This window comes from Ovis canadensis, chromosome 1 (assembly GCF_042477335.2).
Source record: "Ovis canadensis isolate MfBH-ARS-UI-01 breed Bighorn chromosome 1, ARS-UI_OviCan_v2, whole genome shotgun sequence".
Classification (NCBI taxonomy): domain Eukaryota; kingdom Metazoa; phylum Chordata; class Mammalia; order Artiodactyla; family Bovidae; genus Ovis; species Ovis canadensis.
The window spans coordinates 179,221,704-179,510,061 of record NC_091245.1 but is presented as its reverse complement, the minus strand read 5'-3'; the positions used below and the strand labels follow the sequence as shown (position 1 = coordinate 179,510,061).

The window sequence follows — 288,358 nt, the reverse complement described above, 5'->3', positions numbered from 1 at the left end:
AGTGTATCTGTCTCCCCAACTTACAAAGACACCAGTCATTTTGGGTCAGGGTTTGCTCTACTTACCTCATCTTAAGTTGATTACATCTTCAAAACCCTATTTCTAAATAAAATAACATGCATAGGTACTGGGGGTTAGGACTTCAGTATATCTTTTTAGAAGTTCACAGTTCAATACTTTATACCTGGGAAATAGATAAACTAGGAGACTTTGGGAGAAGGCGATGGCACCCCACTCCAGTACTCTTGCCTGGAAAATCCCATGGATGGAGGAGCCTGGTAGGCTGCAGTCCATGGGGTCGCTAAGAGTCGGACACGACTGAGCGACCTCACTTTCACTTTTCACTTTTATGCATTGGAGGAAGAAATGGCAACCCACTCCAGTGTTCTTGCCTGGAGAATCCCAGGGATGGAGGAGCCTGGTGGGCTGCCGTCTATGGGGTCGCACAGAGTCGGACACGACTGAAGCGACTTAGCAGCAGCAGCAGCAGCAGCAGCAGCAGGAGACTTTGGGCTGTTCCATTCTCAAGACAGTTATAATATAAAACAACAAACATATGAGTTGCTGTGCAGTCTTTGTTTTGTATGTTGTAAAAATTGTTGCATGGTTACTACCTTATAATATTTCTGCTAAGGACTAGAGGAAACCCAATTCCTCCTGCCACAAGTGAGGGGAAAAGAATTATGATTTTATATTATCATTGTTAGTATATAAACATTTGAATATGTAAACTTTTGAATATAAAGGAAGTCCTCCACCCCAGCTGGGTGATACAAGCAAAGTGAAAGTGAAAGTGAAAGGCATTCAGTCATGTCCAACTCTTTGCAACCTCATGGATTATACAGTTCATGGAATTTTACAGTTCAGAATACTGGAGTGGGTAGCCTTTCCCTTTTCCAAGGGATCTTTCCAACCCAGGGATTGAATCCAGGTCTCCCACATTGCAGGCAGATTCTTTACCAGCTGAGCCACAAGGGAAGCCCATGATTCAAGCAGGTGGGTTCCAAAGGCCTGGATCATTAAAGAACTTTTTCTTCTTAATAGGGAATATCATTACTGTTCAGATTACTGGAGCAAAAGATACCTCAGTAGCAAAGGGCTGAGAAACCCATGTATAGGGTCTGAGTTTTTCAACTTAATGGTGCTTTGTATAGAAAAGAAGCTCGTGAAATATCTTTCTTTTGGCTAACTCTTGGAATACTGAATTTACTCACTCCCTTACATATAAATAAAACTAACTACTATTGGGCTTAGGAAAAAGAGAGTCTTTCTTGATCTTTAGCCAAAAATTTCCCTAAACTGAGTAAAAGGGCACAAAACTCAAGGAAATATCACATATTTCTTTTTGAATACAGCTTATTCCCAGGTGGCACTAGCAGGAAAGAATCCACCTGCCAGTGCAGGAGACTTAAGAGACTCAGGTTCAATCCTTGGATTGGGACGATCCCTGGAGGAGGTATGGCAACCCACTCCAGTATTCTTGTTTGGAGAATTCCATGGACAGAGGAGCCTGGTGGGCTACAGTCCATGGGGTTGCCAAGATTCAGACAAGACTGAAGTGATTTAGCACACACACACAGGGTATATAGGGAAGCAGTGGGCAACAGTATTTCCTAAGCTTTTGCAAAATAGGATTGAAGGGAATCAGTTAAATGCAATGCTAACAGAAATACTATAAATTTGACTCTTAAATACTTTCGGGCTAAAAGAACATGACGGTAAACAACTCCACAAGGAGGAGATGTCACAGAGTGCCATCACAGGAAGCAACTCCACTCTTTCTATCTAATCTACATACGGTTCTAAAGGAAGCAGATATCAACTCCTTTATTTCAGGGAACTGACTTATCATGCCATTTGACTCCAGCTTTTACATTTCAGCTTACAAATATATCTTCATTAGATGCACTAATGGTGAAGGATATCCAGATATAACAAGCCTAAGAAGGGGCTTTTAAATCACCCAAATTGTCCTTCAAAGGGCATGACTGTATCAGAGACAAGGATGCATCATGTCCCCTGTTGCTCTGCCTTATAGTATCCTGGAGTTTCATACATTAAAAGCAGGACTACTGGGCTGCAGATTATTGGAATTATTATTAGCAACATGGTATCTATCATGCTGTGAGAGTAAACTTAAAAAAAATCCAGTTGAAGCTAAACTGAGAGAGAGGGGTTTACACAAAATTTAAAAAGGTCCAGGATTTACAATAATTTAAGTCCTCTCTCAGAAATCCCATTTCATTTTCCAATTCATTGCCATAATTAGCCCCATCCCTAAATGGCGAAAATGCTGAGGGGATAGACAGGCTCTAAGAAAATGTGTAAGAGAATTTTCAACCTCTCCTGTCATCCTCACAGATAAACTCTCACCTATTCTGTGTTTAGCCCTTGGCATACTGTGTCCTTGCCTCTTACATATTGCACAGAAAAAACTTTTATATTGACATTCATTCATAGGAGGCTAAAATAGAGACCAAGGTCTGATAGTTTATGGATCTAAGCAGGTTGGCATAACTCCACTAGCTGGAAATGAGGCCAAAAGGAAGTCATGGTACAGATATGTGATCATTTAGAACCATCCTTTTGGATGACTTGTGGATGTAGATTTGAAGTTTCCTGTTTAAGCTCATTTCTGATTCTACTTGTTAACAATGTACAGCAACAGTAGTTTCTTGTAAAACCCACTAAGCCTTGTCTGTGAATCTAACCAGATTGTGGAGACAGACTATCAACAGAGGAATAAGAACTTGCTCTTTTCTTCTCTTCTCTTAGCTCATTCTCTACCAGCCCAGATCAGAGCACCTTACTGCCACATCAAAACAGCTAAATGTTAAAACTCAAAACCCACATTGTGAATAGTAGCTTCTGGATATCATATTTAGAAAATATTCAGATACATTGTATGAATAAACCTCTTCCAGCCAGGTTTTAACAATCCTGCTTGAGGCTGAACTTCTTACTGTAGAGTATTCTGCTCCTATAAGACCCGATGCATCTTCAGGGTAAAGAGAGTAGCCATGCTGGCTTTTTTTCAACAGAGTTACTATGAAAAAGGCGTTTAACTAAGACCTGTACTGCTGCCTCCATTCCTTTTTGAAAGGAAACAGGAAATCAATTACCCTTTTCAACTATTGGATATCTGCTTTGGGACAACAGAAGAAAAAAATAAATGAGAGGGGAAAGTAAATACAACTCCACATCTCTTTTTAATTTATACCAACAGGGTCCTCTTCTGAGTATCATCCAAAAATCTGGGAACATATCCACTATAGGCATCTTAAATTTAATATGCCTAAAGTGAAACTGTTAGTTGCTCAGTCATCTCCAACTTTTTGAGACTCCATGGACTATAGCCTGCCAGGCTTCTCTGTCTAGAGAATTCTCCAGACAAGAATACTGGAGTGGGTTGCCATTCCCTTCTCTGGGGGATCTTCTCAACTCAGGGACTGAACCCAGGTCTCCTGCACTGCAAGCAGATTCTTTACCATCTGATCCACCAGGAAAGCCCAAACATGTCTAAGATGATTATATTTAACTTATGAACAGCTCCTTTCCCCATGTAGTGTCTATCTCACTGAACTGCATAACCACTGAGCCAGTCAGCTAAGCCATCAGTAGGTGCAATTTTTGTCTGTGTCCTTTGATCCTCACATTCAGTTGATCACCAAGTTCTATGAATTCTACCTCACAAATATTTCTCAAATATGTTTCTTTTCTCTCCCTCCACAGTTACTTCCTCCGTATTTTTCGACAGTTAACATTTTTAATTGGAGGATAATTGCTTTACAATGTTGTGTTGGTTTCTGCCGTACAACAACGTGAATCAGCCATAAGTAAGTCAGAAAGAGAAAAATACACGCATCGTTTATTAACACATATATATGGAGTCAGAAAAACAAACAAACAAACAAAAACCAGTACTGATGAACCTATTTGCAAGGCAGGAATAGAGACTCAGATGTAGAAAACAGACTTGTGGACACAGTGGCGGAAGGCGAGAGTGGGAAGAGTTGAGTCAGTAGCAGTGGCATATACACCCTATATGCTTCCTCAGTCTTTCTTTCTTGAGTTATTATGAGCCTTTCTAACATCTCCAGTCTTGCTTTTCTTCTTATGTGTTCTCCACATGACAGCTATGTTCTACCTCAAAGCAAATCTCAAGTTGAGATGCCTTGTGGTTCCTTTCAACATGGAGTAGGTGTTCACTCATTTATTTATTCAACCAATACTTGATGAGGAGTGTGTACTCAAGGCCAAACACTGTCCTAGGAAACAGTGAGTAAAAGGGAATACAGTTTGCTCTCATGCACTAACAATCTCTTGGGAGGGATGGAGGATGGAGATATTAATCATCATGGATTCTGCACAGTTCTTCCACAAACTGGAGTGTTATGATGAAAACAATTCCATGTTCTGAAAGCAGAGAGCAGAAACATCTAATTTAGTCTGGAGAGTGAGAGAGTAAAGCGAGAAAAGGAGAGGAACGTAAGGCAGCTTTAGAGAACTTCAACCTTCCAGGGTTGGGTAGAGGGGTATGGACACACAAGGGAGCTTGTGAAGAACCACTAAGAGGCATCCCGTGGTGTCACAGATGTGACAAGGAAGGGAGCATTTCAAGGAGGATCATCCTCTGTGACAAGCTCTTCTTGGAATTTAAATAGATGAGGTCGAGAAAATATCCCTTAGATGCAGGAACATCGAGGTTATCAGTGACCTTGGCCAAAGCTGATTAGATGAACTAATGGAAACGAGCACAGATGAGAATGAGTTAAAAAGCCTGTACAATTGGAGGAAAAGTGGGTAGTGGGAATGGAAGCTTCCAAGGATCTCTGAGATCTGGCACCTGGCCTCCTCTTTAGTTTGTTCTTGCATCGCCTCCCTATCTATTGTATGCTCTCCTGTCATCAAACACAGTCCCTCCTGCCACAACAGATGACTTGCAATTTGCTCAAGACTCCACTGTCTCTTTTATCTCAGGGCTCTAGAGCATGCTATTCTCTCTACCCAAAAGGCCCTTCAACTTTCTTGTACCTGGACAATACCTACATTTCCTTCAAGGCTCAGCTCATCATCACTGTCTCAGGAAGACTTTTCTAATACCCACCTCAGCCTAAAAGTACTAACATCATCACCAGAAACAAATGCCTAAGATTGCCGTTATGAAAGACTCAGTTTTGAATCTGTCTTTCTGTTTCTTCCCCCCACAACAAGATTGTGATTCATGAGATAATAGGGACCCTTTGTCATTTTTATGTGCTCAGAATATGCTTGAAGAGTGAATGAATGATCACTGTGAACTGCTCACTCAGACATCAGAAGCTTTGTCCACAGAAGGACAGGGTTCTCATAGTACAGGTGTCTCTGCAAACCACAGTAGTTTCCCGATGGAATGTTCCATCTTGGGGACGCATCTTCCCTGTACAGGTTCAGAGAAAGGATTTTGAGATAAGACAGACATGAGTCAATCCCAGCTCTTCTCTGAGCCTCAGTTTCTTCATCTGTAAAAATAGAATAATTTTAACACCTACGATGCATTATTTTATGAGTGCAGAGGCTTCCCTGGTGCCTCAGACAGTAAATAATCCACCTGCAATGCAGGAGACCCGGGTTCCATCCCTGGGTCAGGAAGATCCCCTTGAAAAAGGAATGGCTACTCACTCTAGGATTCCTGCCTGGAGAATTCCATGGACAGAGAAGCCTGGAAGGCTATAGTTCATGGGGTCAACAAGAGTCAGTTACCACTGAGGGACTAACACTTTATGAATGCAGAATTGTGGAACTCCATGTAGAGTATTTAGCCTAGTTCTTAACTTGTAAAGTAAATGAGCAAATGGCCAATACATGTTAGTTATTATTGGTATCCCTTGTGTTGGTTTCCTGTCGTTGCTGTAACAAATTACCATAAATTTGACAGTGGATGAAGCACAAGCTGGAATCAAGATTGCTGGGAGAAATATCAATAACCTCAGATATGCAGATGACATCATACTTATGTGTCTTAAGTGATGAGGAATTGAAGAGCCTCTTGTTGAAAGTGAAAGAGGAGAGTGAAAAACTTGGCTTAAAACTCAACATTCAGAAAACTAAGATCATGGCATTTGGTCCCATCACTTCATGGCAAATAGATGGGGAAACAATGGAAACAGCGTCAGACTTTATCTTTTTGGGCTCCGGAATCACTGCAGATGGTGATTGCACCCTTGAAATTAAAAGACGCTTGCTCCTTGGAAGAAAAGCTATGACCAACCTGGACAGCATATTAAAAAGCAGAGACATTACTTTGTCAACAAAGGTCTATCTAGTCAAGACTATGGTTTTTCCAGTAGTCATGTATGGATGTGAGAGTTGGACTATAAAGAAAGCTGAGCGTCAGAGAATTGATGCTTTTGAACCATGGTGTTGGAGAAGACTCTTGAGAGTCCCTTGGACTGCTAGGAGATCCAACTAGTCCATCCTAAAGAAAATCAGTCTTAAATATTCATTGGAAGGACTGATACTGAAGCTGAAACTTCAATGCTTTGGCCATCTGATGCCAAGAACTGACTCATTTGAAAAGATCCTGATGCTGGGAATGATTGAAGGTGGGAAGAGAAGGGGAAGACAGAGGATGAGATGGTTGAATGGCATTACCAACTCAATGGACATGAGTTTGAGTAAGCTCTGGGAGTTGGTGATGGACAGGGAAGCCTGGGGTACTGCAGTCCATGGGGTCACAAAGAGTCAGACATGACAGTGACTGAACTGAACTGAACTGGCTGCTAAAATCAAAATAGATTTGTTTCTTCTCTTATGGTTTTGGAGGCCAGCAGTTTGCAAAATGGATTCTAATTTGCTGATATCAAGATGTTGGTTGGGCCACACACTCTCTAGATACTCCAGAGAAAAATCTATTTCAGTATCTTTTTCAGCTTCTAGTGGCTAAGCTGTGTTTCTTGGTTCATACCCAAATCCTCTCTTTTTAAAGCTACCAGTGTAACATCCCTTTCTGACTCTGCTTGTTTCCTTCACATGACCTTCTCTTTTGTCAAATCCCTTTTGGCCTGCTTCTTATAAGATCGCCTGTGATTATACTTAGAGTTCACCTGGATAATCTGAGATAATCTTCTATTCTCAAGAGCCTTAATCACATCTACAAAGTCTCTTTTGCCATGTGAAGTAACATCCACAGTTCCAGGGATGAGGACTTGGTTAATTAGGGGAGCCATTATTCACCCTACCACATCACTATTGCTATTATTGTACTTGATATAGTGAGATAAAGAGTAATTCTAGACAAACTAAATACCAAATTAGAGTATAGGTATCTCTGCAAAATGTACAGTACTTACAATCCATTGTAGCAGAGCAAGGAATCCTTGTATCTCAAGCTTCTACTAAAGTAATACACTTGATGAGGAAAGGACTACAGGACTACTAGCTTCCTCCCACTTAACTCATAAGAGAAAGAATGTGTTATGGTTTCCTTGAAACAGGTTGAGGAGTATATATTGCCTAAGGATCAGTGAAAGTGCTCAGGATGGTCAAGAGATGGCAATCCCCCTTACAGAAAGGAGCTGTTATTGCCAGTTCTCTGCATGACACGGTCAGAGAGGGTTGCATTCTCTCTTCCACCTGCAAAGTCAAAGCAAGATCTATCTGTGCCTAAAGTTGCCATCAAGGGGGAAATAGGAAAACATTAGGTTTCTTTCAGACCTAGATGTTTCTCTTTAACTTGTCAACTTGCTCTACAAAAGAAATGGAATAGGGCCTTGCTGTCATATTAGGGATTGTTGCCAAGTCTCTATGTATGGCATTTGTTGCAAATTTAGTGATTTGTTCTCCAGCAAACATGCCTTCTTTAACAGCTGTAGTTGGACTGGGAAAACTTGAAGTTTAATAAAAGTCAATAAAAGAAATCCTAATTGCAAAACAATTGGAAAATGAATTTCTTCTAAGCCTGTCATTAGAGAAGACTTTATATAAAGATACTTATATTTCAATTTTTTCTTATGCCTCAATGTTAAAAAATTGAATAAAGAAAACAAGAGGGAAACTGTACAATTCTCAGTGGTAAAGGAAGGCTGGACAACTTACTTCCTAGTGGTGTGTAATCATTTGTCCAAATTATAGGCTCAAAAATCAGAGATATTGACATAAGAGATAACTGGAATAAGTAATGATGTCAACGGTGTGAGAGAAAGAGAGCCAGAGACATAGAAATGGGGGAAAGGATATGGAGAGGAAAGAATTACGGACTATTAAATTGCAAATGTTCTTAAAAGCTGTTTTCTTTCCAAAGGATTTAGTGAGTCTTATAATTTTGATTAAAGCAGAAAACAAAGGAGGAAATCAGAATTAGCTTCCAAAGTGTTTTTCTTCCAGTCTAGGCAACACAGACATAGCAGACTATTAATACAGCTTAACACTCTACAATGCTTTTTTAAAAATGAGAATCTCTAATACATTCGCAAACAAGCGTGTCTGTCTCCTTATGTGAGAAGCAAAACACTGAGTGAAAAATTTAGCATGTGGTCCATGTGCAGCCGAATTAGGACTGGGCCCCTTTCTTGAGTTTTGAGACAGAGATCTATGTAGATCAGCATCTGGCACTTATTCTGGTCTCTCTTCTCAGAGAGGGGGATGCAGTAAGTTCAGTGCAAAGTCAAAGGGGCATGGGGAGAATTACCCCAACTCAGGTTAACAAGATGAGGCTAGGAAAAAGGATGCTTTGCCTGCATACTGTGAAACCACTGCACTTTACTTCTGAACACTATCCTTTTCTGCTAATTCTGATTTCAAAGAAGAAACTTTGGGGAAGGAGCTTTACAGTTTATCAAAAAATATCCTGGGATGCAATTAACAGAGAACATACATGCCTCTTGTGTAGGCCATTCACATAATACCCAAGGTTCAGGGGTGGTGGCACTCAAGGAAGAAAAGGCTCAGATCCTAAACAGCTGGCACTGAGCCGAGCTACGCAATGCCTCATTCCAGCTCCCCAGGTCAGGCCTCCACAGACATAGTCGTCTGGGAGATGGAATGTTCAAGTCATCCTTAAAAGGTCACCAAATTGGAAAAATGGGTACCAAGCCCCTCCCTTGCCTAGGAACCTGCAGGTTCCACAGAAGTGCCCCTGAATAACAACCAAGTTATCCTCTCCAAGTGTGCTATTAAATTATTAAAATCCTACTACAATTACTACAGCTAATAAAGTGCTGGTGCAGAGCACAATCTTGGTAGTAATTGTGTGGCAGGATGATTAAACAGCAGGCTGCAATAATTATTCCAATCCATCTTCAGAGATGGAGTCAAAGCTCTAACAATCAAATCAATCAATTAATGCAGAAAACTGTTAAGGAAGAAAAAATCAATGAAAACAACTTTTCACAACAAAGCAATAAATCAATCCCAAATAATCATGCTATATCATTATATTTAAAAAATGGGATGATACCAGTTGTTGCAATTAAATACCAAAGCAGTGATTTCATTGTCTATTACTCCTGCTCAAAGTGGAGGGAGATCTGATTTTTATTGGATTTTGTGGCATCTCAGTAAACACCCAAACTCAAATCTCTTTTGTCAGTAAGTCCCAGGCTTCTGTCACTTTCCACTGCCAAGTACCTGAACAACCATGGAGAATGGAAAACTACCCTAGAGAAAAAACCCAGAGCAGGGCCTGAATGGATCTCATTATAGTATTTTACCATTTCTAAAGCACTTTGCCAACATTATCTGAAGTTTTCTTTCTCAATAACTATGGAACGAGGTAGAGTAGATATTTTAAATTAATCTATTTTACAGTGAGGCATATTGAGGTTCAGAGAAGAGACTTCCCCAAGATCACGTGGGGTGAAACAAACAGAGATGGGGCCATGTGTCTTTCTCTTTCCATCACTCCACCCTGCCTGGGGGATGGTGCTACCGAAGTCCAGAAGGAAGGATTTAAGTCTCCCTTAAAGTCTCCTTTCCCCCTAAGGGGGCAATTGGGAGTGGGCCCAGGGAATGCTCAGAGGAGGTCTATGAGATATAGGTTTACCCCTGGGCAGGCTATCATGGTCTTCAAGTGAGACCTCTTGGAGCTTCTCGAGATGTGATGGCTCAAGGTTCAGATGGCTTTTGCTTCTCAGAAGGGATCTTGACAGTACCTCTGAGGTGTTTCTGTTGTATTTTTCATTAGCAACACCTACTTATACCATTGATCCAGCATTTAGAACATCCCTGGCACCATGTAAAGTATATTATGTGTGATCTCAAGTTAATTCCCGAAACTGTGTCCACAAGTGGGTACCAACTGCTTCCTCTCCCCTTATAAAAAACTTAAGATCAGGAAAGCTAATTTGTACAAAGTCACAGAGCAATTAAGTGGTGGAGCAGTCGGTACCCACTTGTCAAAACTTCTCTTGGGCAGTTATGAAGCCAACACATAGTTTTGTGTGTGTGTGTTTTTTTTTTTAAATTAAAGTTATTAAGTGATGACAGAAAGGTGGTACATCATGAGTTGCCAAGACCACTGCCAAGTCCAGTGATGTGCTAGGATTCAGGGGACTGAATTAGGAAAGAGAAAAGGTACATGGGGTAAGGGCCAGAGAAAACCAGGTACAAGCTTCTAAAATTCTATCCTAGTGGAGTGTTGACAATTCCTTCAGCAACAAACTGTGGCCATGCTATCCATTAGGAAAGCTCCTCTACTGAGCAGGTATCAAGATTTCTGAATTTGAGGATGAGGATGACTTAAATCCTTCCTTCTGGATTTCAGTAGCACCATCCCCCAGGCAGGTAGAGTGATGGAAAGAGAAAGACACATACTCATTTTCATACTCAAATTTCTGGCCATATGCTGATCTGCTTCTCACTTGGCTCTACGCTGCCAACATTTCGGCTGCAAATTGTTTAATCAGTTATATATAATGTAAAGAATATTAACATTCCCCACTGGTCTCACCTTGCAAACATCTTAAAAGACTATTCATTTTGATCTCATTCTTCAGACAAAATAATGGGTATAGAAGAGATGAGTCAAAGCTTCTCTTGGGCAGTTATAAAGTCAACACATAGTTGTGTTTTTTTTTTTAATTAAAGTTATTAAGTGATGGCAGAAAGGTGGTACATCATGAGTCACCGAGACCACTGCCAAGTCCAGTGATGTGCTGGGATTCAGGGGACTCAGCATAGAGTTGTGTTTGCTGCTATGACATCTTATAGCAAAAGGATACAAAACAAAATTAAGAAAGAGAAAAGGTATATGGAGTGAGGTCCAGAGAAAACCAGGTGCAAGCTTCTAAAACCCTATCCTAGTAGCGTGCTGACAATTCCTTCAGCAGCAAACTGTGGTGATGCTGTCCATTAGGAAATCTCCTCTGCTGAGCAGGTATCAAGATTTCTGACTCTCAGAAGGCACACAGGCATTCAACATGAGCCACATTTTCACAAAAAGGTCAAGCATAGTGAGGTTTTCTTATTAAGAAATGATGAGAATCTTTCAAAATCTAAGTTCCTGTATTCCAGCCAAGGACTAGTCTTGTAAGCAGGTCTTTCCAAGGGCAGCAGTCTCAGGACTGTTACCACTACTCTCTTCTGCACAGGTTAGGCTTGTCGTGTCTTTTTATTTCCTCTCCATCCTTATTCCCTTCCTTCTTTCCCTCCTTCTCTTCACAGAACTGGAAATCAAGACTCCTGTGACCCATTTTAGCTACTGCCATAGGGGTGGTAAGCAATAAGTTTTCGTCTTGCATCTCCTGGTTAACTCACTGTCAGTCTTACAAAAGTCTGCTCAGCTTCATTCTGAGAATCAAGCTTTCTGGGTTTCAGGCTCATAGCTTCTTTCATCAGGGTAGCTTCTAGGTTTTGAGGAATCCTATTTTGGAGCTTTTAAACCAGGTAGCTCTCTGTGCAGGAAGAAGAACCATTTTGTATCTGCCTTTGATGGCTCCCGGGACTCACTGTCTACTCCACAATGAACTTCGAGGAATTCAATGCTGTTCCTGGAGGGAGTCTAGATGCTCATTCTCTCTTGCAAAACTATTAGCCCCTTCTAAGGCCTCACTGAGAAGCACTAGGTGACCACCCTGGATTAGCCATTTATAACACTTTCAAAGAAGGCAAGACATGGTGCCTACAGGGAGGAGCAGATGATATGAAGGCAATGTACAGACTGGAGGTCAAAGAAGAATGAGATAAAGCAGTTTAATGAAACAGAAGAAAAGAGAGTCAAAGATAGCCTCAGTTTAGAGTGACACCAGGTCAGGGAAGATTTTGAGCTGATTCAATCCAAAAGGCACAAAACTGAGAATTTATGTGGTTTTGGAGAAATACATTTTGTGCAGGTATTGAAAGAAATCCAAATGATCTCACAACTCTGGCTTCATGAAACATTTCATGTATTCGCCAGTCTGATCATTCTGTGTAAGAGGAATAAATGACCACGTAAGGCAGTATCTACATATGAACTGTTAACAACCACACTTCACAAAGATACTAACCAATTATTAGCCAGTTGTTTGAATATGAATACATTTTCATCTTCAGTCCAATAGGCTTTGTATATATCTACTCTATGGATACTGAACAACAAGTCTCAGGGTTTTGTTTTGTATTGTTTTGTTTCATGAGGATTTGCTACTTAACCCAAGCAAAACAATATCCTTACTTTGAATACTGCTTCCTCACACTCTCCTCTCGCCCTCAGGATGTGTTCCTTGCTATCTCTCATATCCTACCCCTTTTTGCTCCTCTTTGCCCTTCCACTGAGTCCAAAGCTTCTATAGGACCTGGTGACTTCTGTCTGGTCCTCCCCTCCAGCCATGTTCTGTGTCCCTAAGTCCTTGAAACAAATGACACGTCTTCATTAGCTTCTGTAGCTTATGCGCTTGTTGGAAATATTCTGTTCCAAACATGGCTAGGAATCCCCATGAAATCAGGCAAATGCTCAGCTATGCTTCCCGTCATACATTTTGGACGATCATTTTTAATGCACCATGTTATTAAAAGAAGAGAATTTTTTAAAATTTAGCGTTGGTGTTGTCATGAGAAAACAACTATGCAAAAACATGTCTCAAGGTTTTTTATGCTGTGTTACATGCATAAAAGGCATTCAGAGACAGGAGGCCAGGAGCCAAGAATGGGCACTGAAGAACTGAAGGCTGCTGCTCTAGCTCAAGGGGACAGAGAGGAATTTTTACAGATGATATGCAAAATAACAACCCTCCCAGAGAGAAATTTAAAAAGAGGGACTCTAACTGGCTGTTTCATGAGGCAGCCAGGCTCTCTCCGGTTCTTTGATAGTGAGTTTACTGGATTACAATGCTTCTTTTTTAGTGCAGTTTTGACCCACAAGGAAGAAACGCAGGCATAAAGAAAGAAAGAGCCAGTATTCCGATATCTGTGCACAGAGGGAAATGGAACTGCCTCATCCTGATAAGCAAGCTGCTAAATGAAGACAGCTTCAGGGTCTTTTGAAACTCAGAGACACATTTAGCCCAGACAGGGCTGAAGCAAAACCGTCTGCTAGAAGAGGCAGTGCCAGTTGAGGCCATGCCTTCTGCTCCTCCCCCTGCTCAGCTGTTCCCAGTTTCTGAGGCTAAGAAAAGAGTCACTTTGCTTCCTAAGATCAGATAGCCAGTGACAAAATGATTAATTCCATTAACTCTATGTGTAAGTATCATGGCCTTTTCATAGATTATCTGTTTTCTGAACTTTGAAGATTTATATGATTCATAAATATTACAAAATAGCAAAATTTAAACTGATGGTATATATTTATCTGGGTTCCCAGTTAGAACTGACAAAATTCTAAACCTCTCTGATCACCAGAATCTCTGGGAAGTTTAATACATGGAGATTCCTGGGCTCACCTCTAGAGATTCTTATCTAGTAGATTTCATACCTGTGTTTTTAAAAAAATCTATTCTATTGACTTTGGTGTCAAATCAGATTTGGAATTCCCAGACCTGACTTTCACTATCAGCAGTCCACACTACCAGAATTTCAGGCATGGTTTATCACTGCTGCTACTGCTAAGTCACTTCAGTCGTATCTGACTCTGTGTGACTCCATAGACGGCAGCCTACCAGGCTCCCTTGTCCTTAGGATTCTCCAGGCAAGAACACTGGAGTGGGTTGCCATTTCCTTCTCCAATGCATGAAAGTGAAAAGTGAAAGGGAAATCGCTCAGTCGTGTCCAACTCTGTGCGACCCCATGGACTGCAGCCCACCAGGCTCTGCCGTCCATGGGATTTTCCAGACAAGAGTACTGGAGTGGGGTGCCATCGCAATATGTGTATCAACCACCCAGGGACCTTGTTAAAATGTAGGTTCTGGTTACTATTATTGGGTAGAGAAAGAGATTCTGCATTTCTAGCAAGCTTCCAGGGGAGGCTAATGCTACTGGTCTGAAACTACACTTTGAGAATAACCATGATAAACTAACCCCCAAAATCTCAGTGGCTGGACATGCTGAATGTTTACTTCTCATTCATGGAAGCCCAATACAGACTGGATAACCCTCCTCTATCTCCTTCTTGTTGCTGTTGTTCAGTCACTAAGTTGTGTCCAACTCTTTGGGACAACATGGACTGCAGCACACAAGGCTTCCAAGTGCTTCACTGTCTCCAGGAATTTGCTCAGATTCATGTGCATTGAATCAGTGATGCTATCTAACCTTCTCATCCTCCACAGCCTCCTTCTCCTCCTGCTCTCAATCTTACCCAGCATCAGGGGCTTTTCCAATGAGTCGGCTCGTCTCCTTTTGGAACTTTTGGCCTCCAAAGTAGGAGCTGAAAGGCATGGAAGTGGCAGCATGGCTTTTAAATGTCTCAATCTAGAAGCAACACATGACATACGTCAGGCATATGGCCCCAATGTAACTGCAAGGGAGGCTGAAGAATGCAGAGAAGCACCTGGAAATTGGGGGAGAAATAGTGGTTTCTGCATAAGAGTGTAATGCTGACCTGAATCAATGAATGAATTTCAGTATCTATTGAGTAAGTGATTCATTTTAACTTTTTTTTTGCTAGTTTTATTTTACTCTAAACCACATTATTAAAACATAATTGAACCACTGCCTTTTTGATTCACTTTGATCCACAGAATGATTGTCTTGTCAGGTTATCTGCAGCACAGGATATGCCATGATAATATGTTTGATTATTGCATCACACACAAAATTATATTTTGTTTAATTATAACATCTGCTTTCTGTAATGTGTTTTTTTATAAAGTGAAAACATCTAAAATCAGAGACTTTCCAATAAGTGTATCATGGGATAATGACAGACTTATCAGGACACCTGCAAATCCAGAGAGCAGGTAAACGGCACTATCAATATGGCACAATTCCTCAACAGCCCTGTCCAGCCTGGATTCCTCCACTTTGCTGTATCCTCACTCACTTCTATCCTCTCAACAGTAATACTCAGACATCCTTTTTTAGCTTTCTTGTAGGTAAGTGTAACTCTAACTTTGTTGAGTCTCAATATCTTGACATGTAACATGGGAATTCAGAAAATTATGCCTCATAGGGTTGTTACAGTGATAAAATAGTCACTCTATTAATATTCTTCTCTTAGAAACAGATTATGAAGAAAATCTAAAAGAATAAGTAGGAGAACGTATGGATTTGAGTATATTTAGGGGATCTGCTCTGAATTCTATTCAGTTTTGGTTTATGAGTCAGTGTTTATGAACACAATAAATATAGGAAATGTTGAGACAGCTGTGAAATCTACCTGGACATTCTTGGAGCTGGGGAGAAAGAACTCTTGGTGAGCAGAAGATCAGTTCTAATGGAACAGGCAATCTCTCAAGCGCCCCTTCTAAAGTATGATTCTATGATAAATACATTATTTTGACCTCATGTGCTCACGTTTTTCCCCCAAAGCTTGAGATTGTTTTTACATGAGCGTAGTACCTCTTTTTGTTTGCTCTCCAAAGTATATAATAGCTCTATAGGCAGTTGATTCGCAACATATATTTATTATGAGCTATATTATTTTGGACTAACATTTTACTGACTTCTCGATAACAGATATTTTTAACTTTGGGGAGATACATAGAATAATTCAAGACCTTTAAAAAACTACAATCCCCTCTTTCCTAAAAAAATTCACATTGTCTATACATATAAATTTTTATATATAATTTTAGGAGGTTCATAAACCTCCAAAGCCATGTATGGATTCCAGTTCCCTAGAAAACAACATTATGCTAACTTTCTAAAATTTACCAATAAATACTATTAATATTAACATGCAGCCATGAAATTAAAAGACACTTGCTCCTTGGAAAAAAAGCTATGACAAACCTAGACAGCATATTAGAAAGCAATGACATCACTTTGCCAACAAAGGTCCATTTGGTCAAAGCTATGGTTTGTCCAGTAGCCAGGTTTGGATGTAAGAGCTGAACCATGAGAAGGCTGAGGGACAAAGAATTCATATTTTCGAACTGTGGTGCTGGAAATGACTCTTGAGAGTCCCTTGGACTGCAAGGAGATCAAACCAGTCAATCCTAAAGGAAATCAACCCTGAATATTCACTGGAAAGACTGATGCCAAAGCTCCAATACTTTGGCCACCTGATATGAAAAGCCGACTCATTGGAAAAGAGCCTGATGCTTGGAAAGACTGAGGGCAGGAGAAGAAGGGGGAGGCAGAGGATAAGATGGTTGGATGGCATCACCGATTCAATGGACATGAGTTTGAGCAAGCTCCAGGAGATAGTGAAGGACAGTCTAGCCTAGAATGCTGCCGTCCATAGGGTCGCAAAGAGGTGGACACGACTGGGTGACTGAACAACAGCGACAATATTAACATTCAGGAAATACAACAGTATTTCCCATTGAATGAAGCAAGTAAGGAGATAATAAGAAAGGCTAGGGAAATCCCATAACAACAGGCTCCCTCATACTTTCCTAGATTTCTGGTCTCTGATACACTTGGCTTGAGAGGGAGAGCTACTGTTTCCATTGCCTCTTTGGTGAAGCCTTCCCTGATGCTACCAAATAAAGTTCATCTTCCCCTCATTATGCATCCCCTCCTCAAGCAGCACTGTGGGGCAAGAGCTTATCCATTTCTACATCCTCAGTGTCCAGTCCAGCAGACAGAACACAAAAAGCATTTAGTAAGTACGTGTTTAACTGTTCTGAACGTTAAGTCACACTGATCTATTCGCTTTTGCATTGAAGGCAGTTCCATAGTGCAGAAGAAGCAGAATACTCCTGACAGACTGCCTCACTAGCCCTCTTCTTCCAGATCCTGCCCGACCTAGCATAGGACAAATACCAGTCAAATTAAATTAAATTTCATTTAATATGCCAGTCATAGTTCTTCTGACAAAGAAGTTACTTATACACTATGCAAAAACAAAAGACAGATTCTTTCAACTTGATTAAAGTTAGAGTGAGCAGAAAGAAGTAAGCAGCATTAGACAGAGTCAAACCCAGTTACACAGTGGGGGCCCTGTGACTGAGGTTTTCTATTTCTCTCAAAAGCTTGGAATAAAGTTTTGCTTGGCATGGGAATGCCACTATTGATCTCAGGAGGATACTCAACCAGGAATCAGGAAGAGAAACACATTGTTGGATTCGGAGTCAAATCATCAGTAAAAAAATAAATAAATAAATAAATAAAATTAAGTTAAATTTGCATTTAGGTACATAACAAATAGCTTTCTAGTATCAGTATGTCCCAAATATTGTCTGAACTATATTTATACAATTTTTTTTGCTATTCACCTGAAATTAAAATTTAACTGGGCATCTTCTATTTTTATTTGCATAATATTGCAACCCTAATCTTGAGGCCAAAAGCTTGCAGCCCTCTCTAAAGTTATGCAGCATCACTGTCTTCAGTCTCTTCCTATGAGAAACAATTCGAACAACTTTGATTTATATTCTTATTTACCACGCTCTGAAGACATTACCTTTACCTCCAAGTTAATTGGGTTTTTCTGATGGCAATCTGTAACTTCCCAAATCTTTTACATTTGTGATAATTACATTCATGGGAAACAAGATTCTCTCAGCAGTTCTTTCCCCCCACCCCCTCAATGGGTGGGTGGTTTACGAGAGATGAGCTTGTGGTGCCATGCATTATCGGCTGGCACTTCTGAGCTTTCCTCCTTGCTGGTATGTGTTGGGAGAGGAGACCAGCTGTCATCCTGTGGTGTCAAGTTGTGGGGCTACCCATTTTGGGAAGAGTAGACAGTCCCCTCTCTCAAGGGGAAAAGGGCCCCAGAGGGCAGCAAAGGCCAGCACCTGTTGGGTTTTGATAGAGTTCCAAAGTGAAGTCAAAAGGCTTGGCCTTGCTATTTATATTGGGAAAGGACAAAAGGGTCTTAAAAGCGTGAGACAGCTGATCAAACCGGAGCACAGTTACATCTTGGCGAAAGAGAACAGATGTGGCTTCTCCTGAACTATGTATAGGATCAACCTGGGAGTTCTCCTCAAAGTGATGGATGCAGAGCACCAGCATGCGTGTCAGCTCTCCATGGGTCACTGCACGGATTGCTCTCTGGTGTTTTCGTTTCCATATGAACCAAACAGTCTGGGTTTATTTTGCCCTCATGTATTGGGCAACGTGACATTTTAGTGGTATTCCATTCTAAATGTGAAAGTTATTGCTAGACTATTAATCACTTTCCCTGACAGTGCTGGTGGTCTTAGTGGTGTTTTGAAAACAAAAACAGGGGTCAAAAAGCATATGAGTGCCTGTGACCAAAATTTTAATAATTTACTAAAATATTTGCCAAACTGTTTAATTTTTGATCAATGCTTGTCTGTCTGTCCAGTTTTGATTAATATCAGCTAAAGACTAACGTATCTCCTGACTGCTTAGGGAAATTTAAGGCTTGGAAACAACTAGGACCTTCTCATTCTTGAGAACTCTCAAAACAAAATATCAGGGTCACATCTGCTTCAAAACAGAATCTGGTTCCAGTAAGATCAAGGGTTCACCCTGCACAGAACTTTATTGCGAGCTGACCTCTACTCAGTGCCCTCAAAACATATGGGAGAGCAATTGGGATCATTCCACTCCAGGAGCATCACATATGGTCCCTTGTGAATGGCTTTTCAATGTCATTTTCCACCATTTCCTGGCATTTATCTGAGACTATTACATGGCTTTTTGCCATATTCTTTATCACTGTCACTGCTCAGAAACCACACTTACCACAATAATAAACACTTTCCCCAATTTCCTTTATTTTGCAAACTTTTCCTTGCACACAACTTAAATATCACTTCTACTGGGTCTCCCTGTAGGAGCTCCAACCACAAGATGGGCTGGTCTTCAGGGACTGGCATTAGTTATGCTATCCTGAGGCAGTATAAGTGGGTGGAGAACAAAAAGGGTTGAGAGGGGCCCAGATTGATCTAAGGTTGGGAGTAGGGAGGTAACTCACAACCGAGTCAAATAGCAAAGGAAGAACAGAGTAGGTTTGTGGATAACTGAAGGCAGATGGGATGAGTTTTGAGGAGTGAGTCCTGCATGTTGGAAATTGTGAATCAGTGCACTGGGATGTCCTTTTGTATGTAGTATAAAGTAGAGCCAACATGAGATGGCAAAAACTTCCCTGACTGATTGTAATTTGTTGTTTCAAATGATGATTATGTCTTCTCTCTGGTGTTGCCATTATCTAGATCCAGGGTTCTAGTCTCACAATATCTACCATAGCACAATGCATGCGGTAGGTGTTCAGGGAGTGTTTGTTGATTAATTCACTGCCAAGGAATCTGAAACCTCTTTAGGAGGGCACTGCAGGTTTCTGACTTACCCATTAGGTGTAGTTTTTACTTTCTACCTTTGCCATCAGTCAATGGTGAGGACTAATTCCCAAAGATTCTATGTCCATGGGAATGTTGGGTGATGCCATTTAATAGATTGCCATTATGTCTTCAACTCAAGGGATATGTTTTGTTATCAAAAATACTTGGATCAAATTTACCTCTTTCCCTGCCTTGTATTAGACTTATATCCATGAGAAGCCAATTCCAAGGAAGTATGGAACACAAACTAAATAGAACTGTGATTCTGATTTCAATATCTGTAATAAGATGAAGCCAAGTTCATTCAAGGATAGAAAAGATTGTTGATAGGGTGGATATGTCAAAGGAGTATGAAATTAAGGGCTAAGACAAATGAATTTGAAAATAAAAAGAACAAATTCGATAGCTTTGTCATAGTGGAAAGAGAAAGGGTTAAAGCTACAAGAAACTCATGATGTTTTACTGCCTCAGTGAGCCATTCTCTTCTCTTTCTGCAGATCTTTTCTAACCTGCCAACCATTTTCCAAAGGCCAAAGACACAAAAATTCCAATTTTAGTGGAATCAAAATGTTCTTGATCTTTGGCAACTTAAAATCTTGCTACTTAAAGTATATTCCTAAGGCCTTAGCATCAGCAACTCCTGGGAGCTTTAAAAGATGCAAAACCTCAGGACCCACTCCAGACCTACTGAATAAAAATCTATATTTTAGCATGTTCCCCAGGAAATTTATATATACTTAATACATTTTGAAAAACTGACCTACGGTAAGCAACCCATAGAGCTCTGAGAGCTATTCAGAAAGTGACTTTTCTCAATGCTCCAAGTCATGGTTTCTTTCATTTTAATGACTTCTTACTAATCACTAGAGGGATCTTATTACACTGCAGTGGGACTCTGGTGTCATGATGGAGTCTGAGATCCTTGATTTCTAAAAAGCTCTCAGGTACGACCATTGGCTCTGATTCACAGACCACACTGTAAGCTTCAATTCAAACCTATAGACCAAGCAGAGCAATAGTTTTCAAGTGTAGTTAGTCCTAGACGAGCCATATCAGCATCACCCAAGACCAAGCCTGGTAGAAATTCTAATTCTTGGTTTCATCTCAGACCTACTGAGTCAGAAGCCCTGGGGTTGGCGCCTCTGCATGTCAGCAAATCTTCCTGGTGATTCTGATCACACCTAAGTTTGAGGATTACTGAAACAGAAGACAGTACGCTTGCAATAACTATTTTTGAGGTCTCATTGTTTGAGCAACTTCACATAAAATACTGCAGATTATCTTCAATAAATCTACTCAATATACAGATAATTATATATTTTCAGAAACTGTCTTAACCACATTGATAGAAATTTACATTTCTGCCAATGTGATACACAACACTATGAAGCAAAAGAAAATCACCAATCAATGTGTTTTGAAAATATTATGGTTCATTTTAATCATATGTAGAACATGCAAGTCTATGCTAGATGCTGCAAGAGATGCAGATGTGTTAGTCAATCTTTGCCTTTTGGAACTTACAGTTTCATGAAGAAAACATTGAACGTGAGCTGAGACTAATTCAAGGCTGCTTTCTAGGCTTTAAACTATAAATTCAGCAAATAAGGAATGATCAGAAGTTTGTAAAAAGGGAACTTAGAGATAAAATGTTACCCGGACTTGAAGTGAGATGGACAAGAAACATGTGATTCTATGATAAAGGAGAGCCAGAGTTTTTCTGTCTGGTTTAGCCCTGCTGTGAAGCTGCTTCAACTGGAGTGCTTTTTGCACCAACCTTTAGAATCACTGCATTGCTCTGATCACTTTTGCTATCCCAGTTTGTATATACCCAGAGGGAGAACACACTGGTATAACCAGTCCACAAGACATTGTGATCTTAGTCACAATGAATAAAGGCATTCTGGGCACACTCTTGTGAGTTTAGGAATTGTGTGGATTTGGTTGATTCTGAAACACTGACAAGATAGAATTTCTGGGTAGTGAAGTTGGAATTATCAACAGGACCCTAGCAAATTCTCTACCATAATGCTACCCATACAGTACCTGTGTGGACAGGCAACCAGACACTCTAGGTGAGAGCCATTTCAAAACAGACCTCCTTTAAACCTCTGAAAGTACACAAGTACTTGTATGACAAAGGCACAGTATTATTATAACAGAGTTTTGCTTAAAAGATAAAGTTTCAAAGGAAGAACTGAACACATCAGATTGGGGTGGATACTGAGGACGATCAATAAAGCCTAAAGAGTGGGTAGAATGTTTTTGTTGAAATATAATTCATGTACCATAAAATCACCCCTTTAAAATATACAGTTCAGTGATTTTTAGTATCTTCAAAAGTCATGAAACCATCACCACTACTTAATTTCAGAACATTTTCATGACCCCATACCCTTTCAAAGTCACACCTCATTCCTCTCCCCTACCTTCTGGAAACCATTAATCCATTTTCTAATTCTCTTTCTATGCCTCTTCTGGGCATTTTGCATATATAGGATCATGCAACATATGGTCTTCGGTGTCTGACTTCCTTCACTTAGCATGTTTTTGAGATTCATCCATGCTGCAGCATATATCAGTATTTTGTTGCTTTTTACGACTGAGTAATATTCTACTGGATGGATATACCATACTTTGTTAATCCAGTTATCAGTTGATGAACATTAAGACTTTTAATTTTACTATTATGAAAAAGACTGCTTTCTAAAGGTAGATCACTGACCAGAGTTTTTGAGTTACAAGAGTTGTTCCAGGGACTTCTTTTAAGAAAAGAAAACAGTCACCACTGGTAGCACACTTTGGCAACACAGAATGGATTACAAAACTTGGTTACCTGTGTGACATATTCAATCTGATCAACAAACTCAATCTGTCACTTCAGAGGAGAATGACAACTGTGTTCAAGTCAGCAGATAAAATGACTGCATTCAAAGGCAAACTGGAATTATGGGGGCAATGAGCAAACATTGGGATTGCTGACATGTTTCAAACATTAGCAGAGATTTTGAAAGAGACTGAGCCAGAGCCCTCTTTCTCCCAGCTGGTGCATGATCACATATTTCAGCTTTCAAAAGAGTTTGAGCATTATTTCCCAACCACAAAAGACCCCCAAAGTGGGAGTTATCAAGAGAACAATCTTGATACAAATCAATTTGTTCATTTGATATGAACAAATGAATTCATAAATATATTGTAAAGTAATTAACCTCCAATTAAAATAAATAAATTAAAAAGAAACTGTGTACATTAATAAATGTTTTGTGGGGATGGGAAAGAAAGAGAAGAAAGAAGATAACTTTATATTGATTTTGAAAAACTAAGGGAGATAAGGGTGGAGATTATTAAATCAGTAATTATCAAGATGGAGAGACAGACCAAGAGAGCAAGAGTAAGAGTGAGTAAGAGATATGAGAGTTAAACTGTGAAGTAGGTGAGACCACCAAGGAGGAATACATGCAATGAGAAGAGAAATAGTTCTGAAAGAGAAACCTAAGTTAGGAAAGTTCAGTCAGGACATGGTCCGAGAAAAGAACAACACAGATCAAGGGTATTAAAAATAAAAGGTGGTCAGTAACATCAAAAATGTATTTTGTAATTATCAAATAATGTCTCTTCCAAAATTCCAAATAGAGTTAGGTCACATTTTGTTCTTCAGAGATCTATTTCACACAAGAAAATAAGTTAATTGAAAGCTACATGTAACAAAAGCCTATTTAAGTTTAGTGGAGGGTGAAGAAGAGATAATTAGAAGAAAAGAAAAAAGGTTCAAATCACCCGTTCAAAATTTAAAACCAAGCCGCAAAAATCAACACATACAACACACAAACAAATAAAAATAAATGTGAATTCCAAAATGTAGGTAGTGAAGAGGGAATCAGAAAAGAGAACTGGAATAAGGAAGAGAGAAGGGAAAAAGAGCAGCATTTAAAAAAAAAAAGTGAGATTAAAACCAAAACAAAATCCAAGGAAACAATCTTTTAGCCTGAAGGTATGCAATGCTTGTGGCACATTAGAACCTGGGGAATTAAAAAACAAAAAACAAAAAAACTCATTCCTGGGCCCCTCCCCAGAGATTCTGAAATAATAGGCCTAGAATGAGACTTGGTATTGTGATTTAAAAACAAAAAACAAGGCTTCTAATCTGTAGTTCAAAGTGAGAACTTGCTGCCTTAGAGGTATAGAGGAGAGATGGAGAGGAAGCCATAACGAGATAAATTACTTTTGTCCAATCTCATGGTCCACTTGGGCTACAGACTTCAAGAAATCTTTAAGATATAAATTAGCTAACTAACCAAGCATAGCTTAGCTGCTTCTTACTCTTTGAAATGAAATGCCTGAAGACCTAGTTTTAACACTAAGTGGAGGGCCCTTTTCAAATCACTTAGCATCACTGAGTCTATTTCCACATATTCAAAATGAGAAAGTTTAGGCCAGATGATTTCAAGGCCACTTACCACAACTATGATTTGAAGTTATTAGAACAGGAGAGGATAGGGAGGCCAGTCAAAATTAGCTCCTCCCAAGGTCTGTATTGAATCCGTTGGGCATACTTAGCCTGTTTGTGCGGCTAAGTAGCTTCAGTTGTGTTCGACTCTGTGACCCCATAGACGGCAGCCCACCAGGCTCCTCCGTCCATGGGATTTTCCAGGCAAGAGTACTGGAGTGGGTTGCCATTTCCTCCTCCAGTGCATGAAAGTGAAAAGTGAAAGTGAAGTCGCTCAGTCGTGTCCAACTCTTAGCAGTCCCATGGACTGCAGCCCACCAGGCTCCTCCATCCATGGGATTTTCCAGGCGAGAGTACTGGAGTGGGGTGCCATTGCCTTCTCCTAGCATGTATGTAAGGGAAGGCAAAAAGGGGTGATGTGGGAGCAAAGTCAGAAAAATATAACATGGCACAACAGGAATTCGTAGCTTCCAGTCCCCCAATACAAATACTGATTTAACAGCCATCCTTGGACAGAAATAACTTATCTGAGGTTTGGAATCCAAGTGACATAACAGCACATGGTGGAGCTCAGAACAAGAAAAGGTAAGAACAGTTTCATTTACCCATATTATTGCATTAATCTGGCATAGTACAGAGCAGAGAGATCCCATTGGCCCACAAGTTCCCCTGTGGGTGGAGGAGAGAGTAGGTCCCTTTGTGGCTCCTAACACCAGGTTCACTTGCCTGTGAATCCCAGTATCAGATCTCCCAGTAGACACCACCACCAGGCCTGCCCAGGGAAAGAGGTGACTGCTTCTTCAAAAATCACAGACACCAACACAAGGCTATAAAGATCACAGAGAATCAAGGAAACATGATATCACCAAAGGACCAAAATAAAGCCTTAGTAACTGACCTAAACAAATGGAGGTTTACAAACTGTCTGACAAAGAATTCAAAATAATTATCCTAAAGAAACATACTGAGCTTCAAAAGAGCACTGAATGACCTGAAGAAGTCTCTACCAGGACATGTTAAAATTAAATTATCAAAACGCAAAGAGAAAATCTTGAAAGAAGCAATATAAACGCAACTCATGACATAAAAAGAACCCAGATGATCACCATCAGATCACTCAGCAGAAACCATGCAGTCCGGAAAAGAGTAGCTTGGCATAGTCAAAGTTCTAAAAGGAAAACTGCCAGCCAAACACACTGTACCTGGCAAAACTGTCCTTTAAAAATGGAGGGTAGACTTTCCAAAATAGCCAAAAACTAAGAAGATCTGTCACTTCCAGAAGTGTCTAACATGCAGTCCTAAGAGGAATTAAGCTGAAATAAAAGGACACCAAACAGCAACACAAAAGCATATGAATCTCACCAGAAATGGTAAATACATAGACAATTATAGAATCATATAATACTGTAATGATTGTATATATAAATTTTAACTCTAGTATAAATGTTAAGAAGACAAAAGTATTAAAAATAACTATAACCACAAAATTCTGTTAATGAATCCATGATATAAAAAGAAGTAAATTCTGATAGCAATAACATTAAAAGTTAGTGATAAAAGAGTAGAGTTTTGTGTGCAATAAAGTTATTATCAGCTTAAAATGGATTATTATAAGCTTTAGGAAAGCCTCAGGATAACAACACATACAAAACAACTATAGTAGACGCAGAAAAGATAAAGAGGACAAAAGAATCAGTGTATTATGACAAAAGAATCATGAAGGGAGATAGGAAGAGAGGAACAAAAGAACTACAACTTAGGAAAACAATGAGCAAAATGCTAATAGTAAATCCTACTTATCTATAATCAGTTTAAATGTACATGGATTAAATTTACCAATCAAAAGATATAGAGTAACTGTATACATAAAAAATAAGATCTAACTGTATACTGTGTACAAGAGATTCATTTTAGATTTAAGGACATACACAGGCTTAACGTAAAAAAAACCGGGGGAGGGGGGGAGCAGGGGTGAAAATTCCATGCAGATGTTAACCACAAGAGAGTAGGAGTTGCTATACTTATATCAGACAAAATGGCCTTTAAGTCAAAAGTTGTCACAAAAAACAAAGTTCATTACATAATGTCAAAAGGTTCAACTGAATCGGAAACATGACAATTTTAAATACATATATGCACTCAATACCAGAGCACCTACATATATAAAGCAAACACTCACAGATATGATACAATGATAGTAGGAGACTTTAATATCCTATTTTCAATAATGAATATGAATAAATCATCCAGACAGAAAAACAAGGAAACAACAGATTTGAATACAATACTGCTAGACCTTAAAAGACATACACAAAACATTTCACCAACAATGGCAGAATGCACGTTCTTCCCAATGTCACCTGGAACATTCTAAATGGTAGATCACATATAGGTCATAAAACAAGTCAACAAATTTAAGAAAACTGAAATCACTTCAAGTATCTTTTCTAACCACAATGTAATAAAAAACTAGAAATCAAAAACAGAACAGGAGAACTCAAAAATACATGTAAGTTTAATGATACATTATTGAGCATCCACTGGATCAAAGACAAATCTAGAGGGAAATTAGACAGTATCTTGAGTCAAAAACACAACATATCAAACTTATGAGATACAGCAAAAGCAATGCTAACAGAGAAGTTCCTAGCAATAAATGCCTACAAAAAGGACAAGTACCATATGATACCACTTACATGAAGAATCTAAGATAGTCAAACTCAGAAACAAAAAATATAATAGTAGTTGCTAGGGGCTGGGGTGAGGTGAAAATGGGGAAGTATTAATCAAAGGATATGAAGTTTCAGTTGTATAAGACATGTCCTAGAGGTTTATTGTATAGCATAGTGCCTACAGATTACAGTACTGGATGCTTAAAATACTGCTAAAAAAGTAAATAGTGGTGTGTTCTATCACACATTATCAAAATCACCACCATTGTAATAATACAAGCATACCTTGGAGATATTACAGGCTTGATTACAGACCACCCCAATAAAAGCAAATATTGAAATATTTTGGTTCCCCAGTGCATTCACAAATTATCTTTATACTATGCTATGGTCCATTAAGTGTCCAATAGCATTACATCTAAAAAGACAACAAGCAAATTTTAATTAAAAATACTTTATTGCTAAAAAATTTTAATCATAATTTGAGACTTCAGTGAGATGTAATCTTTTGCTTAAAGAGTCTTGCCTTGATGTTGATGGCTGTTGACTAATCAGGGTGGTGGTTGTAAAAGGTTGGAGTGGCTATGACAATTTCTTAAAGTAAGACAACAATGAAATTTGCTGTATTGATTGACTCTTTCTTTCATGAATGATTTTTCTATAACATTTAATGTTTGATAGCATTTTACCCACAGTAGATCTTTCAAATTGGAGTCAATCCATTCAAACTGTACTGGCACTTTATCAACTAAGTTTATGTCATAGTCTAATCCTTTTTGTCATTTCAGCAGTCTTCATAGTATCTTCATCAGGAGTAGAGTTCATCTCAAGAAACCACTTTCTTTGTTCACTCCTAAGAACCAATTCCTCATCCATTCAAGTTTTATCATGAGATTGCAACAATTCAGCCACATCTTCAGGCTCCATTTCTAATTTCAGTTCTCTTCTATTTCTATCAATTCTGCAGTTACTTTCTCCATGGAAGTCTTGATCCCCTCAAACTAATACATGGGGGGTTGGAATCAACTTCTAAACTCCTGTTAATATTGATTCTTAATGGCATCTAGGATGGTGAATTCTTTCCAGAAGGTTTTCAATTAATTTTTGTCCAGGTTCATCAGAAGAATCACTATTTACATATGCTACAGCCTTATCAACTGGGTTCCTTAAGTAATGACTTGAAAGTAAAAATGACTCCTTCATCCATGGACTGCAGAATGTATGCTGTGTATCTCACTGTACATCTACATCAGAGCTCTTGGGTTACCTGGTGCATTGTCAGTGAGCAGTAGTATTTTAAAAGGAATCTTTTTTTCTGACCAGGAAGTCTGAACTTAAAATATTCAGTAAACCATGTTGTAAACAGATGTGCTGTCATCTAGGCTTTCTTGTTCCTTTTATAGAGCACAGACAGAACTGATTTAACATAACTCTTAAGGGCCATAGAATTTTCACAATGATAAATAAGCATTGACTGCAATTTAAAGTAGCCAGCTGCATGGCCTATAATTAGTCTCAGCCTGTCCTTTGAAGCTTTGGAGCTAGGCCCTGACTTCCCTTCTCAAGCTATGAAAGTCTTAGATGGCATCTTTTCCCAGTAGTATAAGGCAGTTTTGTCTACATTTAAAAGTTGTTTCTAACATAGCCACCTTCATAAATCATCTTAGCTAAGTCTTCCAGATAACCTGCAGCAGCTTCCACATGAACACTTGCTGATTCACCTTGCACTTTGACGTTATAGAGACAGCGTGTTTCCTTAGACCTCATGAACCAACTTTGCTGGCTTCAAACTTTTCCTCTGTAGCTTCTTCACCTCTCAACCTTTATAGAACTGAGTGAGTTAGAATCTTGCTCTGGATTGAATTTTAGCTTACGTGAATGGTTTGATCATGGCTGGTTTGATCTTCTATCCAAACCACTAAAAGTTTCTCCACATCAATGGTAAGGCTGTTTTGCTTTCTTACCATTTGTCTGTTCACTGGAGTAGCACTTCTAATTTCCTTCAAGTACTTGTTCTTTGCATTCACAACTTGGCTATTTGTCACAAGAGGCCTCACTTTCATCCTGTCTTGGCTTTCTACATGCCTTTCTCATCAAGCTTTATCATTTATAGATTTTGATTTAAAGTGAAAGACGCAGAGCTCCTCCTCGGATGAACACTTAGAGGCCACTGTAGGATTATTAATTGGCCCAGTTTTGATACTCTTGTGTCTCAGAGAACAGGGAGGCCCAAAACAAGAGATATGGAGAAATAGTCGGTCAGAGGAGCAGTCAGAACACACACAACATTGATTGATTAAGGTCACCATCTTACATGGGTCCAATTTGTGGTGACCACTCCAGAATTACAAGAATAACATCAAAGATCACTGACCACAGATCACCATTTCAAAATAACAATAATGAAAATGTTTGAAATATTATGAGAATTAACAAAATGTGACACAGAGATGTGAAATGGGCAAATATTGTTGGATAAATTGTGCTGATAGACTTGCTTGAAGCATGGTTGCTACAAACCTTCAATTTGTAAAAAAACACAGTATCTACAAAGTACAATAAAGTGAATTGCAATAAAATGAAGTATGGCTGTAATAATAAACTGAAAAGCTGGAGGAATCTTTTGAGATGATGGTTGTGTTTATGGTATAGATTGTGGTGATGGTTTCATGCATGGAGACCTACCTCCAAATTTATCAAGTTGTATACATTATGTACAGCTTTTCGTTTGTTAACTATACTTCAATAAAGTGGTTTTTTAAAAAATGAGAAAAGTATGAAAGGAAAAGCTTTTTAAATTTTATTTTACATAGAAGTTTTGTGTTACTCTGAGATATGATTTTGCAAGGATTAAAATGTAAAAAAAATAAGTATTAGAGAAAGTATTTTTTCTTGCTTATGGCCTCTAACTTATTAATATGGCTCTGCTTTTTTCATTATCCACAAATAATCTGAAGAACCTTGAGGCCTGGAAAAATTTAGCAGAATAAGACAGTAGACTTATGTGGAAAATGTATTAGAACTGTTTGCCTATTTTTTAAAAAGTGTTGTGAGAGAGCTTCAACTGCTGAATCATAGTTGCATTTTTAGATACTGATACGTAGATGCAAGAAGGGAAGCGTGAAGGCAGAATAGAAGTAAGGATAGGACACACCTATAAGCCCCCTGCCCTATTACTCCACTATTTATGTCCAGATGAAAGTCTCCAATCGGTCCTGGCCTTGCAGTCTCCAGGCCACCCCCGTTCCAAGAGAAAGAAAGACTAATAGTTGCTTACACCAGAGGTGACTGTTCTGACTCTTTACCAAAGCAGGTCTAGCTTGTCCTCCTTGAGATGCCCAAGGCTCAGAGGACATGGAGAGAATTAAGCCTCATTTAGTTGCCCTCCTTAGACTCACGGACCTTCCCATGTAAGCATAGCTCAGAAGCCACCTGGCACATTTTTAAGGTGGAGAAGATCCATACGTTATGGGAATGTTTACAATAATGGATGTCTTGTCTCCATTTTTTTTTTTTAAATCCAATTCTCAGTGGCACCCTAATTCAAGAAATGAATGTGAATAGAACAAAATCCAGTTTAAATGTCACGTCCTCTTGCTTTACCGGTCAGGATTAGTCGTCCCTTATCTGTGCCTCTGTTATTACAATAGTTACCTTTCATCACATCAGACACAGCAACAGGCCTAAGAATTTTATATGCACTAATGCTCACAAAGCCCTAGGCAATAAAAATTATTATTTCTCCACTTTTCCAGATATAAATTCTCATGCTAAAAGAGGTCAATCCATCTAACCAAGATTGCTCAGCTGGTAGATGGCAGAACCAAAATACAAACACAGAATGCTCAACTATGGAGTTTTATCACTACAAAATACCGCCTGTATACATTTTCTTTAAAATAGCCTAATTTGCTGATCATTTGTAAGTCAAACATGACCACTGTAGGGAATTTACACAAATCAAGAAAATGTTAAAATCTGTGTTTTCTTTTTTTTGTTTTTTCATTTCACCTCCTTGTTTGAACAGCTTTGATGTTTCCCTCTGTTCACAATAATTTTCTATAATCATCACTACCACCCACATTAGACCTCAATTAATATGTTGATGATTTTGTGGTATCTTTAAGACTTTTATAAAAATTGTTTAATTTATTTATTATATCATTTGCCCTTTCCTCATATCACTGAATTCTTTATGAGCTCAATTTTAACTGGCTTAGTAAGAGTTGATCATACTTTACAGAAACAGCCCCTTCCTGCTATGTCTGCTGCTGTAAATAATACTAGAGTGAGCATCTTACAAATTTTGGTTCCCATTTCTGATTATTACCTCAAGACACATATGGAGTTCCCCATACAACTTCTCTCTGGGAGCCACCTGCCCCACCCATAGCTGTCTGCTACATTCACATTTAAGCTGTGGAATCTTGCCCTTCTGACTGTAACTAATTGTTGCAATGCTGTATACTAGACCCAGACCAATATACTTATCTTTGAAATTTGAAATTTTAACCTGAGAGACATAGAAACTTGAGTGTCACTCATAGCTAGGCCATGTCATTGGCCCATTCTAGAAGGAAGGACCATAGTCTCCTGCTGATGAGGTCCCCAAAGATGCTCTGTTTCTTGTTCTTCCCAAAGCCTGGCTTTTCAACAATTTCTTGTGCACCGAGATTCATCAGTATCCTTCCAACTAATACCTCTGTCTGACACACTATTCTGGTTTGTTTCAGCAACTTTCAATTACAAGAAACTCGATTAGTAAAAAATACACAGCAATATTTCTTGAAGAGGTATTACTTGGCTAAACTAAATTTAAGACCATTCATGCATATGGCTCCACAGTTGAGAAGATTCTAGAGTTTGTATTCCTGTCAGTAAACACATGAGAGGGTACTATTATGTTTAATATCTTTGCTAAATGTGAAGGCAGATCATATCATCTTATTATTCACATGTGAATTTATTTAATCACCAATGATGTTTAACATTTCAATATGCTTATTATGTGTATCAACATATGTGCCTATTTCTTGTCCGCTTAGCTACTGTAGGCTAAAAGTTTTATCATTTGTCTATACAAGATCTTCTATGTTCAAAATGTTAACCTTGATTAGAGCACTTTTCATATTTTTCTCAAATGATATAATTACGTATCTCTCTCTCTTTTTGTTTTATTTAGTCACCAAGTTGTGTCCAACTCTTTGCAACCCCATAGGCTATAGCCCACCAGGCTCCATGGTCCATGGGATTTCCCAGGCAAGAATATTGGAGTGGGTTGCCATTCCTTCTCCAGGGATCTTCCCAACCCAGGGATCAAACCCATGTCTCCTGTATTGCAGGCAGAACATTTAAAACACTGTACCACCAGGGGCTCCGTCTCCCTCTCCACTTGCTCACCACCGCTTTTCATCCTAAGCTTCTGCCAGTTGAACTTCACACATTGCCTGTAGACCAATATTTCAGTTGCTCAGCACACACACACAAACAAAAGAATATGTTTGCTCAGATTTGTCAGAAGAGAGATTTTCCTAATTTTAACCACTCAGTGATCCAAGTTAATGCAGTCCCATCCTGACTAATGCCTCCATGAGAACTGTAACAGGTCGGGGAGTGAAGTGATTTGTATGATCTTTCTGCCTGAAAGTAATGTACAACCCCTCTGTTCCTGTCTCACAGACCAAAGCAAGCCACGTGGCCATGACAAACTTCAAATGGGCAAAGTATACAGCCTTACTCTGTGCCTAGCAGGAGGTGAGAACCAGAATATATGTGAAGAGCCCGAAGTGGCGACACCCCTGTCCATTCTTGCCGTTTCTCGCTGTTCCAACTCCTCTGCTTCCTTTATATATGTGCTTGTTTTGCTGTACTTTTATTGTTATTCTTAGCACATTCATGGTCAAGTTCTCCCCACTAAAATGCACTGTCTTAAGGGCAGAGATGTTGTCTTTTAACTACTATCTTGATGACAAGCAAACACTGCCTGGTACAGAGTATGCAGCAAAATAAATATTTTTTCAGATCAATGAATGAATGAATAAAACATACTTCCTAGGATGACTGGGTGGACTGTGCTGTCATTCACTTGTAAAGAAAATGCAAAGGCAGAAGTAATTTCAGAGGAATGGTGAGTTTGTCTTTGAACATGTTGAGCTTGAGATTCCTGTGTGATATTCAGATGCAGATGTCAAACAGGAACTTGCTTCCATAAGCCTGAAGTGCAGATCAGGGAATATAGATGTGAAGATTATTTGCCCATGGGTAATAGCAGAAATCATGGTCTTGGCTGAGACTCCTGAGCAGATATAGTAGCTCAGTCACGCCCTACTCTTTGCGACCTCATGCACTATACAGCCCATGGAATTCTCCAGGCCAGAATACTAGAGTGAGTAGCCTTTCCCTTCTCCAGGGGATCTTCCTAACCCAGGGATCAAATCCAGGTCTCCCTGGTGGATTCTTTACCAGCTGAGCCACAAGGTAAGCCCAAGAATACTGGAGTGGGTAGCCTATCCTTTCTCCAGTGGATATTCCCGACCCAGGAATTGAACCGGGATCTCCTGCATTGCAGGCAGATTCTTTGCCAGTTGAGCTATCAGGGAAGCCCTAAAGAAAATGCAAAGGCAGAAGTAATTTCAGAGGAATGGTGTTTGTCTTTCAACATGTTAAGCCTGAGATTCTTGTATGATATTCGTATGTCAAGTAGGAATTTGCTTCCATAGGTCTGAAGTGCAGATCAGGGAATATAGATGTGGAGATCATTTGCCCATGGGTGATAGCAGAAATCATGGTCATGGCTGGGATTCCTGGGCAGGTGTAGTAGCACAGAACAGAAAAGGACAAACTTTGGCCTCCCAGATCTTCTCTGTGATGTCTGCTCCTCCCAACAGCCTTAATAGGCAGAAGTCCCACAAACCTTCCACTCTTGACAGTATAAATGACCTTGCCTCTTTAATCTCATTGGCCTTCCTATCAACAAAGACAGCTCGGGAGAGCCAGCCCTGCATAGTCTATTTACCCCAGTCTGTTAGACTCATGTTCGTCCCTGATGTTACAGTTGCAGGGGAATCAATACATCACACGGGGCCTACGGAAGCAGAAAGCAGACCCTAGTCGCCTACCTAAATACTTGCTCCGAGTCCTTCTGGCAAAATTCCCAGGAATAAAAGACAGGGATGTGTGAAGAGTGTTTTATCGATGATGCACAGCAGAAGCCAGCTGTCTCTCTAATGATTATTTGTATTCACACGGAGATCTGTTCAACAAAGGAATTCACACTCAGAAGGAACTCCTCCTTGGTAATACACACCACAGTCCCGCAAAGTGTTTTCATAATTTACTATAGCTCTGCCCTGGGGCTGTTCAAAGCACAGCATGTAATTCAAAGCTTTTAAGAATAAATAAAAGTTGAATCCTGTTCTATAGTTAAGGACACCAAGTCACAGCAACCTGTCTGGTGACTCCTGACGATCAGTTCTGGCACCATAAATCACACTCCTGCTTCCTAATTTTCATTCCAGAACTCTTCCTATGTCCTAACAATAGTTTCCTAAAAAACTTAACCTACTTTCTAAAGGTTTTATCAGCCTCAGCTCATGAACCAATATAATGCCACTCAAATATGGCAAATTCATATTGATGAATGGCAAAACCAACACAATATTGTAAAGTAATTATGCTTCAATTAAAATAAATACATTTTCTTAAAATAAATTTAGTAAAAAACAGAAAAGATTATCCAGGAAGCACATAATCAGTGAAGGCTGATTTTATCCAGAAGTAGCCTCAGTCTCTACTATCTGTACCCTTCTCTGCAACTTTTATATCCTCTCCTTGAATGTCAAATGCCAAGGTTAGACATTAGAGTTGTCTACTCAGATGTTGCTTAAATTTTCTCCTACAATTTGCTCATGGAGTGTTTATCCATTTCTGCTTGGACACCCGTGGGATGCAAAAACTGCTATTTCCCTGGTTAGTACATTTAATTTTTATATAGATCGTTAGGCAATTCCATGTATTGAGTTGAAATAGTCCACACTCTATTATTTCCTTGTAATCTTTCATCCTGTACTCTGTAGCCACCCAGAATAAGTCTGAAAATGCTCTTCCACAGACAAATGAGGCAGGTTTGACAAGAGAATCATCCACCCTCGAGCCTTCCCCTTATCCATCATAAATCCCCTCGGTTCCTTCAGCCTGTTTAAGTGTATTCCCATTTTGCCAGTTCTGCTGTTCATCTGGGATCCTAAATAGACTGCTCTTCCTCAAGCGTGCTCTGCCCAGCACAGCACAAAGTAGAGGCTCTCTGCTGTCCAGAACCCTGTCAGCCTTTTTGGCAGGCATATCACACTACCGATTCAGACTGAGCTTACACCCAACTGTAACAGGATGTAAAAGTGTTTAACACCCTGTTGTTAAACGATGCCTCCTTTACCCTGCTCTCAGGCAGCTAATATCCTGATTCCAAGCAGCGTTTTGCATTTGCCTCTGCTAAATTTCATCTCACTGAATTCCTATTTTCAGTTTGCCATTCAATGTCCTCACTCAAGTCATGAATAATAATTACAAAGAGGACAGAGTCAAGAATAAATCCCTGTGGCAAGAGGATAAGATCAGTGATGATCCACTAATTAATCCTTTTGGTCTCATTCAACCAGATACTAAGTCACCCTCTCCCCCATCACCCATACTCTTGCTGACCCACAGCACTACATCTTGCCTCACAGGTAACACAGGAGACCTTGTCAAACACTTGGCTGAAACCCACACCCAGCCCATTCATAGCACCCTCAAACAGTTGGACGAGTAACCTTATTGACTTAGCCTCTATTTAACAGCTTAAACCCCATGGTAAATACATAATCTTTAAATACCAAAATGATCCTCAATAACTTGGTTTTTTGCATGAGATCCAGGCAGCTTTTGAATGTGGTCCCTATAAGTAAACACACACCTAGGTGCCACCTTGAATTTCTATTAGAACCCACTCTGCATCACTCTGCCTCCAGGTTCTGTTGCATCTTACTTTCAAGTCAGTGTCAGAAACTTGAGAGCTATTAGATGTTTTCTCAGTTTTCTTTGAAACATTACTTCCTCCGTGGAAGAAAACATAGCCTGGGGTTTCAACACTTTTCAAGGGATTGGAGGATGAATGATGAAATAGCTCTTGTGCTGGTCTGAGAGCAATCTTGCCACCTCGCATCACAGGGCTCTCCCCTGACTGCCTTCCCTGGGACCTCCCTGGAACACTGGTAAAGAGGCACATTATTCCACAGGTGGTTATAAAAATCCCCATTACCACGGATGTAGACCAATTATTTATATATCTCTTGAATTTCATGGTTAAAGATGTGAAAATACTCACACCTTTGCCTCTACAAAATGCCCAAGATGAGCCTAGAATTCTTGCTCCCAAACTATTATCTTTAACATCCACTACAATATTATTCAGTAATCTCCACAGGACAGCCCATTGTTCCTGATCCAATTAGAACTTCCTGGAGGCTTAGGAGGTCACCACTAGGCTTTACAGCCATAGTAGAGTTCCAAAGAATCTTAGACATTCCAGATTCCTGCCTCTTCTTTTACAGATGAGAAAATTCCCAGAGACATTGGTTGAGTCACCTAAGATCACAAAGCTAGCTGAACACAGAGCCAGAATAAGAAAGCACATCCTTTGACTCAGTCCAGTTCCTTTAAAACAAGGACAGCTAGAACAAGAGAAGAGAAGAGGCAGAGGCATCTTCGACCGCACAAGAAATTTCCCAGACCACTGTAGCCTGTACATCATTTCCATGCCTGAGAAATGAGGGGAAGAGCACATGCCTCTGATTCTCACAGTCCGTGGGGTCAGAGAGCAACCTCCTCCTCTCCCAGAACAGGACGTAATGGCCACTTGCACCCCTGTACCCACACAAACCTTTCCTGGCTCACCAATGAGCAAACAGCAGTGTTTCATCACCTCAGGGTGTGCCTTGGTGTAGCATGGGATAAGAAAGGAGCATGTTGCTGGCAAACAGCCATTTCCCTCTTTCTTGCCCAGCATGCCCCACTAGCAGAAATCCCCAGGTTTGTAGCTCTTCTCCGGCATGTTTGTTGCTAACACTTCTTTACTTTGTACTCTCACATACAGAAAAGAGGACCCCATGCTTCAGAACTCTGTTTTGTTTTTTGAAAACAGGCCAGCACCACAAAGAGCCTTTTATTCTTTTTCAGAAATCTGGAAAGTTGCCTTTAATTATTTAGCTATCAGAAGGCCCATAGGCTGGGGTAATAGATAAGAAGAGAACAAGGGACCATTCAATGATCCAACCAGATGAAAGATGGAGAGAGTCCTCCCATCTGGCTCCAGGAGGAAACACCAGGTGCAAAACCCAAAACTCCCACAGAGTGTGGATCCTCTAAGTCTCATGTTACAAAGTCAACTCATAGGTACTAACTTAAAATTTGTACAGATAAGGACAGCAGGATCTTCTTTGAACAGCGATCCCCAAACCAGACCAAATATCAAAGTCATCCTGGGTGTTTTAAAATCAAGTTCAAACTCTAGAAGGAGATCTCCACGCTTGTATTTTAACAAAACACATGACTTGATTCTTAGTATAATTATCTTACCATCTCTTAGAGATGATTTTACTTTATTTAGAATTTTTTATCTCTTGCTATGTAAGTATCTTTAACAATAAGGAGATAACAATGATTTCTATGTAAAACAAGTCTGACATGAAGAAAACAGGGAGGGATTTGAACCTGCAGAGGGTATTTTTTAGAGGGAATTACTGTCAAAGAGGCAAGTTCCCCTCTTGAAAGTCAAACCAATCAAATCTCTTTTTGCAAATAAGATGTGAACAATTGTTAGATACTGAAACGATGACAGTATACCTTGCATTTAGTGACCCTCCAATATCAAAGGTTTTACTCAGTCTAAAACCTAAGGTAAATTAACTTATCTCAAGGGTACACTAACCTGTGTCCACCAGGAGGTGGGCACTCCCTACCCCAGGCTATACTCACCTCGTGTGTCCTCAGACGCTACAGCTGACAGTGTCTCAGCTCCTTGGGGCAGAGGCAGTGCGGTGGAGACAGACTAGTTCTTTGTCCAACTCATATCCATATAGGTAGATTACGTTTTCTACCTTGCCTTGCAATTAGATGTAGCCTTTGAGGGGTCCTGGCCAATAGCACATGGAGGACATGAGTCCTTTGCCGGCAGTCTGAGATCGGGTATGGAAAACAGAGCAGTGGATTCAAGGTCTAGGAGATGACAGCACCGCAAGTTGGGGAGCCTGGGGTCCTGAGTGCACGTGCTGAGAGGAGTCTTCCTGTACTTGCTGCCCACTAGACTTGACGTAAGGAAGAAATAAACTTCTAACGTGTTAGACACTAATATTTTGGGGTTATTGGTTCTAGCAGTTAGCCTTCTCCATCTTACACAGAAATCAAGACAGAAAAACTGAAATGCTGACTTAGTGAAAGCCTTAAATGGCTGGTATTGTTTCAGCAGTCAGACAGCAGACTGTAAGGGGGTCAATACAGCGAGCTAGAGAGCTGGAGAGTCTTGATGATCTCTGGCCACACATTTCATGTACGTGTCATTGGCAATAACTTAAGAAAAGGATTGCATGCTTCTGAGCCTGAAGCTGTGAGGAAAGTGGCTAGAAAGAGGTATAGTAAAGAGTGTGTTGATTATTCTTAAATGCCTTTAGTACTGGAGCTTAGGCAAGAAAGGAGAGATTTTCAGGCAGAGATTAAAGGGGGAAAAGTCCAAGGATCAAGAGTCCTTTATTTATAAGGACCAAATTTATAAGAACCAACTACTGCTGAACTCCAAATAATAAGAGATAAGGCTGGAAAAGGTCCTGAGCTACCAAGACCCATAAGACTTCTTACTGACACATTGGCTTTGGAGCAAAGATCAGGATAAGGGATTGTTTCAGCGAGCCTCAAGTTAGCCAGGAATTTGAGAGAGGGATACATGGGGATAAAAGAGAAAAGAAAAAAATCAGGCTTGAGAATTATGTCCAGGTACAGGGAGCTATATTTGATACCCTGCGATGAACCATAATGGAAAAGAACACATAAAAAATGTGTGTGTGTATCATTTTGTTGTACAGTAGAAATTAACACAATATTATAAATCAACTATACTTCAATTTTTATTTAAAAATAAAAAAAAAAGTCTAGGAATGAACTTGAGTGCAGTTGCTGATTAGAAGCAAATAGGTCAAATGTCTAGTGGGTCTCTGAAGAAATTATATTGCCAAACTAATCACTAGCTTACTTGCTCTAATGAGGCTTCTAATTGTTTAAGGCTTAAAACAATTCTTGAACCCCTAAATGTGCATGAGTAGGAAGCAGGTTATTAAGCTCCCAGGGAAAATTTTTTCCCACCATGCCCACTTCAGAGGTGACCCTGGAGGAAAACAGCAAAGGAAGAAATGCCCAGTGGGTGGATCAAAGTTCATGGAGAATGAGGGACAGGGGAGTTCCTCTCAGAGAGGACTCTGTGTCTGACCAAGTCACCTCCCCAGTGGTCAGGAAAGGGCCTTTCACAATGCCTAGTCAGGAGGATTTCAGAAGAATGCTGGACCAGGGGCTGCTGTCTCCCACTCTGCCCTTCTCCAAACAAAGGTTTTAAGTTGTTCATTGCTTGACCCTTGTCTACTGAGGGGAAAAGGAGTGAAGAGGAGGAACACATAAGTTATTTTTTCTCTTTGAAGGTCACCAGATGCTCCACATCCAAGCCTGATAAGGACTTAGCAATGCTCAGAGATCCTGGACTCAGCTGGATACAGGAACTGTCTGGGACTTAGGGTTGTCTCCCTTGGATAGGGGAACAATGGTTTCTGCATATGGAAGAAACAGTGAAATCAACATTCAGTGACTAGAAGAGTAGCCTGTGGCACAGACTGTCTAGTCACAAGACCCATTTCCTCCTGTGCTCTCAATCAAACTGCTTTTCTGGCCTCTTTTGCATATGATAATATCTAGCGGTTTAGGAATACAGGGCAAAAGCGATGTGTCCACTTCCAGGTCCGACCCATAAGTAATCAAAATGCACAAAACTCTCTCTTTCCCCTCATAGGCTAGCTTCAGGCAGAGAATCCAGCTGAGGGCCCCACGACTGGCAAGGATCCCTAAATGCAGAAGCTCCACCCCCTCCTCATTCATCAACACTGATTGGCTTTGATGTGTGAACAATAAACTTTTATGAAAAGACATTGAAATCTATGGGCTGTTTCTTCTAGCAACAAACCTTTCCTTACCAATGCAGGTAGGACCAAGCCAACCACTCATACTTAGAGCATCTTTAATTGAAGGAGAACACTGGCAGTTCATTAGCTTTTGGATACACGGACTTCTGAAATGCACATCTATTTTCCTCCTTTCTTTCTATTGAACACGGAGTCACAGGGCAGGAAGTATCCTATTGTGAAGTAACGACCTGATTTTAAATCTAAGATCTGTCACAGATTAGCTACTTGTTCTTAAGTAAGTCTTTTAATCACTGTGAACTAGCTACCTTACGGAGCTGTTATGAGGAGGAAATCAGGAAATGTGAAAGTTTTGAGCATAATCCCTGAAACATAATATGTATTCACAGTATGTGGAAGGTATTCTAAGTAATATCTATCTATCTATAATCTCATTTAATCTCACAACAATCTTATGATGTTGGCACTACTCTTAATCAAATTATACTCACAATGGATAGAAAGGCCCAGGAGATTAGGAATTGCCCAAAGGAGCACCATCAGTAAATGGACTGAAATACAGGGATCTGACTCTGGAGTCTTCCTTTCCACTGCCTGTCCAACAAAGCTGCTGCCTCCAGACATCTGGCCTAGCAACATCCCTTCCAGTTTCTATGAACACACAAAAGTCTCCCATGAGGGAGCTCAGTAACATGTCTACTACACTGAATCCTCTGATCTGCTTGGATCTTGCCTTATTCTTTTTTCTATTCCCTCCCCTAAACATATCACATACCCTGTTCCTCGTTTCTGGAATGACACAGAAAAAGCAAGTTTAGCTGTTTGTCTGGTATTGCCTGATGAGTGCGCTGAAGGAAAAGTTAAACAGAAGTAGGTCACTGAGGTCTCTGATTTTTCCTCTGTGACATTTGCTGAAATGGCCATCTAATTCTACTCATCAGACATACGTGGTAGGGAAGGGGGGATGGTAATGGTCCACTTTTTGGGTGACCTGGGATCAGCAGCTTAAGAGGCAAAGCTTATGTGAATGTAACAGATCCAACTGAACTGATCTTTCAAACATCAGGATATATTACAGAAAACTCCACTCTACACACAGATATGCACACACACACAAAATCTTGGCTGGCAAAACAATTGTCTAAGGAGGCCTTACAAATAGCTGAGAAAAGAAGACAAGTGAAAGGCCAAGGAGGAAAGGAAAGATATACCCATCTGAATGCAGAGTTCCAAAGAAAATCAAGGAGAGATAAGAAAGTCTTCCTAAGTGGACAATGCAAAGAAATAGAGGAAAACCATAGGGTGGGAAAGACTAGAGATCTTTCCAAGAAAATTAGAGATACCAAGGGAACATTTCATGCAAAGATGGGCACAATAAAGGACAGAAACGGTATGGACCTAACAGAAGCAGAGGACATTAAGAAGAGTGGCAAGAATACACAGAAGAACTATACAAAACAGAGCTTAATGACCCAAAAAATCATGATGGTATGATCACTCACCTAGAGTCAGACATTTTGGAGTGTGAAGGTAAGTGGGCATTAGGAAGCATCACTATGAACAAAGCTAGTAGAGGTGATGGATGGAATTCCAGCTGAGCTATTTCAAATCCTAAAAGATGATGCTGTGAATGTGCTGCACTCAATATGCCAGCAAATTTGGGAACTCAGCAGTGGCCATGGGACTGGAAAAGGTCAGTTTTCATTCCAATCCCAAAGAAACAAAGTGAGAGAAAGAAAGTGAAGTCTCTCAGTCATGTCTAACTCTTTGCGACCCCATGGACTGTAGCCTACCAGGCTCCTCCCTCCATGGGATTCTCCAGGCAAGAGTACTGGAGTGGGTTGCCATTTCCTTCTCCAGGGATCTTCCTGACCCAGGGATAGAACCTGGGTCTCCCGCATTCCAGGCAGAATGCTTTAACCTCTGAGCCACCAGGGAAGCTTAATCCCAAAGAAAGGCAATGCCAAAGAATGCTCAAACTACTGCACAACTGCACTCATCTCACACGCTAGTAAAGTAATGTTCAAAATTCTCCAAGCCAGGTTTCAATAGGATGTGAACTGTAAACTTCCAGATGTTCAAAATCCAGATGGATTTAGAAAAGGCAGAGGAACCAGAGATCAAATTGCCAACATCCGCTGGATCATCAAAAAAGCAGAAGAGTTCCAGAAAAACATCTATTTCTGCTTTATTGACTATGCCAAAGCCTTTGACTGTGTGGACCACAACAAACTCTGCAAAATTCTTAAAGAGATGGGAATACCAGACCACCTGACCTGCCTCGTGAGAAATCTGTATGCAAGTCAGGAAGCAACAGTTAGAACTGGACATGGAACAGATTGGTTCCAAATCGGGAAAGGAGTATGTCAAGGCTGTATATTGTCACCCTACTTATTTAACTTATATGCAGAGTACATCATGAGAAATGCTGGGCTGGATAAAGCACATGCTGGAATCAAGATTGCCAGAAGAAACATCAATAACCTCAATAATATGCAGACGACACCACACTTATGGCAGAAAGTGAAGAAGAACTAGAGAGCCTCTCGATGAAAGTGAAAGAGGAGAGTGAAAAACTTGGCTTAAAACTCAACATTCAAAAAACTAAGACCATGGCATCTGGTTCCATCACTTCATGGGAAATAGATGGGGAAACAGTGGAAACAGTGACAGACCTTATTTTGGGGGGCTCCAAAATCACTGCAGAGGGTGACTGCAGCCATGAAATTAAAAGATGTTTGCTCCTTGAAAGAAAAGTCATGACCAACCTAGACAGCATATTAAAAAGCAGAGACATTGCTTTGTCAACAAAGATCCGTCTAGTCAAGGCTATATTTTTTCCAGTAGTCATGTACGGATGTGAGAGTTGGGCTATAAAGAAAGCTTAGCACTGAAAAATTGATGCTTTTGAACTGTGGTGTTGGAAAAGACTCTTAAGAGTTCCTTGGACAGCAGGAGATCCAACCAGTCCATCCTAAAGGAAATCAGTCCTAAATATTCATTGGAAGGACTGATGCTGAAGCTGAAACTTCAATACTTTGGCTACCTGATGTGAAGAACTGACTCATTTGAAAAGACCCTGATGCTGGGAAAGATTGAAGGTGGGTGGAGAAGGGGATGACAGAGGATGAGATGGTTGGATGGCATCACCGACTCAATGGACATGAGTTTGAGAAAACTCTGGGAGTTGGTGATGGACTGGGAGGCCTGGCATGCTGTAGTCCATGGGTTGCAAAGAGTTGGACACAACTGAACAACTGAACTGAACTAAACTGACCTAAGAATCAGCAAAATGATATGTATTTGAAAGCCCACACTAAGTGAGAGAACTTGCTTGATAAAATAAAAGCAACTTTTTTCCCCCAACAATCTCCTTAAAATGTTTTCATAAGATGGAAGGATGGTCTTTTATATGCCCATTGATGAAAAGTCAAATAGTTTCGTGATTTTTTCAGTGACCCCTAGGTAATAATTCTACATGTACTGTAAATATCCAAACCTATTCTTGATGCTATATTAAAAATGCCTAATCTTACAATATCAAAATTCCAAATGTGACTAAAAGTTAAATCCTCTCCCTAGTTGTTAAGCAGGAAGCTGGAGAAATGGGAGCATGGTCCTTCTTTTCTCTTTTCCCGTGCTATGGCTTTCATCCCTCCTCTCATCTTACTAACTATCCCTTCTGATCCCTCCAACATTGAATTTGAGGAAGGAAGGAGAGACATGAATATACTCTTTGGACTGGTACTGTTATAAAATGCTTTCAATATTTCTGACCTTGACTGGAGGAGACATAGTCTCTAACAGAAATTTTCCTGGCTTTTCTCAAGGGCCACCCATCACCAGTACTGGGGGTGCCTAACATGCAATTTCTATAAAGTGGTGATTCTTTACTCCTAAGTGTTTCCCTGGTGGCTCAGGCGTTAAGAATGCCTGCAGTGCTGGAGATGAGGGTTAGATCTCTGGGTTGGGAAGATCCCCTGGAGATAGAAATGGCAACCCATTCCAGTATTCTCACCTGGGAAATTCCATGGACAGAGGAGCTTGGCGGATTACAGTCTATGGGTTCATAAGAGTAGGATACAACTTGGCAACTACACCGCCACCATTACTCCTGATCACATTACTTACTCCTTCTGAAGTCCCTAGGAATCCAGAAAGATGCTGAACTTCCATCTGTCCCTTCAACTCTCTACTGAGCAGGGCCTCAAGGGTCCTATGTTGGCTCTTCTGCTTGTAGCCCACTTTGGACCACAGGAAATGATTATCTGCTCTTTATCCTCACAAGCTAGGAGAGTAGGGCTGATACTAAGAGCAGTCACCTTAACTTAAGTTAATCTGCCAAGATCTAGACTGTCCATTATCTCTTTCAATTTTTCAGATAGGAGTCAGACATGAGGCCATCATCCTTCAACTAGAAGGGTCCCACATCGAATTTGTCCAGTGGTCCTTTTGAAACTCTCTCCTCTTGGCTAGAGAGGAAAGAGAAGTGCACCTTCCCCTCTCCTCCTTGGTGGGAGGGGACCCATGGTACATGTCTTTTCAAAGAAGCCCCTCCAGAAACCCCACACCACTGACTGTCAACATCTGACACTTGAGTCCCTCACCATGGATGAGGTTATTAAACGTTGTAAAACTGCTTCTGAAATGATCTTGATTTTGCAACTTGGTTCAGAATCTCACTTTGGAATAACATACCATTTATATCTTGGTGCTTCATGGGAAATTCTCATTTAACATTTCAATACACATATTATTAAAAATTGGGAACCTGTCAGATCACATGATGAAGAAAACAAAAGTCACTGATAATTTCACTTCTCACACAAATATAATCCCTGCCAACATTTGAGGGGCGAGGATACTTGTTCTGTCTCTGCCTGGAAACACATTTAAAAGTATCTACTTTTAGAAGATGGAATTATGCCCTTCATATTATTTGTAAGTGGGCTTCCCTTGTAGTTCAGTCAGTAAAGAATCTGCCTGCAGTGCAAGAGATCTGGATTCGATCCCTGGGTCTGGAAGATCCCCTGGAGAAGGAAATGGCAATCCACCCTAGTATCCTTGCCTGGAAAATCTCATGGACAGAAGAGAGCCTGGTGGGCTGCAGTCCACGGGGTCACAAAGAGTCGGGCATGATTGGGCGACTAACACTTACTTATATACTTATTATTATAAGTAGTTTTTTTTCCTCCCTAATATATTTTGGCATCTGGTCCCATCATTTCATTGGAAATAGATGGGGAAACAGTGGAGATAGTGTCAGACTTTATTTTTTCTGGGCTCCAGAAGCACTGTAGGTGACTGCAGCCATGAAATTAAAAGATGCTTACTCCTTGGAAGGAAAGTTATGACCAACCTAGATGAGGTTGAAAAGCATATTAAAAAGCAGAGACATTACTTTGTCAACAAAGGTCCGTCTAGTCAAGGCTATGGTTTTTGCAATAGTCATGTATGGATGTGAGAGTTGGACTGTGAAGAAGGCTGAGCACCGAAGAATTGATGCTTTTGAACTGTGGTGTTGGAGAAGACTCTTGAGAGTCCCTTGGACTGCAAGGAGATCCAATCAGTCCATCACCAACTCCCAGAGTTCACTCAGATTCACATCCATCGAGTCAGTGATGCCATCCAGCCATCTCATCCTCTGTCGTCCCCTTCTCCTCCTGCCCCCAATCCCTCAAAGCATCAGAGACATTTGCAATGAGTCAACTCTTCACATGAGGTGGCCAAAGTACTGGAGTTTCAGCTTTAGCATCATTCCTTCCAAAGAAATCCCAGGGCTGATCTCCTTCAGAATGGACTGGTTGGATCTCCTTGCAGTCCAAGGGACTCTCAAGAGTCTTCTCCAATACCACAGTTCAAAAGCATCAATTCTTTGGCGCTCAGCCTTCTTCACAGTCCAACTCTCACATCCATACACGACTGCTGGAAAAATCAGAACCTTTACTAGATGGACCTTTGTTGGCAAAGTAATGTCTCTGCTTTTCAATATACTATCTAGGTTGATCATAACTTTTCTTCCAAGGAGTAAGTGTCTTTTAATTTCATGGCTGCAATCACCATCTGCAGTGATTTTGGAGCCCCCCAAAATAAAGTCTGACTCTGTTTCCACTGTTTCCCCATCTATTTGCCATGAAGTGATGGGACCAGATGCCATGATCTTCGTTTTCTGAATGTTGAGCTTTAAGCCAACTTTTTCACTCTCTTTCACTTTCATCAAGAGGCTTTTTAGTTCCTCTTCACTTTCTGCCATAAGGGTGGTGTCATTTGCATATCTGAGGTTATTGATATTTCTCCCTGCAATCTTGATTCTAGCTTGTGCTTCTTCCAGCCCAGTGTTTCTCATGATATACTCTGCATCTAAGTTAAATAAACAGGGTGACAATATACAGCCTTGAAGTACTCCTTTTCCTATTTGGAATCAGTCTGTTGTTCCATGTCCAGTTCTAACTGTTGCTTCCTGACCTGCATATAGGTTTCTCAAGAGGCAGGTCAGGTGGTCTGGTATTCCTATCTCTTTCAGAATTTTCACAGTTTATTGTGATCCACACAGTCAAAAGCTTTGGCATAGTCAATAAAGCAGAAATAGATGTTTTTCTGGAACTCTCTTGCTTTTTCCATGATCCAGCAGATGTTGGAAATTATACTTTCAGTTCAGTTCAGTTCAGTTGCTCAGTCGTGTCCAACTCTTTGTGACCCCATGAATTGCAGCACGTCAGGCCTCCCTGTCCATCACCAACACCTGGAGTTCACTCAGATTCATGTTCATCAAGTCAGTGATGCCATCCAGCCATCTCATCCTCTGTCGTCCCCTTCTCCTCCTGCCCCCAATCCCTCCCAGCATCAGAGACTTTTCCAATGAGTCAACTCTTTGCATGAGGTGGCCAAAGTACTGGAGTTTCAGCTTTAGCATCATTCCTTCCGAAGAAATCCCAGGGGTGATCTCCTTCAGAATGGACTGGTTGGATCTCCTTGCAGTCCAAGGGACTCTCAAGCATCTTCTCCAACACCACAGTTCAAAAGCATCAATTCTTCGGCGCTCAGCCTTCTTCACAGTCCAACTCTCACATCCATACGTGACTATTGGAAAAACCATAGCCTTGACTAGACAGATCTTAGTCGGCAAAGTAATGTCTCTGCTTTTGAATATGCTATTTAGGTTGGTCATAACTTTTCTTTTAGCTGCAATCAATTTCTCACTGGTCCCGAGATACACTGAGCTTTCTCTAATGGTGATACTTTACCAACTGAGCTATGCAGGAAGCCCCTTTTCACACTAGGTGCTACTATCTCCTCTCTTTTCCTGAAAGGTCTTGGTGATGATTCCCATTGCTCCCTCCTCTGGTTGTTCATGGTATGAAACTAACAGGTTTCTCTGTTTCATGCTTGTCTTTATCACATTCTATTTTTTTTTCCAATTCTCATACTTGATTTTTTATTCTAAATATGGTGCTTTTTATTTTTTTAACCAATTTTTAATTGGAGAATGATTGCTTTACAATGTTATGTTGGTTTCTGCCATACAACAATGTCAATCAGCCATAAGTATACTTACGTCGCCTCCCTTCCAACTCTCTAGGTTAAGTGGTGGTACATATATATAATGGAATATTACTCAGCCACAAAAATGAACAAATTTGAGTCAGTTCTAGTGAGGTGGAGGAAATTATAGCTTGTTATATACAGAGTGAAGTAAGTCAGAAAGAGAAAAACAAATATCATATATTAACGCATATATGGACTCTGTGGTATGGATGAACCATAAATGGTACAGATGAACCTATTTGTTGGACAGGAATAGAGACACATACCTAGAGAAGAGACTTGTGGGCACAGCGAGGGAAGGAGAAGGTGGGATGAATTGAGATAGTAACCCTGGAATGTATACGTTACCAGAGATAAAATAGATGGGTAGCTGGTAGGAAGTTGCTGTATAACACAAGGAGCTCAGCTTGGTGCATCATATTGTTTTTCATTCCTTGGCCTGTCTCAATAGACTGAGAGCTGCTGGAAGATGGGGACTTGAACACTCTTGCCTCTCACACCATTAAACATGTAGAATATGCTCAATAAACCAGGTTGATCATTTAGAAATCTTTTTGATACTAATAAATAACTTAACTGCTCTGCAACATAATGTAGAAACCACTATTCCTTTCCCCCACTTCTTTTATAGCTTAAAAAAAAAAAAATTAAGCCAACAGAGGGAGGAGTCACCACATCATGGTAAAGCAAGGGAGAACCTGACTCAGGATGCTGGGGGTCGGGGTCCTGCTTCCCAGCTCTTGAGATGATAGGAGAGTAGGTCCGCCTTGACCCACTGGGGTACATTACAGAAAACTCATAGATTTACAGGTTAAAACTGAAGCCTAAAGAGTTTAAAATATATTTCTCCTCTCACTGTGTCAATTGTGTACAATGATAACATACATAATATGCCTAAAATACAAGCCCAGATATGCATTTCTGGGCTGCATGGAATAAGCCCTCCAGCTCCAGTAAATACCGTTTTTAAAGCACACACTCAATGATAGATTTAAATTCGAATAAAAAGACAGAGAACATCATGTGAAACACTTCATTACCTTTTGCATTTCTATGAAGCCTTGGGTAGAGGCAAGCATTAAAATAACAAGATTGAAAAGTGGCTGGTGAAAAGGTCTTTAGCGCTTCTCATCTGACATTTTTAAAGGGGCTTATTAATGCAAAAACCCTGAGGCTTTCATCCTGTGCACACAGAAACTGAATCTCTGAGGCGTAGACAGACTGTAGAGGAACTCAGCCCCCACTGGAGATGTTCCATAAGAGAGGCTGAAAGGAGGCTACGGCTTCTCCTCCTTCAGTGTCCCTTCATCCGCCCCACCCATCACCACTTTTCCCACAGCCAAGCTGAAAAATGTCGTTTCAGTCCTTATTCTAAATTCTAACTTCACCAAACTCGACAGGCTACCATGCCCCTGCTGGCCACCTTACAGGCTGCTGGGCAGTGCCATCCACCCCACTGCTAATGAAGTTAACACTGCACAAGTCTATCACTGCTCCAAGGGCCAAAGTGGGCTATCAACCTGGCCCTCTAGTGTTTTGACTGTATAAGAAATCCCTGTACAGAAGCCAAACAGCTCTCCCTTTCAAAGCCAACAGAAATGAGTATCTACTATCTGGGAGAATTCTACCCAGTACTCAGACGTAAAATAGGAGGGACTGCTTTCCAGCGTTATTCCTACTGGTCTCGTATTCCAGAATCCTGTTCCCTGTTTTATTATGCTCTGTCTCAACACACTGTAACACATGTACTGTGGTCTCTATGGTGCACACTGGAAGCCATGTCTCATTCTGCTCCTCACATGCTTGCATCCTCAGACAGCTGGGGACTGGACCAGGGTTGTCAAAAGTACTTTCATTCTTGAAAAATGCCTCTTAACTCTCCCTGAGAACTCCTGTCCTTTTGTTTATTTTGGACAACTGCTAAAACTTCACTCTCTCGTCCCAATCCATCCTAGCCTCACCCTCTCTGAGCATTTGAACCTCTCATCATGCTGGCAAGTAAGAGGGCCCTGGAGAATCCCCTAGAGAGGTCACAAGTCCTTCTTATCCCCACCCACATCAACCCAGACTAAGCCTCTCCTCATTGGGTTGGTGGAAAAAGAAAACTAGGTAGAGAGAGTCTCTGCCCTTAACTCTATTCATAAGGTAGAAGAACTTTTCAAAGATAGTTAAAAATTCCAGTTGATACCTCAAGGAGCCACGTCAAGAATACGACAGTTCACGTGGAAGAGTTTTTATCGCCTTGATACAACACTGGTACTTGTTCTTCAGGCCTGTGCCTTTGAAAGGTCTCCTGAGTCTTTGTACCTCAGTAAAACAAACGCCACTACATCTAAAACCATCCTGAACTCCCCTGATCTGTCCTCCTGACCACATGTGCAGAGCCACAGAGTCATAGAGCTTAATGGTAACCTGGAGACCATCTCATAAAAAGTCCTCTATAGCCATTCCCTCCATTTTACAAAAGGAGAACATGAGGCAAAAAGGAAGAGATTTGTTTAAGTTGGAAAGAGAAGTAACATTTATTAGCATTTCAGGCCCCTGACTACTAAACTGCTGCTTTTTTCACCATTTACCATTTCTCGATATTCAAGCTACTAAAGATGACCCCGAAGCGCTCTCTTATCAAGGCAGAATTTGATATCCAGCACAGGATTTTGTGCTCAGTGGTCATTAATAAATAAGGGAGACTCTAAACAGTACAAGTTTCCTGGATAAGAAAGGCCTGAGGCAGTGGTTTTTGTTTTTGTTTTCTTTTCTTTTCTTGACCAATAATGGATTCTGTCAAGATCTTGGAGGATTTTCTACTTCTAACATCAGAGCAGCGACATCTTTAAGAGTGGTACTGTAACAGCAGTGTCCAAATTGAGAACCTTGAAACTCAAGGGCATACCTGAGGGGCAAAGCAGCTTGAGAGACTTCAAATTCCTAGGACTTTGTCAACAATCAGCTCCTGAGGGTCTTCAGAGATGACAGGATGACTGCAACATAAAACACCCGGTTTTTAACAAACAAGGTGAAACCTGATCAAGTGAATTTGTGTTTTCTTTTTTTCCACCTCAAACAGTCACTCTGTAAGAAAGTATACTTCATCCTGACATACAGCCATTTCACAAAATGTTTTCAAACTTCTTTTTGGAAATTGCCCTGCTCAGTATTCTCTTCAGGGTTTTTGGTGTTAATAGTTGCTTTTTCCTTAAGGTGGATTTGGATAATAGAAATGGCCAAAATCACACCCTTAGTTAATTAAAAGAAACAAGGAAGATAAAATTATATTTTTCTAAAAAGATGTATTCTTTTAAATTGTATATTGATATAGACATCAGTTTCCTAGGATATTTTGAAGGTGTTTCCAAAGATATCATTTCAAAAATAACGGAAGGAATGTTAGTGTCATTGGAAGAAGAATATAATCTCCCTCAGTGATTAAAGCAGAGTCAACATTCACATAAACTTCAAATAAGCTTCAATATTGTCTTTCAAAGACCAGGCACAAGTGTGACACATTCCCCCAATAAAATACATGCTGTTACATAAATGGACATTTGAAAAGATGTTTAATAGCTTAGAAAATGCTTTTGTTACAACATTAAATGAAAAGAGCGGGTATAAAACTATACATCACAGAGTTTCACAACCACATAAAAATGTTCATAGATAAGGATAGGAGGAATAGATACCAAGAAGTCAAAAGTGATGATCTTTGGGTGGTGGACTAACAAGTGATTGTATTTCTACTGTTCAGTATTATCTAAAAATTTTTGATGAATGAGTGTAACCTATACAGTAATAGAAATGCTTTCCTTTCTTAAAAAAAAGCTCAATTATATGTAAACATTTTCTCACAATCAACAAAAGAATTGCTTCTATTTGGTCTCAGATTATAATCACTTCCACGCATGATGCTTCATCTGTAACATGAAGTAACTGGGTAGTTGCCATCACTCTGAAGGCTTTGAAAGAAAGTGAAAGTGAAGTCGCTCAGTTGTGTCTGACTCTTTGCGACCCCATGGACGGTAGCCCACCAGGCTCCTCTATCCATGGAATTTTCTAGGCAAGAGTCCTGGAGTGGGTTGCCATTTGGAGGCTTTCAGTTCAGTTCAGTTCAGTTCAGTTGCTCAGTCGTGTCCAACTCTTTGCGACCCCATGAATTGCAGCATGCCAGGCCTCCCTGTCCATCACCATCTCCTGGAGTTCACTCAAACTCACTTCCATCAAGTCGGTGATGCCATCCAGCCATCTCATCCTCTGTCGTCCCCTTCTCCTCCTGCCCCCAATCCCTCCAAGCATCAGAGTCTTTTCCAATGGTCAACTCTTTGCATGAGGTGGCCAAAGTACTGGAGTTTCAGCTTTAGCATCATTCCTTCCAAAGAACACCCAGGGCTGATCTCCTTCAGAATGGACTGGTTGGATCTCCTTGCAGTCCAAGGGACTCTCAAGAGTCTTCTCCAACACCACAGTTCAAAAGCATCAATTCTTCGGTGCTTAGCCTTCTTCACAGTCCAACTCTCACATCTATACATGACTACTGGAAAAACCATAGCCTTTACTAGATGGACCTTTGTTGGCAAAGTAATGTCTCTGCTTTTCAATATGCTATCTAGGTTGGTCTTAACTTTCCTTCCAAGGAGTAAGCATCTTTTAATCTCATGGCTGCAGTCACCATCTGCAGTGATTTTGGAGCCCAAAAGAATAAAGTCTGACACTGTTTCCACTGTTTCCCCATCTATTTCCCATGAAGTGTTGGGACCAGATGCCATAATCTTTGAAAGCTTTAGAAAATACCAAATGCAGCAACTGTAGATGCTAAGATTAAACACCTAGAAAAGTTGCAGAATAATAAAATAGCATGACTTGGTTCTATGAAAGAAGTATTTTATTAACTTGAACACCTTGTACCATAATAAGACCAAATTTTATAACTACTTCCCTGGTGGCTCAGATGTTAAAGAATATGCTTGCAGTGCTGGAGACCTGGATTTGATCCCTGTGTTGGGAAGATCCCCTGGAGAAGGGAATGGCAACCCGCTCCAGTATTCTTGCCTGGAGAATTCCAGGGACAGAGCAGCCTGCCAGGCTATAGTCCATGGGGTCGCAAAAAGTTGGATAATGCAGCATGCACACATGCCTTCATCAGACCAATGTGAGCATGTTTATTAAGAAACTTAAACATAACCATGCAGCAGCAGAGCTAGACCTTACCTAAAGACATGGTAGTCTTTAACCCAACTGGCATACTACATAGTTCATTCCTTTAGTAGGCATTTTCCAAGTGCCATAAAACACCCAATAACCAGTACCCAAAAGAAATTGTACTTTATATATTTATGGTACAATACTTTCCTTGTTCACAAAACATGATTTGTTACCTCTAATTTTTCACACAACTCTGTACTCATGATACAACTATTATTAGTGCACATCATAAAGTATTAAAAATAGTTTTAGGTCGAACTGCAACACCCTAAGGTCAGGAGCATGTCTTAATTGTCTTAATAGTCAATAAATTTGCCAAATTAAATTCGTATTGTGTAGATTAGGACACTGAGGTTTGGGGATGTCATATGATTTGTCCATGGTTACAAAGCCAAAAAGCGTTTTAGGATACCCAACTTCTTTTCTATTGTATACGCTTTCTATAATAATACTTGAACTTTGATAACTACAGTATCTTTTAAATATAGATAACAGAAAATTTAATTCAACACTCAAGAATCTAAATTCCTAGAAGAGATAAAATTTATAAGGAAGAGAGTGATCCTTTATAAAAAATCTGTAATAACCATATAAACAATTAAGGATGATTAAATACATTTATAACTAGGCAATTACAAAAAAAAAGTGCTATAAAATGTAAATAATAATGAACCAAGCAAGTTGAGTTTATCTTCGCTGGAATAGTAATACTCTGAGCTGTGGCATAATAGAGGTGCTCAAAACTCAAATCCTAAAAATATCAATATAGGTTGAGAGAGATAAATTACCATATGGGTGTAGTGCTAATAAAACTGTCTAGAGGCTATCATCTAAGAATTATATGTAAGGACACACAGGATTTGAGGCAGTATATTTTGTTACAATGAATAATAAACAGGGCTCCCTGGATTCAGTTAGCTCAAATGTTACATAATTCTTCTCTAATATACCCGAAATGAAGCCCTTTATGCAGTGATGCACTAGTAGAAGTTCACAATTGGATCCCAGGGGCTTGCGGGAGGTTGGGTTGTGGATGGATGCGTAAATACGTGTGTGCATGCTAAGTCTTGAGTCGTGTCCGACTCTTTGCGACCCTATGGACTATAATCTGCCAGGCTCTTATGAGATGCTGAGACTCTTCAGGTAAGAATACTTGAGTGGGTTGCCATGTCTTCCTCCAGGGACTCTTCCTGACCCAGATGTTCAACCCATGTCTTTTATGTCTCCTGCATTGGCAAGGAGGTTCTTTACCACTAGCACCACCTGGGAAGCCTGGATGCATGTATATATGCTTATTATAAATTTTACTGATAAAAAGATATACTTCAAATAATTTAGGAATTAAAATAACATACATGATTTTTTATTATAAATTCTACGTAGTCAACTGATTCTCACAGAATGTATTTGCTAGTTTTTACCATAATTTTGTAGCCATAAACAACCTGTGGCTGCAAATGAATGAGTATAGTCCTGACTTGTTGATGTCACTGAACATCTAATTAGCAAAAGATGTACAGTAGTGCACCATTGTATAATATTTCCACCAAACAAATAAAATAAATGTAAATAGCCACAAGAGCATATATTATAGCAAAATCCAGTAAAATTGAGAATGTGGTGAATTCTGAATATGTCTTACTTTTGTTTCTAATATGACATATTTGAGTTTGAACTTAATGTAATTTTAATCTAATAATGGCTCTCTTTAGGGGCCAGTTCCCAAGATGGTGGAGTAGAAAGACCCTGAGTTTAGCCCCTCTCATACACACACTCAAACTTCTCTATTTACAGAACAACTGTCAATGAAAAAGACTTGAACCTAACAGAAAAGATCTCCCACATCTAAAGATATAAAGAAGGAATCATAACAAGATAAGTAGAAGATGCACAACTGTGTTATAGCCAAGACCCATACACCCAGGTGCGTGATCCAAAAATGGAAGAATAATTATAATTGCAGAGGTTCTCCCTAAGGAGTGAGCGGTTTGAGCACCACATCATGCTCCTCAGCTCAGGATCCTAAACCAGGAAGATAAGCCCCAGAACATTTAATTTTGAAGGCCAGCATGACTTATTTGGTGAAGGTTTGTGGAGGGTTGTGGGAAATAAGAGACTTCATTCTTAAAGGGTGCACACAAAATCTTACAAGTTTCAGGACCCAGAGCAGAAACAACAGATTGAAAGGATGCTGAATCAGACCTTTGTGCTGATCTTAGAGAGTCTCTTGGAGAGGGAAGAGGCAAGTGGAGCATACTCTAGGGACATAGTAAAGTAACCAGTTTGGGGAGCTTGTTGTACCATATGGACACTGGTACTGGCAATAACCATTTTGGAATCCTCCTTTAGCTTATCAGCCTCAGGACCCAGCCCTTCTCTGACTTAACAGAACATCAGTAAGGAAATACTGATCTTACATGGCACATTATATCAGATGTACTCAATATATATAGAACATTCCATTCAAAAGCAACAGAATACATATTCTTTTCACATGCAAATGAAAGATTCAGGGTAGATCATATGGTAGGCCATAAAACAAGGCTCTGTAAATTAAAGAAAATTTAAATCACATATTTTATGACTATAATGTTGTGAGACCAGAAATCAACTACAAGAAAAAACTGCAAAAATCACAAGCACAAGGAGGCTAAACCATATGCTACTAAACAATCAGTGGACCACTAACTAAATCAAGGCAATTAAAAACTACCTGGAGAGAAATTCCCTGCTGGTCCAGTGGTTAACAGTCAGCACGTCCACTGTGGTGGCCTGCGTTTAATCCCTGGTCAAGGAATGAAGATACTTTAAGCTGTGAAGTATGATCAAAAGAAAAAAACCTGGAGACAAATGAAAATGAAAACATGATTCAAAAATCTACTTTTCTTGTTATTTAGTCACTAAGTTGTGTCCAACTCTTGCATCCCCATGGATGGTAGCCTGCCAGCTTCCTCTGTCCATGGGATTTCCCAGGCAACAACAGTGGAGTGGGTTGCCATGTCCTTCTCCAGGGGATCTTCTCAACCCAGGAAGCAAACCCACATCTGCTTGGCAGGGATACTTTTTACCACTAAACTGCCTGGGATCTTTCTGACCCAGAGATTGAACTCACATCTCCTGCATTGGAAGATGGATGCTTTACCACTTTACCAGGGAAGCCCTCAGATCTATAGGATACAGAAAAAGCAGTTCTAAGAGAGAGCAATTCCAAGCTTATATTGATACAAGCTTGTACCAGGAAACAAGGAAAATATCAAATAAATATTTTAACCTTTCATCCAAAGGAACTAGAAAAAGAACAAACAAAACCCAGAGTTAGTAGAAGGAATGAAATCATAAAGATCAAAACAAAAATAAATAAAACAGAGACAAAACAAAAGTAGAAAAAATCAATGCAACTAAAAGTGGTTCTTTGAAAAAACAAAATTGACAAATGTTTAGCTAGACTCATGCAGAGAAAAAGAGAGAGGACTCAAGTCAGTGAAAATAGATATGAAAGAGAACTTACCACAAACACTAGAGAAAAACAAAGAATCACAAAAGATTACTATGAAGAACTATATGCTTGCTAATAAAATCAATAATGTAGAAGAAATGGAAAATTGCTAGAAATGCAACATCTCTCAAGACTAAATGGGGAAGAAATAAAAATATGAAAAGACCAATTATCAGTTAGGAGTTTGAATCAGTAGAAAAACAAAACAAAAAACACCTTCAACAAACAAAAGTTCAGGATCAGATGGCTTCATAGGTAAATTCTACCAAACATTTAGAAGAGTTACCACTTAGTCTTCTCAAGCTGTTTCCAAAAATTGCAGAGGAAGAAATGCTTCTAAACTCATTCTACAAGGCCAGCATCACCTTGATTCTAAATCTAGACAAAGATATCACAAAAAGGAAATTACAGGCCAACATAACTGATGAGCATACATACAAAAATCTTCGACAAAATAGCAGCAAACCCAATACTACATTTAAAAGAGCATACACTATGATCAAATGGGATTTATTTCAGGGATGCAAGAATGGTTCAATATTTACAAAACAATCAGTGTGATACATCAACATTCAGCAAAGGAAACCACTGACAAAACAAGAAGACAACATACTGAATGAATGGGAGAAAATATTTGCAAATAAGACTGCTAAGGAACGCAGCAACATAGACTGACCTAGAGATCATCACACTAAGTTAGTCAGAAGGAGAAAGACAAATATCATGTGATATAACTTTTACATGGAATCTGAAATGCAACACAAATGGACAAATCCACAAAACAGAAACAGACTCACAGACATAAAGAACAGACTTGTGGTTACCAAGGAGGAAAGGGGGGAGGAGAGGGACTATGGGGAGTGTGGGATTAGCATATGTAAACTATTATATATAGGATGTATAAACTACAAGGTCCTACTGTATAGCACAGGGGAACTATATCCAATATTCTTCGGTAAGCCATAATGGAAAGAATATGACATATATATATATATGTATATATCTGAGTTCTACTGCTGTACAAAAGAAATTAACACAACATTGTAAATCAATTATACTTTAATAAAACTTAAAAAAAAGCATGCTAAGGGTTTAATATCCAACATACATAAACAGCTCATACAACTCAACATTTAAAAAAAGAAACAACTCAATTTAAAAAAATGGGCCGAAGAACTGAACAAACATTTTCCGAAAGGGGAAATGTAGATGGCTAACAGGCAGATGAAAAGACACTCAACATTGCTAATCATCAAAGAAATGCAAATCAAAACCACAGTGGTATATCACGTCACACTTGTCCCAATAGATATCTTCAAAAAGAATACAAATAACAAATATTGGTGAGATTGGGGAGGAAAGAGGATCAACCATGGGAGTGTAAATTGGAGCAGCCACTGTGGAGAACAGTAAGGAGTTTCCTTTCAAAACTAAAACTCGAGCTACCCTATGACCCAGCAATTCCTACCCTAGGTATATATTTGAAGAAAATGCAAACACTAATTCAAAAAGATACATGCTCACAATGTTCATAGCAGCATTATTCACAACTGCCAAGATATGGAAGCAACGTAAATGTCCACCAACAGATAAATGGAAAAAAGATATAGTACACACACACACACACACACACACACACACACACACAGAGGAATACTATTCAGCCATAAAAAAGAATGAAATTTTGCCATTTGCAACATTGATGGACCTCGAGGGTATTATGCTTAGTGAAATATGTGAGATAGAGAAAGATAAACACTGCATGCTATCACTTGTATGCAGAATCTAAAAAATAACTATATAAACATAGACTCAGATATAGTGAACAAATTAGTGGTTACCAGAAGGCAATGGCACCCCACTCTAGTACTCTTGCCTGGAAAATCCTATGGATGGAGGAGCCTGGTGGGCTGCAGTCCATGGGGTTGCTGAGAGTCTGACACGACTGAGTGATGTCACTTTCACTTTTCACTTTCATGCATTGGAGATGGAAATGGCAACCCACTCCAGTGTTCTTGCCTAGAGAATCCCAGGGACGGGGTAGCCCGGTGGGCTGCCATCCATGGGGTTGCACAGAGTCGGACACGACTGAAGCGACTTAGCAGCAGCAGCAGTGCACAGAGGGAAGGGTGCTAGAGGGGTAGAGGTTTAAGAGATAAAAACTACTATGTATAAAATAAATAATCTACAAAGATATTTTGTATAACATGAGCAATACAGCCAATATAACTACAAATGAACTATAATCTATAAAATTTTTGAATCACTATTTGAAAACCTAAAACTAATATTATATTTAAATAAACTGCATCTCAATTAAAAAAAGGAAAAAAATTAGAATGGCTGTACAGTGCCTTGCAAAATTCCTGCAAATTTAACAACAGGTTCTTGTGAGGCAGCAGGCAGCAGCTCCAGCATACCACCACCCTACTTCACTCCTGTTACTCTCTTGTTTTGCTGTCCCTGTTTTATTTTCCTAAATGGCATTCATCATCAGACAGCATTAGACATTCGTTTCTTGCTTATCTCTCCCAACAAAATATAAGCTCAGTGAGGGCAGGAGTTTTCTGTGTCTCAGTCATTACTACTATGGTATCTGGCACATGGCAGACAGAAGTGAGAGGAGCCCAGGCTCAGCCTGAGGAACCATGGATAGCTTAGGTCAAGTAACTCATGCCATCATCACTGTATGCTCAGGGAGCAGAGTATGGTATGGAGATTAAAGTGAAGGAATTCTTTGGGACATGTTTTTATTATCAATACCTATGGGGGAAGGAGGGCCTCCATGGTGGCTCAGATGGTAAAGAATCTGCCTGCAATGCAGAAGACCTGGGTTCAATCCCTGGGTCAGGAAGATCCCCTGGAGAAGGGAATGGCAACCCACTCCAGTATTCTTGCCTGGAGAATTCTATGGACACAGGAGCCTGGTGGGCTACAGTCCATGGGGTCCAAAGAGTCAGACACGATTAAGTGACTAACACTTTCACACTTTCACAGAAGGGGAAGAGAAGGAAGACGGGCTGCAGAGGAAGAGGTCTAGCTATGACACAGTCCAACCAAGTCTTCACCTCTTCTCACAGAAGCTCTGGAGCTGAGACGGACCATCAGTGTTGCCCCGCTTGAGGCAGTGTGAGCCTTCATACCCTCACAGTTATTAGGTATGGGCTGCCCTCAAAAGGAGGGGGGTGACCTTGGAGAAGGTGATTCTTCTATTGTTAAGTGTTGATAGCTAAGGAGTCTCTGCTGGCAGCACTCCAGCAGCGGGGAACCTGTCCTGTGCAAGGTTAGAGTCAAGACAAGGTGCCAGTGCCGGCAGGAAACTGGAGTGCAGTGAGAAAATGGAGAGGGAGCCAGTTATGGGAGTCGCAGGAAGGGAGCAGAACTGGTGGGGCTGTGAGAAAGACTGCAACTTCTAAAGCGTTCAGGTTTCCAGGGCTTGTTCCAGGACCATTGTTTCCTGGTGATAGGGAGCAACAGCAGAAGCAGGGTCGGCAGACGCCGCTCTCATTTACCTGGTATACCTGTAAACCTCACAGAACCCCTAGCCAGTTCAGCTATACCTAGGATTCTCACTCAAAAATATCTATTATGTGTCAGGCCCTGTGCTGCCCTCTACAAACGCAAGGGTGAATGAAATCAACATAGTCCCTGCCCTAAGGGAGCTCACAGCTACTGCAGCGGTTCTTAACCATGACTTCACAGTAATATCACTTTTCAACATGCCAATGCCTGGGCCTCGTGGCCAGAGATTCTGATACAACTGGCATCAAATGCAGCCCTAGGAGCAGTATTTTCTAGTTGACATTCATGTGTAGTCAAGGTTGAGAACCATTGCTGTAAGCCATTGAACGAAAAGAAAGGATATACACAGTGCTCTCAAATCTGAACTGAAGAAACAGAGATCCTGAACACAGAGAAACAAGAAAAAAAAAAAAAATCTAAACAATGGCCTGGTCCAAAAATATGATCTCACCTAGTCCTCTATACTCCAGTCTGAATCGTCACTCATGACTAGATTAAGCTGTTGATACCACGTCGCTAGAATGGATGGTGAGTCTTTCTGCTGACTGGCTGGGATTACAAAGTGTATGTATCCCCTGTGCTGCCTTGATGGCACGACTAGAAGTGCCTTTCACATGTCAACAGACATCAGGGCAACCCAGATAGGGTCTAAACTGCTCCTGCTGGAAACTGGCAACATCTTGGGGTTTTTGGCTCCTGATATTGTTACCAGTAAGCCAGCCTTTCTCTCTGAATTCCTGATTCCAGTTCCCAGACATGGTATTTAATTAGTGTCTCAATTATCATTTAAATGTTGGCACATCAAGTTCAATAAAGATCAGACAGACGAATTTTGGTACAGCGGTTGTATCATCAGTGATTTCCACAGAGATAGTTTATTTGAGGGTTAAGAATTTGAGCAGAGGGCTTTACAAAGTTGTTAATTGGTGTCAATACTTTTTCAGCTGCAGAAATCAGCACTGTAAACAAGTGACTAGCTCCTTTGATCTTAATGAACTAAGATTTTTTCATGCATCACAGCAGCTGCTTGGGTCCTACACTGCAGTTACCAAGAGCACAGAGGTAGCCTCCTTCTAAACAAGTTTTCGTGTTGGCTACATTGTACGCAATTAGTCAGAGGATTATCAGAACAACTTTAGTGCCTGGAACTTTTTTTTAAAATCATGCAAATAATAAAATTTGAATGGAAATGATTTGGAGTGGAAAAGTCAGCTTTATATCACTATCAAAAAATGAAAAAGAAATGGAGGATACCCATAATCAGACTGGCTGCTAATATTATCTACTTTTGTATTTAAAGGGTAATAACCTTGCTTATAATCAAAAGAAATGTAGAGGAGGTTAAGGGAAGGGAGGAGGAGGGAAAATTAAATGGCATACCTGTCCACAGCACTTCAGCAGGACTAAAATGACTTTTAATACCATGTAGATTAAGTGAGTGAGCACATGTTGGAGGTGCAGCTGGATTTTCATTCTGAGTTTTCTTGCCTACAGGCCTTAACAGGTTTTTGGTTAGTTTTCAACTCAGGTTCAGTATGGAGAAGGGAATGTTTAATAATCCACTTCTAACTGGGAAAAATGGATTTCAGAAAGCAGAAGATCCCCAAACAAAGGCAGATTACCTGGGGATTCCTCAAAATGGTATCTCTTGGATTTGCACAGCTTCAGGCCCTGTCTTCTGAGTATCTTATTATTAAGGGGGAGGTGGGAAGAAACCACATAATGTGTTTCAATCCCTCATGAGTCATTTCTCCAAAATTAGGAGTCAACCTTTGGATTCCAAGACATAACATCATTCAATATTTTAGAAATCTTTCCAGGATTCTTCTAGGACTTCACTACTCAGTTTGAGGTGGTTGTAGTGGCTTTTTATTTCCCCAGAGGAATTTTCCTGGCTTCTAGCTGCCTTTTCTCAATGCCAGAGACTTTATATTTTTAAACCTTTATGTCATGTTACCTCTTTATTACTTCATCCATCAGAAGACAGAATTGGACAGGATTTTGAAACTGGAAGCTACCTCATGCATCACCAATTCCCTTATTTTATAATACAATCAATGCTCAAAGGGTTAGTTGAATCTTTCAAGGCCCAACACTCTTTGGAGAAGCAATGGTTGAGAATTCCAGCTCTAGAGTAATACACACTGGTTTAGATTCTAGCACCAGTATCTATTGGTTGTGGGACCTTGAGCAAGTTAGTTAACTTTCCCGAATCGTGACCTTCACATCTGAAACAGAAGTAAGAACAGTACTCTCCTCTTAGAAATGTGGAAAGGATTAAATGAGGTAATCATGAAGAGCTCTTAGCTCAATGTCCGATACAGTGTGGTTGTTGTTGATGTTCAATCACTAAGTTGTTTCTGTCTCTTTGCAGCCTCCACGAACTGTAGCACACCAGGTTTCTCTGAAGTGAAAGTCACTCAGTCATGTCTGACTCCTTGTGAGCCCGTGGACTGTAGCCTGCCAGGCTTCTCCTTCCATGGAATTCTCCAAGCAAGAAAACTAGAATGGATTGCCATTTCTTTCTCCAGGGGATCTTCCTGACCCAGGGATTGAACCTGGGTCTTCTGCATCACAGGAGGAATCTTTACCATCTGAGTCCCCAGGGAAGGTTCCTCTGTCCTCCACTATTTCCTGGAGTTTGCTCACAGTGTGCACTTGATAAATGGTGACTCATAATTATTGACAGAACCCAGACTAGAATCAAAGATCCTGACTTCCATTCCAAGGTTCATTACTTTTTATCACATTGGACAACTTTTTCAGTTATTAGAGTTCTACCATCAAAGTTCTAGGCCTTGTTGCTCTAGAAAAAATTTATTTCCTTTCTTTTGTATTCTATTGATATTTCCTTCACTCCGATGAAGGAAAGAGTTAAGAAATTCCTTCAAGGTGGCTCTTCCAAAATGTCTCAGCAGAAGCAAAATAAAGTGTGGGATCCTTTCTTTGGAGGAGATAAAACCACTTGTGTTATTCATAGCTGCCCTGCAGTAATGCCACGTTGGTGTTACTTCCCCTTCTAACTTCTTGTTAATTTTCTTCCCATCTACACAGTTCGGCACAGTTTGTGCCTCTGTCTCCAAGAGCATCTACTTCATAAATTAATTACGCTCTCTGAAAAGGCAACAGACACCTAGGGTGCAGAAAGCTGCTCCAACATGAAGTGGAAAGGCCATTCTGTCTCTTTCTGAAAAATGACACTGCCATTCCAAGGGTTATTCTCAGGATCATTCATTTAGGAACAGCACCATCTTCATAATAAAGAAGGCAAAACAAAACACTAAGCCCACCACTAACCTTGATTACATTGTCAGAAGGAATAGCTTCTGAAGTGCGTCAAGCATGAAAAGCATTTAAGGTGGAACATTTTCAATTTTCAACCCTGGTTTGTACAAAATGAGTTTTCCTCTTCTGATCTGCGTCACTGAGAGTAACTGCCACCTCTGACTCACCCATCAGCGTGCTGGGGGAAGGTAGCGCACTGGCCAACAGTTGGCTCAGCTGCCACGAAGGCTTTCAGGGAAGCTCAGCGGTTCTTTTACTATGGAAAACATTGAGGGCACCGGCTCATACCACTGTTGTCAACGCTCAGATATAAAAATAAAAGTGATCTGAAAGAACCGTACTCCCAACTTTGTCAATGTGGAAGAAAAAAAAAATTACATGAAATTCAAACTGAACCGGTGAGACCCTGGTATCTTGGAATCTAACTGATTCCCCAGTAATGAGCTTGAGTATTACACTTTTGGAGGCTGGTTCACAACCAAAGAAACTTTAGAAGCCACCTTAGAATCCCTGTGCCCTCTCCTGCCTTAGTTAACTCCCTTTTCTAGATGGTCACTGCATTCAGCAGCCCTTTCTCTTCCACATTTCTCAGATCTGCCTGTTCCTTTCACTTCCATCACAGGCAAAAGTCTTCAACCTTCGCATCTCAAGTATTTCAACAGTCTCTTTGTCTGCCTTCTTAGCAACCAGTTTCTTTATGACACAAACCAGCTTGTGTTGTTCTACAGGATTAATCTCTTAGTCTTCATCACATCTCGCATGTTTGCACACACACAATGGTTCTTACTCTGTGCATGTATTCATACCCATCTGTCTGAAAACACATAGCTCCACTTCCACTACACATTCATTTCACCACGTATTGAATTTGCCTCCAGCCTTCTTACCCCTGGGCTATTTGTTGCTCTGTTTTCTGACACAAGATTACCTTTCCTCTTCCTGCATCACTTTACTTCTGAAGGATCCTTCGGTGGGAAAGTAACTCGAGCCACTTCAACATTCAGAACTTCATCTTTCATTTCAGCTACTTCTCAGGAATTTTTTTTCTCTAAAATATTTTCAATTAAAAATATTTATTTATTTGGATGTGGTGGATCTTCATTGTGTCATGTGGGATTTTTTTGTTTTGATGCACAGACTCTGGTTGTGGTGTGCAGGCTTAGTTTCCCCAAGGCATGTAGGATCTTAGTTCCCCGACCAGGGATAGAACCCACATCCTCAGGATTGCAAAGTGGACTCTTAACCACTAAATCATGGGAAGTCCCAAATTTTCCTTTCTTTACCACTCCATGTCTTTCTTGGTAGCTCTATCTCTGCTTCCTCTTCAGCAGGCACAGATTCTCCAGAAGTTTCCTTTCTCCCACAACTTTGTGCCTAAACCACAACCAACCTCCCGGAGTAGCATGAACCATAAACCAGAGTACAATTCTAGAAAAAGCACAAGAGAGAGATCCCAAGGACACTTCTGTTTTCACCAGTATTGTTGGGTACATGGAACACCTAAAAATTCTGGGCAATAAGTAAAAACCTTTATAAAAATGCATGGCTACAATGGCTGGAAAGTAGGAGATGCCCGTAGAGGTCAGAATAAAAATGAAATTTCAAATCCAGAAATGGATTTGAACTCTGTCATCCAAAATTTGTCATACAGAAATGAACCATTAGCATGTGTCCTCTTCCAATCCAGATGGACTGTAACTCAGCTTTGGTAGACCACAAGGAGACGACCTGATGTATAGCCATCGTGGAAATGCAGATCAGGGGTGTCTGTATCAAACGAGCTCCCTGGAAGTTTCCGTGGGTCAACTAAGAAAAAAACTTTCACACAAAGAGCTTGGGATGTTTATCTGTTTTGGCCTTAGTTATGAGAAAAGGGGAAAAAAGAAAATGATTCCTCAGAAATCTGAACCACAACTCTTGCCACACACAAATTTAGGGCTAAAATTCACACTGCTTGTAAGATTCATGAAAACCACATGCTAAAAATTTCCTTTAAAACAGGCATTGGTATGGTCAATGGCCAAAACCAACCTGCCATCTACTTTTGTACAGTCCATGAGCTAAAATGGTTATTGCAGGTTTATAAGACTGAAAGAAAATAACGATAAGAAAATATATCATGACACAGGAATATTATGTGAAATCAATTTCAGTCTCCAATTGAACATTTCACTGGAGCAGTCATGCTCACTTGTTTACGCGCTGTCTATAGGTCCTTTCACTCTGCAATGGCAGAACTGAGTTGTTGTGACAAAGTCTGTATAGCTACAAAGCCTAAAATATTTACTCTCTGGCCTTTTACAGCAAAAGTTTGCTGACCTCTGGTTTAAAGTGATCTCATTGATCTCTTTAAACACGAACCTCAAGGAGTTCTACAGACAACATACTAAGGAATAGCAGTTCATTTTTTTTTTTTAAAAGGCAGTCCTAACATTCAAGGAATAAGATGGGATGGGTGACAACAGAAATAACTAATTAGAGAATCCAAGCTACTAAGAATATAGATATCCAAATTATCAAATATGTTGTTATCACATTTGCCTAAGTCCATCTGGAAGCCTCTATGCAGTCATATTTCTATATGTATTTGTTTTCTCATTCATCTACTTTTTGCCTTGTCTTCTTTCTTTACAGAAAGTGATTGGTGGTAGTTTTTTCCCCTAGATGTATTATAAATGCCATCGCTTATAGAGCATGATATTTAGGACTTAATTTTAAATTTTGTTTAAAATAGATCCTGGGACCACTTTAATACCTAGGCAATTTATCTATTCAGAATTCAACTGTCCTTAACAGAATAAGGAAATTCTAAGTCTGTTGTAGTGCTTATCACTAAAAAGTACTAGGATAAGCAGTGATTCCTAACCAGGAAAAGTTCACAATTTGTGCTCAGCAGGTAATCACTGAATTGGGAAATCCTCTATCCACTTGACCTACAAATGCGTCAGCCACCTCCGGTCACTGAGCCATGCTGATGCGGTGGGTCATGATCTTTGCCAAGATCACTGAGGACTCACTCAACTCACCTTATAAGAGAGCCCTTCCTGAGCACTCCTTTTAACAACCGATACACACACACACACACACACACACACACACACAAATTGTTTTCCACATTTCCCTATTTAATTGCCTTCAAAATTCTTCACATTCAGTTCAGTTCAGTCATTCCATCATGTCTGACTCTTTGGGACCCCATGTACCGCAGCACGCCAGGCCTCCCTGTCCATCACCAACTCCCAGAGTCTACCCAAACTCATGTCCATTGAGTCAGTGATGTCATCCAACCATCTCATCCTCTGTTGTCCCCTTCTACTCCTGCCTTCAATCTTTCCCAGCATCAGGGTCTTTTCAAATGAGTCAGCTCTTCACATTAGGTAGCCAAAATATTGGAGTTTCAGCTTCAACATCAGTCCTTCCAGTGAACACCCAGGACTGATCTCCTTTAGGATGGACTGGTTGGATCTCCTTGCAGTCCAAGGGACTCTCAAGAGTCTTCTCCAACACCACAGTTCAAAAGCACCAATTCTTCAGCACTTGCTTTCTTTATAGTCCAACTCTCACATCCATACATGACCACTGGAAAAGCCATAGCCTTGACTAGATGGACCTCTGTTGACAAAGTAATGTCTCTGCTTTTTAATATGCTGTCTAGTTTGGTTATAACTTTCCTTCCAAGGAGTAAGTGTCTTTTAATTTCATGGCTGAAATCACCATCTGCAGTGATTTCGGAGCCCCCAGAAATAAAGTCCATCACTGTTTCCACTGTTTCCCCATTTATTTGCCATGAAGTGATGGGACCAGATGCCATGATCTTCGTTTTCTGAATGTTGAGCTTTAAGCCAACTTTTTCACTTTCCTTTTTCACTTTCATCAAGAGGCTCTTTAGTTCTTCTTCACTTTCTGCCATAAGGGTGGTGTCATCTGCATATCTGAGGTTATCGATATTTCTCCTGACAATCTTGATTCTAGCTTGTGTTTCCTCCAGCCCAGCATTTCTCATGATGCACTCTGCATATAAGTTAAATAAGCAGGGTGACAATATACAGTCTTGACGTACTCCTTTTCCTATTTGGAACCATGTCCAGTTCTTAACTGTTGTTTCCTGACCTGCATACAGGTTTCTTAAGAGGTAGGTCAGGTGGTCTGGTGTTCCCATCTCTTTCAGAATTTTCCACAGTTTGTTGTGATCCCCACAGTCAAAGGCTTGGCACAGTCAATAAAACAAAAATAGATGTTTTTCTGGAACTCTCTTGCTTTTACAATGATCCAGCGAATGTTGGCAATTTGATCTCTGGTTCCTCTGCCTTTTCTAAAACCAGCTTGAACATCTGGAAGTTCATGGTTCACATATTGCTGAAGGCTGGCCTGAAGAATTTTGAACATTACTTTACTAGCATGTGAGATGAGTGCAATTGTGTGGTAGTTTGAGCATTCTTCACATTACCCAAATATGATTTATTCAGATAGTCACTGTCTAGCTTTCCTTTCCAGAATGTAGATTACATTACAAATGAATGCAGTTTTTGTCACGCTTCCACATTACTCTTGTATGCAGGGTACTTGTATCCTTAGGACATAGAACAGTACCTGGCACAGGAGTATTCTGTGTTTAGCTAATTAATGGTATCTTAGGTTGCAGTCTATGGGGTCGCAAAGAGTCGGACACAACTGAGCGACTTCACTTTCACTTTTCACTTTCACTTTTCACTTTCATGCATTGGAGAAGGAAATGGCAACCCACTCCAGTGTTCTTGCCTGGAGAATCCCAGGGATGGGAGGAGCCTGGTGGGCTTCCGTCTATGGGGTCGCGCAGAGTCGGACACGACTGAAGTGACTTAGAAGCCTGAAAAGATGAATGTGGACAGGTGGTCCATTCTTTGCTTGAGACACCTTAGAAACTATACATTTTTGGGGTCTCTCTGTAAAAGCCAGTGACCTCTGGTTTACGTTCATCTCTGCCTAAGAATTCAGGATGGTTGTGCCACACTAGACTCCAGATTTCATTTATCTTCAGCATTGAGAACCCAGAGAGAAAAATTTATAAGTTTTCAGGTTCAATGGCTCTTGAACTGTGAACTCTGTCCTTTCAGTCTGCACTCTCTACAGTCGAGTGATCACAGCATCAACAATTGGGTGGCCATTCCCAAGACCATGAACCCCTCGCCTGACTTCAAAGCTACATTTATAAATGGCCATGAACAAAGCGCCTTGCCTCCCCCATGGTCATATGCTGGGCTCCTTTTCTCAGTGGGGTCAGCGTTCATCACACTGCACCGCTGGAGATTCTATCCTTGTTGGAATTAAACTGGTCTGAAGTTTGGTGCTTATTTGTCTGTCTTGTGGAATGAAGATGCATACATATTTATTATCCAGTTACCACACAGGTGACTCGTTCCAGTCACAACTGCTGTGTAACTATCTATACCAAAATGTATAGTTTAATAAGCACAGTAGCAGCCAGCACAGAAGGGATGGTTTGTCTCTGCTCCACGAAATATGCTACTTTACCTGAGAAGATTCCAAACCAGGATGACTTGATGGCTGGGACTGGAGAGATCACTTGGAGGCTCTTTCACTCACATGATCTGCGCTGACCTGAACTGCACTGACATGCGGTTAGTCCATGTGACTTGACTTCCTCAGATGGCCTCAGGATGGTCAGACTTGATGGTCCAGGGTTCCAAAGTAGAGCCTTATAGTGAAAAGGCAGGGCTGCCTCCCTTTTTATGAGCCCAGCCTGGCAGTCACACAGCATCATCACCACCACACGCAATGGTCAAAGAGGGCTCTCTACACACAGGAGAGGAGACAGACCTCAGCTCTCAATGGAAAGAGTGTCAAAAAACTTGCAGCCAATTTTTAAAAATGCTACACTCTCCCTTCCTCTTAAATTTACTCCTCTCTTAACACAGCCTAGTACATCTGCCACTAAGGCTAATAAAAACTTCTCTTACAAGCTCTACAGGTGTGGTAATACATCTTTTGTTCATTCATCTGCATAAAGCCTCAGCAACTCACCTTTTGTTACTTCACCTGCATAATAAAGGAGCTGGACTTGAAGACTGGTTTTCTCCCTTCCAGCTTCTACACTACATGCTTCTAATATTGTAATGGGTTGAATAGCATTATCCAAAAATTCATATCCACCTGGAACCTCAAAACATGACCTTTTGGGCAATAGTGTCTTTGTAGATGTAGTTAGTTAAGAATCTCAAGATTAAAATATCCTAGATTTAGGATAGGCCCTAAATACTGTGACAGCCATCCTTATAGGAAGAGAGGACACAGAAGGACACAGAGAAGAAGACCATGTGAAGATGGAGGCAGAGATTAGAGTTAGGCTCCCACAAACCAAGAAATCCCTGGAGACACTGGAGACTGAAAGAGGTAAGGCAGGCACCTCAGAGCTTTCAGAAGAGCCAAGCCCCACTGACACCTGACTTCAGACTTGCCTCCAGAACTCTCTGAGAGTAAACTTGTGTTGTTTAAAGCCACCAACGTTGCGGTAATTTACTGGAAGAGCTCTAGGAAACAAAGGCAACTGCCTTGTTCTGTCTCTTCCTTTCCCAAATCGAGCCTCAGTCACCACAGGTAAAAGGCTCCTCTCTGCTCCCTCCTCCTGACCTGCTCCCCATTCCTGACCTGCTCCCCAGCAATGCATGACTCTGTGAGCACAGTTACAAGACATGAACTTAAAGGACAGAGACTCTGGGGGATAAGCTCACCATCTAAAGCCTTGGTGCACCCAGGTCACCTCCGCATTGCTGCTTGTTTTCATTGGGTAAACAGTGCGGTTGAAGCTGAGGATCAGAGGTCCCAGTGTGTGGAAGACACAGATGTGCTCTAATGCAGGCTCCAGAAGATGGGCAGGGAGGACAGGAAAACATGTTGTGCTGCGTCCCCTGTAGATGCCACTTTTTGAGAAGGACACCCAGCATGGCACAACCGCCAGCCTGAAGTACCACTACCAGTGTTCTCAAGACACGGAACAAAGAAAAAGTAGAGTATGTAGAGTGGTGAAGCCCAATCAATTCAAGTGTTTAAACTTTTTTTTTTTTTTTTTTTTTTGGTATTAGAAGCTGAAAAAACAAGAAATAAGAAATTTAATGGGGGCATGAGTAATCTGTAAGAAAATCATAAAACTGCAAATGATTCAACTGTTCATGCTTAGACTTTGGAAGACTCTGCTAGCTGCCAAAGGCTGCCTGCTCCTTCTTGACTAAGATGCTTTCATCCCTTCCTCCTGACTCTAATACAGCTCTCTCCTCGCCCCCTTGACTGCCAAGTCCAGAAATGTGTTGCATCCTCATGGGAGAACTCCCCTTCTCTCTCTCACATCTCATTTAAATTTCTAATTCCCCAAAGCCTAAAAAAAATGGATGCTTCAAGACAAGCTGAACTCAGAAAGTCAAAGTGAATAGTAATAAGGGGTTCAATTACAGAGCATGCACTTCCCTTATCTGGGTGACAAACACACTCATGTCATTTGAGTTCCTGCCCTCATTTTGCTTTGAAAGTGATTGGGAGGTCTTAATATATTTTGAAAGAAAGTATCTCCCCCACCTTTATATTTTTCACAGACCACATGCTAAGCTAGCCGGCAAGAAGAAATTTCATTTCAAAGCAAGATTAGAAAGTGCCTTTTTGAATGCTATCAAAGCTGATGCTAAGATGTGAAAGGTACAGTTAACCAGATATTTAGAATATAGAGGCTTACATCATTAAGAGGGTATATTTTTCATTTATGCAAATCATTTTCGAGTAGATGGTGAGGGAAAAGAACGTATGTAGTAAGGACATTAATTTTTAGTTTATAAGACAGAAGCTCACAAGGGGAGCAGCAAATGAGCTGAGCTGTTTATCAAAGGGTTGCAATGGAAGAAGAGCACAGGCAGTTACCCAGCACAGCAGGCAGCTCAGTGAACATGGAGGCCCTGCTCACAGCCCTTCTGGAAACTGCAGGAATTAAGCCTTTTTGTTCTTGCATTGTGGCCTGGCTGACTTTGCACCAGGTCGAAGCAATGATCTGTATAATTGCAAACCCTCCCCTATTACCAGAGCCTGTCACTTCACAAAGTGATATCTGGGCTCCAAGCCAGATTTTTGGTTTCACCTTAGTTTTCAGAATACTCCGTACTGATGAAAGGAAATATATTATGGTGTCTAAAGTGGGGAGAGAGGGGTCAGGCGGTGAGAAGGAGAGAGAGAAAGGAAGAGAGGAGAGGAGGGAAAGGAAGGAAGAGAAAAGTATAGGGAAAGAAAGAGAATGGACACAGGGAGAGGAGGTTGGGTCAGAAGATGGCCTGTGTTTTAGAAACAGCATATCTGTATTTGTCTGTTTGTGGAAAAGCAGTGTGAAGAAGGACAGCAGCTTCCCTTCTAACCAAGAGGGAAAATGGCATAAAAGGATATTTCTCTCTTGGTATGCTCTGCTATGCCTCTTCTTCTGGATAATTACCACCCTTATTCTTAAGATTTGCACTCAAAGAGTAATTGTCCTCTTTAGTCATGCATCATTCATTATTTAAGTTAGAAAGTAAGTGCACAAAAAACACAGCAGGGTGGGAAGGGACAATTTCAATTTGGTGGAGGCAGAGGACGTGAAAGAACAACGTGGTGGGATGTGATCACAAGTCCACTGAGTCATTCTGGGGAACTCATTTTTTCTGAGAACTATTTATAAACCATAAAAGTCTCTAATAGAAAACAATGGCCCATCACTCCTAGAAACTCAAATCTCCTCATAGGCTGCTGCCATCCTTTTCCTTCAAGAAACAATGATCCATCTTCCCCTTAATTTCTTTTTGTCTCAAGCTGTTAGTTGGCCCACAGTGAATGGCAGGAATAGTCAGGTGATCAATACTGGTTAGTCCCTAGTAACGGAATGTTTTCACATTCACGGGACTGGGGAAGAAACAGTAATGCAATTGCCCTTCTCACTGTCAGTTGAGGCACTCAATGAATGGTGCACCAGATCCCATTACATACTGCCTCTTTCCTCAAGGGGAAAGCAACTATGCATCTTCATAAACCCTTGGATGGACAAGCTCTCTCCTCCATATCCTCTGTGGAATCTCCAAGGTGACCTAGTCAGGTCCTGCACCTCTCAATAGCTACAGTTTTCTCTGTAATAGTTCTTTTCAGTTCTCAAAGAACATCATTCTGCTTTCTCTAGGTGAAGAATGCCTCAGAGAGAAGTGGTTTATTCAAGACTCCATGACTAGTAAGAAGGGATTCTGGACCAAGAACTGGGGTTTCTCACATTATAGAAGAACTAGATATACCTAACTGCTCTGAAAACATCATTTTAGGCTGGACAGTGGGCCTAAGTAAATAAATTAATTAATAAATAAATGTTTTAATTTACAAAAGATAAGTAGGAAATGTGGCTGAAGATAAATCTCTTGACCTAGGTAATAAGACAAAATAAGAATTGGAGGTTGGGAAATATTAGCAGCTACTTAAATATTAAGTAGAAATATTATCTCTACTTAAGCAAAATGTATGTGTATGTCTCTGCATCCTTGTTTTTAAATTGATGGAAGGGATTAAAGGAGTTATGACAGATGTTCTAGTTTCACAAATGAAGTGAATCGGGGCACATTTTATTGACTGAAATGACCTTAAGGCTATAAACAATATATTAGCTTTTTCTAAGTTATGCTTATCATAATTAAAGATGATTGTGTGGTTATGCTTGATAAATGGGGAAGAAAGCAATTATAGCTTTTTATGTCCCCATTACTATAACCTATGAAAATTAGATAATTAATAGCTCTCTGCAAGAAGCAGCCTACCCCAATTTGGCATTTCTTTCTACTCATCTAAGCAAAGCTCCTCACCAGTACTTAACTTTTTTTTCCCATCCATCTGAAAGCAGATTCATATTATTCTGCTTCTGCTGCTACAAACTGAAATATGCCTTTTCATCAGTAGTTCAGTCAGCACACCTACTACAATATTTACTGAGAATATACCATGTTAGGTACCAAGGGCGTAATAGTGATTAAGGCATCAAAAGTAATCATTCCCACTATGATTATGGAAAAAAATACCTATTTTCTAAATAGCAAAATGGATGGCCTAAATCTAATCATTTTATTTCTTATTGAAGCAGAGCTGACATATAATATTGTTCATTTCGGGTGTACCACGTAGTGACTTGATATTTGCATACATTATGAAATGATGGCCGCAATAACTCTAATAACCATCTGTCTCCATACAAAATCATTGCTGTATTACTGACTAATATGCTGTATATTATATAACTGCGGCCTATTTATTTCATAAGTTTAACCCTTTTAATCTCCTTCACCTACTTCACCCCTTCTTCCACCTTCCCTCTGGCAACCACGCTTTGTTCTCTTATCTAGGAACCTATTTTAATTTTGCTTTGTTTTTTTTAGTTTTGTTTAATTTTGTCTTTTAGATTCCACATATAAGTAAGAGCATACAGTATCTGTTTGACATTTCATTTAGCATGATACCCTCTGGATCCATCCATGTTGTCAAAAATGGCAAGGTTTATTTTTCTTTGAGTAATATTCTATTGTCTAAATATACCACATCATCTTTATCCATTCGTCTGTCAAAGGGCACTTAGGTGACTTCTATACATTGACCATTGTAAATAATGCTGCAGTGAACATTGGTGTGCCTATATCCTTTCAAATAAGTGTTTCTTTTTTATTTTTTCAACAGCTTTATTGAGGTATAAATTACATACCATAAAACTTACCTATTTTAAAATGGTGTATAGTTCAACAAGTTTAGTAAATTTATACAATTAGGTAATCATCACACAATCCAGTCTTAGAACACATCCACCACCCCACAGAATTTTCACCCTGCCCATTCCCTGTTTCTATTTTCTTCATGTAAATATTCAGAAGTGAAATCGCTGAGTCATGTAACAGCTCAATTTTTAGTTTTTTGAAGAAACTCCATACTATTTTTCCATAGTAGCTGCACCAATTTACATTCCCACCAGTACATGAATGTTCCTGTTTCTCCACATCCTCATCAAGATTAATTATTTGTTGTATTTTTGAAAACAACCGTTTTGACAAGTATGAGATGGTATCTCATTGTGGTTTTAATATGCATTTTCCTGATAAGTAGCAATGTTGAGAATCTTTTCATATGTCTGTTGGCTATCTGTATGTCTTCCTTGGAAAATGTCTCTTCAGGTCCTTTGTTCATTTTTAACTGGGTTGTCTGGTTTTTCCAATAGTCATTTATGGATGTGAGAGTTGGACCATAAAGAAGGCTGAGTGACAAAGAAATGATACTTTCAAGTTGTGGTGCTGGAGAAGACTCTTGAGAGTCCTTTGGATTGCAAGGAGATCAAACCAGTCAATCTTAAAGGAAATCAACCCAGAATATTCATTGGAAGAACTGATGCTGAAGCTGAAACTGCAATATTTTGAACACCTTTTGCAAAGAGCAGACTCGTTGGAAAAGACCCTGATGCTGAGAACAATTGAAGGCAGAAGAAGAAGGGGGTGGCAGAGAATGAGACAGTTAGATAGTATCACTGACTCAGTGGACATGGATCTGAGCAAACTCAGGAAAATAGTGGAGAACAGAGAAGCCTGGCATGCTGCAATCTTGCAAAGAGTTGGACATGACTTAGTGACTGAACAGCAACAACATGCTTTTCTGAAGTTGAGTTGTATGAGTAATTTGTATATTTTTCATATTAAATCCTTATGGAGTATATCATTTTCAAATATCTTATTCAGTAGACAGCCTTTTAATTTTTTTGACAGTTTCCTTTGCTGTGCAAAGCTTTTTAGTTTGATGTAGTCTCATCTGTTTATTTTTGCTTTTATTTCCCTTTCCTTAGTACATATGTCAAGAAGAAAAGAGCAGAATGCATATTTTTTCTTCTAGGAGTTTTACAGTTTCAGGTCTTACATTTAAGATGTCAATACATTTTAAATTCATTTTTGTATATGGTATGAGAAAATAGTTCATTTTGATTCATTTACGTGTAACTGTCTAGTTCTCCCAACATCATTTTTTGAAGAGGCTGTTTTTTTCCCCACTGTATGTACATTCTTGACTCATTTGTCATAGATTAATTGACCATATAAGCTTGGGTTTATTTCTGATCTCTATTCTGCCCCATTGATCTGTATGTGATTTTATGCCCATACCACACTAATTATTGTAGTTTTATAGTATAGTCTGAAATTAAGGCATGTGACACCACCAGCCTTCTACTTCCTCAAGATTGTTTTAGCATCTTGAGGTTTAGTTTAGGGGTCTTCTGTACTTTCATACGAATTTTAGAATTATCTGTTCTAATTCTGTGAAATACGACACTGGAATTTGTATAGGAATTACCTTAAATATGTAGACTGCCTTGCATAGTATGAACATTTTAACAATATTAATTCTTTCATGAACACAGTGTATCTTTCCATTTGTTTCTGTCATCTTCAATTTCTTTCATCAACATAGTTTTCAGAGTACATATCTTTTACCTGTTTGTTAAATTTATTCCTAGATATTTTATTCTTTTTGATGCAATTTTAAATGGGATTTTTTTCTTACTAATAGCTCATTGCTCAGAGAAGGCACTGGCACCCAACTCCAGTACTCTTGCCTAGAAAATCCCATGGACGGAGGAGCCTGGTAGGCTGTGGTCCATGGGGTTGCAAGGAGTCAGACACGACTGAGCAACTTCACTTTCATGCATTGGAGAAGGAAATGGCAACCCACTCCAGTGTTCTTACCTGGAGAATCCCAGGGACAGAGGAGCCTGGCAGGCTGCCATCTATGGGGTTGCACAGAGTTGGACAGACTGAAGTGACTTAGCAGTAGCAGTAGCAGCAGCAGCAGCTCATTGCTAGTTTATAGAAATGCAACAGATTTCCATGTATAGTTTTCTATCCTGAAGTTTACTGAATCCATAATTTAGTTCTGTAGTTTTTTGGTAGTGGCTTTAGGATTTTTTTGTAGAATACTATTATGTCATCTGCAAATAGTGACAGTTTTACTTCTTCCTTTCCAACTTGAATTCCCTTTATTCTTTTCCTTGTTTGACTGCTGCAACTAATACTTCTAATAGTAGATTAAGAGGTGATAGTAGAGATCCTTGTCTTAAGAGATATTAGAGATCTGATCTTAGAGAAAATTCTTTCAGCTTTTCATTATTGAGTTTGATGTTCACTGTAGTTTTGTCATTCACAACATTTATTATGTTGAGGTATGGTTCCTCTTATGCATTTTATTGAGAGCTTTAATCATAAGTGAATGTTGAATCTTGTCAAAAAATTTTCTGCATCTTTTGAGAAGATCTTACAATTTTCATTCTTCAACTTATTAATGTAGTATATCATGTTGGCCGATTTGCAGATATTGAACCAACTTGCATCTCTGGGATAAATCTTACTCGATCATATTGTGTGACTCAATGTATTATTGAATTTGGTTTGCTAAATCTTGTTGAGGATTTTTCCATCTATGTTAATCAGTGATATTGGCCTGTAGTGTTCTGCCTTGATATTAGGATGATGCTGGTCTTATAGAATGAATCTGAAAGCATTCCTTTCTCTTCTTTTTTTTTGGAATAGTTTGATAAGAATAGATGTTAACTCCGCTTTCAATGTTTTATAGAGTTCACCTGTGAATCTATCTAGCCCTGGACTTTACTGGGAGTGTTTGAATTATTGATTCAATTTCAATACTGATAATTAATCTGCCCATATTTTCTATATTTTCCTAATTCAGTCTTGGAAAATTGTACATTTATAGGACATTATCCATTTCTTCCAGGTTGTTCACTTTATTGGTATACAATTGTTCACAGTAATCTCATGGCCTTTGTATTTCTGTGTTGTCAGTGGTTAATTTCTCTTTCATTTCTGATTTTATTTGGGCTCTTTCTTTTTATATTGATGAATGTGGCTAAAAGTTTATCAATTTTGTTTATCTTTTCAAACAACCTGTTCTTGCTTTTATTGGTCTTTTGTACTTTTTAACTATTTCATTTATTTCACTTTCATTTTTTTTTCTTTTCTTCTATTAACTTTGGGTTTTGTTTGACTTCTTTCTCTAGTCTTTCTGGATGTAAGTTTAGATAGTTCATTTGGGATTTTTCTTGTCTCCTGAGATAGGCCTGTATTGATATAAACTTTTCTCCTAGAACTGCTTTTGTTGCATCCCATAGATTTTGGAATGTTGTGTTTAGATTTTCATTTATCTCTAGGTATTTTTTTATTTAAATTTTATTTTTTTACTTTACAATACTGTATTGGTTTTGCCATACATTGACATGAATCCACCACAGGTGTACATGAGTTCCCAACCCTGAACCCCCCTCCCACCACCCTCCCCATATCATCTCTAGGTATTTTTTAATTTCCTCTTGATTTATTCAATGATTCATATTGTTAGAAGCATATTGTTTAGACTCCACATGTTTATGTTTTTTAGGGGTGTCTTTGTAGTTGATTTCTAGTTTCATATTGTTGTGGTTGGAAAAGATGCTTGATATGATTTCTATCTTCTTAAAATTACTGAGATTTGTTTTGTGCCCTAACGTGTGATCTATCCAAGACAATGTTCCTTGTGCACTTGAAAAGAATGTGCATTTTGCTGTTTGGGGATAGAATGTTCTATATACAGCTATTAAGTCCATCTAAAGTGTTGCTTAAGGCAAATGTTTCTTTACTTGATTTTCTGTCTGGATGATCTGTCCATTGATATAAGTGGAGTGTTAACATTCCTTACTATTATTTTGCTACTGAAAATATCTCCCTTTATGTCTCTTAATGTCGTCTTTATGTATTTAGATACTCCTTTATTGTGTGCATATATGTTTACAATTAATACATCTTCGTGGATTGATCCTTTTATCATTATGCAATGCCTTTCTTTGTCTTCTGTTACAGTCTTTGTTTTAAAGATGATTTTGTCTAATATAATATGGTTACCCCAGCTTTCTTTTCATATCCATTTATATAAAATATCTTTTTAACTTCTGTCACTTTCAGTCTGTCTGTGTTTTAGATATGAAGTGATTTCTTCTAAGCAACATATATTATACTAAGCAACAGAAATCCATTCAGTCACACTATGCCCTTTCATTAGAGAATTAACGCATAACATTTAAAATTTATGGATAGTCATATGTTTATTGCCATTTTATTCACTTTTTTCTGGTCTCACAGTTCTCTATTCCTTTTTTCTATTCTTGATCCACTTGTTATTTGATTTTAATCTTTAGAAGTATGTTTAGATTTCTTTTTCTTCTTTTTTGTGTATCTATTATAAATGTTTGGTTTGTGGTGATTATGAAGTTCATATACAAAAAAACTATATCTATTTTAAGTTAATGATCTCTTATGCTCAGATGCATTCTAATAGCCCCACATTATCACACTCTTTGCCCTGTTTTAATATTTTGATGTCATATTTTACATTTCTTTTTATTTTGTATATTTCTTAACTACTTACTATAAATATAGATGACTTTATTTCCTTTAATAACCTTCCTACTAGTTTTATAAGTGATTGATCTACTACATTTACTACACGTTTGCCTTTACTAGTAAGATTTTTCCTTTCTTTAAGATTTCTAATTGTGGCCTTTTCCTTTCCACTTAGAAAAGTCCCTTTAACATTTCTTGTAATGTAAGTTTAGTGGTGATGAACTCTTAACATTTTCTTGTCTTTAATACTTTTTATCCCTCCTTCAATTCTGATTGATAACTTTGCTGGATGGAGCATTCTTGGTTGTAGGCTTTTTTCTTTTCGTTATTTTGAATATATTTGTGTCACTCCTTTCTGGCCTGCAAAGTTTCTGCTGAAAAGTCAGTTGATAGTCTTGTGGGAGACCACTTGTATATAACTAGTTGCTTTTCTCTTGCTGCTTTTAAGATTTTCTCATTAATTTTTGCCATTTTAATTATAATGTGTATTACTGAACAGTGCTTCCTGGATCTGGATGCCAGTTTCCTTTTAGGTTAGAAAAAGTTTTCAGCTATTATTTCTTCACATATGTGTCTGCCCCTTTCTCTCTTTTCTCTGTTGTGGACTTTATAATGCAAATGTTAGTATGCTTAATGTTGCCCCAGAAATCCCTTAAGTGACATTCATTAAAAAAAAACACACACACACACTTTTTTTTTTTTTCTATTCAGCTTGGGTGATTTCTACTACTCTGTCTTTCAGACTGCTGATCTGTTCTTCTGTATCAGCTAATCAACTATGGATTCCTTCTAATGTATTTTTCACTCCAGCTATTGTATTCTTCAGCTATGATTGTTGATTTTTATATTTTTTAATTTTTGCTGAAGTTCTCACTGTGTTCATCTATTATTCTCCTGAGATCAGCGAGCATCTTTATGATCATTACCTTGAACTCTTTATGGATAGATTATCTTCACTTTGTTTAGTTCTTTCTCTGAGATTTTGTTTCATTCCTTTATTTGGAACGTATTCCTCTGTCTCCTCATTTTGCCTAATTCTCTGTGTGTATTTCCATATATAAGGTAGTTTTGTTACATGCCCTAAACTTAGAGAAGTGGCCATAAGTAGGAGACCTGTGGTGATCAGCGCTACACTCCCTTCTGGTCACCAGTACTAGATGCTCCAGGATTATTCTGTACATGGGCCACAGGCTTTTATAGTGCTGCTGATAATTGTGGGTGAACTTGTAGGTGGGGCTGACCCCTGCCCTGGCTGGCTGTGAGATTCTGCCTCATGTAGCTATTGCAGCTCTTCTAGCAAGCAAGAATGGCTCTTCAAGCAGCTGGCTGTGTAGCCTGCTGGAGCCCAACTGCTGTTGGCTCATTGGTTAGGATAGGTCCCTGGTGTTAATAGGCTAAAGGAAGGATTCCAAAATGACACTTCGCAGTGCAGGCGTCAGTGTGGTCGGATAAGATTACAAAAATGACTGATGCCAGTGTCTGCATATCCAGGGGAAGTTCAGCTGCCTCCTGTCCCTCTGAGAGGCTCTTCAGGATCAGCATGTGGGTCTGACACCAATGTCTTTCAAACTACTGTCTTTGTGCAGGGACTCAGAGCATTGACATTCCGGGTGTGCTCTTTAAAAGTGGATGTGTACTTCCTATAATTTTCCAGAATGTAAGTCCCACTTGTTTCAAAGCCCAACTTTCTGCTGGCTTACCTTCCTAGTGCAGGGTCCCAGGCTGGGAAGCCAGATGGGGAGCTGGGGAGGATCCACATTGGGAAGTATCTCTGCAGTTGTGACATCACTCCCATTTGTGGGTCGCTGACCTAGGAATTGTATCTCTGCCCCCACCCTACTACTTGTCACATGTGGCTTCCTTTTTATATCTTTAGTTGAGGACAATCAGACATGCAGATGACACCAAACATTATGGCAGAAAGTGAAGAACTAAAAAGCCTCTCGATGAAAGTGAAAGAGGAGAGTGAAAAAGTTGGCTTAAAACTCAACATTCAGAAAACTGAGATCATGGCATCTGGTCCCATCACTTCATGGCAAATAGATGGGGAACAGTGGAAACAGTGTCAGACTTTATTTTGGGTGGCTTCAAAATCACTGCAGATGGTGATTAAGCCATGAAATTAAGACACTTGCTCCTTGGAAGAAAAGGTATGACCAACCTGCTGCTGCTGCTAAGTCGCTTCAGTCGTGTCTGACTCTGTGCGACCACATTGATGGCAGCCCACCAGGCTCCTCTGTCCCTGGGATTCTCCAGGTAAGAACATTGGAGTGGGTTGCTATTTCCTTCTCCAATGCATGAAAGTGAAAAACGAAAGGGAAGTCGCTCAGTCGTGTCTGACTCTTTGCGACCCCATGGACTGCAGCCCACCAGGCTCCTCCATCCATGGGATTTTCCAGGCAAGAGTACTGGAGCGGGGTGCCATTGCCTTCTCCGATGACCAACCTAGATGGCATATTAAAAAGCAGAGACATTACTTGGCCAACAAAGGTCTGTCTAGTTCAGGCTATGGTTTTTCCAGTAGTCATGTATGGATGTGAGAGTTGGACTATAAAGAAAGCTGAGTGCTGAAGAATTGATGCTTCTGAACTATGGTGTTGGAGAAGACTCTTGAGAGTCCGTTGGACAGCAAGGAGATCCAACAAGTCCATCCTAAAGGAAATCAGTCCTGAATATTCATCGGAAGGACTGATGCTGAAGCTGAAACTCCAACACTTTGGCCACATGATGCGAAGAAAAGACCCTGATCCTGGGAAAGATTTAAAGCAGGAGGAGGAGGAGATGACAGAGGATGAGATGGTTAGATGGCATCACCAACTCAATGGACATGAGTTTGAGTAAACTCCTGGATTTGGTGATGGACAGAGAGGCCTGGCGTGCTGCAGTCCATGTGGTCACAAAGAGTTGGACATGACTGAACAACTGAACTGAACTGAGGACAATCATTTTTTCTAGTCTTCAAATAGTTCTGACAGAGGATGAGATGGTTGGATGGCATCACCAACTCAGTGGACATGAGTTTGAGAAAACTCCGGGACTTGGTGATGGACAGAGAGGCCTGGCGTGCTGTAGTCCATGGAGTTGCAAAGAGTTGGACATGACTGAGCAACTGAACTGAACTGAGAACAATCATTTTTTCTAGTCTTCAAATAGTTCTTATAAATACCTGCTGTGTAAATAGTGTGATCTTGGTGTGCCCTTAAAAGGAAGTGAGTTTGTGGTCTTCCTCCTCTACCATCATGATCTCTTTCCCCACTCCCCACCCCAGCTTTTAAAAAAATTCATCTCTAAATGCCTAACCTTTAAGTTCAGTAAAAAAGTGGATATGGAAAACCCAACAGTGTCCACGGGACTGGAAGAGGTCAGTTTTCATCCCATTTCCAAGAAAAAGGCAGTGCTATAGAATGTTCAAACTACCGGACAATTGCATTCACTTCCTTTGCTAGTAGGTTTATGTTCAAAATCCTGCAAGCTAGGCTTCAATCAAGCCGTACTTGAATCAAGAACTTACAGATGTACAAGATGGAATTAGAAAAGTCAGAGGAACCAGAGATCAAATTGCCAATATTCATTGAATCATAGAGAAACAAAGTGAATTCCAGAAAAACATCTAGTTTTGTTTCATTGACTACACTAAAGCCTTTGACTGTGGATCACAGCTGTGGAAAATTCTTAAAGAGATGGGAATACCATCTTACCTGTCTCCTGAGAAACCTATGTGCAGATCAAGAAGCAACAGTTAGAACCAGACATGAAACAATGGACTGGTTCAAAATTGGGAAAAGAGTACAACAGGGCTGTATATTTTCACCCTGTTTATTTCACTTATATGCAGAGAACATCTTGTGAAATGGAAGGTTGGAGGAGTTACAAGCTGAAATCAAGATTGTTGGGAGAAATATTAGCAACCTCAGATATGCAGATGATATCACTCTAATGGCAGAAAGCAAAGAGGAGCTAATCAGCTTCTTGATTAGAGTTAAGGAGGAGAGCGAAAAAGCTAGCTTGAGACTCAATATTCCAAAAAACTAAGATCATGGCATCCAGTCCAACCACTTCATGGCAAATAGAAGGGGGAAAAGTGGAAGCAGTAAGAGATTTTCTCTTCTTGGGCTCCAAAATCACTATGGATGGTGACAGCAGCCATGAAATTGGAAGACATTTACGTCTTGGAAGGAAGGCTATAAAAACTTAGTACATTAAAAAGCAAAGACATCACTTTGCCAACAAATGTCCAAATAGTCAAAGCTACGGTTTTTCCAGTAGTCATGTACAGATGTGAGAGTTGGACCATAAAGAAGACTGAGCACTGAAGAATTGATGCTTTTGAACTGTGTTGCTGGAGAAGACTCTTGAGAGTTCCTTGGACTGCAAGGAAATCAAACCAGTCAATCCTAAGGGAAATCACCCCTGAATACTCATTGTAAGAACTGATGCTGAAGCTCCAATACTTTAGCCACCTGACACAAAGAACCGACTTATTGGAAAAGACCCTGATGCTGGGAAAGATTGAAGGCAGAGGAGAATAGAGCGGCAGAGGATCGGATGGCATCACCAATTCAATGGACATGAATTTGGATGAAGTCCGGAAGATGGTGAAGGACGGGGAGGCGTGGTGTGCTGTGGTCCATGGGGTCACAAAGAGTGGGACATGACTTAGTGACTGAATAACAGCAGAATGGTGACTCTGTCCAAGATGCCACCATAAACACTTTCCTACTTTTTACCCCCCAAGAAGAGGAGTCAATGCTTACATTACAAAATGCCATATCTGGCAAGATTAAACATATAGGGACCCTAATTATAAGTACATAAGGAAGACAGATGATGAGGAATGAAATTTCAGACTGTAATAAAGTATTTTCATCTTGGAAGCTTCAGCCTTCCTAGCAATGCATCACAGATTACACTTTAAAGTTTTCATTCTGTTAATAGGAGATTTTTTTTCTGAATGGCGAATAAATACATTGTTCTTTTATCAGTAATAACCCTATGGATTACTAGAACATTTTCTTCCAAGTCACAATGCCTTTGAAGTTTATTGATGGTAATTTATTGCAGCACATTTAGCAGAGCAAGGGAAGATAGTGTTAGGTCAGACTCACAAAACACTAATATTTCAAACATCAATGAGTCTCTGGAATCTTATATTAACTAACTCAATAGCCTATGTGGTTCCATAGCTGTGTCTCCTTTATTCTCCCACTTTTACTCATTTAAATTTTATCTGCTTCTAAAAAGAACATTGTATGATTTAAATACATATACTTAAAATGAAGGTTAAAGAAACAATTTAGGGGAGAAAGAATAATTTTACCCGTCCTGAGAATGAGATCATTACTGTAATTAAACACTTATTTTATCTTCCAGCTTCCTAGTAGTAAAGGATAACATTAAATGTAATATTTTATATATATATATATATATATATATATATATATATTTTAAAAGCCTACAATTTTACCTAGGGAGACATTTTCATGTCTCTAAATTCCTGGGCAATGATTTTCAGTCTATGTCGTATATGAAGCAGGAAGCAATAGAATAAGCACAACAAAAAATAATAATTTTAGAGGTGATCATGAAATATTCTTCAACTAGATCTCTATATCAAAATTTAATAAAAACCCAACAACACAGAGAAAAGTTTAACATAAATATACCTTTGTGGGAAGTTAAGTTATCAGTCCTGGTATATAATATCCTGATGATCTCATTTTTACAAGGATCAGGTTTGAAGAACCTAGATAATGTACCTCTTAGCCTGTCTCTTTTAACCACAATTTATCAGTTATACTCTCAGTGGATAATTTATAGGAGCCACTTCAAGACTCAGATCTTTTAAAGACATCTAGACTGCTGATTTTGTGCGTGAGAGAGAGAGAGAGAGAGAGAGAGAGAGAGAGACTCTGTGTGTGTGTGTGTGTGTGTGTGTGTGTGTGTGTGTGTGTGTGCTGTTGACTGGTAACAGTGCTGTGATCAGGAGATGGATTTTTGCTAAGTAAAATATAGGTGAGGGTCCCTCATATTTATTACAAGACACTAACTTTGACATCTTCTGTTCCTCTGGTACCACAACCAGAATGAGCTATCCCTATTCAAGAGAGTGATTTAGCTCACCACTGAACACCACCAAACACCAGCTACAATAAAAAATTTACAATTTTAGTTTAATACATCAAGTCTTTATCAATAATTTGTTTTTTGAAAGACCAATTAGCTCAAAGTTACAGTGAGAGAATCAGAATCTTAAAATTGTAAGATACTCCTTCAACGTTGGGATGTGAACACATCCAGTGACAGGTAACTTACTGCTAAATGAGACAGCTTGTCTAGCTTCTAAGGCACTCTAAATGTGAGAATGTATTTTTATATAATGTTCTTTTATAAAATTTACTTCTAACTTCCATTTATAGTCTTTTCTGCTGCCCTCTGATGCGTGCAGGATATGCATGATAAATAGAAAATATCCATTTCAAATCACTGCTACACAGGCATTTTAATTATGTCATGGGTTAAAAGCTCATCTTTGCCCACATGATGTGCAGTGTACCTATGTTATTTCATTGCATGATTACTTTTTGTGATGTTAATAGTATATGTGATTCTTCTCTATTGACTTAATAGCTCTTTTCTTTCCTCTGTTAGAACTTAATCCAAATGATTTGTGGGCCTGCCCTTCCTACACTTCCTAAAAGGTCTGTGGTATTCAGTATGTGCTTCCACCCCATCTTAGATCATGACTGGTTGGAATATGAATAAATATCCCAACCAAAAGTTACCAATTCATGACCGGAGTGATTTGTATTACTCAAAGGAAATGGTCCCATAAGAGTTTCTCTCTTTCTGAAGATGGATGCTAACTGAATCTGCTTTGGTAATATGTGCTGCATGCCTTAAAGTTTCAGTTATGTTTGTTAATTAGTTATTGATATAACTGGAAAACATTAATTAATTTTTTAATGATTTTCTCTTAAATACAAAATACGTTGTCAATGGTGAATGTTAGAGTAGGAAGATCATGAAGATTGGAGGATCTTACAATTTAAGCTGTCATTGAAAAGATGACTAACAAAGATAAAATAAGCATTTAAAGGAAGGAGAATAGAGTGTGCAGAAGAGGATTTGCTGGTAGTTTATCTGAGCCTGAGCAATAGAGAAAGCAGTTTTTATACTTGCTGCCTTTCATTTCCACAAGGCCTGGTTACAGTGGTTCCCATCCTCAGGTCCCTACGTGAGCTCTGTATCCTTACAGTGCCCTCCCACCTTTACTTGATCTGATCTGACTGGGTCTTTGTGCCTTGAAAATGAGGCAGCCCTGACTGAAGAGGAATGAAATGCAAACATCCCAAGTGTACAGATGGAGAATCCAATTTACAGAATGGGACTTGAATTAAGAACACAGAGAGCTATATTTAGCACTGGCAACTGAAACCCTTCTAATCTCCATTTTTGTTGTTATTCATTTGTTCAGTCATGTCTGACTCTTTGTGACCCCAAGGACTGCAGCAGGCGAGACTTCCCTGTCCTTCACCATCTCCCAGAGCTTGCTCAAACTCGTCTCCATTTAGTTGGTGATGCCATCCAACCGTCTAGTCCTCTGTCATCCCCTTCTCCCCCATTTTAGTTCTATTTTATATGGGCTAATTTCAGTTACAGAGATTGTTTTGTATACTTTTATGCATAAAAAAGGAAGAGATCAAATTAAAAGAGATTAACTATGACTCTATTCAGCCTGTGTGGTTCAGAGAGCAAGTATCTGCATATAAAGAATTCAGTGCACTTCACACCACAGATCATCCCCACGAACTTGGTCTATTTCACAGTAAGATGCTGGTTCAACATGCAACTTGTCCCTGTTTCATACTCAGGATGAGCAGCAGTTTAGACTAATGTTAGGAAGCCCCGCTTCACATGAACAGAGCAGATCACAGAGATTGTGGAAACATACTTGGGAAATCCTCCTCACACACCTCTCATCTGTGGATGGGCTGGAATTCTAGGAGGATAGATGGTGCCTGATTGAGGGACAGTGGGGCAAATGAGGGACAGAACTGGCTTTGACTACTGGGAGGGGAAGGTATAGATGACATTGGAGAATCACTGGTTTGGAACATGATTCATAGTATTTTCCAAAAGGGAGTTCCTACCACATAGTGCACAATTTTACACCATGCAATATGCATTCATCTTCCCTTCCTTCTCCATTCTATTACAGACTTTTAATGAGTCATTCTTGACACACGTTGTATTGTTTCGGACACCAGTTATTTTGAAAAGCAGTGTGGAATAAAATGCTTTCTCATTACTTCATCCCTAGGAGCTATTGGTTATTTCATTTGGTTTGTAATATTTCTTTTTTTGGTTCATAAAATAAATCATTCAGTGAAGCCCCAAGGTAATCATGCATGAAAATAAAAACATCTGACAGCAAAAATTCGCCTCACAAAATTCCTATTTTATTTATGCCGAAGTGCAGTTTTTTTGGAATTATAGTGGGAAGTAAAAAGCGGGAGAGAAAAAGACAAAGACTTCATAGTTAAAGTGATTTCTAACAGGCACAGGATTAAAAAAAAAAAAAAGGCAGAAATTACATTCAGCAACCAAAGCAAAAAGGCAGAGCAAAATGAATCGCAGAAATGTCTGCTCAGAATCTGAAAATTAAAATATTGCTCTGAATAAAACAGATATGATTCCCAATTGAACAATGAGCTGAAATCCAGGAAGCTTTCAAAAATAAATAGAAGGTAATCACAGTGAAGAATAAAGATAAGTGCACCTTCTCATTTACATAAGCGGACAGTAGTTCCATAGACACTTGCTTATTAAAATGGATTGTTACCCAGACTGCAAGGAGCAAAGTGAAATGGATCATAAAGTTGCTCATTTTAATGCTACAATCTCTCAATGAAAATGTATTTTCAAATTAAGATATAATATATGAGATGAAATCTCAACATCTGAATGATCAAAGAATCACTGGGAGGGATTTTGAATTAACCTACATGTACTGTTCAGGGCAAAGAGAGTTTTTGTCTAAGTGACCCACCCATCATTATAATTCAAGGGCTTGTTAGGGGACTTCCATATATCCTTCTCTCATAGACAATTACTATTCTTACCTTTCCTGGATAGTTGTATCACTGCCCTTGTTGTTGCAGAGTGACTGGGTCAGCCATGAAGTTACTTATCTAGGCACCAGGATATAAGCCCTACCTTCAGTGAGTTTACGTATCTGTGAATAACTTATTTCTTGCTATTTAACAATCTATTCCAAAACTTAAGGACTTAATTTACTGATTTATGATTCTACAATTTTAGCTCGACTCAGCTGGGCAGTTCTTTGCTCATCTTTCTGAGTGGTGGATGATCTAAAGTGGCCTTATTTAACTAGATCTGTGGTTCTCAGTTCTCTTCCACATGACCTTTCCATGTTTCTAACATAAAGGAAACAGCTGTCCACAACAGCAATCCAAATACTCAAGTACATACCAAACCTCTGTCTGTATGATTTTTATCGATGTTCCACTGGCCAAAATCACATGGCAAGTGACACAGCCAACCCCAGAACCAATGTGGGAGAGAAATCACACCAAATCCTGAAGTTCTAGAAGTCACTATTCATCGGGCTATTAATGCAACAATACATTAAAACTCCTATTTTCGGTTGAGCATAGAATAAACTACAAAATACTTAGCCTGACATTTCTACATATTGTTACCCCAAATCACCTTTTCTTGTCCCATAGAAATGTTACAGTAGCAAAAATAACCACAGGTTTCCACATAAAGACAAATGCCATACCCAGAATCTGTCCTTTTGAGTGCTGAAATACACTATTATGGTCTCCACTCTCTCTGCCCAGGTCCTTCCATCTACTGAGAATCCTGGCCATCCTTCAAGGTCCAGATTAGAGGTTGCCCATTCTGTGAACACTTCCATCATTGTTCCAACAAATGAGTAATTTCTCCCTTCTCTGAACTCAGTATCAAGATGTCACCACGTAGTGCAAATGACCGACTTTGGAATCAGACATACTTACTTCCAAACCCCAGTTCTTCTAGTTATTAGTTTGTGATTATGATCATATTACCTCAGCTTCCTGTTTTACTTTATATCCTCTTATTTTGAGAATCTGTCAAATAATGTGAATCTTTAAAGACACAAATAAGTATCAACACCTTATTATTGCCCAAGTCTACCTCCCAGTCTACAGTCTACCCCCTGTACACAGGTCAGGAAGCAACAGTTAGAACTGGACAAGGAACAAATAGGAAATAGGGGTACGTCAAGGCTGTGTATTGTCACCCTGCTTATTTAGCTTATATGCAGAGTACATCATGAGAAACGCTGGGCTGGAAGAAGCACAAGCTGGAATCAAGATTGCCGGGAGAAATATCAATAACCTCAGATATGCAGATGACACCACCCTTATGGCAGAAAGTGAAGAGGAGCTAAAGAGCCTCTTGATGTAGTGAAAGAGGAGAGTGAAAAAGTTGGCTTAAAGCTCAACATTCAGAAAACTAAGATCATGGCATCTGGTCTCATCACTTCATGGCAAATAGATGGGGAAACAGTGGGAACAGTGGCTGACTTTATTTTTCTGGGCTCCAAAATCACTGTAGATGGTGATTGCAGCCATGAAATTAAAAGACACTTGCTTCTTGGAAGGAAAGTTACGACCAACCTAGACAGTGTATTAAAAAGCAGAGACATTACTTTGCCGACAAAGGTCTGTCTAGTCAAGGCTATGGTTTTTCCAGTGGTCATGTATGGATATGAGAGTTGGACTATAAAGAAAGCTGAGTGCCAAAGAACTGATGCTTTTGAACTGTGGTGCTGGAGAAGACTCTTGAGAGTCCCTTGGACTGCAAGGAGATCCAACCAGTCCATCCTAAAGGAGATCAGTCCTGGGTGTTCATTGGAGGGACTGATGTTGAAGCTGAAACTCCAATACTTTGGCCACCTCATTCAGAGAGCTGACTCATTTGAAAAGACCGTGATGCTGGGAAAGACTGAGGGCAGGAGGAGACAACAGAGGATGAGATGATTGGATGGCATCACCGACACAATGCACATGGGTTTGGGTGGACTTTGGGAGTTGGTGCTGGACAGGGAGGCCTGGTGTACTGTGGTTCATGGGGTCGGTTCATGGGGTTGCAAAGAGTCAGGCAAAACTGAGTAACTGAACTGAACCTCCCAGTCACTTCTGTATGTAGTGTTTATTCAATGTTAGCTGAAGGCAGAAAAAGAAGAAAGAAGGAAAAATAGAGAGGGAAGGATGGTGTACATTACTTCTTCAAGCAAATGGTGTCAGTTGTAGTACCTCTCTTTGTGAAGGGCAAAGTTGCTGATCATCACTGGTAATTATTCAAACTGCTAAACTGCTAAGACATACTAAATTTCACTGTAGAAAAACATTTTTCTAACCATAATAGGTCTATTTGATAAGTAAAGATATCATGGATTTATATACCTAGAATAAATGCTAAGAAATTGTTTAACCTAGCTTCTATCTTCAAACAGAACTGCACCCAATTTATAAAGACAAAGGTGAAGCTTTTCCTACACTGGAGGAAAGGAAAGACTGCTGAAAGGAGGTGTGGCAGGCCTATCATGTAACCAGGCTCCCACTGCTGAGGTACCCTGAGGAAGATGCTGATGGTGGATATGTAATTTCTAGCAAGTCACTATTAAAACAATTTACTTTTTCCCAGTCACAGGGGTGTGTCTATGAGCCTGGTTTAGAGCAGTGTAAGAAAGTCACTGGAGAGATAATGGGAGACAGTGAAGCTGACATTCAGGGAAACTTAGGACAATGTGATTTGAGTCAAATAAAGAGAAATGAGTATATGATTTTAAATGTTGCCATCAGAAGAAAGGAGTTGTCAAGAGTTAGGGATGGGGTGAGGAGGAAGTCAATGTAGCTATAAGGGGTAGCTGGAGGGATCTTCATAACAGAACTGCTTTTTATCTTGACTGTATCAATATCGATACCCTGGTCATTATATTGTACCATAATTTGCAAGATATCATTGGGAAAACTGGATAAGTGGAATATAGAAATCTTCTCTGTATTATTTCTTAACAACTGCACATGAATCTACCTGTATTCAAAATTAAATGTGTGATTTAAGAAAACTTCTAGAGATGCAAATAAATCAGTTGAGTTGAGAATCAAGTATAGAAATACAGAGTTTGTTGTCAGAACAAGTTTTCAGTCCCAAGTCCATCCTTAGTAGTTGTTTGATCTTGGCCAATGTCTTAATCACACTGAACCAGAAAACTCTTGTCCTTTGAATAGGCTTAGTATTAATATTAGCACCTCTCTCAGAGGGATATGCAAGAATTTAATGAGTTAAGATATAGAAAGTCTTATCCCAGAGCCAGGCACATGGTAAGTACTCCATAGATGCCATTTCTAATTATTACTTCACATTTCCTCTCTCTCAATACAGTCCATATCATTTTAGGAACACAGGAGAAATAATAAGATACAAAAATAGGAAGACTTGGTTTTTATTACACTGAAGCTGGGTAAAGACTTAGTGTGAATATCTCAAATGCATAAATTATAATGAGACACAAAATGCAGTTATAATTAAACTAAGCAATTTTTATGAACTAGAAACAAAGTCACTGCCCAGGTTTATGCATCTCCTTTTTCTTTTTTTATGAAACAGAGAACCAATTAAACAGTCAGTGTGGAATTTTTGAATTAGCATTAAACAGAGGCACAAAAGTGATAAAGATAATTCCTTGCTAGTTTCCCAAATTACTAGCAATAATAACTAAAATCAATTAAAGTTTCCCTAAGATCTTTTCCTGAGAAAAAAATTTCTGAGATGTTCACACTTTTATGAATTCAATTACCTGTTTTTGTGCTTTTTCCTTTAAGGAATATTCTTTTCAAAATCAGGAGAGGTTGTAAGGGCATGTGGACCCTCTCTTTTCCAGAACAGTGGTGGATGGGGATAATACAGGCAATTGAAGTCCCTTGGAAAAAAATCTGAATTTGTCATATCAACTACTTTGGTCTTCTTCTCTAATAAGCAGGTAACCATCAACCATATGGACTAACTAGCATTTTTGGTTGACCTGATCACCAGTTGCTAAGAAAGAGAGGAAAAGAAACACTCGAGGTCAGAATAAAATATAGCAGTCTATAGAGTTGAGGATATGGGCTTCCCTGGTGGTTCAGTGGTAAAGAATTCACCTGTAATCCTGGAAACATGGGTTCGATCTCTGGGTTGAGAAGATTCCCTGGAGAAGGAAGTGGCACCCCACACCAGTATTCTTGCCTGGGAAATCCCATGGACAGAGAAGCATGGCAGACCACAGTCCATGGGGTCAAAAAAGAGTTAGACACGACCTAGCAACTAAACAATAATAAGAGCCAAGGATACCATGCAGCCTTGGCACTTTAAATCACCATGGATTCAAGATTTCATAGAAGACAAACACCAAACTATGAAATAGAAAACAAAAGAATTCAGCAGAACATGGAAAATATGCTTTTCCTAACAAGGTTTCACTATGAAATGATGAATCTATCACCCTGGTGAAATGGATAGAACACACGCACTGAAATAAGCTAAACTTTAGTCAAAACCCAAGGTCCAATGATTACTTGCTGTGGGACTTTAGACAAGTTACTAATGTCTTCGAGCTGCAACTTTTTCATTTGTAAAACAGGAGTTACAGTAGCTGTCTTGCTGGCGGCTCTGGACCCAAATGAGAGCACGTTCATGACATGCACATCGCAGTGCGTGGTGCAACAGGAGCTGAGGGTAGTATTAGATCCCTTCCCTCTTTGCTCTTGCATCTTCTGTTTCTCTTGCTATTGCGGTTACTCCCCACTACTGATTATGAAACTGTTCCTTAAGGACAAACCCTGACTCCTCAAGGCAACACTGAAGATAGATATCTGGATATTCCATTCCAGGTTGTTACTGACAAGTAAATCCTTCTGAATCAATTGCAATACACACATACTAAAAAAAAGCTCAGGTAGAGTTATTCTTTGGAATATTAAAAAGGAAAGAGAAATAGGTAAATGGAACGGGGGTTGGAGAAGAGCTCGATTCCAGTGACAGGGGGCACTCCATAGCCCCATGGGTTCATCCTCATAATCTTGCAGAATGGCCTCACCCATCACCTTAAGCAAAGGCCCCTGACCATGCAGAGAAGCTTCAAAGCCTGTGTCTAACCCAGTTTCAGTCAGCAAAACATCGGAAAACTGAAAAAGTGGTTGTCTCTTGAGAGAGAGAAGTTAGGTGGGTCTCTCATGGGCCAAGAAGCAGGAATCTAGGTTTAAGCAAAGGTTGAAGTCTCCTTTGATTACTTATCCATTATGCCCTCACTTCACTTATGCCTTGATTTTTTCCTAATTGAATAGAAGAAATGTACCATTGTAAGACGTATTCTGACATGAAAAAATGTTAGTAATAGTGTGCATGAAATAGTACAGGGTTAGACAACTCTAATCCTTTTGTATATTTCTAGTTGCCTATGATAGATTGCTACAATAATGGCTCCAGTGAATGACGCTCTCCTTTTTTTTTTTTTAGTTTTTTATTTTTTAAATTTTAAAATCTTTAATTCTTACATGCGTTCCCAAACATGAACCCCCCTCCCACCTCCCTCCCCAGAACATCTCTCTGGGTCATCCCCATGCACCAGCCCCAAGCATACTGCAACCCTGCGTCAGACATAGACTGGTGATTCAATTCTTACATGATAGTATACATGATAGAATTCCCATTCTCCCAAATCATCCCACCCTCTCCCTCTCCCTCTGAGTCCAAAAGTCCGTTATACACATCTGTGTCTTTTTTCCTGTCTTGCATACAGGGTCGTCATTGCCATCTTCCTAAATTCCATATATATGTGTTAGTATACTGTATTGGTGTTTTTCTTTCTGGCTTACTTCACTCTGTATAATTGGCTCCAGTTTCATCCATCTCATCAGAACTGATTCAAATGAATTCTTTTTAACGGCTGAGTAATACTCCATTGTGTATATGTACCACAGCTTTCTTATCCATTCATCTGCTGATGGACATCTAGGTTGTTTCCATGTCCTGGCTATTATAAACAGTGCTGCGATCAACATTGGGGTACATGTGTCTCTTTCAATTCTGGTTTCCTTGGTGTGTATGCTAAATCCACACACATATGGACACCTTATCTTTGACAAAGGAGGCAAGAATATACAATGGAGTAAAGACAATCTCTTTAACAAGTGGTGCTGGGAAAACTGGTCAACCACTTGTAAAAGAAAAAAACTAGAACACTTTCTAACACCGCACACAAAAATAAACTCAAAATGGATTAAAGATCTAAATGTAAGATCAGAAACTATAAAACTCCTAGAGGAGAACATAGGCAAAACACTCTCAGACGCTCTCCTGTATCAACTTCCCTGTGCAGTGTGACCTGCGACTCCTCCTACCAAGCAGAATCTATTTCCCCATCATGTGAATGTAAGCTGGGCTTGTGACTTTCTTGGACCAAGAGAATGTGGTAAAGTGATAGTGTGTGACTTCCAAGGCTAAGCCTGAAAATGCCTTGCAGCTTGTGGAGAGGCCCCATCGAGAGCCAACACCAACCGTCAGTCAAGTGAATGAGGTCATCCATGAATGCCCCCGCCCCGAGTTCACCAACCAACACTCTGAGAACATGTGAAGGCGTCCAGCCAACCCTAGAGGAGCAAGAGGGTTTCCCAGCTGAGTCTAGCCCTATGACACTATGATTCATAAGAAGAAACTGGTTTTGCCTCATGCTTCTGGTCATTGTTAGTCTGCTGAATCATAACGTTTCTGGTACAGAACTCCTAAAGCCCTACGTGATAAAAGTAGGGCTTTTATCACGTAGGGAATTTCCTACGTGATAAAAGTAATAGGGGTGTCTTTTGTAATGTTAATAAGGCCATAATGGAATTGCACCTAAAGGTCGAGACTGGTTGTCAGGAAAATCAAACAGCTTGGTTAGAGGATTGAAGGCTTTCAGTTCCATCCTTCTAGTTTCCAAGGAGTGAAGAAGGGCTGGAGGTTGAGTCAGTTGCCTGTTGCCAATGGCCAGTGATTTAGTCAATTTTGCTTGTGTAATGAAGCCTCCATAAATATCCAAAAGGATGGGGTTTAAAGAGCTTACAGGCCATGAAGACATGAAGGTATGGGGAGAATGGTCTGCTGGAGACGGCATAGAAGCTCCATACCTGTCCCCCCCACACACACCTTGCCCTAAGCATCTCTTACAGCGTTGCTGAGCTATAGTCTTTTATAATAAACCGGTATTTCTCTGAGATCTGTGAACTACTCCAACAAATTGATCACACCCAAGGAGAAGGCTGTTGGAACCTTCAGCCTATAAGTGGCCCAACAAGCGCTCAGGTGATAAACTGGACACGCGACTGGCATCTCAAGGAGGGGGGGGGGAGGGCTGCAGCTTTACAGAACTGAGAACATGACACCATCTCCAGGCACACAGTGTCACAATCTAGTTAGACTGTAGGACACTCAGCTGGTGTCAGAGAACTGCTTTGTGGTGTGGGGAAAAAACCCACACATTGTAAATGGGTATAGAATCATAAGCCCAGACTGTTCATGCACGGAACTGTGACCAAATACACAGCTTTGTTTTAAGCTACTAATTTCTGGCTTGGATTCTTATCCAGTAATGGATAACCAAAACACAAGGTAAAAGGACCTGGAGAGGCAAACTCCTGACACAAAATAAAAATGAAGCTCAGAAAACTAGTCACTGCACCTCCCATTTTTGTTACATCCAGTTGCCTTCTTTTTATTCTTTTTTTTCCCCTTCGTACTTCTGCAGCTTTTAAGATGTCTAACCACCCTTTTTGGAGATGTCTCCATAATTTCCTTCACAGCTTTCCTGGGTGTTACACAATCTCCTCCCTCTCCATCACCTTTTCCAGCTTCTTTTCCTCTAGACTTTCAGCATCCCAGCTCTTGACTCTCTGTTCTTATCTCCCACTTACTCATGTAGCTTTCTCCTGCAAATAATCTCCTCTATTCTGATGATATGCAAGTGTTTAACTGTTGCCTTGATCCCTATATACCTTTCAATAAGTACCTGCAATATGGTTTTCACATGGTTTCATATGGAGAAAAATACACACGCTGACTGTGAATCTCAGTTACATTTGACAACACCAAAAACATCTGAAAATCTATTTGTTGTTTTCAGTCACTAAGTTGGATCCCAACCCTTTGCAACTTTTAAAGGGTTCTGATTTCAAGAGACAATTTCCCACCCGACTGTGAAAATCTGCTGTATTATATTGGGGTCAAAATATTTCCCATCCTAAACGAGGATGACAAAAAAAAATCCAGTAGGAGTTCAACTCTTATTGTACCCCCAAAGACACAAGATGAATGAAAGATTCAAGTATTAAATATTCACATGTCACTGCGGCTTAAATACCTTTCTTCAATTCTCACTTAAGCATTCAAAGATGCTTCTGACAGTTCCAAATAGGAATCCACATGTAGCTCTGGGCTTCAAAGAATGAAACAAAACAATAATTTCAATTTCTAAGTCCTCAGAGTGAAAACAACTGAGAATGTAGCCTTTTTCTGGCTGTTGTGTGTTCCAATCCCTGCTGGCCAATTAAGTTATTTCAAAGCCCCAGCAAGGGCTTGAAGGTTAATTAAAATGTGTGATTTAGGGAAAAAGAGAAAAACCAAACTAAGGATGCTGTAAAGGCACACACTCTACCAGCTGCTTTGGAAGCGACATTTAATTAACTAGCAGTGAAGCGAAGCGCCTGCACCGTCCATCTCAGCACAGACACCGTGGCTGCAGGGGCCAAGGTCTCAGTAGGTGATGTTTGCAAAGACGGCAAACAGGATGTCTCTCCATTCCCCACCCCCAACTCTGTCCCCTCCTCTTATAGACAGGGATCCTGCTTTTTATTGTCTTTATTATCAAAACTGTATAAGACTCCCTCCCACAAATCTTTCCCCATTGACTCTCCTCTAAAGCCCCACAGAGAAAATTTTCTCATCTCTTCTGTTCTCCCCTCTACACACAACTTGCCCATCTATTTTCTGCTCTTCAGAGTGGCAACTGCTTGGTTAAGTAACTAATGGCCTGTTAATATGTTAATCCGCTCTGGAAACACATACGTCTTAAATGAAGGACCCACAGGGCTTGAAAGACTATCACTGGAAAGGGGTGGCCAGCCTCAGAGACACCCCCAATGACCTCTGCCTCTTGGTATGCACACATCCCCTCCCACATTTTACCAGGGTTGGTCTGAGTGATCAATAACATATAACCATAGTAATACTATGTCATTTCCAAAAGTAGGTTATGAAAAAAAGAAAAACTTCCATCTTAGGTTTTCTCTCTCTTACTAGTTCCTTTGGGGGAAACACAGAGTAAGAGCCCTGTGAAGAGACCTTCACAGCAAGGAAGTGAAGAGTCACATAAGTGAGCTTGGCAGTGGTCCCTTCAGCCCCAGTGAAGCCTGAGAGACTGCAGGCTTGATGGATTGCTTGGCTGTGACTTCATGAGAAATATTGGTCTAGAGCCACCCAGCTAAGTTGCTCCCAGATTCCTAACCCACAGAAACTGCGACATACCCCATGGACTCTAGCCCGTCAGACTTCTCTTTCTGTGCAATTTTCCAGGCAAGAACTCTAGAGTGGGTGCATTTCCTACTCCAGGGGATTTTCCTGACCCAGGGATCAAACCCACATCTCTTTTTGTCTCCTGCTTTGGCAGATGGGTTCTTTACCAGTAGCGCCATCTGGGAAGCCCCAGAAGGAACTTATCTCAAAACAGTAAAGGCCACAGTTAACATCATGGTAAAAACGGAAAGCTTTTCCACTAAGTTCAGCAGCAAGCTAAGGATGTATACTCTCACTACTTCTATTCAACATAGTACAGGAAGTCCTAGCCACCACAATCAGTCAAGAAAAAGAAATGAGTTCAAATTGGAAAAGAGAAAGTAAAGTTATCTCTGATTACAGATGACATGATCCTGTATCTAGATAACTTTAGACTCCACACACACACACACACACACACACACACACACAGATGTATTAGAACTAATAAATTAATTCAGTAGAATTTTAAGATACAAAATTAATATAACAGCTGCATTTCTATGACTTTCAAGCATGATAGATGAGTGGCAGTGGGTTACTTTGATTAGTGGAAGATGTCACTGGGCTGAACCTTGGATAAAGAAAGGCTGCCTCCCACCTCTGGTATTTTATAACTGGTATTGGGTGCAGGTCTTATTTTTGGGGGAGAGGTGCAGGTGTTTTAAATAAAGCATTGGGTGATAGAAAGAGCATGGACTTTAGTGTCAGGCAGACCTGAGTTTAAGTTCTCTTCCCGGTACTCCATAGTTTCTGACTGTGAGAAAGCTATTTTGTCTCCTTTGCTTCTCATCTGTAAAATGAGACTATTAATATTTACTTACAGACTTGTCAAAATGAGATATGATATGGTGTATATGAATATAGAATGCTTAAAATTTAGTTAAGTTCCACAAAATTTTGCTGTGAATGGTGGCAATAGGAGAATAAGTAGTAACAGTAAAATCAAAAGTATTTATCAAGCACTCAAACCTTATATAAGAATTCATCCCTCTGAATGCCCAGACTTTTGAGACACTACTCCTTTCTCAAATTTCTCAGAAGCTCTAAACAGAAGAGAGGGTGTGAGTATATCAGTGTAGAGAGGGGAACACAGGTAACAAATACATCTACTCCCCATGGTGCTCTTGAACTTGGCCAAAGCCATGGTAGCTTCCACGGTTTGTGACCGAGAAGCTATATGGAAGAGTTGAAAATGAGTGTTTTGGCACCAGATGCCTCTGGGGTCTAATGTATTCTCTGCAGCTTACCTGTGGTGTCAGGTGGGTAATTTCTCTGAGCCCTGGATCACTCATCTATAGAATGGAAATGATGTCTAGCTCATTAGCTTATTGGAAGTGAGATAATATACATAGGTCTCCAAACACAGTTCCAGGAATCTGGAGAATGTTCACCAAATACTAATGTCCCTTCTTTCCAGTCTCTCATCTGAATCTTTCAGAGCAACTCTAATAACTCCCAAGGATTTAAAAAGAACTCTGGGGTCTATTTCATGAGTCAAGAAAAATGAGAGGTGTATTATAATTCTTATGAACGTGCAATCACTTTTGAAGAAAGAGGAAATCATATGTATGCCCTAATTTTCATGTTATTTTTGTTCCACCTCCAGATAATACTTAAAATACACATGATTCAAATAAATTTACAAAATTATTCAAACCACAGATGAAGCATATGTGAATATTTAACTGTTATCGATAGGCCAAGGACTAGCTCTATGAAAAAGATTTCAAGATGAAAGGGGACTTAGAGCACATGGAGGCTAAGTGCACACTCCACAGGGAAGTCCCACCTAGAACACCTTTAGAGACAGAACAGTACTGGAATACCTGGATTCAAACCCCAGCTCTGCCACTCATTAGCCGTGTGACCATGGGCAACAAACTCTCTGAGCCTCAGTCTCCTAATCTCTAAAATGGGAATAATTGTAACACTTGACTTTTAGGGTTATTTTGAGAATTAATTATATCTATTATATACACATATATCAACAGTGGGCTGCCCTGGGGATTCAGATGATAAAGAATCTTCCTGTAATACAGGAGACTTGAGTTTGATCCCTGAGTTGGGAAGATCCCCTGGAAAAAGGAATGGCTACCCAATCCAGTATTCTTGCCTAAAGAAGTCCATGGACAGAGAAGCCTGGTGGGCTGTAGTCCCATAGGGTCGCAAAGAGTTGGACACAACTAAGTGACTAACACTTTCATACCAACAGTGCCTATTTATACTAATACCTGGTAATGACTAAATATAAGTGGTCACTGCCATTTTCAAGTAGCTATTGAGCTCTAGCTTGAACTTCAGGAAAACTCAGGAAACTTAGCCCCTGATAAGGCAGATCTTCCACTGTTTGATAGCATTGGTTCCATGTTCTGGGACAGAATAAAGCAAGGCTACTCTATCCAGACAGGCCAGCCTCCTGATACTCAGGGGCAGCTAGGGCCATGCTCTTCACTGTGTCTCCCATCATGAAGGATTTCCAGATCGTCCAGTCCCTGGGTGGCCTCTTCTAACTGCCCCCAGTTCGTCAGTGATCTTTCTGGAGTGTGTCATGTAGAATTAACTCAGTACTACAGATATGATTAGCATCAATAAAATGGGACTAAGATTTCCATTAACAAAGACTAACTCTGTACCTTTACTAAAACAGAATCACATTATGCTAGGGTTTTTTGCCTGTTTATTTTTGTTGTAGTATTATAAGATAAAGCTTGTGCTCCGTGTTCAGTTGCTTCAGTCATGTCCAACTGTTTGTGGCCCATGGACTGTAGCCGACCAGGGTCCTCTGTCCATGGAATTTTTCAGGCAAGAATACTGGAGAGGGTTTTCATTTCCTTCTCCAGGGGATCTTCCCGACCCAGGGACTGAACCTGTGTCTCCTGCCTCTCCTACACTGGCAAGCAGATTCTTTACCACTAGCACCACCTGGAAAGCCCCAAATCAAGCTTGTTTATTACTGAATATAGGTCTTTACTCCTGGATTTTACCTTATTACTATGATTCCAGTATTCTAGCTATTCTATTCTAGTACTAGCACTTTGAATTCTTTCTGTTTTTCCTACTTTTGTAGCTTTGTCAGCTACAAAGCTACAAACCAACAAGAAGCCTTCACCCAAGTCGTGTGGAAAAGGGTTTTTTCTTATACAGCTGCTAGTAAGCAAGGAGCACTCCCCTGTCTCAGTGTGTGAAACAGGGTAATGCGATGCGCATCTTTTGGATCCAACATGACTGTGGATGGTGTGGCCTCGAGGGCTGCAAGCTTTGCAAGGAGACAAAAGCTACTGAGCACAGCAAAATCAATCAATCAATAGATCATTAAGGAGAGGCCCAGAAGAAGAAAACTCCAGACCAAACTTCACATTGAGCAAGACATGACCAATATTAGATACTCTGGAGAAAAAATAATTTTTTTGAGAAAGGTAACTCTATTCCTAAACAGGGTAGGAAAATAAGTTACTCAAAAGAGGAAACATGCAGAGACTTCCCTGTGGTCCAGTGGCTAAGATTCTGCCCTCCCAATGGAGGAGGCCCTAGTTCTATCCCTGGTCAGGAACTAGATGCCACCTTCTGCAACTAAGAGTTTACATGCTGCAATTAAAAAAGAAGATCTTGAATGCTGCAAAGAAGATCGAAGACCCCCATGCTGCAACTAAGACCCACCCAGCCAAATAAATAAATACTTAGAAAGAGGAACTATTTAATAGAAACTTCAGTTAGTTCACAATACAAGCAGACTCTCTTTCCCAGAAATTTTGAGGCAAAAGGCTTTCTTATCTCAGTAAAGCCTTTCAGATCACATGATTTACACCTTTCACAAATGCAAATAACAAATAACTAAGAGATACAAAGGACACAAACTCCTTAACCTGAGGAATTTGCTTTAGAATTAGAAGAGTGAATGAAAACTTGTAAAGAGAACATAGCAATATTAAACAGCAACAAGAAGCTATGGGAAAAAATGAAAAGAAAATGGAAAGCAAATCAAAACGTTATTGAGAGCCTACTCTATGCTAAGTGCTTTCCACACATGATCTCTTTCATTCCTTCCCAAGACTCCTTAGTGTAAATAATCCATCTTTTTTTTAATAGATGAGAGAAGTAATTTTCTCAAGACTTACAGGTAATAAGAAGCCAAATGTGACTCAAACCAGATTTGCTAGACTAAACTATGCTCCCTCAGTGCAACACATTGCCTCCTTGGGTTTTAGTCTATTTTGGGGAAAGTAGATATATACAAATTGAAGAAAACAAATTATGCCAATGATCACTGAATGGATCGTTGACAATATTGATAACTTTTGTAGCACAGATTAGAACTTGTTTTGAAGTTCGAAAGTAAAGAAAACCTAAGAAATCTAGACAGGTCAGAGAAGGTGGCTTCATAGAAAGGTTGACCCTTAAAGGGTGAGTATAGAACTTGAGTGGTTGTGGGGAGAGGGGAAAGACAACAGAAGACGTCGTAGGAAGATAAGGAGAGCCATTTCTTAAGAAAATGTGTTAGGACCTAGCGTGGCACGTGATATGGAGTGTGAAGGATAGAGAAGAAAAAAAGACAACTGCAAAGTGTAACGGTGGTCCCACCGACAAGGGTCAAAAGAAAGTGAAGAGAAAAGATGCTTTTAGATGAAAGAAGATAAATTCTTCTCAGGATTGCTGAATTTAAGATGACAGCAAAGCACACAAACTAAAATCTGAGCAGAGGAAACAAACTAAAACTAGTGAGAAAATCGGGCTTGAAGTCCATATCTGAAGGGTACTTTACCATTGAGGTGATAATTGCATTTAAAGATATTATTAATGAAGACCAGACCACAGTACAAGCAACAAGGGTACTGCTGAAAATCCAGTTACACACAGAGGATCCAGTGAAAGGTCACTGGAGTTCAGAACAGTATAGAGTCACAAAAGCCAGAGTGGAAGAGAGTCTCAGGCATGGTACCTTGAATGACTGGCTTCAATTCCCTGCATGCAGCCTCTGCCGTGGCCTCACTAGAAGCAAATGTACCATTCCTGCCCATGACTTTAGGTTTACCCAAGTGACTTGTTCTGAGCAACAGTGGGAAAAAGTGACATGGTTCCAGCTCTAAGACTCTAAGAAGCTTTCCATGTTTCCACTTAGCTTCTTGTGTCTCTACCATTACCGTGAGAAGAACAGGCCCCAGCTTGCTCACTGATCATGGGAAGCGGATAGGAGAAACGTGGGAAAGAGCCTCCCTGGCTGAACCTAAGTGTACAGCAGGACTATGCCAGCAGCCATAGCCCGAAGCAAGAGACACCAGCCAAAGCCATCCTTTATCAGACAAACGCCTAGCAACCTGCAAACCTGTATGAGCAATAACATCTGATGGTTGTTTTAGATCAATGAATTTGGGGTTGGTTTGTTATGCAGCTATGACTAAGCATCAGGATTGCTGACCTGAGCAAATATGTCAGAGATGATAAAGAGAAAAGGACTACCAAGCCTGGAAACAGGGCAGCCCATAGAGATTTTTAAGAATAAATGATGTTGTAGTTGTAATATTTCTCTATGAAACACAATTGCAGTAGGCTGGCAGTGTATGAAGACTAGCTCTTGAGAAGGACAGGGAGCTGAATCTGAATATATCATCAGATTCTGAACATATTGCCAGCTGAATACAAATTGTTGTTGCAGGCTGGATTACCTGATGGCAGAGCTTTCTTAATAAGCTCTCTTGAATAAAAAGTGTATGTTCTCTTGAATAAAAAGTGTAGGTACAGAATTATTTAGACATGCAGAAATGTTATCATTTAAGAGCATATGGTCTGAAATGACTCTAAAGGAACATCCTGTGATGGGCAATGAAAATGTGTGTGACTCTCAAAAAAAAAAAAAAAAAAAAGATGTTTCAGGAGAACTGCAAGTGCCAAAACTAGATTTCAAGGAATAAATAACAGTGGGAAGGATTGGGAAATGCACTTGTAAGTAGAGATCACTTAGCTAAGAAGCTTTAAGGTTAAAGTAAAAAAGGATAACTATTAGCAAGATACTCAAATATCATATCCCAAAGTGACTTGTACATATCTGGAAGCACAGGGAAGGAATCTGTGAAGGTGGGTTGGTGGTGGCGGGGGCAGGGAGGGAGGGGGAAGGAGGCTGATGATTGTGGAGGATGAGAGCCTCATTGTGGAAGGAAGGGTCCCCAGAAATCAGAGGGAATGGTGAACAGCACAGAGCGTAAAATGATTCCGCACTCTCCAAGGTGACATGATGAAGGAACTGAAGTCAGGTCCTGAATCAATAGACCACAGATAGGAGGAGTATATTTTCAGTGAAATTCTTAGATTGCAACTTGATAGCAGTGATGAGGATGTGAAAAAGTATTGCACACTTGCTTGTGAAATTTATTTTCTTTGTATTGAATAGGATTCTGTAGAGTCAAATGTCTAATCAAGAGATACATCCAAGGAGTTCTTCAGTTTCTGAAGAGAGAGTTTGACACTACATAAAATTCAAGTGCATGGCTTTGAGCATCTTTAGGTACTTCATAGTGACCAATCATGGTGTCAAATGGGGAAGAGGAAGTTCGTGGGATCACTACGTGAGGAGGGAAGCATGTTGTCTTGGAGACAAGTATGATGCACTGATGCTCCAAGAAGTCACTGGACCATTCTAGGCTAGTGAGAGTGCTGCTACCTTCGTGTTCCTATGACCCAGGAGGTCATGAGATTTCCTTTCACTGTCCTGACTTCCCGATCTCCAGCCAAATAAATGAATGTATCTGTCTAAAGGCCTTTCAAAATGACATAATAAGGCTACAAAAAAAGGTCTGAGAGCAATTCATGGATGAGGATGGTTCTATTTTTGAACACTGGTTTGTAGCAGTGTGCCCCAAACTAGCTGAGACCAACATGCCAGAGCCACTTGAGTGAGCAAAATGGAATAGGACCTATTCCTGGCATGGCAGCTGCTGACTCGCCAGGAGAGGCAGTGAGCGCCCCAGCAACTGTGCCGTCGCTGTACGCTGTCTGCCTCATTTCTGCTCTAATGGTGAGGCAGAATGATATTTACTCTGCCTGCTCTGACCCCAGTGGAGTGTCATCAAGGCTGCCCTCCCTCTCAGGCTGTGTCTGGACTGTCAGGGAAACTCTGAGGCCTACATACTCAGAGCCACTGGCCTACTGGCTGCAGGCACACCAGAAAGCAACCAAAGCCAAAGTTATTCCAGGGCACCTGTCAGAGGGTAGGAGCACCGGCGGGAAAGGATTAGTACAAGAAGGTGGAGGGAAGCATCTTCTGGGTCTTCCAGCGAAGGAAAAACAAGTGAACGGTACTCTGAGGACAAGGGCACCCAGCATCTGGCCTGCTCCCAGACACTCATTCTGGAGGCACGTCTGGAAATGCTACGTGAAGCAAGGAAAATGCAGACAGGGTGGATCTAGGGACATTATCCAGGACACTCCCTACTCTCCTACGTTCAGATTTTAAAGTTGGCCATTACAGTATGTCAGGAGACTTATGATCAGTGCGATAGACTCTGCCCACCATAAACTCCTCATCAGTGAACAAACTGCTAGATATTGTTGGTTGAAAATCAGACCCTTTCTACCTGTCTAAGCTCTCCTCTGTACTGCAGGGATGAGAAGCTCAAATCCCACAGTTCCCAAGCTCCCTGGCCAGGAGACCCAGTTAGGTTTGGCCAGCATTTTGAGATTTTGGGGACAGAAGAGAAGAGCCAGTTGTTCCCCAAGCAGCAGCTGCAGACCAAGATGTGGGTATCAGCAGATGACACACACGGCAAGGATTTTACCCTAGGCTTCCATGCATCCTCCTGGGAGCCATCTACTTCTCCATGTGAGGCCATGGTGATGGCTTCTTGTGAGCCTGTTCTTCCTGGTTCCTGTGCTGAAATTTTGCTTGCCTTTACTCCCCCAGCCTCCCAACTGAAGGCTCCAGTTATGCCAACTCCAGTTCTTCTTATTCAGCTTCTTCCTACTTCAGATACCTGGGGTGTCTTCTGTTTTACCGACAAACCCTGACTCATACACTCATTAGAATCATATATACTCGTTCATATACTCATTAGAATCTGCACGCTTCTAATTGAAGAAGGCTTGCACATATTGACATCTCTGTTTTTTTTTGACTGAAACTAATGGCAACCCCCTCCAGTACTCTTGCCTGTAAAATCCCATGGACGGAGGAGCCTGGTGGGCTGCAGTCCATGGGGTCGCTGAGGGTTGGACACAACTGAGCGACTTCACTTTCACTTTTCACTTTCCTGCATTGGAGAAGGAAATGGCAACCCACTCCAGTGTTCTTGCCTGGAGAATCCCAGGGAGTGTGGAGCCTGCTGGGCTGCTGTCTATGGGGTCGCACAGAGTCGGACACGACTGAAGCGACTTAGCAGCAGTAGCAGCAGGCCCCAGGAAGCCACACCCTCATCTGAGTTGTAAAACACAGAATGAGATGGGAAACTGCTAGCTAGTTTTGAGCATGTGTGGCTTCTCTGCTAAGGAGAAAAGAAAACTTGTTTTTAAAACAATAGAACTTTAATAGGTACTCCACCAAAGAAGATATACAGATGGCAGATAAGCCTATGAAAAGATGCCCCACATCATATGCCATTAGGGAAACCCAAATTAAAACAAGATACCATCCCACATATTAGAATGACAGAATTCAGAATCATGACAACACCAAATGCTGGCAAGGATACAAAGCAACAGGAACTCTCATTCACTGAAGATGGAAATGCAAAATGATGCAGCCACTTCAAAAGACAGTGGTCATTTCTTACAAAACCAAACATATGCTCCAGCATTCATATTCTTTAGTATTTACTAGAAGGAGTTGAAAACTCATATCCACATTAAAATATGAATACAGATATTTATAGCAGCTTTATTCAAATTTGCCAAAACTTGGAAGCAACCAAGATGTTGTACAGTACGTGAAATGATAAACTATGAGATATCCAGACAATGAAATGTTATTTGCTATTAAAAAAGAAATGAGCTACAAAGACATAGAAAGCCATGGAGGAACCTTAAAGGCATAAGTGAAAGAAGCTAGTGTGAAAATAATAATCTGTATGATTCCAACTATATGACATTCTGGAAAAAGCAAAACTATCGATACAGTAAAAAGATCAATGGGTTGCCAGGGGTTGTGGGGAGGGAGGAATGAATGAGCAAAGCAGAAAAGACTTTTAGGGCAGTGAAAATACTCTGATACTATAATGGTGGACATATGTCTTTGTATACAATTTTTTGAAACCCATAGAATGTACAGGACCAAGAATGAAACTTGACATAAACCATAGACTTTGGATGATAATGATGCATCAATATAGGTTCATCAATTGTAAAAATATACCACTCTGGTGGGGCATGCTGGTGATGGAGGGGTGAGCTATGTATAGGTGGGGTCAAGGTGTAAATGGAAACCTCAGAACCTTCTACTCAATACTGCTGTAAACCTAGCATCGCTCTTAAAAATAAAGACTATTAAAATATAGAGCTTGAGAAAAGACAGACACAACATTCATTCTCTCCCTGAAAGCCACAGTGCACTGTTTCCCACTGTCCAGCTGCTCCTCACATATAACCTATTGACTTCTTGCCTTTGGTTTGTAAACACCATTTGCAACCTGGCTTATAAAATGATTATGAGTTCTACACCAAGCTCTTATCAGAATTTTCTGCAAACGGCAAAATAAGGACTTTGTTCCCCAGACGGTGACAAGATGATGTTGAATTGAATGAGAGGGAAGAGGCTAAAAAATAATAATAACTGAAAGCTAAGAGAGAAAACGCATGTACTTTGGCTGAGATGGTTTTCCTGGGAAGAACGGCCAGTAGATCCTGGAGAATGTCTCCTGGAGGGGGCTCCAGCGCAAGGAGACCGTGAGAGTTCCCGGCGCTGTGCTCCAGACCCCGCGAGCTGAAGAAGACGTCAAGACAGAGGCTCTCTGTTCCCAGAGCCACTCTTTTTTTTCCCCATCGATTTGTTTATTCATCTTTATTTTTAAAATTTTATTTTAATTGGAGGCTAATTACTTTACAATATTGCATTGGTTTTGCCATATGTCAACATGAATCCACCACGGGTGTACTCGTGTTCCCCATCCTGAATCCTCCTCCCACCTCCCTCCCCATCCCATCCCTCTGGGTCGTCCCAGTGCACCAGCCCCGAGCATCCCGTATCATGCATTGAACCTGGACTGGTGATTCATTTCACATATATTATACATGTTTCAATGCCATTCTCCCAAATCATCCCACCCTCTCCCTCTCCCACAGAATCCAAAAGACTGTTCTGTACATCTGTGTCTCTTTTGCTGTCTCACATACAGGGTTATCTTTACCATCTTTCTAAATTCATATATATGTGTTAGTATACTGTATTGGTGTTTTTCTTTCTGGCTTACTTCACTCTGTATAATAGGTTCCAGTTTCATCCACCTCATTAGAACTGATTCAAATGTATTCTTTTTAATGGCTGAGTAATACTCCATTGTGTATATGTACCACAGCTTTCTTATGCATTCATCTCCTGATGGACATCTAGGTTGCTTCCATGTCCTGGCTATTATAAATAGTGCTGCAATGAACATTGGGGTACACATGTCTCTTTCAATTCTGGTTTCCTCAGTGTGTATGCCCAGCAGTGGGATTGCTGGGTCATAAAGCAGTTTTATTTCCAGTTTTTAAAGGAATCTCCACACTGTTCTCCATAGTGGCTGTCCTAGTCTGCATTCCCACCAACAGTGTAGGAGGGTTCCCTTTTCTCCACACCCTCTCCAGCATTTATTGCTTGTAGACGTTTGGCAGAGCTGCACACAAACACTGCGCTGAGACAGCTTTGTCCAAACCAGCTGCCAGCACAAAACAAACAGTTGAAACCTGAAGGAGATGGTAAGGGAAAGATGAGAAGGGGATAGAGGGGAGGGGAGAGGGAAGGGGAAAAAAGGAAAGGGAAAGGAGACGTAGGCTAGCTATGCCATGTACTACTCGGGGGCTGTGAGGAAGAAAAATCCCCAACAAAACACTGGGAAACGAAGAGCGAATATATCTGAATTTCATTAAATAAACTTAGCCAGGACTAACACAAACAGGAATTCCAACCTGACTTCAGAAACACTTAACTGAAAGGATGAGAGTGGTTATTACAGATTTTATTTGCTGTTTGGTTCCACAAAATCTTTTCCTTGATAAGCTTCTCATCTAAAGCCTCATTTAGGAAAATATCACATTGTCATTTAAAATAAAATCTTCTAGCTCTATGTAGATATGAAAAGTATACAGCAGAATTCACAGGGCTGTAAACACACCAACACCCTAAATTTTGGAAAGAAACTCCTGGCTCTAACAGCTCAGTTTGTCAAGCCCCTCCTCTCCACCCCCAAGCCACCCCCTGCTATATACACACAACGCACACACAAGGCACACCACACCCCTTTCACTCCTCCCATGGCTCTGGGCGTCACATATTTTAACATCCACACACAGGCTTCTTACCCTCAGCTACTTCTATGGTGGACACACATCGAATGGGTTATTCAGTATGGGGGCAATCTTGGCCTCAGCTATTGTGTTCAGGGCCTGATTTGAGAAGCACCGAAAGCCCCCTGTGCAGACGTGTGGCCTGCTCATCTTCTAAGTTTCTTGCTTTTCAGGTAGGAGCATGGACCACGGCCTCAGCATCACCTGTTGTTGTTTAGTCATTAAGTCGCATCAGACTCTTTTGTGACCCCATGGACTGTAGTGCACAGTCTGTAGTGCTGTAGTCTGTAGTCTGTAGTGCTCCTCTGTCCATGGGATTTCCCAGGCAAGAATACCGGAGTGCATTGCCATTCCCTTTTCCTGGGGTTCTTCCCAACCCAGGGATCAAATGTGAGTCTCCTGTATTGCAGGCAGATTCTTTACCATCTGAGCCAGCAGGGTAGCCCCTGTGAACACACCTTATACACTCTAAATGCAGTCATCCAGATGGATCAGGAATGTGCCTGTAATGCAGGAGACCCCAGTTCAATTCTTGGTTTGGGAAGATTCTCTGGAGAAGGGATAGGCTACCCTATCCAGTATTCATGGGCTTCCCTTGTGGCTCAGCTGGTAAAGAATCTGACTGCAATGTGAGAAACCTGGGTTCAATCCCTGGGTTGGGAAGATCCCCTGGAGAAGAGTACGGCTACCCACTCCAGTACTCTGGCCTGGAGAATTCCATGGACTGTATAGTCTGCGGGGTTGCAAAGAGTCGGACATGACTTTCACTTTCAGATGGAACTCAGCAAGTTTGAAGATCACCTGAGTCTGTCAGGTATTATGTCAACAGTCATGGGTTCTACTTCCCTGTAGTACTTTCCTCTACGACAGTGAGTATGGACAGGACGCTCTGCTACAAGCAGTTGTATTTGCTGCTGCAGTAATGTGCAGTCAGGATGCATAGGGTTGAGGTTTTCACCCACACATCAGCCTTTTCCCACTGCAAACAGTCCACACACCTTCTCCAGCAGAAGGGCATTTATATATTTTTACAGTAAAGGAATCTGAGGCTGGAAAGTGTAAAAATAGTAGCTCTTTTATGTATACCACAAAAAATCGTGAGGATACGTGAATATAAGGTAAGGTGTAGGTGTAACATAAGGTGTAGGTGTAAACTATGACATACTAAAAATGCTGGAGGTTGTCATTCTTGTATCTATTAAACATAGTATGCCCCCACATAGTTGTTGATTGGGTACTAGGCACATAGATAATTATAGAGCTTTCAATTTTGTAATAAATTCCCTATTGATTGCCTCCTCTAGGGCAGAACAATTTTTAAGGTTTGGTGAGCAGAGCTGTACTGTCAGGTATCAAGTGTAATATATATAAATGCCCTTCTGCTGGAGAAGGTGTGTGGACTGTTTGCAGTGGGAAAAGGCTGATGAAGGCAAATTCAGATTAGAGCCAAGTTAAGAACATGACTCTGGGGACAGAAGTCCACGTGAGATTATTTGGCCTGCTACTCTGTTTTCCTTCTTGAACCCCAGTTTCTGCATCTGTGAAATAAACTACTGCCTGGAACTGTTGTGAGGCTTCCAAGAGAAGATGCACATGGTTAGCACTATAGTTGATCCACAGTCTACCCTAATCCATAACCGTTTCCATCATCATCTCAGCTCAGCAGAAGCCTGCCTCATCATCCTGGGAGAGGCAGCAGCTTTGGTGAAGTTTCAAAGCGACCTGGCCATTCATCTTGTTTGGGGGGTCTGTGTGGAGGCTGTTGGCAGGTTTGTTTAGCAGGGACAGGCCCTCGGCTGGCACTCTGTTTGATAACTTCAAGCCGTTTAGTCACGTTCTGCTGGACAGACGCATTATTGCTGATGAGCAAGAGAAGCAGCTCACAAGATTGATGGCTCTTTCCAGTCCGGGCAGCTCCCGTGGGGCTCCCCTCTCAGAGTCTGCCCTCCCAGGGAGAACCTTTCTGCTTCATCGACTTGGGTAGATTGAGTCCCGCCTCATGAGTTCCCATCCCTGACGGGCACTCTATGAGCTTATGATAGCTAGTGTCATTATTCCAGCTGGGTATTCATAAGAAACCCTATCAGCCCAGCAGATCTCAAATTACTTTCTATAACTTCTCCTCTTCTGAGAAGCCTTTTCTTGCAATGATGTGATCCCTGGGTGACAGGGGGAACACCGGAGGGGATGGCACAGGGCCAGAGCAGTGACAGCGAGCTGGTATTTATAGTTGTAACTGACTGTGCCTTGGATGGCAGAGGCCAGAGGACCAACTGTCTCGGTTTATCGGAGACTACGGGGTAGTCTTGGATGCAGAACTTTAGCCAAATTATTGAGAAAGGGAAAGCATCAATCAGTCAGTCGTGTCCGACTCTTTGCAACCCTCTGTCCATGGGATTCTCCAGGCAAGAATACTGGAGTGGGTTGCCATTTCCTTCTCCAGCGGATCTTTTCAACCCAGGGATCGAACCTGGATCTCCTGCATTGCAGGCAGATGCTTTACCATCTGAGCCATCAGGTAAACCCATTTTCAGGAAAAGTTTCAGGAAAACCCGAAACACCAGGATAACTATTTGATTATTGAGAAGTCTAGACAATATTTAGACCAAAAAGGTAGAGTAGTACTTCTCAAAATTTAATGCGCGTGGAGTCGCCTGGGGATCTTGATAAAATGAAGGTTCTGGTTCAGCAGGTCTGACATGGGACCTAACAGTCTTCATGTCTAAGAAGCTCCTGGGTGATAGTGATGCTGTCAATTCTTGGGCCACTCCTTAGTGGACCTCTAGGAGGCTTGGGAAAGGCTTGGCTTGGCCACCTGGACACATCTCTTCTCAGACATTATTCTTTGAACTTCACTTTCCTTGTATGCTCGAATCCTATCCCCCTGCAGATAAAACTCACTGTCCAGGTTACTCATTATTCTGTAATCTTCAATCTCCCTATGCAGCCCCTCCTGTTTACCAACTCTCATCTTTTCCTATTTATGCCAGTGCTCACAGCCTCCAGCAGGGGGCACACAGTCATACTCAACAGATGCCAGTTTCCTCTCCCCACTCCCCATACCTTCATTACTGCTGATTCCAAGCCTCGTTAAAACCCTTCTCCTCCCCTCAACCTTATCCGTTCCATCCATTTCACCCATTCCAATGTAAATGCAGATGATTTGGGCCTGGGTATGCCTAAGGACATTGAGTCACAAACGTTCCCCTTCTAGCTGCAGGCTTCCCAATTATGGTAGGCAGAAATCTAAGATGGTAGAGAGTATTCCTGTCCCTTGGTGTATGTATATCAGTATACCATCTCCCAGTAATTCAAACAAATGCTAATCTAGGTGCTGCTATGAATGGATTTTGCAGATGTATGACTCAATGGACATGAGTTTGAGCAAACTCCAGGAGATGGTGAAGGACAGGGAAGCCTGGCACGCTGCAGTCCCTGGGGTCACAAAGAGTCAGACACGACTGAATGACTGAGCAACAAACAACACATTAGTTTCCCTAACCTGTTGACTTTTGAGATAGGAAGGTGATTCTTGGCAGGCCAGACCTAATTAGATAAACTCTTCAAAGACTGGACCCTCCTTGGTGTGAGAGATTAGAACTGTGAGAGTGATCCGATATGGGGAAATATTCTCCCTTGTTGGATAGAGGGTGCCATATGAGAGGGGAACGACAGGGGACTCTAGAAGCTAAGAGTGGGTGACAGTCAGCAAGGGAATAAAGATCTCAGTCCTTCAGTGGCAAGGAATAACATTTGGCCAACCAAGTGAATGCGCTTATCATCAGATTCTACCCCCAAAGCCTCCAAGCAAGAACCTAGACCAGTCAACACCTTGATTTAGCCTGTGAAACCATTGAGCAGAGGAGCCAGTTAATCTATGCCTGGACTTGTGACTCACAGAAATTACAGGTGATAAATAGCATTACTTTAAGACATCACATTTGTGGCAATTTGTTTTGTGACAATAGAAAATGTATAGCCTAATACACCCTCTCACATTACCATAGCAGAAGAACAACCGACCACCAGTCCACTTGGCTGACCTTTTTCTTCCCCCAGGAATCGGAGCACACTGGGTCAAAGTCTAAGTGAAGTGACAGGCACACGGAGTCTAAACGAAATGCTTACTGAAGTTGAGAACCATGATTTCTCTCTGATTTCTCTCTGCATTATTTCCCTCATTTCCCCCATTCTAGCCATAGTGGCCTCTTTGCTTTTCCTCAAATACATCAAGTGTGCATCTGCCTCAGGGCCTTTGCACATGCAGATCCCTCTGCCTACGTCACTCTCCTCCAGGTGGCTCCACGACTCCTTCCCTCACCTGCTGCAGGTCTCCACTCACATGCCTCCTTATCACCCCTGTTTATCATGTGCATGATTCGTCCCCAATACTACTTAAAATAGCCACAGGGCTTCCCCCATGGCTCACTGGTAAAGAACTTGCTGCCAGTGCAGGAGATAGAGGAGATGCAGGTTCAGTTCCTGGGCTGGGAAGATCCCTGGGGTCGCAAAAGAGTCGGGCACAATTTAGCAACTGAACAACAATGACCACCATCTTTCCTCATCAATACCAACATTCACACACACTCCCTATCCATACCCCCCTGTTTTATCATTTCTCCCTGCTTTTTTGTCTCTTCCAAGCAGCTATTAACATCTATGTAATTTATTTCTTTATATCTTGCATCTCTTCACTGGACCATAAATTCTGAGAAAGCACAGAATTTGCCTATTTGTTCATTCCTACAGTTCCAGTGCCAAGCAGATAGCTGACATGTAGTAGGCATCAAGAAATACTAATAAATAAGTGGCTATTGTAAATTGTGACATAGCAAAACCTTCTATATAAGAAAATAACCACAATCAGCCAGATAAATGCACAAACAGACTACAAAGCATAAAGCATTCTGACTTCAAATCCCTTTATAAATTCCTTCTATAATATTTATAGTTTGAGTTTATGTACCTAAAAATGCATAGGTGTCTATGGACTGTCACATGACTTTGTGGGCACACATTCATACACAGTCACACACAAATATGCACACACAGAAAGCTTAATAAGGGGTACAAATCGTGTGCACCATAAGTGTGTTTTGAGGGGAGGGAGTTAATTCCCTGTGAACCCTGAATAGCATGGCACCACTGCTTGAGCACAAAGTGCAAGGCTCTCCTCCTGCAAGGACAGCGGTCCTAGCAACCATGTTTCGAAAATATCCACCTGACCAACTCAGCGGGACTTGATGAACCGACCAAATCCCTGTCGTCAAGCAGAAAGTCAGAGAAGAAGGCATATTGCGCCTAAAAGGTGTCTTAACTGTTTCACAATGGCCTAACTTTATTGCTAATGGCTTACTTTCCAGGTTGCACATCCTCACTCCTTAAATTGGACTTAGCGTAACTGATGCCAGGTTAATCACTGTGCCAGCCAAGGGAAGTGTCCACAGGGCAGGAGCCACATGCTGTTCTACCTGTGCTTAAAAAATGTCACGCCTCTCTGAAGAAACGATGCTGTCTGAAAATAGTACAGAGTCTCAAATGAGACCTTAGAGAAAAAGACAGCACGAAGCAGAAAGGGGGAAAGAGACAAAACTCACCACTGTCTAAGAATTAAGATGAATATTAACGTGTTTATTTTTTCTTCCTTATATCATTATCGTCTGAAAATAGAATGATGTATATTATTTTATAACTACTGACACTGTTGTCTTATGTAAAAAATGTATTATATGGAAAGTGCTCCCAACTTTAATTGGGACTTGTCTTAGTCTATTTGGGCCACTATAACAGATAACCATAGACTGGGTGGCTTAAAAGCAACAGGAATTTGTTTCTCACAATTCTGATTTTCAAGAATTTCAAGATGAAGGCACTAGCAGAATTGGACTTTGTGAGGATCAGTTTCCCATTTCAAAACTGGCTTGCTCTCACTGGGTCCTCACACAATGGGATGGGGGAGTTCTGTGGTTTTTCTATTATAAGGACACTAACCCCATTCATGAGGACTCTGCCCTCTTGATCCAATCACCCTCAAAGGTCTTACCTCCTAATATCATCACATTGGGGTAGACTTCAACATGTAAATGTTGTAGGGACACAGACATTCAGTCTGGGGCAGGACTAGAGAGAACTAGAAGATTCCAATGATGCACGTACTATGCTCAGTCTTGACCAACTCTCTGCAACCCTATGGACTGCAGCCCTCCAGGATTCTCTGTCCAAGGGATTCTCCAGGCAAGAATACTGAAGTGGGTTGCCATGACCTTCTCCAGGGGACCTTCCTGACCCAGGGATCGAACCTATGTCTCTTAGGTCTCTGGCATCAGCAGGCAGGTTCTTTACCACCAGCCATCTTCGAAGTCCCCCCAAGAATGCATACTGAAATGTTAACAGTAGATACCACTAAACAGTGAGATTAGTGTTAAATCTTATTCCTGCCTCCTCTCCTTTTTATTTTCTTAATTTTTGACAGTGAGCATCAGCTACCTTTCTAATTTAAAACCAAGTGGGTTAATTTTCTTAAAATTACTACCATCCTGTTTGTGTAATAACTAAGCATTTATCTGCTTGCCTTGAAAAGAGAGTTAGTCACACAGTTGTGTCTGACTCTTTGCGATCCCATGGACTGTAGCCCACCAGGTTCTTCTGTCCATGGAATTCTTCAGGCAAGAGTACTGGAGTGGGTTGCCATTTCCTTCTCCAGGGGATCTTCCCAACCCAGAGATCGAACCCAGGTCTCCTGCATTGCAGGCAGATTCTTTACCAGCTGAGCTACAGGGAAGCCTTGTTTGCCTTGGGTTCATCTTAAACAGATTCCATCTCAGATTCCTGGCATTATATATACTAAGAAGTGGAAAGGTTTTGTCTTGAAGAGGTAAAGAGAGTGTTTTCTGTAAGGTGTCACCTCTTAGAAGGAATCTTGGCATCTTGCCTCTCCCTAAGATTTCCCCTTCTCTAGTGGAAGCAGCGGAATTAAGGGGAGCTGCTCTCCTGGGCTTACACTCATTTGAATGCAGAGCCGAGTGGCCTTGGAAGTCACCAAGCACCACCCTCTGCTTTCAAGAGTTCCTGAAAGCAGAAAGGGCTTACTCAAGATCACAACATGTTGGCGACATCATAGCAAACCCAGGTCTGGAACTCAGTGAGAACCTGTGTTCTCTCTGCTCTCTACTTATTCCCTGGACTCAGATATAGGGTCCTTGAGAATTCTCAGCATGGTACCTTGCATAGCCCCCAACAAATGAAGTTTGGAAGAATAGAAAAATTAATTTTCAAAGTCTGGAACATTAACGATCAGTGCTTAACATGGAGAAAAAAAAAAAAGAGGTTCTGAAAACAAATACAAGTTCCTTTTCTTAACTTGACAGGAGAAAAGAAAAAGCAGAGACAAAACTGCCTTAAAAGTAGAACATCCACCCTGTGGGCCACCCGTGGTGGCAGCAGGTGTCTGGATCTGTCCCCAGAGAGAAAGTTAAGATGACTCTGGAGATGGAAACGCACAGGGAGGCCTGCACGCTTCCGTCTTGGGGTTTAAGAGGTCCCAAGACCTCAGGAGAAAATGTAAAAATGTATACCTCTTTCTGATGGGGAAATAGAAAGCCTCACCCAGCGGCCACAAGGGAGTTCTGGTAAGTGCTTGATCGAGAAGCCTCCAAAACCCAACGGGACATCACTCCGCTCAGCAAAACTGATGTGGCCCACACATGACAAACTTCAGGTATTAAAGGGAGGTTTAAATGCACCCTGGAGGCAGCAAAAGGAACAGGAAGAACATTTAGTCCCCAGAGTAGGGACAGTTTTAGAAGCGAAGAGAACATTTCCAGGATTTAGTACGGCTTACCAATAAGGATGCACAGGCTTCTCCAATGACAGGCTGCACATAAAATGCAGGGCTGGCTTTTCTTCTGCCATCCTCCTGTCATTTGAACCAGCTAGAGTCTCCTCAGTAGCTTGGCTTACTCTGAGACAGTCATTTCATACGACTCAGTAAACCACACCACTCTCAGAACGGCAGGTACCAGAGTTGATGGAAATTTCTCTATCATCTCCATTTTGAGGGTTTCTAATGCTAATTTTCGTATTTTCCCATCTAGAGATGCTTTCTGCGAAGATTCCAAACTGTCTCTTTAAAAAATTGTTTTACTTATCTATTCATTTTTGGCTGGGCGGGGTCTTCGTTGCTGCGGGCTTTCTCCAGTTGCAGAGTGAGCAAGTGCGGGGCAGTGAGCAAGTGCGGGGCATCGCAGTGGCTTCTCTCGTTGTGGAGCGTGGGCGCTAAAGCACAGGCTTCAACAGTTGCGGCACATGCGCTTAGCTGCTCCACGGTATACAGGATCCTTCCAGGCCAGGGACTGAACCCGTGTCTCCTGCTTTGGCAGGCAGATTACTTACCATTGAGACACCAGAGAAGTCCTCCAGATTGTATTTTCAACCCCAGTCTTTGGCTCAGGTGACCCGTGATGCAAACATGGAACCATGGTATGCCAGGCATACCTTCACAGAATGTTTTCTCCCCCAGTTCTGAGATTAGGGATTCAAACTGTCGTGACGGGGTGAGAAAACAACAGGTCAGTGCAGACGAGAATGCGGCATTGCTCTCCTGTGTATCGTGAGGCGGGGGCAGTGGGCAAAGATATGCATACAGCTCTCAGGGAGCTTCAGTTTACTCAGATGCTCCCCTAATTGGAAGATAATCTCCGCTTCTTTTCATTTACTAAAACCATTAACTATCAACTAGAGTTAGTTGGTAAAAACATGGCTTTCCATAAGGAGTTGTCCAGCCTGAAAGGAAATTTATCATGGGCTCTCAGCTTTAAAAAGAGGCTTCCATACAGAAGTTCCTTAATATGCATTCATTTATTTATTACTAAATAAACTGTGGAAGGCAGAATAATGATCTCCTTAAAGATGCCTATGTTCTAATCCCTGCGGCTTGTAAAAATGTCACCTTACATAGTAAAAAGGACTTTGCAGGTGTGATTAAGTTAAGGATCCTGTGATAGGGAAATTACTCTGTTTTCTCATAGGTATAATGTGATCACAAGGCAGAAAGGTCAGAGTAGAAGGAAGCTGGAAGACTCTCCACTGCTGGCTTTGAACAGGAGGAAGGGCCACAAGCCAAGGAAGGCAGGGAGCCCTTCGAAACCAGAGAAGGAAAGGAAATGAATGCTTCCCAAAAGCCCTCAGAGGGCATACAGCTCTGTTGACATCTTAATTTTAGCCCAGTCAGACCCAGTCCACACTCTGACCTCCAGAATTATAAAATACTAAATTCTGTGTCATTTTCAGCCACTCGGTTTGTGGTAATATGTTACAGCACTAATAGGAAGCTACTACAAAACCCAAGTGAAAAGGCACATTTGAGAATTACCCAAACTATCCCTCACCCCTTTCTAGAAAGAGATGATTAATAGACAGGAAAACAACTCCAGAGACTTCCAGTGCAGATTCTTCCACCAGCCTGTCTCAGCAAAACTGCCATGGTGACCTACAAACACGAGCACACAAAAGCACGGCCACCCTCGCTGTGGCTAATATGCATTTCACAAAGTCATCTGCAATCAGAACAATCACTTCTAAATAACAGAGCTTTTTGCTCTGCAAATCAGCTCTCTGGCCTTCTTTTTACTCCAGATTATAACAAACTCAAATACCTCAGTACCGCATGAAACAAAGACACAAAGACATTGCCTAATGTGTAATTTGGGAGGGAATTTAATGATACATCTGTCTGTTTTGACAAAGCACAGTCTTGAAGTGTCTACTTAAAATAAAATCAGCAGATTGGCAGCGATTAAAAATGAAAGGCTATAAAAAGTTTAGGGAGAAAAAGCATTAAAGTCTAATAGCTTTTGGTTTATGTGCCAGTACTATAGTAAATATTTCCAGCACCAAATTTCTCTCCTGAAATCTCAAGTGTTAGCTACTGCAAAAAATACCACCATTAAACACATATCAGAAAAAAAAAAAATCCATCCTTTATAGAGATTAGGCAGTGAATCTACCTGGGATACAGTAAGACTCGGTATGCACAATGTTTTAAGATATTTTATTGAACATTGCTGAACTCCATCTTTCAAAGCAGAAAAGTAGGAACAATATCCTGTTATTTTGTGTAAATGTTGCCCTGCAATCTTTTTGACACTAACTGAGCAATCTATTAAGGAATTTTGGAAGTGTGTGAATTTACGGTATTCTAAAAGATCATTTGGAAATCTAATAACCATATAATATATTGATATCTGCTCTCAAAAACTCTAATATAGTTTATAACTTAAAGCAATAATGTAATGACAACCAGAGAAACCTATTACCAAAATGAAGTTTTTAAATAACGTCAGTCATAAAATCACAGGAATTGCCATGATAGAATGACACCTATAAGAACACTAAGGGTAAAATCTACTGCATGTTTAACAGTCCTGGACACAGAGCCCACCCTGAACCACACCCCAACACAGACCTCAGTTCTTTCCGGCTCCAGTCATACTTAATGTCTCCTTAGGGCACCTGCTCCCTTTCCTCTACTTAGCTTATTAAATCATTGGAGATTTGTGAGAATCTAGTCCTAATCTAATAGATCTCTTATCCAGTACAGATTCTCTTACACAAGCTTCTTATTTCATGGAGAAGCTTTACATACAATAACTCTTCCAAGAACTACAAACTAATTCTACAGCTTTTAAAAAGCTAGTTAATGGTGTAAGTGGCTAAGGATGATTTATAGTATAGCATCAGTTCAGTTCAGTTCAGTCGGTCGGTCGTGTCATAGGACTGTACAAATGTGGAACTTTGATACTTTTATTATTGTAACTACTTCCTTAGTATAAACCTGGCCAAAGCTTCTCTAAGAAGAAAGAAAATGTGGGAAAGAATATGATCAAGGAAATCATGCTTATTCATTTATTTAATAAATAGGTATGTCTTGTGCTGAGGGTTGAAAATACAATGGGAGATAAGACGGTCATAGTTGTGGTCTTTTCCTTCAAGGTCTAAGATGACTGCTAAAGCTCCAGCTATCACAAATGCATTTCAGGTATTTGGATGTAGGAAGGGATAAAGAAGATAATGTCTTTTCCATTTAAGGGAGGAATTTTTCACACTGTCACTTAAGTCTCATTAACAAATACTTAGCCCCATGTTCATAGTAAGCTGTAAGGGAGCTGAGGAAAATAGATTCTTAGGTGTCTGATCTGTGCCCAGCTTAAAATTAGTGTTCTTATTTCTAAGGAAAGAGAAATAGATCTTCAAAGTTAACTAGCATATTCTGAAACAGTATCTATTTTTTTCATATCCAACAACATGTAGTCTGACTTAAAGCATAGGAAATTCTTCATTTAATTTGAATAATAATCAAGTGTAACAATATAAGAAACAGCTCTTTGTAATCTCTGAAGTGCCACATACATGTAAAATACTATCAGTTCAGTTCAGTTTAGCCGCTCCGTCGTGTCCAACTCTTTGTGACCCCATGAACCGAAGCACGCCAGGCCTCCCTGTCCATCACCAATTCCCGGAGCTCACCCAAACCCATGTCCATCGAGTAGGTGATGCCATCCAACCATCTCATCCTCTGTCGTCCCCTTCTCCTCCTGCCCCCAATGCCTCCCAGCATCAGGGGCTTTTCAAATGAGTCAGCTCTTTGCATCAGGTGGCCACAGGATTGGAGTTTCAGCTTCAGCATCAGTCCTTCCAATGAACACCCAGGACTGGTCTCCTTTAGGATGGACTGGTTGGATCTCCTTGCAGTCCAAGGGACTCTCAAGAGTCTTCTCCAACACCACACTTCAAAAGCATCAATTCTTCAACTCTCAGTTTTCTTTATAGTCCAACTCTCACATCCATACATGACCACTGCAAAAACCATAGCCTTGACTAGATGGGCCTTTGTTGGCAAAGTAACATCTCTGCTTTTTAATATGCTGTCTAGTTTGGTTATAACTTTCCAAGGAGTAAGCATCTTTTAATTTCATGGCTGCAATCACCATCTTCAGTGATTTTGGAGCCCAGAAAAATAAAGTCAGCTGCTGTTTCCACTGTTTCCCCACCTATTTGCCATGAAGTGATGGGACCAGATGCCATGATCTTAGTTTTCTGAATTTTGAGCTTTAAGCCAAATTTTTCGCTCTCCTCTTTCAGTTTCACTGAAGATAAAATTCAACTAGCTGTTAATTCAGGAAATTGGTACTTTCAAAACCCAGAGCCTGAGAGGTGTTACAGGACAAGACAAAGATCAGTCCCATAAAATACTGAATTCTTTTCCATTAAACTGAGTTATTTCATTTCATATATTTAGTTGCTAATTTTTATAGTTATTTCTATTCATACATTGTTTTTGTGTTCAAAATATTTAAATATCATTCTTGTATAAAACATCTGTTCTCAGCTTTTTTTCCAGAATGCACTGCATGCTCCTGATTTATTGAAATGATTCAGAACTAAATTCACTCATCAACGTATGTCTATTAAATGCCTACTGTGTAGCAGGCACTGTTCTTGGTTCCAGATGATAGAATATACAGTTTAAAAAAAAAAAAAAAATCCTTTCAGAGAGCTTATATTCTAGCAGAAGAAGAGAGAAAACAGCCAAGAAAATCTGTTTAGTTTTGCAATTTCTGTGAGTGACACAAAATCAAAGAAACAATGGCATTTGATGCCCCTTTACCTTTATAATGATAAAATAAGCATGTGCTGTGTGTTGAGTTGCTCCAGTTGCATCAGACTCTTTGTGACCCTGCCAGTCTCCTCTGTCAATGGGATTCTCCAAGCAAGATTCCTAGAGTGGGTTGCCATTTCCTCCTCTAGGGGATCTTCTCCATCCAGGGATTGAACCCCAGTCTCTTGTGTTTCCTGCATTGGCAGGAGGATTCTTTACCACTGGCGCCATCTAGGAAGCCCTAAAACAAACATAACCTGGTCGTAAAATAAAGATGGTGGGGGCAGGTGGTGGTGGTGTGGAGGGAGACAGAGTAAGAGGGAGAGAGGTTGAGAGGTTCATTCATCTGCAGGGCTGAATGAACCAACTGAAGCTGAAAGAGATTTCCTAGTAAGGGTGGCTCAGTGGTAAAGGATCTGCCTGCCAGTGTAGGAGATGTGGGTTCAATCTGTGGCTCTGGAAAATGTCCTGGAGTAGGGAATGGCAACCCACTCCAGTCTTCTTGCTTGGAATATTCCATGAACAAAGGAGCCTGGTGGGCTACAGCCAATGGGGTCTCAAAAAGTCAGACACGACTGAGTGCACACACATAAACACACACACACACGAGTCAGATATGACTGAGACCGTGCACATGTGCACACACACACACACACACACACAGAGGAAGAACAGTCAAAAAGAAAAAAGTGGGTAATTGTAAATGAAAGAAATAAATTCCCCCTACCTTGAAACGTGCCCCATAGACCTAACAGAAACTGGTGACTAACAGAATTTCTTGAGCTCCTCTTACACAACAGTGGATGAGCTAATTAATGACCTCTCAGCTAATAATGCAACAAAACAGCCTAAAACTGGATGGAACTGATGTGGCCGATCAGAGTCTGTGCAGAACAAACTCGCTTGTCCGACGGGTAAGCTTTTGACATCACAGCCCAAATTTTCCCCACCTGTTTCAGCCAGCCCACCTAGAACTTGCCCACAGGACCCACAAAGAGACGGAAGCCTGCTTGTGCCTTGTGCATAACAAATTTAGCAAGTCGGTAAACTTTGTAACCAACCTCTCGTCCCGTTTTTCTTTCTCACCTGGAGAACCCTAATCCTTAAACACCCATCTCACCTTGCCATGGGGAGACAAAGTTGACCCTTGCCTCCTGCCAGCTTGCTTGGTCGACCTGCAATAAAGCTTTTTCTTTTCTCAGAAGCCAGCAGCATGGTGTCTGACTTCCAGGCTTGGTGTGCATCAGGCAAGGAGTGCTTCGCTCCATTAACAGCCTCCCCGCTTACCAATGGTGGCAGTGCAGAGTGCTCTGCTGATGTGAGTACAACTTGGGATGGTGTTGGTTCGAAACCTCATGAGTCTCCTGGGTGAAGTCTGAAATTGACCCTCGCACCACTGGCCAGCCTCTGAAATGTTTACACAAAGGCCTTACCTGGGTTCAGTCACATCTGCCATCCAGATGCTCTCCATGCCACCTTGATTTCTCAAGTCTTCATCCCTGAAACGGCTCCAGCTATGGGAAAGGTGGGCAGAATGTACACTGCAAGGAACAGGAGCAGGGGTAAAGATTCTCCGACTCCCTGATCCAGTTTGTGGGTCAGCTGGCAATCACGTCCATCCCTGTGACATCATCCAACAGATGAGGATGGTTGGAAAGGCAATAGCTTCTTTTGCCCTGTTGCATCTTAACAGACTGGAATGCTCGTGCCCCAAATGAGCAGAGGAAGGGCCACCTCAGTGCAAAAGGAAGTGAATTTCTCCATTCATTCATTGCACTGCCGGGACTAGGCAGGGCAAAATACACCCAGCTCCTGCCCTCAAGTGGTGTCCAGTCTAGGACAGACAGTAAATAGGAACAAAAATAAACATATATTCCTATATCATATATAGTACTCTGAAGTAAGGACTGTGGTGAAAAATTACCACATGCGGTCCTGTGATAAATTGTGTGGGGGTGGGGGGACAGCGGTCAGTGGAAACTAAGAAAGAGACATCTGAGCAGGACAAAAGGGATGAATAGAGGTCAGCTGGGGGAAGTGTGGGCTACCTCCCAGGAAAGCATTAAACAGTAGAGGTTACTGGTGAGAAAAATAGATTTTGGAGATTAAAAATCACTCAAAAACTCCGTGTCCATGTGCATGCAGATGACTCATTTGAATTTAGATATATAGTAAAACATTGTCCATTAATAAAATATAGTATATCCCTAAAACTGGTTTCGGAGAAGGCAATGGCAACCCACTCGAGTACTCTTGCCTGGAGAACCCTGTGGAGGGAGGAGCCTGGTGGGCTGCAGTCCATGGGGTTGCTAAGAGTTGGACATGACTGAGTGACTTCACTTTCACTTTTCACTTTCATGCATTGGAGAAGGCAATGGCAACCCACTCCAGTGTTCTTGCCTGGAGAATCCCAGGGACAGAGGAGCCTGTCGGGCTGCCATCTATGGGGTCGCACAGAGTCGGACACGCCTGACATGACTTAGCAGCAGCAGCAGCAGCAGCAACACTGGTTTGCTGCAGCTACCTTGTACTGGCTCACTAGAGCCTATTCTAAGCATCTCTTCCTGAGTCTGCATTTGGTGATCAGCTTGAAATTGGCAGTGGTCAGAGTCTCTAAATCATGGGAATTGGCAAAGGTGACACAGCAGGGCTCTTTTTTTTTTTTTTTCCTTCCAGAAAACATGTTAAACCTTTACCAGTACATCATTGTCCTTATGTCAACTAATGACAGGATGGCTAGGCAAGAAATACCCAGAGGAAGGCAATAAAAACCAGTAATTTAAGTCATTCTAATAAAATCTGATACAATATTTTAATATTTCTCTAATGGTTTAATGTCTCCATAGAGAAAGTATCAAGTTTATTTTGGGAACAAAATGGAATAATCATATATTTGCTGTATCTATAGTAAGTTGCTTAATTACAATGGCTCAAGAATTTACTTAGGTGCGATAACATCACTTCTGAAGAATGTTGATAATTTTCTGAAAACTGCAACATATTTCATTGATCCTTATTTCTGTTTATTTCACTTTAAACATTCAAAAGCCTATTTTCTGATTACTAATCATTGTGCCAAGCTTGGCAGGGGAAATGCCAAATGAAAATAACAATCCTAGGACTCAGAAAGCTTTCAGTGTAGAACAAATAAGGAGAAATATTAAAAAATTGAAGGCTACAAATGTTAATGACTAGTAAGATGAAGACAGATACACATAGGTTAAAATGATAGGGAGGGAAGACATCACTGAGAGCTTGAATTGATCTGGGCTATCAAAGATATGTAAGACATAACAATCTAACATATTGCTGGCTGGAATGTAAAATAGTCTAGTCAGTCTGAAAAAGAGTATGGATGTTTCTTAGAAAACTAAGTAGGTACTTACCATAAAACCTAGCCATTGTACTTCTGAGCATTTATCTCAGAAAAATGAAAATTTGTGTTCACCCAAAAAGCCTTATACATATGTTCATAGCAGCTTTATTCATAATAACCCCAAACTGGAAATGAAAAATCAGTTTGTCTAACCATTTATCCTTCAATGGAATGAATGACCCAAAAGTGTAGTACATCTACACCATGAAATCCAGCTTGGAGAAACCTCAAGGGAATTATGCTGCGTTTAAAAGCCAATCTCAAAAGGTTACATACTGCATGATACAGTTCCATTTATATAGCACTCTTGAAATGACAAAAGTATAGAGACCGAGAACAGGTTAGTGGTTATGAGGGTTTAGGAGGGAGAAAGAGGGAGGGAGTTGGCTAGGGCCATAAGAGGACATTAGAGAGATCCTTATGTGGAATTGTTTTGTATCTTAACTACAGTGGTGGCCACACATATCTATACACATGGTAAAATTGTGTAGAACTAAACACACTCACACATGCCTGCAGCCACCATAATGAGTGCATGAAAAACGAGTGAAACAGGGATAATCCCCATTAATTGTACCCAAGTCAATTTCTTATTTGTGACATTTTACTATAGTTTTTTATTTTTTCAAGATTTTATCACTAGGGGAAACTAGGTGAAAAATATACAGGGGACCCTCTATGTTGTTTCTTCCAACTACATGTGAATCTATAATTATCTCAAAATTAAATGTTGACTTTAAAATTATAACACAATAGTGAACAGGAATGGGAAAATAATCTCCATAATGCCGTCACACCTTTATAATAATAATGGCCATTTCTTTTATTCTTGTGGGTAGTAGTTGGATAAAGACACAGGAGGGGATTTATTAGAATACCTCAAATCATCATGTATGACTCTAATAAGACAAAAATCAGTCTTACTTATTCTCTGTGAATATTAAATAGGAGAAGAAAACAGCACAGAACTGCATTACAGAGTTCAGTCTCTATCTTTCTTATTCGTCCTATTCCACCTTTGGTAAGTATGTCATCCAAAGACGCCTGCATCATCCTTGGCCCTCCTGAGAGGACTAATGTACAAAGTCATAGCTGCAACATCAGATTACAATTTAGGGAAACATCACTATAAAAACTGAGTACTTCTTTTCCGTACCCTTTTCTTGATTTTTCAAGATACAGTGACAGTAACTTAATCGTAGAGTAGATATCAGAGTCTTGGCCTGCAGTTGTGTTGGAAGGTACAACTTTAGGCTTAGAATGGCAGTGAGGTGTAATTTTCACCTGATAAAGCACAAACCCATGCATGAACCTATCTGTTTAGTTGTAAGCAGAATCATAGATTTTGGATCTCAACGCTCAGTACCCCCAGCACCACTATGTGTGTGTGTGCTAAGTCATTTCAGTCGTGTCTGCCTCTTTGCAACCCCATGGACTGTAGCCCACCAAGCTCCTCTGTCCATGGGAATCTCCAGGCAAGAATACTGGAGTGGGTTGCAATGCCCTCCTCCAGGGGATCTTCCCAACCCAGGGACTGAACACACATCTCCTGCAGCTCCTGCATTGGAGGCAGATTCTTTGCCACTGAGCCACCAAGGAAGCCCCCAGCACCACCACACATATACTCAGAATGTATACATGTTTTAAGTTCATCTCATAAATGACTATAGAAAATTATGTAGAACTAACTGATGAAACTAAGCCATAAATTTGGCATTTGAACACTCTCATAGCCCCAGGTAACATCCAAAAGCAATTTAATTTTAGACCCAGAGTGAAAGGTTTATGACCATGTTATTCAAACAAACACATGTTGCTGTGAAATGCTACTCTGGTCAGACCATCTGTTTATCTGGGCGAATTCATTTAGTACACAGATCTGAAGGATAAACCAGCTGTTTTTTGGCATAAAAGGGTCTGCAGAGAAGGCCAAAGTTGGGAACTCAGTTTCTGCTCATCCATGATCAAGCTCGAAGCCCTAATCAGAGTCTAGTGGAAAAGGGCTGATTTGAAATGGCAGCCTCTGAGCTCTGTTTCTAATGTCTCTCTTTCTAGAAGGTGCTTAAGATCTTAGGTCAAAACAGAATGATTACTGTTAACTGACCATTGGGAAAGACCCTGATGCTGGGAGGGACTGGGGGCAGGAGGGGAAGGGGATGACCGAGGATGAGATGGCTGGATGGCCTCACCGACTAGATGGACATGAGTTTGGGTAAATTCTGGGAGTTGGTGATGGACAGGGAGGCCTGGCGTGCTGCGATTCATGGGGTCGCAAAGAGTCGGACATGACTGAGCAACTAAACTGAACTGACCATTGTTATATTGCTCAATAAAAATCTCATTTGGTAAATTTAATAATTATGTATTTTTTGTTTTGCTTTGTAAAGTGCGTCTTTTTTTATTATAGTTAATTCACAACATTGTATTATTTTCAGGTGTACAGCAAAGTTCTTTTTCAGATTCTTTTCTATTATAGCTTATTACAAGATATTGAAATAAAGTTCCATGTGCTATATAGTAGGTCCTTATTGGGTGTCTGTTTTATATATAGTAGTGTGTGGGTTTCCCAGGTGACTCAGTAGTAAAGAATCTGCTTGCCGATGCAGGAGAGGTGGGTTCGATCTCTGGTTTGGGAAGATCTCCTGGAGAAGGGAATGGATACCCACTCTAGTATTCATGCCTGGAAAATCCCATGGACAGAGAAGCCTGGTGGGCTACAGTCCATGGAGTTGCAAAGAGTCGGACATGATGAGCGACTGAGGATACATGCACAAATATAATAGTGTGTATGTGTTAATCCCTGTTTCCTGATTCATCCATCCACCTCCTTTTCCCCTTAGGTAACCAGAAGTTTGTTTTCTATGTCGGTGGGTCTAGTCCCATTTTTTATATAATTATGTATTTTTAAAGCCAAAAGTCAGTGAGGAAAACAATTTCAAATATTGGTTTGTCCACACTTCTCAGTGGAAGGAATAAAAATTTGAAATCAAACAGACATCTTTTGAATGTTTGCTCTTTTTATTGACCAGCTGTAACTTGGGCAAGTTACTTCAACTCTCTGAATCTGTTTCCTAATTTGTAAAACAGGGATAAGAAAAACTACCCCTCACATTTCATGAGAATTGACTCAATAATTGGCACACAATAGACGCTGGATAAATTCTCTCGTCTTTTATTGAGATTTTCTTAAGTAACACATTCCTTTGAATTGTTACGCTGCTGCTGCTGCTAAGTTGCTTCAGTCGTATCCGACTCTGTGTGACCCCATAGACGGCAGCCCACCAGGCTCCTCCATCCCTGGGATTCTCCAGGCAAGAACATTGGAGTGAGTTGCCATTTCCTTCTCCAATGCATAAAAGTGAAAAGTGAAAGTGAAGTTGCTCAGTCGTGTCCGACTTTGTGACCCCATGGACTGCAGCCCATCAGGCTCCTCCGTCCATGGGATATTCCAGGCAAGAGTACTGGAATGGGGTGCCATTGCCTTCTCCGTGAATTGTTATGAGAACTGACCAAATAATTAAGTACGGCTCACTGAATGCTTGTTCTAGTCCTTTACTGAGATTTTTCCATAACAGAGTTAACATTAATTCAAGGCAGTATGTGTAAGTGGTGAAGAGTACAAATCCTGAAGCCAGACTGCCAATCTATGAAGACCAACTGTAGCATTTTCTACTTAGAAATACTTGGACAAGTTAATTCATCTCTGTTCCCCAGTGTCCTTATCTGTAAAGCGTGGATAATGACAGGATCCTCATAAGGACTAAATGAGTTAACATAAAGCACGCTGAGCAATACCTGGGGCCTGGTAAGTGCTAGATAAGGGTTAACTATCAGTATTATTATTACCAGTTCAGTTCACTTCAGTTCAGTCTCTCAGTCGTGTCCAACTCTTTGCAACCCCATGAATCGCAGCACACCAGGCCTCCCTGTCCATCACCAACTCCCAGAGTTCACTCAGACTCACGTCCATCAAGTCAGTGATGCCATCCAGCCATCTCATCCTCTGTCGTCCCCTTCTCCTCCTGCCCCCAATCCCTCTCAGCATCAGAGTCTGTTCCAATGAGTCAACTCTTCTCATTAGGTGGCCAAAGTACTGGAATTTCAGCTTTAGTATTATTCCTTCCAAAGAAATCCCAGAGCTGATCTCCTTCAGAATGGACTGGTTGGATCTCCTTGCAGTCCAAGGGTCTCTCAAGAGTCTTCTCTAACACCACAGTTCAAAAGCATCAATTGTGTGGCACTCAGCTTTCTTCACAGTCCAACTCTCACATCCATACATGACCACTGGAAAAACCATAGCCTGAACTAGACGGACCTTTGTTGGCAAAGTATATCTCTGCTTTTGAATATGCTATCTAGGTTGGTCATAACTATTCTCCCAAGGAGTAAGCGTCTTTTAATTTCATGGCTGCAATCACCATCTGCAGTGATTCTGGAGCCCCAAAAATAAACTCTGACACTGTTTCCACTGTTTCCCCATCTATTTCCCATGAAGTGATGGGACCGGATGCCATGATCTTCGTTTTCTGAATGTTGAGCTTTAAGCCAACTTTTTCACTCTCCACTTTCACTTTCATCAAGAGGTTTTTGAGTTCCTCTTCACTTTCTTCCATAAGGGTGGTGTCATCTGCATATCTGAGATTATTGATATTTCTCTGGGCAATCTTGATTCCAGCTGGTGCTTCTTCCAACCCAGCGTTTCTCATGACGTACTCTGCATGTAAGTTAAATAAGCAGGGTGACAATATACAGCCTTGACGTACACCTTTTCCTATTTGGAACCAGTCTGTTGTTCCATGTCCAGTTCTACCTGTTGCTTCCTGACCTGCATACAGATTTCTCAAGAGGCAGGTCAGGTGGTCTGGTATTCCCATCTCTTTCAGAATTTTCCACAGTTAATCGTGATCAACACAGCCAAAGGCTTTGGCATAGTCAATAAAGCAGAAATAGATGTTTTTCTGGAACTCTCTTGCTTTTTCGATGATCCACTGGATGTTGGCCATTTGATCTCTGGTTCCTCTGCCTTTTCTAAAACCAGCTTGAACATCAGGGAGTTCATGGTACATGTATTGCTGAAGCCTGGCTTGGAGAATTTTGAGCATTACTTTACTAGCGTGTGAGGTGAGTGCAATTGTGCGGTAGTTTGAGCATTCTTTGGCATTGCCTTTCTTTGGGTTTGGAATGAAAACTGACCTTTTCCAGTCCTGTGGCCACTGCTGAGTTTTCCAAATTTGCTGGCATATTGAGTGCAGCACTTTCACAGCATCATCTATCAGGATTTGAAATAGCTCAACTGGAATTCCATCACCTCCACTAGCTTTGTTTGTAGTGATGCTTTCTAAGGCCCACTTGACTTCACATTCCAGGATGTCTGGCTCTAGATGAGTGATCACACCATCATGATTATCCAGGTCGTGAAGATCTTTTTTGTAGAGCTCTTCTGTGTATTCTTGCCACCTCTTCTTAATATCTTCTGCTTCTGTTAGGTCCATACCATTTTTGCCCTTTATCGAGCCCATCTTTGCATGAAATGTTCCCTTGGTATCTCTAATTTTCTTGAAGAGATCTTAAGTCTTTCCCATTCTGTTGTTTTCCTCTATTTCTTTGCATTGATCGCTGAAGTCTTTCTTATCTGTTCTTGCAATTCTTTGGAACTCTGCATTCAGATGCCTATATCTTTCCTTTTCTCCTTTGCTTTTTGCTTCTCTTCTTTTCACAGCTATTTGTAAGGCCTCCCCAGACAGCCATTTTGCTTTTTTGCATTTCTTTTCCATGGGGATGGTCTTGATCCCTGTCTCCTGTACAATGTCATGAACCTCAGTCCATAGTTCATCAGGCTCTCTATCAGATCTAGACCCTTAAATCTATTTCTCACTTCCACTGTATAATCATAAGGGATTTGATTTAGGTCATACCTGAATGGTCTAGTGGTTTTCCCTCCTTTCTTCAATTTATGTCTGAATTTTGCAATAAGGAGTTCATGATCTGAGCCACAGTCAGCTCCTGGCCTTGTTTTTGTTGACTGTATAGAGCTTCTCCATCTTTGGCTGCAAAGAATACAATCAATCTGATTTCAGTGTTGACCATCTGGTGATGTCCATGTGTAGAGTTTTCTCTTGTGTTGTTGGAAGAGGGTATTTGCTATGACCAGTGCATTTTCTTGGCAAAATTATCAGTCTTTGCCCTGCTTCATTTCGTATTCCAAGGCCAAATTTTCCTGTTACTCCAGGTGTTTCTTGACTTCCTACTTTTGCATTCCAGTCCTCTGTAATGAAAAGGACATCTATTTTGGGTGTTAGTTCTAAAAAGTCATGTAAGTCTTCATAGAACCATTCAACTTCAGCTTCTTCAGCACTACTGGTTGGGGCATAGACTTGGATAACTGTGATATTGAGTGGTTTGCCTTGGAAATGAACAGAGGTCATTCTGTCGTTTTTGAGATCGCATCCAAGTACTGCATTTTGGACTCTTTTGTTGACCATGATGGCTACTCCATTTCTCCTAAGGGATTCCTGCCCACAGTAGTAGATATAATGGTCATCTGAGTTAAATTCACCCATTCCAGTCCATTTTAGTTGGCTGAGTCCTAGAATTTCGATGTTCCCTCTTGCCATTTCTTGTTTGACCACTTCCAATTTGCCTTGATTTATGGACCTGACATTCCAGGTTCCTATGCAATATTGCTCTTTACAGCATCGGACTTTACTTCCATCAGCAGTCACATTCACAACTTGGTGTTGTTTTTGCTTTGGCTCCATCCCTTCATTCTTCCTAGAGTTATTTCTCTACTGATTTCCAGTAGCATATTGGGCACCTACTGAGCTGGGGAGTTCCTCTTTCAGTATCCTATCATTTTGCCTTTTCATACTGCTCATGGGGTTCTCAAGGCAAGAATACTGAAGTGGTTTGCCATTCCGTTCTCCAGTGGACCACATTCTGTCAGACCTCTCCACCATGACCCGCCCATCTTGGGTGGCCCCATGGGCATGGCTTAGTTTCACTGAGTTAGACAAGGCTGTGGTTCTAGTGTGATTAGATTGACTAGTTTTCTGTGATTATGGTTTCAGTGTGTCTGCCCTCTGATGCCCTCTTGCAACACCTACCATCTTACTTGGGTTTCTCTTACCTTGGAAGTGGGATATCTCTTCACAGGTGCTCCAGCAAAGCACAGCTGCTGCTCCTTACCTTGGATGAGGGGTATTTCCTCACCACTGGCCCTCCTGACCTTGAACGTGAATTATTACCAAGTGTTGTTTAAAAACTTATATTTCATGGCTTGCATCTATTACATTCAAAGATGTTTTTTTCTCTAGATCACTTAGTAAAACAATTTCTTTTCCATTGTTTCATACTAAAAATAGGTAAATCTTGTTCTCTTCCTTCCTGCCTCGTCAAGTCGTCCCAGATGATACTATACTTCAAATGAGGGATCAATGACCTTTATAAGTCTTTCCCAGGAGGTGGAGCCAGCTCTAAGTTTCTTTTGAATGTCTGAAAAAAAATTTTTTTTGTTTTTTTCTTCTGGTAAATCTGCCCTGAGGCTTGACATTCTCTAGGGTTTCTTCCTGCATTAAAATTCTGTGAAGAAATCCTTTTCCACTCATGGAGATGATTAGGGAGAAAGAAACAAGTCTATCTAAATCTCTGTGGGAAAGCACTGAATAATAAAAATGGAACTAAGACATCCTTACTCTCTCCTCTTCTTCAATGATGAGTCCATTAATATATTTCAAGGCCATTCTATCACAATAGATCTATAAAAGCTTACTTTTTTCTTTTCATCTTTATAAAACACCATATTTAATTGTATTAAATAAAAATTTCTACAACCCTAAATAATAGCAACGGTCTCCTTTGCAAAGAGAAAGGCACCACCGCTGTTCTCCAAGGACAGGACAAGTCTTTTGGGTGAATTCACATTGGAGTGATGTCTGTTACATTGGAGTGATGTCAGTCTTCTTGAATACTCTTATGCTCTTCTCCTCTTTGACCAGGATAAGATGGTGCCCCAGGTTGGGAACATGGGTTTTTCCCACAGCCATGGCACAAAGTGCAGCTGCCAGGCTAAACTCTGAAGCCTAAATTGGTGTGACAGTTCTGTGCTCTATTGACCAGCTGAAGATTTAACATCAGCATTAGCCAAAGAGGGCAGAAGCGGCAGTTAATCTCATTCAGTTTGGCTCTCCTAAAATAAAGGGTCCTTAAAAGAACATCCTGAATCTTTTCTCTTTCTTCCCTCAGAAAAAAATCCCAGGCTCTCATCCTATTTCAGATCCTGGGTCACATTGCAACACCCATGAGGCATTAGAAGTCTCCCAGGGCTCATGAGAGACCATCCTCACTTCAACAAAAGAGATCTTTCTTGGCAGTATATCTGACTTTATACAGAAGGAGTGTTCACCCACCCAGTGTGGCTCTAGGGGCTATGAGAAGCCCCCTGAAGTTCCTCCTTCCCTGCCTGCCTACACTCCCATCAGAAGTGATTATTCAGATAATTATTTGGGGCAAATAATTTGTAATCTAAGGTAAATTGTTTCTTTCATTGACCTTTGAAAAAATGAAACTATCACAGCAAAATAGGAGAGGATGGATCTGATTTTTATACTACTTATCAGATATCTAGACTGTGTGAAAGCTTAGTATTCTTGCCTGGAGAATCCCCATGGACAGAGGAGCCTGGCAGGCTAAAGAGTTGAACTCTACTGAGCAACTAAACACACACAGACACATACACAGACACACACAGACACACACAGACACACACAGACACACACAGACACACACACACACCAAGCTATGTGGGGCTCCCCAGGTGGCACAGCTGGTAAAGAACCCACCTGCCAATGGAGGAGACATAAGAGACTGGGATTCGATCCCTGGGTGGGGTAGAAGATCCTCCTGAGGAGGAGGCATAGCAACCCACTCCAGGGTGCCCTCAAGGTACTTGAAGCCAGAAGTACAGTGACCATAAAAAACCAAAATGTGCTGGGACAGCTCAGTTTCATGCATTTTTTTTTTTCTTCAAAAGAGGCTTTTTGCTAAATACAACTAGAGATGATCCAATGTTTACATTGGAAAGACTTTTCCAAGACAACTTGCGGGAATGTGTCCATTATCCCACATGTTCTTGTTTGAGGCTAGGCAAATACAGCCTTTATCATAAGGAATGCATAAGTCAGAGCTGGGTGACTTGGTGATGTGAGAAGGGGTGTCTGGCTGAGCTCAAGCCAAGTCTGTGCAGGAGGCTGGGGCAGAGCCCCACCCCAATGCTGGGAGGGAAAGGCTAGGAGTGCACAAAATCTGCCCCGACGTGGGCAGGTCTGCTGCAGCAGGAGGAAGGTGGGTGTTTTACAAAACCGCAGCCACAGGTGGGCCAGCGGTGGAAGGCGGCTGATGTTTGAGTCTGTCCTTACTGCCTTACTGTCTCCACTGGATTCCAGCCTCTCCCTCCTCACACAAAGGACTTGCTGCAAGTTTCTCTAGGAAGTTACTCATAGTCTGTTTCAGGGGAAAAAAAATTTTTTTTTAAATAGAAGATACCCATTGTTCTAGGAATTCAAAATTACTTTCAGTCTTCCTACGTATGTTCTGAGTGTATCAGCACTTCCTTCAGTGAACTCCCCAGAGCTGATGCTGACTTTTTTGATCTGGGGAGGAGCCCCACACTAAGCGAACCTGCACACACCCCTCTCTGTGGCTTTGGCTGAGCCCCCAGGACACAGCGGTCAGTTTGCAGCTCAGTTTAAGTTCCAGCGTTTGTGCTGAATGGGGTTAGTCTCAACAAACACAAATTTATACCATTATGATTGTTGAGCTCCACCCCTTAATTGTTCCTCTTGAACATGAGAAAGTATGAGTTGCAGACGTCAGTTCAGAAGCTGAAAGGATGTAATTTCTCAAGCAGTGTGACAGGCAAACTCAATGACATGCACATCACTATTGCTTGAATGTCCCTCCTCTCGACAAGTAGAGGATCCAGGCAGTGGCCCAGGTTGATAGAAATGTTTCACTTGAACTCGTCAAACTACCTATGTGTTTTCAATATTGTTTTGTGATTATAAAACTAATATGTATTTACTGAAATGTAGGATATCTGACAAAACACAAAAACATAAATATAAAAATCTATTTTAACCTCATAAAGGGGTGCTGTTAATGTTTTAATGTATTTATCTCAATGTTATTTATATAATATACACATACACAAGCACATTTGCATGCCTTACCACTTGTGACATAACTGAGATTACAGAATATAGTATTTTGAATTATACTGCTTTTAACTTATATATCATTAATATTGTCCCATTATGTAAAATATTCCTTGAAAACATTTCAATGGCTGCATAATGTTCCATAGAATAAATGTACCATTATATATTAACTTTTCTCTATTAATGGGTTTTTTTTTATTTTTCCAAATATTTGCTCTTTCAAATAATAATTTAATAAACACCTTGATACAAGAATCTTTGTCTGATTGTTTTACTATATCCATACCGTAGATTGCTAAATGGGAAATTACTGAGTATATGGACTTTCTTTTTAGAAAGATGTATTAGTTTATATTTCTAGAAGCAGTGTAAGAGAATATTATTTTAATATCTTGTTTTCAATACTGAATAGTATGACTTAAAAGTTCTTTAATGCTATAAGCAGTGAAAAACAGCCACTTCATTGCTGTTTCAAGCCTCATAGTTTTTTTTTTTTTTTTTTAAGCCTCATAGTTTTTAAGAGGCTTCATTTTTCTAGGTAAAAAGTATCTTTGTATGTATAGCACATTTTCTTTGCAATGTCTGCAGACCATCCTTAATTTTCACAAATGCAATTGCTTGGTGGTAACTATGATATTCTCACTGTAGGGTTTTAGGAAGAACTCACCAGTCTCTGAGGCTGTGCCTGTGGAATCACCTCACTAGAGCACTGGCTGCAGAAAAGGGAGGAAAGGGGGATGGAGTTGAGAAGGCGGCACTTCTCAAGGCTGGAGCCGACCCTAAGGGATAGTCCTGCCAGAGCTGCTCTAGCAGGAGGACTCTGGACACTGGGAAAGGAGGTGCCAGGTAATAGAAAAGAGTCTTAGGATACAAAGGTATCGGGACAAGCAGTGAATAGCTGGTCTTACTGAGGACGTTCCTGAGAGGAAAGCCTCGGGAGGATGCTGGAATGACGGAAGTCATTAACCACTCTTACAGTCACGGGTATCAGACGGAGCTGCTCACTAGAAATGGAACAGGTGAGACCTGCCCATCTGGTGGGACGTGCTCAACAGAAAAACATCCAGCTAGGAAGGCAGAGTGTGGTGCCCCAGTATAAGGTGACAAGCAGACGGGTTGCTGTGGTCCAAGATGACGGCACTTGGCACTGGAAGTTCCTTGCTGGGCTTCCCTGACCTTGAAGGGGCATGGAGAGCTAAACATATTGTCAGCCCGAACACGAGGCTAGACAAAAGTGTCGCAACAGGCAAAGACAGATCCTAGCCCTTAAGTGTGGTTTGGGGAAGGACCCACAAAGGTAAAGTGAGCCTGGATGATCTGATGATCTGGACAAGTTAGATCAGATCTTTAAGCCTAGACAGCCAGACAAGAGGCCAGGTTTCTAGAGCTCATGAGTAAGGACTGGGCTGGGCATGGAGATCCTCAAGAGACTCCATGCATTCTTGTGGTGACGCCTAGGACTGAGGCCAGACTTTGCCTCTGGATGGGGCTGTGAGGTCTCGGCTATGGAGACTGGCAGGCTGAGATGGCACAGAGACAGGGATGTCATCAGAAAAAACAAGCAGAGAGCCCTTGAGGACACCCCCAGATGAACATTGCATTTTGTTCTCGCCATGCATGTTCATGAATGACTGGATGCTTTAAATGATAAACTGCAAGAGATTTATGGATGAACGGGGAAAAACATCTATTTGTAGAGGCCTGGTGGGGAACGAACAAAAACCGCAACTGTTAAAGTAGGCTAAGTGGAATGAAATAGCAACCAAAATGAAATGCGTTGTGACACTAGCGAGAGGGGGCTAAAAAGCAGGATTTGTAGGGATGCCTTTTTTTAAAGCCAGCTTGTAAATCAAGAGCATGAGATTAATGATGACTTTGAAATGGTCAAGGTATTGAACTGATTTTCTTAATCGGTCTTTAACAAGAGAAATGGAACCAAGCGGCTGTTTCAATTAGGAGGTAATAGGGAGTTTGCAAAAACATCCACAGTTGGTAAGAAAAATCTGGTGACCATATAAATATGCTGCTCAGCAGGTTCTAATGAGATTCACCCTTGACGTGATGTCTGCAAATAATCCTCACAATGGAGGGAAGGGGTAGGCAGAGTGGGAAGGGGTCAGGAGACTGGAGAAAAGATGGAGGGGAAGCCAGCCTGTTGGGAGAGCGCCCTGTAAGCAGGCTGGTGGAGATGTTTATTAGAAAAGAGGTCTGTGAGAAATCCCCAGTACTGTGCTGGGAGGCAGACATTCGAGCAAGCAAGTCACCACTCCAGGAAATATGCCTTAGGATAAAGTAGTTAGGAACAGAGGGAAGGAATGCAGGTGGTGGTCAACATCACCATGATTTCCCACATGTCTTTCCGCATTAAAAACATAAAGACAGTTTGCCAGATCACTATGAAAGACTTTTTTGAAAGAGCTTTTGATAAAAAGCATCAACACTGAAGAATTGATGCTTTTGAGCTGTGGAGTTGGAGAATACTCTTGAGAGTCCCTTGGACTGCAAGGAGATCCAACCAGTCCATTCTAAAGGAGATCAGCCCTGGGTGTTCTTTGGAAGGAATGATGCTAAAGCTGAAACTCCAGTATTCTGGCCACCTCATGTGAAGAGTTGACTCATTGGAAAAGACTTTGATGCTGGGAGGGATTGGGGGCAGGAGGAGAAGGGGACGACAGAGGATGAGATGGCTGGATGGCATCACTGACTCGAAGGATGTGAGTCTGAGTGAACTCCGGGAGTTGGTGATGGACAGGGAGGCCTGGCGTGCTGCAATTCATGGGGTCGCAGTGAGTCGAACATGACTGATCGACTGAACTGAACTGACCCTAGTTTTGAAGAATGTAGGTTACATTTTGTTCAATCCAGTAAATATTTGCCCAAGACATATTACATGCCTCCTCTGTGTTGGAGGGGGTGGTGAAGACAAAAAACCAAAAACCAAAAAGTTACATCAAGTCCCTGCCTTTGTAGAGCTTATGAACTCCTGGAAGTACCCAAACCAAATGAGAAAATAGTGCACAGTGGTGTAAGCTAACTTGTCAGCATGGGAGGTGCAGGCTCTGATGGTCAGGCCCAGGGACAGAGCTGCTCACATGGACTGTCCCTGACATGACATTCCTCCATGACATGACTTCCCTTCGTGTCAGGGAAGACATGCAGAAGAGGGCACCTGAAATGGGTTTTAAGAGGAGGGGAGGGAAGGATCTAGGCAAAGAAAAGGATGTGGGTTCCCCTTGCAGAGGTTAGCAGGTTGTCTGTGATGGGAGAACAGTAAAGAAGCTGATGAGAATAGAGAGCTCAGCTGGGAGGTAGGAGGTGCTCAAGTAGATAGGAAGAATGGCAAGTTGCAAAGGGTTGCTGCTGCTGCTGCTAAGTCACTTCAGTTGTGTCCGACTCTGTGCGACGCAATAGATGGCAGCCTGCCATGCTTCTCCGTCCCTGGGATTCTCCAGGCAAGAACACTGGAGTGGGTTGCCATTTCCTTCTCCAGTGCATGAATCTGAAAAGTGAAAGTGAAGTCGCTCAGTCATGTCCGATTCTTAGCGACTCCATGGACTGCAGCCTACCAGGCTCCTCCATCCATGGGATTTTCTAAGCAAGAGTACTCGAGTGGGGTTAGAGTCCTCCAAAAAAAAAAAAAAGGCAGAGAACATGATCTGGCCAAACACAAGGAGTTATTTTGGTGTTCTTGAGTTGAGAAAGGGATGTGAGAAGAGTAAACTTACAGAAAAGGACCAAGAAAGAATTAATTCCACCCTGGAAAGGGAGGAGGGTTAACTAGGAAAGCTAGAGATGAATGGGAGTTTTGCAGTTTGAGAAATGGTGAAAAGGCTGTCCTGGTCAGACCATACACAGACACAGTATTATGGAAGTGGGTGTAAAGCTCCAGAAAGTCAGTCAGAGACAACTATGATACCAGTGGAGTCTGGAGAGGGAGTGGCAGATGAGATAAGAAAGGTTACCTGGGGCCAGGTTATGGAAGCTGACTCTCCAGCCAGAGAGCAGACTTTCCTCCAGGCAATGAGGGGCTACTGAGCAACTTCTAGAGAAAGGAGTGACAAGACCAGAGTTATGTAGCATTGTGCAGGGCAGGCTGAAGGAAGGAAAACCATACCCAGCTAGAAAATAAAAGCTCACTTCAGGTTATTATTCTGTAACTACCCTTTAGCCAATCTGAAATTAAGATAATTAAGATATAACTGAAATGTATGTTACTAATAAATTTTACTATATATTTTTTTTAAAAAAGAAAGTAAGAGGTCCAACCTTGCAGAACACAGGGAAGATTAGAGCAAAGAAGATGTTTAGGATGTTATGTCTACAATATGAACATCACATTTCCTGCCCAAACCCTGATCTAACTACCATGGTCTCTCGGCTAAATGCTTGAACTGTTATCTGAATTAGACACCCTCCAGGGGTCCTCTCCTGCTTTGGACATTTCCATCATGCCAGCCAGAGTGATCCTGTTAATGTATAAGCAAAGCATATCACTCCTTTGTTGAGAACTCTCCAATAACTCCAAAACCATGCAAGAAGCACAGTCCTCATAATACCCGACAAAGGATTACCTGATTCAGTCAGTGTCTACCTCCCTTTCCTTCTCAGATCTCAACTTCTACTTACTCACTGCTAGTCCTCAAATGTGTTGGCCACACTCCTGCCACAGGGCCTTTGCACTTGCTGCTCCCACTGCCTGGATAGTTCTTTCCCCAGATGATATCCCCTATCCCTTCCCACTTTCCCCTAAACATCACCTTCTCACCAACGCCTTCCCTGGACACTCTACCTAAAGTTATAAACCCCAACATTTTCTAACTCCTTTCCCCACTTTGTTTATCATTCGTATGCATCACTTTCTAACATACAACTTATTAAGCTGCTTCCTGTCTCTCTTACCCTCTCCACCCACAAGGCAGAGATTGTTGTTTGTTTTGTCCATTGCCATAGTCTCAGTATCTGCAGCAGACCTTGGTAGGCACTCAATCACACATATCAGATAAATGGATGAATGAATAAATAAATATCACAGAAAGTTGACAAGGGTTGAGAGTAAAATGGCCAAGAGCTCCAAGATGGAGAATTGGGTGATAAGTCGGACATGACTGAAGCGACTTAGCTGCAGCAGCAGCATGGGGAGCTGTGCAAAGGTGTCAGAGCCAAGGAGGAAACAAGGAATGTACACCCTCTCCCCAGAAACCCTGCTCTTAACTCTCCTTATCAGCCCTGTCTGAAACATGAGGCTGGGTTTTATAGAAGGGAATGGAATGTTCCCTTCTATGAAATGTGCAGAAGGCTGCACACTTTATAGAAGGGAATCATCTTTGAAGCATGATGTACAACTAATTGAGATCTATTAAGTGACCTGCTAGGACTTCCCCAGTAGCTCAGTTGGGAAAAATCCACCTGCAACGCAAGAGAACCTGGTTTGATTCCTGGGTTGGGAAGATCACCTGGAGAAGGGACAGGGTACCCACTCCAGTATTCTTTGGCTTCCCTGGTGACTTAGTTGGTAAAGAATCCACCTGCAATGTGGGAGACCTCAGTTCGATCCCTTTTGTTGGGAAGATCCCCTGAAGAAAAGCATGGAAACCCACTCCAGTATCCTTGCCTGGAGAGAATCCCCATGGACAGAGGAGCCTGGGGGGCTACAGTTCATGGGGTGGCAAAGAGTCGGACATGACTGAGCGGCTTTCACACTTCACAAGTGACCTGCTATATGAAAAAATCTCAACCTTTTCTTTCCAGGATATTCCTGATGAGGTTTTCAAACATGTACTTCCCCTCTTCTATCTTTAATTCTCCTTGATATTACTGAAAATAAAATCCATTTTTAATACTGGTCAGAAATCAATATTAGTATGCTCTGTTCACTTTAAAAGTTTATTAAAAAAGAGAGTCTTTTGAGGTTTCTTATGACAAATATTATAATCTACTGTTTTACAATTAGAAATCTCAAAGAAGCTCAGATATGAGGAAACTGAAAATAAGGAATAAAAGATATGAGATGAGTGATATAAAGGACAGGAATGTGAATGAGAAAAAAAATTGAGGATAAAACCAGAAATGGGTGGAGTCAAGTTTTCGCTGAAGTGCTATTATAAAGAAATACTGGTAGGATTAGAGTTGAGCTTAGATCAATGCAAGAATAAACCAATGGCAGGAATAACTGAGACGCAGACATAGAGAACAGACGTGTTACTGCGGTGGAGGGGATGAGGAGGTTGGGATGAACTGGGAGAACAGCACTGACAGATACACACTGCCGTGTGTAAAGAGACGACTCATCGGAAAAGACCCTGATGCTGGGAAAGACTGAAGGCAGAAGAGGATGACCCAGGATGAGATGGTTGGATGACAACACTGATTCAATGGACATGAGTTTGAGCAAACTCTGGGAGATAGTGAAGGACAGGGTAGCCTGGTATGCTGCACCCATGGGGTCACAGAGTCAGACATAATTGAGCGATGGAACAAGAAGAATGTGTAAAACAGATAGCTAGTGGGAAGCTGCTGTATAACACGGGGAGCTCAGCTCAGTGCTGTGTGATGACCCAAGGGATGGGGTGGTGCGGTGGAAGGCTCAAGAGGAGGGACCTATATGCATACATATCACTGATGCACATTGGAGTACAGAGGAAACGAACACAACACTGCACACCAATTGTACTCAAATAATCTTTAAAAATGAACAAACCAGTGGAGTTGGGGTGGAGGACAGGATGGGCCTGCTCCTGTTCAGAGAGGAGGCTTTGCGAAAGTGCTCAACATCTCTGCATCCGTCTGGTTAATATGTGGTCCAGATAATAAGTGTGTGTGGAAGGAACTGGGAGGCTGAAAGGACATTAGCAATTACCAGTGCTGGGGGATGGAGAGACTGACATGATGGTCTTTCACATGAGTGAAGCAGGTAAGAATCAGTCTTTACACGCAAGACTACAATCAATATCACACCTCTTTCTTTTCTTCTAGTCAGCTTTTTCTAAAACCATGTTTCTACCCCAACAGGTGAGATTGGAAATTCAAAGCTATTCTTGTAACATTCTTGTCTTACCTTTTCTGTTTCAAGGTTATTTCAAAGTCCTGGGGTCTGACACAGTGGTGAGGAGGGGTGGTGTCTCTTCAGGTTCACCCCCCTAGCGCCCTTCTCAGCTGAGACTAGGACAATGAAGAGTCTCACCATGCATATTTACTCAGAGGGAATTGTTCCCTCTGAGGCTCTTCTAAACACACAAACATACCCGAAACTCTGTATCTCTTGTGACACTGACCATCCTAGAGCATCTTTTTTTAGTTTGAGAGAAATTGCCTTTCTCTTCAAACTCTGTTCTCAGAACAATGGGTTTAGGCTTCTGGGAAAAAATACAGAAAAGAATAAAACCTCCCCTGAGATGAAGAAAGTACTCCCTTGAAAGGGGAAGGAGATAGGGGCAGAATATAGAGAGAAAGTATGATAATCGAACATTATCTTGCCACTTACAAAGCCTCCCTAGTCCAAGAATAAATTAACAGTAATGAATCGAATGAAAGTAATCAGCTTACTTCAGTTTCTCTCTTGGTGTGGTCAGTGGAAAGGCACTGCCCACATCCCCTTTCAGAAAAGGACTTGCCCCAGCTCTCAGCTTGATCCTGTTGCAAAGGGCCCCTGCACCCAAGAACATGCCTTTTCTGGGCAGCCTGCATCCAGTGATGGAGGGGGGCAGGGCATGGACAGGAGCCATTTCAGCTCAACATGGGATATGCGCGCTGCAGACCTCCCTGCGGATGGATCGATGCTTCACAGACCTTCCTCACAGTTCTAATGTCTTTCTGCCCTATTTTGCTTCAGCCCCTTACCTTCCACAGGTGTTTGTCTAAAAAAAAAAAGATAGCCTGCACACTCAAATCCATCTCATCATCTGCTTCCAAGAAGCCAACCTACAAAGTACATCCAGGAGTGGTCCTAGAAAGTACATCAACAACACGGGACTTGGGGGCCAAATCCCTAGTCACCCGATAGGCAATGAGGACCCAGCTTGTGTTAGAGGGAGCAGGGGCACCCTCTGGCCCAAGGTGACAGTCCTAAGGGACACGTAAGAATTGTAAGGACAATGGGATTGTGTGAACTTTGCTAAGAGCCACTGATACACCAAGGCTTCCCTGGTGGTTCAGACAGTAAAGAATCTGTCTACAATGTAGGAGACCTGGGTTCGATCTCTGGGTGGGAAGATTCCCTGGAAAAGTGGCAGGGAATCTTGCCTGGAGAATTCCATGGACAGAGGAACCTGGTGGGCTACAGTCCATGGGGTTGGGAAGAGTTGTACATGACTGAGCAGCTAATACTTTCAATGATACACAAAGCATAATAAAAAGCTGCAGGCAATTATTAGGCCGTAGAAAAGTCAAATATAAAAATCAGAGGATCTCCCTGATAGTTAATAAATAGGCTTGCATCTCCTGCAGCTGAGGCCAAACTCAGGAGTAAACCTAGTGCTGATCTCCAGAAACAGTTAAACACCTCACCAGGCAGACCTGTTACTAGTTGGGGGAAAGGAGACGCTGACACTTGGGATGGGAATATCTGGGAAGATTCCCCTGAAGATGCTGAATCCTGGGGTGACCGACTGTCCTGATTCTCAGTGACTGAGTGGTTTCCTGGGAGGTGGGACTTTCTGTGCTAAAAGTTCGACAGTCCCGGGCTAATCTTTGTCCTCTGTGCTGCTGTGCTTTGTCTCTTGGTCATGTCTGACTCTTTGCAACTCCCCTGAATTCTCTGCTAGGACTTCCCTCTTGCTTGGAATCAATATAGACACCACTACCACCTTCAAGTTAGCATATGCCCTACTCAGGATCTACCCACACCTCTCCTCCTGGCTACTAGGTTTCTAAGTAGGATTAAGTCACAGCATAATCACCCTGGGACATGCTGGGCCTGATAAGGAATACAGGGACTTCACTCCAAAGAAGCTGCAAGGCCCAGCCAACATCCACTGGCAGATGCAAGGCAGTACCAGTTGGCCTGAGTTCTGAGGCTGTGTGACTGAGCAGAGATGGAACATAAGATCAGATGAGGGAGAGTTTATTGATTTGGGAGCATACTTCAGAGATACAGGATTTACAACCTGTCAAGAACCCTAGGAGATGATGTCTAGCATGGTACCTAGAAGCATGAAAAACCAATGGCCTATCTATTGAGCGGAGCTGGAATGCCAGAATGTCCTGGAATATAGAGGAGCTAAGAATTAAAGGGCTTAGGGATATGGACATATCAAACATGACATAATTCTATATTTTGTGAGGCCTGAAAACTAAGTAAAAAGGCAATAACCATGTATGGAGGTGATGCTAATGAGGCATGGCCTCATTATCTGCTAGGAGTATGGTAACGAGGAGCTTTGGCATCACCAGCGCTCAGCAATGATGAAAGTACCACCAATGGAGTACCAGAGTACCCTCTGCCCCATGATAGAATCCCACATTCTCTTGTTGTTCAGTCACGAAGTCATACCCAACTCTGTGACCACATGGATTGCAGCACGTCAGGCTCCTTTGTCCTCCACTGTGTCCCAATGTTTGCTCAAATTCATGTCCACTGAGTTGTTGATGTTATCTAATCATCTCATCCTCTGCTGCCCCCTTCTCCTCTTCAATCTTTCCCAAGATAAGGGTCTTTTCTAATGATTTGGCTTTCTGCATCAGGTGGCCAAAGTATTGGAGCTTCGGCATCATCTTTCCAGTGAATATTCAGGGTTGATCACCTTGCTGTCTAAGGGACTCTCAAGACTCTCCTCCAGCACCACAGTTTGAAAGCATCTGTTCTTCGGCACTCAGCCTTCTTTATGGTCCAGCTCTCACACGTGTACATGACTACTGGAAAAATCAAAGCTTTGACTATAAGACCTTTGTCAACAAAGTGATGGCTCTGCCTTTTAATATGCTGTTTGGTTTGTCATAACTTTCCAAGGAGCAAGCATCTTTTAATTTCGCTACAGTCACCATCCACAGTGATTTGGGAGCCCGAGAAAATGAAAGCTGTCACTACTTCCACTTTTTCCCCTTCTATTTTCCATAAAGTGATGGAACCGGATGTCATCATCTCAATTTTTTGAATGTTGAGTTTCAAGCACCTTTTCCACTCTCCTCTTTCACCCTTATCATTATGTGAGAATCCTACATAATAGAGGCCAAGTGTGTAAATGCTTAGCAAGCCAGGTGAAGTTATCCTAATGAACAGCCAGGTAAGAGTAGCAGCCAAGGGGGCCTGCAGAGTGTTATGGTCGAACAGGACCACCAGTGGCAGCATGTCCTGGGAACCTCTTAGAAATGGAATTCCTCAGGTCTCTTCCCTGACCGACTGAATCAGAAACTGCATGCGGGACCCAGAAATCTGAGTTTAAACTAACTCTCTGGGTGATTATAATGCAAGTTGAAGTTTGAGAACATCTGAGTTAACAGAACACAGGTAAATCAAGACCAACTTTGAAAGCAGGGCTATGCCTGAAAGCCCAGAAAGTCGGCATGTGTTAGAAAGTCCTTTACATTTGAGAAAAGGCTTTGTTTCCTCTTTAGCCAATACAACAATGGGAGAGTTTATAGAGAAGCCACAGCTTAAGTCTCTATGCCCTGCACATTTCTACTTAGAAAATCCAAATTTTAGGGAATTAGCAACTGTGAGCACTGAGCAATTGAACAGTTCTGCCCATCTGCTGCACTGAGCAAGGTAACATTCCTCTTCCCAGCAAAGCAGCTTTTTGGTTTGCTTTGAGAAATGCAGGTCAAAAGCATCAATCCCACACTGCACCTCTGGGCTTTACCATCAGTAAGTAGGAGGAGAAGTGTTTAGAAGCAGGGAGGCAGATTGTGGACAAAAAGGTTGGGATGTTCTTAATCACGATTCATGAACTAAAGCCAACTTGGAAACCCAGGTGGTGCTGGTGGTAAAGAATCTGAATGCAAATACAAGAGATGCGAGGTAGATCCCTGAGCTGGGAAGATCCCCTGGAGGAGAAAATAGTGCACCACTTCCACACTTTTGCCTGGAAAATTCCACAGGCAGAGAAGCCAAGCCGGCTACAGTCCATAGGGCCTCAAAAAGTCGAACATGACTGAGTGTGTGCACGCACACACATACACAGACACACACACATTGGACTATAATTTCAAGGGCTAAAGTTTGAGATATGAATTAATTATTTTCTGGATGATTTTCCATCTGATTTCTCTAGAGCTTTTTTGCAGCAATTTCAGGTTGTAGAGGGATTTTTTTTTCCCTCCATGTTTTACTTCTTGGTGAAAGCATAAATCTCAAGGCTTTTCCCAGAACCTCTGGGGAGAAGAAATTCAGAGGCAAAAATATCTGATTGCAAGAGTTCATGATTCTGTTATCTAAACATGAACAAACATCATACCCAATTTTTTTGACTCCTAATTTGAATTCTTCTCCAAACCAACTATTTGTGTAGAGTATGTCTGCTCTTTTGTTTACTGGCTATTTCCTATCCATTCAACACTCAGCTAAAATATAACATGTTCACCATTGTTGTTCTGACTTCATTCCAATCTGTTTCAACCTTCTGGGAAGTGTGCGGGTATGTACTTATGCTGTGGCAATATGGCCATGATTTCAGAGAATGAAGGCTGAGAAAGAGCCATAGGCTATTTGGGAGTCTAACAATATAATGGAAGGACAGACAGGCGTGGAGGTGAAGACCAATGACAGTCAGGAAGATGGTAGCTCTAGTTTCTGATGACTCTGTGTCACATGTGCAGTTAGAGATGGTCTACGTCAACACTGTACTAGTCAGGTAGCACCAGCTTGCAGGGGCCAATTGTGTATGTCCCTTCCCAACTGAGTTTTCCAATCCATGAGCATGGTAAGTTTCTCTATTTATTTAGGTTTTCTTTGATGTCTTTCATCAGCATTTTGTAATTTTCATCACTGAGACTCTATATAGGTTTTGTTTAATTTATACCTAAGGATTTCATTTTCTTTGGCACAATGGCTCATGCTTTCCTCTACATTGCTGAACGTAGACAGTGTATTTATAATACTGGTTTAATGATCTTTCTTTATCCTCTAGGTCAGAGGTTAGCTAACTATGGGTCAAATCCAGCCTGCAATATGACCCATGAGCTAAGAATGACTTAACATTTTTAAAGGACTGTAGAAAACAAAACAAGACAAAAAAAAAAAAAACCCATCAGCAGCAGTCAGCGAAATGATGAAACAGTGAGATAGCACTTCATATCTACTAGGATGGCTATAATCAAAAAGAGCAGATAACAACAAGCATTGGTAAGAATGTGGAGAAACTGAAACCCTCAAACACTGCCGGTAGGAATGTAAAATGGTGAAGCAGCTTTGGCAAACAGTCTGGCAGTTCCTCCAAAGGTTCAGTCAGAGTTTCCACATGATCTAGCAATTCCACTCCTGGGTATATATGGAAGAAAAATAAACACATATGTTCGCACAAAAGCATAATTCTTTCCAGAAAGTAGGAACAACCCAAATGTTCCTCAACTGAGGAATGGATAAATGTGGGATATCCATACAATGGAATATTATTCAGCAATAAAGAGAAATGAATGATAAATGCTGTAGCATGGTCGAACCTTGAACACATTATGCCAAGTGAAAGAAACCTACATATTATGTGACTCTATTTACATGTAATGTCCACAATAGGCTAATTCACAGAGATAGAAAGTAGACTGGGAAGGGGCTGGGAAGGGGGAAGAGGGATGGAGGCAAGGAGCAAATAGGAGTGGGCTTCTTTCTGGGGCAATGAAAATATTCTAAAATTGACTTTGGTGATGATGATAAAATTCTCTCAATAACTAAAAAGCATTGACTTGTAGAATTTAAGAGGATGAAAATTATGGTATCTCAATAAAATGTTTCTTTTAAAGTGGTTCCTATTTTGAGATTTAACAGATCAGTAAAGCATCCATCCCTAAAAAAATTCAGGAATGCCAACTTAAAAAATATAAGAACATATTAAAATTTATCATCTAGCACTAATACCATTTCATAAAAGAAGGGACATTTTAATACCTAAAGACTAATCAGGAATGAAGAACAGTTTTTACATGGAATAAATTCAGTTTCATTTGAAAAGTATTAAGTAATTTTCACAAGCAATTACAATAATATGTAACTTGTCACGTTTTAAAAAGTATTTACAATATTGCTTGAAGTATAAAAGTATTCCTGTTACTATTGTTAAAATCATTTTTAAAAAAGGACTCCAGTATAGAAATTTACTACTTCTATGAAAGATGTTCTTTAAATCTTGAATTTTATATTCTTGTAATTAGGCTATTAATCTTTACATGTATTTTAATCATACTTGATTTATCAATAATGAAAATGAAAAAGTTTAGTTGATAGAAACTTTATTCAAAACATATCAAGAACCACATAGTTCAAAACTGCAAAAATAAAAGACAATTTCTGGTAACTTAAAAATAAACAGTATCTATAAACAACCACATTAACACCTACTATTTAAAATACAATCTCAAAACCAAAGCTAATCTCCATATTTCTGTATCTCAATACGTTTGAGCTAGAATCCTCCTCCTTACCTCACTCTATTATTATGCAACCCCTTCAGTTTTAACAATTAAAATATAACTTGGGTATTTTCTGTATACTATTGATCTCTTCCATACTGAAAAATTAAAACAGTTCAAATGATTAGAAACTAATCTTTACTTAAAAAAAAGAACAGGTTAATAAAACATTTCTTTTGAAAACAATGGGTAGATTAGCATTCTGAATTGAGCTACACAAAAACACATTTCTACTTGAGGACTCTCCAGATTATTCACTATGCATATATATATAGTATAAGACATTTGAAAAAAGCTTTTCATCTTTTTTTTTTTTTTTTTGGTCAAGATTCACACCACCCAAGTGCTGTGAAACAGCAGAATTAACCCCAGTTTATAAAGGGAAAACAAAGGCACCAAGTGAGATCTCACCAGGGCCAGAGTGAGGGCACATTTACCTTCCGACTTATGTCCACAGCCAGATTCTCTTTCTGGAGGACATTAATTTGTTCAATGATGGAAGTAAGCAATGTGGGATTTATTGTGGGAGAACTAGTTTTGGCTCTGTAGGTAAAAAGTTCACAGTGTGGACAAGGTAGAAAGGACAATTTCAGTGTGAAACGGGTTAATGAGAAGAAAGTTAAAACCGGGTACACACTCTATTCAGACAGAGATCATTTTTCAGACATATAAATAGCAAAACAAGGATAGGAAAAAATAATAGCTATAGAGTTTCTCATTTCTAAACCAAGGGGCTTTTACAAAATCACTTTAAAAGTAGGAGCTCTCTTGAAGACAACCCTTAAGCATCTTATTCTCCCCACGCTCCATAAAACTCCTGTGAGGTGTAGAGTACTAACTTTTTACTAGGGATGAAAGTGAGAAGTAACGAAGTTAAGAGGCTAAGACCACATGGAGAATGAATAGGCTGGAGCAGATGTAATGTCTTAAAGCTTTGGCTTAGAAATAGAAACAGAAGGTAAAGGATAAACAGGAACTTTTCTGGATGGACAAGTGGAATAATCCAGGGATCCAGTAACAACACCACCTACTTAACATTTTTCTACAAAGAACTTGGAATTTCAAGTACATAGTGAAACCTAAGATGACAAATGTTCTTCTGGGTATTGAAATGCTCAGTTGAAGGGAATATAGCAGTAAGTTCTCATAAGAACACATGAAAAAACAGAGGTGTTAGTAAGCCACAGTGTGGGTAAGTGCAAACTAAGGCATTTAGGACAAAATAATGCTGCCTGTAGCTAAAATATGATGGACATGGAGCCAACAACATGACTTCGGAGAGGATTTAATTTAGCCTGATCAATGAGTTAGGGTGGATTAAAGAAAAAAAAAAAAAAGAAACAGAAAAGCTGGTCATTATTGGCAAGAATAATGAAAGCTAAAACAACGGTGCCCATACATTTGGGAATCAATGGAACTCTGGGCTTTATAAACCCACTGGGAGTTATTAAGGGACATTACAAATGCTTGAAATACATTCTTAACCTCTGGAGGAGACACATAAGACATTTTTTCATGGCTGTCAGACATATTTGTAGCAGGACAGGCCACAGTTCTAAGCCAGTGTAGCAAATCTAATGTTCTGGATTCCCAAGGGGTTTTCCCCTGTGGTCTCCTCCAATCAACTTTACAGTTCAATCCTGTACCACAATAATAAATACAACCAGTTCAGGCCATGAAATCAGGGGTCCTGCTGGGCCACAGGGAATCTGATCATAAAATCTTTAAATGGTAATGCTGGGAAAGACCTCAGGAAGGGAACTGTTCAGTCTCCTACCTCTAGATGGAGTAAAACATTGAAACATCTCAGAAAGCAGGTTTTTGTTTGTTGAAGATTGTTTGGGATCGCAGTTGTAATCTAGTAATAATTTCGAGTCCATTAGTCTATCTCCTTGGAGAAGGAGAAGGCAATGGCAACCCACTCCAGTACTCTTGCCTAGAAAATCCCATGGGCAGAGGAGCCTGGTAGGCTGCAGTCCATGGGGTTGCGAAGAGTTGGACATGACTGAGCAACTTCACTTTCACTTTTCACTTTCATGCACTGGAGAAGGAAATGGCAACCCACTCCAGTGTTCCGGCCTGGAGAGTCCCAGGGATGGGGGAGCCTGGTGGGCTGCCGTCTATGGGGTCACACAGAGTCAGACACGACTGAAGTGACTTAGCAGCAGCAGCAGCAGCCTTCTATCTCCTTGGGTCTAAATGACCTGTGTGTGCGTGTGTGTGTGTGCGCCATGCACTCAGTAAATGATATGCTTCCTGTATAAACTGTATGCAAGTGGCAACTGTAAACACAAGCTCTAGAATGGGAGTCCTTAGAGGATAGGGCCCGGCTGACCTATAATTCATGGAGGTGCTGCTGTTTTCCATAAATATTCACAACATCTGAAACTTACACATTTATCCTTATACCTCACAGCTAGAGGTGACAGACACTGCATATAACTAGAACTTTTTTGATCACAACAAACTGTGGAAAATTCTTAAAGAGATGGGAATACCAGACCACCTGAACTGCCTCCTGAGAAACCTGTATGCAGGTCAAGAAGCAACAGTAAGAACTGGAGATGGAACAGACTGGTTCCAAATTGGGAAAGCAGTATGTCAAGGCTGTATATTGTCACCCTGCTTATTGAACTTACATTGTACATCATGCAAAATGCTGGGATGGATGAAGCACAAGCTGGAATCAAGATTGGTGGGAGAAATATCAATAACCTCAGATATGCAGAAAGAAGAGAAAGCCTCTTGATGAAAGTGAAAGCCGAGAGTAAAAAAGTTGGCTTAAAACTAAACATTCAGAAAACTAAGATCATGGCATCTGGTCCCACCACCTTCATGGCAAATAGATGGGGAAACAGTGGAAACAGTGTCAGACTTTATCTTTTTGGGCTCCAAAATCACTGCAGATGGTGACTGCAGCCATGAAATTAAAAGACACTTGCTCCTTGGAAGAAAAGTTATGACCAACCTAGATAGCACATTAAAAACCAGAGACATTACTTTGCCAACAAAGGTCCATCTAGTCAAGGCTATGGTTTTTCCAGTAGTCATGTATGGATGTGACAGCTGGACTATAAAGAAAGCTGAGCACCAAAGAATTGATGCTTTTGAACTGTGGCGTTGGAGAAGACTCTTGAGAGTCCCTTAGACTGCAAGGAGATCCAACCAGTCCAACCTAAAGGAAATCAGTCCTGAATATTTATTGGAAGGACTGATGCTGAAGCTGAAACTCCAATATTTTGGCCACCTGATGTGAAGAACTGACTCACTGGAAAAGACCCTCATGCTGGGAGAGATTGAAAGCGGGAGAAGGAGATGACAGAGGATGAAATGGTTGGATGGCATTACTGACTCGATGGGCATGAGTCTTGAGTAAGCTCTGTGAGTTGGTGATGAACAGGGAAGCTTGCTGTGCTGCAGTCCACGGGGTTGCAAAGAGTCGGACATGACTGAGTGACTGAATCGAACTTTTGGTGAGGACAGGATGTAGGTATGTACTTTGATACACATCATGGCCTTATCCCCCAAACACTGACTGGAATTTTCTGGAGGAATGGACTAATGAAAGGGATTTATTCCCATATATGGAATGGAGAATCCTTTTCTTTGTCAATGGTGGTTTCCCTTCTCCTTGAAACTTCAACATCATAGTCTCAACTGATCATGTTTGATAAAAAGATGTTTAGTGTGATCTGAATTGCTGACATTCTCTTTATTCTAGTCTACTCGTAGTTCCAAATTTCCACAATCAAACAAACATGACTAGATAATACCTATCCTAATAAATGGAAATACAGTAGAAATAAACCTAATGCTTTATATATTTTGGCCATTGAGGCAAAAAGGCTTCTGAACCCACTTCTAACCTTTTTGCAGAAATAATGCTAAAGTATTATAAAAAAATGCTGATGCAAGATAATAAAATGGGCCTGAAATAGATGTTTGTAGATGTGAGGGTTTTCTTGCATGTGTGAACTCCAACATTTTTTTCAACTGTGAATTTTAAGTGGGCTTCTCTCCCCTCTGTCTTTCTCTCTCTCTGATGCATACACACATACACACACACCCACACACACACACCCATCCTAAGAAGGAAAAGGCTGTCACTAAGGAGAAATGCCAGCAGGTGGTTGACTTTAGAGAGGTGAATATAGTGTGAAGGTGTGGTAACAACAATTCCTTAAGAAAATCTGTTATGTTGAATGTAATTTAAATTATTTTGGCACTTGTTAAATGGTCTTACCACACACACCCTAGAAGCGTTTAGTTAACATTTGAAATTTCCTAGTTGGGAATATACCCTCCAAAGGTTGTTAGTTAGCATTCGAAAAGCTCACTTCAGAGGCTACTACCACAAGAGTTCAGCACCAGAGACTTCGTTAATAGGTGATTATTTTCAGTGGTCAAATGAATGGTGTTAAAGGTATGTGGACTGGCAAAAATACTACAGGGCACTCCACTCTTTCACAAACAGGGCATACAGTGCTAGCAAGCCCACTAGCTCTAGGATTCCTAGATTACTAACCTGCTCTGTGTCTAGAAGTTGAACAGAATCAGGCTGCCTGACACTGAATCAGCTATAATATTACTGGATTCATTTCTAATAACCCTTTTACACAAAATATTGATAGGCTCTCTAAAAGAATGGAGTGGGAACTTTTTCAAGCTTACATGACAGGTTGACTATTATAAGATGTCTGTTCTGGTGCCTGCTTGTTTATGTACATGAATAATGCAGACATTGGCTTAAAACCTGATTTCTGTGTAACATACCACCTAGTAAGGTTGTGGGGAGGAGACCTACAGCCCTCATCTACTGGAAGCCACCAAAAGTGAAAGTAAAAGTCACTCAGTTGTGCCTCTTTGCAACCCCATGGACTATACAGTCCATGGAATTCTCCAAGCCAGAATACTGGAGTGGGTAGCCTTTTCCTTCTCCAGGGCATCTTCTCAACCCAGGGATCAAACCCAGGTCTCCCACATTGCAGGCAGATTCTTTACCAACTGAGCTATCAGTCAGAAGCCCACCAAACCACCTAATAATTGCAAGTGACCAAACTGACAAAGTCCAGCTTACAACAATTTTAATGGAAGGAACACAAATACCTTTCAAGGGCCATAAGATGAACCCAGGCATAGTCCACAGTTGAACAGGCTTACAAACAACAGTTTCTGCAAACTGCCCAAGGATGAAGGGTGTTGCCAGTTCAGCACAGGAACAAGAGAAGCACAGAACTAAACCACAGGTAGGGGCCCTGACATTTCTACGTTCATTTCAACAGACCACCCCTCCCCACACACACGTGCATGTTACAGTGAAGCCAAGGACAGGTAAGAATCTTCAAAGTCAGCATATTCTGACACTATTTCTTACGTGTGTGTTCTCAGTTGCTTAGTCATGTCTGACTCTTTGAGACCCCATGGACTCCACCAGGGTCCTCTATCCTTGGCTTTCTTACATGTTCTATTCAATTTTAGAACATGTTCTATTCAATTTTAGAACATGTAAGAAAGCCAAGGATAGAGGAGCCCTCATAGACGAGAAAACAAACCACTGCCTTTTAAGAATTAATCTAAACTGTTATCCCATTGTGTCAGAGCAATCCTAAATCATGCTGACACTAGTTCAGTGTGGTGTGCAAGGAATCTGGTGATCTGCTATTGCAGCGATGACGCATGCTCCTGGAGGTTAGGCCATCTACAAAATCAAGGCTGTGTGTTTAAGATGGAGCATGCACACTCCCCCTTGAAATGCAAAGCTGCAAGCATAAGTGGATAAGCACTCTGGGATTTATTTCTGGTTCAGTGTGTTTTAACAAACCAGTTATGGGAAGAGTATCTAGTATCAGCTATGGCTTACATCCTTAAGCCTCACTCACAGACCTTGAAGAGTCTGACTTCCAAATTTAACTGTCCATCCTCAAGTGGTCTAGACTCCAAATTTAGAGATCAACAAGCTAATTTTGGATGGCATTTTTTGCTTGAGGGAGCTTGTTGATCAAACCCTTTTAAAGCTCCATTCTATTCCCCTCAGTATTTAGAGAGAACAGATGGAAGGCACCGGGATAAGCAATTATACAGCTTCTGTGACCCATGTAAGGGGCCAACAGCTATAAAGTCTACCAGTTTGTTAAAGAAATATCATAGCTGACAGAGAAGCAAAGAGGATATTGAACTAGCTGGCTGTTGCAAGAGGTGTCTACATCCTGAGATTTCTTTTCTATAACTCCACCAAGAATGTACAAAATTGCAATAATGGCTACTTGTTGCTAGGGAGGCAGAAACACAGGTCAAAGGGTTCTGAAGCTCAGTGCTTCCAATCTCTTTCTCTAGTGCCAATGAAGACATCTCAATTCCCCCCGGGGTCCAAGGTCTTCTTTTGTAACACTAATCCAACAATTTGCTCCCCAGTAGGACCCAAGAAACCATCCCCAATTTTTAAAGCTCACTAAAGGAGTGACTGTACCTCAGTATCTTCCACTATAACATCCAGTATGTATAAACCACTTCCTTATCAAGAAGAACTCTGACTAGAGTCAACTATCTACTGGAAGGCATTGCAAGGATCCCTATACCCTCAGTTACATTAACTCACTGATGGGATTTCGAGTAATAAAATTAGGTACCTTCTTTCTGGGCCAGCTTGCTAGCAAGGGCAGTGAACTAATTTTGAGGTAGTGCAGTGATACAGCAATGATGGTCCCTGGTATTTACCATTTGATTCCATGTAACTATAGTCTTTTGGGGCTTCCCAGGTGGCTCAGTGGTAAACAATCTGCCTGCCAATGCAAGAGATGCAGGTTCCATCTCTGGGTCGGGAAGATCCCCTGGAGAAGGAAATGGCAACCCACTCCAGTATCTTTGCCTGGGAAATCCCAAGGACAGAGTAGTCTGGTGGGCTAATCCAAGAGGTCACAAAGAGTCAGACATGACTTAGCGAGTAAACAACAACAACAACTATAATCTTTTACAGAATTGCTGGTCATCCATGTAAAGGAGGGTGGCTTTGTATTACCACTGTAGAACAACTTGGATAATTTTTCTGATAAAGCACGGCAACTGAGTAAAGGGAATAAATACACAAGCAAGAAATAGAATCAGGGCAATGTGAATCATAATTTATCTTTGGTATCCCAGTAGAAATCTCCGTTAATATTCTGCTGTCCCTTGGAGCTCAGGTTGGAAATGTGTACAATTTTATTTCAGTGCTTATGCCACTCTTTCCTAACATATGACAAGTCTGCAGTGTCTTCATATCTGTGGCAGACCCATAAGCTTCCAGAACACAGAGTAAAGCAATGCTTGTCTAAGATGTGAGGACGGGAGACTGACGCTTGCGCGTGTGCCTATGCTCCCCACTCTGCTCACCCCCTTATAATTGCTACCTTCAAGGCTCAGTGAGGAAAAGTTGGCAAAGGGAAGTGAGAAAATTCCAGACAGGCATTGGCAGGAACCAAGATGTTGCAGGAAACACTAGTAAGCCGGTCACTGTAATATCTGCCGTTAGCATCTCCTGACTCTTATTATTGACCAGGTAAAGATGGGGAGGAAGGATCAAGGACCACATGTGGGTTTAGCACACAGGCCATATTAATGGGGCTTTTTTTTTTTTTTTTAGGTTTTCAAATTTTTGACCTGGCTTTTAAGAGCAAGGATTATTTCACGGTGCTTTTTCCATCAGGCATTTTTTTTTTTCCCCTGAGGTAGATAAAACATGGACAATAAGAAGTCTGAAGAATGCAGAGGGTAGCTGAAGCCTGTGTGGACAGGATTAGTTTGAAAGAAATTTCAGTAGTGAAAGCTGAGCTTGTCATATACAATACCACAGAAAAGAAGGAAAAGGCTCAAGGCTGTCCACCATTTAGAAAGGGCTTTTAGATTTTAACAGGTGGGAAATAGGCTAATCTGGACTGCAAAGAACAGAACTGTGGGAACAATGACAGAATAAGAGAAGAACCTTGGTAAGCACACAGCTCATCAAGACTAGGTCGATGATAGTAAGAAATATGCATCCCTCAGGACCTTGGTGATCCTGAGATCATAAGAAGGAACACACAGTACAATATCACAAGAGTATAAAAGCAACCAACAGACCTGAAGGTTTAAACTGCCTTTTGTTATGTTTTTGGGATAAACAATAAAGTATGCCTCTTAGCCTCTTGATTGTAAGCAGGTATTGTTAACTGTACTAAACAAGTCAGTAAAGCCCAAGTTCCATGAAATAATTAGTGAGATGGATTCTGAGCTCCTTTTTCTGCCTGTTTGAATTACAAATGAACAGGCTGGTCTGCCTGAGACCCAGTGAGGTTAATATTCCCAGCTGGAGCCTTTCTTTCTGGAGAATCACTGCTGTCATCCCAGGCAGATGCTCTACTTTTAAATGAACATGCCATTGTAGGCCAAATGTTAGTAGTTAAACGCCATCATCACAGAAACACACAAAGCTAGAGTCAAGTTCACAAACACAGCTGGTGGCTAAGAAACTCTTAATGAAAGAAATAAATTCGCTCTTGGCGCCAAGTCATTCATCACAACTTCTGATACACTTAGACTGGGATTGCTTTATATGAGAGAGAATAAAATCATAACTATTGGCCTCAGTTTCTCCCCCCCCAATCTAAGAATAAACATTTGTTAAAACAGCACTGGAGAAAGAGGACCTTCACACATAGTGTTCCCGCGGGTTGATGTAGACTCCCTCCAGGTCGCTATATGGATGGTGTCTGCCAGGGCTCCCGTCTTGGTAGCGCATCTGGTCATACAGGGGGTACATCTGCTGAGTTCCGTCCTCCCCCACTGGATTCTCATCTTCACAGTCGAATCTCCTGCTATTCAGCCCATTCTAAAAATTCAAACATTGCTTACATTAGTTGAGCAGCTGTTTGCATTTTTTCTAGCTCTTGGGTGAAAACAGGCAAGCACAGAATTCATTACACACAAGCTATTTATTGAATGGCAAGGTGAAGTTCAACAGCTTAGCATTTTCTAGTCACTTGTTGCTTATAATACCTAAGAGTGATGGCATCTCCTAAACAGAAAACTGTGACTAATGGGGACTGTGGTCAGTTTCAGGCTTCGAAATTTGGAACTGGTATCAGTTAAGGTAAACTGGAGAAATACAAGGTTGTGAACTGCAGGAGTCTCTCAGCAAGGCTCAAGCTTGGAATCCGTGCATGAGATAATACAGAGATTTAAATCAAATAACCAAAACCAAACCAGAAGAAGCCTCAGGATTCAGAACTGGGGAATCAGGGGAGAGACACAGTGAAATGCATAGGTAATATTTGACTGTATGCCCAACAAGGCTGAGAATAAGAAATGCTTTCAAAAAGCAGCCTTTTATCTTGCCCTTTCTTCCTTGCTTGACTCTGGGTCACAGCTGACACCATAAAATGAACCTCCCTGGTGCTCTGTGTTGTCACTGCTACTGATCCTCTGTCAGGTTACTGGTTTCATATAACTTGATTACTTCTAAGAGCAATAAAGCAGCTCAAGGACTTTACAAAATCACACTACAGGTGCTCAGATAGCAGAGGTGAAGAAGATGAAATTGCATGGGAATAAAATGATCTTTTAATAAACATGGTGATCACTGGCTCCACCTGGGCTGACCCCGTTAGAAGATCATGTTACTTACAGGGCACTGGACACTTCCAGTCTCTCTTTCTTTGAACTGAGTCTGCTGAGCCAAGTGTTCAGTCTGGAGGGAGAAGACAGAAAAAGACATGCACTTTAAAGCACAAAGCACATGATAAAACAGATCAATCAAGACCACTAAGACTCCTATTTTTAAAAGAGCCAATCATGTCTTATTAAATGTCTGCCAATGAAGCAAACTGTTTCACGTGAGGATGGGAAAAGCAACAGCATTTCCTGAGTGTTGTCTCTCTCAGCTCCAGCCTTCTTGCAGAGGAAGAAAATGCACAGAACATTTCCTACAGAAGCTCTCATGCAAACTGGTTTGCATCTTACTCAAGGGAGCACTCAGCACGGAAGGGCTCTTGCCTCTTCTTGGTGGGAGAGTCTGATATTTTGAATCAGCTAAAAGGGGCTTGGGGTGGTAATGAAAGGTTATTCTGTTTTTATTTATAGATGTATATATGGTCTGCTTTCTCTTCCTCTCGCTACTCCTTGTCTCGCATCCCCAAGCAGCTCATAAAAGGGATTCATCATTTCTAAACCTCAGCCTGAGAGAATGTTTCTCAGCTTCCCCTTGGCTTATAAACACATACTTACCCTTTAGCCCCAAGTTCAAATATCATCTCTTGCAGGAAGCAGAGCACAAAACCCTCAGGCAGAGAGAGTCACTTTCCTTTCTGTATTTTCACAGCATGTGTAATCACATCTATTTGCTTTTTCCTTCATTGGACTGAGGGTACTGGTTGAAGTATTTACAGACATTACCTCATTTAATTTTTATAATTCTGTAAAACCCAGATCTTTATTTTACAGATGACTAAAACGGAGGCTCAGAGTGGTTAAGTAAGGTTGCTCTGGTCACACAGCTCGTAAGTGGTGGACGCTTTGTCTGATTCCTAAACCTATATTCTTATAAGCCCGGCTTGTGCCTAGAAAAGAGATGTTCAAGAACTGTAATAAAAGAATGCTTGAAAATCCCAGCATGTGGGCACATCTATGAGCACGTTCTTCATTTCACTGTCTTTGCTTATGCTGTCCTTTCAGTCTGGAATGTCTGCCACTTAGCCTCTGGCACTTGAAATACTACCAGTCTTGGCCAGACTAAAGTCATTTTTTTTTTCCCTAAAAGGCTTTTCTGCAGTACCCATCAAAGTCAATTTATTTACTCCTGCTTTTCCTGTTGTTCTTATTTGTATTTATACCTCTATTAAAGCAGACATCATGATCTGTTTTTTAGTTCCTAATGGTTTTATCTTTCAACCCTAGTGAGCCTTTCCTGGCCATCCTCCTCCGAACCCACACCCTAGCCTGTGGGTCTGTCATAATAATAAGTCAGTAGTTAACTAATAACTTCACTGAAATATGAACTATCAATTTTTGATATCCTCTGTCATATGCCATGTTATCCAAAGCATAGTTATCTGTGACAAATTTGTTCCCCCGTCACATTCTGCATGATTCTGGGGTGCTTTTGGCATGATCAGTTGATACTGACAGTACACAATGGTAAAATTCAAGGCAAGGCCTGTTCCATGGACCAATCACATGGGGCCTTGTGCTCAGAAGGGTCCCACTTTGGGGTTCAATGTTCCATGGTTGCCACCTTAGATTGCTTAATGATTTTATTATGAATTTGTGGTTTGTATGTGGCCAAAAGGACAACAGAGCATGCTTCAGGGACCTATAACTTCAGCCCAAGGGTGTCCTGCCTCCTGCTTGTCTATTTCTTGGCTGCCACCCCCGGACCCTCCCAGTTTCCCTTCCCTTCCCCTGTCCAATGACTGCTGCTGTCCTCTGCCCTGGCAGGGGCCTGAGTGCTGGTACAGGCAAGTCTCGGGTCAGGAGTGCATGCCCTCCACACCACAGAGCATCTGGAGGGTGGCAGGAGGATATGAGGACACGTTTCAGTGGGGCCAAACCTCTTACGTCCATATAGGAACCTAGTCTCCATATTGAAAATCTTATTTTTTAAACAAAGGGCCCTGCATTTTGCTTTGCACTGAGACTACAAATTACATAGTTGATCCTGGTCCAAGAAAAATAGACTCAGAAAAAAAAAAAAACCACCCTAAAATTAAATTAGCATTTTCTTCTGTTTCCTGGCTGTTTTAGATGAGCCATGGCTTTATGGGTGGCTCAGACAGTAAATAATCTGCCTACAATGCGGGAGACCCAGGTTCGATCCCTGGATCAGGAAGATCCCCTGAAGGCAATGGTAACCCACTCCAGTATTCTTGCCTGGAGAATTCCATGGACAGAGAAGCCTGGTGGGCTACAGTCCATGAGGTTGCAAAGAGTCAGACACGACTAAGTGGCTAACACATACACACAGGACTTTATGAGCAATAACAGCATTGCTACCCTTTTCTCATGGCCTGAGATTTAAAATCAGCAAGTACACTTGAAAATATTGGACAAGAAAAGAGAGTTCTTAGGACAGAGCAGGAAGAAATGGTGCCTGGACACCAGGAGCAGTCTTCACCTTCACTGACGGGACAATCAGCAAATGTTAAGTTCTTATTCTCTATCCAATATTGTAATTCTCTATCAATAAATCATTATACCTCACATGAGTCCATGAATTTTGTAATACAATAGTCAAATTCTTTATATAGACAGAAGCCCCACATGTCCTAGGGATGGCTCTGCATTAGGGACCAAGACTATGGATGTCTGCCTCTGCAATGTATTGCCATCTAGCTTGTGACCAGATACCTAAGGAACTTAATTTTATAGTGGCTGATAAATGTGTTCTCTTTCTGCTAGTCCATAACTACTCCAAATGTTACATATCTGACTTTCTAAAATCACAAGAATGTATAGAAAAGTGTCTTACATGATACCTCACATATGACTGGTGCTTGGTATATGTAAACTGAATTAACCTATGATATTTTAATTGGCAGATACATGTATATATTATTATTCTTGTATTTTTTTCCCAGAAAGCCTTGAGAGAGTCTGAATCTCTAAAACATATTTAGATTTCCCTACTTTACATGTACTATCTTGTAACAATTTCTATTGAGCTACAACCCATACTTACTTTCCTGATTCACTAAAGTCACGTAGATGTTCATTCCTGTCTTCCAAGGAACTAACAAATTAGTTTTTCAAATTTTATTATGTATTATCATAATGAATATTTTTACTTTCTCTGACTCAACAAATAAACCTCCACATGTTATTATGTGTTATATTTTATTCTTTCTGTGTAGGTTAAGACTTTAAAACCCCATAAACAGAGCTTTTAGAGTTACTAAAGTTTATTTTCAGTGATAAACAGAATCAAGATTTCAAGTTGCTATTGTCAACAAGTCTACAATCACAATGGACACTCTGCTTGCTCTGGCAGTGGAAAAACTACAAACTAGAGTTCCAGTTGAAACCATTATTCCCCTACCGAATTAGAATCCTTTTGGTCTTCTCTCGTATCATAATTTCACCCTCAAAATGCTCTTGTACTTCCTTCCATGTCTTCCTTTTGCTCACACTCTTTCACTGTAATTTAAAACCTTAAACATTATTTTTTAAACACATTCTCTTACCTTCCCAAATGTTTCTCTAACATGTTCCCTCCAATGTCTAGCCCCAACTGACATCCATCCACCTCTTCGACAATTTTCTTAAGCCTAGAGAAAACTACTGTAGATCATTCCCACATCTGTAAGAACTTCCCTATCGTTCTCTTATTTTTCAACTCTCTCACTCTTATTTACCACGGATTCCTACTTCTTGGCATGACAATATGTTCAAGCATCTGCCATCTTCAGACATATATGAAAAGATAGTATCTATTAAAACTTCAACATCTTAAATTCTAAAAGGGCATATACCTCTTGAAACTTCAGCCTAATAAGATAACCTAAAACTCATTACCTGCTGAAGGGCCACCCATCCTCTCTCAGTTCCTAAGATTATGAGGGAATATAAACTAAGCTATCATCAGTGTTTTCTCTTGGCAAAACTCTATAAGCTTTGTCCTACTTCATTCTGTGTACTCCAAGGCCAAATCTGCATGTTACTCCAGGTGTTTCTTGACTTCCTACTTTTGCATTCCAGTCCCTAAAATGAAAAGGATATCTTTTTCAGGTGTTAGCTCTAAAAGGTCTTGTAGGTCTTCACAGAACCGCTAAACTTCAGCTTCTTCAGCATTATTGGTTGGGGCATAAACTTGGATTACTGTGATACTGAATGGTTTGCCTTGGAAACAAACAGAGATCATTCTGTCATTTTTGAGACTGCATCCAAGTACTGCATTTCAGACTCTTTTGCTGACTATGAGGGCAGCCAAAGATGGAGAAGCTCTCTACAGTCAACAAAAGCAAGACCGGGAGCTGACTGTGGCTCAGATCATGAACTCTTTATTGCCAAATTCTGACTTAAATTGAAGAAAGGAGGGAAAACCACAAGACCATTCAGGTATGACCTAAATCAAATCCCTTACGATTATACAGTGAAGTGGGAAATAGATTTAATGGACTAGATCTGATAGACAGAGTGCCTGATGAACTATGGACTGAGGTTCATGACATTGTACAGGAGACAAGGAGCAAGACAATCCCCAGGAAAAAGAATTGCAAAAAAGCAAAATGGCTTTCTGAGGAGGCCTTACAGATAGCTGTGAAAGGAAGAGAAGTGAAAAACAAAGGAGAAAAGGAAAGATATAACCATTTGAATGCAAAGTTCCAAAGAACAGCAAGGAGAGATAAGAAAGCCTTCCTCAATGATCAGTGCAAAGAAATAGATGAAAACAATAGACTGGGGAAGAATAGAGATCTCTTCAAGAAAATTAGAGATAACAAACAAACATGTCGCCAAAGATGGGCTCAATAAAGGACAGAAATGGTATGGATCTAAAAGAAGCAGAAGATATTAAGAAGAGATGGCAAGAACACACAGTTCAGTTCAGTTCAGTTCATACACTCAGTCGTGTCCGACTCTTTGTGACCTCATGAATCCCAGCACGCCAGGCCTCCCTGTCCATCACCAACTCCCGGAGTTCACTCAGACTCATATCCCTCAAGGCAGTGCCTTGACTAGAAGGACCTTTGTTGGCAAAGTAATGTCTCTGCTTTTGAATATGCTATATAGGTTGGTCATAACTTTTCTTCCAAAGAGTAAGTGTCTTTTAATTTCATGGCTGCAATCACCATCTGCAGTGATTTTAGAGCTCCCCAAAATAAAGTCTGAAACTGTTTCCACTGTTTCCCCATCTATTTGCCATGAAGTGATGGGACCGGATGCCATGATCTTCGTTTTCTGAATGTTGAGCTTTAAGCTGACTTTTTTGCTCTCCTCTTTCACTTTCATCAAGAGGCTTTTTAGTTTCTCTTTACTTTCTGCCATAAGCGTGGTGTCATCTGCGTATCTGAGGTTACTGATATTTCTCCCAGTAATCTTGATTCCAGCTTGTGTTTGTTCCAGTCCAGCGTTTCTCATGATGTACTCTGTATATAAGTTAAAAGAGTAGGGTGACAATATACAGCCTTGACATACTCCTTTTCCTATTTGGAACCAGTCTGTTGTTCCATGTCCAGTTCTAACTGTTGCTTCCTGGCCTGCATACAGATTTCTCAAGAGGCAGGTCAGGTGGTCTGGTATTCCCATCTCTTTCAGAATTTTCCACAGTGTATTGTGATCCACACATCAAAGGCTTTGGCATAGTCAATAAATCAGAAATAGATGTTTTTCTGGAACTCTCTTGCTTTTTCGATGATCCAGCGGATGTTGGCCATTTGATCTCTGGTTCCTCTGCCTTTTCTAAAACAAGCTTGAACATCAGGGAGTTCACAGTTCACATATTGATGAAACCTGGCTTGGAGAATTTTGAGCATTACTTTACTGGCATGTGAGATGAGTGCAACAGTGTGGTAGTTTGAGCATTCTTTGGCGTTGCCTTTGAGATTGGAATGAAACCTGACCTTTTCCAGTCCTGTAGCCACTGCTGAGTTTTCCAAATTTGCTGGCATATTGAGTGCAGCACTTTCACAGCATCATCTTCCAGGATTTGAAATAGCTCAACTGGAATTCCATCCCCTCCACTAGCTTTGTTCGTAGTGATGCTTTACAAGGCCCACTTGACTTCACATTCCAGGATGTCTGGCTCTAGATGAGTGATCACACCATCATGATTATCCAGGTCGTGAAGATCTTTTTTGTAGAGCTCTTCTGTGTATTCTTGCCACCTCTTCTTAATATCTTCTGCTTCTGTTAGGTCCATACCATTTTTGCCCTTTATCGAGCCCATCTTTGCATGAAATGTTCCCTTGGTATCTCTAATTTTCTTGAAGAGATCTTAAGTCTTTCCCATTCTGTTGTTTTCCTCTATTTCTTTGAATTGATCGCTGAAGAAGGCTTTCTTATCTCTTCTTGCTATTCTTTGGAACTCTGCATTCAGATGCCTATATCTTTCCTTTTCTCTCTGGCTTTTTGCTTCTCTTCTTTTCACAGCTATTTGTAAGGCTTTCCCAGACAGCCATTTTGCTTTTTGCATTTCTTTTCCATGGGGATGGTCTTGATCCCTGTCTCCTGTACAATGTCACAAACCTCATTCCATAGTTCATCAGGCACTCTGTCAGATCTAGGCCCTTAAATCTATTTCTCACTTCCACTGTATGATCATAAGGGATTTGATTTAGGTCATACCTGAATGGTCTAGCAGTGTTCCCTACTTTCCTCAATTTAAGTCTGAATTTGGCAATAAGGAGTTCATGATCTGAGCCACAGTCAGCTTCTGGTCTTGTTTTTGTTGACTGTATAGAGCTTCTCCATCTTTGCTGCAGAGAATATAATCAATCTGATTTTGGTGTTGACCATCTGGTGATGTCCATATGTAGAGTCTTCTCTTGTGTTGTTGGAAGAGGGTGTTTGCTATGACCAGTGCATTTTCTTGGCAAAACTCTATTAGTCTTTGCTCTGCTTCATTCCACATTCCAAGGCCAAATTTTCCTGTTACTCCAGGTGTTTCTTGACTTCCTACTTTTGCATTCCAGTCCCCTATAATGAAAAGGACATCTTTTTTGGGTGTTAGTTCTAAAAGGTCTTGTAGATCTTCATAGAACCGTTCAACTTCAGCTTCTTCAGCGTTACTCTTTGGGGCATAGACTTGGATTACTGTGATATTGAACTGTACAAAAAAGATCTTCATGACCCAGATAATCTACGTGTGATCACTCACCTAGATATCCTGGAATGTGAAGTCAAGTGGGCCTTAGGAAGCATCACTACAAACAAAGCTAGTGGAGGTGATGGAATTCCAGTTGAACTCTTTCAAATCCTGAAAGATGATGCTGTGAAAGTGCTGCACTCAATATGCCAGCAAGTTTGGAAAACTCAGCAGTGGCCACAGGACTGGAAGAGGTCAGTTTTCATTCCAATCCCAAAGAAAGGCAACGCCAAGGAATGCTCAAACTACCACACAATTGCACTCATCTCACATGCCAGTAAAGTAATGTTTAAAACTCTCCAAGCCAGGCTTCAACAATATGTGAACCGTGAACTTCCAGATGTTCAAGCAGAATTTAGAAAAGGCAGAGGAACCAGAGATCAAATTGCCAACATCCGCTGGATCACTGAAAAAGCAAAAGAGTTCCAGAGAAACATCAATTTCTGCCTTATTGACTATGACAAACCTTTGACTGTGTGGATCACAATAAACTGTGGAAAGTTCTGAAAGAGATGGGAATACCAGGCCATCTGACCTGCCTCTTGAGAAACCTGTATGCAGGTCAGGAAGCAACAGTTAGAAATGGACTTGGAACAACAGACTGGTTCCAAATAGGAAAAGGAGTACGTCAAGGCTGTATATTGTCACCCTGCTTATTTAATCTATATACAGATTACATCATAAGAAACACTGGGCTGGTCAAGCACAAGCTGGAATCAAGATTGCCAGGAGAAATATCAATAACCTCAGATATGCAGATGACATTACCCTTATGGCAGAAAGCAAATAAGAACTAAAGAGCCTCTTGATGAAAGTGAAAGAGGAGAGTGAAAAAGTTGGCTTAAAGCTCAACATTCAGAAAACTAAGATCATGGCAACCGCTCCCATCACTTCATGGCAAATAGATGGAGAAACAGTGGAAATATGCAGATGGTGATTGCAGCCATGAAATTAAAAGATGCTTACTCCTTGGAAGGAAAGTTATGACCAACCTAGACAGAATATTAAAAACCAGAGACATTACTCTGCTAACAAAGGTCCATCTAGTTCAGGCTATGGTTTTTCCAGCAGTCATGTATGGATGTGAGAGTCGGAATGTGAAGAAAGTTGCACGCTGAAGAATTGATGCTTTTGAACTGTGGTGTTGGAGAAGACTCTTGAGAGTCCCTTGGACTGCAAGGAGATCCAACCAGTCCCTCCTAAAGGAGAGCAGTCCTGGGTGTTCACTGAAAGGACTGATGCTGAAGCTGAAACTCCAATACTTTGGCCACCTGATGCGAAGAGCTGACTCATTTGAAAAGACCCTGATGCTGGGAAAGATTGAGGGCTGGAGAAGAGGACGACAGAGGATGAGATGGTTGGATGGCATCACCGACTCAATGGACGTGAGTATGGGTAAACTTCAGGAGTTGGTGATGGACCGACAGGCCTGGTGTGCTCCAGTCCATGGGCTTGAAAACTGTCTGACATGACTGAGCGACTGAACTGAACTGAGCTGATAAACTAAGCACTCCACAACTTCATACCTGGTGTCTCCATTGCTTTCTTCCCAATTCAAGCATCTGTTAAGCTTCCACATCACTTCTTTGAGTAACTTTATACCACTACCTATAGTACACCAGATATAACAAAATATTTTCATATGTACTATTTTTATAAAACCAGGGTATCTCAGAGTTAAGATTACGTGAAGAATGCATGAATAATGAATTTATTAATAAACTGTCATGATTCCACTTGAAATGTCTTGAAAGACACAAAATCCTTCTTTCCACAGCCCTAACAGGATCACTATTAAATTCCACCAAATGTTTAAAGAATTAATACTACTCATAATTTATGCAAATGAGAGAAAAGAGAACATTTTGTAACTACTTTTATGAAATTATTATCATTCTAATAACAAAAGCAGTAAAAGGTATTAAAAAAACAAAGAAAAGTTTTTATTCCTTTCATCCCAAAATCTTAAATGAAAACAGTCCTCTACAGTTGAATACTAAACAAACTGTGGCGTATTCATAAAATGAGGAGTACTACTCAGCAATGAAAGGACACTTATTTACGCAACATGAATCTCAAAAATATTATGCTAAAGAAGTTAGACACAAAATAGCATGCTCTCTTCCTTCCTCTGTGAAATTCTTTATAAAAAATGTAACTATTATTCTGTGATAGAAATCACATTTGGTGTGGTGCAGGGTATGTATGAGAAGTTTTTCAGGTGATAGAAATGTTCTTGATTGAGATAGTGTACATGAATGTATACATTTGGCAAAGCTTATCAAACTGTACACTTAAAATGGGTGAAGTATTATGCCAATTACATCTCAATAAAGTTGGTTAAAAAAAAAAAACTATGCCTTTCCATTTTATCACAGTCATTCAGTTTTTTTTTCCACTTTTTTTTTTTTTTAGTTTTTTATTTTTTAAATTTTAAAATCTTTAATTCTTACATGCATTCCCAAACATCAACCCCCCTCCCACCTCCCTCCCCATAACATCTTTCTGGGTCATCCCCATGCACCAGCCCCAAGCATGCTGCATCCTGCGTCAGACATAGACTGGCGATTCAATGATTTGGGAGAATGACATTCTAACATGTATACTATCATGTGAATTGAATCGCCAGTCATTCAGTTTTGCAGGAGTATGCAAATGGAGGGAATCAGAATGGGAATTCACTGGCAATCTGGAATCTGGTGTGATACAAAAACATAGTAAATTCTCAATAAATACTTCATACTAAGGTCTGTCTAGTCAAGGCTATGGTTTTTCCTGTGGTCATGTATGGATGTGAGAGTTGGACTGTGAAGAAGGCTGAGTGCCGAAGAATTGATGCCTTTGAACTGTGGTGTTGGAGAAGACTCTTGAGAGTCCCTTGGACTGCAAGGAGATCCAACCAGTCCATTCTGAAGGAGATCAGCCCTGGGATTACTTTGGAAGGAATGATGCTAAAGCTGAAACTCTAGTACTTTGGTCACCTCATGTGAAGAGTTGACTCATTGGAAAAGACTCTGATGCTGGGAGGAATTGGGGGCAGGAGGAGAAGGGGATGACAGAGGATGAGATGGCTGGATGGCATCACGGACTCGATGGAAGTTAGTCTGAATGAACTCTGGGAGTTGGTGATGGACAGGGAGGCCTGGGGTGCTGCGATTCATGGGGTCGCAAAGAGTCGGACATGACTGAGCGACTGAACTGAACTGAACCAGATCATCCTTGACGCAGGAGTTTCTCGACTATAATATTTAATTGCTTACATGTGTTCTAGTGACTGAGTTCCTAATCCACAGATATGATTTTACCACACTAAAGGAATAATACATGAAGAAATGGTTATCATACATAATTCACTAAGTATGGATTCCTCAACGCATGAAGGATATTACTTTCCTATCAAGTACCTCTCTAAACCGTGACTAAGACTGTGAACCAAGTCAATTTTCCCTTTCACTTTTATTAATAGTTGTGAGAGTGGCTGGCTATGTTGTATGAGCAACTATAAAGATTGTGTTTCAATCAAGCAAAATTTACTATGACATTAATTGGGCACTTGTTTAATGAGATATATAATTATTACTGTTCTCTGCAATAATTGCCCAAGCTATTCACATGAATATCTCTTATTAGTATAGTAGACCTTTGGCATTTACAGATTTAACACTGCTGGTTTTAACCATTCATGAGTGAATTTCACAAGGTTATGACAGGTTGTAATTTCTAACTTTGTTGAGAAACAAATTTGAATACAGACTGAGGAGATTTGTGTTATGGAATAGTTATTTAGCTAGTTAATGAGCTCAGTAACTGCTAAGCTGTGTCTTTGTTATTCTCAACTCATTTATGAATTCTATAAAAGATAGGTGTACTTAAGAAAGTAGGGTTTCTCAAAAGCCTGTGGACATTTCCTCGGTGAATGTCAAAGGGGTGCTATATTATTAATCAACCTAATTGTTTTCACTAATTTTTAGTTAATTCTTAGGTTTCTAGTATTTAGAATCAATTATTATCAATACACTATACATTATACAGATTAAATACATAAAGACTTTCTGGATCTTATGCCCTAAGACTTGATATTTTATTTGCTTATAACTGCTCTTTGCTAATTATTGGAAGAGTAAGGCTCATTTCTATGTTCTGTCCATGAACTCCATTGTATAAATCCTTCCCTGTTAACACTCTAAGAAGGTGACTGGGAGGTTTCCCCCAAATCTTACATGGTGCTCAACAGAGTAGATGCTTAACAAACCCTTGCGGATGTATTATCCATACACAGGATCTGTTCTGACTCCCACTCTCAGTCAGCAGTCCCTAAAAAAGTCTTGGGTGCTAGAGTATGTTGAAGAACCTGTGCCTGGACTAGAAACCTTGGGTCTAAATTCCCAACTACAAAAATAGGGCACAGTTAGGTCTGAACTGGTTCAAAAAAAGACTGTGAACACCATGAAAATAGGTTCTAGATCCTTAGTACTCAGAAATTTTATAAAGACAGACTGGAGGAGAGGGTCTAAGGTAAATGGAAGATAAAAAGGCTCTGCATAGTAAAAAGAACAAGTGTAACTTGTAAGGACTGACAAGATATTTCCCCTACTCCTCGCCCCTTAAGGCAAGAATTGTACAATAAGTTTTGAATGTCCTCATATTCTTATACATACATCTCCTAAAGGTGAATTTTATCACTGTTCCTATAATGGAGATGAGGAAGCTGAGGCTCAGAGTTAAAGCAATGTTCCCAAGTTCGAAGAGCTAAGATTCAAATTCAGTCTGTCTTAAACGTCACACAAAGCTGCCTACTTTCCTCTTATGAATATATCCAGTCTTCCTAATTTGACCGTAGAAGACTCAAAAGGAAGAATACAGTGGGCATTTGAAAGGGGAGAGGGCATAAAACTGAGGGGAAGGACTGGTAATGCTCAGTACTTGACAGTTTTACAGCCTGCTGAGTCATCTTCATCTGAAATAGTCAAATAGAAACTATGGCTTAAGTTACTTTACTTCCTGCTTGGGCTTCAGCCTCAACTGAGGAAAAAGAAAGGCAGGGCTTTTCATGAGCAAGCCAGGACTCTCAGAGCCCTCAAGTTTCATCTGCCCCAGCCCAGGGCCAAACACATAATGGTCATTTGCTGTGGGATAATACTATAAAATTAACTTAAGGGCATTTTCCCTCCTGATTTATGGTTTATACACTTCAGTGATATGGTTAGTGCCTTAAAATGGAATGTCCAGGCCCTTAATTTATAATGTTAAAGATTGCAATGAGGCAATTAGAAGCAGAAATGCCTACAGAACATCCTCATGGCAAACTTTTCAAATGCAGACTTAAATCATGAGGCTTTTTATAAGAGAGAATATTAGATGTCTTATCCCACAAGGTACCTTTGGGTTTTTCTTAAGTCCCCACAGAATTATAACAGCCTAGCAGCTGTTGAAAACATTGTCTTATCCAAAAGGAAGACAGTGTTCCTTCTTATCACTGGTAAACAAATGCATTACTTTTACTGAGTATACATTCTAGATTTTAATTTTTCAAAGTAAAATCTGATATGACACATTTTAATGAAATTTCTTACCTTGACTGTGGTCTTACTTAATAATCCTTACCTTAAACTACACAAAAAAAGTGATACTTCACTTAAATTGTAATATGTATGCAAAGCCAAATACCTAATTAAGGCAGATAGATGATAAAGATGATGGAAAATTATTTGCAGGCAAACAAGACATTCACATACAATACTAAGATGTCCTCCCCCATCACTAATGCTACTCATTGAAGGATACAAATCAAATGATTATGCATTCATATGTGCTAATTTCCACAACTAATAAATACCTGCACATTTTAACACCAGAATGCTATGCTGTGCTTGTCACAGTGGGCATCTTTTCTCTTAACCCTTTGCCTTAATGCTGTACCAATTATTCAGGCATACCACTTTATCTCCAAATCTGCCCAGAGTAAACCTTCAATCCAGAGCTACTGATATACATTCATCTATGCACCTAAATGCCCTCAAAGAAGGGGTTAACTACCTCCTCTGTATCAGGCACAGTACTGTAGTTCAAGTCACTATGCCCAAAAATATTATCTTGACAAACCAAATTCTAACTCCTCTCAAGAAACTATTAATATGGGCCTTCCCAAGTCTTACATTTAATTCATCATTCCTGAACTCACGGCACTGAAAAAAAGATACTCTAATAAGAACTTTTCTGTGGTTAACGTTATGCTATTCTTAGCTTAAAAAGATTTTAAAAAGTAAAAAGAGCCTCCCAAAAATCTTTAACACCAAATATATTTTAGATTGTGAAACAAAACATAATATATTAAATATAGAGTACCACTACTCTTATATTCCTTCCTGACGAAAGGTAAGAATAATATATAGGAATCATTTCCCTTACCAATATCTACAATTCTATTGAGAGTGTAATAAAAAGGAAGAAAATGAAATATAAATAAGTCTTTATCTGTTCATTAAATGATTACACTCCTATGAACAATCTAAGGGATCTTGGAATATATTTAGTTAATAATTACATGTATTTTTCCTTTGGGGTATTACATTTGATTGAATGTAAGAATTGTGAATTTTCCTGAAAAGAAAAAAAAGATATATAGGTAACATACACTGTTTCTTCTTCTAAAGGAAAATAACCTAATAATAGTAAAGAAGGCCAAGACAGAAGAGAAATTACCTGCTATGGAAAGCTAATATTAACCTTCAGGGACTGCAATTTTGTAAATATAAAGCCCAAAGCAGGCCATTTTGTTTGAAATAGAGAAGCAGCTATAATCCTAGTTTGGCACTAATGTGTTGAGCAACCTGCACAAAGATTCCTTGAGCTGGAATCCAGCTCCTGGGTTAAGCACAACCAGAGCTGTCGGTGATAGCAACAGGGTTCACAGCACCAGTGGTTTAAGGAGGAGGGTGCAGGAGAAATGACACGAGGAGGAGGATTCTTCTGGTGGAGATAAGGTTGCTTAGCTCATAAAATGAGTCAAGGATCTTTTGCACACCTTCAATCTACCCTAGAGTCAGAATTGAGTGTTTAAGATACGCTTTTAAGAGATGCTTTCTTTATCAGGCAAGAAACACTGCTTGTGCTGTGCTGTGCTGAGTCGCTCAGTCATGTCTGACTCCTTGTGACCCCATGGACTGTAGCCCACCGGCTCCTCTGTCCATGGGGATTCTCTGGGCAAGAATACTGGAGTGGGTTGCCATGCCCTTCTGCTGTGGATCTTCCCAACCCAGGGATCGAACCCAGGTCTCCAGCATTGCAGGTGGATTATTTACCATCTGAGCCACCGGGGAAGCCCAAACACTCCTTACTAACAGTTAAACAACAGTTGACATAGCATTGTGTCTTCATGCACACATGATTTAAATGGCCAAATAAAGCCTAAGTATTTTCTGTTAGCGCTTAGAACAGGCTAACAACTACAAACAACAGGTCATCCACCAAGTCTGGATTTGTTGTAAATGCCATTTTAACTGACATTCCTTCAGAGATACTGAAAGTTGTCGTCTGTTAGGACATGATTGCTTCCATCATTTGAAACAATGAACTAAAGGTGAACTTCTGGGGGAAAGAGCAGAAGCAGCATTTTAAAAATATCAGTTCAAAAGATATTCAAATTAATTCCATATTCATGGCATTTGAAGTGATAGAATTATCTAACCCCTGCCCAAGCTGGAATGGCCACAGGCTGTGGGTGCCCCCGGTCAGAATGGATCCTACCTGGAGAGGCCTCCTTGGGAGCCATCAGCAGGGCCCACCGAAGCAGCAGCAGCTCCTTCCTTGGCTCTGGGCAGTTAGTTCAGACACAAGGCTCCTGAGAAGAGCCGTCATGTTAGGGGTACCTACAGCAGCCTGAGAGCTGCTGGAAGTTTTGGTTCTACTGCTTATGAGAACTGATTTCTACAGAGGTAAATGTCAGTCTTCTCTAAATGGTCTGGAAATAAGTAAGTCTGTACTGAAATACCCTCATCATTAGCCATATTCTGCAAGTCAGTTCAGTTCAGTTCAGTTCAGGTGTTTGACTTTTTGTGATGCCATGGACTGCAGCACGCTAGGTTTCCCTGTCCATCACCAATTCCCAGAGTTCACTTAAACTCATGTCTATTGAGTCAGTGATGCCATCCAACCATCTCATCCTCTGTCATCCCCTTCTCCTCCTGCCCTCAATCTTTTCCAGCATCATGGTCTTTTCAAATGAGTCAGCTCTTTGCATCAGGTGGCCAAAGTATTGGAGTTTCAACTTCAACATCAGTCCTTCCAATGAACACTCAGGACTGATTTCCTTTAGGACGGACTGGTTGGATCTCCTTGCAGTCCAAGGGACTCTCAAGAGTCTTCTCCAACACCACAGTTCAAAAGCATCAATTCTTCGGTGTTCAGTTTTCTTTATAGTCCAACTCTCACATCCATACATGACCCCTGGAAAAACCATAGCCTTGACTAGATGGGCTTTTGTTGGCAAAGTAATGTCTCTGCTTTTTAATATGCTGTCTAGGTTGGTCATAGCTTTTCTTCCAAGGAGCAAGCGTCTTCTAATTTCATGGCTGCAGTCAACATCTGCAGTGATTTTGGAGCCCCCCAAAATAAAGTCTGTCACTGTTTCCATTGTTTCCCCATCTATTTGCCATGAAGTGACGGGACTGGATCGATGACCTCAGTGTTCTGAATGTTGAGTTTTAAGCCAACTTTTTCACTCTCCTCTTTAACTTTCATCAAGAGGCTCTTTAGTTCTTTGCTTTCTGCCATAAGGGTGGTGTCATCTGCACATCTGAGGTGATATTTTTCTGCTGATAGGGATGCCAAAGAACTTATCTGTTCCCCTGCCCACGGAATTTACAACCTTGTTTCATGTGTCTCCAAATGGTTAAACAACAAAGCAAGACAGTTTGAATGCAAACTAACTAAAAATAGGAAACCTGTCTTATGCTTCTACTTTTTCTCTTCTATCACCGTGCCTACCCATGCTTTAGATATATATAACCATCTGATCCGATTATAACCTCAAATTACTACAGGGCCACAATTTCTTAACTGAAAGTTTTAGGGATGGATATATTTTTGATTGGGGGTTCCCAGGTGGTAAATAATCTGCCTGAAATGCTGGAGAGGCAAAGACTTCAATTCCTGGGTCAGGAAGATCCCCTGGAGGTGGGCATGGCAACCCACTCCAGTATTGCCTGGAGAATCTCATTGCCGGGCAAGCCTGGTGGGCTACAGTTCATGGGGTCACAAGGAGTTGGACATGACTGAACATGCATGTGTATTTTAGAATTCAGAATTTTTCAGATTTTTAGAAAGGTGACATATACTTATTCCATGTATTTATAAAACATCTCCTGAAGAGCTCGCTATGGAACTCCATAATCAAGCATATAAATATTTTTGCAATGGAAATATGAGCATGCGCATTAAGTGAAGAAAGTGGTGATTATGTATAGCTTCATGAGAGTCAGCAGTTCAGGTCAGATTTTGGTGCAAAATGAGTTTAAAAAAGTTAACTGCCTTGAGATTTTTTACAAATGTATATAACAGATTGTGGACCTATAATACACATCATAAGAATGTCAGAAGTTCAGAGGCTAGAGCAATCAAGATTAGCTGTGGAGAGGTGGAGGCTAAACACTATTAGTGAGAACCCAGACGTTATTGGTGGAGTTCGAGGATGCATCTGACCACAGTGAGGGTATGAGGTCTGACCACAGAGCAACAGACAGAGTCTCAAGCCTCCAGAGCCACCCAGATTCTAAGTTACAGACAGCAAGGCCTGAGACACATCAATCTAATCAATGATGCTGATCATGCTGATGGTGAGTGTGGCTAGGTTTTTAGAGCACAAGAGAATCCGGGATTTGACCAATAGCAGGGAGTGGAGAAGGGGAAGTAAGAGAAGGCAGAAAACACCAACAGACCTATAGCTATAAACCAAGTCTGTGGATGCTGTAAGCATGTAGAAAAAAAGAGAAAATAAGAGGAAAAAAGAAGAAATGTAGGTCACGTACTTCATTAAAGGTTTATGGGGCAGAAGGTATATTTGTCCATGAAAACAAAAATAATGCGGTTAATAGCAGAGATTATTACTACAGATTGAGTTGAATCACGAGAAAAATCACATTCCATCCAGGAAAACAACATAGATTTTTCAATAGCACAATGAAAGAAATGAATACTCACTTAATTGTAGGAAGGAGTATATTACAAAGGCCAGCTAAGGGGGAAAATGATAGTTCTTAAAGAACGCACCAAGACTGTAAAGTACCCAGGGAGGGGTATGAGGGGGGTGAGTGAGCAGCTCATGTTACAGACATTGCAGCAATTGTGAGGCTGGGGAGGAGTAGTAGAAGTGAAAAGGCTGCTGTGCCCCAAAAGATGGGTGATATTTTACAGGCCCCCATAAAAGATTAAGGTGAATCAGAGATGAATCAAAGAATTCTGATCGAAAGGATCATGCATGATTTACAGGCAAAAGATCCAGAAGGAGTGAATGCTGCTGGCCTGAAGTTGACAAGATGGAAAAAACAGGAGAGGTTAAATGTTATCACATGGAGGAAAACACCACTGTTCACGTGAAGGGGAAGAGCATCTGGTGGTTCTGTAATAGCCCTTCCTTGCTTGAAGCATGTTATATTAAAGAACAGTGGCATGCACTTGGAAGAGGAGTCATGTTTTCCTAACAGACTCAGAATGGGTAACACATCAAAGAGAGTAAGCACCATCTGTGTATTCAAGGAAAGGCATAATATTTGCTTCTGACTGTAGCCTGTTTTGTGTTTTGTGTTTTTTTTTTTAATGTTGCATTTCCAAGTTGCTTGGAACAGAACAAAGAATATACTCAATGTAAGTGCCTTAAAAGCTCCAAAAATCTTCCATCACTTTTCCTCCAAAGCAGCTCAGACTGCTTTGCTAGAATCTCATTTTTAGTTCCAAAAGGATCTGGGCAAACTCAGCAGTGAGGGTTAGAACAGACAAAGGTTCTCAGAGAGAATTATGCAGGATTTCACAGCAAGTCAAGGTGCTTTCCTCTGTTCATAGAACAAATGAGGCCTCCAAACAATGTGCATGGTATTTGGCAGATCAAAGAAAAAGGCCAACAGGAAAAAACAGCCTCTGATAACAATTTGTGGGTAGTGAATTTTCTAACAAGTATTACCGCACCATTAAGAATGCAAGTTTTACTTCTTATCACGTCCAATAACTGATCCTAAAGACTCACTTTAATTTTCTTCTTCTAAAGTCATTAATTTTTTCCTTCTAAAGTCAATTTTGAATACTGCATTATCTTATATTTAGTATGTTTTGGAGAAATACACTTTTTCAAAAAGTAAGTACATAAAGAGAAGCTAGGTAATCCAAATTTCTAAGAAATAAAATCCAGGCAAACTTCAGCTCCCAAATATGTGGAGAAGTAGATATAAAATATCTTGTTTTTATATTCATCCTTCCTCATCTAGATTTTGGCAAGAATCTAAAAGAAAAAGGAGCTGTAACAGTACAAAGTCCTCAACTCATATATTTTCAAAAGTCAGTTTGGTTGAATCTGCATTCACATCAAAACAAGAAGAGATGGCTTAGAATATTTAGATGACTAATACCAGCAAATCCCTGAATGTTTCCCTATTTTGTGAAATGTTGAAAAAAAAAATCTACCTCAAGAACTTGGCTACAAATCTGTGCAACAGATCTTTAACAGGGCTGGATGAGTGAGTGAGTTGTTCTGAGAAAATGCAAGCATGTCACATTGTAGCTAAACATTTTTTCTTAGCAGGAGATGACTCTCTCTATATATATTTCTCAACTGTTTTTAATTTAAGGATTTTTTTCCTCATGAGGTTCCACCCATATGTGAAGTGGGTCATATGATATCTTCTTATAAATAGCTTTCAAATGGCCACATGCACTGGAGTATGGAGCTCTGTTCTGTACAGCTGCAAAGGCACCTGATGTGCTGGGAGAGGACAATGTGTCCAACTGCAGCAGCCGACCGTCTTCTACGTGTATTCTCAGAGGCTGTGGAATAACATAGCTGCTGAAGTTTAAGACTGTCATTAATAATCGATGAATCTAAAGCAGCAGCCTGGTTTAGCCCTTTTCATCTGAGGAATTCTAAAATGTTACTGAAAGAAAAGCCTCAGGAATTATCCAGAAACAAATGCCCTCCTTTCACATATGAGGGTACAGAGTGCCAGAGAGATAAAGGGATTTCCCCAAGGATTCACCCATGATGCAACTGGGACACAAATCCAGGTCTGTATTTCTTGACTCCCAGGCCAGTGATCTTTCCAGTATTTGTGACACAGTGTGGACTCTCACACTAGACTGCCTGGGTTCTAATCTGGGCTTCATAGCTGGGGACACTGGCAAAGTTATTTAAGCTCTGAGCTTGAGTTTGCTCATGTGAAAGATGAGGATCATACTAGCAAGTGCCTCACAAGGTTGTTATGAGGGGTACATAAATTCATACATATAAAGCAGTTAAGACAATGCCTTGCATTTAACAAATGCAAACTATGTGAAATCTAATTATTATAGTCAGTATTAACATGTGTTCTCTCAGCTGGTAGGGTGCTGCTAAGTCACTTCAGTTGTGTCTGACTCTGTGCAGCCCCATAGACGGCAGCCCACCAGGCTCCCCCATCCCTGGGATTCCCCAGGCAAGAACACTGGAATGGGCTGCCATTTCCTTCTCCAATGTGTGAAAGTGAAAAGTGAAAGGGAAGTCGCTCAGTTGTGTCCGACTCTTCGCAACCCCATGGACTGCAGCCTACCAGACTCCTCCGTCCATGGGATTTTCCAGGCAGTGGGGTGCCATCACCTTCTCTGTCAAGGTGACTATAAGAATTAAATGAGATGGTTCATGTGAATGTTTACAACAGGGCCTGGCATACGAGTAGTGCTCTACAAATAACAGATACTATTCACAAACAATAATTCAATGAAAACTGTAACTTTATCACCAACCTACTTCCTCCCTACTTAACACTGTCTCCTTCTACCTTTCTACTTTCTCCATATCTATGCCCAATAAAGAAGAATAAATGATATATTTTCAACATTAAATAAGGGAAATAAATAAATAAATAAGTTTAAAAGGCTTAAAAAAAATATATATATATAAACAGCCTAATTTATCCAATACATGAGTACATGAGAGTTGACACTCTGGAGAAAGGAAAAACTGTATGCACAAGAACATTTTCAACTCACCAGAATATCATTTAGAGCCTTAATAAAGTACAGTAGTAATGTAAATACAGAACAAGCTAATAAATGAACTAAAAGATGTGTTTCCCTCTCACATACTATTGGCGGCAGTGTACACTGGTGTCAAGCACAAATCTGTGGGCAATAATGATCAAAATAAAAATCCACATACCCATTAATTTCTACTTCTTAGGGAGTCATCTAATACGTATGTTTTAGACATACAAAAATTATATTTACAAATTAATCATTGCAGCTGACTATAAAACTATTTCCTTAATTCTTAGTTCAAGATTCTAGATATCTCTCCAGTACCTAGTCATATGTACCTATGATTGAGAATTTTAAGGGAAAAGTAATATCTTCATATTAGACTCTAGAAGCTAAGTAAATAGAATAATCATAAACAATTTAAAAATATGCTTTAGTAACCATGCTTAGAAATCTATTACTTTTCTACGATAGTAAGTATTTTACTTACCCTTGTGCACAGTTTGCTAGGGGGAAAAATACTCATTGATAGTATCACAGTATCAAGCTGTATTTGCCAGATATTGCTTTTAAAACACCAAACATTTTGGGTAGTGCTATCACCAAGATGGTGGAGTTGGAGAACCCAGCCACTAGCCCCCTACAAAAATAATCAGACAACTAATCACAAACAAAAACAGTTCTGAGAGAGCTCAGGAGCCCACTTAAAACACTTCAGCAACAAAGTGGAACAAAAAAACTTGAGAAAAACTATAGGAAAAGGAAGGAAGAACAAAACTTCATTTTGCCTGCATCGTCCCATCCCCCAGGCCTATGTTGCTCAGCGCCAAGAGCACACTTCCAGCTAGAAAGCATTCCTCTCCCTGGGGATGAGAGGGGTTGTGAACGACCAGCTTCCCTAACCTTTTGGAGCACTACATGAAGGATCTACCTCCATTTCACTCCGCCCAGGGACCTGCACAGCTGAGATGCACAGAAAGGGCTAGGAACAAAGAAAAAGAACAGGGGCTGCCAATGAGAGTTACACAGTGGGGGTAACCACACTTTCCAGTAACCTGGTCTGCAGAGGAACCCAGCAACTTTTGCCATTGAAGAAACCAACAGTCAACACAGCTGTCACAAAACCCTTACAGATTTAACCTTTGTTCATCCCAAGGTATCTGCATTTGCAGACCACCAGCTACTGTGCTGCAAGCTAAGTCACTTCAGTTGTGTCTGACTCTTTTCGATCCCACGGACCGTAGCCAACCAAGCTCCTCCGTCCATGAGTTCCCCCCCAATTCCCTCCCTTCCCTGTGTCTTCTGTAGTCCAGGATCCTTGCTGGCAACCAGCCCAGGCCTCTACAGCTGAAGACACCAGGCTAGACTCCCTCGGCCGACTCCCATCACACATGTGTGCTTGGGGCCAGAAACTCTGACTGAGAGCTTGCATTCTGACAGTCCACAACCATCACTCATCAGCACTGCCCTGTATGCATCTGTATGCCCTGGAGCAAGATCCTGCGATCATAGAAGTACACACTGATAGTCAAGGGCCCCACGGTTATTTTTAGGGGCCAACTGCCAGTGTGTCCACAGCTGACTCCACCCTTGCTGACTGCCTTGGCCTCTATCATTACATGTGTCTGTAACCAGAGTCTGCTACACAGGTACCTATAGCTGGCCCCCTGCAGTCTAGTGTATGCGCACTCCTTTCTCTGGCCACCACTACTGCCTGGTCCCTGGCTGCTGTTCCTAGATGTGCTGCTGCAAACTGCAACACCGCAGATCCCCTCACAGGGCTCACCAAGGACTACACAGTTGTTGATGCTGTGACTCAAGCGACCTGAGCCAAAGCGATATCATGGCCTCTCCCCGGGCCACGATATGGTCTCACTCTTATGAAGGCAGATCATCTGAAGTTATTCACTCAGAGGACCTAAAAAGGATGAATAGGAATTAAGAAAGCCTAGTGGACTTGTAGATTACCATTAAGAGAAACAATCTATGCCCCACTGGAGTCCCATAAGGAAAAGAGAGGGAGAAAGAGGCAGAAAACCTAGTTAAATAAATAATGGCTGAGAACATCCCAAACCTGGGGAGAAATCTGGACATCCAGGTTCATGAAGATAATAGTTTACCCCATAATTTCAATCCAAAACAATTTACTCTTAGTCACATAATAATAAAACTATCTAATATTAAAAATAACTTAAAAAGCATCAAGAAACAAATTTCTCTCCAAAAGGGAACCCCTATAATGCCAGAAGTGGGTTTTGCAGAAAAAACTCTACAGGCCAAGAAAATAGCATAATATATGCAAAGTGCTAAAAGGAAAAAACAAAACAAAACTGCCAACCAAGAATAAGTTACTCTGCAAAGCTGTCCACCAGCAATGGTGAGATAAAACAAAAATATATGCATGTAACAGTAATGGTAAATATACACAGCATTCAGAATACTCTACTACTGAAATATGGAGGTATGTTAACACTTAACTCTAGTTTAAAGGAAAAGGGACAAAAGTGTTAAAAATGGTTTAGTTACAATAATTTCTTAATGGATTCACAACAAAAAAGAAGTATATTTTAATTAAAATCACAAGATTAGGATCGAAGACAAGGCCATTCTCATCAATCATATAGAACAGTAGACTAGAAGTCCTAGCCAGAGTAATAGGGAAGAAAAGAAAGGCATCCAAATTTGAAAACAGAAGTAAAATCATCTCTGTTTGCTGATGACATGATCGTGTATACAGAAAATCCTAAAGATTCCACCAAAAAAACCTGTTTTAATTAATAAATGAATTCAATAGTTTCAGGATTCAGACTCAATATACAAAAATCAGTTGCAGTTCTATATAACAAGAAACTATCTGAAAAAGAAATAAAATTCCATTTACAATAGCATCAAAACCAAAAAATACTTAGGAATAAACTTAGCCAAGGAAGAGAATACACTAAAAACTACAAGATGCTAATGAAAGAAATGAAGATGACTCAAATGAATGTAAAGTTATCCTATGTTCATGGGTCAGAAGAATTATTACTGCTGAAGCATTCAAACTACCCAAAGCAAACGAAAAAGTTAATGCAATCTCTGTCAAAATTCCAGTGGCATTTTTCATAAAAATGTTTCAAAGATTCTAAAATCTGTATGAAACTACAGAAGACCATGAATAGTCAAAGAACAATAAAGCCAGAAACATTGAACTTTCTGAATTCAAACTATATTACAAAGGTATAGTAATCAAAACAGTATGGTAATGATGTAAGAATAGACACATAGATCGAGGGAATACAACTAAAGCCCCAGAAATAAATTCATGAATATATGGCCAGTTATATGGCCAATATAGGGTCAGTTAATAATATGGTCAGTTAATTTTGACAAAGGAGCCAAGAATATACAATGAGGAAACTGTATTTTCTTCAATAAATGGTATTGGGAAAACTGGACAGCCACAGGCAAAAGAATGAAACTGGACCACTATCTTACACCATACACAAAAATCAACTCAAAATGAATTGAGGACTTAAAAAAAAATTCTTAGAAGAAACAATATTTCTTGGCAATGACTTTTTAGATTTAACAATGAAAGCAAAGGCCACAAAAACAAAAGTAAGTAGCTTCTACACAGCAAAGAAACTAAAAAGCTTCTGCACAGTAAAGAAAAGGCAACCTATGGAAATTGAAAGAAAGAAATGAAATGAAAGAAAATACTGACAAACCTATTTCCAATAAGGGGTTAATAGCTAAAATGTAAGAGGTTCTCACACAACTCAACAGCAAAAAACAAATAACATATATTAAGACAGCTATTAGAATAAAGACAAGAGATAACAAATGCTGGTGAGGATGTGGAGAAAAGGAAACTCATGTATACTGCTAGTGGGAATGTAAACTGGTACAGGCACTATGGAAAACAACATGCAAGTTTTAAAATTAAAAAAAGAACTACCATAATATCCAGCAATGCCTTTTCTGGGTATATATCCAAAGGAATTGAAATATGAATCTCACAGTGACTTCTCTCCCATTCCCATGTTCACTGAAGCATAATTCACAATAGCCAAGATGAGCAAATAATCTAAATGTTCACTGATGGAAGAATAGATAAAGAAAATACAACAGTTGGCAGGGTGCTGAAGAGACAGCTAGTGAAGCTTCCCGGATTTGAAGGAGACTTTCGGTGTGCATTTAAGGAAGGTTAAGGAAAACGCTGCTGAAGTTGAAGAAAAGGGGATCCTATTACACGGTGGGATAAACTTTAGAGGCACTGCTGCCTGTGATAAAGTGGGAAAAAATTAATATACATAATGAAATGGTAGATTTACTTTAGGAGATTTCTAGGTAACATGCGCTAAGTGCCAACTATTTTCTTTTAGCTGGTTACAGTTTTTGTTTTTTCCTTTTAAGGCATTGCTTCATTTTCTACATCAATATAGTAAACTACTAAGTGTGGCCTCCCAAATTGCAAGATTTTTCCAGGTTTTTTTTTTTTTTTTTGGCCAGCTTATAGAGATAAAAATTTCAGAACCTAGGTGGAAGAAGATACTAACAGTTTTGAATCAGGTAGTAGGAATATAATAATGAGTCAAACAGAACATGTTTATAAACATGGTACTAGATCAGTATTTTTGATTCAATAGACTGAGTAGCTGGTAGTAACTGTAAAAGTCTGATTAGATGCCTGAAATTCAGGACTCAAAATAGACAACACTAAATTAAGGTAAAATTCTAGCATTTCCTTGCACACTCTAGTGCAAAGTATCCACAGATTTAAGGAGAACAAATGTTCAGGTCAGTTCAGTTGTTCAGTCGTGTCCAACTCTGTGATCCTGTGGACTGCAGCATGCCAGGCCTCCCTGTCCATCACCAACTCCTGGAGTTTACTTAAACTCATGTCCATTGAGTCAGTGATGCCATCCAACCACCTCATCCTCTGTCATCCCCTTCTCTTCCTGCCTTCAATCCTTCCCAGAATCAGGGTCTTTTCCAGTGAGTCAGATTTTTGCATCAGGTGGCCAAAGGATTGGAGTTTCAGCTTCAACATCAGTCCTTCCAATGAATACCCAGGACTGATCTTCTTCAGGATGGACTGGTTGGATCTCCTTGCAGTTCAAGGGACTCTCAAGAGTCTTCTCCAACACCACAGTTCAAAAGCATCAATTCTTCTGCCCTCAGCTTTCTTTATAGTCCAACTCTCATATCCATACATGACTACTGGGAAAACCATAGCCTTGACTAGATGGACCTTTGTTGGCAAATTGATGTCTCTGCTTTCTAATATGCTGTCTAGGTTGGTCATAACTTTCCTTTCAAGGAGTAAGCATCTTTTAATTTCATGGCTGCAGTCACCATCTGCAATGATTTTGCAAAAAAATAAAGTCAGCCACTGTTTCTCCATCTATTTGCCATGAGATGATGGGACCAGATGCCATGATCTTAGTTCTCTGAATGTTGAGCTTTAAGCCAACTTTTTCACTCTCCACTTTCACTTTCATCCAGGGGCTTTTTAGTTCCTCTTCACTTTCTGCCATAAGCGTGGTGTCATCTGCATATCTGAGGTTATTGGTATTTCTCCTGGCAATATTGGTTCCAGCTTGTGTTTCTTCTTGCCCAGCGTTTCTCATGATGTACTCTGCATGTAAGTTAAATAAGCAGTGCGACAATATACAGCCTTGACGTACTCCTTTCCCAACGTGGAACCAGTTCGTTGTTCCTTGTCCAGTTCTAACTGTTGCTCCCTGACCTGCATACAGATCTCTCAAGAGGCAGGTCAAGTGGTCTGGTATTCCCATCAGAGAATTCCCATCCCAATAGAGATTCCCATCTCTTTCAGAATTTTCCAGTTTACTGTGATCCACACAGTCATAGGCTTTGGCATAGTCAATAAAACAGATATAGATGATTTTCGGGAACTCTCTTACTTTTTCAATGATCCAGCAGATGTTGGCAATTTGATCTCTGGTTTCTCTGCCTTTTCTAAATGCAGCTAGAACATCTGGAAGTTCATGGTTCACGTATTGTTGAAAATGAGAATTTGTCATTTGTTTTTCAGTCACTCAGTTGTGTCAACTCTTTGCACTCCAAGGACTGTAGCATGCCAGGCTTCCCAGTCCTTCACTATCTCCCAGAGTTTGCTCAAACTCATGTCCACTGAATCAATGATGCCATCCAACCATCTCATCCTCTGCTATCCCCTTCTCCTCTTGCCATCCCCTTCTCCTCTTGCCATCAATCTTTCCCAGCATCAGGATCTTTTTCAATGAGTCCACTCTTCACAATAGGTGGCCAAAGTGCTGGAGTTTCTGAAAAGACCCTGATGCTGGGAAAGGTTGAAGGCAGGAGGAGAAGGGGACGACAGAGGATGAGATGGTTGGATGGCATCACCGACTCAATGGATATGGGTTTGGGTAGACTCCAGCAGTTGGTGATGGATAGGGAGGCCTGGCATGCTGCGGTTCATGGGGTTGCAAAGAGTCGGACATGACTGAGCGACTGAACTGAACTGATATAAACTAAACAAATACGAGAGCAGACTTATAAAATTTAAAGTTCGAATTAACCATTAGCACATCTTCTTTGATGAAATGTCTATACAGTCAGCCCTTCATAACTGTGAGTTCCCCATATGAGGATTCAACCAACTACAGATAGAAAGAAATTTGAAAAAATTTTCCAGAACGTTCCAAATTGAAAAACTTTAATTTCCCCACACATTGGTAACTATTTACACAGTATTAATTCTTATTTACAAATACTTACAAAGTGTTTGCATTGTACTAAGTACAATGTATTTATAAAGTAAATGAGAGATGATTTAAATATATGAGAGAATGTACACAGGTTATATGCAAATGCTATGCTATCTTATATAAGGGACTTGAGCATATGCAGGTTTTGGTATCTGCAGGGTGTCCTGGAACCAGTTTCTCCCCACCCCTCATACTGAGGGATAACTGAGTTGCAATATTTCTTTATTTATTCTGGATATAATTCTTTTGTCTGATATATGTGTTGCAAATATTTTCTTCCATCTCTGGTTTGCCTTTGTTTTCTTACTGATGTCTTTTCAAGATCAAACATTTTTAATTCTAATGAGGCCTAATTCATCACCTTTTTCCTTTTCTATTCTGCATTTTTGTGATCTAGTATAATTACTTTGTTTTGTAAACTGCATGTACACACACATGGCTTTACAGTTTTACATGCAACTCATATCTCAGCAAGAAGTAATCACAGCAAAAATGTTCAGTTTTGCAGCCTACCTTTTCTTAGATATAGCCTATGATTTCTCAGGTTTGTAAAGCTATTATTTTACATCATATTTCAAAAGGGGTATTTGTGGTTTCCATGGGAATACATGTACCAGCAAAAAAGCATCTAAAATGTTTCAAACAAATACATTTACATGGCATTTCTTTTAATAAAGAGGATAGACAGTGTAAATAATTAATGCCCACCAAACATTTGAAATTGAGACTATTACCTTTGTAAAGTGCCAATGAATTTAAAATAGGAATCATTATAAAGCTAAGTATTCCTTTTCAAAGACCTTTAAATTCTCTTTCTTCTGAAGTTACTTATATACATGAAATATTCTGCAGTTACCAAGTTTTATATTTCATCATTTATTCATTGTAGTTAAAGGCACTGTAAAGATTTCATTCAAAGTGTATTTTAAGCTTCAGAATCTTTGTGGGCAGTCAGTCATTAATTGAAAACCAACCATAAAACAATGTATAATTTGCATTTTAAGAAGAAAATATTTTTCTTCCTTAAAAACAGGTGAAAACATTTAAAGTAATTTTTCCTTTCTCAAATTGCTTTTTATGAAGACAATAAAACTACATGGAAATAGATCTTGAAATCAAACTCAGTGAAAACACAAATAGTCAGTTACCTCTAATGTTACTGCTTTTAGTAACTCATTAACAAACTAACTAATCATATAGTAAAATAATATGCTCAGAATCAAATTGAAATATCTATGAAGAACACTGGTCCCAAGTAACACCGATGTTGTTTTTCAACCTAACACCAATATTATTTACTTAGGGGAAAAAAAGAAAGAAAAATCAGCAGATAGGACTAGAATGGACCTTAAAATTCAACTTTACTCCTAATTTAGAAATGATTCCTATAACATACAATAAGAGACATCAGCTGAGTCCTTTTCCCAACAAGGCCCACTGGGAAATATGTATTATTTTTGAGATATCAGCCCCATTATCAGACAGACCCTAACTATTGGATAGGTCTTCTTTATACTGAGTATTAAAATCTGTGCTCCTATGCCCTTCATCTTCTGATACTAGCTGTTTTCTAAAGTTACAAAGAAAAATTATACTCCCCAAACCAATGGAACAATAGGAAATCATCAAGGAATTCAGTTCTGTGGAAAAACCAAAGAAGTAACTTTGTAATCACAGAAATGCTAAATGAACTTAAGCTTGCTCTCTTGAAAAATAAGAAACAGACCTACAGCAAGTCATCAGGAGATAACCTTGAATATATTACATACATATGTGCTAGTAATCAGCACACAGAGGTAGAGAGAATTGTGCATTTTTGTAAATATGTAAATGATTTTAACAAGCTTAATGATTTTTGAAAAATATTTGCATGGAAGCACCAATGATTCAAACCAAAGTACCTCTCTATATAAGTAAGTTCCCCCCCATAATGGCTTATTAATTCCTCAATAATAAAATAGTCCAAACTATAAAAATAATTTTTAAATTTACACACCCAGAGAAACACTTTTCACTTTGGGGCTGGCTTCTTTTCAGAATCAGATTCCCAAATAGCAAGCAATACATTAAAAACACTGAATGAACAACAGGCTAACTGCTTGCCCTGCACATATTTCTAATTAAGCAAATATCAGGAAAGCAAAGGGCTTCCCAGTTGGCGCTAGTGGTAAAGAATCCGTCTGCTAATGCAAGAGAAACCAGAGAAGCAGGTTTGATCCCTGGGTTGGGAAGATCCCCTGGAGAAGGAAATGGTAACCCACTCCAGTGTTTTTGTCTGGAAAATCCCACAGATAGAGGAGCCTGGCAGGCTACAGTCTATAGGGTTGCAAAGAGCTGGATACAACTGAAGTGACTTAGCAGCAGGTAAGCAAAGAGAGTACATAAAATTGAGGGGACAAACATCTTGTTTAGATGATGTGTCAGAGAATCAACAAAATAAATCTGGAATCATGCCACAGTCTAACTTAGCCAGTGCCGACAGCAAGTCTCTGGGGAAAGAGAGCAGTAACCATGTCTACCATCACACCCAGGTACAAGAAATTGTAATATGGTAGTTTGGTAACTGTGGAAACTCATCTGACTGACTACAAATGCAGAAAGAGTGAAAGACTCCTATATTTATATAAGAAAATGGAATAATGCAGTGGCTCTAGATCAAATGACTAAAGTTAATTCACCCAAGGATAAACAGGAGTCTTGACTACTTTACCCAAAACAAACCCTTTAGAATGTTTTTCCATTTTTTAAAAGTTTCTTAATTTTTGGCATTGTAAGGATCATGAATTTAATTTAGTATTTCTAATCAATTTCTAACTTGTAGCACGAAAAGTACATATATATGGCTTGTGCTTTATCACTGAAGTTTTTTTTTAAAGACAATGAATGGACTATTTGTTGTTTAGTCGCTAAGTCATGTCAGATTCTTTGTGACCCCATGGACTGTAGCATGCCAGGCTTCCCTTCCTTCACTATCTCCTGGAGTTTGCTCAAACTCATGTCCATTGAGTCGGTGATGCCATCTAATCATCTCATCCTCTGTTGCCCCCTTCTCTCCCACGTACTTACAGATAGAAAACACTATTTAAAAGTTAGAGAAAAGGCTTGGGAAAATGCAAGAAAGTCTCAAAATTGGAGATGCTGTGCTGTGCTTAGCCACTCAGTTGTGTCCAACTCTTTGTGACCCCATGGACTGCAGCCTGTCAGGCTCCTCTGTCCATGGGGATTCTCCAGGCAAGAATACTGGAATGGGTTGCCATGCCCTCCTCCAGGGGATCTTCCAAACTCAAGAATCAAACCGGGGTCTCCTGCATTGCAGGCAGACTCTGTACCAGCTGAGCTACCAAGGAAGCCCCCCAAATGGGGGATCAGTTCAATTCAGTAACTCAGTCATGTCTGACTCTTTGCGACCCCATGAATTGCAGCATGCCAGGCCTTCCTGTCCATCACCAACTCCTGGAGCTTACTCAAATTCATGTCTATCCAGTCAGTGATGCCATCCAACCATCTCATCCTCTGTCATCCCCTTCTCCCCCCACCCTCAATTTTTCCCAGAGTCAGGATCTTTTCAAATGAGTCAGTTCTTCACATCAGGGGGCCATATTATTAGAGTTTCAGCTTCAACATCAGTCTTTCCAATGAATATTCAGGACTGATCTCCTTTAGGATGGACTGGTTGGATCTCCTTGTAGTCCTAGGGACTCTCAAGAGTCTTCTCCAACACCACAGTTCAAAAACATCAATTCTTTGGTGCTCAGCTTTCTTTATAATCCAACTCTCACATCCATACATGACCACTAGAAAAACCACAGCCTTGACTAGACAGACTTTTGTTGGCAAAGTAATGTCTCTGCTTTTTAATGTGCTGCCTAGGTTGGTCATAATTTTCCTTCCAAGGAGCAAGTGTCTTTTAAGCTCATGGCTGCAGTCACCATCTGCAATGATTTTGGAGCCCAAAATACATAGTGACACTAAAGCATGAATATGTAAAATCAGGGCAATCCTGGAAATTATAGGATACAAGATTGGTGTCCCAATATGTTTGGAACATTTGATAATAATCAACAGCCTGAGTTAGTCTTCCCATAGTGCTTTCATGTTAACAGGCAGTAACAAATAGTACTAAATTAATCTCTATTGATTTCTATTATTAATCTCTGTTCATCACTATTATTCTCTGATGCTAAGTCAGGCATTGTGGTAGGCACAGAGGTCTCACTGACACTGCTGCTGCTGCTAAGTTCACTTCAGTCGTGTCCAACTCTATGCGACCCCATAGACGGCAGCCTACCAGGCTCCCCCATCCCTGGGATTCTCCAGCAAGAACACTGGAGTGGGTTGCCATTTGCTTTTCCAATGGATGAAACTGAAAAGTGAAAGCGAAGTCGCTCAGTCGTGTCTGACTCTTAGCAACCCCATGGACTGCAGCCCACCAGGCTCCTCTGTCCATGGGATTTTCCCGGCAAGAGTACTGGAGTGGGATGCCATTGCCCTCTCTGCATACATCACAATACGAAAAGAGCTGCCTAAAGCAACACTCCGTTTAGGTCAGCTTCATTTAACCATAATTGAATCTAGTTAGGAAGAGACTAAAAAAAAAAAAAATCACTCAGCATGGTTTACTGTAATTCACTGAATGAATAAATGAACACTGTAAATTCAAACATATGGGTAATATTTATCTAAAATAATACATCATTACATTACTCTCTCAAAAGTTCATGCGTGGTGTTTACTAATTTTTTATATTTAACACGTCAAAATAACTTCAAGAATTTGCTGAGATGAAAATTAAAACTAAATAACCAAATTCAAAGTTTGATTTTTAATGTCTATATAAAATTAAATTAACTAATAAGTAGTCTGTTCTCTGAAAACAACAGTGTTAGTTTGTTCTGAACATTTAAATAACAGCTCTCTCAGATTTCTCTGTAACTGAAAAGGAACCTCTCCCAACTAAAACCATGGCTGCTTTTAAGAATGCTATTAGGTCCCCTAAAATTTGGATGAAAATTTCACTGTACTTAGCTTACTGTATTTAATTTCAATAGATCTTTTACTCCACATTACTCATGAGTCAATCAAGAGTCACCTTTAATTAAGACTTATAATTCCTTGATGGCAGTATGAATTTAATGTAGATCTCAAATAAACCACTCAAAATTTAATACTGACTACACCTGAAGTATGAATAGTCTAAATTTAATTCTTTAAAAATCAAAGCAAAAACTACAATTTAAGTAAATTAATGGTTAGGATAATACTTTTTTTCAGGAGTTCTCAAGTAGTATTGAGGCATTAAAACAGTTTTATTCCTCCAAAGTTTAGCATTAAATCTGAGTTAATATTTGACACTTTAACATGGTTTATGAGGTGCCTGAAAAGTATTCTGGTGGTTATGTCAAAAAGAGGATGCTCATTTCCAGTTATTAGGAGTTGACAGTGATTAAATCTTGGGAAAAGATTGGCAACTTGTTACATCATCTTGGGCTTCCCTGGTGGCTCATACGGTAAAGTGTCTGCCTACAATGCAGGAGACCCAGGTTTGATTTCTGGATCAGGAAGATCTCCTGGAGAAGGAAACGGCAACCTACTCCAGTACTCTTGCCTGCAAAATCCCATGGATAGAAGAACCTGGTAGGCTACAGTCCATGGGTTCACAGAGTCAGACATGACTGAGCTATTTCACTTCACTTACATCATCTTACTCAAAATTACTGATGGACTGGCTATAAAAGTCCAAGAAGCTTAAAATAAATTTTCTAGGTGTTACAGAAGTAGAAGGATGAGGTGCCACTACTAAAGACTTTGATGTCTTCTTTTCCCCCCAAATTCCTGAAATAATCCTCAATTAGCTCAGGAAACTGTGACTTTGCAAAGAATTAATTTCACTACCACTGTAACTCAACAACAATTACTGAGTAGCTTTGTACAGTGAAGTTTATTAGATACAAAGAAAGGTTACAAAGGCAGTAGTAACTCACAGTTTCTCTTTCTAAAGATTTTATAATTAAGAAAATAGAAAAACAGAAGACTCACAAATACATATCTATTAAGAATAATGAATATGTAATATTTATAATAAATCAGTTCTTACACCTTATTTATAGGTTCAAAGGGAAGAAAGAAAATGAGATGTTTATCACAGATAGAACCACGAAGAATTTTACTATAAAAAGTCTTACAAAAAGGTGTCAATTAGATCTTCTCTCTGGATTGCTCAGAACATCTTAAAAGGCCAACATTTAGTATTTTACTTTAATCATCTCATTATTTCTTATTTTTTTGGTAATGAGTATTAGTGACTGGGATGAAGCCAGCTCTTTTCTCTTATTTAATCTACATAAAATAATTCAATATTTTTTAGAAATAGTTCTGAGGGAACTACTGTTTTGTTTTTTTTCTTTTTCCTTTTTAAGATGGTCCAAACATTCCCACTCACTTCAGCTACAAATCAGAAACAATCAGAATCAAGGTAAGATTTCAACTCCTTTCTGAAAAATCACATAATAAATGTTCTTATGCTGGTAGTACCATTAAAAATACTAAAATGCAATTAAACTCAGAATCTTTAGAAATCATCTCTCCAGGTTCCCCAGATTCATGCTGGTTTACATGTATACAGTAAGTCTGAAATAAAGTTTCTTAGAGTATTTCTATAATTTATAGCAAGTCAAAATAAGTGAATTTGAATCTTTTTATTATAACAAGATTATTAAATCCCATTTGATTCTACTGAAAACAAGAGGTAACAACATGACTCACATGTTGTCTTACATGTACCACTTACTATTATTATATCTTAAAATTTTTAGTAAGCATCTTCTCTCTACTAATTACTGTTTTTGATACAGATGAATAGAACATAGAGAGAGATAATGGCTACTTCATTACCAAGGACCACAAAATACTATTATTTATGTCTCCTGAGGATACTAGATATTGAAGGAATGCTAGTGACCAAGAAAAACTACTGTCTTTGAATAAACTCACTAAATTTCCTAATTGTTGATACTGACAAGGAAAAGTAAAGAAAATGATATATCATAAAATGCATTAACCAAATTAAGACAAAGTAATAAAAATACAAGGGAACATTTCATGCAAAGATGGGCTCGATAAAGGATAGAAATGGTATGGACCTAACAGAAGCAGAAGATATTAAGAAGAGGCGGCAAGAATACACAAAAGAACTATACAAAAAAGACCTTCATGACCTGGATAATCACGATGGTGTGATCACTTATCTAGAACCAGACATCCTGGAATGTGAAGTCAAGTGGGCCTTAGAAAGCATCACTACAAACAAAGCTAGTGGAGGTGATGGAATTCCAGTTGAGCTATTTCAAACTCTAAAAGATGATGCTGTGAAAGTGCTGCACTCAATATGCCAGCAAATTTGGAACTCAGCAGTGGCCACAGGACTGGAAAAGGTCAGTTTTCATTCCAATCCCAAAGAAAGGAAATGCCAAAGAATGCTCAAACTACCACACAATTGCACTCATCTCACATGCTAGTAAAGTAATGCTCAAAATTTTCGAAGCCAGGCTTCAGCAGTACGTGAACTCTGAACTTCCTGACGTTCAAGCTGGTTTTAGAAAAGGCAGAGGGACCAGAGATCAAATTGCCAAGATCTGCTGGATCATGGAAAAAGCAAGAGAGTTCCAGAAAAACATCTATTTCTGCTTTATTGATTATGCCAAAGCCTTTGACTGTGTGGATCACAATACACTGTGGAAAATTCTGAAAGAGATGGGAATACCAGACCACCTGACCTGCCTCTTGAGAAACCTGTAAACAGGTCAGGAAGCAACAGTTAGAACTGGACATGGAACAAACTGGTTTCAAATAGGAAAAGGAGTACGTCAAGGCTGTATATTGTCACCCTGCTTATTTAACTTCTGTGCAGAGTACATCGTGAGAAACGCTGGACTGGAACAAACACAAGCTGGAATCAAAATTGCCGGGAGAAATATCAATAAGCTCAGATATGCAGATGACACCACGCTTATGGCAGAAAGTGAAGAGGAACTAAAAAGCCTCTTGATGAAAGTAAAAGAGGAGAGTGAAAAAGTTGGCTTAAAGCTCAACAGTCAGAAAACGAAGATCATGGCATCCAGTTCCATCACTTCATGGGAAATAGATGGGGAAACAGTGGAAATAGAGCCAGACTTTACTTTTTGTGGCTCCAAAATCACTGCAGATGGTGACTGTAGCCATGAAATTAAAAGACGTTTACTCCTTGGAAGAAAAGTTATGACCAACCTAGATAGCATATTCAAAAGCAGAGATTACTTTGCCAACTAAGGTCCGTCTAGTCAAGGCTATGGTTTTTCCTGTGGTCATGTATGGATGGGAGAGTTGGACTGTGAAGAAGGCTGAGCGCCGAAGAATTGATGCTTTTGAACTGTGGTGTTGGAGAAGACTCTTGAGAGTCCCTTGGACTGCAAGGAGATCCAACCAGTCCATTCTGAAGGAGATCAGCCCTGGGATTTCTTTGGAAGGAATGATGCTAAAGCTGAAACTCCAGTACTTTGGCCACCTGATGTGAAGAGTTGACTCACTGGAAAAGACTCTGATGCTGGGAGGGATTGCGGGCAGGAGGAGAAGGGGACAACAGAGGATGACATGGCTGGATGGCATCACCGACTCGATGGACGGGAGTCTGAGTGAACTCTGGGAGTTGGTGATGGACAGGGAGGCCTGGCGTGCTGCGATTCATGGGGTCGCAAAGAGTCAGACACGACTGAGTGACTGACCTGAACTGAACTGAACTGAATAAAAATACACATTCAACATTCAAAAAACAATGATCATGGTATCCGGTCCCATCACTTCATGGCAGACAGACGGGGAAAAAGTGGAAGCAAAGACAGATTTTCTTTGCTTGGGCTCCAAAATTATTGCGTATTGTGACTGCAGCCATGAAATTAAAACATGCTTGCTCCTTGGAAGGAAAGCTATGACAAACCTAGACAGTGTATTAAAAACCTTTACAACAAAGGTCCATATAGTCAAAGCTATGGTTTTTTTCAGTAGTCATGTATGGATGTGAGAGTTGGACCATAAACGAGGCTGAACACCAAAGAATTGATGCCTTTGAATTGTGGTGCTGGAGAAGACTCTTGGGAGTCCCTTGGGCTGCAGGGAGATTAAATTCTAAAGGAAAGCAACCCAGAATATTCACTGGAAGGACTGATGCTGAAGCTCCAATACTCTGGCTATCTGATGCAAAGAACTGAGTCATTGGAAAAGACTTATGCTGGGAAAGATTGAAGTCAAAAAGAGAAGAGGATGGCAGACGATAATGTGGTTAAATAACAGCAGCGACTCCACGGACAGGAATCTGAGCAAACTCCAGGAGACGGTGAAGAACAGGGAAGCCTGGCGTGCAGCCATCTATGGGGTTGCCAAGAGTAAGACACAACTTTAGAGACTGAACAATGCCAATTACAATAAATAGCTGTGAAAAGAAGAGAGGCGAAAAGCGAGAAAAGGAAAGATATAAGCATCTGAATGCAAAGTTCCAAAGAATAGCAAGGAGACATAAGAAAGCCTTCCTCAGCGATCAATGCAAAGACATAGAGGAAAACAACAGAATGGGAAAGACTAGAGATCTCTTCAAGAAAATTAGAGATACCAAGAGAACATTTCATGCAAAGATGGGCTTGATAAAGGATAGAAATGTTATGGACCTAACAGAAGCAGAAGATATTAAGAAGAGGTGGCTTTTGAACTGTTGTGTTGGAGAACACTCTTCAGAGTCCCTTGGACTGCAGGGAGAGCCAACCAGTACATCCTAAAGGAAATCAGTCCTGAATATTCACTGGAAGGTCTGATGTTGAAGCTGAAAACTCCAAATCTTTGGCCACTTGATATGAAGAACTGACTCATTTGTAAAGACCCTGATGCTGGGAAAGACTGAGGGCAGGAGGAGAAGGGGATGACAGAGGATGAGATGGCTGGATGGCATCACCAACTCAATGGACATGGGTTTAGGTAGACTCTAGCAGTTGGTGATGGACAGGAAGGCCTGGCGTGATCCAGTTCATGGGGTTGCAAAGAGTCGGAGATGACTAAGCGACTGAACTGAACTAAACTGAACTGATGCTGGGAAAGACTGAAGGCAGGAGGAGTATGGAATGAAAGAGGATGAGACGGTTGGATGGCATCACCATCTGACTTGATGGACACGAGTCTGAGTAAGCTCTGGGTGTTGGTGATGGACAGGGAAGCCTGGCGCGCTGCAGTCCCTGGGGTTGTCAAGAGTCAGACACACCTGAGTTACTGAACTGATATTATTTATAGGAATATAAATTAATACATCTAGTTTGGCCAGCAATGTGACACCTATTTAAATGTAAAAAATATTCATAGCAGTTCTATTTTTTCCATATATTTTATAAACACATGTGTATAATAAAGTATATAAAACTATGCTCAATGCAACAATTAATGTAACTGAAAAAAAAAAACAACCTAGGAAAATCATTAGGCAATTTGTGGTGTATCAACACAGTAGAATACAATTACAGCCATTAAGAATGACATAGAGAAACAGCTACAGTTCTCAAACATGAATGTGCATTAAATGCACCTGGAAAGGAACTGAAAGTGAAGTCACTCAGTCCTGTCTGGCTCTTTGCGACCCCATGGACTGTAGCCTACCATGCTCTGTGTCTATGGGATTTCCCAGGCAAGAATACTGGAGTACGTTGTCATTTCCTTCTCCAGAGGATCTTCCTGACCCAGGGATCGAATCTGGATCTCTAGCATTGTAAGCAAGATGCTTTACCATCTGAGCCACCAGGGAAGTCCAAATTTACCTGGTGAGCTAGGTAAAATGCCTACTGTCACCAACCCCTGGGATTGTGATTCAGTAAAACTGAAACTGTGCTCCAGAATCTTCCTTTTTAGTAACACAGAAGATTTTGATTAAGGAGGCAACATCAGTCATTCTGAAAAATACTGCTTTGTGATAGTGAAAAAAGCAGTTTCTAGAACAATATGTATTCTATGATCACATTTATGTTTTTTAAAAATTAAACTACTTGTAGATATAAACAAGGATGATGTACGCTTCAAAGTAAACATGTGGGAAAAAGTCTGGGAGGATATTTAAATTTGTAACAACAGTGACCTCTGTGAAAGAAATAATATATTTGGGAACAGGAGGATGAAAGAGAACTTTAATAGTTAACTCTATAAATATCTTTACTATTTGCATTTTTGTACCAAAATATACTTATATATTACTTAAAATGTTATAAAAATAAGCCATAACAAAAAGGTAAAATATATTTTAATGTCATGAGTTAATATAGTTTCCTAAATGGAGACTCACTTTTGTAGGATTATCAACTAATAATATAACAAGCTGGCGGTCTTTTTTTTTTCCATATTCATTAATTTTTTAATTGAAGGATAATAGCTTTATAGAATTTTGTTGTTTTCTGTCAAACATCAACGTGAATCATCCATAGTATTTTTTAATTAGTCTTTACCACCAGGCAAGAAATTCCTCTTTTTATTTCCTTCTTTTTATATTTTTGTGGGCCTCCACATATCTTCTCTGCAGTGTGGTAACAGTTGGCTTCCCACTCAAGGAAATTACCTCTTCACAATACTAGGCCTCATTTCCCAGCTTATATTTAGAGTGAAAATCCTCAGGTATGAGTTTGGTAATATTCCCTGGTGGCTCAGACAGTAAAGAATCTGCCTGCAATTCAGGAGACCTGGCTTTGATCCCTGGGTTAGCAAGATTCCCTGGAGAAGGAAATGGCTACCCACTCTAGTATTCTTGCCTGAAGAATTCCAAAGACAGAGGAGCCTAGTGGGCTACAGTCCATGGGGTTGTAAAGAGTTGGATGCAACTGAATAACTAACGGGCTTCCCTGTGGTTAAGATGGTAAACAAATGTTAAGTAGTAAGGATCTTTTTCTTTGTGCGGTTTCCCAAGGGTAGAACGCCAATGGGTAGAACAAGTGGGACTCTCTTCCTCAAAGCCATGTAGTATTTGGGAGCATGACCTGGTGTAAGGACTAAGGACTACTGACTTCAATTAGGAATTACCTCATAAGTTTAAAGCTGACAAGTTATCTACTGAAGCAGAACATTATGATGGCATTTACTATTGCAGCACGGTTATCATTGCATGAAGCTAATTAGATAGTAATTACACACTTACAGATTTCTAGGTAACCAGGAAACAGTTTTGTGTATTTTGCATTTTGGTATCACAACATTAATTAAAACACAAACAGCCATATAATTAACATATGACACTATAATGCATGAATCACAACAAATTATCTTACTGATGGATAATAATTTTAGCTTAAATTATTCTTAAAATCTTTATAGAATTAAGAATTATTTCATTTCTAACTTGTTTTGACTCTCCTAAGCAAAATGACGCAACCAGGTGACCCTCAGCAATATCTTATAGACTCAATTTAATAGCTAGAAGAGGGAAACAGTCAATCTTCACCTGCTTAATTTTACAGATGAGGAAAAAGTTACAGTGATCCTAGGTGGTCTCTGACTCCAAAAGTCTAGGGTTATTCACTGCAGATGCTGTCACACCAATTCCCTTTCTAAAATCTCCATTACTCTTTCACATAACTGTTCATTTCCACCTAGATTTATGCCTGTGATTATGAAATTTATTCTAATCAACAATTGAGTAATTTTATCACATGCATCAAAAATCCTACTTCCAAACTGATCCATCCAGGAAGCTTTCTCTGACTCCAAGGATAAAAATTTCAGTCTGTACCATTATCACATCATCCAAGAAAAATCTTCCTTTTGTGTTTATTTAGCAGCACTTACATATATAGAAATTATATTTTCTTAACTGAAACCAGGTCCCATGATCTGTGCCAAGTAATTTTTTTCAATTCATAAACTTTTATAAATATTTAGTTTGAAAATATTTTAAAAAGTAACATAAGTTGATTTTATGGACAAGAATAAAATTATATGCAATTAGGGTTGTACTAAAAATTACTAACAGCATTCTTAAACTATCCCCTCACCTGAATCTAGAAATCCTCCAGTTAACTTCCAGCTTTGTAGAGGGAAGAAGGCGGCTATCCTATCCATCTGCAGCAGTCAACAACACCTCCAGCTAAATCCTTTGCTGACATTTCACACTGCTTATCAATTTAATTCATTTGCCAAAGGAGATGTGAAGCTGTACTCTGTGTTAAAACAATAGTTCTGAAAAGACAGGTCACCTTCATCTCTAGGACACCAAAGTTGTGCAAGATGACAAAGCTGGTACCCACTGTCAGTGAGTGCACATTCTGTGAAATGCCGCTCCCTGCCCCACACTCAATGGCACCCCACTCCAGTACTCTTGCCTGGAAAATCCCATGGACAGAGGAGCTTGGTAGGCTGCAGTCCATGGGGCCGCTAAGAGTCAGACATGACTGACCGACTTCACTTTCACTTTTCACTTTCATGCATTGGAGAAGGAAATGACAACCCACTCCAGTGTTCTTGCCTGGAGAATCCCAGGGACAGGGGAGCCTGGTGGGCTGCCATCTATGGGGGTGCACAGAGTCGGACACGAATGAAGTGACTTAGCAGTAGCCCCACATTCAGGCAGTTGATCGACTAGTCAATCTACGGAACAGAAGCTGAGAACATCTAAACAGATATATTCCTTTTAAGTTTTTCCTCCAAATTAAATAATTAATTGGTGGGCAACTGATTTGCCTTATTCAGGCTGAAGATACAGGACATATTTGAGAAGAAAAATATTCCAGAATAGTTTCTCAGGTAATAAAACTCCAATATGGGGTTAGAGTCCCATGGGTGATAGAGGAAAGAAAACAAAAAAAAAATTAAAATTAAGAATGCATGCATGCTAAGTCCCTTCAGTCGTGTCTGACTCTGTGTGACTCCATGGACAACAGACCATCAGGCTCCTCTGTCCAAAGGATTCTCTAGGCAAGAATACTGGAGTGGGTTGCAATTTCCTTCTCCAAAATTTAAGAATAAAAGTATTCAAACATTCCATTGGCTTAAATTTTCCTAAGTAGAGCATATTACTTTAGATATAGAATCTAAGACAGAAGGATTGAATCAGTATTTTCACATGAATTTCTGTAACCTGATTTTAGGAGAAAATTTGAATTATCATCAGTGTAAAATGGGGCCCAATATTCATGTTCAATATTTTTAACTGGAATATAAACCTTTGGTTGCTAAATAAAAGAAAGCAAAAACTTAGACCTTGTATATACTGAAAAGAAACAAAATACATATGCCAAGGAGAAAAACCACTCCATCACATATTAAACCTTAAAATTCAATTTTTCTTTTTATAGGAAAATGCATATTATACAACAGATCTGTATGTCAATAAAACTGTATTAATAATGTCTTCAGTCATAAGCAAAATTTGTGCTCCTAATACAGTGTTGATTTGTTTTACCTATACCAGCCATAACTTCTTTTATCCAATTTGTAGACTAAATTTGATTCCTTGAGTGCTTCGGAGAAATTATTATATAATACTTAATGTATAATGACTAAATAATATTTAGAAATAAATATTGAAAAATTTGAAACAGACACTACTTCGTAGTTTTTATTTTATTTCATTTTAAGTGTACTCAAGGATACTTACTTGATATAGAAGGTCTTTCTGAGGCAAAGGGGGAGACTGTTCTTCATACATAGGAGGTGGTTTATGTGTGGGTGGAAGGTCGATCCTGCATGAAAATGTTTAAAAAATATGATTACCACATTTCACAAAAGACAAAACAAAAAAGGGGAATGGGGAACCATCAAGATTCTCTTAAGTTTTGAGAATATTTTCCTCATACTAATATTTGTATTAGTACACATGTTTAATTCAATTCTTACATTTCCATTAATCATATTGGGAAAAAAGTAAACTAGCTTTACAGGTTCTAATGTTTAGGAGTAATCTGAAATAATTCTTCAAAAATTTTAAAAAAGAAGCAACCCATATAGAAGGATTTTTTGAAAACTGTTATTAAGCAAGCAATCTAGTATATAACTAGGCTTCCCTCATGGCTCAGTCGGTAAAGAATTCACCTGCAATGCGGGAGACCTGGGTTCGATGCCTGGGTTGGGAAGATCCCCTGGAGGAGGGCATGGCAACTCCCTCCAATATTCTTGCCTGGAGAATCCCCATGGACAGAGGAGCCTGGCAGGCTACAGTGCATGGAGTCACAAAGAGTTGGACATAACTGAGCGATTAAGCACAGCACTAGTATATGACTAATTAAGTACTGCATATTTTTTACATGTGACCATGCATACCAACATTTTAAAATAGTCAACTGTGTGATGGAAAACACTTTCCTCCAAAGTGTCATAACAGTGATTTGAAAGACTTAGGGCTTCCCAGGAGGTGCTACTGGTAAAGAACCCGCCTGCCAATACAGGAGACATAAGAGACATGGGTTCGATCCCTGGGTTGTGAAGATCCCATGCAGGAGGGCATGACAACCACTCTGGTATCCTTGCCTGGCGAATTCCATGGACACATGAGCCTGGCAAGCTACAGTCCACAGGGTCACAAAGAGGAGGGCATGATTGAAGCGACTTAGCATACATACACAAAAGACTGTATCTTAAAATGGTAATGAAAAAATAACTTTATACTACATTTTGGAAATACTTCTAAAATTAGTTTTCAAAAGCCATGGTCACCCTTAGAACATGGATCATGTAAATTAAGATTTTCAATCTACAAACCATTATAAATCTTGCCACCTGAAACAAACAGAGGCTATTATATCCTTGGGGAATGCATTTACCTTTGCCAAAATGACCTAATCTACTAAAAAAAGTATTTTCATATAAAGCCATGTGAGGTAAGCAGGAAAAGTATTATTTACATTTCACAGGTGAAGTAACAAAAGCTGCTGATGGAATTAAGTGAACTGGGACATCAGTCTTTTGACTATACAACAAAGTGCAATTTCTTTTTTATAACTCTATCTAATGATTAGGTCCAAAACATTCCTTTCTCTTTAAATAAAAAAGATGCACATTTTGTAATTCACCAAAATCAAATTAAAGATAAAAACTTTAAAACTCAACATATTTAATGACTTGGCAGCTGAAAGTTATATTTATACATAAGACAGGCATATATAATCTAAGACTTTTGTATGTCTTTCAACTACTTCATTGAAGACTTGCATCTTTATTCAGAAGGCAGGAAACATAAAGGGTCATTATGCTACCATTTGGAAAGATGCTTAATATACTGTAGGAGAAAAAAAAAAGAATATATTTTGTCTCTAATAGCCCCTTGCAACTGTTTACCAAGATGTAGTTTGAGACTTTCTGATAAAACTAGCCATCTTACAGATACCTAACAGTATCTTTATTTCTATCCCTCACACTTTTCACATGAGTAGTTGTAATGATAAAGACTGACACACACTGAATATTCATAGCTGAACACCAGCAAAAAAGTTACCTACACTTTGTCAAGGTAGGATGGTCTCTTTTTTCGAGGAGTCAACAGCACAGTCACAAAGATAGCAATGATGAAGAGGGCAAGGACAGCTCCAATTACAGCTCCAGCTACGGCTATAGAAGAGGTCTGCTTAAATGGAACATCTGAAAAGTAACAAAAATTAGGTTTTTCAAGCAATTTTACAAAGAATTCTCGAATTCCTGTCCTCTGATTTCTACAATGTGCAAGAATGTTATCCAGCCACAAGCTCAGAAGACCCCAAACTTGATGTTTCTTTTTAATGCTCACACACTCTTTGCAAGATGTAACCTTACTACTCCAACTTTACTTTTTTGAAGTTATGAAAAGAATATCCCTCGTCACGTATGAATTGAGTGAATCTACAGTCTACGGGCAAAGAATGTCTTAAGAAAAAAGATGAAAACTATTTCTTATTCTAAAAGACAATAAACGAAAACTATTCAGTATGCTTTAATGGAGTTAGCCAACACCATATTCAGCTTTTATTATATTAAAAGAAATTCTATTAAAGAAATCAAAAATCTTCAAGAAAGGGCAAAATAACACTAAAGAACAGAAAATACCCTAGCTCTAATAATAAACAGTCAAAAACTGACATTGCAAAATTTAAGTTTTTAAAACAGAAATGTGACTGAAACAGTATGTGTTGCAGATAACTTCCCTTAATTAACACACATTTAATACATAGTACACTTTAAGATAGTGTCTCTACTACAAAATTATGTAAATTCTTCCCTATCTCCTGACTACACACGATATAATTTCTGAATACCAATTTCTCATTTCCAGCCTGTATCATAACACTTTCATAAAAAAGGATTTTAAAAACATATTTAATAGTTAGCATTTCACACATTTTTTTAAAAAAGCCACCCTATTTTATGAATTCCCAAGTAAAAAAATTTACTAAAATTATTTTCAAATGTAAGTATTATGGATATTACAAAACAACCATCAATCCTTATGCACAGGTACTATTTTGACAATTTCAGCCATATTACACCCAATAACTAAATTTTGAGGAACGACCAACTAGTTACAAAAAACCTTCAATATACTCAATTTATCTAACCAATAAGATATTTAAGGTAATATTCTATAAATGAAGATACTCTTGTTCTCAAGTTAAATGTTCTACCCAAGGTCATTCAGTCAATGAATAGGAGAGAACACAGGGTGAAATAAAGCTAGGTTAGGACATGTTACAAACCTCTACCCCACCCTTCATACACCCTTTTGGGGAAAGAATGGTTTTTGCAACATCTAATATAATCTCTTCTTTTGGGTCCCCTATTTGCAAATAAAGAGCTCTTTTGTCTTCAATTAAACTGATGCTCACATACCTCCTTAAATAGTTACCACTGGACTCCAGACATGACAAGTTTAAATAGAATCAAAGCACTATCAGTTTTGAAATATTTCACCTACTTACCATCATAGAATTTCCAAATATACTGTATTAAGGAGTATTTTTCAACTGTTTTTATTCAAATGTGAGTCACGAGGTGTTTTAGATTGCTAAAAAGAATGTTTCACTTCTTTACCAATTATACAAATTTCCTAGCAAACTAACATCTTGGGTTTGTTAATGTGTCATTTTATTAGTTTTATTCTAGACTAAAAATCTTGTACCAGTGAGTGCCAAGTAACCAATTTCAACAATAACTCAAATACTGAATAGAATCTAAATATACACAATTATTACAAACAATAAAACCTGCTTCATCATTCAAATACATTTGCTAATACATACCTGGTCCATCATTCATTGTTGCTCATATCTCTAACCAGTACTAACTCCATTTGAATATGTGCTACATGAGAAAAAAAATTGAAAACCAAGCCAAATATACTCTGCTTTTATAAATGTAGAAGAGACTTGGGATGATATAGGGCTAATCTTCTCATCTATACTATCACTTTTTCTCACCACATAAATTACAGTTTCGTATTCAGGTTTTAACAATTGGCCAATTGAAACCTTTTAAGGTTACAATGCAAAAGTTATTTGACCAACATCATACACCTTGTCAGAGGCAAAATTTTTAAAAAATCTCCATGTGTCAAGTATGCTACCTATTTCACACTAGTCTATACTTTCCCTTTAAGAGAAGTTTCTCTTTTCCTAAGGAGTAAAGTGATCCTATCGCTTTTGCCCAAGTATGGAGAATTTAAATTTGAGTATTCTTACTTTGATGATAATGACAAAGTTATACCATATTTAGAGTAATACTTCTGAAATTATTTTTCAAACACTCAGGTTACTTTTTGAACGTAATTAGTCCAAAGTAAGATTTTAGGTATGACTCCATTTACCAACTGGATATCCTACTCCACACAGGTAAACTAATTATGTCAAGTACATACATGCCATAATTTCATGTTTCCTTTTTGATATTTCAATTCTTCAAATCTTTAATTAAGAAAAGAAGAAATAATACATTTAAGAGCATTAAGATTTTAAAGGTATTAACGGGTGATGAACACTAGTATGAAATGTAAATGAAAAGCTAAAGTTTCTTGCATTCAAGTTAAAGATTTTTGACAAAATTTGAGAATTTAGCCCCAACACTGCCTCCCCATATCCCTGCCCACATAATCGACATAGTCTCTATACTTGAACAAAACCAGAAGAAAAAAAAAATTAAGTAAGCAATGTAGAAAAATTTGGCATTTTTAAACATCAAGCTAGTTTACTGAGTGATTGACATGAAGCAACATTACCTTACCATCACTTAAGGAGATGTTCTACTAAATCTAATTTTACATTTATAAGCAGCAGAAAACAAAAAGACAAACATTCAAATATTTAGCATTAAAGGACTGGTACATGTCTCCCAAAAGAACATATTCCTGTTATCATGGCAGCTTATAAATCTGTATACATTGGAAACCACCTCCAAAAACAGAAAAATAGCATTCCTCAGTACAATTGAAGTATCCTATTCATAGAAATATAAAGACACCATATATCTGTCTTATGGAGAAAACTATCAAAAATCAGTTACAAATAACTTTCATTATTTTTTGAAAAATATATATATTACAGATATTAAATTGAACTAAAATCCACGTTATCACTCTGATATGTGAATAAAACCTACATAAAACTATTCAAACATGTGCTCACTTAATTCACATCTGAAACTGAGGTACTTTTATAGTTTTGCAAAGTTAAATACTATTCTATAGACTAAAATATGTGTTTCTGGCAATCTGCTAAAACCATTTTAAAATTAGTATAGAAATCTATAGTCCCTTATTATACTTATGTGACAAAACCAAATCTTAACAATTAACTGAAACGCTGTTTCATCCCTTTTTCTTCATTTCCTTCAACAAAACTAATGTAATCCATCAACTAATTCACAGCTTAATATGATACTATACAAATTTATCTTCCTTACTTTTATTTGGGTTTAAAACACATAAATATTCCCACACTACATGTCACTATATTACCAATTTTCACCATAAATATGCCCCAGTCTCACTTTTCATAAAAAGCCCTTTTAACACCTATCAATATGACATCTAAACCTCTATATCCATCCATATATTTATCTCACTACTTTTTAATGAAGGTCCTCTATTTGGATCAAGAGGGTCTCCTTAGATTTTCATCCAACAAATTACCAATAGTAACCTAATGTGTGTCAGGTCTTGTTCTAAGTGCTAGCAATGCAAGGGTAACGTTTACAGTTCCTCTCCTCACAAAAGAAAACAAAATCCTCAAAACACTGTTGGAGAATCCATAAAATTATTTATTTTCCAATAAAGTATAGAAAGAAATGATCACTTATCTAAAAATAAAAGAGAGGGAGAAGGCATTTAATAAAAATTGGCATTGTACTAATATGGATTGGCACTGGTAGCCCTAGTAGGTCCATGCATCAGGTGGCACCCTGCTACACAGGGCACCCAAAATATCCTAAGGGGTGTGTGGAGTTGGACAGTCCCAAATTAAAGTAGACAGTTACATCTTCACTTGGTTGTCCCCCTCATCACAGTCTGCATCTTGTGACAGATATATTACGACATATGGGAGCTCAGCTGAACTAAAAATTCATCTAGATTTAACGAAAAAAAATCAAACATGTAAAGGAGGCATGGCATGGGTGCTCTATGTGACAAGTGAACATCTGACTCATAAACCAAGTGAGGGTATCAGCGATAACCCATGTTAAATACTAGTAAGTATTTATTCTTGGCAAATGTCATTCCTGCAAAGAATTGACAGAAAGAACACCAATAACATAGGAACAAATAATAAAACACAATCCTCCAAAATGGCAATGCAAATATCTTACTCCTAACTCCTAAACTGCATGTTACATTATGAAATAAAACCATGGCAACCTAATTAGATGTGACAAATCAAGGCCCCCTCAGATAAAATAATGAGAAACCAAATAAAATATAAATTTATATTCACTCCTCTTTAAACAAACCTCACACTAAACCCATACTGGGCTGAAATAGCTAATGTGAGGGTGATTAGCATTGACAGTGAAAAACCAAACACCATGAACATGAAGACAAGCGCTAAAAACAGTAGTTGGGATGAAAACTGTTAAGGTCCCTAAAAATGTACATCTTTCATTTGACTTGTTTCCGAGAGGTAACTGAGCTTTCATATATAAAAACCAGTGTCAAAATATACTCAACATGGACTTAAAACTTTTAATCACTGAATCAAAAAGTGTAAAACCAAGACGAAAAAACAAATGAAGCACATTCAATCATATGGCTTTTCTCAGAAATGTTTTAGTGAGGAAAAAAGTTAACTTTCAAAATGAGGTACGATTATATTATTTACTCAAAGATTCCTCTTTTAGTGAAAATAATTAATCTTTTACAAATGTCACTTTATAAAATTTAAAATTTTTTCACTTTTGAATATTTTATAATGCATATAGCAAACTTCTATGGTAGCACACATATAATTTATAAACTCTACATATGAGGAGTACATATGAATTCTTAACTGATAAGTACCGTCAAGTTCTGTTGAAGACCACTGATCTAGAGAAGACAGATAATAACTAGAATAATGTGGTATTAGAGTAGAGGAGATATAAATTGATAAAAAAGAATTATGAAGAGCAGTTATTAACTCTGAAGGGAAAAGTTTCACTGAGCTATAATTTGAACTGGACCTTGAATACAGACTGATTTCCCAGTAGGGCAGAGGGAGGAAATGGAATTTCAGGTCAAGGGAGCAGCATGAACATAGTTACTAAGACATCAAAGTACATGGCATGGTAAAAAGCACAATTAATAGACCTAGATGCTACATAGGTTCCCTGTCAGTGAGCTAAGTCTAGGCTTTGGACATCAAATTGCTGCTAATATTGCAAGAAAACCAGGTGCTATGTGCCTGATAGAGGAACATACCACCACTTAAGAAGTAACCTTGCTCCCCAAAATTAAACATTAATCTTATCAAGGCTCTAGATCGGTCAAGAGATGCAAGCAAGAGGTGTAAGCAACTGGCACAATCCAAACTGCAAAACTGCAGGACAAATGAAGCTGTTTCTTCCCAAAAAATTGCATGAGAGAAGTGTGAGAGTGGGAAACAGCACATACAGAACACACAGATTAAAAGACATTTCAACCAACCAATGTATGGATCATATTTGCTTACTAGCTGAAACTGTAAAAAGAGATGATTAGAAATTTGAACAGTAACTGGATATTTGATATTAGGAATGATTCATTTCGGTAGAGTAATGAATCTGTGATTACTTTTCCTAAATATTCCTTATCTTTCAAGTTACAGACTGACATACTTACAGATGAACTAACAATAATGGCAGGAGGGATTACGCAGACAGGAGTTTAAATGAAACAAGACTGACCATGAATGGATAATAACTGAAGCAGGTACATGAACATTCATTTCATTATTCTGTCTTAGTTTTACATATTTTAAAATAATTTTTTAAAAAAGTCAAAGCCTCTAGGTTTTGTTACCTCTAACTTTTAAATCAAACTGTCCCTTCAAGACTAGGTTTTTCCTGAGATGTTTCTCATAGCTGAGACTGTGAAAATTGGGGTATCATGTCTATATAGAAATATTATGCATGAAAGGGAATGAGGTCTTGAATTAGTCTCAAGTTTTGAGAATAACTTACACTTTACTAAACTTTCACTAGGTTTCATCCACAGTACCCAGCTAGAATAAACAGTTATTTGGTTGGCCAAAAAGTTCATTCTTGTTTTTTCTGCAACATCTTACAGAAAAATATAAATGAGCCTTGTGGCCAACCCAAGGCAAGTAAAATAAAACATCACAAAACTGAATCGTTTTATCTTTAGAAATTGAAATGAACATGATAAAACTATTATCAAGGTTCAAGAAAAGAAACGATCCCAAGCGTAGGTATATAGCAAAAGCTTTTGTAAGCAATTCTTGGTTTTAAGCTCTTGATGGAAATCTATCACTACTCAATTCAAAGTAGATACACTTTTTTTTAAAAAAAACAGTGCTTACTGGAATATAACAGAAGAAAACAAATGCATTAATAGAAACAATCTAAAGACAGAAAAGTTGGTATATTTTGTACACTACTCAATGATTCTTTTGTGCATGAATTTTTATTGGTATAATAAGAATGAAATCAAACTTAATTCAGTCAAATTGTATGTTATTTGGGAGGAAAAAAAACTGTGCTGCTTGCTCTAAAACAGTTTAAAGTTTAGAGGAAAAGTGTATCATAATTTTATTTTGGTTTAAGTATTTTGGGCTTTCAAGTTTTTTTTAATTTTTTTTGTATACACCATGCAGCATGTGAGGGCATGTGTAATCTTAGTTCTCTGACCAAGGACTGAACTCAAGCCCTCTGAAGTAGAAGCACAGAGTCGAAACCACTGGCTTGCCAGGGAGTCCCTGTGTTATAATTTTAAAGGTCAGAAATAAGGAACAAGGAGAAGAATAAGAATCAATGTTATTCCTACTTGAAGTAGCTACTAAGCTATACAGTAAAAACACTAAATGCCAACTTAAAAAATATCTTATGGAATTTGTTAATTCCAAACTGAAAGTTAATATATAAAAAAACTGATGTCAAAGTCACAGCAAAACACTTAAAACATTTTAACTGCTAGGGCTAAAGAGATAAGACAATTTATGACTGTGGGGAATGTTACTGATTATATGTATATATGAGATAGGAATTCTATGCTTAATTAAAAGTAAATTTTATAATGGTTAACATACCCAAATGGTTCCTCAAATTTTATTTAACTGTATCCTTTACCTGGTACGGTTTTGTTTGGAAAGAGACATTAATTCATTTCTAATTCCACAAAACATCATTAATTAAAGGGAACTAGGTTACAGAGACACATACATACACTCTCTCTCTCTCTCTCTCTCTCTCTCTGAAAACAAAGAAGGTAATCCATAACCACAGGTTTGTTACAGAAATATGCCTCTAAAGAATTTTTTTAAAAAAACTTTTATTTAAAGATTTGTTGTGCAGCTATTGGGGCTATCACTGGATAAGTAACTTGATTAAAAAAAAATCCCTGGTACAAATAAAAATTAAATATATCCCAACATACCAAAAATTTAAGAAAGGAGCTTTTTATGGATGATACATCAACAAGTAAATAAGAAAAACAATTCAATCTATAAATAATTCCCGTTAAAATTAAAAAATCAATATGGGTACCAGTTCTTTCTTATACTTTACATTGATTACTTCCACACATTAATAACTTCTTGTTCATACTTTTGTTTTTAGCAGTATTTACCAAAAGCAAAATCAAACTCAAATCAGATGTTTTCACATCTAATATTGCTACATTTCTCTCAATTTTTGCATGTATACATTATACTTCCTACAGCCTCTTGTGCTAAACATTCAGCCAGGGATACCATTATAAAATTTTCCTATTTATGGCTATCAGAAGCAATACTACTACTGAAAAAGCTTAACGATTTCTTTAATGTTAGACTTATCAAATGGAAACCTTTCAGGCACATGGTAAAATACTAAATCTTTCAACTATAAAGTACTTCTCAAATATCACTTTTAAAGTTAACCCCTATATCCTATTAAAGTTTCAAGACATTTCAATAAAAATGGAAAAAAAGGGAAAAAGAGTTGAATTAATCTCCACTGTGCAAGTATTTTAACCAGTGTGAAAGAAAACCCTAAAGTGAATACAAAAATGAAAAACCAGCCCAAATATAAAGGTAATAAATATAAACATGGCCAAAATATAGTAAAACTATTCTGCCATCTTTTCCAAGAAGAGAGTAGGAATTCAACTCATCAGTCAACTGTGTACATTACTGATATTCAAAATTAATTTAACAAAATGTTTATTAATATGACTATGCTTACAAACAAGTCTCTATGTACAGTAAACATACATAAAGTTCTAATAAACAACAGTGCAATGCTTCAGAAAGTCTTAAGCATTAGTCGTAGATTCTTAACATTCTGAAGTCTTTTAGCTTGCTAAATGCTTTGGATTAAGGATAGAGAATATATCAAATACTCACTTGCAGTTTTCCATGTCACCCTCTACTGCCAAAAACAAAACAAACCAACAAAATCTAAACAAAAAGCCCTAACCACACAATGACCACAATTTAAAAGGAAATTCACGATTACTAAGTAGATATTTATACTTTTAAAACACAGCTCCTGAAACACTGCTAACTTCTTTCAGATCAGACTCAAATGGAGATTTGTATGATATTCTAAATGGGATTACTCTTCTCAAATTCATATAGCACTTCAAATCACTGTTCCAAAGATGAGATTTTGATTAAAAAAAATAAAAAGGCACAAGTTTACATCTTCCAAAGAAAAAAAGCTTTAGACTCATCTTTCTATGGCCATATCATTGCTAACATTTAAATTAAAAGTCATTTCAATCATAGAGTATTATCAAGAAAATTTTTCTTTCAATGATCTGGATCAAAGAGTCTTAATATTTGCCAGTGGTAAGCTATATTTAAAACAAATAGTTTCAACAAGACATCAGCGAATTTTACGTAACTGTATCCTTAACCAATACTTTACTGTTATATTAAGCTTTTGAGGGAGAGAAAGAAGATAGATTTCAAACTTCCACAAAATACTGCTAGTTAAAATAAACTAAGTTATAATCATCGAGATTAAAGCCTTTACTACTTGCAAAATTCTATGAACATGTTAGAACTTTGCTTTATAAAAATATTTTTTTTTGAGATCTGATGAGGATTGAGAAGGGGTAGGTTGAGAAGGCAAAAAAAAAAAGTAACTACTTTGTCTTTATTAACAAAATAAGTCAATTTACGGTTCTCCTACAAACTTCTATTTCAATTCCATGGCAAAACACCTAAAGGCAATTCTACAGTCCTTTTTTTCAAATGAATCAACAGGAAAAACATACACTACGGGCTACAAAATAGTTGTCATTTTTATAGTTGTATAGAATCCCACTGCTGAAGCAATTTAATTACCTCACAAAGAAGATCCACATTTGAAGATTTAGGAAAGATTTCTTTTGCAAAAGATGCATGATTTTTGGAAAGAATAAACTTAATTATGTAAAAATCAAAACAAAAAACCTCATGATGTTTCCAGTTTTAATTGGAAAAACAAAAATCTTGAAACACATACAAACATTTAGGAGAAAAGAGGGGATGGTTTGACAACATCCATCAGCAAGTGTTAGTGACTGGTTCTATAACTAAGATTTTTTTTCTTGTTAAATCTCAAATTTCCAAGTTTATCCTATTTTTTCCTATATATATTTACCCGTTTGAACAACATCAATAAATGACTAAAACAAGATGGTCTACCACATTCTTTGCACAGATTCTTGTCTGAAACATGTCATATTTTTTTAAAAAATGGTACTCCAATGCTTGCTTGCTTGTTTACATGGTTTTCCATATAGTGATGCCCTCTCTACATTCTATTAAACTATGTACCATCTTCTCATTATTATTATATTTAGCACATAAAGCATTAAAACAAAACTACCACTTCATGTACCAACGTTCGCATGACAATATAAGCACTGTCTTCCAGAGATGAAAAAAAAATTGTAATAATTATCATGTTTAAAAGGCATGTTTTTATTACTCTTAAATGTATTTTGGACAAAAATATTGATCAGCTAATTATGCTCTTCCACACATCATGTTCACTGAGTTTACTACCACAGTTTTTAGTGCAACAAAATACCTTTGAAAAGCCACTCTACAGTAATTATGGCAAGGCTCATTAAAATGCAGAGGTAAAGATTCCATTTGTATAGAAACATAGAAAACAATGTTTGAAAAGAAAAGGTGTTTTATCAGGCTGAATTTTTTGTATACTAAAAATATATATAAACATTTCTTGAATTAGTTTTATACTCAATTTAGATGTAATATCATTTAGTGGTGATAAATTTTGAGAGGTATATGTTCAATAAACATTATACTTGAGATTATATAGTCTTAGGTAAACATTTAATACACAATGCCAAGGTAGTTTCCTTTTTTTTTGTTTCTTTTAATTTTTGTACCAAAAAGTCATACATTTATGTTGACATTTCTTCTTACCTGTGTGCCTCAGACCAATAAAGTACTCTGCATTAAAATTTAAATCTTGAGACAGTAGTATAGCATTGAAAAAAAATTGTAAAGCAGCTCAGATACATTGAACCCAGATTTTACATTTCCATTTGTCAAATCAGAATATAAAAAGTAAGCTTGAAAATCAAGTTGAAAAAGCTTATTCTTCCCCCAAGAAAAAGTATGAACAATCTGAAAATGATCAACTAGTATGAATGAAACATTGTACATTAAGTCATATTTAGTGGTTGCTAAACATACCACTCCCTCCTGGAAATTACGGAACCATCTACATGTGAAACTAAGTCATCTTCATTTTCGTCATACTGTTCATCACTGACGAACTTCATTCCCATTTTTAGATCTTCATAATAATCCATTGGTCTTTCAAACCTATTGAGATTTTCTACATTGTTCCACTGCGTTTTTTCAGGCTCTTCTAAATAGTCTTTCCGTATTAGATTGTTCACTGGATTTTTGTTTTCTTTTTTTACACTGTCTGGGTAAGAATCAAGCTCATCTTGCTGAAGAACATCTATTTGTGATTCTTTTTGCATATCTGATGGTGGAATGTAGTTCTTGGCAAAGTAGTCTCCACGAAACGTCCGTCTTCTCCTATAGCAGAATATTCCAGCCAAAACACTTACAAGTACTATGAAGAGAGCCCCACCCACTACACTAGCAATGATCGTGCCGATTGTGTCATCCTTAATTGTTGCCAAAGTTGACAATGGGAAGGGCAATTTTTTTGGTTCTGTTGCTAGATCCTCGAAGTCAGCAGTTGAGGGATGCCACTGAATTGTAGGCTGAAGGGTGGTAGTAGTAGGAGGATCTAATGGAAAAAGTAAAGATAGACAAGACACAGAAAGGCAAAGAATGTCAATGCAGGCTGATTCAGCAGCAAGTTGAAAAGACAGCACAGTTAATGAAAATATATTCATAGTAACAATAGTTTTTCATTCTTAATTTAAGATCAGAGGGTAGTGATACTTCTATACATATATATATTTTTTAATAATAAAACCGACACTAAGTCAGTTACCAATCACATAAGGGAAGTGAAAAATTAGGCATGGTGTAAATCCTAAATTTTCTATTCCAAGTTTAAGCACAATACTGTACTCTAAGAAAAATTTTTTTTTAATGAAGAGTATTATTTAAATGTTATATATATACTATACAGCTGGCTTAAGAATTATCATTATCAAAAAACTAAATCAAATCATTCAAATGTACATTTTCTTAGCCAGTACATTAGCAAAAGGAAGTAACAGAATAATAAAGTAAAAGAATGAAAAAGATTCAAGTATATTTTCTAAATATCCATCTTTACCTAATAAAGTTAATCTTTATTAAGAAGTGAACTTATCTTTAAAAGAATGAAAAACTATAGATTGTTAAGTGGCCATAGTATAAGCTGTTGGCTTAATAATTCTCTCAAAAATATTTTCCTTAAATAAAGAAAATGCTTTAAATTTTAGAAAGCATGTATGCAGTATATACCATTATTTAGTGATTAAAAAAATAAAAAGTACGTATTTATACTATGTTAGCCAATCATGGGCTATTATCAAATGAGACTAACAGACAAAGAAAAGCATGTTATAAAGTGTTATAAAAATATCATCATCATGTCTATATCCCACGGGTAAGATAACTGAACATTTAGGAAATTTGAGAAATTTCAACCATATCTACAAAATTCAATGTCACACTGCTTTAGGATGGAGTCTCAAAAAGAGCAGCTAATATTTTAGAGAGAACATTCTAATGATACTTAAATATTAGATGCAAATGACCCTGTGTATTGCCATTAGATTATAGAGTAAATAGCCATTAATATTAAAAAGCAACTAAACATAAATAGTAAAAAATAAAGATTGGTTAATTATCAATTAAGTGGTATTTGCAGATCATGTTACACAAAATGCTAGAGTTTGAAGAAAGGATGAGTTTAAAATTCTTGAATTTGTTCATTGATAAAAAAAATGATCCAAATGATAATCTCCTATAATTATTTTTTAAATGAGTGGTACTGACAGAGCTTTTAAAAAGTGATTGTTAGAAAAATACTAAATCTACATGGGGTAAGTTATTCTAAAATTACAAGCTAAAGAAAAATACTTACTGAAACAGGTTTCATCACGGAATGCCATATGTACAGAATGTGGTAAAAATTTAGCAAGTACAGTATAAAATGTAACAAGTACATTATAAGTAATTTTCTATGAGTGTAAACCAATATAACAGGCAATCCAGTCAAGTACCTTGAAGTGAATATTATTTATCATAGTATATGTAAGTGAATCAACAAAGAGTTTCAATTTGTGAGAACATAATCACTACCTGAATAAATTCAGTCTTAAAATTGTGGAACAGTAGGATCATTTGCACTATAAAAGTAGTAAAGCCTCATATAATCCAATCCAACCTCACAGAACCAGGATATTAAAAATTAACCATTTATAAGATAACTCATTTATTTTCTGAGGAGGACTAATGGAAAAGTTTTACGTATTCAATGTCATCTTTATAATGATTACCAAAGAAAAAAGTATTATAATAAATGGGCATCAGCATGTTTAAACAAAAACACAAATTACCTAATTAATAATTTAAAATTCTAAGTTTGTGATAGCTCTTAACGAAATGGTATTTTTCTCAGAATAGTACACCTGCATTCTCACCAAACATAAGATACATAACTGTACATTTTTATGAAGTATTCTTTAAAAAACCACCAACATTTATTTCTACTTGCAATGTTCTTTACGTAAACACAAATGGACATCTACTGTTTATTTAACTGAGATTTAACAAAATACAGCTTTCTTAAAATCTAACTACAAAAAAAAAGTAACCCCCCCCCCCCAAAATCTATTTAAAACTCTTAGTCAGTGGTTTTAGAATCTTTTTTTAACCTACCATCTCAACTATTAAAAAAAAAATGAAAAAAACAGAATAGGTTCACTATCAATAAATTCCATGAAAAAGGGACTCTTACTAAACTTTATATTTTGTATCTTAACCAACAGACAGACATATGATTCACAGAGACATTTGTTCCTGCTTTCCAATTTTGCTCTACTCCAAGATAATTACAGTGAGAGTCATATTTGTGAAATGAGGCAACTAACAGCTACTTATTTATCAAGATTTAGAAATCCTTCCCAGCAGCATTCTGTATTAATGCAGATTTTTAAAAATATTCTTTGCTAAATGTGATAAACGTATAACAAATGTAATAAACTAGTAGATTCTGAGTTCTCCATATCCAACTTCTCAACTTCCCTTGAGTCCTGCCAAATAGGAAAACAAATAGTCCACCAAAACCTCTGTAGCTATGTTTTAGCCTAATAATTACTATGTTAAAAATGGAATGAATTGGTTCCTTTTTCTTTCAGACTACTTAAATCGTTAAATAAACAAAATCTATAAACATTAAAATTTAAATAAAATTTTAAAAAAAGTAAAAAAAATAAAATAAAATTTAAGGACTGCTAAGTGTGTTTAATATGTCTGGATCAAACGAATTTGATTTGAAATTCAAGATCTGCACAGGAATATACTTTGATTTTTTTAAGGCATGAGGGAACTTAAGTGATACATGAAAATTTGCTTATCTATTCTCAGAGAAGTAAGAGGTATCAGAAGAAAAGACCCACCTCAAAAGCAACTAGAAAAACACAATTTCATACAGTCAGTCAGTATTGGACAGAGTCATTGTACCATGATGAGTAATAACTAAATCTGTATATTGAAATCTTGGATCCTGAATATACAGAAATTATGCCAACGTGGGAAAATGTATAACAAAATTTCAAATAACTTCTCTCAGTGCTAATAATTCTATTCTGGGTTACCTTTTAGTCTCCAGTCATATGATATACTCATTTTACAAATATTTTAAAAAATCAGTAATGAAATTTTAAAATATAAATTTTATTTTTGAGATAAAAATGTTGTCCTGGAGAAAAACAAGAACATATAACTCACAATGAAAAAAGACTAACTTTCTGATCATTCACTGTGTAAGTTATGGCCTTTTATTGTGATAAAAGCCTACTAGTAGACCTTAATAGCCATTTTGGAAAGGGAATTTATATCTAAGATACTAGATAAAACTAAGAAGCTCTTGCAGAGTTAACTAAACTCAGCATGGTATACTGTATTAAAGACTATGGATAGAAAAGTAAAGTCTAATTCCTGATGATTACTTAAAGAAAACCATCTCGTATAATGCCATCTTTTTCTGAAGTATTTAGCGGTAATTAATTTGATTTTTCATATTTACTCAAAATGTTTTCACTCTTATAAGACTTGGTAGAAGTTGATTTTAAAATGTGTGAAGTTTATCATCAGCGTTACATTAGACTTTTGCCAAAAAAATAAAATTACATACAGGCAGATTCTCAATTTTTTATCCTTTCCTGTTTTCTTCTTAAATGTATTCATGCACGCAACAGAAGTTTCCTGAACACTTGTTATGTGTTAAATATTGCTGCAATTGGTCAGAATATAGTATTGATTAAAGCAGACAACAATCTTGCGTTCAAGAACATATGTTCCAGTGGGGATAAAAACAGGCACGCATATAAATAAAACCAAATATGTAGTCTATCACGTGGTAATATGTACCACAGAGAAAAAAATAAGGCAGAGAGATGGAAGACAGACAGTAGTGAAGGGGTGAGAAGAGAGGAGTTTCAATTTTAAATACAGTTGTGAAGGTGATATATGAGCAAACACTTAAAGGAAGTGAGGGAAAGAGGTATGAATATATCTGAAGAGTATTCTCAGCAGCAGAAACAGCAGAGGCAATGACTCTGAAATGTACCTATTGGGTTCAAAAACTGCAAACTGGCTGGTATGACTGAAGCCAAGCAAGCAAGAGCTATTAATAAGAGGTGAGCTCAAAAAGATAATCTAGCACCAGAACATGTACAGAGCTCACAAATCACTGTAAACATCTGGTTTTCACTGTGGGCAAAATGCGAAGTCCATGAAAAGTTTGAAGTAGAGGACTGACGTGATCCGGCATGTCCTTTAAAAGGGTTAATCTGGCTGCTCAATTGATGACAGGAAGAGCAGGAATATTAAATGACTCCTCTATAGAGAAGCAAGGGTTGCTGATGGTTTGTGCCAGAATACTGGCAAAGGAAGTAGAGAATTGGTAAGGTTTTGTATATAACATAATGAGAAAGTTCAGACCAATTTGTTGATGGATGGGGTGTGGTACGAGAAAAAAAATCAAAATCAAGAATAAGTATAAAGGATTTCATGCCCTGAGCAAACGTACTGACAGAGATACCAATACCTAAAAGATAAACAAAGACTACTAGAGGAAGAGATTTCATGGCAAAAAGCATAAGAAAGATGAGGAACTCAGTATAGTTTGAATGCAAACTATACTTCTACATATAAGGGGCTGCGTGTGTGTGCTAAGTTGCATCAGTCGTGTAAGACTCTGCGACCCTATGGACTATACCCTGCCAGGTTCCTCTGACCATGGGATTTTCCAGGCAAGAAACTGGAATGGGTTGCCATGTCCTCCTACAGGTGATCTTCCCAATCCAGCAATCGAACCCACATCTCCTACATCTCCTGCATTAGCGGGTGGGTTCTTTACCTCTAGTGGCACCACTGAAGCCCCCATAAGGGGTTAATGGTCACTAATAGACAGTGGGACACACAAGTAACCAGTACTGGGAAATGGACCCAGAATACCAATGATATAAATTTGGCAAATCACCAATTGATAAGATGCTAAAATTGAGCCTTGATATTTAAAAGATTACAAAATTAGAACACATTGAGCCTAGGATTTGTAAGTAATATCCCATAACAAATTTTGTACAACAGAAATATTAAGTATACAGTCCTTAGGTAACTACATTTAAAATATGGATTTCCTGTGGCTTCAAAGTTCTTTTCTTTTTTAACAAAAAAACGTCTAAGGGAAGGAAATAAGACTAATACACTAATACATTTATATCAAAGCACTGCTACTGGCAGGAAAGACTAGGTAGAGATGCACAAAACTCTAAACTGCTTGTGAGATACATACAAGAAAAAAAAAAAACTTGTGTCCCTACCATGTGCCACGCACTAAGTGCTAAGAACACAATAATAAAGCAAATGCAGATTGTTTAAACATGAGGACAGATAATAGATAAATAAGTAAGTATACAACTACAAACTGTGATAAATACCATGCAAAATAATATGGGGAACTGTTCTTAGATTAAGAGATCACAGAGGACAAAGAATGTGACATTAATGCAAGCTTAAAATTTCTCTAAAATCATGCAAAAGAATCTGAAAAAGAATATATATATGCACATATATAAAACTGAATCACTTTGCTGTACACTCGAAACACTGTAAATTTAGTTCAATTTCAAAAAATTTAGTTTCAGACTGAACAGAGATAAAACTCTTAATACCTATTATCAAATTACTATACAAACCTGTATTTCTCAAGGTTCTCTTCCTTTTTCCTCTCATTTTCCATGTTAGAAATAAAGATTACTACATTCTTATAGTCAAGGAGATGCTTAAAATTTTTATATCATCTTTATAAATAAGCATTCCACTGATAATCTGTTATTTATAGCCACACCCAGGAAAAATATATTTTTAGCTCCAACTATGTTTTGTAAAAACCCAAATTTATACTCAAACTGATGAAAACATTCACAGTGAAACAAATGAAATGCATAAAATCTAAGTTCTTAGTGGCTTATGGACCAACCAGAAAAAACATCTTATATTTTATTTGATCGGCACATTTTCAGTAGCATGCCCACTTCACCTCTTAGTAACTCAATAAGGCATAATCTCATATTGAGTGATGATGATATTTAATAAGAAAGGTCATCAAAATGGATATTTTATTTATTAAAGACACTTGTGTGCAGAATAGCTGCCAAAAGCAAACAAAAAATCCCCTATTTATTTCTGGTATAAATACAAAAGAATCTAGAAAGGTACAGACTATATGTCATATTATAACTGAAAAATCAGCTATATGCACAGGTCTTAAAATGTATATGAAGTTACTGTGTAGACATTTTGACAATTTTTAAGTCATGGAATGCTACTTTATATATGAATTTCAGGTAGAGTTACTTTATCACATCTCTTTTAGATTATTTGGAAAACCTCACACTGAGGAATACGTATCTTCACAAGTACAAATTACTGCCTCCATCACAGTGCTACTGTTATTACTGTTGTTATAGAAATAATCTACATAATTTATTTTGTGAGTAGATAGTAACTTACCTGAAATATAGATGACCTTTTGATCACTTCTTTGGCCAAGCGAATTGGTCACTTTACAGACATAAACACCAGAATAATTGAAAGTCAGTGGATGGACAAAATGAAGAGTGTTGTCTGAAGCCAATAAACCATCAGGCCACTGTCCATCTAACCTAGATTTTAAAGAGCATGAAATTAAATACCTTCAGATTCTATTCACTGACAACTATTTAAGTAAGATATTACACTTTCCAGTTGTTAAGAGAAAGAATCAGCATCCTTTAGGTAAAATTCACTATGAAATAAAAGCATGTAAGTTATGAATTTTCATTTTAGTAGAGATGAACCAACAGATAAAGAACACCCATTTAGAACACCCATTCTTTCAAAATATCAAGTCATATAAGTAAAACTAGGCTAACATATTAGAGGGAATAGGAGAGAAGAAGAGAAAAAAATTATTGATTTTTAAAGAATTATATTCAGAAAACTGGAAAATTAGAAGTATTTAAAAACATACCCATAGTCTTAAAAGAATTAAAATAATTCTCAGTGAATTATGAATCCACACATGATGTATCTATAATTTACATAGTGAAAGTCATCACTTTAGTACATGACAATATTTTAGCACCTTCTGTAACATATTTAAAGAGTAACATTTAATATTGAGCAAATAAATTTATACTGCACTATATTCCAAAGATGGTTAACTTCTAAGGCACCAACAAGGGTCTTCTTACAAAATAATTTTATTCATAAAGTAGGCATCTGTGACAGTAAAAACCAAGGCATCTTTGCTATCAATAATAACTCTTTTAAAATGATTTTTATACTAATTAGGCTAAAAGGTTCTATCTGGTGTACACATTACTCTATGAAGTATAACAGGAATAAAATTTCACTGTAAGAACTCTAAAGCTATTCATTGCAATGAAACTAAATGTAAACTGTTTTACATCATTTTTCCATGTTAGGGTATATCCCACTGTGGAGTGAGGAGGAACCAATTAAGTCTTTATTTTGAAAGTGTTTTTTCAGCCCATAAATTATTTTTATTAAGATAAGAAGATAAAAAGTGAAGTAAACCCAGGTACTCAACTAGTACTATAGTTTGAGTTAAGCAGATTTTCAAAGTTAATTTACTCATTCACTCAGTCACCCATTATTTAATTATTAAGAACTTAACCGTTTACCATACTCTGTTCTGCTAGTGTTCCTGAAATGCACAAGTAAGAAAGATCTGGTCCTTGTTTTCAGTGATCTAAGCACATTAGTAGACCAACTAATTAACAAAGGAAGTAAGAACAAAAAACACTGAAAAGGTACAAAGAAACAAATCAACACTAGAGACAGGATTTTGTTCTGTGATCCAAACAACCAATAAAACCTTTTAGAGTTGCTATGCGGAGAAGGCAATGGCACCCCACTCCAGTACTCTTGCCTGGAAAATCCCATGGACGGAGGAGCCTGGTGGGCTGCAGTCCATGGGGTCGCTAAGAGTCGGACATGACTGAGCGACTTTACTTTCACTTTTCACTTTCATGCATTGGGGAAGGAAATGGCAACCCACTCCAGTGTTCTTGCCTGGAGAATCCCAGGGAAGGGGGAGCCTGGCAGGCTGCCCGTCTATGGGGTCACACAGAGTCGGACACGACTGAAGTGACTTAGCAGCAGTAGCAGCAGCAGCAGCAGCAGCAGCAGCAGCAGCAGAGTTGCTATGACTTAATTTAGCATTGAAGGGTAAAGGTAATATTCTTAAATTATTTAAAAAATAAAAACTTCATATTTTCTTCCTAAGAGGACCTTGGAAAGAACACTTTTACAAACATCAGCTTTCAAAAGGTGAACTCTTTCTCTAGAAGTACAAGAATGAATATGAAGTCTATGTATCTTACCAATTAGCTCTGTACTTTGGGCCCTAAATTCTAATCCCTTTAATTCTGAGAAATATAAAAATGGCTTATAATCTTTTAAAGGTGCTTATTCAAAGAAGCTAGAAAAATATAAATACCATATTAAACTCACAACAAAGGACATGCTAAACACCTTACAGGCTCTTGTACCTACACTACATGGTTTAGATTCATCAGCTTTACCCTCACAAAAACTTTGTGGAGTACTATTATCAATGAGGAAACAAAGGATCAGAAAGGTTAAATGATTTATTCAAAAGACTGCTCCAAGTGCAGACACTATAATGAGAACTCAGAAGTGTATGACTGTCAGAAACACCCTATCACACATCTTAACCAATGCCTGCTTCCCACTTTGAAGAAAATGTGACTAGAAGGCCTTCACTACTTTAAAACTTTACCTTTGCTTAAAGACAACAGGTTAACCAAATATATTCTTTCTCTGATCCCACAAAATACCACCTAAAACAGGAGCAATATTAAAGACCAACAAAGAGAAAGAGAAAAAGGAGGCAGAATTCATCATACAAGATGTATTAAAAACTTTTAGAAGACAGAAAACAGATAGGGAAAACAATATATGCATTAAGCCAGTGTTTCCCAGACAGAAGACAGATAAAAAGACAGAAGTAATTCTGTCTCCAGGGGACATATCTTGTATACCTTGAAACAGTTTTGGTGGTCATAGCTCAGAGTAGGGCAAGTGTGTGGTACTGACTCTAGAGAAGCAAGGCCAGGGATGCCACTAAAATATCCTAATAGTCCACAAGACTGTCTCCAACAACAAAGATTTATCGAGCCCAAAATGTCAGGAGTGACAAGGTTGAAAAGCTCTGCTTTTGGCTGAAGAAGTCCTTGCAGGAGGCACATGAATAAGAATGCAGCCAATTTGGCCCAAAGAAGCCAAAGATCAGAGTCTGACCCACTGTACTGCAGAAGGCCAGTAAGGCAGAGGGCTACAAATAGGAGATTAGTTGAAAGCTGAAAAAAAAAACAAAACAAAACCGACTCCACTCAACTCTGCACAGATACCAGGTATTCATGCTTTAGGCAAAATAATGAAGGTTAATTCATGAAAAAAAGAACTCCACTCTTCAATAAGTGGTATCTAAAGCTTCTTCAGGGAAATAACCTCCTCTATAGTAGAATCTACCCAATAAGTACTCTCCACTATAGAGAGTTTCCACTCAGCATTTTAATGCATCACTGTGAAATGAATGGACAACTGAGAAAATCAAGAAATATCTACAAAATAAGACCAAACAACAACAACAAAAGAACCTGGAAGAAAAAAGAAACAATATGTAAGAAACAGAAAAACTCTGCCAAGGAAATAACTCTAGTATCCCAATTTAGAAACCAGAAGATACATCCATAAAAGATGAAAAGGGTGCTATGAAAAAGAACAAAGAATAAGAAAACACTCTCAGAAACACTGAACATATCTCAAAAGAAAATTTTTAATCAATGGTGGGGAAAAAAGCAAAGAAATCTTGGGAGAACAACAAAAATTATTTGAAAATTGAAAAAGACTGTTTAGTATACAATAAATAGGAATTCTAGTATGAGCAAACAGAAAAAAAAAAAAAGTAGGGGAAATAACCCAAAAAATAAAGGAAAAAAAAAAGAGAGAGAGAGAGAGAGAAAAGAAGAATTTATAGGTAACAGATAAAATTCTCTAGATTGAAAAGGTGGGGTTGTGGGGTTGGGGGGCAAGGGTGGAAGTTTCAAATACTGAGAAATAAGAATGAAATCTCAGCAGAACAGTCTAAAATTTCACAAAGAAAGAGAATTAAGGCTTGTCAGTAAACTACACAAGTAAAAAGAAGGAATTATTAACCTCAGGAGAAACAAACAGCTTTAAAAAATAAAACAAAATTCTAGTATACTACTTAGTTCTCAGTAAATAATATTTATCTATTATAGGGAGGCAATGATTACACAATTTAAAGGCTGCTTAATGTCACTCTGGGAGCTGGTGATGGACAGGGAGGCCTGGAGTGCTGCAATTCATGGGGTTGCAAAGAGTCAGACAAGACTGAGCGACTGAACTTAACTGAACTGAATGTCACTGAGACTAGCTTAATTTCACTGGGATGATAAAGGGCAGGAATATGTATATGGGTATGTTTGTGAACAGGCAGATATAAAACTGAGTTTTCATTTTTATAGTAAGCCAATAGACAGTGTTAAAAATTAGTAGTTTAAGAAGTAAGTTTAAGACCTATGATGATAAATGCCAGGAAAAATTACTAAAGTTGCCAAGGTAGCCCCTGAGAGACAGAATTGAGGGGACTGGAAGGCGGGGAGAGGTGAAACCCAAAAACATGTGAAAGATTTCCAGCTATTACGGTGATCGTATATTACACTGATAAAAACAACTTCAAATATGCACTGAAGAACACTTTTGACTTTTAAATAATTCCTTTTTAGAACTATCAACAGTATTACCTGCTCCACACAGATTTGAAGGGTGGTGGATTTGCATCAGCATTACATTTGAGATTAACACCTTTTCTTCCTACGAACCAGTTTCCATCATAGCCTGTTACTGAAACCTCAGGAGCATCTATAAAATAAATGCATTATACAGCAGATTATCTTTTGGTAACAATAGATGCAATATACAATGATAAAGTATTAACAACTTTACAACGTCAGAAGCTGTGTACTTTCCTTCTCTCATACACATAAGAAATAAGCAATATAGTATTCAATCCCAAGTGGCTCAGTGGTAAAGAATCTGCCTGCCAAGCAGGAGACATGCGTTTGATCACTGGATCGGGAAGATCCCCTGGGGAAGGAAATAGCAACCCACTGCAGTATTTTTGCCTGGAAAACCTACCTCATGGACAGAGGAGCCCAGCAGGCTGTTACAGTCCATGGGGTTGCAAAGAGTCGGAAATGACTCAGCAACTGAACAACAACAAACTCAATAAACTCTGGGTAACTAAAATAAATGAATGAGTGGACAATGAGCACCAAACACTAGACAACTATAAGCATGTTGGACACTAAGAATATTAATAAACTTGTAATCACCAAAAGCAAAATATGAGTCCTATTATGAAATATACAGAAGTAGATAAACAAAGAAAATATAGTAATCTGATAATGAGACATGGCATTTAAGCACCAAGTCACTACATAAAACTGTCTTTAAAGAAATGTTTAATGTGAAAGGAAATATGTCCTAAAATATATCAAGTTAATTATAAAAAAGTATAAAATACAATATTCATACATTTAATCAATGTGTTATATTATGATTAATATTGTTTAAATTAATATATTAAGATAAATCATATTATAATTAATATAATAATATCATACACTTACTATCCATAGGGCATGAGAGATATGACAAACTTTCTAAGACTATAATTACAACTAAAGTAAATTTTCTGAGGCCTCAACTGTTCCAAAACATGAACTTTTATCCATTCAATGTATCCAAAGGTCTTTTAGCATATGTACTACTTAATTAAATGAGTAATTATCCACATCTAACATCAATATAAATGTATACTTTCAAACTGTGAATTCCAATACTAATCATTCACTGAACCATTATTCGTTTAGCTCCTATTAAGTGACAGGCACTGTTTTAGATATTTAGTATAGATAATCTGTATTTATAATACTAATATTCTAATGGTAACAGGGAAGATAATATTTTAAAAAATTTAACAAAAATCTATTATGAGGGCTAACAAGGAAAAATATAGAATGATACGAGAGAAGGTAAAGAAATGATACTTAAGTATGGTGCAGAGACCTTCCAACCTTCTGTGAGCTACACAAGTAAACTAGACAAAAAGCAGGCCAGACGGGAGGTTAGAGAGACCAGGTCAGTCTTTTAACTATGCAGGGAAGCCTGAAGTCAGTAAGGTTTACAAAAAACAGTGGTAAAAAGTTAAACTTCAAACAAGGTACAATTACCTTAATAATTTCAAAAGGCCTGCCTCACAAATACCAAGAATTAACATTTTTTTCTAATTTAAAATTGGTAATAATTAATGTTGCTGAAAGAACAGTACAGATATCTGTGCGTTTATTTTCAACAGAGGATAAGATAGATATTAAAGTATCCTCAAAGAATACCTCTTAATTTTGAGATATGAATTTTGCATATAAGATTTTATCTCCTCAAACTTTGTTTACATGTTCAATAGGGCCTAATTAACAACAGCAAGAAAGAATAAGAATATTTTAGGTGTAGGCCAATAAAGTCTAAGCCATAATTATAAAGTCTTACATCAGGAGAAATATTTTTATATTTTAAAATTGCATTTAAGCAAACAAAAAATAATAGTATACATAACTGATGAAAATTTCAGTCATTATTAGATACAGGGAAGATAAAATACATATAAAAAAACTAATGGACTTACAATTGAATCTAAATTTTATAAGAAAAAAGAATAAGAGTATGTACAAGATAGAAAAATGAGGAGAAAAGGTACAGCCAGCCATCTTTATGAGTTCAGTTTCTGTGGATTCAACCAACTGTGGATGAAAAATTATATGCAAATATATCCCATTTTATATAAAGGATTGGAGCATGCCTGGATTTTGGCATAAGCAGGAGTCCTGTAACCAACCCTTCACGGATACTGACAAATTACAATGAGAAGGGACTACTACTAGGACTGTATTTGCACTCAAGAATACAATGGCAATAAAATCCACATAAGATAGCTTCTCAAGTTTAACTCTATAAATGTTGAAAAAGATCCTTATAATTAGTTTTCAAAACAATCACATGAAGTATAATGAATATGTGTAAATTAAAATTCCATGCACGTCATATCAAAAAAACAAAACAACAAAAACAGAACATCTCCTTTAAAAACCTAGCTAGATTTATGATCTGTGCATGGATGGAAATGACACAAGAACCCAGAGACTTTTCATAATTTTATCTTTAACCTACTTAACTTTCATTATCTTTACTATAAGCTATCTGCATTTCTCTTGCTCAAATTTTGAAGTGCTACACAAAGAATTTAAAGTGAGAAACTTTATAAAAAGGGGAAAGTATATACACATATGTATCATATATATGACATCCATATAGATATATATCTCCACATAAATACACACATAAGAGAGCATCTCTTGAGAAAAAAAGCAGCACAGGATGGGCCAGTTTTTGACTCTTTGCAACCCCATGGACTGTAGCCTATCAGGCTCCTCTGTCCATGGGATTTTCCAGGCAAGAATGCTGGAGTGGGTTCCCATTTCCTTCTCCAGGGGATCTTCCAGACCCAGGAATCAAACCCGGGTCTCCTGCATTGCAGGCAGACTCTTTACCGTGGGAGCCACCAGGGAAGCCCATTTATCTAAGATTACTATTATCCCAATGACCACTTTAATGTTTTACCTTTATGAGGATCTTAGAATGTCATCAACAAAATTTGACTACAAATAATATTGAAAGAACAAATTTTCCAGCTAATTAAAATGCATCTAGGAAATTAAAAATTCCTACTGAAAATATCAGGGGTAGCATGCATAAAAATGAACAACAGCTAAATTAACTGGATTGGAGAAGCCGCTGTTTTTCTCCAAGTACTGAACATTCTGAGGTACAAATTTCCACAATTCACCTAAGTCTAGCCTATTTTTAAGGTCTAAAAAAGACAAGGCTAAATAATTTTACGTTAGACAGCAACTTTAATCATTGTCTTTACAAACTGACAATAACATTCTGGTTAAATGAAATTTCCATAAAAAAATTTTTTTTTAATTAAGAAAAAATGTCAACAAGGGAAATTTGCAATAATATAGGAATACTACATATTCAAACTAAATACAATTTGATACAGAATTATGTTAGAGGAATAACATTAAAACACATAATGTTTAAAAAGCAAACATTATTATTTACTTACACTGTATATCTAATATGAAGGAATATCGGATGTCCTTTTCCAAGGCTGGATGTTTTACAACACAAGTAATTCTCCTTCCTTTGGCAAATCTGGTAGGAAAAAGCTTGTATTGGCTGACAATTGTTGCTGTTTCATTTGGAAAAGAAGTTGTAGTGGATTCCATTTCTCCAAGATCACCTTCCCAATCAATATGTGCAACTGGTTTTCCAGTGGCTGCGATACAAATGGCTGCTACTGTTTCATTTCCTCCATCAATTAAAGAATCTGGCCCTTTAATCAGGCTCACAGTAGGTTCAACTGTTTAAATTTTAAAAAATTAGTTACATTTCAATTAAGAGCATATTTACTCCTTCCAAGCCACATCTAGCCACATTTCATAAACTTAGGGACAACTGAACGTAAAATACACACACACTAAATGCCAACATCAAATGGATTCTTAGAACAAGAGAAGACTGAGTCAGGCCAATCTAGAAGCAAGACTTTATATAACCATCACAAAGATGGTTCTCCCTGCCCGGATAGAGATACACCTTTTTTTATAGGGACAAATGAGTTTCATCCAAAGTTAACATATTAAAAAAAAAAATATGCGAACTTAATCATAATTTCCCTTAGGAGATTAAAGGTACTATTATTCTGAAATGGAAAATAAAAAAGCAGTTTTAATATATAATGCTTCAAGCTGTGGCAAAAATGCTTATATTTAAATTACAACTGTTAAAATATAGTGTCATTAACAGTTATGCTTACTGAAATGTACATGCTACCTACCTTTATCTGATATAAGAAAGATCCTCAGCAGAAGTAACCTTCATGTTAGACCCTTTTAATCTACCCTCCACATACATGCTAGCAATCTCTTCAGATTTTCCAGTAAATTTCATATGCTCCTTTCTGCATAAATTTCTTAGTACTCACTTCATGTGTTCTTAGGCTCCAGCCTATAGTTTACTGTGTCCATTAAGTTTTTAATCTAATTGGTGCTGCTTCCTCTTTGGAAAAAAATGATTTTGTAAGAAACATTTTCACTCATGTATCTTGGTATATTTTAAAAAATGTTTCCCTAGTTTTTCTCTTGTTTCTATGTTTATTTCCAACTTTACCAAGTAAGGCCAAAAAACTTTCCAAAGTACCAATTTACTCTCAGTCTTAGCACTTTGATTGGTCCCAACATACCCACTACAGTTGATACTGTCAGACTTCTCAGTGTCTGACAATCTTGTAAGTATATAACAGCATATAATAGGGACCCTGTTTTTAACTTCTCAGATTATAAATGACACTAAGAACCTTGTCTTGTTCATGAGCCATCTGGGATTTTCCTGAAAATACCTTTTAAAGTCCTTTTTTTTTTCCTTACTGATTGGGGAGAGTCCATTTCTGATTATATGTGCAGTATCTTCTACCACTTAGGGCTTCTCTCATTATAGTGTGTTTTGATGAGCAGAAGTTTTTAATTCAAATGTATAAAATTCATCTGTTAATAGTTTTTTATATACAGGCACACCTCACTCCATTGTGCTTCACAGATATTGTATTATTCACAAATTGAAGGCTTCTGGTAACCCTGTATTGAGCAAATCTATTATCATCATTTTTCCAACAGCATTTGCTCACTTCCTATCTCTGTCACATTTTGGTAATTCTCGCAATATTTCAAGCTTTTTCATTATTATTCTATTTGTTATGATGGTCTATAATCTCAGATGTTACTACTGTAAAAAGATTAAAACTGGCTGAAGACTCAGATGATGGTAAGTATTTTTTAGCAATACACTAATTTTTTAGCTAAATTATATACATTGTTAAGACAATGCTATTGCACACTTAATAGACCACAGTGTAGTATAAACATAATCTTTATAACACTGTGAAACCAAAAAATTCATGTGACTGTTTTACTGTGGTATTTACTTTATTGGTCTGGAACCAAAACCACGTTATCTCCGAGATATGCTTGTACTAAGAATTACCTCTGTACTTCGAGGACAAATTACTATGTGAGATAAATATATATATAAATATATACACACACACATATACATTATATATACATATACATTATATAGATACATAGACATCATACACACACACACACACACACACATACATACATACATATATGGGCTTTGCTGGTAGCTCAGATGGTAAAGAATCTGCCTGTAATGAAGACCTGGTTTCAGTCTCTGGATGGAGAAGATTCCCTGGAGAAGGGAATTCTCCAGGGTTTTTGCCTGGAGAATCCCATGCACAGAGGAGCCTGACAAGCTATATAGTCCATGCGGGCACAGAGATGGACACGACTGACAGTTTCTTGTTCTCTGCAGAAATTCAATAGATTGACTTATCCCTTCAAATGGTAAGCACTGTTTCATAGTCTATATCAGATAATTCCAACACCTTACACAGGTCTTTTTCTCTTCTTGTTTGCACTGGCTGCTTCTGGGGTCTTCTTTACTTGTATGCCTGGTCATTCAAGCAGATCATATGCTTGAATTTGAATAATTAAGGTAGAAATAATTTGAGGCTTAGAATACAGTACCTTTCTTCCAGAAAGGATCTTTCTTTTCTTCTGCTAAGCTAACTTCTAAGAACACTATCCAGCCCAGGATCTCAATTTCAGATTACTCAAGTGATATAAGCCAAGCCTTGAAGTCTGTAATAAGGCTAGTTTACTGTGGATGAACTATTCTTCTGAAAATGTTAAGTTGCTGGGTACCAGGAGAATATAAGAAAAGTTATTAGACATTCCATCTTGAGCAGACATACATTTGGATATTTGTCTCTCCTCACTTCTCAAGGCTCTCAAAATCTTAGTTCGTCATCTTAGGTATCTCTTCTGAATTGTTGAATGTCCTCAAAGTTGAATGCAGATTTCAGCTTTCAGAGCTAGGTTTATTTCTATGTTTCTACTTTTTCTTAGACTTTAGTGTATATTCCCTACTATATTGTTATTTCTTTGAAGTTTTCAATGGTTTTTAATATTTCACTTGCCCATCCCCCAACCATGGCAAAGTCAGTGTGAATAACCTGTGCCATCAATAGAGGTTTTCATCTTTGAGAAAATTTAAAAATTATTTTAAAGTTAATTTTAAATTATATTATTTCTATTTCTTCTGAAGGGACTCAAACCCCTGGTTGTAGACCACACTGGCTTTCTAAAGTTACTTTTCTCATATTTCCCAACATTTTAGTTAGCTTCTCTGCACTTTGTCCCTAGAGGTTTCACTGTCGCTCCCTCTCCTACCCAGTGCCCTCTATACTCTGATTTGGAGGAATAGGATATTTTCCTAGCCCTGTATTAACACCAGGATTGTTAAGACCACTTCTTTCTGCTGGTTCTTTCCCCCACCTCCAAAGTACCTCCACATGTACACAGCAAGTTCTAAACCAAAGACTTCAGAGGGTCCTTCTGTAGGTCTCTAAAGCACACACATTCTTTCCCTTAGATACTCCCTTCTTTCTACTTTCTGCTCCACAAATTCTAAACATCTGTCCAATCCATCTCTTAAACTCAGTGAGACCAGCATTCTTTACTTGAAGCCCTTGTCACTTGAGTTGTCACCGGAGACTGACTAAAGAGGAGGCTGGAGCAACTGTAGAATTCTTGCTTATCTTTCTTCTTTCAGGGATCATAATCTCATCACACCTATTGCCCAATGACTAAGAACTAGTTGGTTAGTTTTCTTGTTAGAGAGAGAAAGGGTAAATCCAATCTCTCTTACTCCATTATGTCTGGCAGTAGAAGTCTTTTTTTATTATTATTACAAAAGTATTACTAAAAACTGGAAAAAAAAACAAAGAAAAATATCCACAACTATAATATACTAATACAGTCATTATCATATACTTCCACTTCTTTCTCTTTATTTTTGTTTCCAGTGTCTATATAGATGTAATCATGGCATTCCTACAATTTTGTGGCTCATTTTATTTTCAAGCAGCAATACTTCTCTTAACTACGATTTTAACCACTATATAACATTTCATATATCAAGAAGAAGCAATCAATTATACAGTAACTTCTGCTATGGGACATTTGTTGTTCAATTTTCTTAAAAGTGTTTTGCTATATTACATTCCCTTAATTCAGGTCTATTACTACCACTCCTTTGAAACTCTAATGTCACTATCTCTGCCTAATCTACACACTCAATGCTTTTCTTTGTCTATTTTCTTTGACTGACTTGGTAGAAATTTGATACTTAGAGCAGTTCTTCCCAATCAGTTCCAAAAGAATTAAGTTCTAATGCCTTCAGGTATCTGCTCTAAGTAATAGCTTAACTTCTGGGATATGCGTTTAGAATGACAGTAACTATGTGCCAACCATGCATGCTAGGTCGTTTCAGTCGTGTCCAACTGTGACACTATGGACTGTAGCCCACCGGGCTCCTCTGTCCATGGGATTCTTCAGGCAAGAATACTGGAGTGGGTTGCCATGCCCTCCTCCACGGGATCTTTCTAACCCAGGAAGTGAACCTGCATCTCTCATGTCTGCTGCATTGGCAGGTGGGCTCTTTACTGCTAGCGCCACCTGAGAAGTTGTATGTGCCAACCACAGGAACATTGAAAAAAATGGGTCACTGAAATCATTCCTGTAGGGCTTGATTCTCATTGTGGGAAAAATGTGCTAGAGCAATCTTAAAAACTTTATCTTCTCTTGATATAAATAATATTACTTTAACAGTATTTTGCAAAGCCATGTTTTTGAACTGTTCATCTCTTTTTCTTCTAATCCCTACCCTAATAAAACTTCAGTTACTTTCTGTATGTCTCTTAAAAATTTTTATCTAATAAACATTACTACCTGAATGATCCCTAATTTTATTCACTTCTGATACAAAATGTGGGATTTGTCTATGTATCCTCCAACTCAGTAAGTCAAAGGTTGAATTCATCATCTCATCCTCCCAATCCCCAATATGATTTTCATTCAGACATGCCAATTTAAATTAATGGCAACATAATTTACTCAACCACTAAGGCTCAAAACCTGTTACTGTTCAAACCTTGGTTTCTTATATATAGCCAGTTACAAAGTTCTGTTAGTTTTTCCTTCCTAATAGCTCCCTTCTTCACTCAAGTGGCATAAATTAGAAAATTAACTTCAAGCTTTCATGGCCTCCCATCTGAGGTATTATGATTTCAGGACTCTTCACTGTAATCCATCAAAACACCTGACTGATCTTCCTAAATGACAACTTTCATCACATTACTTACAAATCAAGTCTATGAGTTAGACACTCCTCTAAGCAAGGTGAGAAGATGGTCACAGTAGTGTTTTTCAAACTTTACCTACTGTGCATAAAAATGACTTGGGGATCTTGCTATAACAGATTTATCATTCAACAAGTCTGGGGAGGATCTGAATTCTGTATTTCTAACAAGCTCCCAAGTGATACCACTGCTGCTGGCTCATGAACCACACTTTAAACAACAAGACTCTGGGACTTCCCTGGCGGTACAGTGGTTAGAGCTATGCACTTTTCACTAAAGGCATGGGTTCAATTCCTGGTCAGAGAACTAAGATCCCATGTGTCACGTGGTACAGTCAAAAATAATAAAAAATAAAATAAACAGAACTTGAGAATAAGAGAAGTGAGAAATACAACATGCTCAGTTTGCATTTCAAGTAATAGAAGGCTCAAATTCCCAATCTTGATATTCAAGTTACTTTAAAGTGGTCCTACTCTACATTTCTAGCCTTTAATTCTTGACTTTATATAAATCCTTTGAACAATCAACAGATTGTTCAGTGGTCCCTCAGAGGACACTTGGCAATGTTGGGAGACATTCTAACTTGTCACAGCTTCTAAGGAACTGCTACTAGTATCTAGTGGGTAGATGGCATGAAGGCTGCTGAACAGTCTATAATGGACAGGACAGTTTACCACAGCAAAAATTTCCAGCCCCAAACTTCAACAATGCCATGGTGAAGAAACTCTGCCCTAATATATGTTGTTTTCTGTCTCCTTGCATTGGCTCACTTATTTCCCCTCCGTATGTTTACACAATTCAAGGACTGGCTCAACTATTTTTCAACAAAACATTTCTGAACTAGAGTTAACTTAGCTATTTCCATACCCTACCTAAATAACACTTAGTGTACTATTGCTACACACCAGAAACTCTTATAAGCTTTACAGACACAAAGTCAAATTTTAAAGCGCACAGTTGCAGTCCACCACAGGTTTATAGTGAAAAAGACATACAATAAGTGTAAATTAACTGCAACAACAAAGATAAGCTCAAGATACAATGGCAAAAGAGCAAAATAAAATCCCCATCAAACAGCAGAGGGCTAGATATTTTTTAAATGGCTACCAAAAGGATGTAGTTTGATGAGCAACAGTTAAATAGAAGAAATGTAGGAAGAAAAAGACAGGAGGGGAAAGGTGGTAATCTCTGGAGAAGAGAGGCATAACAAAAAATATATATAAAAACATAAATGTTAACATACCACAAATAGTTCATTATGATTATAAAATTTGGGCTGTTGGGAGAAGTAGAGCAAGGAATGGAATAGATGAAATTAGAGAAGCAGACACAGGTAAAATCATGACTGGTCTTATACTTTAAATAATCCTGAGTTTTAAACCATTGAATGTTTATTAATTTAGGAAGGATTACTAAAATAAAAAGTAAAAAATCTTATTCTCATGAGTTCTCTCTTCTACATACAAGCTATTTTCTTTTCTTGACACTTATTTTTTTTAATTTTTTACCCCAATGGTTTGTACTTGACTTTTTAGATATTAATACCTTGTCTTCCAATCAAAACTGTTCTCAAAAGTATCAATTTTGTAAACCTAAGTTATATTTTTCCCACAGCCCTTAGGACAAGGTCTTAAATACAAAATCTTCAAATATTTAATTTTATTTCTATTTTTAAATAGTTTTTCTCAACATGAAAAAATATATAACAAATTTGGACAAAATTTCTTTCCTGAACCTCAGAGATCCTGAAATCATACCATTAAATATCAGAGGCTGTGTAACTGTTTGGTTCTCTTGAAGCAGACAGTGAGATCAAGTGAGCAGGGCAAAAAGTTTATAAAGGAATAACATCTTGGAGAAAGGAGAAGGAGGATAGAGTAGGGAAAGCTATTAGCAGACCTGACAAAATCCCTGACAGGCAAACAGGTGGATTCAGAGCAAAGACCACCCACTAAAGGCGTTCCACTTTGGGTGGAAATGGCTGAGGTTGCTAGTAGTCCTTGGTCCTCATACTAGTATTCTATGAGTACTCACCAGCTATTCCAGATTGGTTTACCTTTCACTGCAGGTGGCTATTTTAATGCTAATAAGCTCTTTCTAAAGTTCACCATAAATTTTAACAGTTATCATACAGTAAAAGGTAGAAGATCCTTCAATGGAAGCAACAGCCCATGATTCAAATAGCTATGCAAATCCACAACAGCAGAAATAAAAATCTGATTTGAAAAACACACATAAGACATCAATGGCTCTAAGACTACAGTCATTTAAAAAAATGGAAAAGCTTATTTAAACATGATAATTTAATTAAAGGCTGAAGTTTGAGGGGAAATAAACATCAAAGAATATTAGCACTTAGTATTATAAATAAAAAACAATCTTTCCTGAACAAAGTAAAAAAGTTACGAACTACATAGCATTATACAGACAGGTAGATGAGGACAAGATTTGTTTAAACAGAGTCTAGAATCAGAGTTTTATGACAGAAATTGAAAAATCACATTTGAATTCTTTCATTTAAAATCTACATTTATATGTAATTTCAATCATTTTTAAGTTTTTGAAAATGTTTTTACTATAATCCTCACCACTACCACCAAAATACACAATTCAAGTACACGTACCTAATACAGTTACAGTTGTAGAGGACTCAGCATTTCCAAGTGGGAATGTAACAGCTTTGCATATGTATTTTCCAGAATCAGAGAATCCTATGTTGTGTAGAGTAATTGTTGCATCGTTAATTGAATAGTTTTTAAACAAGACTCTTCCCTGATATTCTCCTTGAACAGAGAATCCATGTTGAGGATGATGGACTGCAACAGTCTGTGAACTTTTGCCATGTATCTTCTCCCATGAAATTTGTGTTATAGTTTCATTTACTTCAATTAAACACTTCAACGAAACATTCTTTCCCCATACTGCTGTGACATGTGGCTCCACAATAATTGGTCCAGCTAAGGCACCTAAGGAAAATAGAAAAGCATAATTCTTAAAAATGAATATAAGTTATGCTAACATATGATCAAATTCCCTTCCTTCCTGTGTCCTACACACTCATACAGACACTAATGATTGAGTAAACAGGAAGAACTGAAAAGAGTTAGATGATTCCATGGCTGGATTTAAGACCCAAAGAATGATTCTTAAATAAATCTAATAATCACCAATATGTGTTGCAGTGGATAAAGCACTACACTGGGACAACCAGTAAGCTTAAAAGGAGGTCCTTCCCCAGTCAAGCCACTAGGTAAGGTCCCAGCCCTAGCTGACACCCTGACTGTAGCCTATTGAGAGACTATGAAACAAAGAACTCAGCTCAGTCATGCTTGGATTCCTGACCCAAAGAAACTGACATATAATAAAAGTATGCTATTTTAAAACTATCAAATTTTGTTACTCAGTAACAGATAACCAAATCCTAAAAGTATCTTCCTTTGGAGGGTTTCTCTACCAAAAATCTGTATAAAACACATTGGTAAAGACAGATCAACTGCCAGAAAGCATAAATCAAAAAAAACTATATAAATGTGAAATCAAAATTTTCTATCTCATAGATGAAGAAAACATACAAACAAAAGTTAAAATAAAATCATCAAACTTCACCCTTATGACACTGATTCCTTCCTAAAAGCAATGGGCCAAATATAAATCATTTTACGGAACATAGGACTAACACTCATTAAATACTGAATTCAAGCAAGACACTCTTCACTAACAAGTATATTAGAACAGTTATAGCAAATACATGGGGAGTATCATTTAAAAGATGATTAAGAAAAATGTTTAAACATGTTCAAACAGCTCTAAACAACAATAAAAACTTAATACAATATTATTTCTATGAACTTTTTTTGAAAAAAAAAAAAAAACAAACCCATAAATGAATACATTAAATAGATAAGAAAGTTAACTTTCTTATCCAAGAGATGACTGACAATTCACAGTGATCATATTTAACAGCTATGGAAGAAAAGTTGTCTTTTTTTTTAACCACTCCACGAAAAAAAAAAAACCAAGTCCAAAAAATGTACTTTCAACCATATAATTACAAAGTTTTTAAAATTTAGTGTAATTAGTATAAAACATGAAAATATTCAAATGTATTTTAGCAAGCTATCATAAGCCTAATACTAAACCTGAAGATACACAAATGAAAAAGCAATTTATAAATATTAAAAATTTCATAATATTATGAAACAACATATAGCTCTGTATTTAAAGAAAGAGACCCAATGACTAAGTAGGATATTCAAAAATGTAAGGATTTTTTAGACTATTCATCACACTGAAAGGTCACATGGCTTTCTCACTGGAAGCCAAAAGGATATTTAATAGAATTTAATGTTCATTATCTGGATTTTTAAAAAGTTAACAATTGAAAAAAGAATTCTTAATAATACATTCTTCTAAATAATGAACATCCCAATGCTAAAATTAAAGGGGGGCAGGTTACTAAGGAACGATGAAGACAAGATGGTACACTATCATCATCATTCGACTTAGCATGGAAATTCTCATGCAACGAGACAAGGAAAGGAAACAGGGACGAATAGAAAAAGAACACGCAAAATTATTATCTTGACAATCTATTACTAGAAAAACTGAAGAAGGCCAAGGAAACCACTATTAGAACAAATAAGGTGGCTGCTTGTAAAGAATGCAAACTGTATACAAAATATATATTCAACATGTTATAATATGTGATAATCTTTACAAATTTACTGTAGAAAAAAACAGTATTAGTAAAAATATTAATATTTAAACTACTTAAATAATGTTATAGAGAACCTGCAGACCTGAGCAACTGACCTGCATAATTGGAAGCCATGTCATAGTCATGAGAAGGAAAATGTAATGCTACAGAGATGGCAAATCTCCCCATATTAGCACACAAATTCAATGTAACTGCAATGAAAATCATGACAAACATACACACAACTGCACAGTAAGGAGGGGGTTGATACTGAAGTAAAAATAATAAAAACCTTAGTATCTTAAAGCAACTTAAAATATATAAACACATCAACATATATAATGGCATATGGTATGTAATATGTTCTACAAGTGTAAATAATGAATTAGTGAAGACATTCTGAAAGGACAAGAGCTAAATATTTGGAAACAGAGATCCCTGCTTTACATTAAACACACATACACACACAAAACCAGATGGACTGAAGATCTAAATGCAAAAATTTAGTCACATATGCCATATATACTGACAATAATTTTTTGTATGTTCTGGAAAATAAACATTAGTTACTGTAAGGAGTGAAATTACTAAAGATTAAAGAAAGACAGTAACATTTAGTTGTTACTTTGTGTTCTTCTTTGATGTCAGAATCACTTACAATAAGTAATGTTCATAATAAGAGCAAATAAACATATTCATCCTCCTCAGGTAGAGATATAGAAGGCACAGGATAAAGAACTATTATGGAATGAATGTTTGTGTCCCTCCAAAATATATATATTGGATACTAACTGGAGGTGGGGCCTCTTGTGATAATGACATTTATATGAGGGCAGGCCCACATGCTGGCAGATAAAAGAGCTCTCTCTTCCTCTCCACCCTGACAAAGCAAGAAGGTGACTGTCTACAAGTCAGGAAACGGTCCTCAACAGGAACTGAATCTGCTTACACCTTGATCTTGGATTTATCAAACTCTAGAACTTTGAGACGTAAATGTCAGATATTTAAGTCAACCAGTCTTTTATAGCATGCTCACCTGACAAAAACATCAAAATAAACTGGAAAGGATAGCGCTAATGATATCTCCTTACAGCCTTAAGAATAATGGCTTATGGGGTAGCAATGTTCACACCAGACAGAACAGAATTTAAAACAAATTATACAACAAAAGACAGAGAGGATATCATATAATAATAAAAGGGTCAATCCAAGAAGCAGATATAACATTGGTAAACATATACGCACCTAATAGAGATCTCTTCAAGAAAATTAGAAATACCAAGGAAACATTTCATGCAAAGATGGGCTCAATAAAGGACAGAAATGGTATGGACCTAACAGAAGCAGAAGATATTAAGAAGAGGTGGCAAGAATACACAGAAGAACTGTACAAAAAAGATCTTCATGACCCAGATAATCACGAAGGTGTGATCACTCACACTCACCTAGAGCCAGACATCCTGAAATGTAAAGTCAGGTGGGCCTTAGAAAGCATCACTACGAACAAAGCTAGTGGAGGTGATGGAATTCCAGTGGAGCTATTTCAAATCCTAAAAGATGATGCTGTGAAAGTGCTGCACTCAATATGCCAGCACATTTGGAAAACTGAGCAGTGGCCACAGGACTGGAAAAGGTCAGTTTTCATTCCAATCCCAAAGAAAGGAAATGCCAAAAAATGCTCAAACTACCACACAATTGCACTCATCTCACACACTAGTAAAGTAATGCTCAAAATTCTCCAAGCCAGGCTTCAGCAATACGTGAACCGTGAACTTCCTGATGTTCAAGCTCGATTTAGAAAAGGCAGAGGAACCAGAGATCAAATTGCCAACATCCACTGGATCATGGAAAAAGCAAGAGAGTTCCAGAAAACCATCTATTTCTGTTTTATTGAATATGCCAAAGCCTTTGACTGTGTGGATCACAATAAACTGTGAAAGAGATGGGAATACCAGACCACCCGACCTGCCTCTTGAGAGATCTGTATGCAGATCAGGAAGCAATAGTTAAAACTGGACATGCAACAACACACTAGTTCCAAATAGGAAAAGGAGTATGTCAAGGCTGTATATTGTCACCCTGCTTATTTAACTTATATGCAGAGTACATCATGAGAAATGCTGGGCTGGAGGGAAGCACAAGCTGGAATCAAGATTGCCAGGAGAAATATCAATAACCTCAGATATGCAGATGACACCACCCTATGGCAGAAGTGAAGAATTAAAGAGCCTCTTGATGAAAGTGAAAGAGGAGAGTGAAAAAGTTGGCTTAAAGCTCAACATTCAGAAAACTAAGATCATGGCACCAAGTCCCATCACTTCATGGGAAATAGATGGGGAAACAGTGTCAGACTTTATTTTTTTGGGCTCCAAAATCACTGCAGATGGTGACTGCAGCCATGAAATTAAAGACACTTGCTCCTTGGAAGGAAAGTTATGACCAACCTAGATAGCATATTAAAAAGCAAAGACATTACTTTGCCAACAAAGGTCCATCTAGTCAAGGCTATGGTTTTTCCAGTAGTCATGTATGGATGTGAGAGTTAGATTATAAAGAAAGCTGAGCGCTGAAGAATTGATGCTTTTGAACTGTGGTGCTGGAGAAGACTCTTTGGAGTCCCTTGGACTGCAAGGAGATCCAACCAGTCCATTCTAAAGGAGATCAGTCCTGGGTGTTCACTGGAGGGACTGATGTTGAAGCTGAAACTTCAATACTTTGGCCACCTGACATGGAGAGCTCACTCATTTGAAAAGACGCTGATGCTGGGAAAGATGAAGGCTGGAAGAGAAAGGGATGACAGAGAATGAGGTCGTTGGATGGCATCACCAACACAATGGACTTGGGTTTGGGTGGACTCCGGGAGTTGGTGATGGACAGGGAGGCCTGGCGTGCTGTGGTTCATCGGGTTGCAAAGAGTCGGACATGACTGAGTGACTGAACTGAATTGAATAGACGAGTACCTAAATATATAAAGCAAATAATAATAGACATAAAGGAAAGAATTGACAACAATATGGTAACAGTAGCGGACTATAATGCTCTACTTATATCAGTGGATAAATCATCCAGATAGAAAACCAATAAGGAAACAGTGGTATTAAATGACAGACAAGATGGACTTAATAAATATGTACAGAATAGATATCTCATCCAAAGCAGCAAAATACATATTCTTTTAAAATGCACATAGAACTTTCTCCAGGACAGGTCACATGCTAGGCCATGATCAAGAAGTACTCCACAATGGAAGGATGGTCCAATATCTGCACATCAATCAGCGTGATACAGCATATTAAGAAAACAAAGGATAAAAAGCACATGGTCATCTCAATAGACACAAAAAATACATTTGAAAGAATTTAACATCTATTTACGATCAACTCTCGACAAATTTGGTACAGAGGAAACTATCCCAACATAATAAAGGACATTTATGACAAATCCCAGTAATCATGTATGGATGTGAAAGGTGGACCATAAAGAAGGCTAAGTGACAAAGAATTGATGCTTTTGAACTGTGGTGTCAGAGAAGACTCCTGAGAGTTCTTTGGACTGCAAGGAAATCAAACCAGTCAATCCTAAAGGCAATCAACCCTGAATGTTCATTGGAAGGACTCATGTTGAAGTAGAAGCTTCAATACTCTGGTTATCTGATGCAAAAAGCCGACTCATTAGAAAAAGACCCTGATTCTGGGAAAGACTGAGGGCAGGAGAACAGGGTGACAGAGGACAACATGGTTGGATGGCATCACCGACTCAATGGACATGACTTTGAGCAAACTCCAGGAGATGGTGAAGCCTGGGGCACAATGGAGGAAGCCTGGCATGCTGCAGTCCATGTGGTCGCAAAGAGTCAGGGACACAATTAACTGAATACGACAATGACAAATCCACAGCTATTATTATACTCAGTGGTGAAAAGCTAAAAAGCTTATCCTTTAAGATCAGATAAAACAAGCATGCCCACTCTTGCCACTTCTGTTTAACAAAATAATGAAAGTCCCAGCCACAGCAATCAGACAAGAAATAAAGGCATGTCATTTGGAAGGGAGTAAGTGAAACTGTCATTGTAGATGACACGCTACTACTAAAGTCTTCATCAAAAAAAGAGAGAGAAGTAATATGTAGATTCAGTGACATTACAGGCTACAAAATCAATATACAAAAGTGTGGATTTCAGACTTCCCAGCAGCCGAGTAGTAAGACTCCAAGCTTTCACTGCAGGGTGCATGGGTTCAATTCCTGGTCAGGGAAATACGATCCCACATGCCATATGCATGGCAAAACACAATAAAACAAAACCTGGTGGATTTCTATAAACAGTGGCAAATCAATAGAAATTAAGACAATTCTATTTACACACAACTGCACTGAAAAGAGTACCTAGGAAAAAATTTAACGAAGGTAAAAGACCTCTATGTTGAAAGCTATACTACACTGATCAAAGAAATTGAAAAAGACACAAATAAATGGAAAGATATCTCATGTTCGTGGATTGTTAAAATACCCATACTACTCAAAGCAATCTACAGGCTCAATGTAATCCCATCAAAATTCTAGTGGCACACTTCATAAAACTATAACAAATAACCTTAAAGTTCATATGAAACTACAAAAGAACTCTAACACCCTAAGCAATCTTTAAAAAATTTGGAGGCATCACACTCCTTGCCTTCAGACTATACTACAAAGCTACAATAATCAGAAAAGTATGGTACTGGTATAAAAAATAGACACATGCTCAATGGAACAAAATAGAGTCCAGAAACAAATCCATATATATACACTCAAGCCAGATTAAAGACCTAAATGTAAGACCTGAAAACTTATAAGACTCCCATAAAAAAGCATGGGCAATACTCTTTGAAATTACTCTCAGCAATATGTTTTTTGGATCTGTCTCCTCAAGGAAGGGAAACAAAAGCAAAAATAAACAAATGGACCAAATCACACTTAAAAGCTTTTTCATAGTAAAAGAAATCATCAACAACATGAAAAGACAACCTATTGAATGGAGAAAGATATCTGTAAGTGATATGTCCAATAAGGGATTACTATCCAAACTACACAAAGAACTAATGGAACTCAATATCAAAAGACTACACAACCCGATTTAAAAAATGGGCAGAAGACCTGGATATGCATTATCCCAAAGAAGGAACAGATGACCAAGAGGCATGGAAAAGATACTCAATATCATTATTATCAAATGCAAACACAAACCACAATGAGGTATCATCTCACACCTGTCAGAATGGCTATCGTCCAGAAGACAAAAAAACAACAAGCATTGGTGAGAATGCGCAGAAAAAGGAAGCTTATGGACAGCTGATGAAAATGTAAATTGGTAGTCATTACAGAAAGCAATATGGAAGTTCCTCAAAATGTTAAAATCAGAGTTACAATATGATCTAGCAATTGCACTCCTGGGTGTTTATCTGAAAAAACAAGAACGCCAATGTGAAAAGATAGATGCATGCCAATATTCAAGCAGTATTAATTTACAATGGCCAAAATAAAGAAACAACCCCTAAAAGATGTAATACAAACATATACACACACACACATAGAATTTTACTCAGTTATTAAAAAATAAAAATAAAACTCTGCATTTGTGACAAAATAGATGGATGGACCTGGAGGGTATAGTGATACAAGACAGAGAAAGACAAATACTGTATGTTTGTTCTATATATGAAGCCCAAAAATTAAAACAGACTCACAGAGAACAAACGCGTGTTTGCCAGATAGGAGAAAGGGGAGGAGAGAGGTGTGATGAGGAGTACAACAGGTGAAGGGATTTAAGAGGTACAAACTACCAGCTACAAAATAAATAAGTTACAAGGATAAAATGTGCAACACAGGGAATATAATCTATATTGAATAATAACTTTGTATAGAGTATATTTTATAAAAATATCAAATCACTATGGTGTATACCTAAACTAGTAAGTCAACTATACTTCAATTTTTAACAAAGAAAAGTTTTTGGAAAAAGAAAGAACCATGGCTTAATGGGGCACTATTACTAAAGAGAATAATACTTGGAAGATAGGAAAAAGAAAAAGTGGATCCAGTAAATCAAAAATACATTTAAAATATTTTACAATATTTAAATGGGGAAAATTACTCTCCACATAACAAAGACAGAAAAACCACCAAGGAAAAAGTTGACAGATTTGACCAATAACAACAAAACACCTCTCTAATAATCAAAGAGCTTGAGCAGATATTGACCAAAAAACTATAAATGGCTATTTTTAATGAGTTCAATTTTACTTATAAACAAATATTAATGTAACTGTCAGGTTTTTCTTTTCCACTTTAATTTCTAGGAACTTACAAGTGATTTTTACTGTCTAATTTTCCTACAGAAACATTCTGAGTATTTTTTGTTTTCTGCAAAAGTAAATCTGGTATAAGTTTTTGTTTATTTCAACCCTTAAATCTTTACACAAGGATTTACATTACCCTGTAAGTACTGATAATTTGGCTCTCCCTTAGATCTGAGTTTCCAACGATATATCTCCTTGTTTGTGTTTCAGTTAGCCAAAGTTAGTTCTTGTTGCTTGCAAACAAAAGTGTCTAATACATTTTCAAACCTAGACTAAACCCAAAAGTTAAAAGCCACTTCTGAAGAAGATTTTCCCCATGGAATCTTAAAACCATGGAGAAACAGATTTTCCATTGTGGTTCTTAGACCAAGGTCAATATTATAATGTTCATTACTTAAGATCTCCCAAACATGGAGCCTACTTCTTCCTTCCACTTTCCCATCTGCAGCTGTGTGTGATTGGAGACCAGAAGAGTATTGGAGAAGCAACTGATTATTACTAAAGATTCTAAACTAATTGAAGTATGTTCCTCATTTATGGTTATGTAAAGTCTACAATATAGAGAGGCTAAGAACAGCAAAGAATTGAATGTATCCTATCTGGCAAGACCCTAACTTTGTCATGTCCTGGCTACTGCACACTCTAGAGGCCAAGGAAAGGCATGATAAGATACGATGCTGTTTCTGCTCTGTATATCGATTTGATACAAACCAAATAAAAAGTTATGTAATTAATTAACTAAACTTATTATCTTTTTAAAGATAAAGAGGATTGCTTTTCCCCTACCTGTGGCTTCCATGAAAACACTACAATCAAGAAAAAAACAACTCTTTGCAATTTTCACGTATTTTTGAATACTCATGTGTATTTGAATTCAGTGAGAATTCAAAGTGCCCACAGGATACAAGCAATTAGGAAATATATATATATATGAACAATAAGCTTCTGACAAACAGAAAATATAATAACACATGGAACTTATATTGATTTTTTAAAAACAAAAAGACTTGAGATTTATAATAGGGATCACATTAAACTGATTGAAATGCAAGTATGAATAAAGTGGCAACTATCTAAGAAATGAACCAAGAAGTAAAAGTCACCACAAATCTATCTTTAAAACTATCTTTTTTGATATTTTAATATTATCTTTTACCACATTTCACTTTTCAACCTACAAAAAATGTCATGCATCTTGGATATTTTAGTTCTGGGATCTTCCAAATGTTAGATCTATAAAATAAGTATAAGCAAATATACAAATGAAACATTTATTGATTGTACTGTGTCCAACTATAAACATCTCCAAATTATCTCTAGTATGGATTCTTTCAGACTTCTCAGAAATTAGAATTACTTCTTCAAAGCAACAACTGAAATAACTAGGTGTTTTCAAGAGACTAGCAAAATCAGACCATCTAGGTATCTTCAGTCAGTTTAGCACACTTAACATTTGAGAGGGGGACTTCCCTGGAGTTAAGGTTAAGCGGTTAAGAATTCACCCTGCCATGCAGGGCATGTGGGTTCGACCTCTAGTGGGAGAACTAAGATCCCACATGCCAAGGGACAACTAAGACTATGAGTCACAACTACTCAGACCACGTGCCACAACTATTACAGAAGTCTGCACACTGCAACTAGAGAAGCCCCTGCACCAGACGAAAGACCCCCACATGCCACAATTAAGACTCAAATACATATTTTTTAAAGCATTTAGATAAATTTTACACCAAATACATTCAACAATTAGTCTGAATTAGTCTGTTTAACTGATAAGTGGTTTGACATGTCAACTGCAAAAATGTAAGCAAAGTCTTAACAACAGCCCCAAACACTCAGAAATAAGCACAGAGTAGTAGAGCCAAGTGACTAACAAAATGTGAGAACTATATTATAAACAAAATGTGAGAAATATATAATATTATATATTCTAACTCAAATACTATTAGAATATAAAAGAATCTCTAACTTTGGGATCATAGGAGATCCTATATTCTAAGGAAAAACCTGGATCACATATCAAAAATGGCTGAGAGAATTTAAGACATTGATGTATTAGTATGTATTAAGTATGTACTTTGTTTGCAGACACTGTCACTGTTCTAGGTGCTGGGAATAGTACCAAACAGGTAAGATACCCCAGTCCTTACGGGGTTTACAATCTAACTGGAAAGACATAATTAACAGGAAAACAAATAGATGCCAGAAAGTAAGAACTATGGAGGAAAATAAAGGAAGGTAAAAGGTACAGTTATTACTTTAGGATAGCGCCACAGCTTTCTGATCAGAGTGACAAAAGATCTTTTTAAAATAATATTGGAACAAAGATTTGAAAAAGGTGAAAGAGTGAGAAAAAAGAACCTTGCGGTGTCCCTACAGTGAAGCAAGAGAAAGAATGGCAGGAAATGAGGCCACAGCAATAGCAGGGGACCAGGCTATACGACTGTATGACCTGGCTTTTACTAATCCTGGTAAACTGTATGACCTGGCTTTTATTAATCCTGGTAAACTAAAAAACGACTAGAAAAGTTTTTAGCAGAAACATGACACGCTCTGATCTACCTTTTAAAGGGACAAGGATCCCAGGTAAGAATACATTTTGTTAAAGAAGGAGAGAGAAGATGGGGTTTGGAGTACTGTAACCAAAATGGTTCACTGATGCAATGGACATGAATTTGGGCAAACTTGGGGAGATGGTGAGGGACAGGGAGGCCTGGTGTGCTGCAGTCCATGGGTTTGCCAAGAGTCAGACATGACTGGGTGACTGAACAACAACAACCAAAGTGGTAGTGTTAAGCAGTAGTCAGATTCTGGATACTGTATTTTGAAAGCAGAGCAAATGGGATTTTTTGGTGATGGAACCAAATATCAGGTCTAAGATACACAGAGAAGCCAAAATTACTCCAATGTTATGGCCTGAATAAGTGAGATGATGGACTTGGCTTTTTACCAAAGTGAGAACTAGGGAGTATTTTTAAGGATTAGACTGCAGAAGTGCAGCTTTTAAGTTTGTGATACCTATCTCACAACCAAACAGACAAGATTTATAAACAGCTGGATACATAAAAGTATGCTGTTCTGGAGAAACTGATGGACTGACTGAAGATGTAAATTCAGAGTAATCAACCCATAAAAGGTATATAAAGTCATGAGACTGGATGAAACCACTACAGAGTATTTAACACAAAGGCTACGCACTCATGGTGCATTCAAATATTTACCGGTCTGGAAGTTGAACAGAACTCAAAAGAGAAGATGGCAAAAGCACGGCCAGGGAAGAAGGAGGAGGACCAAAAGGTATACCCTGCACAAGAAGCAGAGCATTTATACCAAGAGAGAGCGATACCCTGCACAAGAAGCAGAGCATTTATACCAAGAGAGAGCGACCAATTACCCCAAATGCTGTGGAGGCCAAAAATGAGGACTATTAAGTAACCAATGAATTTAGCTACTGTCTTACTGAATGGTGAGGATAAAATAAAGGCCTGATGGGACTAGATTTGTAATACTGAAGAGTATAGATACTTCTGAGTCTAGTCAAGGAAGAGTGACAAGATTTACCCTCAGGCTTGAAACAACCGTAATGATTCCAGAGAGACAGTAAACATACCAGTGAGCCTGATGATTAGCCTCAGCTTACCACTCATAGTGAATTCCAGGGCTAACACTAGAGAGAGAGAGAAACCCTACACAGCCAGGCAGTGTCTCTGAGTTCTACCCAACCTAACAGATTCTAGCCAGTACAATCTGGCCAGAAAACAAAACTTATCTGGATTAGGAAAAAGTAAAACTGTCTTTATTTGCAGAAAATACAATTTTCTATTTATAAAATATCTGATGGAATCTATTAAAAAGCTACTATAACAAGGGTGATTAGCAAAGACAGTACAGTAGCTATACAGGATCTGACATCAATACACAAAAATTTACTGTATTTTTACGTATCAGCAATGAGAAACTGGGAAAAAATTTTAAACATTGCTGTTTAGCATTAAAAAAAAAGATATGCTAGGGAGAAATTTGACAAAAGCTGTAAAACACTGGTACAGTTAAAACTGAAAAATTGGAAAATTAAAGACCTAAATAAAAGTAAAGGCATACTTGCTCAGAGGTTAGAAGATTCAATGTTCTTAAAACATTATCTAAATTGATTTACAGATTCAATACAATCCCAATCAAAAGCCAATATAGATTTTTGGATCGCAGACATTCTGACTGGTGTGAAATGGTACCTCATTGTGGTTTTGATTTGCATTTCTCTGGAGAGGGTGTGGAGAAAAGGGAACCCTCCTACACTGTTGGTGGGAATGCAAACTAGTACAGCCACTATGGAAAACAGTGTGGAGATTCCTTAAAAAACTGCAAATAGAACTGCCTTATGACCCAGCAATCCCACTGGGGAAACCAGAGGAAACACACCGAGGAAACCAGAATTGAAAGAGACACATGTACCCCAATGTTCATCGCAGCATTGTTTATAAAAGCCAGGACATGGAAACAACGTAGATGTCCATCAGCAGATGAATGGATAAGAAAACTGTGGTACATATACACAATGGAGTATTACTCAGCCGTTAAAAAGAATACATTTGAATCAGTTCTGATGAGATGGATGAAACTGGAGCCGATTATACAGAGTGAAGTAAGCCAGAAAGAAAAACACCAATACAGTATACTAACACATATATATGGAATTTAGAAAGATGGCAATGATGACCCTGTATGCAAGACAACAAAAAAGACACGGATGTATATAGCAGACTTTGGGACTCAGAGGGAGAGGGAGAGGGTGGGATGATTTGGGAGAATGGCATTGAAACATGTATACTATCATGTAAGAATCGAATCACCAGTCTATGTCCGATACAGGATACAGCATGCTTGGGGCTGGTGCACGGGGATGACTCAGAGGGATGTTGTGGGGAGGGAGGTGGGAGGGGGGTTCATGTTTGGGATCACACGTACACCCGTGGTGGATTCATGTCAATGTATGGCAAAACCAATACAGTACTGTAAAGTAAAATAAAGTAAAAATAAAAATTGAAAAAAAAAAAAAGCCAATATACCCTTTTATGAAAAACTAACAGGCTACTGCTAAAGTTAATATAGAAACGCAAATGTAAATTTTTGTGACTCTGCCTTCATTTCAGTTCAGTCCAGTCACTCAGTCGTGTCCAACTCTTTGCAACCCCATGAATCACAGCACGCCAGGCCTCCCTGTCCATCACCAACTCCTGGAGTTCACTCAGACTCACGTCCATCGAGTCAGTGATGCCATCCAGCCATTTCATCCTCTGTCGTCCCCTTCTCCTCCGGCCCCCAATCCCTCCCAGCATCAGAGGCTTTTCCAATGAGTCAACTCTTCGCATGAGGTGGCCAAAGTACTAGAATTTCAGTTTTAGCATCATTCCTTCCAAAGAACACCCAGGACTGATCTCCTTTAGAATGGACTGGTTGGATCTCCTTGGAGTCCGAGGGACTCTCAAGAGTCTTCTCCAACACCACAGTTCAAAAGCATCAATTCTTCGGCGCTCAGCTTTCTTCACAGTCCAACTCTCACATCCATACACGACTACTGGAAAAACCATAGCCTCGACTAGATGGACCTTTGTTGGCAAAGTAATATCTCTGCTTTTGAAAATGCTACGTAGGTTGGTCATAACTTTCCTTCCAAGGAGTAAGCGTCTTTTAATTTCACTCTGCCTTGGCAACTATTTTCTTAGATATGTAATTACACAATCAGTAGATTTCATCAAAATTTAAATTTTCAGAAGACACTTCTTAAGACAAATCACTTAATGGGAAAATGTCTTCTGCAAATCATATCTGATAAAGGATTTATAGCTGATAAAGAACTTAAATCCAAATATATAAAGAACCCTCAAAATTCCATAAACAGAAAACGAATAGGTCAGTAAAGAATGGACAAAAGAATAGAACAGACACATCACCAAACAGCACATGAAAAGATGTCCAACATCATCAGGCAAATGCAACTAAGGCCACAATAAGATACCACTACACATCAGAGTAGACAAATCAAAAATGTTGACACCACCAAGTGCTGGAGAGAATGTGGAAATACAAATTCTCCTACACTGCTGTTTGAATTATAAAGTGGGAAAACCTCATTGGCAGTTTCTTAAGTGTATAAGCACTGTATCATTCAGCAACTTTACTCCATTATCTTTACTCAGTAGAAAAAATGGCATGTATCAATACAAAGACTTATACACAAATGTTCATACAGCTTCATACTTAATAGTCATGAACAGGAAGCACCCCAAATGTCCAGCAATAGATGAATGAATAAAGAAACTGAGAAATATCTGTACAATGAAATACTACTCACCAATAAAAAGGAATATTCAAGTAGGAGAGAAGCTTCTTCAATTTGATAAAAACATTTATCTAGAAAACTTACAGCTAACACGAGAAGCTTCTAGTGAAAAACTAGAAGCTTTCATAAGATCAGGAACAAGGATGTACCCTTTGCCGTACCTTTTCAACATCATACTGGTCTTCCCTGGTGGCTTGGACGGTTAAAAATCTGCCTGCAATGCAGGAGACCTGGGTTCTATCCCTGGGTCGGGAAGATCCCCTGAGGAAGGGAATGGCAACCACCTCAGGCATTCTTGCCTAGAGAATTCCATGGACAGAGGAGCCTGGTGGGCTACAGTCCACGAGGTCCCAAAGAGTCAGACACAACTGAGTGACTGAGTGTTAGTGAGTGACTAACACTTCCACATCACATGATGTAGTAAAAATAAGAAATAAATAATATACTGATTACAAAGGAAGAAATAAAGTATTGATCACAAATGACATGATCATCTATGTAGGAAATCAGAAAGAATCAACAAAAAACTCCTCAAACTAATCAAGCAATTATAGCAAGGCTGTAGGATACACCTGCTTTCCTATATATTAGCAATGAACAAATAGAATTTGAAATGTAAAACAATATTATTTATATCGGCACCCCCAAAGAAAATACTTAGGTATAAATCTAACAAAATATGTATAAGATCTATTTAAAGAAAACTAAATAAAAATATTTATTCTATGTTTATGGGTAGGAAGAGTCAATATTGTCAAGATGTCACTTCTCATCTTGATCTACGGATTCAACACAATCCTTGCTCCCAGCAAACTGCTTTATGGATATTGACAAACTGATTATAAAATGTCTATGGGAAAACAAGACACAGGATTAGTCAACAATACTGAAGAACAAAGTCAGAAGACTGATACCACATGACTTCAAGACTGCCTATAAAGATAGGATAATCAAGACAGCGACATTGGTGAAAGAACAGACAGACTGACAGAACAAAACAGAGCCCAGGAATAGATTCATTTTACTAGGTCAATTGATCTTTAAAAGAAACAAAAGCAATGTAGTACAGCAAAGAGTCTTTTCAACAAGTGATCCTGAAACAACTGAACATTCACATGCAAAAATATGTCAAGACACAGACTTTACACCCTTCACAAAAATTAACTCAAAATCAGTCACAGGATTTTCCCTTGTGGTCCAGTGGTTAAGAATCTGCCATCCAGTACAGGTGACTCAGGGTTCAGTTCCTGGTAGGGGAACTAAGATCCAACATGCCTTGCTGCTGCTGCTGCTGCTGCTGCTGCTGCTGCTGCTGCTGCTGCTGCTAAGTCACTTCAGTCGTGTCCGACTCTGTACGACCCCATGGACTGCAGCCTACCAGGTTCCTCTGTCCATGGGATTTTCCAGGCAAGAGTACTGGAGTGGGTTGCCACTGCCTTCTCCCCCAACATGCCTTAGAGCAAAATAAATTAAAACAAAAGAGCTCACTGTAGTCCTCAACAATTTTTTAAGAGTACAAAAAATGTTCCAGATCAAACAGTTTGAGAACCACTACTAGAAAAATGTATGATTTCAGACTAGTACCAAGAGTCACTCGTACTTATTAATCTTGAATTACAGTGACATCATTCAGTATTCAGCTGCCTAAGTTGATAAATGGAGATGGCAAAGAGTAAAATAATTCAGTTTGGTTCAGAGTTTCACCAGGCTAGCACAATCAGAAGAAAGATGAGCAAGCAGCTGATGGTCAGGCAAATAAATGATTTCAATGGTAAACTACAGACTTTAGTCAAGAAGGAAATAACGATTAAAGGATTATAGAAACCAACGTAGTTAAAGAATTACTATAATAAGTATTAAGTAAAGGGAGGCAGAAAATGGGACAAAATCAATCTCTTTGAGACTCAGTTTTCATATTTCATGAACACCTTACAGCTGCATATTCCTGAAAACTGTCAGTTTTTTTATATACCATTATTACGATCCCCACATCCTATTTCCCACGCACTCCCAAAAGATGCATGTGGATGTCCAGTTGTTCCAGGATCACTTGTTGAAAAGACTCTCTTTGCTCCGTTACATTGCCTTTGTTTCTTTTAAAGATCAACTGACCTACTTAAATGAATCTATACCTGGGCTCTCTGTGAGGTACATAGGTAATTTTTTTTCCATATGAGATTGAGAACCAAAAAAGTTAAGACTTACCACAGGTCATATAAATAAAAAGAGACAGTGCCTTTTGCAATAGTCCAGAGAATCAGAGAAAGCTTTGCAAAAGGTGGCATTTAAGCTGTTAGTGCTTCCCTGATAGCTCAGTTGATTAAAACATCCACTAGCAATGCAGGAGGCCCCAGTTTGATTCCTGAGTCAGGAAGATCCACTGGAGAAGGCATAGGCTACCAACTCCAGTGTTCTTGGGCTTCCCTTGTGGCTCAGCTGGCAAAGAATCCGCCTGCAATGCAGGAGACCTGGGTTTGATCCCTGAGTTGGGAAGATCCCCTGGAGAAGGGAAAGGTTACCTATTTCAGCATTCCGGCCTGGAGAATTCCATGGACTGTACAGTAGAGTCCATGGGTTTGCAAAGAGTCAGGTATCACTGCGGGACTTTCACTTTACTGTTATTCCAACCATAAAACTTACAATCAACAGTAAACAATGTTCAACCAATGGAATTGTTTTTTAACAATACTGACGAATTTACTTCTGGTCCTTAAATTTACTTTAACCTAACTGTAAGTGATACATAAAAACCTTAATAATCTGAAAATCTCAAACTTACTTTTAAAAGAAGCATCTCTAAGTAAGTATATGGAGCTTATGGTTGAGTAGTGTAATACTTTGTGAATCAGAATCAAATTTGTGAATGTTAAAAGGATGGAATAAAATAGAACTTTGGAGCCTGAGTAACCTATATTCAAGAACACATTGATCTCTAAATTATTACCGCTGTGACCCTGGGTACTTCAATACCTTGTTTTATTACCTATAAAACATGACTATCATCACATAATTAACAAGGTTTTAGTAAAATTTTAAAGAAAAAACTAAGTGGAACTGCCTTAGTGATACAGTGGTTAAGACCCTGAGCTTCCAACGCAGGGGCCCTGGTTCCATCCCTAGTCAGGGAACCAAGATACAACACACTGCAACTGAGTCCACTTGCTGCAACTACTGAGCCCACGAGCTACAACTAGAGAAGTCCACATGTTGCAACAAGGAGCCTAGGCGCTGCAAGGAAGACACATCACAGCCGAAATAAACTAAAAAACCATGGAGCACGCAATCAGTCAGTTCAGTTCAGTCACTCAGTCGGGTCCGACTCTTTAAAGCTCCATGAACCGCAGCACGCCAGGCCTCCCTGTCCATCACCAACTCCCAGAGTTTACTCAAACTCATATCCATTGAGTCAGTGATGCCATCCAACCATCTCATCCTCTGTCATCACCTTCTCCTCCTGCCTTCAATCTTTTCCAGCATCAGGGTCTTTTCAAATGAGTCAGTTCTTCACATCAGGTGGCCAAAGTATTGGAGTTTGAGCTTCAGCATCAGTCCTTCCAATGAATATTCAGGACTGATTTCCTTTAGGATGAACTGGTTAGATCTCCTTGCACTTCAAGGGACTCTCAAGAGTCTTCTCCGACATCACAGTTCAAAAGGATCAATTCTTCCACCCTCAGCTTTCTTTATAGTCTAACTCTCACATCGATACATGACCACTGGAAAAACCATAGCTTTGACTAGACGGACCTTTGTTGGCAAAGTAATGTCTCTGCTTTTTAATATGCTGCCTAGGTTGCTCATACCTTTTCTCCCAAGGAGTAAGCTTCTTTTAATTTCATGGCTGCAGTCACAATCTGTAGTGATTTTGGAGCCCCCCAAAATAAAGTCTGTCACTGTTTCCACTGCTTCCCCATCTACTTCCCATGAAGTGATGGGACCAGATGTCATGATCTTCGTTTTCTGAATGTTGAGTTTTCAGGCAACTTTTTAACTCTCCTCTTTCACTTTCATCAAGAGGCTCTTAAGTTCTTCTTCCCTTTCGGCTATAAGGGTGGTATCATCTGCATATCTGAGATTATTGATATTTCTCCCAGCAATCTTGATTCCAGCTTGTGCTTCATCCAGCCCAGCGTGTCTCATGATGTACTCTGCACAGAAGTTAAATAAGCAGGGTGACAATATACAGCTTGACTTATTCCTTTTCCTATTTGGAATCAGTCTGTTGTTCCATGGTCCACTTCTAACTGATGCTTCCTGACCTGCTAACAGATTTCTCAAGAGGCAGGTCAGGCGGTCTGCTATTCCGATCTCTTGAAGAATTTTCCAGTTTGTTGTGGCCCACACTGTCAAAGGCTTTGGCGTAGTCAATAAAACAGAAGTAGATGTTTTTCTGAACGGTCTTGCTTTTTTGATGATCCAGCGGATGTTGGCAATTTGATCTCTGCTTCCTCTGCCTTTTCTAAAACCAGCTTGAACATCTGGAAGTTCACAGTTCACATACTGCTGACACCTTGTTTGGAGAATTTTGAGCATTACTTTGCTAGAGCGTGAGATGAGTACAATTGTGCGGTAGTTTGAGCATTCTTTGGCATTGCCTTTCTTTGGGACTGGAATGAAAACTGACCTTTTCCAGTCCTGTGGCCACTGCTCAGTTTTCCAAATGTGCTGGCATACTGAGTGTGGCACTTTCACAGCATTAGCTTTTAGGATTTGAAAGAGCTCAACTGGCATTCCATTACCTCCACTTTGTTTGTAGTGATGCTTCCTAAGGCTGACTTGGCTTCACATCTAGGATGTCTGGCTCTAGGTGTGTGATCACACCATCATGATTACCTGGGTCATGAAGATCTTCTTTGTACAGTTCTTTTGTGTATTCTTGCCACCTCTTCTTAATATCTTCTGCTTCTGTTAGGTCCATACCATTTCTGTCCTTTATTGAGCCCATCTTTGCATGAAATGTTCCCTTGGTATCTCTAATTTTCTTGAAGAGATCTCTAATCTTTCCCATTCTATTGCTTTTCCATATTAGCTCACTTACTTTTTCACTTATTACAACCTAGACTTGTAATATCTAAGCACTTGCCCCGGTGTTTTTCATTTACAGCAGCCCTGCAAAATGTTAATTCTGGATCAGTTCACCTGTACAAATTCTTTATGCTTATTTCTCAGGTACTAGTGGGACATGGGGAGAAAAAAATCATATAACCATGCAGATTGGTGCCACTGTTAATCAGGCTTTAGCTTCATGGAGCATGTACTAACTAAACCAAAAGAATTGTTAGAAACACTGTCTAAGGTCCAACTGAAGCTAAACCAAAAGAATTGTTAGAAAAACTGTCTAAGGTCCAACTGAAGCTAAAGCCTGATTAACAGTGGCACCAATCTGCATGGTTATATGATTTTTTTTTTCCCCATGTCCCACTAGTACCTGAGAAATAAGCATAGAGAATTTGTACAGCTGAACTGATTCAGAATTAACATTTTGCAAGGCTGCTATAAACGAAAAACACCAGGGCAAGTGCTTAGATATTACAAGTCTAGGTTGTAATAAGTGAAAAAGTAAGTGAGCTAATATGGAAAATCTACAAATATGTATGGCACGTGGTAAGAGCTCAAATATGTACTGCATTTCATTCACTCCATATTAAGTACTAAGTACTATAACGTGGGCTTCCCTCGTAGCTCAGACGTTAAAGAATCTGCCTGCAATGCAGGAGACCTGGGTTCAGTCTCTGGGTTGGGAAGATCCCCTGGAGGAGGGCATGACAACCCACTCCAGTATTCTTGCCTAGAGAATCCCCAGGGACAGAAGAGCCTGGTGGGCTGCAATGCACGGGGTTGCAAAGAGCTGGACACAACTAAGCAACTAAGAACATTATAACACAGAACATAACACAGCCTGAGACTTCCAGGAGCTGAGAATCTAGAATAGAAAATAAGACATGCGAGGCAATGGATGTGCGGTAAAGTGATCATCTTTTAGAGTGAAAAGAAGTGGAGGAGTATTATTGTTGACTATGCCAGAAATACAGCTGTAAGCCTAGACATTCGAAGACAAACTGGGCTATATCATCTTTATGAAAGTCACCATAATTAAGGGTGAAACAGAGACCTGGGAGAAGGAATGAGAGAAGCGTGTAGAGGAGAAAAGTTGAAACATTTTCTTCAGCCAAGCCCAAACTGGTGATTACTAATTTTACTTGGTAATATGTGGAAATGCAGTAGAACTTGAGCTAGATCTTATTTAGGCAAGGTAGAGTTTTTCTAAAGGTTGAGTTTTTCCAAACAGAGAATGGGTACTATAGGAAGAAGGATGAAAGCAAAGAGATTCACAGAAACAGAAAATACACGGAAAGTTTGGACAAGTAAGAAAAATCTAAAGTACTGGTAACAAATAACAGTGATGAAATCAGAAAGACAAATTCTTAATTCAATTTCTTTGCACATCCATTTTTTTCGCTAACACTTATTTAACACTTACCAATATAGACCAAGGTTTATGCTGAGAAAGGACAGGAAGAGGCACATTCCATGCCCTTCAGGAGCTTAAAATCAAATCAGGGAAATTGTAAATAAGAGGGAAAAAAATAAGTAATAGTGAAAAGTAAAAATACAAGAAGCCAAAAAATTAGCTAGAAAAATTCATGTAGCAGAAGTTCATATATTATAGTGGAAAAAAATATAGCACAGATGAAGAAAGTAAATAGGAGATGTTCACCTGTGAATGTGACCTTATTTAGAAAACATACAGGCTCAATTTGCATATATATAAGAGAAATACTAAAAATCAATAATCTAACCAGCCATTAAAAAAAAAAATAATAAACCATCCCAAAATTATAGAAGAAAATACAGAACAGATAATAATGAAACAGAAAACAAACATAGGGACTTTCCTGATGGTCCAGGGTTAAAACTCCATGCTTCCAATGCAGGGGGCTTGGGTTCAATCCCTGATTGAGGAATTAAGATACCCCATGCCATGTGGTATGGGCCAAAATTTTTTTATAAAAGGGAAACAGAGAGCTTGGACAATGAGTCAAAGATAGATTCTTTGAAAAGTTGAATAAAACTGATTAACTCCTGGCAAGACTGATCCAGTAAACAGAAAAAAAATAAATAAACCTGAGGAATGAGAAAGGGGGGCATTACTATTAGATACTCCAGGCAGTAAAAAGTTAGTTAAAAAAACTTAACAACTTGAGGTCAACAGATTGCAAGCAGGAAACTGACAAATTCCTATAAAAATGCAATGTGCCAAACCTGATGTAAGAAGAAAATGATTACTTAAAAAGTGAACTGGAACTAAAAATCCTTCCCATAAAAAAATTACTTCCAGTCCAGACAGTTTTACCAACAAATTCTACCAATTGAAAGAAAAAAAAAGTATCAATCTTATTAAACTCTTACACAGAACAGAAAAAGATGCAGCAATTCTCAGTTTTTTTTGTGTGTGGTCTAGCACGACCTTGCTCAAAACTTTGAAAAAGCATTGTAAGAAAATTACAGGCCAATTCAATTGATATACATAGATAGCAAAGAAAAAACTTAAAAAAAAAAAAAAAGTTGAATCCTGCAATATAGTAAAGGATACATTCATCAAAACCAAACTGGGATTATTCCAGAAACACAAAGATGATTAAACATTTTTTTTAATGTAATTCACAGTATAAAAAAAATCATATGATCATCTCAAAATTAATATAAAGCATTTGATAAAACTGAACTCTATTCATGATAAAAATTCATAGGCAAACTAGGAGTAGAAAGAAAATTTCCAAAACTGATAGAGATTAAAAAAAAAAAAACCTACAGCAAACATCATACTTAATTTTGAAATGTTGAACACTTTTTTACCTCTGAGATAAGGAATGAGACAACGATCTCTGCGGTCACCACTTTAATTCAACATCATAGTGGAGGTCCTAGCCAGTGCAATAAGCAAAGGAAAAGAAAAAAAAAAAAAAGTATAAGGATTGGAGAGAAATAAGGCTTTAATTATTCATAGATGGTATGACTGTATAGATGGAAAATCCAGAAGATTCAACAAAGTATTAGAAATAAATGAAGTTATTTAGCAAGGTCTATAATTTTATATGCCTATAAACAGCAATATTTTAAAATATCATTTATAATAACATCAAAAAATAACTTGAAATCTATAATTAAAATAACTGAAAGTTTATAGTTATACAAGACCTCTACACACAGAAAAAAAACTAGTTTCATGGAAAGAAAGTAAAGAAAATCTCAGAAAATAGATAAATTAGGTTCACTGCATTGGAAGATTTAGTATTATAAAGCTATCAATTTAACCCCACATTAATTCATATAGATTTAATATACTTCCACTAATATCCTTGGAGGTTTTCCGTAAAAACTGATAAACTGCCAATAAAATGTACATGGAAAGGAAAATGACCAAGGTTAACCACAATAAACTTGAACAAGTAGGTTAACTTATTGTACCCAATATAGGATATATTATTATACACTTATAATCAGACACTATGGTATTTATATACAGATAGTAAAATGCACCAATGGAACAAAGAAGAGAATCCAAAGTTAAACCCAGGTATATATGGCTAATTTATTATAAAGGCAGTACTGCAAAGCAGAGGGTCTTTTCCATAAATGGAGATGGTCAAGTGGATAATAACTGAAGAAAATACATGGACCCTACCTCATTAGGGGCTTCCCTGGTGGCTCAGAGGTTAAAGCGTCTGCCACCAAAGCGGGAGACCCGGGTTCGATCCCTGGGTCAGGAAGATCCCCTGGAGAAAGAAATGGCAACCCACTCCAGTATTCTTGCCTGGAGAATCCCATGGACTGAGGAGCTTGGTGGGCTGCAGTCCACAGGGTCACAAAGAGTCGGACACGACTGAGTGACTTTACTTACTTACTACCTCATTAACCACAAAAATAAATTCTAGATGTTATCATATTAAAGGCAAAATAATAAAGTTTCTAGGGAAAAATGTTTTCATGATGATATAACAAAGACTCTGCAAAAAAGACACAATTAATTATAAAGAAAAGGATTAGTTTTGACTACATGAATATATATTAAAGTGTCTGTCCATAGATGCCATTAATACAGTGAAAAGGTAAGAGTGGGAGAAGATATTTGCAATACACATAACTGATAAATGGTTCACAACTAGAATTCAAAAACAACTTCTACAAATCCATAGATGACAATCCAAATGAATAAAATGGGAAGTGAATGAAAAGGTACTTCACAGGAGGATATTCAAATAGTCCATAATCCTTAGATCTCAGCCATCAGATAAGTATAAACTACAACCACAATATTATATCATTACGCATTAATTGGAATGGATAAAAAAAAATGAAAAGACACTTACTCTTTGGAAGAAAAGCTATGACAAACCTAGACAGTATATTAAAAAGCAGAGACATCACTTTGCCGACAAAGACCTGTCTAGACAAAACTATGGTTTTTCCAGTAGTTGTGTATGGATGTGAGAGTTGGATCACAAAGAAGGCTGAGTGCCAAAGAACTGATGATTTTGAACTGTGGTGTTGGAGAAGACTCCTGAGAGTCCCTTGGACTGCAAGGAGATCAACAGCAGTCAATCCTAAAGAAAATCAATCCTGAATATTCATTGGAAGGACTGATACTGAAGCTCCAATACTCTGGCGACCTGACGCGAAGAGCCGGCTCATTTGAAAAGACCCTGATGCTGGGAAAGATTAAAGGCAAGAGGACAAGGGGGTGACAGAGGATGAGATGGTTGGATGGCATCACTGACTCAATGGACATGAGTTTGAGCAAGCTCTGGGAGATGGTGAAGGACAGGAAAGCCTGGTGTGCTACAGTCCATGGGGTTACAAAGAGCCAGATAGGAATGCGGGACTGAACAACATGACAAAGGGCTGGTGAGGCAGCAGAGCAACTGAAAAACTCTTAAACACTACGATGGGAAGTTTAAGTTGTAACAAACACTCAGGAAAACCTTTTCAACCAAAACATACACAAAATAAAACAGCAATTCCACCAGCAAAAGAGTGATACAGATGGTCCCCAACTATCGATGATTTCAGTTAAATATTTTTCAACTTTATGGCAGTGTAAAAGCAATATACATTCAGTAGGAAGTGCACTTCAAATTTTGAACTTCTCCTAGGCTACCAATATGTAGGAGGATACTCTCCCACGGTGCTGGGCAGTGAGGGGCAGGTACCAGTCAGTCATGCCATCGCAAGGGTAAACAACGGACACACAACCATTTTTTGAGTATAGTATTCAATAAATTACATGATATGCATTACTTTGTTATAAAACAGGATTTGTGTTAGGCAGCTCAACTACAGGCTAATGTAAGTGTTCTGAGCATGTTTAAGACAAGCTAGGCTATACAGGGGGCTTGCCAGGTGGTGTGAGCAGTAAAGAATCCACCTGCCAGTGCAGGAGATGCAAGAGACATAGGCTGGATCCCCAGGTCGGGAAGATCCCCTGGGTAGAAAACGTAACCCCACTCCAGTACTCTTACCTGGAAAATTCCATGGGCAGAGGAGCCTGGTGGGCTATAGTCCACAGAGCCACAGAGTCAGATGCAACTGAATGATGAAACACATGCGCGCGTACACACACACACACACAGATATACACACAGGCTAAGCTGTGATGTCTGTTAGGATGCATATATTAAATAAATATTGACATGATATTTTCAACTTATGGGGATATAACCCCATCATAAGTCAAGAAAGATATGTACAGTGATGTTCACAGCAGTGCTATTCATAAAAGCCTCAAAATGAAAATAAACTAGATGTCTACACAACATTAAAAACGATAAATGGTTAATTCTCCAAAATTGGCAAAGAAATAGAAAGTTCAAAAACAGGTAAACTAATTTACGATGTTGAAGTCAGAATTGTGGTTATTACAAAAGAAGAGAGAAGAATTGTGACTGGAAAATAGTGGGAAGGGCTTCCTTGGTGGCTCAAATGGTAAAGAATCCACCTGCAATGCGGAAGAGCTGGGTTCAATCCCGGAGTTCAGAAGATCCCCCAGAGGAGGGCATGGCAACCCGGTCCAGTATTCTTGCCTGGATAATCTCCGTGGACAACGGAGCCTGGCAGGCTACAGTTCATGGGGTCACAAGGAGTTGGACACAACTGAGTGACTAAGCACAGACTAAGCTCAATAATGGGAAGGGGGCTTCTGAAGTGCTGGTAAAGATTTATTCCTTGACCAGGGTGATGTTTCTGTGGATGTGCTCACTTTGTATTAGTTCTTCAGACTGCATATTTTCCACGTATACTTTCTGTGTGTTTGTATCTCTAATATATATAAACACATATGTGTATGTGTGTGTGTGTATATATATATACACACACATATAATGCTAACATATTATATTAATATTCATATGTGAGTTTTAGTATTTCCTGAATTAATGTCTCAAGTCTGGTTCAAACAAGCCCATACTTCACATCTTCAAATTCTCTATTTACCTGCCACTCTCACTTGAGCCTCAAATCTCACAATTAACACAGTCAAAACTAAAATCATTACTCCTTTGTTATGGGATGTTATATCTCCCTTTAAAAATATATTAAAACTCTAACTCCAAGTACCTGTGAGTGTTACCTTATTTGGAAATAAGATATTTGTAGATAATGGCACCCCACTCCAGTACTCTTGCCTGGAAAATCCCATGGACGGAGGAGCCTGGTAGACTGCAGTCCATGGGGTCGCTAGGAGCTGGACACGACTAAGCAACTTTTGAGTACGTCAAGGCTGTATATTGTCACCCTGCTTATTTAACTTATATGCAGAGTACATCATGAGAAGCGCTGGGCTGGAAGAAGCACAAGCTGGAACCAAGATTGCAGGGAGAAATATCAATAACCTCAGATATGCAGATGACATCACCCTTACGGCAGAAAGTGAAGAGGAACTAAAAAGCCTCTTGATGAAAGTGAAAGTGGAGAGTGAAAAAGTTGGCTTAAAGCTCAACATTCAGAAAACGAAGATCATGGCATCTAGTCCCATCACTTCATGGGAAATAGATGGGGAAACAGTGGAAACAGTGTCAGACTTTATTTTGGGGGGCTCCAAAATCACTGCAGATGGTGATTGCAGCCATGAAATTAAAAGACGTTTACTCCTTGGAAGAAAAGTATGACCAACCTAGACAGCATGTTGAAAAGCAAAGACATTACTTTGCCAGCAAAGGTCCGTCTAGTCAAGGCTATGGTTTTTCCAGTGGTTATGTATGGATGTGAGAGTTGGACTGTGAAGAAAGCTGAGCACCGAAGAATTGATGCTTTTGAGCTGTGGTGTTGGAGAAGACTCTTGAGAGTCCCTTGGACTGCAAGGAGATCCAACCAGTCCATTCAGAAGGAGATCAACCCTGGGATTTCTTTGGAGGGAATGATGCTGAAGCTGAAACTCCAGTACTTTGGCCACCTCATGCAAAGAGTTGACTCACTGGAAAAGCCCCTGATGCTGGGAGGGATTGGGGGCAGGAGGAGAAGGGGACAACAGAGGATGAAATGGCTGGATGGCATCATTGACTCGAGTCTGAGTGAACTCTGGGAGTTGGTGATGGACAGGGAGGCCTGGCAGGCTGTGATTCATGGGGTCACAGTTGGACATGACTGAGCAACTGAACTGAACTGAACTGAAGCAACTTCACTTTCACTGTTCACTTTCAAGCATTGGAGAAGGAAATGGCAACCCACTCCAGTGTTCTTGCCTGAAGAATCCCAGGGACGGGGGAGCCTGGTGGGCTGCCTTCTACGGGGTAGCACAGAGTCAGACATGAATGAAGAAACTTAGCAGCAGCAGATGTAATTAAGATGTAAATTAAGCACAGTCACACTGGAGTAGGCTGGGCTTTAGTTCAATATGGCTGCTGTCCTTACAAGAGAAGGAACACACCAGGACAAAAACACAGGGAAAATGGCCTGTGATGACAAAGGCAGTGACTGTAGGAATACAGCTGTAATCCAAGGAATGCCAAGGATTGAAGGCCACCACTGGAAGCTAAGATGAGGCAAGAAAGGATGCTACACCAGAGTTTCAGAGGAACACAGCCCTCCTGACGCCTTGATATCAGACTTCCAGGCTTTAGAACCATGAGAGAATAAATTTCTGCTACTGTAAGCCGTGCAGTTTGTAGTATTTTGTTACAGCAGCCCTAGGAAACTAATAAACCCTTCCATCTGGTATCTAATTCTTAACCTCAATCTCCTTTTTAGCAGTATTTACACTATTCTCCCATCTACCTAATATATAATCTCCAAATGCACTAATATTTACTCATTCTTCATATCCTGAGATCAAGAGGTATTGTTTAGCCTTTTTATTCTCTCGTTTTAAAATTTTCCCTTTCATTTCTACCATCACCATCCACTTACTTTCTGTTCCTGGATGGTGCCACACCAAAGTGCCCTTCCCATCCCCCTCACAAAGACAAAGAAGTCTCATCATAAGCTTTTCTTCAACTCTCTATAGTAGACACCCACAGAAAATTTATTCTCTTGAGCTATGGGACTTCATAGTAGAACCTGTGGACAAAAATGGAATTACCACATTGAGAATTAGAGCTCTAACACAGGAATTTGGGGACAACACACTCAGTCCACAATAACTGATAATTATTCCCCCTCAAATTATTTGTTCATTTCCTCTTTCCCAAAAGCAAGTCCTACCCTACTGTTTTTTCATTATTCCTTCATCAGTTAATTTTTTTGAAAATTGACCTTTCTCCTAAACACTTTTACTAAATTACTCAGTCATCAATGTACTTCTCTTAACTACTAAATGTACTGATCTGTCAAGATTTTATTCCCAGATTATTTATCCCTTCCCTCCCTCTTATCAATGTACCTCAACCTTTAAATTCTTTGCCAGTCCCCTCCCTACTTCCACTTCCTTCCTCTCTTCTCTTCTCTTCTTCTCTTCTCCCACTCTGCCTCTCCCTCCAAGAGCTCATCTAATCCAAATACTGATAATTCCCAATGCCACGTCCTTCCCTCCTTTTCTCTCATAACAAATTTCTAACTACAGCTGTAAAATACATCCCAGAGGCGCCACAATTAAAATGCCTCCACAAAGTTACTAGACTGATTCATTAATCCTTCTGCAGCCATGAAACTAAAAGACGCTTTCTCCTTGGAAGAAAAGCTATGACAAAACTAGAAAGCATATTAAAAAGCAGAGACATTACTTTGTCAACAAAGGTCCATATTATCAAAGCTATGGTTTTCCAGCAATCATGTTTGGATATGAAAGTTGGACCATAAAGAATGCTGAGCACTGAAGAATTGACACTTTTGAACTGTGGTGTTAAAGACGACTCTGGAGAGTCCCGTGGACTGCAAGGAGATCAAACCAGTCAATCCTAAAGGAAATCAATCCTGAATATTCATTGGAGGGACTAATGCTGAGGCTGAAGCTCCAATACTTTGGCCACCTGATGCAAAGAGCCGACTTACTGGAAAGACCCTGATGCTGGCAAAGACTGAAAGCAGGAGGAGAAGGGGATGACAGAGGATGAGATGGTTAGATGGCATCACTGACTCAATGGACATGAGTTTAAGCAAGCTCCGGGTGATGGTCAAGGACAGGGAAGCCTGGCATGCTGTAGTCCATGTGGTCACAAAGAGTCGGACATGACTGAGTGACTGAACAACAATCCTTTTCTAGTCACTCAAGAAATCTAAGTTCATATCCAACTCCTGTCTCCTCAACCATGATGATATTCAGACACCATGTAATCTACTTCTCAGATCTATCCCTCCCTTCAAACTTTTCTATCAAATTGCCATTTCTCTCCACAATCCTCTCTTCTTACGTACAGCTGCAATGGTTTTCCCTTTTGCTTGTCTCTGATTATCTCCCATATATCTTTTACAGTGCTGTCAGAGCTATAAAATATTCTGGAATCACAGACTCAGTAGTTACCCGCTTTCAAAAGCTTCTCACTGCCTCCCACACAAACTCTAATCTCCTCAGCATCAGCAAAGTATTTAAAAATCTATGACACCCTTCCATAACAGCTCATACTTGAACCACATGGGAACATTAATTCCTACCACAGAGTCCTCAGTCCAGTGACCTTTTCAGCCTGGAATGCTTTTTTACTGACTTCCCTCAGAAATGGAAAACTCTTTCTTCAAGGTTCAGCTAGAAAATCAGGTCTTCTATTGAATCTTTCTCAGTTAAACTTCTTCTTTTGAAGCAACTAGATACACTTTGCATTTTTAACCTAAGACAATCCATTTTTGCTTCCATTATGGTTAGTTGTATTTGTAAAGCACTTTACTATAGTTTAATAAGGATTTCATTTAATTTTCACAGCAACTCTGTACAGGAGGCATCATTTAGCTAAGTGTATAAGGACTGAGGGGCTTTCCTGATAGCTCATTTGGTTAAAGAATCCACCTGCAATGCAGGAGACCCTGGTTTAATTCCTGGGTCAGGAAGATCCACTGGAGAAGGGATAGGCTACCCACTCCAGTATTCTTGGGCTTCCCTTGTGGCTCAGCTGGGACCGAGGGGCTTTCCTGATAGCTCATTTGGTTAAAGAATCCACCTACAATGCGGGAGACCTGGGTTCGATCCCTGGGCTGGGAAGATTCCCTGGAGAAGGCAAAGGCTTGGACAGGCTTGGACACTACCGAATGACTTTCACTTTCACTTCATGTAAGGACTGAAACAGGCAAAAAGATTAAGTAACTGGGTATAAAATAGACAGAAACACACACGCTATTTTCTAATCCCAAAATCTGCTAACAATTAAATTTTACATTTCCTAAAGGCAAAAGACTCCAAGGGTCCTAGCATAGCCCTTTCTGTGTAACAGATGCTTTGTGTTCTAATATTTTCTTTTCCTGTTTGACATAACCCTGTTTTACCTGTCTGAACTCAAATCATTCTTACAGTTCCAAAGTTTCATTTCCTCTAATTAGTGTCCTTGACTCTTACGGGCCTTACTGATCTCTTTTGGGGGGGGGGGGGGGGCTGTATCATACTATTTGGTATGCTGTTACAGATACCTAACACTCCGTTACTCGTACCAGCGGCTTTATAAGCTTGTGAGCACTCATCCCACTGTGGTGTCCTCTGCACTACCCATCACCAGGTTGGTGCTCTCTCATCTGTTTCTTGACTGATGTGCAGCAGTCTCCTGTCCATCCCCTACTTGTAAACTTTTATTTTTTGCATTAAAGGTATAGATCAACTGTTGTTATCTATATGTTATCATACTTTACAGTAAATATTATTTAACCCACTCTTGAAATTTAAAGCACACGTGTCAAGAAAGTATTTTAATCATCTGATGGAAGAAAAGTCCAGAGTGACTATCTTAGATGACTGTAGAGGGCAGCAAAGCAACAGAAGTATTCTCTAAGAAAAAATATTTATTTTTCTCAGAGAACTTCAGATTTGTTTTTATATTTTAACAGATGTTGTTAACCTTAAAGCTTTTATTATAAGAGAAGACTTTTTAACATACTATATAAAAACTTCACCGGCTACTTATTCCTGTAAACATTTTCACTAGCAGTTACAAAATATAACAAATACAAATACAATCAAAGCGCACACTCTTCTATACACATATAGAAAATAAGCCTTACAAACAATTCACGGTTTCAAAATAGCCACCATAATTGCTAAATCTTTTACAAATAATCTAAAAGTTGACAATGTTTTTAACTGAAAAATGAAAAAATAATCTATCTTAAATACAGAAAAGAGTATCAATAGTCCACTGAGTCTTATTTCTTGCTAAGTAAAATGTCTTCGTTAGCATTACTAACTCTAACCTTGATGTGCCTCCTGTCATTCACCTGAAAAAGCTATGCCAGCCTTAAAAGAAAACAACAAAGCTTCGACACTGTGCTAGTGCACAACAGAAGGCAACAACTTGGCAGGAGTGCTTCTCACTGTTACTGCGATACTAAAATTCACTCTGGTTCTAATGTGGACTAGGCAAATGAAACTGTGTCATCAGAATAATCACCTGTTTATAACCTTGAAATTGCTTAAAGGAATGAGAAGTTAATGGAAAAGTTGATGCTCAGTTCAACTGCATTACTTGCATATGTTTATCAAAGTTTTTGTTGGTGGTAATTTTTTACCTCTTTTAAGTAGCTGCTACAGCAATTAACATATGAAGACTCCTGGTTAGTGAAAAATGCTATAATGCTCTAGCCCTGTGCCCTTAATGAGAAGGACAGGACTGTTAGCTATGTACCTTGTACCTTCTCCCACCTGAATTTCTTTAATGAAAAATAGAGAAGCTTTTTAAAAATTCTACATTTAAAATAATCTGGGTATTCCTTCTCATTGAAGAAGGAAATGGCAACCCACTCCAGTATTCTTGCCTGGAAAATTCCATGGACTGAGGAGCCTGGCAGGCTACAACAGAGCTACAAAGAGTTGGACACGACTGAACACATGGGTACTACTAAGCAGACTCGAATACAAGATAGACTATTCTCTGACTTATTTAACATTAAACTGAATTTATAACCATGAATGATTATCTCTAATCTAAATCAAATTATAAGGGAGTTTGGAGTTCATGACAAGGACACTTGTAAAATGAAATCTTAATCTAACCCACAGTAGCAATGACTAAATTAAATACTGTATTAATAAGTTCCAAAACCAATGGCCTCAGATATTTTAGTAATGACAATAATGTCTATCAAGGATAACTCATAGAGTCACTATGTGAACTTCATCTTACCATAGTTTTCCAATACTAACACTTCATTAATACTTTGCTTTTTCCTCTGAAATGAAACCATTAAAAAGAATCAAGCACATTTTTAATTTTATACAATGTTCTCAAATGTTAAGAGTCCTCGCTGTGTACATCTATTTTTATATCCGCCTCTTGGTTTTTTCATGTCCTTTTCAGTAACTGCACTGGTATACTTCCATTAAAACAGAAAAGCTATCTTAAATATACCTACTCTATTTCTAAAACACAAACCCAGAATGATATGTATTATACATAAAGTGAGGTATATCCCAAAGAAACTGCTTAAGCTACATATATTTTGGGGTAAATAATACCGTACTAATACCAAAGAGGAAGAATTGCATTCCTCCTAGGTCAATTTCTCAAATTTCTCAGATTCAAAATGGGTAAGACAATGGGGACAGAATATAAAGACAGGTATAAAGACAGAACTAAAGAAAGCAAAAGGAATTTTTAGAAAAAAGAAAAGGCAATGAAGAACATTTCTCACCAAGTAACATCTTTAAAGCCTATCATCCTTTTCTAGTATATTAAATAAATAAATTCCTCCCCTATCTTGGAAAAGAGCAATGGAAAAAATGTCAGGATAGGAATAAATATCAAATATACAAACCTCTTTAAGAATACATTCCCTATAGTGTGTTCTGTACAACAAAGCTTCTGTAGCAAAAACAGGCTGTTTAATTAACTGCAGAAAAGGATATTTTACTGAAGAATTTCTTAAGCCATTAATAAACCAATGCACACAGTGATTTTCCATGAGGGAGGGGGTTACACGATTAGTTTTTCCCATTCCCAAATATATTCAACCATGGCACTTTTTTCCAGAAACTAGGGTTCTATTAAACACTTTGGAAAACATTCCTCTAAAAGCATGAAAAAATGAACAGAATTTGCTCCAGGGACTAAGGATTTGAAGGATAGCTAGGATCAGATAGGAAATGAAGTCAAATTCAGAGAAGTTTTTGTAGCTATTTATTATAGCTATTATTCTGTTTTATTATCTTATTTCAACATGGAAGATGAAATCATAAGCTAAGTATTCTCTTGATACCCTTTTGTTGTATAGCAAATTTGGTCAATTCTAAAACACTTATTAACAAGGAAAAAAGCAAATGTTTGGGAACAAAAGTTGCTCCCCAATAACGTCTCTGGCACAGGATTATTGTGAGCTGAAAACACCCAAGGACCAAAAGACAGAAAGAAACTTTGACCTTCCCCCTAATTGCCTAAAAAGTTTTTTTTAGATAGAGGGCCTGGCACTGAGCTATCCCCAGAGTTATCTGTAAAAAGTAAAGGCAAAGTGTAGTGGGGAATCTCTGCAAGGCCTCGAGATCAGAGTCCACTCTATGTTCCCATTGTGTCTACAAGGCCCAGCAAACATTTGTTTACCAAACATTTGTTTTACATCTTTATGTGAGTTGCCTTTCTCCCCTTTGAAGTCCCAAATCACTACCCCCAGTACCCTGTTTTGTCTGTAGCCAAAGTTGGTATTTAATGTGAGGGTTAGGCCGTTTCCTGGAAGGGCCTGCCCAGTGGCTCAGCTAGTAAAGAATCCACCTGCAATGCAGGAGACCCGGGTTGGGAAGATACCCGGGAACTGCTATCCCCTCGAGTATTCTTGCCTGGAGAAGTCCATGAACTGTAGAGTCCGTGGCACCCCAAAGAGTCAGACTCGACTGATCGACTTTCATTTAAGCAGTTTTCTGAGTCTCTTCCATGTATGTATACACGGCATCAAACTTTCTATTTTATGTTCTTTTAATCTGTCTCATGTCAATGTAATTTAGACCACACAGGAGAAACTAGAAGGGCAGAGAAAAATTTCTCCCTCCCTGACACGTTAAAAATCTATAAGCTTAAAAAATAACTTGTGTTTATTCTGTAATAAGTGCTAGGATGCATACAGTAAAGCTTGAGGCAAAGTCTTTACTGCAAAGAGCACACATCATAGATCAACTCACAATTACATTACTAAATAACGAGTAAAAAGAGTAACTACTTTAGAAAGAAAAAGCTCACTGTATGAAAGAAGTGGTGAAGGAAGTATTCATGGAGAAAATTAATTTCAAACTGGGAGCTCCAGAATTGGACTAGATAAGAAGGAAGAGTAATATCATTTTAGGACTTTTGAGTAAGTACCAGAGAAGGGTATAACCTACTTTGGAGACCACATATAGTTTAGACCTGCACTGTCCAATATGGTAATCATCAGCCACACCTGACTTCTGAATACATGAAATACAGTTTATCCAAATAACAATCTGTAAGTGTTAGTACACATCATCAGATTTCAAAGACTTACTACAAAAGAAAAAAAAATGTAAAATATCTCAATTTTAAAATATCAACTGCATGCTAAATAACATTTTGGTTATACTGTGTTAAATAAAATGTTAATTTCACATGTTCCTTTCATTATTTTTTTAATGTGGCATTAGGATAACTTAAATCTATGTATATAGTTCACAGATCTCTATTGGGACACTGATGGTTTAAACTAAATTTTATTTTGTTGTTAAGCTCTTGCTATAAAGAAATCTGAGCACCCACTGCATACTTAGCATATGAGATACAATAATAAAATAATGACCACATCTGGTCAAATCACATATAAAAATGCTATAATAAATAGTACTCATCAAGGGAAGAAACAATCAAATGAACATGTCTCTTAAACTACAAATGTCCCAATCACCAGGCTCCACTCTCCACCCCCTTGCAAAATTCTTGATCCAGTTAGTCCACAGTGGGGCCTGGGATGTTGTTTAGAAAAAGATTTCCTAGTAACTAGTATTTGAACCTATCAACACACTGTACTTTGGCTGACCTTGGGTAGCTGAGAATAGTGATTTATAGATATACCCTCCTTCCTTTCAAAAGTTTTACTTCTGAAGAAATCTAACAGCTTAAAGTAAAGTACCTCTACTGGGACAATAGCCAACCTATTAAAAAAAAAAAACTATTAAACTATTAACTTCCTACTAAAGGAAACCAAATAAAGTAATATATATATATATATATATATATATATATATAATAACCTCTCCTATCTATAGAGTCACAGTATAATTAATCTCACAGCTACAAAATAATCTTTGGAAATGCTGTAAATTCTTGGTCATTTAAACCAGTTATGAGCTGGTATGTTCTTACATACCATACCTTAAATTCCAGTTTATGGATATCTACTCACAATACCACATGGTACTTTTTTCCTACTGATCTTAATTAGCAGAATGAATACTAGGCAATTAACAGGGCTGCAAGTAAAATAATCTCCCTGGATGCAATATTAAAGAAAACATGTTAAACTCACAATATAAGTATGCAATACAATATCATTTCTGAAACAGCTATAATACCTGCTGCTGCTGCTGCTACTGCTGCTAAGTCACTTCAGTCGTGTTCGACTCTGTGCGACCCAATGGACGGCAGCCCGCCAGGCTCCCCCATCCCTGGGATTCTCCAGGCAAGAACACTAGAGTAGGTTGCCATTTCCTTCTCCATATAATACCTGCAGTATAACTGTATCTAGACTTACAGGAGGCAGCCATCACTAAAATTTTAAATTAATGATCTATGCTGTAATAAGTGAGCCACTTAGGAAAAAACCTAAAATTCACCCTTGATAAAGATTCACAACAAATTTTATTTACACAAATAATTAATCTATGTCAGAGCCTAAAACAGAAAATCATAAGTTTTATAAACTCAAGAAAGGATATGGGTTCAAGATAATTTTAGATAAAAATATAAAAGGTAACCAAAAGTATGACATTAATGGTGCTGAGATTTTTGGATCTGAGTTTCTGACACACTCATTACTTACTTCAAGGTTCTTTGACTTTAGCCTATATTTACATGTAAATAGTCATTCTTAGGGCTTCCCTGATAGATCAGTTGGTAAAGAGTACGTCTGCAATGCAGGATACCCCAGTTCAGTTGGGAAGATCCTGGGTTGGGAAGATCCACTGAAGAAGGGATAAGCTACCCACTCCAATACTCTTGGGCTTCCCTTGTGGCTCAGCTGGTAAAGAATCCACCTACAATCCTTGGGCTGGGAAGATCCCCTGGAGAAGGGAAAGGCTACCTCCAGTACTCTCGCCTGGGAAAGTCCATGGACCGTATGGTTCATGGGGTTGCAAAGAGTAGGACATGACTGAGAGCCTTTCACTTCACTTCACTTCGGCTATTATTAATTAAACGCTACATCTTTCACAAATCATGTGTTCAGTATTGCCAATTTTATGAGGACTTTAATAGAGTATAGGATATGCCGTGCTACTGCTACTGCTAAGTCACTTCAGTCGTGTCCGACTCTGTGTGACCCCATAGATGGCAGCCCACCAGGCTCCCCCGTCCGTGGGATTCTCCAGGCAAGAACACTGGAGTGGGTTGCCATTTCCTTCTCCAATGCATGAAAGTGAAAAGTGAAAGTGGAGTCGCTCAGTTGTGTCTGACTCTTCGTGACCCCATGGACCGCAGCCCACCGGGCTCCTCTGCCCATGGGTTGTTCCAGGCAAGAGTACTGGAGTGGGGTGCCATTGCCTTCTCCGAGAATATGCCATAGGAATATGTTATTTACTCACTAATTTTTTAAGGGGTAAGCAACAGAATACCAAAATACTCCTTTTTAACAAGGATATCATGGCCAGCTTCACTTCAATCACTTTCAAATAACAGGCAATAAGCCATAAGTTTTGTTCCTTAACTATACAGATGCAAAATGTACCTCAGAGTTGCTGAATCACATATATATATATTTTTTTCTTTTACACACACATATATATGCATAAGTGACATAAACAAGGTAAAACAGTAAATACACCCACACCCACAAATATATTATTGACCAGCTTTTCCCAATTCCTATTTTGGACACTACAGCTAAATGCAAAATTTGCTCTTTTTTGCTTCCTTTTAAATTTGGGTCACTTTGCCATTATATCCGTCTTAGAAGCAGGAAAATTGATATGGGCAATATTTATTGTAGGCTCCAACCTGATACTACCAATAACTTGCTAAAGTAGAAATGAAATTACGACTCTATCTTCAACTGCACATTTTCGACTCTACACTTTTCAATATAACCACTAACATTCTAAGTGGCCACACAGAACCGCCAAGTCCTAAAACACATTCTACATCATTATGGGACCATCCAACTAGATTCCATACAATTACACAGCTGGGTTAATTTCACTACATCCCAACATTCTGAAAACTGGTCTGTATACTTATCCGAGGTAAATTTAACAAACACTTCAAGAGCACTGACTGGGCTATACACTCAAAATAAAGATGAAAGTATAAAAAAAGCAAGTCAATCAAGTTGAAAACCCAGTTATTCAAGTCATCAGGGTAAAATTTAAGAATGACAAATACCATGTTGGTTGGTTTGTCTTTGTTGTTTAGTAGCTAAGTTGTGTCCAACTCTTATGCCACCTCGTGGACTATAGCCCACCAGGCTCCTCTGTTCATGGGATTTCCCAGGCAAGAATACTGACCTGGGTTGCCATTTACTACTTCTCTAGGGGATCTTCCCAACCCAGGGATCGAACTCAAGTCTCCTGCATTGTCACGCAGATTCTTCACCACTGAGCCACCAAGGAAGCCCCTAATAATAATATGAAATAAAATAAATGCGAAAATTTGAATGTATATTCCATGCATTCTGCTATTTTATTTTCTTCCATTTAATCCTCATAAGAACTCTATAAGCAAGTTGATAGTACCCTTTTTTGAAAAGATGAAAAAACTTAAGTTTACTGAGGTTTAATAACTTGCCAATGATTCACACAGCTGATAAGTGACAATCTTTTTTCAGATTCAAACTGCCTATTTAGTATCTTAACCATAAAGTGCAGAAAGCAAACTTATACCACCTACCACAATGACCTATCTCAATAAGAAAATCTGACTCAATTGATTTTTTCTTAGGTAACTTTGTTTTTTCTCAGTTTACACTAATATCTCTACATAGTTGGTTAGGTTCCTCTTCCGGGTAACTGACAGTACCTCATGCACAAATCTATCATAAACACCAAGCTGTCCTATATGAAAGTCGCTCAGTTGTGTCTGACTCTTTGTGACCCCATGGGCTGTAGCCTGCCAGGTTCCTCTGCCCATGGATTTCTCCAGGGAAGGATACTGGAGTGGGTAGCAGTTCCCTTCTCCAGGGGATCTTCCTAACCCAGGGATCGAGCCCAGGTCTTCTGCACTGCACATGGATTCTTTACCATCTGAGCTATCAGGGAAGCCCTACAACCACCTATTTACTTTATACATTACGGCTATTATACTGCTGTAAGCTCCTTGAAGCCAGGGCTCTGCCTTATTCAGTGTCCTCAAGTATCTAACAAGTGCCATGAATAAAGAAATTTCTGAAAGTGCTGTTAAATGTTCCATCATCATAATAGATTTTTTCTTCTATAACCTTCTAAATATCCATTTGAGATAAAACCTTGTTGAAAATGGGAAGAGCTGGAACTTAGGTCAGTAGTCTATCTTCTCTCTCATTGATACCATATCCCTGCTAATATTCTCTGTTCCTTAAGAAAAATATTGGAAGGGAAACTAAGATAAATCTCATCACATATTAGTTGATCATTGGCACCATAAAGAAATATGGACTTCCAGATTTAACTAAATCAGGTTTATCAAGTCAGAAAATGTTGAAAATCTAGTCCTCTTAACCTTTACACCTATGATGTATCGGGCTTAACACACATACATATACACACACAAACTAACCACAATGAGTGAGAATTTCAGTTCTTCAAATAGGACAGATAATGTACACCCTTCAAAAGAGCAAATCTGATTACTTTTTATAGTTTTCAGAATACCATGTCTACTAGTTTGAATATGAGGGTTTTTTAATAGCCATAAAATCAGCATGACATAGAAATGATATTGTGCTAATAGAGGATACTCCAAGAGTTTAGCATAGTTAAGGCCATGCTATATGTAACCAGAATATCAAAAACAGCAGCAAAAAGAAAAAAATAGTCTGTATGTGGTAAAAATAAGTAAAGCATTCTAATTAACAAATCATCATATAGTCATCTCTTTAAAGCCTAAAAATCTTCTCATTTCTAACACCTTCCAAAGCACTGTAACTCAACTATACTTCAATAAAATTCTATAAATAAATAAAACTAAACTCAAACATCAGTACATGCCAAAGCTTGTAAGTAGTACTATGAATGTTAGATCAATGCACAGGTTACAAGCAGAAATTTCCGTTTCCATACTTAGTATCCATAAATCAGGACAACTGTGCCCTATTCAAAGACTTTATTCTAAAATAAAGGTTGACAGAAAAAACCTGTCATAAGGGTTCACAAATTAGGGTGTTATAACACTATAAGCCAAAAAAAGGAAGCTCTTTAAGTGAGCAGTGCACAGTAATACAAAGCTAGTGTCTGTCTCTGCAACTACAAGCAGAGATGACTCTTAAAAACTTCAATTTACACCTCTCTAAATCAGTCCTTTTGGCTATACTACTTGGATTTTCAGGACTCTAAAATATCAAGCACATTATTATGGAAGATTTTTTAATTCTTTTCTTCTTTCATGTGAATTCCAATATATTTCTTCAAAAAGTAAATGACACTTTACTTTCACAATAACTATGAAATTATTACCCAAATTTAATTTTCCTTGTATTACCTGTACATATTACCTTGCTTCAGTCTTCTAGGGGGCTTTGCTTAGCTAGATAAACCTTTACTGGAGGTACAAATATTCTTAGTCTTTAACACAATCTGTATCAGAATAGTAAACTGTTAACATCCCCCTCCCATTTTCCTCCCACCCAAAGGTATTCCACAGTACTCCTTAATGCAAAAGAACAGTACTCAAAATTCAATCCAGAACCTTGCATCAATATAAAGAAGTAACAGCATTAAGAATTGTGTCCTGAAACCAAACATCTGGGGAGTGGCACTACAGAAACAATGTAGATTAGATAACATGCCATTTGTCATACTATACTCTGTAAACCAGAAACTGTCATTACAGTGCTTTAAACGTGACAGTGATTTGGTGGTGGAAATTCTCAGCCTATAAGGGACACTCAATCTCTTGAAAACTTTGCCTTCCTCATAACCAGCTACCCCGACCTACACGGTACAGGGGTATAGGATTCTCTTCTAAATCACACCATCCAAGAAAACCGCACACATCTCTTCTTGTAGTAAATACTAGTAAAACTTCCTGGTTTCTTTTAAGATTTCATTAAATGCTGACATCCAACAGCAGATTTATGTACTAGAAAAATGTCTCAGGTAAAACACGCTTTGAGCAAGCCTAAGTTTTCCTCTCCACTTTCCTCTAAGTGGGAGTCATCGAATGAATAACGTCTTGCTGTGTTCCAGTATTACCAAAAGACAGAGCTAGTCCCGAGAGCTAGACCGGTGGCCTTAGTCTCCCAAATCGCCGCATTCCATTAAGGATCACTTAAATCCACGTCTCTCGCACGAAACGCAGATATTTATTTAAAGATACTCTTAACAAGTAGTCTTCTAGTCTCCGATGCCTAGGAAGTAAACTTACAATGAGACCACCTCCCAAATGTGACAAAACTGTAACAGAACATATGGGAAGAACGGCAGGGAAGAGGCGCGGGGCTTATTTCGACCAGAACAGCCGGGGCACGGCCAATGCAGTCAGGTATTTTACATATAAATCAAAGTCCTGAAGACAAACTGGCTCAGCTAAAATAAACGTGGACAGTGAGACAGACGCCCCACAAACTGGAAGGCTGCGACAGGCTCAATGCAAAGCGATCCAGAGGCTGCCAGGGCAGAAAGGGGCCGGAGGATCGAAGAAAACTGTAGGGGATGCTGCAGGGTGGGTTAACATGGTGCCTTCTCCAGGGTGGAAGGAGAAGCGGGGTGGGAACCCAAAGGCTTCATTCCGTGGTCGGTTCTTGTGTTCCTAAAGGTATCTAGGCTCACAGCTCAAGTTTCACCCGGGAAAAAATGAAGCGGCAAACGACCATCCCATCACCTTAGCGCCAGCACAAAAGTCCGTGCTCTCGGCTTCCTCCGCGAATCAGCGAGCAAGTAACGGTCCCGAGAGCAAAACCGAGGGACCCCGGTAGCACCGAGCATTAGGCGCCCGGACAGAGCACACCGCAGCCAAACCCCGACCCGCAGCGTGGCGAGCCGCGCGGCCGCGGGGGAGGGGACCGGGCAGTCGGCGCCTCACTCGCCGGCCCCGGCCCTTCCCCGGCCTCGCCCCGGGCGCGGCGAAAAGTTTCCAGCCAAAGTCCACGGCACCCGCTCGCGCAGCCAACCGCCGAACACAACCGCCCTCCGCACGAGAAAACGGCCCGCGCTGGCCCGGCCGCGGCACAGGGACACTCGGTCGCGCCTCCCCTCAGCCCGCGCCGACAGCCGAGGTTCACCTACCACAGAGCCAGGAGAAGAACAGCAGCGGAAAAAGCAGCAGCAGCAGCGGCGGTGGCGTCGGGGGCGGCAGCAGGAGCCCGGCCCCGGGGGGAGAAGCGGAGGAAAGTTGTGCTTTGCCGCCTCCGGGACACAGTGGAGCCGGCCCCGGGGTCCGCGCCATCCCCCACCCTCCCCCCGGCCCGCTCGCTCTCCCGCCGCCCGGCTCCCCCGGCCCCGGCGCCTCCGGCTCTGGGCGGCGGCGGCGGCAGTGGCCGCAGCGGAAGGTCCGGTGCGCGCGTCCCTAACTCCCAGTTCTTGAGCCGTCGCCGCCGGCTGACACTCAGTCGAGCGCTCGCGGCTGCTTCGACTCCGCCGTCGCCGACGCCACTGCCGAGGATGAGGCGGGAGCCGCCCGCCACCACCGCCGCCGCCACTCCCCTCCCCCCCACCCCGGCACCCGCCCACTTCGAACTCCTGGGAACTCGGAACGCACCACCCCGCCCTGCGCGGGAGGGGGAGAGGAAGCCGGACCCTCAGAGCAGGAGCAGGGACTCGCCCGCCCAACCCGCGCAAGTCGCGCTCCCGTCTGATCCCAAAGTGCGAGCCGCGACTCCTCCCACCCCGCCCTCCTACACTCGCTCCACCCCTTTCAGAAAAAAAAAAAAAAAACACCCAAATCTCTTTTCTCCTCTATGATAACGGGGTTTCTCCCAAAGCAGGGCTTTAAGGAGGACAGGAAAATCTGGAATAGGTTAGTAGGCCCCGCCCCTCGCGTTCCTGCCTTGCCCCCCCTTCCCAGCCTTTCCAATGGTCTCGCCCACTCCGCCCTTCGCGGGTCCACCGCTGCCCCAGCTCGGATAGAGGCGGAGGGCGGTGGGACGGTCGTGCTCGCGGCTCAGCTAGCCCGGGCGGCTTTCTCCCTCTGGCGGGGACCCGGCGGAGAGAGGGGGTGGGGAGAGGAAGGCACGACGGGGCTGCGCTTCCGTTGCCCCGGCTAAAGGTTCCTGTCTGGGAAGCTGGACGTATTCTGCGAGACTAGTCATCTCCCTCCTCGCTGGGGTCTGGAAGGAGAGACTTTCTCCCTCCTGCTTCACGGGACAGCTGAGCTCTCCGAATCCCTCCTTTCTTCCCAGCCCCACTTCCCCCTTAGCCCGCCGAGGCACGTTTGCACAGGCGTTTTTCTTGCCCCTTTCTCTCGGAGGGCAGTTTGGTGAAAGGGTCAACGGAGCCAGGCAAGGAGAGGAGCCCCAGAAGGTCTTTTCTCGCTCTCGTTTCTCTGGCCGCCCGGCTGTCCGCTGTCTTCGCCGGGCGACTGGCAACAGGAGGCCGTGAATTTCCCTGATCGGAGCGCCTGTAGTGCGGTGGTGTTTTTCTTTGGTTTTGTTTCATTTGCATGTTCGCACATGTGATTTTATTTTCGTTGCCTGTTTTCCTATGAACTGAACGCGGAACAGTGACCTCGGGAAATATTAAATGATCCTCCGCGACCTTCCTTCACCCCGGTGGCTGCGCACCCTGCCCTTTTCATTTGCCCGCCACGCACTGCCCTGGTGGCTTAACCTTGGAGCCACGGCCACCGGCGGTTCTGCGGGGATGGTGGACAGTTTCCACTATCCCAAGGGGGGCTGGTGGCGGAGGACACACATCCTCAATCCTGACACCATTAATTTTATGTTGGTCCTGCCATCGCCACCAGATAGCCACATATGTGCTCCAATAAGAATAAAGTCAAAAAAGGATTTGGCCGCCTGTCGCAGCTAAACTAATGATTATCTCTCGCCAAGATCACGCTGTCCTCCGCCTTCAGTCACTAGGGCTCCCCGACCTCCACCCACTGACTTAACGTTTTACTCACCTCCAAGACTACACGCAGTTCCACCCACTGCCCACCGCTCTTTTTTTCTTTCTTAACTTCCGCCTCCCATCCTGTCTTCCAGCGCTCGGTTTAAAGACCTCTTTTCCTCCACCCCTTTTCCTCCACCCCCTTTTCTCGCTCCCTCTCCATTCCTGTTTGCCTCTGTCGTCCCCTGGAAGCCGGTCTCCTGCAACCACTCCTTTCCATCACCTAGTCTCAGAATGGACTTAAGAATAAACCCTGTCTTGCCTCGCTCCAGGAGATGCCCTGATGATGATCATAACTGACTAAATGTAGCTATTGTGACATTCCTCAGCTGTGCTGACACCACCGTTTCCCTTGAGAAAAAATTCCCCCCTATTTTCACATACCCTAAACCTAATTTCACAGTTAAATTTAGACAGAGCCCACTGCGCCATGACTAGCTAATTATGTTTAGATGGCACTTTAACACGTTGTTGATACTCAGTTAAATGTTAAACAGCCAGAATTTTAATGCTACTAGCCAATGTTAAACAGCCAGAATTTTAATGCTACTAGCCAATTCATTCCCCTAGTCTTTCCCTGATAGTTCCAGTCTCCAGATAAAAAGTAATTTGGCCAAGATTTGAAAACGTGCCAAAGACTTAATATGGGGGCCATCATGCAATTGCTACAGAGCCCATGAGGGATTAGGCGGTTTAGTGCTTCTCAAAGGGATGATACGGAGCTTTAAAGAATATATTTCCTCCGTATTTTGAGAATTGGATTAGTATGCTATGATTATATTCTCCTCTGACCTAAAGTGAAGGGAGCATGGAAGACTAGTATTTTATAAATGTAATATAAAATTGAAAGGAGCACCATGCTGGTGTTTTATGTGCATACATGCATTGTGTTTTTATAATAGTAGTTTGTTTTAATACACCAGCTTCAGCCAGAGATGTCAAAGCAAGAAAGGTTACAATTACTGTTATACCTCCTTGATAGCCAGAGGAACCTAGGCACGAAGTTTGCAAACTCTACAAGCAGATGTGGTGGTCTCACCACCAGAATCATGTTCTTGCCTTCTAGTAGACACCACTGACCTCCAAAGATTTCTTTTAAAAAGTAGAAAACAAATTGACTAATTCAAACTTCTACTTTCTACATATCCAGTCTCAAACACATTCCTCTCAAATGAAGACATACCCACCTTAAGTTTTCTTGTAGGAAATTATTACCATCTACAGAAAAAGATTTTACATTACATGGTACAACTCACTCTTTTCAAGGACCAGAATTACTGTTATTTTTCTTAAAGCCTTTAACATAAGAATATAACTGGGTTATAAAATTTTCAGATGTCTAAGTTTACAGGTAAGTTCATTTTTATTGTTTGAGTAGCAAACTGGTTGAAGGAATACTTAATCATAGTTAGTACTGACATCTCTGGTGCCACTGAATCCAAAGTATTCATGTATTTTCCAAGAAAAAAAAAATTATCTGAACAAAATGCAACGTGATTCTAATGCCAACAGTGATTTCATTGTTTTGGATTAAGAGCACTGATAGTATCCATCCCGCTTTCTGCCTAAAAGACTGTTGGCCAATTATCAAGGCTCATTAACTCTTAATTAAAGAATGAAGTTTGACAAAGACATCAAAGACATCTTATGTACAGTTTGGACACTTTACATTTACTCAGATCATCCAAAGAAAAAGTTTGAGGCTAGAATTTCATACCTGACTCTGAAAGAGGAAATATTTTTTTAGTACAGGTAGGGTATTATGTACATACCTCAGCTAGTTCTTTTACCATCAGCAATTTTTTAATAACCTGCTGCATGAAGAAGTATAGCATTTCCCTCAGTGGAAGCGATGAGCAATGCTTTGTGGAATGTTTGAATTGGTACTATATTTGACAGTAAGTTGATGTTACCCAGCTTCATCTATAGCAGAACTATGCAAATAGTTAAAGTGCAAATCCATTAAAAAAAAGTCCACCCATTTTTATCAGATACAGCCATTCCCTACTGAAAAGATCTTCAACCATATATTCACACTGCTTTCTTCCTCTGATTTCTTTTGGGTTTTTACTCTAATTGCACTCTGTCATTAAGATCTTCCATGACCACCCCATATGAAAGAGCTGCCCCCACCTCCAATCCCTGTTCACCACCACACACACACACACACACAACTTGCTTTATTATCTCCATTGCACTCACCATCAGACACATTGTATTTTTATATGTTATCTTTTTTCTATTCATTAGAATGACAGTTCCACAAGGGTGGGCAGAAACCTATTTATTTTTTCACTGTTGAAACTCAACCACCTTGAAAAATATCTGCCATATAGCTCTCAGATTGGATGATTGAATGATATCTATAGTGACAAGCTTACTCAAGTATATGTCTAATGGCAGACAGACCCAGCAGAAGAATATTAATTTCTTAAGGTCTTGAGTATATGACCATGTTGAGTTTTTCAAGCTGCAAGATGATTGGTTACTTTAACTGACCATGGCTTGCTGCTGCTGCTGCTAAGTTGTTTCAGTCGTGTCCGACTCTGTGCGACCCCACAGACTCCGCCGTCTCTGGGATTCTCCAGGCAAGAACACTGGAGTGGGTTGCCATTTCCTTCTCCAATGCACGAAAGTGAAAAGTGAAAGTGAAGTCGCTCAGTCGTTCCTGACTCTTCGCGACCCCATGGACTGCAGCCCACCAGGCTCCTCCGTCCATGGGAGTTTCCAGGCAAGAGTACTGGAGTGGGGTGCCACTGCCTTCTCCGAGACCACGGCTTAACACTCTTGATTTAAATTGCTCTTAGTGCTACTTAGGGCTTCCCTGGTGGCTCCGTGGTAAAGAATTCTGCCAATGCAGGTTTTAATCCCTGGGTCAGGAAGATGCCCTGGAGAAGGAAATGGCAACCCATTCCAGTATTCTTACCTGGGAAACCCCATGGACAGAGGAGCCTATAGTCCGTGGGGTAGCTATAGAGTCAGACACAATTTAGCGACTAAACAACAACAGTACTACTTAGTAAGCTATCATATCTCCATTCCATATTCACACTTAATACTGGGGCTGGGGCAAAGGAGATGGATGTCTACTGGCTTCTTGATAGGTTTTATCAATAGAAGTCACTGGACAGAGGGTGGTAGGTAGGAGCAGGGGAGAAGACATGTATTCCCTTCTGTTTGCTTCCTGCTCCTATCAGTATTACCTCAGTAGGAACGGCGCATCAGCCTGTCATGAGCAGTGGGCTCCAGCCTCCCATTTTTTTTTTTTTTGGAATGAAGATTTTTTTTTTCTCTTCCAGTTTTATTGAGATATAGTTGACATATAGCACTATAGAAGTTTAAAGTATACAGCATAATGATTTGACTTACAGATGTTATGCAATGATGACCACAATAAGTTTAGTGAAAATCTATCATCTCATATAGGTACAAAATCAAAGAAATAGAAAAAAAAGACACTTTTTCCTTGTGATGAGAGCTCTTAGGATTTACTCTCTTAACAGCTTTCATGGATTACATGCAGAAGTACTAATTATGTTAATCATGTTATGCATTGTCTCCCTAGTACTTTTTCACCTTTTAACTGGAAATTTGTACTTTTTGACTACCTTCTTCCTACTTCCCCTCCCTCTATGCCTCACCTCTTGTAACCACAAATCTGATTTCTTTTCCTAGGAGCTTGTTTTTTGAAGTGAACTTGACCTATAGCACTAAGTTAGTTCCTGATGTACCACATAATGATTCAATATTTCATTTTTTAAAATTTTACTTTATTTTACTTTACAATACTGTATTGGTTTTGCCATACATCAACATGAATCCGCCATGGGTGTACATGTGTTCCCAATCCTAAACCCCTCTCCCACCTCCCTCCCCATACCGTCTCTCTGGGTCATCCCAGTGTACCAGCCCCAAGCATCCTGTATCCTGTATTGAACCTAGACTGGCGATTCATTTCTTACATGATATTATACATGTTTCAATGCCATTCTCCCAAATCATCCCACCCTCTCCCTCTCCCACAGAGTCCCAAAGACTGTTCTATACATGTGTGTCTCCTTTGCTGTCTCACATACAGGGTTATCATTACCATCTTTCTAAATTCCATATATATGTGTTAGTATACTGTATTGGTGTTTTTCTTTCTGCCTTACTTCACTCTGTATAATCAGCTCCAGTTTCATCCACCTCATTCGAACTGATTCAAATGTATTCTTTTTAATGGCTGAGTAATACTCCATTATGTATATGTACCACAGCTTTCTTATCCATTCATCTGCTGATGGACATCTAGGTTGTTTCCATGTCCTGGCTATTATAAACAGTGCTGCAATGAACACTGGGGTACATGTGTCTCTTTCAATTCTGTTTTCCTTGGTGTGTAAGCCCAGCAGTGGGATTGCTGGGTCATAAGGCAGTTCTATTTCCATTTTTTTAAGGAATCTCCACACTATTCTCCATAGTGGCTGTACTAGTTTGCATTCCCACCAACAGTATAAGAGGGTTCCCATTTCTCCACATCCTCTCCAGCATTTATTGCTTGTAGACTTTTTTATGCTATAAGAAATCATTACAGTACCTCAGAGTTACCCACAAAAGTGAGGCTATGCCAAGTTCTCAAAAGACCTTGCCCTAAACAATAGGACCTGTCCTCTGAGCTTCTTAGTTCTAATAACCCAGAATTTTCCCTTTGCTTCCCCAGTCTTAAGGTGGTAATAGTTTTCTACACTACATATCTGAATCACCTCAGTGTCCCCCTTTTTGGTGTGGAGCACCCTTTCACCCTCTGCAACAATACCCTGTATTAAATTCTGTAGGCAACGTAATGTAGTTTCTGTTTTCCTGACTGAACTATGGTTGATGTCCAGTTTTTCAGTGACTCTTTCCTCAAACTTTCCCTTATAACAGTTATTTTTCTCTAAGTCAAACTGTTTAAAATTATAGAGCCTACCTACATCAATATGTCAATTAATATAAATAAAAGCAATAAGGCAAATGAGCAAAATTTCTTCAGTTTCACTGACAAGAATCCAGGTTAAGCAGAGGTGGGTTTGAAATGAGTAATTTTGGAAGTAATTGTGCTGGTGTTTTTGTCATGTAAACATATGATTTGATTTTTGCAATTAATGTTCCTGATCTAGATCATGGTGGAAACAAATAGAAATTTCTAATATTAGGTGGTTAAGGAGTTTTATTTTACAGAACTTGATTGCCCTTGAGAATTATTATGGAACTAAAAAATAAGAGGATTGTTTGGGAAAGGAAGAATTGGACTTCTCTCCTAAATCTACAATGAAAACATACATTTCACAAAGCTATCTAAAGGCTAATTCTATTTATATTAATGATACGTAACTCTTTTGTAGGGGCACTCAGTTCAGTTCAGTTCAGTCGCTCAGTCATATCTGACTCTTTGCGACCCCATGAATCGCAGCACACCAGGCCTCTCTGTCCATCACCATCTCCCGGAGTTCACCCAGACTCACGTCCATAGAGTCAGTGATGCCATCCAGCCATCTCATCCTCTGTTGTCCCCTTCTCCTCCTGCCCCCAATCCCTCCCAGCATCAGAGTCTTTTCCAATGAGTCAACTCTTCTCATGAGGTGGCCAAAGTACTGGAGTTTCAGCTTTAGCATCATTCCTTTCAAAGAAATCCCAGGGTTGATCTCTTTCAGAATAGACTGGTTGGATCTCCTTGCAGTCCAAGGGACTCTCAAGAGTCTTCTCCAACACCACAGTTCAAAAGCATCAATTCTTCAGCGCTCAGCTTTCTTCACAGTCCAACTCTCACATCTATACGTGACCACAGGAAAAACCATAGCCTTGACTAGACGGACCTTAGTCGGCAAAGTAATGTCTCTGCTTTTGAATATAATATCTAGGTTGGTCATAATTTTTCTTCCAAGGAGTAAGCGTCTTTTAATTTCATGGCTGCAGTCACCATCTGCAGTGATTTTGGAGCCCCCCAAAATAAAGTCTGACACTGTTTATACTGTTTCCCCATCTATTTCCCATGAAGTGATGGGACCAGATGCCATGATCTTTGTTTTCTGAATGTTGAGTTTAAGCCAACTTTTTCACTCTCTTCTTTCACTTTCATCAACAGGCTTTTTAGCTCCTCTTCACTTTCTGCCATAAGGGTGGTGTCATCTGCATATCTGAGATTATTGATATTTCTCCTGGCAATCTTGATTCCAGCTTGTGTTTCTTCCAGTCCAGCGCTTCTCATGATGTACTCTGCATATAAGTTAAATAAGCAGGGTGACAATATACAGCCTTGACATACTCCTTTTCCTATTTGGAACCAGTCTGTTGTTCCATGTCCAGTTCTAACTGTTGCTTCCTGACCTGCATACAGATTTCTCAAGAGGCAGGTTAGGTGGTCTGGTATTCCCATCTCTTTCAGAATTTTCCACAGTTTATTGTGATCCATGCAGTCAAAGTTTTTGGCATAGTCAATCAAGCAGAAATAGATGTTTTTCTGGAACTCTCTTACTTTTTCCATGATCCAGCGGATGTTGGCACCAAGGTTCCCAAAAAATGCAGTTTTAGGCATTAATATTCAGGTAGGTTAAATGAAAAGATAGAGAAATACAGCAAAGATGATTGAACTACTATATACCGAAATTTATATCAAGTGTTGGGAATGGAAAAACTCAAGTCCCAGACCCAAAATACCAATAACAGTATTCTTGCCAACAGTGGAGGAAAGAACAGAGGGTGAGCCTGAGGTCTGCCTAAAAGAGACTAAAAAAGCCTAACAGCAAAGGTAATATTTGAACAATCTTTTTTTTTTTTTTTTGATTGAGGTAAAATTGGTTTATCAGTTCAGTCAGTCAGTTCAGTCACTCAGTGATGTCCAACTCTTTGCAACCCCATGAACTGCAATATGCCAGGCCTCTGTGTCCATCACCAACTCCTGGAGGTCACTCAGACTCACGTCCGTCAAGTCAGTGATGCCATCCAGCCATCTCATCCTCTGTCGTCCCCTTCTCCTCCTGCCCCCAAATCCCTCCCAGCATCAGAGTCTTTTCCAATGAGTCAGCTCTTCGCATGAGGTGGCCAAAGTACTGGAGCTTCAGCTTTAGCATCATTCCTTCCAAAGAAATCCCAGTGTTGCTGTCCTTCAGAATGGACTGGTTGGATCTCCTTGCTGTCCAAGGGACTCTCAAGAGTCTTCTCCAACACCACAGTTCAAAAGCATCAATTCTTCAGTGCTCAGCTTTATAACATTATGTAATTTTTAAATGCAACATAATATAATTCAACATTTGAATACACTATAAAGTCATAACCACCAAAGGTCTAATTACCATTCATTACCATACAATTCATGTCCTTTACCTATTTCTCCAAATTTTCAACCTCCTTCCCCTCTGGTAACAACTAATCTATTCTCTGTATCTATGAGCTTAGTTTTGTTTGTTTATTTGTGATTTTTTTCAATTCCATATATGAGTAAAATCATACAGTATTTGTCTTCCTCCCTCTGATTTATTTCACTTAATACCCTCTAGGTCCATCCATGTTGTCACAAATGGCAATATTTCATTCTTTTTATTGACTGAGTAGTGTTTGCACAGTTTTAAAGACTGACTAGGAGTTTGCATATGGATGGGGTAAAAGCAGCTGAGGGGATATGAGAATGACAGATGGAACATTGTGGAGGCATGGAAGAGAATGACAAAGTCACAAGTATTTCTGTGCTGACAGAGGGTAACATGCAAAGGGGAAGTAGGAGAAAAGGGGGAAACAAAGTGAGATAGGTAGGCAAGAAGTTTTTTGAACCTTATAAAGAAGTTTGGATTTTATTGGTAGGTCATGTGAACCACTGAAGACTTTTGAGTAGGGAAAGGACAAGTTTAGGTTTTCTAGAAAAGTCAGAAAGCAGTGTAAAGGTGAGGATGGATGATTGTCAGGGGATTTAGGAGAATTATTAATATAAGCAGAAATGTACTAAAAAAGTTGTAAAGAAACGAGAGAATGAACATCTGAACTTGAGCAGCGATAAAGTGGACAGAAAGGAGAAAACGAATTCAGGAGAATTTTAGTATTTTAAGACAAAATAGTTTTTTCCCATGGTGGTTTGAATATGTGCTAGAAGATAATAATATGGCAACTGAGGGAAACAAGAGGCAAAAGACACATGAGTAAGAGAATGAAAACTGATGAAAAAAATAGCACTCAAATAATAATAATAATGGAAATATGGGTAGAGGCCACTGTTTCCATTATTTCCCCATCTATCTGCCATGAAGTGATGGGACCTGATGCCATGATCTTCATTTTCTGAATGTTGCACTTTAAGCCAACTTTTTCACTCTCCTCTTTCACTTTCATCAAGAGGCTCTTTAATTCTTCACTTCTGCGATAGGGTGGTGTCATCTGCATATCTGAGATTATTGATATTTCTCCTGGCAATCTTGATTCCAGCTTGTGCTTCATCCAGCCCAGCGTTTCTCATGATGTACTCTGCATAGAAGTTAAATAAGCAGGGTGACAATATACAGCCTTGACGTACTCCTTTTCCTATTTGGAACCAGTCTGTTGTTCCATGTCCAGTTCTAACTGTTGCTTCCTGACCTACATATAGGTTTCTCAAGAGGCAGGTCAGGTGGTCTGGTATGCCCATCTCTTTCAGAATTTTCCACAGTTTATTATGATCCACACAGTCAAAGGCTTTGGCATAGTCAATAAAGCAGAAATAGATGTTTTTCTGGAACTCTCTTGCTTTTCCAGTGATCCAGTGGATGTTGGTAATTTGATCTTTGGTTCCTCTGCCTTTCCTAAAACCAGCATGAACATCTGGAAGTTCATGGTTTAGGTATTGCTGAAGCCTGGCTTGGAGAATTTTAAGCGTGTGAGAATTTACTAGCGTGTGAGATGAGTGCAATTGTGTGGTGGTTTGAGCATTCTTTGGCATTGCCTTTTTTGGGATTGGAATCAAAACTGACCTTTTCCAGTCCTGTGACCATGGCTGAGTTTTCCAAATTTGCTGACATATTGAGTGCAGCACTTTCACAGCATCATCTTTTAGGATTTGAAATAGCTCAACTGGAATTCCATCGCCTCCACTAGCTTTGTTCGTAGTGATCCTTTCTAAGGGCCACTTGACTCACATTCCAGGATGTCTGGCTCTAGGTGAGTGTGAGTGATCACACCATCGTGATTATCTGGGTCATTAAGATCTTTTTTCCACGGTTCTTCTGTGTATTTTTTGCCACCTGTTCTTAATATCTTCTCTTCTGTTAGGTCCATACTATTTCTCTCCTTTATTGAGCCTGTCTTTGCATGAAATATTCCCTTGGTATCTCTAATTTTCTTGAAGAGATCTCTAGTCTTTCCAGTTCTATTGTTTTCCTCTATTTCTTTGCATTGATCACT

The 288,358-nt window shown here is 39.3% G+C and overlaps 1 protein-coding gene across 2 annotated transcripts; it reads right to left on the bottom strand.

The window, feature by feature from the left end:
- Window positions 1-156,941: 156,941 nt before the first annotated feature.
- Window positions 156,942-277,721, bottom strand: NECTIN3 (nectin cell adhesion molecule 3). 2 transcript variants are annotated; one of them, XM_069552941.1, is made up of 9 exons: window positions 277,154-277,721; window positions 235,220-235,561; window positions 227,376-227,672; window positions 223,930-224,047; window positions 219,584-219,735; window positions 201,710-201,848; window positions 199,873-199,957; window positions 158,110-158,172; window positions 156,942-157,314 (listed from the first exon to the last, which is right to left on the bottom strand). In XM_069552941.1, exons 1-9 carry the CDS (start codon window positions 277,311-277,313, stop codon window positions 157,135-157,137), a joined length of 1,536 nt encoding a protein of 511 aa, XP_069409042.1. In that variant the 5' UTR covers window positions 277,314-277,721; the 3' UTR covers window positions 156,942-157,134. The 2 variants fall into 2 exon arrangements, with proteins under 2 accessions (XP_069409042.1, XP_069409041.1); XM_069552940.1 differs by lacking the exons at window positions 156,942-157,314; window positions 158,110-158,172; window positions 199,873-199,957; window positions 201,710-201,848 and adding an exon at window positions 208,450-213,128 and having other exon boundaries at window positions 277,154-277,720.
- Between the last annotated feature and the right edge of the window lie 10,637 nt (window positions 277,722-288,358).

Coding starts and splice junctions, on each gene's coding strand:
- NECTIN3 (XM_069552940.1), bottom strand. CDS start 277,313: ATGGCGCGGACCCCGGGGCCGGCTCCACTGTGTCCCGGAGGCGGCAAA. Junction 224,048..227,375: donor CTTCATATTAGATATACAGT/GTAAGTAAATAA, acceptor TTTATTTTATAG/ATGCTCCTGAGGTTTCAGTA. Junction 219,736..223,929: donor TTCAAATCTGTGTGGAGCAG/GTAATACTGTTG, acceptor TTTAAAATCTAG/GTTAGATGGACAGTGGCCTG.